Genomic DNA, 255256 nt, shown 5'->3' with positions numbered 1-255256 from the left:
GCCTTCTGTGGTTTATAAACAATCTCTGTCAATAACTAGCACATCTTAACCAAATTGATTACGGCACCTTCCATCTCTCTTGTGGCTGAGCATATACTGTATAAGCAATGTGTCTCTCAGGAACGAACAACATTATCATACAGGACATACAAACAGAGTGTACTCACTCAGACACAATGATTGTATCCGTCTGCAATGGGAGATAAACACAAAGCCTCAAATTTGCTCAGCCACGGCTGTAAAACAATAGAGAACTCAGTACATTTTGTTTGCGCAGTTTAGTCTACTACTGCTATAACTCACCTAAAATGATGCATACAGTATGCAAATCAGATTCCACTTATTTTTAAGACTAATCTTAAGTTGCTTTGTTAGTCATGCAAAGTAGAGGGAGAAAAAAGGAGCGATTGGCCATACTGCACTTAGATGAATGTTTGACGAGTTCGAAATTCTGATTGGCTTCAACTGCAACCTCACACTGTTGACGCGCCGTTACGACAGATTAAGACACATAATAAGGGAAGCACATTTTATTTTAAACTTTGATATGCGCTTCAGTGGTCCATATCCACAGACCAATTAAATGTGTTCTTCCTGATCTACATAAGTTAAGTGGAAGGAACAATGCTGACCTGAATGTACATACTCAATGAGCAGCCAAGTCAGTCTAGCTAGTCAACTAGCCCGCTAGCTCGCTAGCCCGCTATTTCGCTAATTTCCGCATGCTTGTAGCACAGTAATGGGTCAAGTGTTACAACAGTGTCAAATCGACACAAAGTGTCATAATGTTACAGGGCTCGACGTGCCCTAAAATTTTTGCTTGAGTTTACAACCTCTATAAATACACTGCTACCCATAAAGTTAAGGAATAAACTTGTTTTTTTAAACAATCCTCTGTTTATTCCAATTTACAGTAATCAATTTTGACTGGGTACAATGATTACTTTATGTCTTCCAATTACCCAGGTGAACGGAAGTCATGCATAACATTTAGTTGTATTTTAATGGAAAGTGGTAAAACAAACGGTGTCCATTAATAAACATCTCTTTAAAATTGGTTTGATGTTTTCTGCTTCATTTAGCATGATCAGAAGCCTGACATAGAAATGCTGAATGTGCACTGTGAGGGGGGGGAAAAAAGAGTCGCTAATTTTTGGAATATGATATATGCAGTGTTCTATACTTGCTATACAGGAAATAACAATCACAAACATCTCAGCCTGTTATAAATGCATGGAGGATGGAGCTGCTCTCTCTATCTTTGCAAAATAGCTGGAAACAGTAGTCAAACTTTTGAGCAAAAAAGTGCTTTAGAAATAACAGTTCAGTATGTACAAGAAGGGTTATTTTTGCAAAAAGAAGATTGTTGTTTGCTCAACCTAATTTAATGAACAATTTGAAAGAAATCACATAAACCCTTTGAAACGCTCAGAGGTATGACTGGTACAGGCCTCAACAATGCTGGACTGTTTACACTGTTATTAGGAATAGATGCCTCTTTATATTTGCTTTGCAGGATGATATCCTCCTGTTAGTCACATGGTGGTCCTCATCCACACTGACGAGGAGAGGCAAAGCCACTAAATCCATTACTGCAGGGGCATAAAAGCACAGAGGAGAGTGCCAAAAAACTATGGTTGAACAATCAGTTAATTATTTCATACCTCTGTCATTGGAAGACAATAACCTTTATCAGATTTGGTGGAAGTGGGATGATTGTTTATAAAATAAATCTGATATTTGTTTTATATAGTTGGGTAGGGCGGCACGGTAGTCGACAAGTTATCACATCCCCCTCACAGTTCTGAGGTCCTGGGTTCAAATCCAGCCTCCCCTGTGTGGAGTTTGCATGTTCTCCTTGTTTCTGCTTGGGTTTTCTCCGGGTACTCCGGTTTCCTACCACATTCCAAAAACATGCATGGTAGGTTAATTGAAGACTCTAAATTATCTGTAGGTGTGAATGTGAGTGGGATTGGTTGTATCTTTATATGTGCCCTGCGATTGGCTGGCGACCAGTTTGGTTCGGAAAATGGATGGATAGTTGGGTATTTTCTCATTGAAACTTGGTTGGATATTGGATAATGGAGAGATATTTGGGAGAGTGACACTCTGTCAAGGCACAGAACAGTACCGAGCTTGGCCTTCAGTCTTGAGTTGATAAAAAATATAATGAAATGCCGTGCAATACTGTTCCACTCCAGTCCTGTGAGTGGTAGTAATGTGTATTTAGGGCAGGTAATTTCACTAAACTTCCTTTATCGACCATGGGGAAAATTCAGAAAATCGTTTTATTTCAAGGTACAGTATACCGTATATATTTACACGGTAAACTAATATCAACGGTGTCTGACATCCAACTACGTACATATGTTGCGCACTTAAGAATGAGTTTGATGTTTTAATGTAATGTGAATCTGAGTATTCTTTCGTATCAACATGCCAAATTGATTCCAAATTATTCACATTTTTTAATATCTGTTTTAATAAATATTTGGATGTATGAATCCCCCTTCCTGGAGTGTCCCAATGATCCTAGGAGCTAATTTGTGCTCCTGGCAGGGTCAACCATGGCAAAAAGGTCTTAGGTGATGGACCAGACAAAGCACAGCTCAAAGACCCCTTATGATGAGGAAAATATTTGGACCTCTGAATTTTTTATTTATTTATTTGTTTTGCTTGGAAGAGGTATTTAAGCTTAGCAACAACCAATTACAGCCTACAAGTGAAGTTTGTCTTTAAACATGCAAGAAATCTTCTTCCACTAATGAATGCAATGTTGACCATTTTCCCAGTATAGCTTTTTAAAAAAAGCACATTACTCTTCACAACTGTAGGGGAAGCCTTGCTTCAAAAAACAAACAAAACAATTTCTCTTCTGTAGTTTCTTGCTTTAATTGTTCCCAACTTTTACTGTGATCTATATATCCATTGATTTAATTTAACCAGGGTTTATGTCATATGCAGGCTTTATTTTCCAAATCATAAAACAGTTAAGGCGACTTAATTTAATGGGGATCCAACAGCGTCAGGTTGCTTATTACAACTTGTATATGTATACTAAGCAATGGTCAGCTCTGCTTCCTGACCTGACTTATTGTCATTAACAGGTTATTAGCATAAATGAACAAACCAGTGTGTAATCACATCACCTAAATCAATAAAAATTTGGGGGGTGGGGCTAAGCGTTTCAAAAACAATTTGTCTTGCAATGAGGCAAGGGATGGAAAGTGATTTTTCATGAGTGTAGTTACATAGCAAAAGTCAAAGCAGGCTGTTGCATTTTGCATCAGGGACCCTCAATTCTGCATGAAATGAGACATATTTGTTGCGTGCTTATTTCCAGCGGATTCATTTGTAGAAGTGTGCACCCTGTGTCGTGTCCATGGCCTGGCCTCCTATGCAGCACTTCCTGTTCCCTTTCATGTGCCAAAAATTGGTCTCTCACACACGCATGCCCACTGACACTCACACACAGAGAGTGGAAATTCATATTTGTATGGACAACAAACAACCGTTTGCAATCTCATCACGGTTCTTTTTAATTCTTTTAATCAGCCTCACACTCCAACAAACACATAGAGAGCTCACTTGAGAAAATCTTATTAAAAGGTTCGAGGCGAGGTTGATGTTGAGTTGATTGCTGTGGATCAACTGATGAGCAGAGCATGACTAATGCTGAAAATGGCAGTCTGTACAAGAAAATTCCTGAGATACTTAGATTCATGTTTTTTTTTGGGGGGGGGGGGTGAATTTGTGCACTGCTTCCGGTCACACATATACAGTATTGATATGGGCTGCTGTACTGTATATGAGTATGTGTGTGTGTGTATGTCCATGTGTGTTAATGCAGCCGTGTCTGTTGATCTATTTTGTTGTTGCGCATTGATCGTGTGTTAATGTTTCCTCTGCGTATGAGGGGGTGTCTGACATTTCCATGATGGCTCGGCTAAAAAAAATCCACAGCCTTTCTTGGAAGTCTCTCACACAACTGCAGAACAAAATCACCCCCTTTTAAAAAAAAAAATTGTGTTGAACAACAAAGACGTCAACTGTAGTTTTCATGTTTGTTTCATAATCTGTATGCTTTCCATCAGATGATTTGGAGTTGCATCATAATTTTGATCAAATCTGGAATTCTATAACTACCAGTGGTACTGTTGACCATGCAACAACAATGCAGTTTCGCACTGGAGCACTAAGAAATTCTGAGGAAAAGAAAACTGTGGTTATAGTTAAGTGACCCCTCCTTGAGCCGTCACCTTATCGTGGTGGAGGGGCTTGTTTGTCCCAATGAGCCTAGGAGCTAAATTGTCTGGGGCTTCACGCCCCTGGTAGGGTCACCCATGACAAGCAGGTCCTAGGTGATGGACCAGACAAGGCATGGCTCCAAAAACCCCTATGATGAATAAAACAAATAGATGTAGGTTTCCCTTTTCTGGACACGGTTTTCATGGTCTGTGTTTTGGTTTGAGTTGTGTTTAGTTTTGTTCCATGTTTTCCTGTGTTCCATGTTTGTCGTGTGCTTATTAAGTTGTTGTGTCCACCTGTTCTCGTCTACTTTGTGTCGACCAATCAGCTCTCTCCAGCCACTCATGTCTTCTCCGGGTGTTCCTCGTTGTCTCGTCTATCTGTTTGTATTTAGTTCCCTGGTTTCTTTCAGTTCTTGTCGGTTCATTGTCGTTGTCACATGTCTTTGCCATGTCATAGTCGCCAGTTGTCTTTATCATTGTGGTATGTCATTGTCAGGTGTCATTTTCCCTTTCTATTCCACGTCTTACTCACAGGTCATAGTTTGTTTCCAGTTTTAGATATTCGAGTGTTTCTTTGTTACTTTGATTTGATTGGTATCTGTTGTGGGACTTTGTTCAGTTTTCCCCTTTTGAAGATTAAATATTATTTTGAGACTCCCGCTCTCCTGCCTTGCCTCCCTGCTTCCCTGCAATTGGGTCCACCATGTTCTTGCCTTGCGTTACTCGCCCTCGCCCTAACCACGTACGTGACAGAATGAACCGACCAGAACAGGACTCAGCGGGAAGAAGATGGCGTTACCCTGGACACCACCAAACTGCCTCCCACCGTCCTCAGCCTGCCATCCATACCTACCCTCTTCCAGTAAGCCCTATCGTTCAGTCTTTTCTGTCCTTTTCATCGGGTCCCCCACTTGTCCAAGTTATTCACCATGCCTTACTATTTTTTCTTTAGATTCTGATTTTTCTGATTGTGAAGATGGCCCCGATTTAGTTAACTTTCTGTCTGATTCGGACTCTGACACAGACTTCGATTTTTCTGGTTCCTTCCCTAGTTTATCCCGTCCTCGTCAATTTTATCCCGTCCACGTCAGTCTCCCCGTTTCCAACCCCAGTGAGTCCAAATCCTTTCCCTCTGACCTTTTCTTGGGCACCCCTTTGGCCATCTACCCGGGACCGCCGCGTGGTGGCCAACGGAGGCGCCCAAGAAAAGGTCAAATTTTGCCCCCTCGTTGGTTTTCCCCTGTTCACAAGTCACTTAATTTTTCACCTATTGCCACACGTTGTTCCACGGCTCCTATTAAGTCACGTCTAGTCAAACCTGCCCCCAAGCCACCATGTTCAGTACCAGCCATTTTTCCTAGTTCACCTTCCTCAGCCTTCCCACTCTTCCACTCCCGTACCCTCGACTCCCAAACCTGAATGGCGGCAGGCTGAGGAAGCGACTGCAGGCCCCGTACCTGCTCCTCGGCAGCTGCGGCAGGCTCCCGTTCCTGCTCCTCGGCAGCTGCGGCAGGCTCCCGTTCCTGCTCCTCGGCAGCTGCGCCAGGCTCCCGTTCCTGCTCCTCGGCAGCTGCGCCAGGCTCCCGTTCCTGCTCCTCGGCAGCTGCGCCAGGCTCCCGTTCCTGCTCCTCGGCAGCTGCGCCAGGCTCCCGCTCCTGCTCCTCGGCAGCTGCGCCAGGCTCCCGCTCCTGCTCCTCGGCAGCTGCGCCAGGCTCCCGCTCCGGCGGCGCTCCTCCAGCGGCCGCCACCCGACCCCGCTCCGGCGGCGCTCCTCCAGCGGCCGCCACCCGACCCCGCTCCGGCGGCGCTCCTCCAGCGGCCGCCACCCGACCCCGCTCCGGCGGCGCTCGTCCAGCGGCCGACACCCGTCCTCGCTCCGGCGGCGCTCGTCCACGGTCAGAGGCGCTTGGCAGGTGAAGGTATACTTATTGCTACTCGGCACCTGTACATTGGGGTTCACCCCGGTGAACGAGACGGTAGCCTCCCTCTGCCTTAGGGTTGGGGGATGGGTCCTGACTGTTGTTTGTGCCTATGCACCAAGCAGCAATTCAGAGTACCCACCCTTTTTGGAGTCTTTGGAGGAGGTGCTGAGAGGACTCCCACTGGGGACTCCATCGTTCTGCTGGGGGACTTAAATTCTCACGTGGGCAACGACAGTGAGACCTTGAAGGGCGTGATTGGGAGGAATATCCCCCCCGATCAGAACCCAAGTGGTGTTCTGTAATTGGACTTCTGTGCTCATCACGGATTTTCCATAACGAACACCATGTTCAAGCATAAAGGTGTCCGCACGTGCACTTGGCACCAGGAAACCCTAGGTCGCAGTTCGATGATCGACTTTGTGGTCGTATCATCGAACTTGCGGCCGCATGTATTGGACACTCTGGTGACGAGAGAGGCGGAGCTGTCAACCGATCACCACATAGTGGTGTGATGCCGGTCCAACCTGGCAGGCCCAAACGTATTGTGAGGGTCTGCTGGGAATGTCTGGCCAAATCCCCTGTCAGGAGTTTCAACACCCACCTCTGGCAGAACTTCACCCACGTCTCGGGGGACGTGGAGGACATTAAGTCCGAGTGGACCATGTTCCGCGCCTCCATTGCTGAAGTGGCCGACCGTAGCTGTGGCCGTAAGGTCGTGGACACCAGCGGTGAGGGATGCCGTCAAGGTGAAGGAGTCCTCTCGGGCGTTTTTGGCCTGTGGGACTCCTGAGGCAGCTGATGGGTACCGGCTGGCCAAGCGGAATGCAGCTTTGGTGGTCGCTGAGGCAAAAACCCGGACATGGGAGGAGTTCGGTGAGGCCATGGAGAAAGACTTCTGGATGGCTTCGAGGAAATTCTTCGACCGTGTCCCTCGGGGAGTCTTGTGGGGGGTGCTAGTATGGGGTACCGAACCCCCTGATAAGGACTGTTCGGTCCCTGTACGGCCAATGTCAGAGTTTGGTCTGCATTGCTGGCAGTAAATCGGACTCATTTCCAGTGAGGGTTGGACTTATTTTATTTGCTGCATGTACTGTAGCTCAGAATTAAGTTTTCGTGTTTGCTAGGTTACTGCAGTTCAAAGATGTGTATATAACCCATGCGTTATTTGTTTAACGTAACTCAATTGTTTTTCTTTTTTTGTCTTTTTGGTGGGGGTTGGGAGGTAGTTTGTGAAATGGCGCCGGTTGGATTATTTACTTTACAATTGTGACATTATGCAGCAGCTCACCCCCCACAGATATGATGAGATTCCGTAAAATGATGGAAGGAGACACCCACAGTCAGGCAATTATGGTATTCTTTGCAAATATTCAAAGCTGCAAATATTCAAAGCTGTCAAGTATCGGTTATTATTTAATGCGGTGCTGGTGTGACAGAGCTCATCATCAAGACGGACAGACTAGGAGTTCATCTTTACATCACTACAGTGTACCTTCAGCTCAGTGAGCATCTAAGGTATTAATTCCAACACAAGTGTGTTTAACTTTTCCTTTGGCTTTTTGTGTGTTTTTGGCATGCCACCACAGAACGGTATTGAAGGCAAAGTACAAAGGTCCAACTAATCGCAGGCCACATACCAAACAACAATTCACTCTGACATTAACACCTGTGGACAATGTAGAGTTTCCAATTAACCTTAAATCCATGTTTTTGGAATGTAACCTCCACACAGGAAGACCAGAGCAGAGTTTTGAACCTCTCAACCGGGAAGCAGATGATTTAGCCACTACTCCACCGCACACATTACATTACATTACGTTATGTCCAGTGGGGAAAAAAACTTTTTGACATTAAAACAACTTGGGAGTCAACCATGGTCCCAAAACTGATTGTGTTCTACGGCACTACCAGTATGTCAGTGCATAAGAGAGATAAAAGCTTGAGATACGGGCTGTAAAAAAATCCCATGCTGTTTCATTAACAGAAGTGAAAGACGCACTGATAATAGGATAAAGGTGGTGAATGACTTGTAGAGGCAAAGTTTAAAGACTTGCTAAGCCCGCAGGGGTTTCAACATGCATTACTGCATACAAATGTTGTATTGTAAACTTACAGGATATGAGCTTTTGAGATAACAACCCAAGCGAGAACAATTGCTGCCGATGGCGAGTAAGATACCAGCACTGACAATTTACAATAAACAAGTGTCTACGTTCTTTCACATGCAACCAATCAGAGTAATCGTAAATGCAGAGCCTTTTGAAAATAAATAAAGCGTTTTTATCACAGACTTTACAAAGCCAAAGTGCTTTTAAATAACTTCACCTTCCGTACCTCCTTTTTTGGTTTCTCATTCTCCTCCTGCTTCTTGGGTGTTTTTTTTTTACCGGCAGAAAAAGAATTAAGAAAAATCTAACCAACGTTATAATGTGGACGAGAGCCGAACATCTATATTCACCCTGAGCATTGGTATTGGATATGCTATCTGTGAAGCATTTGTCTTTGTTGCTGGACATTTTTCGGTTGTTTATCTCATATCGACTTGCATGCTCACACAGTAGCACGCATCTGGAGGAACCTACAATCGCATCTCGTGTGTGCATAAAAAAGCTAATGAGTGTGTGTGTGTTTGTGTGTGATGTTTGCTGGGCTCCCTCCATCCTCTCCTGAGACTCCGCTGCCACATACCTGCCTTGTTTTATATTCCAATGTTGGCAAGAGAGTAAGCAGCTTAGGGACACGGCCTCCGTATGAATGTACAACACGGAAAACAACTTGGCTCACCAACTTGGCTCAGATAACTTATGCGTTCACATCCTCGAGTCATGCCACAGTTGTGAATATGGAAATGAAGGTGACTGCCAATACGTAGTTATGTGTGTGGGTGGGTTTGAATGTGGGTGGGGGGGGAATAATAGTGTGGGGGGCAAAGACAAGTGACAAATCCCCAAACCATCCGTTGACATATAGTGGCTGTAAATAGTCTGCACACCCCTGTTTAAAATACCAGGTTTTTGTGACTTAAAAAAATGAGACCAAGAAAAATCATATCAAAACTTTTTCCACCATCAAAGTGATTTAGAACCTAAAAAAAAAGAAAAAGAAAACCTCAAGTGGGAAAGCAAAAATAAATGAGATAATGTGGTTGCACAAGTCTTTTAACTGGGATCTGACTGTGTTACGAATGACAAAAATCACATTCAAACTCATGTTAAATGGTAGTCAGTGCACACATGCTACCATTTAAAGTGTCTCTGATTAACCCCACATATAGATCAGCTGTTGCAGTAGGCTTTTCCTGACGTTTTTGTAATCGCATTTTACAGCACAAGCCATGGTCCTCCGAGAGCTTCCACAGCATAAGAGGGCTCTCATTGTTCAAAGATCAGGTCAGGAGAAGGGTACAAAAGAATATTTAAGACATTAAATTTACCATGAAACACAGCGAAGACAGTCATCATCAAGTGGAAAAAATATGGTGCACATTACCAAGAACTTGACAACCCAACTCAATTGATGAAAAGATGTGAAGAAAACTGGACAGGGAGGCTGCCAAAGGGCCAGCAGAAACACTGAAGGAGCTGTATTGGCTGTTAAGTACATATGACAACAATCATGGACCCATTTCTATATAGCATTTGAACATGGGTGTGCAGACTTTTTATGTCCACTGTATGTCAATTCCAATCCACCATAGGCCTACTGACCTCAAATATAACAAGCTGAGACAGGATCTGAGTGTGTGTGTGTGTGTGTGTGTGTGTGTGTGTGTGTGTGTGAGAAAGACAAAAAAAAATGTAGGCTCAGTTATACTGTATGGCAGGATGTCCGGGCTCTCCCTTAGAGAGAGGGTGAGAAGCTCGGTAATCCGGGAGGGGCTCACAGTAGAGCCGCTGCTCCTCCACATTGAGAGGAGCTAGATGAGGTGCGCTGCTAACTGAGCTGACGTCTGACGAGAAAATGTTCCCTTTCGTTGAAGACTCTAAAATTGTCCATATGTCCATAGATGTGAGTGTGAATGGTTATTCAATATGTGCCCTGCGATTGACTGGTGACAAATCCCCGCCTCTCACCCAAAGTCAGTTGGGATAGGCTCCAGCTCACCCACAATCGTAATAGAACAATGGATGGATAATTTTTTTACATTGAATGTGTATAATATTGTATTTAAAAACAAATCATGATGATAGATATCTCCAAGAGTTTTACAATTTAAACTGCAAAAAAGTTCATCTTTGTTATCTTGAAAAAACAAAAGCCTTAATTTTGCTTTAATGTACAACCTCAATTCCAATGTAGTTGGGACATTGTGTTAAACATAACTAAAAACAGAATACAATGATTTGCAAGTCATGTTCCACCTATAAGACAAGATATTTAATGTTCAAACTGATAAACTTGTTTTAGCAAATAATCATTGACTGAGAATTTTATGGCTGCAACACGTTCCAAAAAAGCTGGGACAGGTGGCAACAAAGACTGAGAAAGTTGAGGAATGCTCATCAAACATCTGTTTGGAACATCCCACAGGTGAACAGGCTAATTGGGAACAGGTGGGTGCCATGATTGGGTATAAAAGGAGCTTCCCTGAATTGCTCAGTCATTCACAAGCAAAGATGGGGTGAGGTTCACCTCTTTGTGAACAAGTGTGTGAGAAAATAGTCGAACAGCTTAAGGACAATGTTCCTCAACGTACAATTGCAAGGAATTTAGGGATTTAATCTTCTACGGTCCATAATATCATCAAAAGTTTCAGAGAATCTGGAGAAATCACTGCATGTAAGCGGCAAGGCCAAAAACCAACATTGAATGCCCGTGACCTTCGATTCCTCAGGCGGCACTGCATCAAAAACCGACATCAATGTGTAAAGGATATCACCACATGGGCTCAGGAACACTTCAGAAAACCAATGTCAGTAAATACAGTTCGGCGCTACACCCCTAAGTGCAACTTGAAACTCTACTATGCAAAGCAAAAGCCATTTATCAACAACACCCAGAAACGCCGCCGGCTTCTCTGGGCCCGAGCTCATCTAAGATGGACTGATGCAAAGTTGAAAAGCATTCTGTGGTCCGACGAGTCCACATTTGAAATTGTTTTTGGAAATTGTGGACGTCAAAGAGGAAAAGAACCATCTGGACTGTTATGGACGCAAAGCTCTAAAGCCAGCATCTGTGATGGTATGGGGTTGTGTTAGTGCCAATGGCATGAGTAACTTACACATCTGAGAAGGCACCATTAATCCTGAATGGTACATACAGGTTTTGGAGAAACATATGCTGCCATCCAAGCGACGTCTTCTTCATGGACGCCCCTGCTTATTTCAGCAAGAAATTGCCAAACCACATTCTGCACGTGTTACAACAGCGTGGCTTCATAGTAAAAGAGTGCGGGTACTAGACTGGCCTGCCTGCAGTCCAGACCTGTCTCCCATTGAAAATGTGTGGCACATTATGAAGTGTAAAATATGACAACGGAGACCCCGGACTGTTGTACAGCTGAAGCTGTACATCAAGCAAGAATGGGAGAATTCCACCTACAAAGCTTCAACAATTAGTGTCCTCAGTTCCCAAAAGGGTGGCACGGTGGCCGACTGGTTAGGGCGTCAGCCTCACAGTTCTGAGGACCCGGATTCAATCCCCGGCCCCGCCTGTGTGGAGTTTGCATGTTCTCCGCGTGCCTGCGTAGGTTTTCTCCGGGCACTCCGGTTTCCTCCCACATCCCAAAAACATGCATTAATTCGAGACTCTAAATTGCCCGTAGGCATGACTGTGAGTGTGAATGGTTGTTTGTTTCTATGTGCCCTGCGATTGGCTGGCAACCAGTTCAGGTTGTACCCCGCCTCCTGCCCGATGACAGCTGGGATAGGCTCCAGCATGCCCGCGACCCTAGTGAGGAGAAGCGGCTCAGAAAATGGATGAATGGAAGTTCCCAAAAGTTTATTGAATGTTGTTAAAACAAAAGGTGAGGTAACACAGTAGTAAACATGACCCTGTCCCACCTTTTTTGGAACGTGTTGCAGCCATAAAATTCAAAGTTAATGATTATTTCCCAAAAACAAGTTTGTCAGTTTGAACATTAAATATCTTGTCTTTGTAGTGTATTCAATTAAATATAGGTCGAACATGATTTGCAAATCATTGTATTCTGTTTTTATTTATGTTTAACACAACGTCCCAACTTCATTGGAATTGGGGTTGTATGAAAAATAATGAGAAACTGAAATTACGAGTTGAACAGTGGTGTACAATGGTGCTCAGGGGAGCACTGACCTCTGCAAAGCCTTACCAATCCTAATTTGAATCAGCACTCAGAGCTTTTTCCTGCATATGCATGAATTTTGTCATCAAGACTCATTTAGTATTGACTTGAAAAGTGAGTAAAATGTAAATTAAAAAGTCCTTATCTCACTCTGTTAATAAACAATACATTATTCATGGGGCAGAACGTAGCTCAAGTGGTTAGAACATCTGCCTCACAGTTGTGAGGTTCTGGGTTCGAATCTCGGCACGAGCTTTCCTGTGTGGAGTTTGCATGTTGTCCTAATGCTTGTGTGGGTTTTCTCTGGGTACTCCGGTTTCCTTCCACATTCCAAAAACATCTACGTCAGGTTTATTCAATGCTGGTCTAAATTGTCCATGGGTGTGAATGTGAATGTGTATGGTTGTTTGTCTATATTTGCCCTGCAACTGACTGGTGACCAGGTCAGGGTGTACCCCGCCCCTTGCCCAAAGTCAACTGTGATGGGCTCCAGCTCACCCAAATGAAGATAAGTGCTACAAAAATGAATGGTTGGAATATTACTCTTCCACCAAGTTTAGTCATTGGGTACTTTTTGTGTAATCATGGTGACAATTAAGCAAAACATGATGCAAACATTCCTGCTCTGATCCCTATTTACTGTAATGTTCAAAATAATGAAGCATAAAAGACACCAGGGAACGTCTCATGCGTTTTCCAAGTAACTTTATTTTTTAACAGGAAGTTGGTGGGTGGAGGTGGGGATCATCACAGATGAAGGACTGACAGCTCCAAAGCGCCGACTATGCATCCTGGTCCGAACACAGCAGGGGGAAGATACACAACAGGTGCTTTCCAGTGAAAAGATTTGGATTAGTGCACCTGTCGCCCTCAAGCCATAATTTTAACTTTTTTTTTTTTAAACTAAGAAAAGTAGCAACCTCACCACAAAAAGCGCAGAATGGAGGTGGGTAGAGCAGGTGAGCATCAACTAATTTTTATACAAAAGCAGCCATGAAAGCATGACGTCTAGAGTTGTTTGGGTTCTGGTAAGAATGCAACTCACAAACGTTTAATTGGAAACAGCTCTTGTTCTGGGTCATTTTCATCAGCATTTTTGGAGTAGAAATGTTCATAAAGCATTACTTGCTTTTACTCTTGCTGATTTTTCTCCTGACATTTCTGCCAAATGTGCTTATATCGCTATTAAAAATGATGATAGATGGTCATGTATGGGGCGTTTTATGCACATAAAAGTCATATTTTTTTCATATACTGTGGCACCATCACACAAAAGCCACCATTTACTTTTTAAAATCAATAAGGCTCTCGCTCATTAGAACGTAATTTAATATTTTTTACCCTCGGACCAATCTGATATCGTTTGACCCTCGGAATAAAAGCACTCCAATGGAACAATAAATAGAGAGAAAACACCCAGTAGTTTAAAATAAATAGTACAGTCTTATATCGTTACCTCCCATCACATAAACATACACACACCCACACACACACAGACACACACACACACACACAGTAAATATGACTGAAGTAAAACAACATGGGAACCATATATCAATGCGACAGGCCAAGCCTCTTTGGTCCCTTCCGGGTGGTCAGAGGAAGAGTGCCTTCTCAATACGCAATCAAACACACACACTTGAAAATGGCTCTCAATACGCTGACATAAATCTGAATTTCACAAATATAAAAGAAGCAGTCACATGACAAGCAAAGTGTCTCTATGTTTCACTCTTGTAGATCATTAGAGCACACACACATGCACGCACGCACACACACACACACACACACACACACACACACACACACGTACACACGGTCAGCAGAATTAGACAATGTGTCGCTGACAGCCCTTGTCCCATTGAGTCAATAAGCCTGTGTGCTTTTTAAAACACACGTTCTGGCCAAATGGCCAAACCTCCGTCTTTTGGCAGGAAAGAAAATGAGTGAGTGCAAGAGAGATAACGTGTGGCCTCAACAAAACAAACAAACAAACAAACAAACAAAGTCACCGCTCCACTGCAGGTGAAACGAGTGACTCAGGCAAATGGGCCTCGGAATAATCCAAGTTGGGTGACATTATACATAAACTTCACTGCAGTGTGCGTATGTCCTCTTAATCATTTGTTTAAATGTTTACCCACTCACTTATCACTGATGGGCTGCATAAAATGAAAAGTAATGCGCATAAATCAGCATATGAACCTCCCATGGCATGGTATGACTAACCTCGTTAGAGAGGCTTACTTTTCGGAGAGATTGCTACTCCCGGTCCATTAAAGCATTAAAGTCAATGCTTTATCGTTATATATTTATCTCGTGACTCTTGTGAAAATGCTAAAATTGCACTCAAAAAAAGAAAAAAAACACACACAACCTGAGTGTCCACAATGACCCGCAGGCAGCTGAGAGCTGAGGCATCTGACACGTTTGACGCAAACGTGTTAGTGTGCCTTTAATTGTAAAGGCCCCTTTCATCTGTGTCATCGCATTTTCGATCGCCAGATGCCTCTTGTTGTTGCTCTTTTGGATAGGAATCAGGGAGCGCATGTTTGGCCTGCAGCTGAACAGATTAAGACTGCAAGAAATCACCACTAACCTTGTGTGCTTCTTGTGCTCTGTGCTGATGTACAAAAGGGCCCAGGGCTTGTTTGAATCTAAGGTCAGTTTCTTTATGGTTACCTTTTTTCCTTCCTCAACAACCTTACAGTCTTTAATAACTACAAATAAATAAATAACCATATTTATTTGTATATATATAGTGGGTTTAACTTGTGTGGCCTCCCTGATTTGGGCCCCCTTGTTCCCACCATTCAGTTAGTGCGATATGGTACATTTGCTTCAGATTGGTCCACATTATTAGTGTAGTCTATAGTCAGGCCTGAAATTTACCTAGCCTGTAAATGAAGCCTATTGTGTAAAAATGCTGATTCTGGATGTCAAAGTCTAACATGTCAAGTAACACATTCTACGACTGTACTGAAGAAATTTGGAATTTTACGTCCATGACTCATAATATTAATAATACAGCCCTTTGAAAGATGTCAGTGTTATTTGCCTCATTGGTTGGTGTGGATACCAATTTGTATTTGTATTTGTTGTAAATGCTAAAAGAAAGTACCCTTGGTGCTTCTGCACAGAATCTTTTTGAAAGCCTTCCTAAAGTCTTTGTTGAAGATCGTGTAAATGACCGGGTTGAGGGAGGAGTTGCAGTAACCGATCCAGAAGAAGAACTTAAAAAGTGGGTCGGGGATGGCGCAGGTTTCGGGGCACACTGCCTGGAGCGAGTAGGAGAAGAAGAAGGGGAACCAGCACACCACGAAGACCCCAATGACCACGGCTAGCACGAAGGTGAAGCGTTTCTCTCTGTTGACCATGGCTTTGCGCCTAGCTGCCCCGGGGTTGTTGTCGATTTTTGATTTCCTCCCTGGCACCAGCCGCGCCCCCTTTGAAGTGGCGATCATGTTCCTGTAGCGCTTGATGGAACCCGGGGAGTGGATGCCCCCTCCTGCGGGTGACCCCGGCATACTGGCGCTGCCCCGGCCCCCTCCATTGCTGGCCTCACTGTCTGTGCTGGAGCTGTCGCCGTTGTTGTTGTCGGATTTGCTTTGTTTTTGCCCCTTAAACTTCTTGCCTCCCACTTTAGTCTTGGTTGGGGCCAGCTGAGGTGGGGAGGGGGTGGCGTGGGGTGCATGCAGAGAGGTATCTATGGAGCTGGTGACTCGGCTCATTGCTGGAGATGGGGGTGGAGGTTGGAGATTATTAGGGTTGGGGTCCTGGGAGGGTTCTGCCTGCCCTCCTGAAGGGGAGGGGGTAATGGCGAGGGTAGGGGGTCTGGCTTTGGATGTTTTCTTGGGGGATGACATTTTTTCATCATCTTCCTTACCGTTGGATTGTAGTTGCCGCTTGAGCTGACTCGGCGTGGCGGCACCGACTCCATCCTTGCGTGGCTCCCCCGGGGGGCACCGTGTTCGCTGCTTGGCGATTTGGTAGATTCTTACGTAGACCAGGATCATGATGAGGCACGGGGCGAAGAAGGAGCCAATGGAGGAGTAGAGAATGTACCAGCGCTCGCCGTTAAGCTGACACCGAGGCCCCCTCTCGCTCGCGAGGTCGCCCACCTCGCTCTTGTTGAGGGACAGCAGCGGGGGGAAGGAGATGATGGCGGAAATGAGCCACACAACCACGATGGCGGCTTTGATGCGTCTGGGAGTCCGCTGGCGACCGTAGGTGACTCTGGAGATGGACAGGTAGCGGTCCAGAGAGATAGCGCACAGGTGCACAATCGAGGAGGTGCAAAAGAGCACATCCAGGGCCAGGTAAATCTCACACCACAGAGACTTGAAGTACCAGTAGCCCAGAAGTTCATTGGCCAGAGAGAAGGGGATAATGAGTGTGGCCACCAAAATGTCTGCCGCGGCCAGCGAAACCAGGAAGAGGTTCTGCGGCCCTCGCAGCGAGTGGCTGGTCAGCACAGCGATGATCACCATGATGTTCCCCACGATGGTGAAGACCACCATTAGTGTTGTGGCAGTGGCGAAGGCCGCCGTGGCTTCAGGGGAGTACGGCGCCAGCTTGAGGACGCTCTGGTTGCAGGGGACGGAGGCACTGCTCACATTCCGGTTGCTCAGCTCCAGGGAGCAGCCGCCCTCCGGAACCGAGGCCATGCTTTGGTCTCTTCTCCTGGAGTCTCTACAGACAAAAATATAGTATGTGCCCCCTTTGAATTTATGTTTAGGGCATGTCCAATGAAAACGTGCTCTAAATGTGTTGGAAATACACATGCTTTTTATTCAACAGTAACTAATGTTGTCTCTTCATTGACACTACTAATGACTTTTCTTCGTTTTTTTTTTCTTTCAAATATAGTAATATACGCTTCAATATTACGCTTGGAGATGCATGCTGTTTATTCAACAGTGCCTAATTTCTCTTTCTTTCAGATAGATACATGCTTTTCATTTAACAGCAACCTTACAATTACTGTCTCCAAATAAATTTTATTTGTTTTCACCTCAAAACATTTAGAGATGCATGTTTTTTACTGGACAGCAATTGTTTCTGCCTCTCTGACGCACACGATTAATTGCAATTTATGATGTTTACCTCTGCTGTTGTCGTCTGTTGTTTTTCTCACAATGTTAGCTCCCTCGCATCCTCCACGATGGGGCTTCCGAGTCCATTATAAGCTCACAAAACACGCGTGGGTTTTGTTGCGTCAGGACATGGATCAGCACCTTTTAATTAGATAAGCTCTGACTCCATAAAATACTGATTTTCTCCCTGCCACATTTGACTGTTTTTTCCCCCTCCCGTGCAACTAAAACTTTTCCAGCTCCTAAAATATTTCACTTGGTTAATTAAACATGTAGTCAGTTCTGAGGGAGTCACATTATCTTCGTGCGTCCTTGCTCGCAGACACGTCTCATGAGGGAGCGCAACAGTTCATAAAAGGTCAATAAAGCTAATAATTTACACTATTTACAATCGTTCACACCAATATAAGCGAAGAACGGAATGGCTAGTTTCCAATTTAGTCCACTAACTTGATTTCTATTTGTGCGTCTGGAGCTTAAAAATGCGCAATCTTCACTGATGAAATCCCACAAAAAGGTCACATAAATGGGTCCTTGTCGCTCCTCTTCTTTTTGTTCCACCCACACCCAGCGCCAATTCACACCACGACGAAGCGGCTCCTGTGGCGCGCATCGTCAGCTTCTGAGGCGCATCTTCACTCGCGAAGTGGACCTCAGCCCGGTTGCCTCCCATCTCTCTCTCTCCCTCTTGCGCGTCTTTTTCGAGCCGCTGACGTCACCGCAGAGCTGTGGGCGTCACGGGATCCTGACTCGCTCCCTGTCATCCTCCCCTCCCTGCTCTTGGCCTCTGTGGACTGGAGCAACTCACAGACCATTCAAAAGGACGATTCGGCCAATTAGCTGTGAATGGATGCTCCTGAACCTTGCAAATATAAAGGAAGTTTATGCAAGTGTTAACATTGTAGTCAAATAAGGAAGAAATATGCTCAATGATCAGCGTATGGGTGTTTATTTGGTTTTGGGCACTTTTGATTTTCATCCATCCATCCATCCATCCATTTTCCACCGCTTATCCGAGGTAGGGTCGTGGGGGCAGTAGCTTTAGCAGGGACGGCCAGACTTCCCTCTCCCCAGCCACTTCATCCAGCTCTTCCAGGGGGATCCCGAGGCGCTCCCAGGCCAACCAAAAGATGTAGTCTCTCCAGCGTGCCCGGAACACCTCACCAGGGAGGCGTCCGGGAAGCATCCGAATCAGATGCCCCAGCCATCTCGTCTGGCTCCTCTCGGTGTGGAGGAGCAGCGGCTCTACTCTGAGATCCTCCCGGATGACCGAGCTTCTCACCCTATCTCTAAGGGAGAGCCCGGACACCCTCCGGAGGAAACTCATTTCGGCCACTTGTATCCAGGATCTTGTTCTTGCGGTCATGACCCACAGTTTGTGACCATAGGTGAGGGTAAGAACGTAGATTGACCGGTAAATTGAGAGTATCGCCTTTCGGCTTAGCTCCTTCTTTACCACAACGGACCGATACAAAGTCTGCATCACTGCAGACGCTGCACCGATCCACCTGTCGATCTCCCATTCCATTCGATCTTCCCTCACTCGTGAACAAGACCCCCAGATACTTGAACTCCTCCACTTGGGGCAGGATCTCATCCCCGACCTGGAGAGGGGACGCCACCCTTTTCTGACTGAGGACCATGGTCTCAGATTTGGAGGTGATGATTCTCATCCCAGCCGCTTCACACTCGGCTGCGAACTGCTACAGTGAGAGTTGGAGATAACGGCTTGATGAAGCCAGCAGAACCACTACATCTGCAAAAAGCAGAGATGCAATACTGAGGCCTCCAAACCGGAACCCCTCTACGCCTCGGCTGCAGCTTGAAATTCTGTCCATAAAAGTTATGAACAGAATTGGTGACAAAGGGCAGCCTTGGCGGAGCCCAACCCTCACCGGAAACAAGTCCGGCTTACTGCTGGATATGTGGACCAGGGACCGAACAGCCCATATCAGGGGGTTCGGTCCCCCCACAGGACTCCCCGAGAGACACAGTCAAAACGCCTTCTCCAAGTCCACAAAACACATGTAAACTCCCATGCACCCTCGAAGACCCTGCCAAGGGTGTAGAGCTGGCCACGAAGAAAACCACACTGCTCTTCCTGAATCTGAGATTCGACTTCCCGACGGACCCTCCTCTCCAGCACCCCTGAATAGACCTTATCAGGGAGGCTGAGGAGTGTGATCCCCCTGTAGTTGGAACACACCCTCCGGTCCCCCTTCTTAAAAACAGGGACCACCACCCCAGTATGCCAATCCAGAGGCACTGCTCCCGATGTCCACGCGATGTTGCAGAGGCGTGTGAAACAGGACAGCCCCACAACATCCAGAGCCTTTAGAAACTCTGGGCGAATCTCATCCACGCCCGCGGCCTTGCCACCGAGGAGCTTTTTAACCACCTCGGTGACCTCAACCCCAGAGGTAGGAGAGGCCGCCTCAGAGAACCCAGACTCTGGTTCCTCTTGGGAAGGCGTGTCGGTGGAATTGAGGAGGTCTGCGAAGTATTCTTCTCACCGACTCACAACGTCCAGAGTCGAGGTCAGCAGCGCCCCATCCCCACTATACACAGTGTTGATGGTGCACTGCTTCCCCCTCCTGAGACACCGGATGGTGGACCAGAATTTCCTCGAAGCCGTCCGGACGTCTTTCTCCATGGCCTCACCGAACTCCTCCCATACCCGTGTTTTTGCTTCACCGACCACCAAAGCTGCATTCCGCTTGGCCAGCCAGTACCCATCAGCTGCCTGAGGAGTCTCACAGGCCAAAAAGGCCCGATAGGACTCCTCCTTCAGCTTGACGACCACCTTACGGCCATAGCTCTGGTTGGCCGCTTCAGCAATGGAGGCGCGGAACATGATCCACTCGCACTCGATGTCCCCCGCCTGCCCCGGAACATGAGCAAAGTTCTGTCGGAGGTGGGAGTTGTCCTTCTGACAGGGGATTCTCCCAGACATTCCCAGCAGACCCTCTTCACCCGAGTGTCCAAGACATGCGGCCGCAAGTCCGATGACACGACCACAAAGTTGATCATCGACCTAGGGAGTCCTGGTGTCAAGTGAACACCCTTATGCTTGAACATGGTGTTCGTTATGGACAATCTGTGATGAGCACAGAAGTCCAATAACAGAACACCTCCCGGGTTCTAATCAGGGGTGGGATGGGCGTTCCTCCCAATCACGCCCTTCCAGGTCTCACTGTAATTGCCCACGTGAGCATTGAAGTCTCCCAGCAGAACGATGGAGTCCCCAGCGGGAGCGTTCGCCAGCACCCCATCCAAGGACTCCAAAAAGGGTGGGTACTCTGAACTGCTGTTTGGTGCATAGGCACAAACAACAGTCAGGACCCGTCCCCCCACCCGAAGGCGGAGGGAGGCTACCCTCTCATCCACCAGGGTGAACCCCAACGTACAGGCGCCTCTCACCGTGGGCAACTCCTGAGTGGAAGAGAGTCCAACCCCTCTCGAGAGGACTGGTACCAGAGCCCAAGCTTTGTGTGGAGGCGGGTCCGACTATATCTATTCAGAACATCTCAACCTCACACACTAGCTTGGGCTCCTTCCCTGCCAGAGAGGTGACATTGCACGTCCCTAGAGCCAGCTTCTGTAGCCGGGGTTCGGATCGCCAAGGTCCTTGCCTTCGGCCACCGCCCATCTGCACCCGACCCCTATGGCCTCTCCCACAGGTGGGGAGCCCATGGGAAGCTTTTGATTTTCGTTTTTCTCAAAAATAATATGTCACAAAAACTATATACCTTACCTTACCTTAATTGCCATCTTTCTGTTAGTCAGAATCTAAATATCCATCCTGGCTCCTCAGAACTATGAGGCAGACGCGCTAACCAGTCGGCCACCGTGCCGCTAATAATATATAATTAAATGTAATTTTAGCAATTTTGTCATATCAGAATTGTGTGTATACAACTGGTAGCCCACAATAAAGCCGAGATGTAGCTCTCTTGTTTCTAAAAGGTTGGTGACCCCTGCTCCCTTGGACGCTCCAGCTCCCTCCGCAGGTTTTCCATCAGGTTGTAGTCTGGAAACTGACAAGTTGGAAGGTAAGAAAGAGAGAACATCTGTGCTTTATCCACATGACGAGTTGACACCAAGAGAACCAGTAATTGGTTGATTGTGCACAACATTGGCACCAGCCAAAGTGTGGGAGCCACAATTCTGGCTGAGTTGAAAGGGATCAAATACTCTTTTCACTCAATTAAATGCACAATAGTTGATAACTTTTGAAGTTTTAAAAAAAAAAACTTTTTTAACTGATATTCTGTCTGTTACTGTAATTAAAAAAAAAACAATAAATAGAGACTGTTTATTTGTAAATGCGCAAACTTACAAATTCAGCAGAGGATCATACATAATTATTATTTTCCTCACTGAAGATATTTAGAAAACCATCCAGCCATCCGTTTTCGATACCACATATGCGCATTAGGGCCACGGGTGAGCTGGAGACTATCCCAGAGACTCTTTAAATAAAGTTGATTTACTCACTATGGTCAATGTAGTCTTCAATAAACCTAACATGCATGTGTTTTGAGTGTGGAAGGAAGCCGGAATACCTGGAAGAAGAAGGAAGACAAAACCCCCCCACACACGCACACACACAGGGAGCGCATGCAACCTCCAAACAATCCCAGAACTGTGAGTCAGACATACGAGCCATTATTCCACCGTGCTGCTATAAAAAAAAAAAAAAAAAAAGTAGTATTTGTTTCAGAAATGTATGGCCTTCAGGGGAGTGATAAATTTACCCCGCTACTGTTTGAAATTATTATTTGTGCTGTGATACCCTCAAAGGTACTCGATCGACTTTTTCAGGAACTCACTATAGTGCCCTTTTGACACAGTGAAAGAGTCAACTTCGAGTTGAATAGTGAACCCTGTGAGGGGATCGTTGGTGTGGACTGTCACACAAGGGGGCACAATTAGACAACCCCATTTCAGTCCTAAACTATCTGTAGGTAATTGAAACGCGTTACCGCCAACCTTTATCGCCGCAAACGCACATAAGGCCCTTGTAGCGGTCTGTGTTCATGCATTTTCATCATGACTTGACTTCCGTTTAAATCTCTCTGCATTATGCACCCTGCGGCACGTCCTCCCCCATGTAAAAAAGCCCTTATGCCCCCCCCCCCCCTCGCGGCATCCCTCGTGGCATGCTGCTTTTGCAGAGGTTAAGTACCTGATTGCTTGCGTCATGCCCCTTATATGAAATGGCGCTGGGGTTTGTGTTGTGCTGTTCCAGTGGATAGGTGGCCTCTGTGACATAAACACACACACACTCGGCAGCCTACGCAATCAAACACATGGCCTCACGACTGGTCCGTGGGTAGGAGGTCCTGTTTGTTTGGTAATGCGCCCACTGTGCGCACATTATTCATTTAATTAAAGAAGAGTCCTCCTGTGGAATTTCAGCTTGCGGGCATGAAGTAGGCACCCATAATGTTGATACATTTTGCCCCCATCCGTGTTACATATTCTAAACATAAAGGGAAACAAAATAAAGCTTTTAAGCCCTGGAGTGCTCTCCAATCAAGTAGTGTGTCAGTTTCTCATGGGCGGAATTGCCTGGAGCAGCAAAATGTGTGATGCACGGGGGGGATGATTCTCTATCGTGTAAAGGCATTAACTGACAAACATTTGCGTTTATATGGGAAACTGGTGCGCCATTGTAACAGTATTAGGAACGATCCAAGGCGATACAACCTTCTCAGTGTGTGCATGTGTTCAGAGTGTGAAGACCAACACTTTGGACGAATCCTTATTCTTTACTGATACTAGGGATCCAGTACATTTTTGCCATACTGCGTAAACAAAAAAGGTGGTCACCAAATAGGACCAATTACTCACAGTGCTAACAAAATGACACCATGACACATAATTAGTAAAACATTTAGTAAAACACACACATAACTAATACTTCTACTACGGGAAAACAGCAAACAGCATTACTTCGTGAGGACTCTGGTCATTCCTCCGGGAGCTCGCATGACTAGGATATATTTTCAGAAAATCAGCCAAAGTGCCAAATTAGATGGGACACTTACCAATGCCATTGACACTTAATAATAATTTGGGGGAGAGGCAGATCGTATCGGCCTGCTACGGGGTGCCGTTTGTAAAGCGGCTCGTCGAACCTCAGATTCAGGAGGAGCAGTGTGGTTTTCGTCCTGGCCGTAGAACAGTGGACCAGCTCTACACCCTCGGCAGGGTTCTCGAGGATGCATGGGAGTTCGCCCAACCAGTCTACATGTGTTTTGTGGACTTGGAGAAGACGTTCGACCATGTCCCTTGGGGAGTTCTGTGGGGCGTGCTTCGGGAGTATGGGGTACCGAACCCCCGAAACGAGTTTCGTCCGCCTCTCCCTCAGAGATAGGGTGAGAAGCTCGGTCATCCGGGAGGAGCTCAGAATAGAGCCGCTGCTCCTCCGCATTGAGAGGAGTCAGATGAGGTGGCTCGGGCATCTGATCAAAATGCCTCGCGGACGCCTACCTGGTAAGGTGTTCCGGGCACGTCCCACCGGGAGGAGACAGCGGGGACGAGACACGCTGGAGAGACTGTGTCTCTCGGCTGGCCTGAGAACGCCTCGGAAGAGCTGGAGGAAGTGGCTGGAGGAAGTGGCTGGGGAGAGGGAAGTCTGGGCTTCCCTGCTGAGGCTGCTGCCCCCGCGATCTCGGATAAGCGGAGGAAAATGAATGAATGAATGAATATATGTACATAGGTCATGCTCACCTCCATTTTCATTTGAGGGTCCATTTAATTTCTTCTGCGTCAGCCACGCCATTATTAATAATAACAATCATAATTGTCATCATCATATAGGATCCAATGTGAAAGCAGTTGTTACTATGCCCATACAAATACTGGAGAACACTTGCAATCGTTTACTTGAACTACACACCCATATGCACGCACACACACCCACACATATGAGGTGTTGTTTGTAAAGCGGCTGGCTCTGAAAACAAATTTTTTTTCACATTTAGCTTCAGACTGTGTTTTTAAAAAAAAAAACACTGAAAAAAGATTTCGAGAGTCACTTTTCTTCACATTTAGAACAATATTTGTCAATTTTTTAGTTAAATCCAAATATTAAATGTTACACCTAAATCATAAATCTAAATGTGAAATTTAAATATAAATATTAAATATAAATGTTAAATGATTATCTAAATATAAATGTTAAAGCTAAATGTTTTGGGTGGAACTAAATATTTAGCTAAAATGCAAATCCAAACTGCCGACAGGTGGAAGTACCAAAATAAAACCTCAAGGTCAGAGCGTGTCTTCCGTCCCAAATAAAAACCATCTTATCTGGAGAAATGGACTCTTGGACACAGATTATAGTTATAATAACAACTTGAAATATATATATATATATATATATATATATATATATTGAACATTGACATTCAACATTTAGATGTAACATTTATCATTTAGATATATATTTAACATTTAGATTTTACTTTTAACATTTAGATTTAACATTTGTATTTGAATATATATTTAACATTTTGATTTAATATTTATATTTAACATTTAACATTTGGATATATATTTAACATTTAGATTTAAGTTTTATATTTAGATGTATATTTAACATTTATATTTAATATTTATATTTCAATTTAACATTTGGATTTATGATTTCGTTGTAACATTTAATATTTGGATTTAACTTTAAAGTTGACAAATATTGTTCTAAATGCGCAGAAAAGTGACTCGAATTTTTTTCCCAGTGTTTTTTTTTTTTTTTTTTTTTTTAAACAATGTTGAGAGCTAAATGTGACAAAATGTTAATATGCTAATATTTTCCGAGTGTGCGTGTATATGGGTGTGTAGTTCAAGTAAACGATTGTTCTCCAGTATTTGTATGGGCATAGTAACAATTGCTTTCACGTTGGTTCGTATATGATGATGATGATGATGATGATTAATAATGGCGTGGCTGACGCAGAAGAAATTGAATGGACCCTCAAATGAAAACGGAAGTGACCATGACCTTTTACTGAACAAATGAAGCGCAAAGTGAATTTGCATTTCACGTCATTCTGATGTGCAGATGGTCAATGTGGTTGCCTGAATTATGAATGCATAAACATGTCACTTCCCCTGTGTTAATTTCAAATCGGCGCCATATTTTCATAAACAGTCTGACGGTGACATCTGGTGGATGACTGTCGGGGATTCTAAAAACTATAAAATCACAAGAGGTCGCGAGGTCGCTGTTTAGCTTTAAACCAATAAATCTGATCGTCACCCACTCATCTTCTAATCAGAACGTGTTATATTTTGCATTCCACCCTTTCCTTTGGAATGTTAAAAGAGCTTAAGAGACTAAAAATGTGTTGTCTAGTGTCTATAACAACACAGTACAATGTTCTTTTTTTTTGTACACGCAGCACAGGCAAAATTGTTGGTACCATTTTGTTAAAAAATGAAAACTGAAATAACTTGAAAAAGATGAACATGCTTAAACGCATATTGACAAGCAACATTGCTTCAGGGACAATGCTCGTGTTGTTTGTTGTGGGATTTTTTTCATTATTATTTTTTTTTAACAAAACTATTTTTTTCAAAGGTACCAAAGTCAAGGTACCTGTACAATGAGCAGTCCTTTAAACTCCTGCCATCCACACTGATCCCTACTTTTATATACATTATACAGTGTGTATGAAATAAAAACAAGACTGAATGGGTTCTCCAGCACTTTTTTTTATTTGACCACCCCCCCCCCTCCAAAAAAAAAAGATCAGCAGGAATTTTTCTGTATGTATAAAGTGCATTTTCTGACATGCATATCAACAAACTGTCCCATCATATACAGTAGAAATAAATACAAATGGTTATTTACATGGTCCTTTGCCAAAACAGTGTTGTCTCACAATAGTGTGCGGTGATGCCAGCATCACCGCATGTTACTTGCTCTAATACCAAAGTGTACAAAAATTATATGAGGTGTGTCTGAAACTGTGTGTGTGTGTCTGGGACTGGTTGCACGAAAGCACGTTGACAGAGATATTTGCAGCATTTGTTTCGCTCAGTGGTGAGAGAAAAAGGAGAGAGTTGCAAGTGGCAAGACATTTCGTGGCTCCTTCACCATACCCTGAGCATCCCACAGTTCCTGGCCAAGAAGACCATCGCTTTGCTGGAGAAAGCTCCCTATTCACCCCACCTGTGACGCCAGTCCTGGGCCTCGTACGCGTGATTTTATTGTGTCAGCCCTGACACATCACGTCTGTTTCAAACTGCAGCAGCTGTCCCATGAAACCCAGGTTGGGGGAGATGACCTGACGCCGCTGCTTCACGAACTCGAAGGCCTCGTCCAGCCGAACCCGTCGGGTGCGCATGAGGTAGGCCAAGCAGATGGTGGCCGAGCGAGAGATCCCCGCCTGGCAGTGCACCAGCACCCGGCCCCCGCCCAGCTTCACAGCATCTGGGGATGAACACACAGAAGAAATGTTTTCTTTTTTTCAATTGAAATTCTGCTGTAATGCAATGAGAAACGGGTATTTTTTTAAATGTGATTTTTTTTTTTTTTTTTCTAAAGTCAATTCAATATGCTGTAGGTCAACATATGCATACCTTTACAATGTTTGACATATTCTACATATACAGTACTCAGTGGTCATCAAGATTGTTTTTTATAATAACATTGCTTTTGTGTATTTGAAGTAACATGTTTATGAAATAAGTTCTGTTAAATAAACCCCTAAAAAATGTCTATACCTCAAGAAAAGGCACAACGCGTAAGATGGGTTACTGAAACAATCGGATATGCAGGCTCAGTGACATGACAGTATTATCTCCGTCACTGCATCCTGTTAATGTGCATGTAGAGGTGCTGTTGGATCAAAATAAGTTGTCTTCCCCCAGAAATGAATATCTTTATTTTATGATTCCAAGCTATTTTTTTTATCATGCCTGGCCAGCAGCTCAGCACCCCTAAACCTCTGATCCTAGAATCACCTCTGCTTTGTACACTATTTACCTACAGCAGTGATTCTCAATGTATGGTATGTGTTTTCTATTGGTACGCAAAGATTGTCACTGAATTAAATGCTCAAACTGTGCAAAACGTTACATTGTCTTCACTTTTCCAGAACAGTACATGTGTTAAATACAGATCAGTTGTTTTTAAGTTTTAAATATCATATATTTGCATGTAATGGTTCGGAACTGCTTCTTTTCAACATTTGGTAAAATTTTTATTTTACTTTTAATGTGCCGTTTATTTTAAATGAATCATTATCTAAGTACATTTAAAACATTTTTTGGTTTACAGTATATTTAAGCGCTGTGTTGATGTGCAAACTTCTCACTGCTTGTTTGTCTAACACAGTAATGCACTGTCTGTTTGATTTGTGCTCACACTACAGGAAGCAAATATCGACTGAAATAGACGAGCCGATGCTTCACGAGAGATGCCCCCCACCGCCTCACCGATAAAGGCGATGGCCGTGGAGAAGCAGGCTCGGATGTCTGCGGCCAGGGTGTCCTCCACGGTGAGGCGCAGGTACTGGAACTCCCCCTCGAAGAAGTTGGGGCATGAGGACACATTGAGCACGGCTGTGATGCCGGCCGACGTGAGGGTCTCCCGGCGGGACGAATGGACGGCGCTGCCCAAAAATAGGAAAGGCAACAGTTCTACAGGGCCGTCCTGCAATTAAAAAAGTAAATATGTTTACTACTTGACTGGATGTTTTTTTTGGTCTTATTTGAAGCTATTTAACCTGATCGTATGCTGGTGTCTTCCGGCCTGAGCTGACTGGTGGCTCTGATTCCACTGCAGAGAGCGTTTTGCTAAAGCAGAGCTCTGGGTAGGCCTCTGAAAATCCCTCAAATCCACCTAAAAAGGACGTCACAGTGTTAAATCCTCCAGATTACATCCCGCATAGATCACGGTGAGTGAAAATATCTTTTAGACTTGTACATGTGTGTGCAGGGACATGAAAGTGATGTAAAAAAAAATAATAATAAATTACAACATGATTCTTTAAAACGGGTTCTCATACTTTTTGGTCTAGGGACCCCTTACACAGGAGGGATTTTTTACAAGAATCCCCTCATAATCCTATTGCCAATTAAAGATTCAAGCTTCAAAGTGTTTAGCAACATATAAACAGGAGGGAAATATGTTTTCTGTGTGCAATGAAATGCTTAGTTAGCCGGTCCACATATAAAATGAAAAATAATAATACATAACTACAGCTGCAAGCAGCTATGAACGGGCCCTTGCACCTCTGGCCGTGTTGGGGTGCTGGCAAGTTGGGGGACGGGCCCATAGAAATTGAATGGAAATGGCTTATCATCATGTAGTAATCATCATGTAGTACAAAGCATGAGGAACGTCTTGAGGCTTTTCTGACAAAAACTCACGATCCGATCTGGTCAATGTGCTTGGTGCAGTACAATAAAATGTAAAAGATGACAGACATAACTACCATGTGTAGCCCTAAATGCCGTAGGATTTCAAAAGTTGCATAATTTTGAGAAAAAGCTCAGAATGTTACAAGAACAAATTCATATTTATTAAGAGCAAAAAAATTATAACATGAGCGTAGAAACCTATTTTTCCAAGAAAAAAACTAAACAAAATAGATACAGTAGGAGTAATTTGAGATACATGCTCAGTTACAAAACAAATGATCTATTTATGTAAGCATTTATTTATTTATTTGTCAGGGACTATGTACGGACCATGTACAGAAAACAGTATAGAGTATAGAGTATAGAGATGTGCGAGATTCGTTTTGGGCCATATTTTTGTAACCGGTGTTCATCCAGTGAGGCGGGTGGCGCAACTGAACACCATGGACGGGTTAGACCAGCGTCAGCAATTCCGTAGACCAGCGCAGCCCAGCACAGCCGATAGCGGGCAGGCTTGCGCAACTGAATGTGTGTTTACAGCCGACTTCTTTCGCCGCCAATCCCAGCGGCTCCTCTCATTCCCTTTAAATGTGGCGCATCTGACAGTCTTGACAGAGACATCTCTGTGAGGAAGAGCCGATCCGTGCATTGTCACTGCTCTTGGCCGATGTGGCAACAGACAATGTGAGGGTGGTACCCATATTAAATACAGAACGAGGTGGTGATACCCGCTGGCTACTTAAATATGTCCGCGGACCTTTGGATCTGTCTGCCTGTGTTCTGATCAAAGTCACCAAGTTCATCAGACCAGCGGTCTACCTACTGCGCCAGAACTTAGAGGTGGTCTGAGCAGACATAAATTCAGATCAACCTTCTACCACCGAGTGCATCTCCAAGGAGATTAATTATGTTATTCACTCCTGTACAGTAACAAGGTGCATTTCTCAAAATATACCCACATGGAATGCGTTGCTCACTCCCTTCTAGTGCATGAAAAAAAAAACGATACTTAAAAGAAGTCAATGCTGAGAATTATTATTTTGTTTTTGAACACATAACTCAAGGTACAGCTATATTCTCAAAACAAAGATACATGCCTTTTCTTCTCGAAAAAATAGGACTTCGTTCCTCTGAACAGTGGTTCTCAAGCGTCATACTCCCTCTGGTCATAGGTGAAAGAATTGAATGGTCAAACTATGTCTTATGTTATTGTAGCTGAATTAAAAAAAAAAAAATCCAATACATGTTAATTACAGATCAGTTGTATTCAACTATTGAGTACAATACATTTGCACTTAGTCCTTTAGAACTGTTTGTTTTTTTCAAACATTTATTTGATTACAATTTTTCTTTAACTTTTACGTGCAATATATTTTAATTGAATCATCAAGTGCAGTTTTTTCCCCACTGTAAATCCAATGTTAATGTGCCAACTGTACATAATGTTACCATGGCTTATTTTTGTATGCAGTACATTATAGAGTACAATGGCTAGGTACAGTTCAATTGTATTTAACTTTGAAGAAAAATATCTCGGGAGTTTCATCTTTGAGAATCGTTTGTAGACATTTAGGCAATTTTTTAAATTAACTTTTATGTTCAACACCTTTTAATTGAATAATTATTTAAGTACATTTGTTTTCAAACTAAACAATGTTATAGCGATTTACAATAATATTAAATATACCGTTTAGGAATGAAACCTGGTTGTACTTACAGAGCCAATTGATGTGGTTGGTATCAAACGTTCGAGAAGCACGACTGTAATGCATATGTTCTAATAAATAAATGAATAAAAATTCAAATTAAAACAAATATTTTCTTGTGGCACTGTCTAAAACAGATAAATAGCTGGATGAGCCAAGTTTTTCTTCAATTAAACCACAATAAAACTGAGATAATTGCTTTTGGCAATAAAGAGAAGAGGATTGCTGTTAGTAAATACCTGGAGTCACTCTCTTTAAAAACCAAAGACCAAGTCCGAAACCTTGGTGTTCTGGTAGAGTCCGACCCGACTTTCAACAGTTAACGTCAAATCAATGACAAAAACTGCCTTCTACCATCTGAAGAACATGTCCAGAGTGAAGGCTTGCATGTGTCAAGCAGACCAGGAGAAGCTCATCCATGCTTTTATCTCACGTAGACTAGACTATTGTAATGGTCTTCTGACTGGACTCCCCACAAAGAGCATTAAACTGCTGCAGCTCATTCAGAAAGCTGTAGCTCGGGTTCTGACCAGAACAAAGAGGTCAGAGCATATTACTCCAATTCTAAAGTCTCTACACTGGCTTCCAGTCAGCTTTAGAATAGATTTTAAAGTTCTGCTACTCGGTCTCTAAATCACTAAACGGTTTAGGTCCTGAATGCATGAATGAAATGGTAATGGAATATAAAGCCAGTAGGGCTCTGAGATCGACAGACTCAGGTTAAATGGTGGAGCACGGAGTCCAACGCAAACATGGTGAAGCAGCATTTAGCTATTATGCTGAACACAAATGGATTAAGTTGCCAACAGAAGTGACGTCAGCCTCAAGTGTGAATGTTTTTAAGGACTCTTCTTTCCCCCCCCATGCTTTTTAGAGCATTTCCCACTTTTAAATGATATTTCTTGCACTGTACTCTGTTTTAATTGTATTTTCATTGTTTCTCTGTCTTTGTTTTAAATGTTTATGAACTGTTTTTTCCCCTTTTTTTTTTAAAAAAAATGCTTTTAATCATGTAAAGCACATTGAGTTACCTTGTGTATGAAATGCGCTATATAAATACATTTGCTTTGCTTTACCTTTCAGGAAGCAAATTTGCGTGGGGACTTCGTTTCGCAGGGCCGTGAGCAACATTTGGGCCACGCTCTGCGCCTTGAGCTCTCCCACGGAACGGCTGCTCTCATCCACCACCACCACGACCACCGGCTGCGCCCGGCTCAACTCCCCACCACTCCGCATCCGGCCCAGCAGCGTCTTGTCTGTGATCAGCCAGTCCAGAGCCACCTCGGCGCCCTTGGACCTGCGCCGCAGCACCGAGTTCCAGTTGACGTTCCGGGACTCGCTGACGTGCGCCAGGGAGAAGTCCAGGAAGGGTCTGCAGTCCAGGACCACGCAGCCGCCGGAGGTGCGCTCCCTGAGGAGGTGAACCAACTCCGGGCTGTTTATTTCTAAAGGCTCGCCGACTGACGTCATGATCGGAAAAGGTAAATAAAGTCAACTGAAACGATTATTAAAAACCTCAAAAATAATATAAAAGAAATATATATAAATATAATATATAAAAAAGACCAAATTAGACCTGCAGTTGTCTTTGAGGCAACCTCCACTAAAGTACAAAAAGTATACTACTTGTTTCCTATGAGTTCCAGAGACTGACTTCCAACGAGTTACACTAGCTCCGTGATAACAAATGGGAAGCCCCGCCTTGTTTACCATCCAACTAACGGCACTTGCAGGCGGAATTGCCATATATGGGCTTACCTGTCATTCCTAATATGGACAATGACGTGATGTCATTTTTTTTCCCATGCCCCTTTTTGGTTATGCCGTATGAGGTTTGATGGTGAATGACGTTACGCTGACGGCTAAAAGTCATTAAATAACTAGTCTACATGCTGCAACAGACACCGAATTTGTGGAATATTTTTCAATATTGTACAGGGCGTGCAAAATATACATATTTTTATTATTAAGAAAACAGCTTTGTAAAGAAACAAAATAAAATACAAATGACTATCTCATGTGGCTTTTCTTATACATTTACACATGCCAACTGTGGGTGATTATCTTGAATATACTTTATCTTTGGCAACACACCAAAAGAAATCCATTGAGGTCTGGTAATCATGATGGCCATAATAAATGAAAAATACATTTACAAAAATACATGAATTGAGAAATCAAATAATAAAGTGTTCAACTGTATACACTGTATGTACTTTTGCCAGCCTATATATCTTTTTACACAACTTGATTTATTGGTGAAAGACAGACAGAAAGAGTAACTTATCAACTGGATACATGCGTACTGTTCACTGTAAATAATTAATCAGCAATTTGTCCCAGCCACAGTAGGGTGGAAAATACCTATCCCAACAAAATTATGCATCGCAATATCTGGAAATTCTTTTAAGTTTTTGTCAATGGAAAAAGGTAGACGCAATTAACATTTGGCACACTTAATAAAAATAACCACTAATTTGCACTTCTATTTGTGAACTGTTTGGATCGATAAAATATTAATATTTGACGAGGCTATCCGTCCGTCTCTTTCTCCAGCTATCTGTATCTATTTGTCTATACATTTGTCTATATATCTTTCTATATATGTCTGCCGTGTCATTTATCTCACATTTTCCATCTGTTACATGTAAAAACCCATTTGCCTGTAACACAGCACTGTAGTTTTGTGATGTGTGTCTCGTCTTTTCCCCAAAGGCCACACAAGTGACTCCCACCGCCTTGTTGATGTTCCCACTTCCTTCCTTCCTCCTCCTCCTCCTCCTTCTCATCTTTCCTCCCAGCCGGCAGCGCGACAGCCCCTCAGCAGTGCTCTGTTCTCCCGCTTTTTGCCACGTGCTTCCCCGCTGCTTAGGTTGCAATTTCAGGTCACTCAAACACTATCTATCATAGCTGCCAGCTGAGGAGCTGAGCCTGCATTTGATGTAACCACAGCATGAATACGACCCCAAAAAAAAGTCAAACCCCAATTTCAGCAACCCCAACAGGAAATGAAATGGCACCGCGCCTTTTGTGCATCCTGCCATCCCCACCTCATCACAACTTCCCCTCCCACGTAGACGTATCATCACCCGCTTTGTTCTCCCAATTACACTGTTCATGGATTACTGAACCCAAGTGACTAATCTTCCACAGACCCTGAGCAAAGTGAACAATGATTAACATATGTTAATGGGTCTTAGCAATTTCCAACGCAATTACTCACATTTTCATTTCCATTTGCTTCAAACGTTTCAGAAGTGAGTGACTACTGTGTACCTAAGTCGCAATTTTTGTTCTTTAATAATAAACCAGAGGACATAAACATGCAAAAAGAGAAAGTAATCATCTATTAGAGATGCACATATACCACTTTTTTCAGACTCAGTAAAAGTACCAAGTAATGATACATGATAATGCCATTAAGTGTTGCAATTTTGATGATTTAAACAAAATATTCTTGAAAAACACAAACTTGTATTGAACACGGCATAAGTTTCACTCAAATATAGCTTTGTACACAACCAAATATTCAAAACACAAACATTTTTTTCAACATGGCATCATTTAAACAAATATAAGTTCACTTAGATATAATAATTAATATATTTATGTTGCTGTGTAATTTGGGCATGATAAATCGTTATTTAAAGGTTTGTCCTGTGACACCGATGCTATTCGTTTGCCCATTTTGCATTTTGCATTACATGTCAGCATTGGTTGCAGAGATGACGCTAAGTCTAAGACATGTGGATCCGAATTTTTGTCCAGGGGCCAATTGTGGCCTGCCATCCATTTATTAGTGGCCCACGACATTTGCATAAAATACTTATATAAACATGAAAAAGCTGTTTGGTGGAGGTGTTTAGAAAAAGCGAAAAGTGGGGTGGGGAGGGTTGCACTGCCCATATACCCCAACCACTACGACTACTATTACTAATAAGTTGGTGTTATACGGAGCTTTTTTTGGATATGCAAAGAAACTACAACTAAAATAGAAACAATATTTCTCTATAATTAAAAACATAATTCAGTTTCCTCCGTGTTCTGCTCTGTATCAAGGTCTGATTTGTGAGCATTTCGCATGAATGATTATGATCCTCAAGTAAAGACATCTTTAAATACAGTTTATTACAGATTGGTCATGTTTTGGTTCAGAATATGGAGATCTGCTTAGGCCAGGAGGGGCGGGTCTATTCTAGTGGGCTACGGGGCTGCGGGCCACCCCAAAATCATGAAAAATCCACAACTACCATCCACAACTTATCACCTGCAAGAGAAAGATGTGATGTACCAGTTTCTCAAAAAAAAAAAAAAAAAAGTATCATTGCTTGATGGATTGGTTTTAGAGAGTGTTTAATAAAGTCAAAGAATGTCAAAGTGGCCCCTGCATCCTTCAATTTTTCTGTTTAGCGGCCCTCGGAGGAAAACGTTTGGAAACCCCAGTATAATATAAAATGTGTACAACTGTTTTGTGTTTAGTTTTGCAGTAAACGACAACTGGAGTGTCAATAAACAGCACACTTTGACTCTTATTGAAGAAACATTTGCTATCTGCCAAACTGCACATCATACACTCCGTGAGGACAGAATAGGCTTTAGTGGACCCCCACGTACTCACGATTCAGCACCTGTGGATTCATCTATGCGCAAGTTTCTTTTCCATATTTCTTTTTCCAATAATAAAAAAAAACATTGACATTTTTTTTCATTTTAAATTTGCCTTTTTTTTGGTTCAATCCCAAAAACGCATATCCACACTTATTCAATCATTTTTGGGGTTTAAAAAAAGAAATATTTTTTTCAACACTACTCCAATGGGCATCAGTTATACGTGAATTTTCTATATTCACATTCCGCCCGGTCTCTAGCCCCCGCGAATAGCAGAGATCTACTGTAGTACGTCATTCACATACTGGTATCGGATCTCCTCTCTCGTTTTTGCGAGCACGATTACAGATGTACCTATGTGCACCACTATCGGTGCATCCCTATCCTGTACAAATAAATGCGGGGCAGCATGCAGGTTAAGGAGTGGGCAAGACAAAAGATGTGTGGAATTTAGAACAAAATGCCTTCCTTTTTCTGAAAGTAAGCAAGAGTAAATAAATACTAGATGAATACTTGCAATTCTGATTGGCCCCTCCTTCTCACAAGGGATATGCAGGATTATTTGCATGACTGGGGTTGGTAATCTCCGCAGAAACACTGCAATCCAGATGTTGACCTCATCCCAGATTCCTACCGTGAACGCCCATGTGACCAGACCACCCCCTCGCCTTTGATACGGCTGGTGGTTCCGTTTCTGGAAAGCTGAGCTGGGGATTTCACATGCACGTGAGCACTAACGTGTGCGCTTTGGTTCACATTGAATCACACATTTTCACTTTTTTTTAAGAACAGCACACGACACATATGCTTGAGGTAATCCTCTTGACATAACTTGGCTGTTTGTACGGGAACATGTACTAAACCACCGAGAAAAATATCCATCATGTATACTTGTTGGTATGACTGTTGGAAACACTTGGCTCTTTGGGAACCGGAAGGTTGTTTGCCCAGCAATACTAACCACTACATGCTTTATCATCCTAAACACATTTGTTTATTTGTATATACATTTGACATTGAATTGTTTGAATTTGGAGGAACTGAGGTTATTCTGCACCCAAAATATGTATTTGTATTATTCATCCCATGTTTTTGACATTCCAGTTCTTCCACATTTTTTACAAATTCTCAAACTTCCAAATATTCACAAAATTCACGACACTCAGGAAAATATTTCCCACATTCTGAAAATTCAGTTTTCCCACAATTCCACATTTTCCACACAAAAAACACTCAAGTGATTGAGACATTTAACAAAAAAGTTCATCTTTCACATTCCAACTTCACATTCCCAAAACTTTGTAGTACTGTACATTTTCCATGACAAAATTCCCAAGCTAATTCAGACATTTAAATATTGACCACCTCCTTCCACATTTGCTGACTGATTGAAACCATACCAACTTAAAACTGTTCAGCTCATTCAGTACATATAAAAAGCTTATAATAGCTTCGTCACACTCTCATTCCCCATATTCCCACATTTTCACACAAAAGAACTCCAAAATGAAAAAAATATTTCAAACATTTACAGTATCTCCTCCTTCCACTACTCTCTCTGATTCAAACCGTTCTACGGTAACTTCAAGCTGTTCAGATCATTCAAACATAAATGCAACTATCAGATTCCCAAAAGTCGCTATGTTGCTATGACCTGCCGCAAATTGGTAGTGTAGTGGTACCTTAGCAGCTGGAATGGGATCGATTTCCACTCACTCCTGCGATTGACTTGGTAGGTTGTCTGGCTGAAAAATAGATAACTAGCTAGATAGACAGTTTGTGCGACTGAGTAAAGTACATGATTTTCTGACTGTTTGGTAGAATACGGAGGACCAGCGATGACAGCATGACCAGAAAACATCAGGTACATTTGAAGTTTCCAGTCCCACAGGAATCATTTGCTGTGCACGGCATCTGTCACAAAAAGGTGGATGTGTTGTTTTCTTCCTCCACCCTTCTGCTCTGCATTTGTGATGTGGTTTTTCGCTGAATCCTAATCTTTCTGTGGGGGAGGTCACATAGAATCACACTCACATTTAAAAAAAAAAAAATCAACTGTGTAGCTTCTGGCTGGCTTCTTGTTCCTTATAAAGGGCACAAGTAACTCTCACAACTTGTATGAAAAGCACATCCAGGACTTTACCCTTACGGAAGGCTGCCCTACTCTTGCTTGTCATCTGTCATGACTTACACAATTATAGCAGTGAAGACGAGGCTCCCTGCCAGACTTAAAGCGGTGACTACGGCCATGAGCGTCACCAACACACCCCCGGAAAATTGAAAACGTGACTCGTGGTCTTCAGGAGCCGGTGCAGGCAGCGTAACGGAAGGTCGGGGCGTTTGGGTTGGCCTTGGAGTGACTGTGAAGGACCGTTAAATGCAGCATTAGAAGTACACATTGTAATCACTATTTCTGACAAAGAGGTTCTCATCTTTATCAATAAAACTTGTTCAGATGAAAGGATCAAGCTTCTTAATTCTGAGGTAAATCAAGGCCTTAGGCCTTAATTTTTTCACAATGCCCTTGTAGTGGAGCTCACTAGATTGTGAAGGTTTACCTCATGTCCCCAGTGAATTTACAGTAAAACATCCTCACACCCACGACCCAACCCAAACAACCATTTTCTATATGGTTTACCTATATATTTCTATATGGTTTAGCCTATCCCTGATAACCCTGGACGGAAGGCAAACGACACGCTGGATAGTGGTGTCACAATACCAAAAATCTGACTCCGATACTACAGATACAGCTCAATAAATTAGAATGTAATTATTCTAATTTATGGGTATGGGTATATATTTATAAAATATATTTATTCTAATTTATTGAGATGACATACCAAAATACATTGTGCAACAGAAGCCAGCAGATGACCATAGATGCGATTTATTAGCAGTAAAATGCAACGGGGACCTAACCTGAAGCCTCACACAATTCCACTATAAAGTCAACAACAATAAATCACATCTATAGTCATCTCTTCTGTTGTAAAATGTATTTAGGTATGTTATCTCAATAAGTATATTCTAATTTATTGAGAGGTACCTGTATACCTGCATAAAGTACCTTGATGCGTTACTGAAACGATACCACAGCAAAAATCTAAAGCATCACTAAAGGCAGTGGAATGAAAACTGACAAAACAACGTCAAATTCTTTTAGATTTATTTTTAGTATGTCAAAATACTAGTATCTGTATCTTAAAAATAATGTAATAATGGAATTAGGCAATTCTTAAAATTAATATTATTTTTAAAAATAATAATAATAATATTGAAGTCAATGTGGGCATTATCATAATTTTTTAAAATAAAGAACATCTCTATGTTTGTCTGTATATAAAATTGCACATCTATGTAGAGTATAGTGTATGTATGATATATAGTCATGAAAAAAAACATTTGACCACTCTTGTGTCTTAAATTTTTGGTTCCTTTCAATGCCTGGTACCAGTAAGGGTATATTACGTGAAGAATACATAAGCTTAATTGTAATAATAAATATGATTTTGGTTATTATCGAGAAAACTGTGTAAAATGGCTATGGATCAGCTCTTATAATTAAAACTCTTATGAGCTATTTTCATTGCTGTCATTATATTTGTCCAAACAAATGTGGCTTTAGTTCTACTAGGAACTAAAAATGAAGAAGAAACTCAAGAAACTTGAGTATTTTTTTACTTTTTAGTTTTAGTATACTTTTTAGTTTTAGTATAATTATACGTAATACTGTACAAGCTTTTTGTATGCAGTGTTCTTGTAGCACATTTGATTTCTCCCGTTGTAAACGATTCATGTGCACCTACTCAGTGGCTGTGACTCGCTGCTGTAGCAGTTTTTCATTGTGTACGGAGCCACGACACTCAAAAAGTAGGCCTTTTCGCCCCACTTGGCTATTAAGGGGTTTTCCTTTGACATTCGGATGGATTTCTATTATTCTCTCACTCCTCATTTTTCGGAGTGGTCTCCGACAACGGGTGAACCCTGTATCCGGGTTGCAGGGCTCCAAGCTGGGCTGCGTTTACCAATGGTGCCATCGCAGAACGGTTGGGCTTTTGCCACCCGGAAATACGGATGATGTCATGGTGACATTTTTATTTTGTTTTCTACAAAGAAAGGAGCTGTTGATAAATGTGATCTTACACTTTACCAGTGAGAGGGAATGCAACTTGGTAGAACACGGTGCCATCTTGGCCCGCCAGCGAGCATCGGTACGTCCCCTGATCACTCAGGTGGAGCTGATTTAACACCAAGAATGAGTCCTCCATCACTACCACATTTCTAAAGTCACTCTCATCGAGCTGGGCACACAAGAAAATTGGTAAGAAGTTAGGAAAGCCAGAGCACATAATATAGAGCAAATTGAACATTACTACCAAATTTGATGAAAATTCCCCCAAAAGTGGAAAATAACCTCTACAATTGCACTGAAACTGCAGACTTTGAACTGACATCCAGTACTTATGATAGAAGGCAAGTGGTTGAATATGTGAGGCTATATATATTATATATTTTATATTCTGCTTGACGTAACAGGACAAAAAAAAAAAAAAGAATGTGCGAGGCTATAAAGGCAGACCTTTGTGTCTCCTTCCACAGCAGGGGCCCAAGTGTAGTGGTACTCTCGGCTGCCGAGCAGAAGAGAATGCCATGGTTGGAAACAGTCCAGTACTGCCTGCCCTCCCTCTTCAGCCTCCAGTGGGTATTCTGCAGAAAGGGTGAGACAGGGGCGGTTGGACTTAATCTTTTTCATTCACACGGACAGGCAATGCGGAACACATTTGCACACTCGTGACCACGTGTCTTATGTGTAGAACGGGACACAGCGCCCGCACACGAGTACATACCACCACAATCCACTTTGCCGGACGGAGATGGACAGCTGTAGATCTTGTACTTGCATGACATGCAATCCATTACACGTCTTTTCAAGAGCCCTAAGAGCCACACAATATGCACGCGGGACGCGCTCACAAATGTGCCCCCAAACATGAATTCTCTCTAAGTTGTTTTGCTTCTGCAAGGAGAAGATCAAACTCACCACATTCATTGGGGCACAATCCTGAGGGAAAGACAAACAGAAAGCAGGCATCTGATTCACAGACATCACATTTAAATGACGACGTGCATTCACTGATATTAAAACTACTTACTTTCACTGATGAACTTATTCAAGTGTTTTTCTAGCATCTTATTGCCGTCGCTCATGATACGAATCAATGTTGTATGAGGAGATCCTTAGGGGGAAAAAAGAGAGCTCTGTGTCAAAAATCTGCTCAATATACAGCACTCAATATATTGTTCGTATATCCAATGGAACCTCTACAAACACAATCAATCCCAGGATGCTGGCTGTCCTCCATTCATTTTAAAACACATTTTCCTGTTGGAAATAATGGCTGTAGAAATAATCTGTTCCAGGTTCAAACTGTCACCATCTTGAAATGTTAACTGTATGGGAAAATGTGTAATTATAATATTTTATTGTAATTAACCGTTACAAAGCTCTAAAAATAAGTTAATGGCGGGGTTGCATTATTTTTTTTTTTTTGAGAAACCACTGCGCCCGAGGAATCTTTGTTTGAATTTAAAACTGTACCACATCTGTGCGTTTCGAAGTTCCACTGTAAATGATAATGCACAACAACAATTAGTGTATAAAGAGCTTGTGAGAGTCCTCACCAGTATTTGTTTTCAGGGAACGATCAAATTCACTCAGGTACTCAGTTTTGACTCTGTACAGCGTGGTTGGGTCTAAGTAGTAAGACACAGGCCATTAATCACCATGTAATACGATATTACAGCAGCATTCTACATCACCGAACTGAAATGAAATAATCAATAGGAACCTTCCTATGAAAATAAATCACTAGTTGAGCTACTGTTGTTCTTACCGATGACACCCATCCTTTCCTGGCTTGTTGTCTTGTACCTATTATAAGATTCCTGAATAATCAATTTCAGGTTGATCTGTACTTCCATAGAGGAGGCGGACAGGGAAAAGTCATCATGCGTGTTAACAATCTTGCGGTCACACTGCAGACAGGCCTCGGTCACCGTGGCGCAGCACAGCATCAGCATCATCCCACCTATACATGTGGACAAGCAACTTTCGGGAGTTGTCAGTCAGTCAGAATGAATTCAACTCTACTGTATATTTATTTTGTCTGTTTCACAGATCTAATTATTGGATTTTGGGATGCTGCGATGTTCTGCATATCAGGGTTTTGTGTCAAAAGCAAAAGGCTTTTGTCGCAGGAATGGGGGACTCGGGTCAATGTTTGCTTTCGCGGGCCACATAAAATGACAGGGGAGCCAGATCCGGCCCGCCACCAGTTTGACACCTGTGATGTATGAGGAAAATTGCTGAAAATATGCAAAAACTGAGAGCTCTGTAGTAATGAATTGTGGAGACCAGTGGCAAGGCCAGCCCTATTTTGGGTGGGCTCAATTCCACCCAAAACTTTCCGGAGCCCACTCTATGACTTTGTCCTCAAATTAATTTCCCCCCCCTGCAAACTCATTTTGTTTATGCGTTTTTGTAAAGGTCCGGGCAACAGTGCGCTAGGACGAGGGCACCGAGAGTACGGCCATGTCCATATTTGGACGTGCCTCCCTATCGATAAGCTCTGTGAGTGTAATTTTCCTTGACGCAGTAATCACATGAGTACGACAATAGCGGACTAAACCTTGTAGAGGTACCGTTTTATTTAATAGTGTTGGAGTCTGTTCATTTCGATCAACGCAGATGTAATATTGGTGTCTCACCTGGAGGCAGGGACATGGCGACGTGTGCCACATAACATAAGCAAACCTGGAATAGTTAAGCGTTGGGATTTCTGCCATTCCAAAATTGTGCAAAAAAGTTGCATTTTTGCTGCCTTTCTTTTATATTGTGACATTCTTAGTTCAAATCTTGTAAAATGTTGTTTTGATCCACTCTGTCTTTCATAGCGTTACGCGATGATGACTTTAATCACTGTCTATGTGTTGTAATAAATACGTGTCACTGTTTGATGAGGTCACAACATTAGAGCTATATCAAAAACGTATTCATTTAGTCAGAGGTAGCAAAATTACTCATGCGCTGTATTTCAGTAGAAATACATATACTTGCATAAAATGAGACGGTTAAAGTAGAAGTGCTTATTTAACTCCTGTAGCTTACTTAAGTAAATGTAAAAAATACGGACTCTGAACTGTACTTAACGCCTTCACTGCCATTGACGGCTTTAGAAGTCAAATATCCATGTTAACTGGGAAGGTTGGCAGTGATTATGTACAAAAGTCAAAATTATTTTTTTTTTGTGTGAATTCTATACAATACCCGCTAAGATAACTTGGCCCGTTTACCCATTTAGATAACTTGGCACATTGGGAAAAAAAACCTTCCCTGCTTACAAAAATGTAGCCTACTTAAGTTGAAGTAAAACGTACAGACTCTGAACTGTACTTAAGTACAAAAGACACAATTATTATTTTGTGTGGATAATAATAATTAAAAAAAAACATTTCCTGCTTACAAAATAGTTTACCTTTAATCTAGATAGTGCTTCTAGCCTACTGATTTTTTTTTACAAAAAAAATAGTTTTTAACCAAGAGCTACTGTAGCTAGCATTGGCTCAACTTTTATGCTATTACATCAAAACAATGTGTTCCCATAGCTATAACATTGTGAACCGATGAACAAAAATGCTAAATTAGCTAATGGTAACATCTGAAAAATAAATAAATAAATGCAACCCCAATTCCAATGAAGTTGGGACATTGTTTTAAACATAAATAAAAACAGAATACAATGATTTGCAAATCATGTTCAACCTATATTTAATTAAATACACTACAAAGACAAGATATTTAATGTTAAAACTTTTTTTTAGCAAATAATCATTAACTTAGAATGTTATGGCTGCAACACGGTCCAAAGAAGCTGGGACAGGTGGGGAAAAAAGACTGAGAAAGTTGCGGAATGCTCATCAACCACCTGTTTGGAACATCCCACAGGTGAACAGGCTGATTGGGAACAGGTGGGTGCCATGATTGGGTATAAAAGGACCTTCCCTGAATTGCTCAGTCATTCACAAGCAAAGCTTGGGTGAGGTTCACCTCTTTGTGAACAAATGCGTGAGAAAATAGTCGAACAGTTTAAGGACAATGTTCCTCAACGTACAATTGCAAGGACTTTAGGGATTTCCTCATTTACGGTCCATAATATCATCACAAGGTTCAGAGAATCTGGATAAATCCCTGCATGTAAGCGGGAAGGCCGAAAACCAACATTGAATGCCCGTGACCTTCGATCCCTCAGGTGGCACTGCATCAAAGACCGACATCAATGTGTAAAGGATATCACCACATGGGCTCAGGAACACTTTAGAAAACCAATGTCAGTAAATACAGTTCGGCGCCACATCCGTAAGTGCAACTTGAAACTCTACTATGCAAAGCAAAAGCCATTAATCAACAACACCCAGAAACGCCGCCGACTTCTCTGGGCCCGAGCTCATCTAAGATGGACCGTTGCAAAGTGGAGAAGTGTTCTGTGGTCCGACGAGTCCACATTTCAAATTGTTTTTGGAAATTGTGGCCGTCGTGTCCTCCGGGCCAAAGAGGAAAAGAACCATCCGGATTGTTATGGACGCAAAGTTCAAAAGCCAGCATCTGTGATGGTATGGGGCTGTGTTAGTGCCAATGGCATGGGTAACTTACACATCTGTGAGGGCAACATTAATGCTGAAAGGTACATACAGGTTTTGGAGAAGCATATTCTGCCATCCAAGCAATGTCTTTTTCATAGACACTCCTACTTATTTCAGGAAGACAATGCCAAACTACATACTGCACATGTTACAACAGCGTGGCTTTGTAGTAAAAGAGTGCGGGTACTAGAGTGGCCTGCCTGACCGTCCGTCCGGCCGTCTTTCTCCATTGAAAATGCGTGGCGCATTATGAAGCGTAAAATACGACGACGGAGACCCCGGACTGTTGAATAGCTGAAGCTGTACATAAAGCCAGAATGGGAAAGAATTCCACCTTCAAAGCTTCAACAATTAGTGTCCTCAGTTCCCAAACGTTTATTGAATGTTGTTAAAAGAAAAGGTGATGGAACACAGTGGTAAACATGACCCTGTCCCAGCTTTTTCTGGATGTGTTGCAGCCATAAAATTCTAACTTAATGATTATTTGCTAAAAACAATCAAATTTATCAGTTTGAACATTAAATATCTTGTCTTTGTAGTGTATTCAATTAAATGTAGGTTGAACATGATTTGCAAATCATTGTATTCTGTTTTTATTTATGTTTAACACAATGTCCCAACTTCATTGAAATTGGTGTTGAATAATAATATCTTGTTTGTGTGTTTTCTTTTTCTGATTAAACGGAAAATTTCTGAACAGTTTATTTCAGGCTGGCGCAAGACACTACACATTCACCACAAATCATTCTTGGAGCCGACAACATCAAACAATTCTCATCAATAAGGCCATGGGTGGGGAATATTTTTGCTTCTTTGAATCTGTTGAGGTCGTCGTTAATGCTCTGTGGTACAATATTGTTAATTGGAAAATTTAAATCTGTCAATCATGAGCTCAACTGTGGTTGGTCTCTCTAGTTTTCTTTTTTACATTGTCATCATCAGGTTGAAAATAGTAATGAGGCCATTTTGACAAAGCAAGGAGTAGAAAGTACATATATCTGTTTTCTGATGTATGCTGACTGCGGTTGTAGTTTGCAGTGGTGCAGAAATGCACTGCATGATAGAAAATTTGAAATAAAGACAGACCAGCTGACCTGTAGATTTATTGACTAATTATGACAACGATACTTCCTCGAAGATATATATATATTGATATACCGTATTTTTAATTTAACACAGTAGTTTGAAATTTCATTGCGGAACTACAATTCCCCAAATGCTCTAGTATTTGATTGACGTGCGTTTGGACGAATCAGCGTCGTAGTGTGTTTGTCGTTGGGCGGGGACACGGAGCTTCAGTGTTGCACCTGCGCAGCTCTTCGCGGGTGGGTACTTGAAGAGACAATCGGAGCAAGTAGGCATTTTCTCGTTTCCCTTTAAATCACAATTACATGAAATGTTATTAGTTATATCTTTGTGATCTTTGTGGGCGACACGGCTAACTTTTGACTGCTACCCAACCGGCGCGAAAATGAACTCGTAATATAGTGGACAGCTGTGGCGTCGTACGCTTTCGAACTGTCGATTTTATGTTACATCTGGGCCCGTTAAAAAAAGTGGTAATAAAGACTAGTCAACCAATTGTTAAGGAAACCACTTGATTTCACGTTTAAAAAAAAAAAAACATTGGTTATGTAACTACGACGACATAAATCAGTCACGTATACGTTCAAGTAGCATTTTCTCTTCCTCATTTCGCCAAAAGACTGTGCAGGGGGTCCTCGGTTTACGACGAGGTTCCGTTCCAAGGGCAGCGACGTAACCCGAATTGTACGTACAGTAAGCAAGAAAAGCACTTGGAGCCATAAATGTAAAACAATCAAATGAAAAACAGTCTATAATTAGCAGTGATTACACTGAATCTACCAACCAGAGAAATGTAACTATAGCACCCAGAGACGATTCTACAGGGTGATTGTAAAGTAACTCCATCCATCCATCCATCCATCCATTTTCTACCACTTATCCGAGGTCGGGTCACAGGGTCAGTAGCTTTAGCAGGGACACCCAGACTTCCTTCTCCACAGCCACTTCATCCAGCTCTTCCGGAGGGATCCCGAGGCGTTCCCAGGCCAGCCGAGAGACGTAGTCAATCCAGAGGCACTGTCCCCGATGTCCACACATTGTTGCAGAGGCGTTTGAACCGGGACAGCCCCACAACATCCAGAACCTTAAGGAACTCCGGGAGAATCTCATCCACCCCCGGGGCCTTGCCACCAATGAGATAGGAGAGCCCACCTCAGAGAACCCAGACTCTGCTTCCTCATGGGAAGGCGTGTCGGTGGAATTGAGGAGGTCTGCGAAGTATTCTTCCCACCGACTCACAATGTCCCGAGTCGAGGTCAGCAGCGCCCCATCCCCACTATACACAGTGTTGATGGTGCACTGCTTCTCCCTCCTGAGACACCGGATGGTGGACCAGAATTTCCTCGAAGCCGTCCGGACGTCTTTCTCCATGGCCTCACCGAACTCCTCCCATACCCGAGTTTTTGCTTCAGCGACCACCAAAGCTGCATTCTGCTTGGCCAGCCGGTACCCATCAGCTGCCTCAGGAGTCCCACAGGCCAAAAAGGCCCGATAGGACTCCTTCTTCAGCTTGATGGCATCCCTCACCGTTGGTGTCCACCAACGGGTTCGAGGATTGCCGCCACGACAGGCCACCACCTTACGGCCACAGCTTTGGTCGGCCGCCTCAGGAATGGAGGCGTGGAACATGGTCCACCCGGACTCGATGTCCCCCGCCTCCCTTTGAACATGACCAAAGTTCTGTCGGAGGTGGGAGTTGAAACTCCTTCTGACAGGGGATTCTGCCAGACATTCCCAGCCGACCCTCACAATACGTTTAGGGCTGCCACGTCGATCCGGCATCTTCCCCCACCATCGGAGCCAACTCACCACCAGGTGGTGATCAGTTGACAGCTCCGCCCCTCTCTTCACCAGAGTGTCCAAGACATGCGGCCGCAAGTCCGATGACACGACCACAAAGTCGATCGTCAAATTGCGACCTAGGGTGTCCTGGTGCCAAGTGCACATGTGGACACCCTTATGCTTGAACATGGTGTTCGTTATGGATAATCCGTGATGAGCACAGAAGTCCAATAACAGAACACCGCTCAGGTTCTGATTGGGGGGTGGGGGGGGCGTTCCTCCCAATCACGCCCTTCCAGTTCTCACTGTCATTGCCCTCGTGAGCATTGAAGTCCCCCAGCAGAACGATGGAGTCCGCAGTGGGAGCGCTCTCCAGCACCCCCTCCAAGGACTCCAAAAAGGGTGGGTACTCTGAACTGCTGTTTGGTGCATAGGTACAAACAACAGTCAGGACCCGTCCCCCCACCTGAAGGCGGAGGGAGGCTACCCTCTCGTCAACTGGGGTGAACCCCAACGTACAGGCGCCGAGCCGGGGGATAGTATACCCACACCTGCTCAGCGCCTCTCACCGTGGGCAACTCCAGAGTGGAAGAGAGTCCAACCCCTCTCGAGAGGACTGGTACCAGAGCCCAAGCCGTGTGTGGAGCGAGTCCGACTATATCTCGTCGGAACTTCTCGACCTCACACACCAACTCGGGCTCCTTCCCTGCCGGAGAGGTGACATTCCACGTACCTAGAGCCAGTTTCTGTAGCCAGGGATCGGATCGCCAAGGTCCCTGCCTTCTGCCATCGCCCAGCTCGCACTGCACCCGACCCCTATGGCCCATCCCACAGGTTGTGAGCCCATGGGAAGGGGGAAAGTAAACTCCCAATTTTAAAATACTTATAATTTATTCATATGTTGTCATATTTTTCTCTTTTTTTCTGTGTATGTTCCATGATTAAAGGAGCAAGTCTATTCTACCAAACCAACGACTTTGGAAGAACTTGAACGGGAAGTTATCTCTTCCATCCCACAAGAGTTCCTTGTGAAATCAGTTAATGCGGTTCCCGGGCGGCTTGAGAAACTGCTGGCTAATGCTGTCGCCCATATCGAATTTTAAATAAAACTCCATGCAATACACTTTCTTCTCATGTTCATTTCTTGTAAGAATTATAGTTCAGAAATAAATTACAAGTACTTAAAACTAGGGAGTTACTTTTCAATCACCCGGTAGAATCAGAGGTTTAGGGGTGCTTCGCTCCTGGCCAGGCAAGATACAAATTCCTTTTTTGTAATTTTATTATTATAATTTGTTTTCATTGTAACACAATTTCATTTCCATATTTATGAAAGATTAGTTGTTTAAATGTTGAGTAGGTGAACCACAGCAAAGGACGAATGGAAAGGGTTTGTAAAACGACAAATTGTAACAACACTAATTTCTGGGCAAAGACAACTCATTTAGATCAAGCAACACCTACGTTACCAGTATGCATTTTTTTCGGGAGTAAACCAGTGAGTGTGAGTACTAATATACCAAAAATGTACTTTTTTCTTTTCCCCTCCAACTTTTATATGAAAAGCAAAGCACAACATGTAAAATACATAAACAGAAATGAACTTTGGTGAATGCTTTGAATACTCTGTGTCCTAATAGAGTGATCATGTTCACGGGCATCCAGTCAGTTAGCTTGTAAATAGCACCTTGGCTTTAATATTAACTCATGCACATGACACAACAGCTAGCTTCTCTCTCATTCCAATTCTCTCTCATTCATTCTCATTTCAATTCTAACAGAGGACAGTGGTGATGTCTGTGACCACCTGAAACATTTCCTAGCTAGAAAAAAAAACGCTAGCTACTCCTCCGCAAAGATGGCGCCTTAGAAGAAGAAGGGCATCTGGGCGCCATCTTAGGGCGTTACAGAAAGAGCACAGAAATACTTTACTATTATTTTGTAATATGGCTACAGTGTGGCTACAACAGTATTGGTGTATGTTTCTGTATTAAAGGTTGGACCAATTCAAAATGGAGGCGTTAACAAGGACGGGAAGGTAGACCATCCATCCACTGTTCTACCTCCATTTCCACAACTACTACTGAGAGGAAGCTCTATTTCGAACATCATCATTACTGCCCTTTCTTTTCAGCTCCTCGCGTAAATAAACTTCAGTATGTACCAGATTGTGCCAGTAGCCCCCGGGGAGCAGCACCTCTCCGAGGGCTCCGGGGGCTCCCCGCTAAAAAAGCGAGGAACTCAGGAAGCCCGCCCCCTGGTCATTGCAAGCGTTTTGGGCTGTGTGTTGGTTCTGGCCGCCGTGGTGGCCTGGTGCTACTACTCGGCATCTCTGCGTAAAGCCCAGCTCATGAAGACAGAGCTGCTGGACCTCAACAAAGATGGTTTCGTCATCCGGAATCAGGCAGGCACTATTATATTCACCATGACTTTCAGGTGGGCTTCTCTTTCCTTATCTTTGTAGATTCTCAGTCATCTAAGTCATGGTAATCAACAAAGGTTAAAAATAGCTTGTTAGGCCCACTCTTCCTGTGGAATGGGACAGTCTTCTGGGAGGGATGATATGGCATTTGTTTGAGCACAACAACGTACAAATTTTGCATCGGGAGCAGCTATCTACTGTATGTCAGACTAGAAAAGCCGTCTCCAAACAGAGAAGGAGGTTTGAGGCATCGCTTATCGTCTGTTTATAACAATGTCCTTAAATCCCTCTCCCCAAAGATTGTTTTGTTCCATGGGAAGAGTGGAATAACAATAATAATAATAATAAATCAACCAACCAATATTTAATTAGATTCATGAGTAAAAAAGTAAATACAAATAAATAAAAATGTAAAGTAGTTTCTATTATAAAAAATAATTCCCATTTAATTATTTAGAATAAAATTATAAACAATTAACCAATTATTCATTCAAAGAGACATACATTCTTAAATGTATATGTATTTAATTTGATTAATATTTAGCCAATCAACCAATTATTTCATGAGAGACATGAATACAAAATAAATAAACATTTAATTAACCCAAAAAATTGGCTAAATTAATTTAACTAATATTTGTGACTCTTCATAATGTCAATGCTCAGCAGGGCAGATTAAATAATGGAGCAGGTTCCCTGTCCGCTGCCACATCATGGCCAGCGTAGGGGCAATGCTCCGCTCACACATGGATCGCTGCGACTACGCCCAGAATGGTTAGAGTCTCCTGTCGATATGCACTGGCTTAGTGTTTGTGTAATCAAATAATTTAAAAACAGCCTAATATTAATTCTATAATTTTTTAAAGTGTGATCATGAGTAAGTTTCTGATGAATTTCTAGACATGCCGGCCTCCACATCGCCAAATTCCTCTCGGCTTACAGTGGGGATGGTGGAAGCCACGAGCATGCCACATTTTAAGGGAATGAGAGGAGCGGCTTTGATTGGCGGTGACTATCCCACAGCGGCGCAGCTCGCCCACTCTCAGAGCCACCAGCCTGTGCTCATCTACGATATGACCAGCACCGGTCGAACCCGCCTCTGGCAGAGAGTTGCTCCGCCCGCCACACAAGATTTACACTTTACACAGAAATAGAGCCCGTGCTCTACAATGCATATATCTGACACTCACAAAAGTTAAAGGTGGACAAAACTGTCCATCATGACACTAGGCATGAGCATAATAATCGATTAGTTGGTTATTGATCTTGTCTTGCAGCAATCAAGGCAAAATGGAGTATTCTATGGTGAGTCACTCTCAACTAGTTTGCTGTCCAAAGAAGACATCATGACGTCAGCTACAATACAGTTAAATTATAAAACTACCACATTGAAGACCTGATAGCTTGCTGCAACAGGGACTCTCACGTGTTTTCGAGTAACTTTATCAACGCTCTCAAACTTGTAAACACTTTAATTTGAAACGATCTTATCATTGGAACCTGATTGTTTTGTCCAACAACTTTTATGCTTCAGTGTCAGTTGGAACATTCAAATACTCCAATGGAAATGCATTGTGGTCGTCTACATTACAACCATGTATTTGTAGTTCCAACAGAGATTCGAGTTACACTCTCCACACATACAAGTTTATTGATTGAACAAGCCTGTGTGTCTGAAATATGTCAATGGATAATGGTAACTAGACTGAACAAATGATTATACCCTTAGGGAGAACACAGCTACCCTAGTGTAGTCGTGGCCTTAATTCAAATAGTCCCTCTTACGGCACAGAAATGGTGCGTAACGCATGCACCTACAGTTATTGTGTTAAAACTATTCATCTATCTATTTTCTATTAAACTTATAATGTCACAGGTGAGCCGGAGTCTATACCACATTACCCAGGGCGAGAGGTGGATTAAAAGTTCTATCAGATGTCTAGAATTGTTGCTGTTTTCTTGATTAATCTTGAAACAATTGAGAAACAACATAATATCAGCTGTGTAGGGGAGTTGCACAGATTTCTTCTGTGACACTGTTTATCTGTTCGATACAATGCAGGCATTGAAACAATATTCTGAAAGTTTCCCAAGGCATTACACATATTTTAGGAATACAAATTTTCAGGGTATAGAGATAGACAAACAACAAATCACATTTACACCTATGGGCAATTTGTAAATCTAAAATCTAGAAAACCCACACAACCACAGGGAGAACGTGCAAATTCCACACAGAAAGCCCGAGCTGAGATTTGAAACTCAACCCTTGGAAATGTGAGCCAGACGTGCTAACTATTAGGGCATGTTAAAGCTATTGTTCATTTAATGTTTGCTTCAGTCTATGACATTTAGTGCTTAACCAGTTCTCTTGAATGCTCTATAGGTCCGCCACACTAGATTTCGACTCCTGCTCCCACGAGGACAATATTCTCAGCTGCACTCAGTCAGATGCTGGCAAGATCAACTTTTTTATCCACACGGTTCGACTGAAGGACACAGTGATGTGTTACCGCGTACGCTGGGAGCCTCTGCAAGATAAACGCACAGTGGAGCACGCCATGGCTTGTAATGGCTCTCACTGGTACGGAGGGGCAGAGTCTGCCACCCAACACTGGCCGATCAGCATCGAGGGTGAGCGGGAACCACAGCCTTTCATCACCAGCGACGTCTACTCGAACCGGGATGCTTTTGGGGGGATTCTAGAACGCTACTGGCTCTCGTCCAACGCGGTGGCGATCAAGATTAATGATTCTGTGCCGTTTCATTTGGGATGGTCTGAGAAGGACAATGCGCTTCACTTCCAGGCGCGATACCAGGATTCTCCATTCAGACCACCGGAGGGACAACAGGCTGCACCAGAACTCAGCTACAGAGTGTGTGTTGGCTCAGATGTCACCTCAATTCATAAATACATGGTAAACTTTGACACCATACAATTTGACAATAATTTTAGTGGTTTCAGAGATTGATGAGGTTGTTTTTTAAAGATGATGTATGCGGCACAGTTGCATCCTTTTCCATTGTGTTTTTTAATAGTATTGACGGTTTCTATAATTGTGATGCGGTGGTATTAAGAGGTACCAAATGTACGCCCCCCACTACTGTAAACTCATTTGTCCAAAAAAGGTTGTGCATAATAGGTGCATTTTTGTTTTTGTTTTGCCAGGTGCGTCGCTATTTCCCAAAGCCTGTCAAGGTTCCTTCTGTAGAGGTGTTCAAGCACCCGGTGTGGTCGACTTGGGCTCTGTTCAAGACGTCTGTCACCCAAGAGAAGTTGCTACAGTACGCCTCCAGCATTACCAAACATGGCTTCACCTGCTCCCACCTGGAGCTGGACGACCGCTACACCGCCGACTATGGCGAGTTTGACTTCGATCCCCAGAAGTTCCCCAATGCCAGCGGTATGTTCGACACACTCAAAGAGGATGGTTTTCAAGTGACACTCTGGACTCACCCATTCATCAACTATGACTCCATCAACTTTGGCGTTGCCGTTCAGAATGAACTGTTTGTGCGCGAGCCCGGCGGTGAGCTGCCGGCTCTCGTCCGGTGGTGGAACGGTATTGGTGGAATCTTGGACTTTACCAACCCAAATGCCCGCAACTGGTATTTGGCCCAACTGATTAAGCTTAAAGCACACTATGGCGTGACCTCCTTTAAGTTTGACGCAGGGGAGACAAGCTATCTTCCACAACAGTTTAGCACCATAATTCCACTGACGGACCCCTCCACCTTCACCAGACGCTACACAGAGATGGCCATACCGTTTAGCGAGCGGGCCGAGCTGAGGGTTGGCTACCAGAGTCAGAACATCTCCTGTTTCTACAGGATCATAGACAGGGACTCCGTGTGGGGTTATGAGCTCGGTCTCAAGTCCATCATCCCCGCAGTTCTGACCATCAGCATCCTTGGCTACCAGTTTGTCCTTCCTGATATGATCGGAGGGAATGCGTACCCTGACCACATGACAGGTATGGATCTCCACAACTTACAGGTCATTTACGTTAACAGTGAACGCCCACTATTCACAGGGAATAGGGGCTGAGCCCTGCCATGAATAGCGAAAATTCTGCAAATAATTGACACCCCCCCACCCCCCACCTCCACTGAAAGGGGGTGGTAATTGGGTGAACACAAAAGCCACAAAATGGCACTAAAGCACTTAAAATAAAGCATCAACTCCATACTTCTAGCATGTACACAATCATAAACCCATTTTACATAATCAGCTGTCTATAGTTAATTATTCAACAAACAAAACCACCTACACATGAAGCTCATCAATAGTATTAACTAGCATACTAGCCTGAATAACACGGTAGAGCACAAACTGACGTGGCATCACAGATCACTCATGGGAAAACAAATATGTGCACTAGTACGTTATACAAATGGTATTAAGTCATTAAACTCACTTTTTGGCATTTACACTCAATAATAAACATTGGGTAATACAGGCAAATAAATTATAAAAGCAAAGTAGACTACATGGGAGAGAAGGAGAGACATTTAGTTTAACTTGGGACTGTGTATGAGGTGCATTCAAGGACTGCTAACAGAAGAGGACAGCTAAAACCCAGGTGAAGAAAATTATCAATGAATTAAACCTAACAATGACACCAAGATTTCGCCAGATGGTGCTAAGGATACTTTTATTGCTTTGGCCTGAACACTAATATGGGGCCGAGAACAGCCTAGATTTTCATGGAATAAGGAATGATAGGTTCCAAAACAAAATCTTACAATATGCGAAATAGGTTCCAAAACGAAATCTGTAAATATGCGAATGGCGAATCGCGAGGAGATTCACTATACATTTTTTTTTAAATAGAAAATGACAGACTTCACATTTAATATTGAATGATATATGTATGTTTTACCTCAGGAAGTTTAGACAACGGGAATGACCTGCCCGACAGAGAGCTGTACATCAGATGGCTGGAGCTGTCGGCATTCATGCCTGCAATGCAGTTTTCTATACCGCCATGGTACTATGATAATGAAGTGAGTATAATAAGACTTTACTTCCCATGTCTTTGTTGTACAGTATGTGCATGACTTGAATTAGAGGAGAAACTGAATTGTTTATTCTCTTATGTTTCTATATATTTTTTTCACTTCATGAAATATAGATTTTGCTGTGGTCTGAAGGCCTCTACATAGTGATTTTATTTTTTTTATTTTGTATTTTTTTTAAATTATTACACTGATTATTACGGAGCCCCTAAAGGGACATGAAAAAAAAAAAGAAAAGTGTTTCTCATTGTAATGAGAAAGTTTCTCGTTACAATGAGAAACGTCTACCACACACACACACACACACACACGCACACACACCCTAGCAAATATGGCTCAGCTATTCTATAGCCTATACTGCTATATTTGTGTGATGAAAGTTTACATTTATACTCCCCTTTAATTGGTCAATGACACTCAGGTATATTCCTCGTTTTGAGGAAAGAGAGCAAGTCCTCTTCTGTTGCCTTTCTCTCAGCTGACATGCGCTGGAAGCAAGTTGTAAATAAGCTACTGTACGGCTACCCGAACGAGAACCCGCTAGCAGGTAAATAAGCTAGCACTCACAGGTCGACGTTTCTCTTTCAAATGAGAAAGTTTCTCATTCACACGAGAAAGTTTCTCATTATAACGAGAAGGTTTCTCATTCGAACGAGAAGCTTTCTCATTATAATGAGAAACTTTCTCGTTCGAATGAGAAACAAGTTTCTTTTTTCTTTTTTTTACCCCCAATGTCCCTTTAGGGGCTCCGTAGGATTATTATCCCTCAAGTGGTAATTGAATGTACTCTGCTGAATAAGAAAACTTCAAAGAGGCGCCTGTGAGTTGGCAGCTTATTAAAACAGCTCTTTCCACCCTTTTTTGTATCATGTTATGTTAACCCTTTTTAAATTGTTCGCATTGTTTTGGCCGTGAAATTCTTTGGCGGAGAGTATCGACCCTTGTTGTGTGCGCCTGTGAATCGGCAGCATGTTGACAATAGCTCTGTTACTTTCTCCCTTATTTGCACTTTCCACTCTTCGTCTTTTTAGTTCGTAAACGGAGCTCGTATATATTTTAATTAGAAAATAATATGTATTTAGTATTTTATTTTTATTATTCTGTTTTATTTTTTATGAACAGCACTTTGTTCCAGCTGCGGTTGTTAAAGTGCTCTAGAAATAAAGTTGGGTTGAGATGTAATTTAACCCGCTTTTAGTGAGCTATTTACAATTAAAGCCTTTTGTTTCCTTATGTATTTCTTGTTTGTGTCATCACTGTGCTACAAACCTTGCATCTCTGTGCAGGTGGTGGAGATAGCACAAAAGTTCACAAAACTCCACGAGACACTGGTAGCCCCAAGGGTCCTAGAGTTGGCCCATGAGGTGCTTAACACAGGAGATCCCATCATAAGGCCCCTCTGGTGGATCGCCAACGACGATGAAGCCGCTTATAAGGTCGACTCCCAGTTCCTGATTGGGGATGACCTGATGGTAGCTCCCGTGTTGGAACCAGGCAAGCAGGAAAGGGACATCTACTTGCCTGCGGGAAGGTGGAGAAGCTATAAGGGGCAACATTTTGTTCAGGGCCCCAAGTACCTCACCGACTACCCTGTTGACCTGGATGAGATTGCCTACTTTACGTGGGTCCACTGAACTCATACAAGCATTAGGACGGCCCTCCCATGCTCTTTGCAGTTATATATTGCCATGAACCCACATGCCAAATACAAGCAGCTGTTTTTATCTAAAGGGAACATGACTGCGCTGCCAGCATTACGGCTCTGGAAAATAATACTTTTACAATTAATTGGTATGTTTTAAAGGAAAATAACATATTTGTTAAAATTACTGGCAACATTACATACATACATACAGTGGTGCGTTGAGATACGTGTGACACGACCAGCATTCCCAGTTGAGGTTCCCTTTCAAACTTACTGTAAACTAAAAAAAAAAAATTACCTTTTGTATTTAAATCAACCACATAGCTTTGGCCGTAGGCTGCCACACATCGAGCAACGTGGCCGAACCTGACTGAACTGTCACGCAGTGTGCGTGGTTTGGCAACTTTTTTTAGTTTCCGATCAGTCTGGTTTTGCCGTGATTAAACATTTTAATCGCAGTTGCACGATGTACCAACCAGCCAATCAAAATGGACATAAGCTTCTACTCATATTTGTTGCACCACCCCCAAGCGTTATATAAAGTATCAAATATTGTATTTTACATAAATACTTAGCTATATTTACAATTTTTATATGTGCCTGTGGATGAAAAAGTGAAGCTTGTACGCGTGTGGTATGTACCACGCTGGGTACGTTCAAATGAATGGGACAGAGCGAGAGTCTCTTTTAATATATGCACACTCTCGCTTTTATTCTTGCCCACGTCCTCTCTCTTTAGCAACCCGCTTCTTTCTTTACTATTAATCTATCTTTTTATGGTTTCAGAAATGTAATAAAGTACAATATGCTGTGTGTGCAGCATCAAATGCTCGCGTTTCAGGGCATCCATATATCCAATCACTCAGTGTGCGAGGGTAAGTCGGCAACTGTCATTTTTTGGCAGTGATTCGGTCCAATCGGGTTTGACCGCGTTGCGCAGTGAGCAGAAGGCCTCAGGAAAGTCTGTTCGGCTCAATGCTAACAAATAATGCAAGACAACATAGATGGAATAACGTATGCGGTGGACCAACACATGAACAGATGATCATAGATCATATAGTGCTATTTTTCTAAGAATTGTTGTTTTTTGGGAGGTTGGAACGGATTAATGGCATTTCCATTCATTTATATAGGGAAAGATGATTTGAGATACTAGTGTTTTGAGATATGAGCGTGGTCACGGAATGTATCTCAAGGCGCCACTGTACAAATATTGCCATTTAGAGCATTGATCTGGAGAATTTTACAAAAAGAGATGCAATGCAATTTCAGATCTATTTGTTTGATGGCTTGTGGCTATCCATCTTCCTTTGGATCACAGTCCCGAGGTTTTCAATGGGGTTTAAGTCTGAGGTTTGGGCTGGTTATTTTCAAAGCAGAAGGAAGCAAGTTTTTGTTTGTGGCTTGATTTATCCTTCATCGTGACTTATTTGCCTGATTCCCCCCCCATCTGCCACTAAATTTCACAATAGATGTGAAACACTGACTTGGAATGGAATTCAACAGGTACTGGAATGGAATGGCTGCCGTACGTCTATGTCTTTTAGATGAAGCTCATACATCGCACTGACCTGCACTCCTTATGGACTGTCCCATGCAGATCCCAGCCAGACTTGCCAGCCAAATTCAATTGTATTGCTCCATCCTTTCTTCATGTGCCTTCTACAGACAGTAGTAAAGAATCTCCGATTGTGTTATAGCCGCAGTCTTCCACACAGTCGCCGGAGGCTTCATCTCTTTATATGCTAGTTTACTGTGCTGTAAGCTAACCGACGTGTGTCTTTATCATCAGTGTTTGCCACTGAAAAGTAATAAGTATACAATTTGACTTAAGATATTGATTGACTGTATCATGTCTGTGAGGGAAATTGTTTTTAAGATTAATGTGAGGGAAACATTTTTATTAAGTTTGAAATTATGGATTAACTGTTGGTTTGCATACATGTTTTTCTTTTCATAATTTTCCATTGCATACATGTGATCTAATTTGTGGATAGGTTATGAATGTACAGCATATGCACTAAATCAAGGGTTCTCAAACATTTTGGGTCCAGGGACCCCTTGCAGGGGAGAAATTTTTCCAAGGATATCCTAATAACCTGAACACTAAATAAACATAACTGCCGTGCGTTCCCCTAGATGCCATATTAATTCAAATGTTACCTATTTTCAAGAAAAAAAGTTACAATGTTACAAGTACAAATTAATATTTCAAAAATAGGTATAATGTTTTGAGATTAATGTAATCTTTACAGGAACAAAGACCATTTATAGTCCATATAGACCAGTCCATTTTGTCAGGATGAAAAATCGTAATATTACGAGAATAAAGTTGTATTTTTCTGAGATTTAAGTCGTAATACAGTGTTCCATTGCAACATTGCGGTTCTCCTATTGTGGATTCAATGCATTGCAAATTTATTTTTTTTCATATTCATATTGTGCATAATTCACTATATCTCAGAAAATGAAAAATTCATTAAAACACATTACAAGAAATAAACTTTTCAGTATTCCCGTGCATTACTGTATGTTGAAGAGTTTAAAAGGTTTAAGAATAAATATAGTAAGAAAGTGTCTATAAGAGTTTGGTAGAGGTTAGTAGGAGTGTGCCATGAAAAAGTTTAAATAATTAGAACGTACATCATTTGCACAGTTTATCACTTCTTAATCATGTGCATCCAAAAATTAAGTACTTTTTTTCCCCATTGTTGGGAAGATTAATACGAGTCTGGGGAGGTTCATACAGCTTTAAAATATGTGTATGGATAAATAATTTTTTTTTAAATGTGGTTGCTACTTTGTGGATTTAATCTACAGCGGGGTGGTCTGGAACCTAACCCTCGCAATAAATGAGGGATTACTGTATTATGATATCAGAAGAAAAAGAATGCCATATTTCAATGTGAATTTCAGAAATACAACTTTATTCTCCCAATATTACGTTTTTATCCTTGTTCTCTAAAAAATAGGACTATACTCTCGGAAAAATACTTTATTTCTGTAATATGCCTTTTGTTAAAAAAATAATTTATGGAATGCCAGATTTATGTGATGACACATCACAATCAGAGCTTTTAATTGGCCCAAAGCTAAGTTGAGGAGGACTAATTGGTTTAGTATGTTTGTTTTATGGTCCTCACATGTGGTACACTTTTTTAAAGTGATACAACAGAATTTATTGCAAGCTGTTTTGCCGACCCACAAGCTGCGGCTCGCGGACCCTAGTTTGAGAACCACTGCACTAATGTTCTCACATCAACATTCCTTCACCAGTGGTGCCATTTCCTACTTTCAGAACCAGATCTCATCTAATTGTAGATTGGCATGTTGGTATTTTTCCAATGAACATGATTGTCACCTTAGGCTCGAACTTGTTGGCACGTGCGTGATGGCAGTGAGCATCATTTGAATGTTTGTCTGCTCCTGCTGTCATGATGGCAACGCGCACGTCCGAAATGCCTTTTCTTGAAAATAGTTGTGTCAGCACTGTTTTGGCTTGTTGGTATATGTCCAGTTGCCAAATATTGTTTTGTTCTTTGCTGTTGGGTGGTCAATATGGTGCCAAGTCATAAATACTTAGAAATATTATAAGTGTACCTCAACTTATGAGTCTCCCAAGTTTTTAGAAATTTGAACCGTAGTAAATGGATTTTTTTGTCTTGCGTTTCGTGCAAAAATTTGACAGTAGTACTCGCCGATATATATTTATCCTCTGCGAATAACAACTAATATTACTGCAGCTGAGATGCAACAGTCTTCTGTTTCATTATCGAATCAACATGTATTATATTGCCCCCTTGTGGCCAAGGCACACACACGAGACTGAGCAGCACAATGCCCATTGAATTTATAACGATGCACAAACTGTTCAATTATTTACATTCTATTTATTTGTTATTACTGTATTTTTTTGTAAAGTACAATACTGTAGTGTTTTTTTTAAATACTGCAAACATTTAGGTTTGTGTTTGTTATGGCGTTTGAACTGATTATTACATTTCCATATTTCTCAATTCGAGCAGCATATTGAACCCGTTGTGAGCACGTCTGGCTTACAGTCACCAAGTCCCGGGCTCAAATCTCAAATTCCTTTGTGGAGGTTGCATGTTCTCCCTGTGCTTGCGTTAATTTTCGCCGGCATTTCACGATTCCTCCGACATTCCCAAAACATGCATGTTAGGCTCATTGAAAATACTAAAACATCCATAGGTGTGTAAACCGCCTCCAGAGGCGTGCAAAGGTGTGTTGCTTGGGGTTGCTGATAAAAAGACACCAGTGATGTTTCTCACGAGCAAAATTCTGGGTCGGTGGGTTTGGACGCCCACCCCCCAGGTGTATGCCTGGGGCCACCACCCACTGTGGTATGTCTAGGGAAAAGAATGTTGACAAAGTGGTTAAACAAAACAAAAGAAGAAAACTGTTTTTAAACTTATAATACTTGAAATGTGTTTCTTTGACAGATGTATTTTTTAAATAAGATTTTAAATTGAGATGAAAATCAAAAAGTGCCAAATGTTTAAAATTGTCTTATTTTACCACTGCCTGTAAGCATATAGTGCCTGCAGGGGAAATAGATGAGCAACTGGTGGTTTGTTTGAAAAGGGAATGTGGAGGCTTCAAAACATTTTCTGATGCCTTTGTGCTTCTCCTTTTTTATTATCTGTGCTCCCCTTTGCGCTCTGTAAATACTCATGGGTATAGAAATAAACAATATATTGCTCAATTGTATTGAACACTTCTCAGGTTTTTGGCAACAATCATTGCACACATTTTTGGGCAACATTAATGGCACAAATAAACACAGCTAAGGACAACATGAGGATGAGACAGGGAGCAGTTGCCCACACAAGATGCTAAAATGTTTTATATATTATATTTATATATTAAATGTCACAAAACGGGCGGCACGGCTGGTTAGAGCGTCGGCCTCACAGTTCTGAGGCCCCGCCTGTGTGGAGTTTGCATGTTCTCCCTGTGCCTGCGTGGGTTTTCTCCGGGCACTCCTGTTTCCCCACACATCCCAAAAACATGCATTAATTGGAGACTCTAAATTGCCCGTAGGCATGACTGGGAGTGCAAATGGTTGTTTGTTTCTATGTGCCCTGCGATTGGCTGGCAACCAGTTCAGGGTGTACCCCGCCTCCTGCCCGATGACAGCTGGGATAGGCTCCAGCACGCCCGCGACCCTAGTGAGGATAAGCGGCTCAGAAAATGGATGGATGGATGGATGTCACAAAACGCCTGGCATATCATGAGTGCAAACAACAACAGTCAACGACTTCACCAAATGATATTCTTTTGTCAAATGCCTTACTTGGCTTAATAAATGTTAAATAAATAAATACAGGGCTTTCCTGAAGTATTCACTCCTTTGGCTTTATAACCTATTTTGTTACATTACCACTTCTAATTTAAATGTGGGTATGTATTCACCACTTTGTTATGAAGCCCTAGGTTCCAGCTCGGTGGTACAGAAAATGGATAGATGGAATCCCTTTTTCTTTTCCTCGTTATTAATTAAAATATTTCTTTCCAGTCTTTTTAATTTGCCATAAATTATCGTTTATTTTGTTTTATCTGTATATGGTTTATATTTGTATAATTGTGATTGTTATTATGACGATTTATTTTGAATAATTATTGTCTTCTTTGTCTCATGATAAATTAAAATAAAATAATGATTATTGACCAAGTGATGGATAATTATTGGAAAATTCCAAAATCATACTACGCCTTAAGTTTTGGTCATTCATGAGCTCCTGTTAAACTGTATTGACGAAACCGGATAACCAGTACTTCCTTTCAAAATTGACTACGGTTCGGTAAATATTTCCATCTGCTCGAAGCAATTTCAGATCATCTTCAGCGACGTAAAGCTTTACCTAGACAAAATATAATATATATATTATGATAAGTTGTACTAGAAAACAAATATATTAACAGACACGTTTTGGTATAGTTAACAGTGAAATTCCACAACAAGAAATTTAAATATTATGGCGCGCTTGATGGTGTTACGTCACCAACGCGACTGTGAGCTCATCACACGCGACGTTGTGTTTTGAAAAATTGCCGGAGCGTTCCTGCAACCTTCTGACAGCGCTGCCTGTCAACTCAATCAACATTTATGGCCTCCGTCAAACTAACAGTTAACGGTTAGGATGCCTAAAGCTCCGAAGAAATCGTGTGCCTCTCAGACGTCCATTAGCAGGTACTTCGGAGCCTTGAGCGGCGGTGGTGGCGGCGCGCCTAAAACCCAGACGGATTGTAATCCCTCCAAAGGCAAGGTGAGGCCACCATCATGTGCCATGTGAGAGGTTTTATCCTGCTTCTGTCACAGTGGCCTTCAGTTGGTAATTATTTAATCCACCACGTAGCCTAAATCTGTACCATGTCAGAATCAATAACAAAAAATAAAATAAAATAAAGTAAGAGATGGGCGAGTACCGATATCAGTATCAGGTATTTCAAGGTATCGGGTACTCGTGAAGGCTCCCGATACCAGCCACCCTTACTGAAAGATATCATATGTGAATTCTGCCGCCCCCTAGGCTTGAATTCAGTATGACAAGAACAGAACACGGTGCTTCGTAGGGGGTTCCTTGTATGTGATGATTCGCCAACATTCTACATTTTAATTCTGTTTTGAAAGACAGCCATCGCTGAAAAAGATGGATTTGTCATCGGAAGAGGCAGTTGATGGAAATTTCACAGTTATTGCTGCGTTGTGTACATGCATTGCTCGGCCGTTGCTGAACTTCGTTTATTTTACATCAGGCACCTTGTTGGGCAGCTAATGGGTTTTCAGAAAGTTTTTTCCCCCCTCATTTGTTGCAATTATTATTATTATTATTATTATTATTTGCATTTACATGGTTATTATAATATGCTTATTTTCTGCTACAGAAATGAAAAATAATGTTTAGTGAGCTTTTTACAGAAAAAAAGGACAGCACTCCACCAACTGCTACTAAAATGCGTCATATCTGTCCTGTCATTTCCGATACGTAATTTTCGGTGGGACATCGAGTGGGAATGTCTCTGGTAGACACAAAATAAAAAAGATCAAATACTGAAAATGTTAATGGAATTTATAGGTGTAATCGGAATTGTGTCATCTCCTCTCGTAGTGTCTATTTTTTTTTAACAAAAAATAGTTACATACTATTGCAGGTTTAAGGCAAAAAAAATAAATAAAATCTGACATTGAGTAAATGCTCTTTTCCAGTAGTTGGCATTACACTGCAGCGGTTTGACACATTGGCGAATCATCACGTGTGTCAGAAAAAAAAAGTCTTTGTTCACAATTATCAGTCATTATGTTCATTGAAATTTGATGTACGAGTGGTATCGGTACTCGGTATTGGTGAGTACTCAAGAGTGAATACTCATACTGGTATCCTTCTGAAAAAAAAGTGGTAATAAAATAAATAATGCTCTCCCCGATGGCCCACCATTGTTGTCAACCTGTCACCACCCATGTACAGTATTTTCTTTGGCCTCCATACAGAAGCGTGTCTCTCGACATCATGACACTGAGCTACCTTCCAAACAAGCCAAGCTCTCCCTGCAGGTGGATGACGGAGGCCTTGACACTGCATTCACTGACAGCCCTGCAGGTGACGCTAATGCATCTGCATAAGAGACAATGCTTGATGCAGACACCATCCTGTTATTTTTTTAAACCAGTTTCCAGGTGTGTTAATAACATGCCTGTGATGTCTTCAATAAGACACCCTGAAAAGGCCAATTGCGGTCTATTCAATACCCTAACATAACAGTGATTTGGATGAATGAGAATACAGTATATTCAAAGGCAGGCCCATGAATTGATTTTGTCAAAATACCCGAAGGATCAAAAATTATAGCACAGAGTTTGGGAAACAATGCGAATGGCTGTGCTGGTTTTCACCCGTCTATATATTGTGACAGCAATCTTTCTTCTTTGGAGCAATATTTATATTGTAAATAAGGCTACAAATATCAGCAGCTGCAAGAATAATTTTATTTGTATTGTACTGCTATTTCATTTTATTATGAGTGTATATGTATATATATTATCCTCCATTGCGTAATATTTTTTTGTATGAATACAAATCCAAAGTTCCATGCTTTACCATCTATTATTCCACTGCTTTTACTGATATATATAATTAAGTCAGAATTTTGGTATCGTGACAATACTAAGTGCAACAATGTTTTTATTATTTTGTATTTAGAGCAAAAATTGCCATTGAGCAGGAGACCAGCGGGTCTGTGTCCCTCTACCTTAGAGAGGCTGAGAGGCTTCACCTGCACGACTGATCCCAGTGGCGAGAGCTGTGATATTGTGACTGTTGTGAAGGAGGCAAGCAGTGGTAGCCATTGCAGTTCTACTGGTGTCAAAAGTCAACACAACAATAATGACCAGCTCACAGAAAAAGACGAAGAAGAGCAGAGTTCAAACCAGGTACTCAATGGCGCACATCATGAGAGGTTATGTGCATGATGGCAGCATTTTGTATTTTCATGTTACAGGGACAAATGGGTCCAAGTTGACATGAATACTGTGGCACATTTCACGTTTTGTGAAAAAATATGCTACTGAATAAAATGTAAATATTGAAAATGGAGATGTGTACTCGGGCAGCGCTATATATTGGTTGGGTCACATCGCAGGGTCCTGCGCAATGTTGGTGTATTGCTATGCAGTCAATCAACTGTCATATCAATAAGTGACCAAGAGAGGGACCTGGTTGGACATGCTAATAAGATAAGCACCAATGTTACGGTACATTTTAACCCGTCAAACAACATACACAAAGAGGAGACCAGAGTGTTATTATACTTATTTTTTTGGATGATAACTATTAATAAGTACATGGGAAACAATTAAACGCCTGCATTTACACTTGCAGATTACACTTGGGGCATGGGGGAGACCCACGGCGTTATTAAGGGACAAACTTCAGGTTTACACAACAATGTGATTTGCTTAAACGAATGCACTCAAATATATAACTACTAATACATATGTTAAAACAGGTGTAAAATAACAGATTGATTAAAAACAAACGACTAGTGTTAGGAATGTGCTCATGGCTTTACAGTATAACTGGGCATGAAAAGAAATGATTTTGGATTTTCTGTAGATTTTTCACCATGACCTCACACATAGTTCTGGGTGGAAAAGGTTAAAGCATTCTCAAAGTAAACAAACCCTTCCATGTCCTTTGACCAAGGCAGAGCAATTTAGAAAACAGGATAACTGTCTAGAACGATGACTTAATGTTAAGTAAGTCTTTTTTTTCTCCCCCCGTAGTTTAAATGTGTGAAGTGCCAGTCGAAAAGCTAATATTAGGAGAGTTAAATTAATTTCCAATTTACCTTTCAACAGGTACGTTGATTCACAAATATATCTGGTGTAAACTCAGGCATAGTAAAAAAAAAAAAAAAAAACAGGAAGTTGGATGTTAAAATGTCAGTAATGAGAACTTGTTACTCTAAGAAGTGTTATATTTGAACCTATGCCATTTTTAAGAAAAGTTTGTTTTTTTAACAAAATCTGATTAAAATAGAACAATTTCTTCCCAATTGAAAGCAGTAATGGCATTATCAAGTATTGGCACTCGGTATTGGCACGTACTCAATTGTAAGTACCTGTACTTGTACCCGCTTCGAGAAAAGTGGTATCGGCGCATCCCTAGTTATCGTTTCTAAGGGCGTTAAAACTACTAAATGGTGCACTTTTCTCAAACGCTCATGTTTCAAGAGTTATTAGAGGTACAAACTACAGTTTTGTGTCTGTGGTCAGCTTGTGCAGACTTTTGTTTTGTTTTTTTACGAAGTTAGTGTCTGTCCCGTAAATGTAGTCCCTGCATTTTCTGTTTGCAGACGTTCTGCATTTCTCAGTTTGCCAAACCAGCAGGCAGAGGACGACAATGTGCTGAAGGAAGGGCTACAGAGGTCAGCCTTCCATCAGAAAATAGTGCCCTCTGCAGACGCACAAAGAGTGCGTACACTCCTTTGGAGCAGCAGGTCATCCAGCTGAAAAAGCAGCACAAGGACGTCCTGTTGGCTGTGGAGTGTGGATATAAGTATAGGTTTTTTGGAGACGATGCTGAGGTGAGAAGTCACTCTCAAATATATTTAAACCAAGCATGTAAACTATTTTTTTGGTGTGTTTGTGTGTGTTGTTAGATTGCAGCAAAAGAGCTGAATATATTCTGTCACCTGGACCATAACTTTATGACGTGCAGCATCCCCACACACCGATTGTTCGTTCACGTCAGGCGATTGGTGTCCCACGGCCACAAGGTATGAATTTGTACTACAAAGCATTTTATATAGAAGGAAGGAAATAAAATTGGGGCTCCAGTGCTCGCTCTACTGTTGTGAAGTGTACAGATTGACATCATTAAATTATTGTGGCAAAAAATTTATATTTGTGAGCGCAAACTTGAGATACAAGTAACGTGTGGTGGTGGCAGTGAATAAGCAGTTTGGTAAATAATGAATAATTCATCAAAAAAGAGTCTTTAAGATGTTTTATTTACGTTTTGCATTTAAAACACATCTTAACCACGGCCTGCTAGCTTAGTGATAACATATAATGGAAAAAGCCATTGCCTTGCTAATGGTTACCATCGATAGCCATGATTTTAGAACCCTCCAAGCATTGGCTCTTCCTACCCATTGTTGTTATCAAGCTTTTGAGCTTGTCAATAAACAAATTGTATATTAAAAATTGTTTCTGATCATTAAAAAGCATGTGTCTACATTTAAAATTAAAATAAGAATCATAGAAGTCATTTAATTATTATTTCGATAAAAAAAAATTCACTGGGGATATTGGAGATGTTACAGTATGCTTTTCATTGGACAGCACCAAAATATACAAAAAATTTACATTAAGTAACACTTCATAACACCCCATATGCTCCGTAGGGTTACTTTGATATTCAAGAAGATGGTTCTGTTGTTATTAACACCGCAATGTTGTCTTTTACTGCATAGGTGGGTGTCGTCAAGCAGACCGAGACTTCCGCCATCAAAGCGTCAGGGGCCAATAAGAACACTCTGTTTACGAGGCAACTCAGTGCTCTGTACACCAAGTCCACACTGGTGGGAGAGGGTATCCTTTTGAAATGCTACGTGGTAGAGCACAATCAATGTTTCCGTTAGAGGTTTTTTTTAAAAAAAAAAATCCAACATTATTGGCATTTTCGAGGTGCATATTACTCTTCTCAGTCAAAGCATGCATACATGAAGTCAAGTCAGATTAAGGATTACTGGAGTCCTTTATGATGGGATTTTCTATTTTCTTTTACTGGAAAAATGTGATCTTCACACCTTAATGGCTCCAAATATCCAGTGTTGGTTGGCTAGAGCAGTGGTGGGCAAGGTATCGAGCATTAAAGAGTTAACGCCATGTACTTTTCAGTTTCTTTGGCTTCTTGTCGCTTTTTGCGACATCTTTTCCCAAATAAGAGCAGCATCAATCAAGAAGAACATGAGAGGAGATGAAGTATTTATACAGGAAGTTATGTTAAATTCACATTCAAAGTACTGTAGTAGACTGTAGCACAAGGGTTGACATATTAATCCCACATTCTTTAATTTCATAATTTCATCATCTTCATTAACATTATCAATAGTCCTGTATTATTTCTTGCAATAGTTTTGCTGTTTTTTCTCCTCCTAGAATTTTTAATTAAAATGTATTTATTTGTTTTTTTCTAAATTCTTAACTTATTTCTTATTAAAGGATTGGCTCATTTACTGTAATTAAAATATAAATATTGGTCAAACTAAGAAATGTACATATGCGTGTTCTTTTAAAAAATAAGAATAATAATGTACACCAGTAATAAAAATAAATATATATTTTTTTAACTGAGAATTCAAAAAAATAGTTCTTATTATTTACGTTCATAAGAGTCGTAATATTTATTGGATTATTGTCACCCTCTTTTTTTTGAAAATTGGTTAATTAAAATGTATTTGTTTTTCTCATTAAATAATTGTAAATAATAGTTGCTTTATGTAACTAATGGCATTAAAATATTGGTAAAATAAACAGTTCTACTGAGGCATTCAACATTTGTTTTCATTGAATTAAATATTTGGTTAGGTAAATGAAAAAAAATATAAATAATGTAATACTATTTTAAAAAAAAAAAAGTGATTTTATTATGAAAATGAAAAATTTTACATATACATACTACTTTTTTGTAGGTTTGTTTTAAACCTCATCTACAAATGAGTTTTTTTGTTTTGTTTTGTTTTGTTTTAAATCAAATGTCACCCTTGAACACAAAAGTTTGCCCATCCCTGGGCTAGAGAGTGTGTTTGTGGCACTGCATTTCTCCAGCATCATTGTCCTCAACAGTCCAATGAGACATCAACCCCGTGTGCGGTCCAGACGACGTGAAGGAGGGCGGAAGTCACGATGCCGTGTCGCAGCCAACTGACAGCATCCTGTTGTGTGTCAGCGAGAATTGGGACAGGTTGAAGAAGCAGCTCACTGTGGGGCTGGTGGTGAGTTTGACTGGCACACTTTCTAATCTCATCTGTACAGTCATGTACTTATCTTGATTTGAGATTTTTTTTATATTGTACATCTCTCATCGTGGATTTCATTACATTTCGCCTGTGTAACTACTACATATTATTCCGGTGGTGGCTTTGTTACAAGTTGCTTGTGGGGTGGGGGGATTAGAATCGTTATTACTGTCACCCAGCCCGCACTGTCACACTCTCATCGGAATATGAAATGTTCACACCCTTTAATCTGTACTAATACTGTAGTGTCTGTAATATAATACATGTAATTTGTGGATGCAGGCAGTTCAGCCCAGCACAGGAGAGGTTCAACTGGATTCTTTCCCTGACGGTCAGTCTCGCTCCGAACTGGAGAGCCGTGTCTTGAAGATTAACCCTGTGGAGATCCTGGTGCCCTCTGATCTCTCAGCGCAGACCCAGAAACTGTTGCAGAGCATCACAAATGCCAGGTAGCCACCAGGGGGCGTGGGGTGCCTTTTATTTTATAATTTTATTTTATTTTTTTACTGCACAACAACTTGTTCTTCATGAGGTTTTTACCTTTTTCTGCATCCATCGATCCATTTTCTATAGCGGGAGTCCTCATCGGGGTTGCAGGCGACCAGGTGTCTTCAAAGACAATTTTAAAACAAGACTCGCACATTGAAACACAGAATATACTGAGAGAGACAGCGAGAGACTGCAAGAGCAATGGATAAAAAAAAAATGGCGAAAATATCAAAATTAATAACATATACAGTATAAAAAAATAAGGTGTTTGTATCCCGGAGAGGCTAGCTGTACTATTAATTGCCTTAACTGGTTTAAAAAAAAAAAAGTTTTGCGCAAGAATAAAATAAACTGCAAAATAGTGGGACCGCGAAGCGTGAACCACGATATAGCGGGGGTTTACTGTATTTTGTCAACACCTCAATGGAAAACCGTTAAGTCAGACACATTGATCCCCAGGGTGCCTTCACCAGTTACACTATTCCAACACATGCTTTCACATACACTTGCCCATAATGTCATGCTAAAACTTCAATGTTAGCCGTCAAATTAAAAAGCAATTGCACGTGCTGCCCAGCGTTGTGCCGACAATTGAGCCCCGACTCCCTCTCGGGCTTTCTCTCACTGCATTATGCACAAATGAAAATCAAACGACGGAGTGGGAGGGAGGGAAGTGGATTAGATTAGATAAGGTTGATTGGATAAATAGAAAGCTGCCTGCTGCTGCTTTCTGCCTCTGTTGTCTCTTTCCCGGTGCACATTTGTCATTCTTCACTCTCATTTGGGTTTTCCTTTTTGTCTTTTGGGTCGTTCATTTGTGTGCTTGCAACAGCGCCTGCGGTCGTTGTTTGAGCGCTACACAAGGAATGCCAATCAATTAGAGCAGTGCATTCAGTCCATTTAGTTTGGCAGAAAATTATAATTCATTAATTACAGGGCCAGTCAATCACACGGCGCGCATAGTCAAACAACTAGAGAGACTCATCTTTACAGTTTACACTTATGCACAATTTAGAATCTTCAGTGAAGCTAAGATGCGTGTTTTTGGATTGGAGGAGGAAAAGAAGGTAACGCCTGGCAACCGGGCGTGCGTGTCTGCAGAGAGGCAGGTAATGAGCCCCCGGGGGTTTGGTTGGTAGCTGGGTGCAAGATTAGCGGCCTTCCCTCAGCACCCTCTAGCCTGCGGTCACGAGCCAGGTTTGTGAGGGGAATATAAGCGAGTGAAAGACCTTACTTGGTGAGGCTTTTCCAACACGAGTGTTCTCAATTTTTTTTCTAAAGGTTTTTAAGTTGATAAGCAACTGCTGTGAAGGTGAGGTGGCAGTCATGGCATGTAACTAACTAAATAAACAAATTTAACATTCATTAAATGTCCTTATCTGTTAAACACTAAGCCATCCAGCCTATATTTTGATGGATCAGTACAACCAGTTTTAAAAAAAACCAAATCCGATGACGTTAGGATGTTTTGTAAAACATAAATAAAAACATAATACAATAATATACAAATATTTTTCAACCTCTATTCAGTTGAATATGCTAAAAAGAGTTTAATGGTCATACTTTCTTTTTTTTTTTTTTTTTTTGCAAATTGGCACTCATTTTGAATTTGATGATAATTTGATAAATTTAAGACCCAAAAAATAATACTCGTAAATGTTGAGTCAAAGTGAATTTTCTTTATTCAATGGGTAAAAAAAAAAGAAAAAAAAAGGTGACTGTGACAGGTGGAACCAAAAAGCAAATACAGGCTTCATTGTTAAGAACACCAGCACCTGTATTCACTTCAGGGATCTGTAGTAACTGCTTTGGTAATCCCCTGACATGATCAGCCATCATCCAGTGCATAGTATCTGTAGAAATAGTGACACCCACTCAGCCCTACTGATATGAAATATGCAGAAAATAACTGCTGAAGCGTGCTGATGTTTGCGAGTCTTATGAATCCAACCTTTCACATGAGAACACCCCCCCCCCCTTAAAAAAAAAAACACAAAAACACTTTGGAGACTTTTTCAGCCAGTTTCATGTTTGGTAGAAGTGCTTCACTGAGCTGGACTGATCGATAGAATCTTATCATTTGCTTGAACTGACTGCTTAAATGATTTATGAGGGTTATTGGAACAATAACATTGTACCTCCCAGTCTGACCAGCGGCGGACGTGATGAACGATGGCTCGTGCGTGTGTGTGTGTCGGGATCCAAAGCCACGTGTTTTCCTTGGTTGGCATGGAAACAACAGATCTGACAAACCTAGCGAGTCCTTGAAAGCAGTATTGCAGCAAAAATGAATGAGATGCGATGAAGCGGCAGATATGCTGTGTGTTTGCGTGCATGTGTGTGTTTTGTTGTTTCCTTTCAGTTGGTAGGAAAATGAGATATTTGCTTTTATTCATGTCATTTCCTTCCAGTGCGCAGGCTGATGACAAGGTGCGAGTTGAGAAGAGGGACAGTGCGCACTTTGAGTTTGCCTCTGCAATGAACACAGTAACTGAATTCTATTGCCACAATCAGGTTGGAGGTGTGTTTATTTGTGTTCTATTCTTCTGCCTAATTATGACATCTTTTTACTCGTTTTTTTTTTTACGAGGCATAACCTTAAAAGGCACAATACACTCCGCAATGCTTTTCAAACTCCACTTTGTTTGTTTAATTATTATTGTAGGAAATAATTAGAAATACAAATAATCTTTTTCAGAGTCAAACTGTCACTCTATAAAACCTTGATTAAATGTACAGGGAATGTTCTAAGTAACATTTTAACATTACCAATTGCCATACAAAGTGTACAAAGAAGTTAACCACTGTTAAATTATTGTAAAATTAAGGAAATAGAACTTCTGTGCTCATGCAACACTAAAGGCAGGCTGACTTGACTTATACACTTTTTTTTTTTTTAATAATAGGGCTGTCAATCGATTAAAATTTAGAATCACAAGATTTCCATAGTTAACTCACAAATTAATCACACATTTTGTCACTGTTCCAAATATACATCCTTAAATCGCCATCTTAATGCTAACACACTAAGTACAACTCTATTGACGGGCTAAGGAAAGTTAGCATCCAAGTCACCAGTCATACTCCTTCAAATAACGAACATTCACACAAAAACGCTGTAGGAGCATATACAGACAGATAATATAACAATACTCACAGACATATATCCTTCCTACTCAGTGTAAAAACGAGATATATAATGCAGTTCAATTGCGATTTTCTTCTTCTGGTCATGTAACTTAATGTACTGTTGGTGTGTTATCGCAATCTGATGTGAAGCTGGCTTCTTGCTGTCGCACTTTGAGTCTCTCCCATGTATTTGAACAGGAAATTTGCAAAATTTTTATTTTTCACTATGAAATCATCCATCCCTCCATTTTCTGTACCGCTTCAACCTCAATAGGGCGCGGGCTTGCTGGAGCCTATCCCAGCTATCTTCGGGCGAGAGGCGGGGTACACCCTGAACTGGTCACCAGGCAATCGCAGGGGACATATAAACAAACAACCATTTGCACACACATTCACACCTAAGGGAAACTTAAGAGTCTTCAATCAACCTACCATGCATGTTTTGGGGATGTGGGAGGAAACCGGAGTGCCCGGAGAAAACCCCATGCAGGCACAGGGAGAACATGCAAACTCCACACAGGCGGGGCGGGGCTGTGCCGCCACTATGCAATCAATATTGGATAAAAAAAAATTGGATGCTTATGGATATTTGACTTCTAAAGCCATCGATGGCAGTGAATGTGTTCTAAGTGGTTCATGACTGTGTTGGATAGGTAAAAATGTGTTTGCGTTGTCCAGGTTGTCATTCTTTATCTAGTGTGGCATCATTGGAGAGCCCCGTGATCTGCTGTTTGGGTCCTCTCATCCAGTACCTCCAAGAGTTCAACTTGGAGAGAGTGCTTAGAAGTGAAAGGTATACAACAGACGTATGGACTTCAAAACTCAGGCTGTTGTCACACTTTTTCTTTTCAGCCATACATTAGTCGGCATTTTTCATGCAAATTCTGTATGAACACTCCAGACAAACTCAGATCCTTCTAAAAGTCGACAGAGTGCTTTGCTTTACTTTTACGTTCTGTACACCAAGCAGTGCAGATTCACTTCACCTTGTATTGCAACAACTGGGAGTATACCTAAAGTAGACCAGGAAGAAAACTCAATTCTTATCCAAATTAATGAGAAATGTGAAGGCAATAATACTGTTCTCTGATCACTTTTTAGTCCGTTTGTGTGTTCATATTTTTAAAAGAACTCCTATTATAGCGTGAATTTGCTTTCAAATGTGAACACTACCATGCTTGTTCAAACCCAAACAAGTGTCAATTGAAACACGTTATGTTGCTCATTGCAGTTTGGCACAGGCATCTGTATAATAAGCTTGGTTTTGGTCTGTTGAAGATGCCAATGTGAACCAGGACCTAATGTGTCATTTAAAGACACATGAAACACAGTTTAAGCTGTATTCCATGCCATAGAACAAAGTTACATGTGTGTAAAAAAACAGTCTGAAAGAACTGAGTTCAGTTTGTGTAAAAAGAACTACAGATGAAGACACCCTCAGAAACTGGACAATGTTGTGCTTTTGCTGGATAGTGGGATGATTTAATGTTATTCCATGCAGCTCCTTCCAACGTCTGACCGGTGAGTCACAGGGAATGATCCTCAGTGCGGCCACCCTCAGAAACCTGGAAATTCTCAACAATCAGGTGATTTCTTTTTCTTTCTTTATTGCCACTACTTAAACTGAACTGAACTGAACCTGGGGCCTGGCAGTCACGGGCCTTGTTCTTGACCATGTGCTGTCTCCAGTGTTCAATTTGTTTTATGTACAGTATGCAAGGCCACTGAGTTTAATCTGGATCTGATCCATCCATCCATCCATCCATCCATTTTCTGAGCCGCTTCTCCTCACTAGGGTCGCGGGCCTAGTGAGGGGAAGACTTTGTCATATCTAATCAGGTCAGGTTATAATTTGTTATGCTCATGCAGGATAAGGATTCATAAGAACGTGCATCTGCGTATAACTTAACCTCCTTTAGGCTATGAAGATTTAGATTTTAGTTATTCATTCACTGATTTTACAAATGTTCTCAACCATCAATGCTCTTTAGTTCAGTATGTGCCATCCAAACTCGATGTACAACAAAATCCTCTCCCTCTCGTCGTCGCAAGGCGGCCTGGGAAGATTTACCGGCTGATTTAAACCGCTTCTCAGTTCCCAGCAAATTGTTCAGTGACGAGTTAGGGTTGCGTGGGCGACGGCTCAAAGGTTCAGCACGACTCCTGCGGGGCACGCGGATGTCAGACATCCTGTGTGTGTGTTTGTGTGTGTGCGCGGGCACACGTACACACAGAATAGATTTTGGTCTTAGTTCAAGTCCTCTGTCCTCTTTTATTACTTTCTGTCTCTTCCCTTAATCAGAGCTAAAGCTGTTTCTCCAATTATTAAATGCGTGTATCACTTTGTCGTTGTGTTTTATGTTAAATAACAGACAGATGGCGGTGTGAGGGGCAGTCTGCTGTGGGTATTGGACCACACGCGCACTTCGTTTGGTAGGAGGCTCATGAGGAAGTGGGTGACCCGTCCGCTCACAGACCCACGGTGAGTACACAACCTCTTGCACCTGCCAAAGCAACAGGTGGCGCTATAACCTGCAACCTTAAGGCCACTGAGCAGCTATTTCAGGAAAAGTCATAACAATGATGAAAGAAGGAGAAGGAGAATTATACATGTTGACAGTGAAGTGGAGTTTCTTCTGAATATGGTTTAAAATTTTTGGGAATTTTTGGAAACTTTTTGGGGGAATTAACAGGAATTGCAACTGGCATTGCTACAAATTCAATTCATTGTCTACTAGGGATTGGAAAATACCCATTTTTTTCAGTGTGCTCTGCACGGTGCAATATGCCCAGATGTGTGTCTACCCTGCATCCCTCATTCCAATGTCCATACCTGACTCTACTTCCTACAAAGAAGATAATATACATGGTTATTCTATTCATTTATCCCAGCTGAATTGGGGGACATGCTGGACTGGTCGCCAGCGAGTCGCAGGGCACATACAGACAAACAGCCATTCATACTCATAATCACACCTAAAACAATTTAGAGTCCTCAATGAACAGAACATGCATGTTTTTGAAATGTTGGATGAAAACCCCCGTAAGCACAAGGAGCACATGCAAATTCTACACAGGAGGGGCAACCCGGATTCAAACCCCAACATCAGAACTGTGAGGGAGATTTGCTAACCGCTTATCCCGTTTATTCAAAAGAACTCTTAAATCCTAGCAAAAAATAAACCAATGTAAAAATGTCTTTTTCTTTATTCCATTATAAAAAATCTCCAGCTATGACTTTTCCTAGCTAAACTTTTCAGTAAAAGGTTTTCGGTTTTGGAAATTTACTGTAAATGTTTTCACCCCTTTGGAACCCTAATCCTGAATATTGCTCTTAAATAAAAAGTTAACAAAAGGATGACAACTGCAAGGACCTGATTTCCATGCATTTCGCTATTTTCACCCATTGGGATTAGTAGATTGGTGGGTAGGTCATAGAACAGAAATAAAACACATTGATTGCTTGAAACAACCTCTCACTTACAATGTGGCGATGTTTTTCCATTTCCTTCGTTTGTGTCACGCTCACAGCGGAGGGATTAAAGATGTGATTGAGCACTACACTCCAATTATGTCGACAGCTCCTCTGCACAATTTCAATGTCAGTAAATCCCAGATTACATCCATTAATTCCATGACAATGCATTAAAGGCACCCCCCCACACACGCACGCCAAATATGCATTGTGATTGTTTGTGATATCACTTTTATGACTTTGAATTTGGATATTCTTTATCTGCTGTTTTTGTGATACTTGACACATGACACAAGGGAATTCTGTCAAATGAGGTTCAATTGGAATTATAAGAGTTTATTAACAGATATGAATAATATACAGGTACTTGTGGCCATAGCAGTGGCGGAAACACTATTATGTACCTTTTAAATGCCTTTTTCTGTTCGGATCTCAAGGTCCATCTTGGAACGGCAGGATGCAGTGCAGGAGATCCTGGAGTCTGATTCTCTCACATTAAACTCCACAACATCCCTGCTGGTGCATTTGCCTGATCTGGAGAGAGGAATTTGCAGCATATTCAACAAAAAGGTACCAATAAATAAAAAATAAAGGGACAGGGAATCTAAAAGATTCCCTTTTTTGTTGCACCTTTTGCAATTTTACATACACTTTCTTGAACATTTTGAATATCAAATAGTTTTAAACTTGGCTCGAGTGCCACTCAGTAGTGGGTACCTCTTCCAAGGCTGCGATTGTTGTTTAAAATGGTAAATACATCACAAATTATGACCCCAAAGCAATATATTTTCAAACTCATCGTGCAATATTGCCCATATAAATAAATGGCTTACAGATTTATTGATTAAAAAAAGAAATTGCACCAGACCAGCAATTAGATTATTTTTTTTCAACTAATAGCTGTGCATAGGTCCCACAGAAAAAAAACGAAAACAAAATGCAAACAGATGAATTAGTGAATAGGTAACCATGAATATGCAGATGAATTCCTGTATGCTCATCATTCTATAACTTTATTCTTGTAGTATTTTCCCTTTCTAGATACACAGGGAGACATAGAGAGACACAACGAGAGAGACAGAGACTCTTTGAGAAAGAGACACTGAGGGACAGACACTTTCGGCACTGAAAGACTGAGACACTGAGAGAGAGACACTGAGAGACAGGCAAACACAGAGAGACAGAGAAAGACAATGTGATGAAGAGACAGCGAGCCAGACACTACTGAGAGAGACGGAGGCACAATGAGAAAGAGAGACACTGAGACACTTGAAGAGACAGTTGGAGAGAGAGCGAGAGTTTACCTGAAAGTATCCCACATTCTCATTTCCCATCTGACTCATCTTTAAAATGTCACAGGTTCTCGGCCACCCGTTTGGGTGTACTATGTTTAAATCCTTCATAAGACAAAAACAACATAAATGTCACTCAATACAAATAACCTAATATTCATGCTGGCCGTCTGTAGATATATGGGAGTGTGTGTAATGGCCTGTATCTATGTCTCCGCTCAATGGTGGGGGTCATACTATTGGGATGCAGCGGCTCCAGGTTTGCGTATTCCAAGAAGAACCAATCCAGGGGGCTGCTGACATGAGGGAACCTGTAAAGCATTAGTTTGTGATTAATACCTGAAAGCATCATCACACTGTGACTCTCATTAACCCTTAATGACGCAGGAGTCCACTCTAATTCCACTAATGGGAATCATAAAGTGCAATAGCCTCGCTTCCCAAGAGGCATGCCCGTCCAGTGCATTGATAAATCAATACTTTTGATCAGAACTGATCACAAGTTTGGCCTTTGAAGATGCTGCACAATTCATGGCGTAAACATTACATATCTTGTAGCATTAATATTTTATTACCTCAGTAATGTGCTGATCGAGCTATTTTCATATGACGGTTTTGTGTGTCCGTTGTTTTAGAGAACTAGAAAGTCAGAGCACAATTTCTCTGTAAGGCAGCTTTGGTGCAGAATTACAAAGGAGTATAAGAGCCACACTTATAGTAATGTTGCGAGAATAAAGTTGTGTATTTTTGAGGAAAAAAGTTGTGTATATATTATTTTTGAGACAAAAGTGGGATGTTTTTGAGAAATCGTTATATATGGTGAGAATAAGGGATCAGGATCCCAAAATCTTGAAAATCATTGTCACTGTTTCCTTTGAAAATAGAAAAGTATAACTTGACAAGATGGAAAATACTCATCCTTGCGCAGTCAACAAACTGGTCCTCTGTCGTTCCGCATAAAAGCCCTATTTTTGTTTAACTCATCCCAAGTGCCCATCCTTCATAACATTGTATTGCAAACTTGGGACAGTACACTCGAAAACTGCTCTGGGAAAGGCCAGCACTAGGCAATAGTAACAGTGCACTAAAATGACCCAGACAGAAGGAAATGCAGAGTTCAAAGAGTTTTGTCATAGGTGACGAGCTCAAAGTCAGCCCTTATGTCAGTATGAAGCTCCAAAATAGCATTTCTGAACAGATGATACGTGATATGCGATAATTTTGTTTCTGGCATTTAAAGAACGTTCACATGAGTGGAAAAGATCCTTTCTTCTCGTCGCCTGTCATTTTGCCTGCCCTCCTTGCCAAGATTACACTCAGCGTTGCCATTTGCACCTGCCTTTCAGACGCGTTTTTTTTTTTTAAGACGGAGAATCAGCCATCAAGATTTATCTCAATTTGTGAAATCACATTGTGCATGCTAAATTAATCTTTTTGCATTTAGCCTTCCGAGAACGTGCAAAATGAACTTCATGGTTATTTGGTGTGTTTGACAGATGCGATCCTACGTGCACATGCTTAGTAGGTCAGCTTTCACATCTGTTTGCGTGAGCAATTAAATTTGCACTTGCATCAGACCCATAGTCTTGTAGCTTTTTTTTTGGCAAAAGCTACATATATTTTGTTTATAAATCACCTTACAGGCACAACAATGAAGACACCATTTGAGGAAGTAGGAGAGGAAGGAAGTGCAATTTTATGAAACTACAAACCCCAATTCCATTGAAGTTGGACATTGTATAAAACGTAAATAGAAAACAGAATACAATGATTTGCAAATCCTTTTCAAGATATATTCAACTGAATACACTACCAAGAAAATATATTTAATGTTCAAACTGATGAACGTTATTGTTTTTTGTAAATATTCTCTCATTTTGTCTTTGATGCTTGTAGCACGTTCCAAAAAAGCTGCGACAGGGGCAACAAAAGACTGGTAAAGTTGAGGAATGCTAAAAAAGCACCTCTTTGGAACATTCCACAGGTGAACAGGTTCATTGGAAAGAGGTGCGTGTCATGATTGGGTATAATTGTTCACAAGCAAGGATGGGGAGAAGTTCACCACTTTGTAAACAACTGTGTGAACAAATAGTCAAGTTTAAGAATGTTTGTCAATATAAAATTGCAAGAAATTTAGGAATTTGATCATCTACGGTCCATAATATCAAAAGTTTCAGAGACGCTGGAGAAATCTCTGCATGTAAGCGGTTAAGGTTGAAAACCAACACTGAATGCCTGTGACCTTCAATCCCTGCTTGAAAATCCAGCGTCATTGTGTGAAGGATATTGCCACTTAGGCTCAGGAACACTTCAGAAAACGATTGTTAGTTGACACAGTTTGTCGCTAAATCTACAAATGCAAGTTAAAACTCTACCATGCAAGGCGAAACGCATATATAAACAACACCCAGAAACGCCGCTGGCTTCTCTGGGCCGTAGCGCATCTAAAATGGACTGGCGCAAAGTGGAAAACGTGTGCTGTGGTCTGACGAGTCCACATTTCAAATTGTCTTTGGAAATCATGGATGTTGTATCTTCTGGGCCAAAGAGGAAAAGGACCGTCCAGATTGTTATGAGCGCAGTTTAAAAGCCAGCATCTATAATGGTATGGGAATGTGTTAGTGCCCATGGCATGGGTAACTTGCATCTACAATCTGTGAAGGCACCATTAATGCAGAAAGGTACATACAGGTTTTGGGGCAACATGTGCTGCCATCCAAGCAACGTCTTTTTCAGGGACATCCCTGCTAATTTCAGGTGTTACATGTTACAACTGCGTGGCTTCGTAGTTAAGAGTACTAGACTGGCTTGCAAGCAGTCCAGACATGTCTCCCATGAAAATGTCTGGTGCATTGTGAAGCGCAAAATACGACACGGGAGACACTCATGTTGTACATCAAGCAAGAATGGGAAAGAATTCTCCCTACAAAGCTTCAACATTAGTGTCCTCAGTTCCCAAACGCTTATTGAATGTTGTTAAAAGGAAATGTGATGTACCAAGGTGGTAAACATGCCCCAAAATGAGTGAATATTTGCAAAATAATTATTTTATCAGTTTGTAGTGTACTCAATTGAATGTTTGTTGAAAAGGATTTGCAAGTCATTGTTATTCTGTTTTTATTTGTTTCACACAACCTCCCAACTTCATTGGAATTGGGGTTTGTAAATACAATTGAAAATATGCAAATCTGTATTAGTATAGAAGAAAATACTAAATCTTAAATAAAATACTGTGATCAAGGTGTTGAACAAATTTTGGATCTTTGCTGTTTTATGATATGCTTTTGTTCATATGTTCCTCTATTCGAAACACTGTTGAAATGCTTTGTGGGGCTTAAAATACACACATTGCCTTTTTACTACTTGGCTTCAATATCAAGCGTAGATCAAATTTATCACACTAAATATTTGTGTTGACATTTTGTCTCCAAGAACAAGTGTAGATCAGATTTACTGTAGTTTTCTTATCTTATTGTCTGTTAGCATAACATCTCTGAAAAGTAAAGGTGAAGTCTTAAAGGTTTAAAGGGCTGCTATTTTGCACGTTAATGATTTTAAAATGTGCTGTAGTCCTCCACACAGGAGTTCTACCTCATCATCAGCAGCCTTTGTCGCCTGGCACTGGAACTGCAGGCCCTGCTGCCAGCTATTAGAGCACAGATTCGCTCTGGGCTCATTCGAGGACTCCTGGTGGACACTCCGGACCTGCTGGCCCCGGCCCACGACTTCCTCAGCGTGCTCAACGAGAAGGCAGCCAAGTAAGTATTGTATGGGGGAAGGAAAAAAATGGAGGATAGAAGAGTGTGAGTATAATGTCAATATCACATGTTACAGGTGTGGGAATAAGACCGAGCTCTTCTCTGATCTGTCTGGCTTCCCAGTGCTGCTGGAAAGAAGAGAGCAAATCCAGAAGGTTTTACAAGAGATTCAGGACCATTGCAAACACGTCCGAATTGTCCTGAAAGCCCCCGCCCTCAACTACACCACTGTGTCAGGACAGGAGGTACGTACTGATGGAGCCTGAGTGGCCACAAGTCAAACAACAACGACATGCCAGCTTAGTGCGTGCGTGTTTGTCTCCTCTGCTGACAGTTTCTGATTGAGGTGAAGAACTCACAGTCCTCCATTGTTCCTATCGATTGGGTCAAAATCAGCAGGTGAGTTGCAAAACACACAAATGGAAAGAGAGGGAACTATTTTTTCTTCTTTAAAGGTCCCAGGCCATCAATGGTTTATTTTTAGTTTTTATAATTTTTTATGCCCTTTAGTCTGGTTTGCACAATAATTTGGGTTGAAAATGCATAGCATTCCCTTTGTCAAGCTATTCTAGTTGGTCTTTTCCGCCTGGCATTTGAGACGGCTGGATTTCTCATTAATATTTCTCATTAATATTGTAAAAAGCTTTGCTCAATATCTGACATTTCTTACTTTCATTACTTTAAATATAGATAACAGCATTGCTGTTCATCTCGGAGACCGTCTTGGCCAACCATTCATAGCGACGTTGCGTGACCCCCTTGAGAGTCTAGTACAACAGGAAAAGGCAACAAAAAGTCCCAAATGCATAATTCTAGGTTTCTTTTCACTACATTTTAGCAGACAGTAGTGTAAGTACTAGTAGTAGAGCATTTGGAACTCCCTGAGATAACTTGGTATCAGGTATAAAATCTTTATGCACCGCTTTCGGCGGGCAAAAATGTTCTTTGACTTTGAGAAATATGTACTAGACTGAGCGGGCCAGTATCTATGCATAGGTGGCGGCCCGACACTGCGGCGTTCTCGACCCGGGTCATCGGGCCAACGTTAATGCCACCGTGAATCTCTGACCCTGGTCGATGCAGAGTATTGAAGTCAACTCGCCCACGAGTCAACTAATCAGTGTAACTCCTACTCCATTTGTGCTTTTTTTTTTTTCTTCATTTTTTATTTTTTTTTAATAGTCATCCCATCTGCAAGAGGCAGACACTGCTTCCATTTCATCAGTGGTGCTCTTTTATTTGACACCAGATGCATTGGAATGCACGCATCAAAATGTAAATTAATCCCACGAACATAATCTCCTTTTGCTGTGCAGCACCAAAGTGGTCAGCAGGTATCACTCCCCCTTTTTGGTGGAGCGCCACAAGAAGCTGCTGCAGCTCCGTGAGCAGCTGCTACTGGACTGCCAGAGGGAGTGGACCGCTTTCATGGAGTACAACACACGCACGCACACGCTCACACTCATATACTGTACATGATAAACACAGTTTCAAGCGTTCCGTCAGTCCAGTGTTACCTGCCACAATCATGCTCTGTTCAAGTGCACTAGCAGTGTAATCTACTGAGAATACAATTATACATTTCCAGTAATTTACGCTTGCAAATCTTTTACTTCCTCTCCTTGCTCTCTTGCAGTCAGTTTGGGGAGCACTATCACACCATGAAAAGGGCTATTAGTCACCTAGCAACCATGGACTGTCTCTTCTCATTGGCTGAGGTTGCCAAACATGGGGACTATTGCAGGTGATGCCCTCATGTAATTGTACTGTGTACTTGTGTGTGTTTGAATTGCTTTAATGTGTATTAATATGCTGAATGTGTGTACTGTACGTGTTTCCTGTGTCATGTCCTATAGTCTCGGGCAGGCGGTGCGTGGGCGTATCCATTGGGCTCAGTGGCATGCTCAGCCAGAACGCTAACGTTTCTCCCGCTCACTAAGATACGCACGCACACACCAGCCATACAGTATCTGCATACAACCCAAATAACATGTCGTCTGAAAAAAACCTTTGCGCCAAAATCCTTGCTGCACTTCCAAGTCATTAGTTAGACCACATTGAAAAGAGCAAAAAGATTACAGTTCTACAAAAATAAAAAGTATGACAATGTATTTTTAATTTAATTATGAAGATAAAGTCTCAATATTTGGACAAAAACCTTTCTGAGAATTGTTCCGATATATGAATAAAGTCATAGAATTACTACAAAATGAACAAAAAGTTCAAAAACGCACTGCCACTCCCCCACTGTGATTCTTTTTCCACTTTCTTCCTCTTATGCCTCCTAAATCTCTGATCTCATTCATAAATCCAAACTCTCCACCTGTCAGTGCGATCCCCTCCCTACAACCTTGGTCAAATCCAGCCTGTCCTCCCTGCTTCCCCTCATAGCCACCAATATTCACTCTTATCTCTCCACTAGTATGATTCCATCATTATTCAAAACCACAGCTGTCACCCCATACAAAAAAAAATAATAATAATCTGGTTCAGTTTTTATTTTAGTTTTTTTATTTATGTTTTACTCAGCGTCCCATCTTGATTGGAATTGGGGTTTGTATAACGCTTTTATATAAATGTGTTTTTTTATTTAATGGCTGTGCACTTTATTGTGATAATTTTTTTGTGTTGTTGTTTGCAGCTGACCCGTGTATTTTTGTTTTTTTCTGTTGCAGACCAAAGGTGTCTGACAATGAGCGTCAGATTGTGATCAAGGATGGCAGACACCCTGCTATAGACCTACTAATGGGCGAGCACAGCCAGTATGTGCCCAATAATGCACAACTGCAGGTACGCACGCATACACACACACGCAAAAGCCTTGAAAACAAATCTAAGTTAAAACACAGATGTTTCCATGCTCCCAGTTCCGAAATAAAATGCCAGCAGCGCATAAGCATCATAACATATTTTTCTCACACACATAGATGTGCATCACAACACAAACACGCTTCAACTGTCACTATTTGAGAGGGTTCCTGTAGCAACAAGTCAATGCGTATAGTCCATCCACCTCCTCAGCATCCAAATATCTTATTACTGTATATCACTCCCTAATCATCTGTCTTTGTTACTACTGCTCTCTTCTACCTCACTTCAGGCTGATGGAAAAATAACAATGATCATCACTGGCCCTAACATGGGGGGAAAGAGCTCCTACATCCGCCAGGTGGCCCTGATCTGTGTTATGGCCCAAATAGGCTCCTACGTGTCCAGCTCTGAGGCCCGTCTGGGCATTTTGGATGGCATTTACACCAGGTAGGACCAAGATCAGTGCCCACATGTTCAACAATATATACATAAATATAATAGACTTCCTGGAGAAAATTTTACTGATTGCTAAAGATTCAAGAATTCAGTTGACAAGTTGAAGCGTAAAATCCGGCAAGCGGCATTTAGACAAAAGTAGAGCCACGCCTCCTACCAGACTGCCTATTACGGCATTTTTCAATGTCGTATTTCCTAACCTTGCGAAACCTAACAAATGCTTTGTAAAACTTGTCGAAAATAAAGATTTTATTGCAGAAACCAATAAAAAAAACATTTGAAGCCAATCAGAAGCGCCCACGTATTTATGTTATCACGTTCGATCACATTCTGCCCTTAACAAAAATTACTAGCTTTCACCTGGAAACCAGAAATAACAAAAAAACGATTTACGAAAGTCAAAAAATAATAGTCATATGCTGTTGTGTTTGAACTCTTCAATTAAAACCCCAACATTAGGTTCAAATAGGGGTACATTCCTCCTTATATAATAGATAATAATAAAACCATGTCATTTTGATCTATAGTTGCCTATGCAAATACTATTATGTGCAATACTGAGCATTAATTCTCTGTATAGAGAACCGATAAGACTTTTGTGAACTTTGTTAATTGATGGGCGTAACAATGGGATGATCACAACGATCGATTAGTGGACCAGTTAATGATCGATGGGAATTCTGACAATTGTGTGGAATTTTTTTGTTGACTAATCATGTCGCTTCAACCCTCATAGGATCTATTAATTTATTTGTTTGCGTACACGGTTTTCATTTTTTAGAAAAAAAAAAAATATATATATATATATTCTTAAAATATATTAATAAAAAATAAAATAAAACTAAAATAAATTGAAAATATTAAAACAACAAATTGATTAATTGAGCAATCATTTTCCTTTTCATAGTTCTAGGAATTTATGCCCCTTTTACATTTAGTATATATAAAAAACAATACAATAACATCTGCTGGCCTCAGTTTGAACAGTTATTAAGGATCGCTCAATGTTATTCCACTCCAGTCCTATCGGTGGTGGTAATGCCAATTACAAAATTAGCAAAGATGAATATGACTGTTTTCTTCTGTGGATTCAAAGTTTACACTGTGTTAAATAAAATGACATTTAAAAATATCCTGTATCCACACCTACTGGAGCACATTTCTGGATCAGATGAATTTGAGTAAACCTGCACACACAAAAACTTGTTGAAACACATGGAATCAAAATTAGTGGAGATAATACCGTTGGGTTTGAATCCACTACATTGTGCGTGTTACTGGTAAGTGTTCACTTCAGGGGCATCGCAAATTACACTATATTTATTCTGAATTGATGGACAGTTACCATGACAACATTGAAGGTCCGTTATTTTTCATTAGCATAATTGCATGTGACTAGTCTTTCTGACTACCTGAAGAGGAAAAAAGAAAAAAAAAAAAAGAATCTTGTCACCAAGCATCATCATGTCAAGTGTATTTTTAGGCATGACACTAAAGACTAATCTGCGGTAATCTCATCATGTTCTTCACTACACGAGAGATGAAGCATGGTAAGGCTCTCTGTTCCGATGGGAGCTCACCGACTATACAATACATCTTTGTTGGAGGAGATCTTCCGATTGTATTCAACTCTACCTGCAAATTCCGTTCCTCACTGTACGATATACAATATTCTCTCTGTATTTCTGGCCTTGCTGCACTCAGTGATTAGACATAATGGCTTGCAGATGTGTGTAATTGTCTTTTTTGTGGGTTTAGGCATGTTCTTATAAATTAACCCCGTGGGAGCCAAAACTCTGTCAGCATACCACGGGGTGTGCGTGTGTGTGTGTGTGTGTGTGTGTGTGTGTGTGTGTGTGTGCGTGTGTATATTTGTATTCTTGAAAAAATACAGTTTTGGGGAGTTTTACTTCATCTTTGAGTAATGAGGTTATGTAGTGTGGTCCTTAGGCCAATGAAGCCACTTTAAGGTTATCAGGGCTCTAAATGTCTTTTAGTGACAGAAAGCAATAAAAACCTACCCCCAAAGTATATTGCTGATTGATACATATTGTGTCGTTGTACACTGAGTTGTCTTTGGGTCATATTGAGACAGATGTAAGTGCACACAGGGCAACCCCTATGTTCAAACAAAATGTGTTCCTTATTTGGAAGCTTTTTTTTACTGGTTAAAATGTAGTGGAACCTTGGTTTTGATGAAAAATCTGTACCAATAAATCTGACTAAAACAAATTATAGGAAATAATGTAAATCCAATGAATCCATTCCTGACACCCAAAAGAATTTTGACACCTGTACTTCAGATACTCATTGATCTGTAGTTTAGCATGACATAATGCAGTTTTATGTTATTTCATCGACATGTATTGTGGGAACAAATCTTGCCCTTGCTTCATAATGGCTGTACAACAAATTAATCACATGTGCAGAAAAAGAATAATGTTTTAATCTTGACCCATATCAGCCCAGTGGAGATGTAACATGCACTGACCTCTTCTAATTGGATCTTCTTTTAACACTGTGTAAGTTTACATGGACACTAATGAATGTGGCAGATAAGGTTCTATTTAAAATAAGACTGCAATAACGGTGTAGGATTTCCTTCAGATCTTAACCCAAATAACCCTTTTGGCAGCCCTGATTGCTGGATGGCATCTTCTGTTTCGGTGTTTTATGGCAAGATAACTTCTATTAGTAATCCAAAATGAGATGAGGATTAAAAAAAACAAACAAGAAATTTGTGGGCTGTACAGGGAAATGTTAGTTATGTTCCATATTTGAAGACAAGTGGCCTTGATCAAGTTCTAAAGGCAGCATATGACCACAGGATGTAAAGTGGGCAAAACTCCCAGGATACATGCACTATGTTCTGTGAACAGGATTATGAAATGAATATTCTGCATCTCATGTTGACTCTGTATATGGCTGGACGTAGTCTACAGTTATTGCAGTCCATGTAAATATAGCCTCTGAGCCTGATTGTAAGTACTCAACACATGCATAAACACATAATGTTTGAAGGTCTTATTTATACACTGGAACATCCAAAGTCACATTTGACCAAAATATGCAAAGGATTAACTTAGCTTTTTACTTGGACATTTTGAAGATGCAACTAGGGGTGTTAACTAAAAAAGAAGAATATAGATTGTATATTATGTGAAGTAAGCAGATTCAAATTCAAAGTAGTATGACAAACAAATAACTGAGATTTTTGTTTTCGTTTTTAGGGTTCTCCAGTGGATAGACTATTTTTAACGACATTTGCATTGAGAACGTGAAAAAATGTGATCTCTCCAGTGGATAGACTATTTTTAACGACATTTGCATTGAGAACGTGAAAAAATGTGATCTGCGAGCTGCCATGTTAACCACTTACGCATTGTGCCGCTGTCTCAGGCCCAGAACACATTCACACGCAGACTTGCCGACAGCACACGGCACCCAACCAGGCTCTTAAAGGCACTTATCTAACACGCAGTCGCTACAATAGCTAATATTTTCAAGAAATATTATGCTTGCAATTTTTCAACTACATTTACAATGTGTTTATAAAGTGTTTAAAGCATACGGAAGCAATTATTGCGAGCCTTGGGTTGGAGTCATATAACAGAGGCTGTTTGTTTGATTTGGGAGCTCCTGTGTTGTTTTTAGTCAAGGGATTTGATTGGGGCGGAGGTTAATATTCAGTGTCTATTAGAAAAATGCATCCAATAGCTAATTAGTGTCCCCTGATAGAAGAGTGCTGTCCTCTGTTCACCTCCCACATTGCCTTTATCAACCTATCACTTTCTAATTGAGACAGAGGAAAGTTTGTATGGATATAAACACCCAGCTAAGTCCCTCTGCTGCGTCTATTATGTGTAACATTGTCATTTCATTTCGTGAGTTTTCTGCTCTAATAAGTGAAAGGGAGACGGGCAGGGTGGGAAGAGTTGATAGAACCGGATTGGTATGAGCAGACTTGGTGGGTTTGGTGAGGGTAATGAAATGCTGCGTGGGTGTCTAATGGGCTACCCTGTCTGAGATGATCCCAGTGATTGATTAGCAATGAGCTTTTAAAGCAGGACAGCAGCTCGCAAAATTTTAGTTTGCCCTCCCTCCCACGCTATTGTTTTTTTTAAATTTTTTTTTTTTTTTTTTTTTTTTACAAATGCCATACAGTAGTTACATAAAAATATGTTACTGTACGTGAATATGTTTGTTTGTTTTTCCGCAGCAGCAGACTCCAGTCGGGTGCCCCAGTGATCTCCGTGCGTTTTTGTTCTTACAGATGTAAATCTGCATGTATGCAGCTGCTGTGTGTGTTTTCTTGTCTGCATTAAGTCCTGAAGCTTACAAAGCGCAGTCCTGCATCCCTCCACGGTCGTTATGGAAACAACCAAAAGGAGGAATCCTGTTTTAAAAAGGTCCCCTAGTCAAACAGTAGAGATGGCGTGTATGTGACGTCGTCATGGTCCCCAGTAAGTGTCGTACTGATCTGTTGCGCAGCGCTGCATCCCGAATGGACTCCCGGCTTTTTAATAGTTTTACAGACAGCCTGTTCCTTCTTGTAGGCGGCACACGTCTGTTCGGCCCTTTCACAGCATGTGCATTTCTAAAATCGGCCATCACGCAGGAAACTGCTCTCGCACCTCGGACTGGAGTCTAAAAAGCTGACAAAAGCAGTGTGAAGCTTCGTAGTAATGTGTAACATAACACACTGATTAGTTGTAGCAGTGAATGCTTTTTGTGGGTCTACGTACAGTGGCACCTCTAAGGTATTTTTTTTGTTTTTTTGGACTTACTAAGATTACGATCTTTTACTAAGATCCCAAATAGCGGGTGCTAAATTGTATGTTTACTCATTGTAACTACGCACACTGTTGGCAGCAGGTGTAAAAGTGGTGGAGAACGCCGTATTTAAAATAGGGTTTTGCGCTTTTGGTAGCGCTGTTTTCACCAGGAAATGTTTGTGGAAGAGCATAACAGATTACTGTCCTGAGTTACAGGAAGGAAATATATCACTCCAATAACGTGTGAAGCCAGCAACCGTAATAAAGGTTTGTGTCTGCCTTTTAAATGCAGTATTGAAAGATGCAAAATTAGCCATCGCAATTCCTCTCATGTTTTATTGATCACACGGCACATGCTAAATGAATCTATTTGTATATGTTGTTGTTACCAGAGTGTACAAAATAAACTGCGTGGCAATTTAGCGCGTTTGACAGAAGCAATCCACGGCTTCCACAGTTGACGACGTGAGCAATTAAGTTTGTGCCCGTTTTTGCACTCGCAAACCTCTAGTTTGATTTTAGTAAATCTTCGTCAATCCTATAGGTTGACATCTCACGTGATGTCATTCCTGATGATGGTTAAACTGTGTTTTTTCTTTTTCTTTTTTTTGTGTGTGTGTGTGTGTGTGTGTGTGTGATGGATTTCTTTCCAGGTCAAAATCTACAACCTCGGGCATTTTTTACTGTATTGTAATTACAGTACGTCACGAAGATAAGATATGGTCACAGTGTCAGTTAACAAATATTCTATCACCTGACATTTTATTAGGTACACCTGCGTAGCATAATGAAATCAATCCGATATGAGCTGTATCAAATAAATTCTGCCTTGAATTATGTTCTTTTTTTATTCATGCTGTCAGAGGTTTTAATTCAACAATTATTGCCATTACTGTAGCTTTAGTGGTGTTTTTTGTAATTATTCATAAGTATAGTATTTTACCCCTCTCTTGTAGCTAAATAATACAAACTTTATAACTAAAAAGACACCAACTTCTCTGAAAGTGTCAATCAAAACTGAGCATGATCTTTTTCAAGGCAGAATTTCTTTTTTTTAAAACTCTTGCATTGCATCTCTAGACTAATAAGGAAAATATTGTGGAAAACTTAATTTATTTAAGTAGTTGAATTGGAAAAAGGGAAACTCATACATTATGCAGATTCACTATGCACCGATTGAAATATTTCATGATTTGATTTGTTGTCATTTTGATTATATCTTGCAGCTAAGGCAAACCCATCTCTCAAGAAATATAAGACCATAAAAAATAAATTTGAATTAGCTAGGAATTTGCATTGTTTTTAATCTCTACGTTTCATTTGTTCAATATAAATACTAAAATAGATTTTTCTACAATATTAAAATTTTTGTGATGTACCTGGAGACCAAACTGAGCTTTTTAACCACTCATAGAATGAATGCAAGTGCATTTCTTAATATGCCACATGCAATTTCGCAAAAGTTTTATTTAGTGAAAAGTGCCGGTTGTTTTTCCATTTGGAGTTTATTTTAAAATGCCATTTGACTTTTTGTCTACGCATGAACACATGAGCGAAACAATCACTTTAATGGAGCAGACTTTGACCAGCAACATAATGGAATTGCAAATGAAGCGCAGCAGTTTTCCAGAAACAGTTGCGATGTGGCTAAGCATGTTTACTGGAAAGATGTGAGTGGTGATAAACGGAGCCTGTTTTTACAGTCTGTGTTTTTGGCGGGAACACTGCGAGCACACGTCCCCTCGCCTATGGACAGACAAGTGTGTGGGAACACCTCTCGCCCGTTTCATCGGATTGTACCCATCCTTGCTGACACACACACACAACTATAGATCGGCAATAATTTTCCTCGAGTGGCAGTCGCGCAGGGACACACTGTTGTAAATGAGCTCATGTAATGCAGCTGCATGCCCGCCACGCCCCTCTTACGTATCGCGTGGCGTAACCACGGCCACACAGGAGGGTCCTGTTTGCGCGGTTCATTGAAAGGTACCATGTTGAAGGTCAATTCGGAGAGGTGCAAAGACGCACTTGAAGGTGAAGGTGATGCTGCTTGCAGCATTCTCTTTGGAATTCTTGAATATCTGATCAGTTAGTAGAACTGCAGTCCATCGCCGGATTAACACTAAATACTGGATACTGTAACAAACTCCTTCATATGCCAGAATTTTGTCATTGAAATACATTACATTACATCCATCCATCCATTTTCTGAGCCGCTTCTCCTCACTAGGGTCGCGGTGTACTGGAGTTTATCCCAGCTGTCATCGGGCAGGAGGCGGGGTACACCCTGAACTGGTTGCCAGCCAATCGCAGGGCACATACAAACAAACAACCATTCGCACTCACATTCACACCTACGGGCAATTTAGAGTTGTCAATTAACCTACCATGCATGTTTTTGGGATGTGGGAGGAAACCGGAGTCCCCGGAGAAAATCCAGAACATACAAACTCCACACAGGCGGGGCCAGGGATTGAACCCCGGTCCTCAGAACTGTGACGTTCTAACCAGTAGGCCGCCATTACATTACATCCATCCATCCATCCATTTTCTGAGCCGCTTCTCCTCACTAGGGTCGCGGGGGTGCTGGAGCCTATCCCAGCTGTCATCGGGCAGGAGGCGGGGTACACCCTGAACTGGTTGCCAGCCAATCGCAGGGCACATAGAAACAAACAACCATTTGCACTCCCAGTCATGCCTACGGGCAATTTAGAGTCTCCAATTAATGCATGTTTTTGGGATGTGGGAGGAAACCGGAGTGCCCGGAGAAAACCCACGCAGGCACGGGGAGAACATGCAAACTCCACACAGGCGGGGCCGGGGATTGAACCCTTGACAATTATTAGAGTACATGTATAAGATTTGTAATGTTTTAGTGGTTTAATTTTATGTTTGATTCATTTCTGATTCATTTCTTGGAAAATTCAGTTTGCTGTTCCTCCTTCCTGTTCAAAATGGTACAATGTTGAGAGCTCAGTGAAAATGAAATCAAATTCACTTGATGACGCTGGTTGGTCTCTCCTCATGCTTTTCTGACAGCTGGTGAAGCACTGTACGTATATATTGCTTTGTATATGTTGCTGTATCATTTTAATGTTTTTAAATCGTTTTATATTTATGAATATTTTTGTCTATATTTTGATGTGTTTTGTCACTGGAATTTCTCGTGTTATGTATTAAACTATATTGATACAAATGTGGCCTGCGATTGGCTGGCAACCAGTTCAGGTTGTACCCCGCCTCCTGCCCGATGACAGCTGGGATAGGCTCCAGCACGCCCGCGACCCTAGTGGGGAGAAGCGGCTCAGAAAATGGATGGATGGATGGATGATACAAATGTTATTCCCTGAAAAAATGTTTTGACTTTTGTTCTATCAAAGGTGTTATAGTAATACATATAGCGTACTTCTATTATCACCACAAAGCATAAATGATTCAATTTGAAAAAAATATCTATTATGAGGAAAATATACAATGACGCGGCATGGTGACCGACTCGTTAGAGCCGGTCCTGCCTGTGTGGAGTTTGCATGTTCTCCCCGTGCCTGCATGGGTTTTCTCCGGGCACTCCGGTTTCCTCCCACATCCCAAAAACATGCATTAATTGGAGACTCTAAATTGCCCGTAGGTGTGAATGTGAGTGCGAATGGTTGTTTGTTTAAATGTGCCCTGCGATTGGCTGGCAACCAGTTCTGGGTGTACCCCGCCTCCTGCCCAATGACAGCTGGGATAGGCTCCAGCACGCCCGCGACCCTAGTGGGGAGAAGCGGCTCAGAAAATGGATGGATGGATGGATGATACAAATGTTATTCCCTGAAAAAATGTTTTGACTTTTGTTCTATCAAAGGTGTTATAGTAATACATATAGCGTACTTCTATTATCACCACAAAGCATAAATGATTCAATTGGAAAAAAATATCTATTATGAGGAAAATATACAATGACGCGGCATGGTGACCGACTCGTTAGAGCCGGTCCTGCCTGTGTGGAGTTTGCATGTTCTCCCCGTGCCTGCATGGGTTTTCTCCGGGCACTCCGGTTTCCTCCCACATCCCAAAAACATGCATTAATTGGAGACTCTAAATTGCCCGTAGGTGTGAATGTGAGTGCGAATGGTTGTTTGTTTAAATGTGCCCTGCGATTGGCTGGCAACCAGTTCTGGGTGTACCCCGCCTCCTGCCCAATGACAGCTGGGATAGGCTCCAGCACGCCCGCGACCCTAGTGAGGAGAAGCGGCTCTGAAAATGGATGGATGGATGGATATACAATGACCCGGTTACAAAGGTGCAATTTAGGCTACGTTCACACTGCAGGGAATGATGCCTAATTCAGATTTTAATTTTTTTTTACATTTTTATATAGTATAGTATGTACAACAAAAGTGACTTCTAATGTGAACATAATGTGTCTGTGAAGTGACAGGTATGCGCACAACACATGACATCTACGCAATGTGTTTACGGAAGTAAATATGGCCCCTCGTCCGGACGCATTTGTAACAATTTTAGATATTGAATTTACTCAAAAATGTACTTACTCAGGGTGATTTTCTGGGCCTGTTTAGTTGGACACAAAGTTGTCATCCTGTTGTATGAATGGCAACAAGTGGTTACATGGGTTAATTGTACCTTCTGCCATCTAGTGGAAGAAAATATAATTGTTCTTCCTTTCACGATATGTCGCTGGGATAGATAGCTGAACAAAGATACATTATTTGTGGTAAGTAAATGAATTAGAGTATTCAGTCTTTTGGGGTAGGAGTCAATCAGTATGGCACATCTTGACAATATTTGGACACTTTTCCTCGCAAAAGCATCCAAATGTATTAGACTACGAGGACATCTCTTATCACAGCCTCCCAAATATTTTAAGCTTGATGTAGGTCTTGTATTTTCTTTTGGTGAAGCGATTTTAACCTTGACATCCTCTTCCTTTTGTCTGACGATTAGAATGGGAGCGTCGGACAACATCTACAAAGGCCGCAGCACCTTTATGGAGGAGCTAACGGAAGCCTCGGAGATAATTTCCCACGCGACCGAGCGTTCCCTGGTCATCTTGGACGAACTGGGCCGGGGTACCAGTACCCACGACGGCATCGCCATCGCCTATGCTACGCTTGAGCACTTCATCAGAGATGTAAGTATGTGTTTTCGACGGCCACATGACCATTTCTTCTTCTTCAACTGTGCACTACCTTTTACAAGCATTGATTGTGTGATCTGGAAGCCAGTTCAATTAACCTTCAAGTTAATGGCCTTCAATTGAATCTTTGTGTATTTGCGTTGCACCTTTGCCCGCACTCGCTTGTGTGCTCTGCAGGCCTGGTATTGTTTGTTCAGAAGGAAGAGAGACAAAGCAATGGTGAAACCTCGTCAGTCCAGCACCTCTTCAAAACAGAGCGAAATGGTGATGAGGTTTGATCTATGATTTCAATAACCTGTTGAGCTGCAACAGAAAATGAGACAAAAGTGTTCTCGTGGTGCCTAATTTGTTCGCTGTGCTGCAGCGGGCCTCATTTTCCTCAATGCAAAAAACCCATACTAATCAAAACAGATGTTGGGTAGCTCACCTTTGTGCTCGTAAGGGACGTCCCTGTGCTTCCATGTGATGTTTCCTGCGAGCTCAAATCAGGTGTTACAGTGATTTACACTGTATGCAACTGTCTTTTGAAAAAGGAAAAGACACACAGTTGGAAAAATGGTTTTGACTGTAATCCCAAAAGGTCGGTTTGCCACAAACACAACACCGCTTATCACCAAAATAACACTATATCTAAAGTGAGTGAATCTTAATGGTGGTGGCAGCATCATGCTTTGGGGTTGCTTTTCTTCAGCTGTAGCTGGGCCTTAGCCGAGGTGGATGGAAATATGAATAGATCCAAATAGCAGTCAATGTTAGCACAAAACCCTACATCTCAATAAATTAGAATAGCGTCAAAAGATTAAATTAGGTAGTTCAATTCAAAAAGTGAAACTCATCACTACACACACTCAGAGTGAAATAGTTCGTGATTTTTTTAAATATATATGTATAATTTTGATGATAATAGTTCACAGCAAATGAAAACCCCAAATTCCCAATCTCTACAAACTAGATTAACATAAAAAAAAAATCAGGAGACAGTGTATAATGAATTTATATAATGTATGAGTACTGAAATAAATTGACTTTTTTTTAAATCATATTCTAATTTATTGATATGAATCATGAAAAGCCTTCTAGAACAGCAGAAGTTTGGGGGGTGTAATCAGATGCACTTTAAATGGTGGCAGGTGTGTGCTGACTCCCATTTGACATGAGTTGGGATGTGATTGGTTATTTCTAAACACAGCCACATCCCAGTTAAATGAGGGTGTGCACACTTGTGCAACTGCATTATTTCTTTTATTTTTACTAGCCCCCTCAAAAGGATACACAAAATGAAGTTTAGTTGTAAAGGTTCGAGGCCATATTAATGGTGAAAAAAAGTTTGAAAATACATTTCTTGCTCTCATTTTTTTACCCCACAAAAACCTGGCATTTGAAAAGGGGTGTGTAGACTTTTTATATCCACTGGAGCTGGAAATTGCGTCAAGTACCTGGACAATCATGGAACGAGCACTCCTAGAAGGTAGCTTGGAACGCTGTGTGTTCTTTTGGGATTACATTGGTTTGCAGAGCCTCGCCTCATTATAAGCCTTTGATTCTGTGGGCACAAAGTAGCGGTATACTGAGACAAGTCATGGCGGGGCTGACTGTTTTCACACCTCATGCAATAGTGATGAGCAGATTTCGAATCAATCATCTGCTGGAGTCCGAAAACCCCTCTATAAAAGAATGTTGTGGAACCTTCAAGGTTTCACAGAACTGATGTTTGCCATTGTGCAGTCCCTCAGCGTACTTCACAAGCAGGGGCGGAGCCAGAGTGTGTGGCCAGGGGTGGCCGTGTTCACCATAGATTGAAGGGTGGCCACCCCGATACCCTTGTTGTGCATTTAAAATAACCACGTAACTTTGCTTCAAAGTCAGCTATCTAAATGCTAACATATAATGGGAAATGCCGTAGACAGGCTAACAAATAACATCGATAATTGCGGTCTTATAATCCTTAACACGTAGACAGATAATATAACAATACTCAAAGGCATACATTCCTTATCCTCCGCGAAGAACGACTAATATTATTGTGGCTTTCTGAGGAGCTGAGACATCGCCACGTAAATCCTAATGTCTGTTCTGTATTACACTCCGCCCATGTGGTCAAGGCGCACTCACCAGAAGGAGCAGGAAGTGTTTTTGAGTTACGTGCGTGGTCAGAATCGGAATCAATAATAAACTTGTATCGCAAGGCACCACTGTATCATGGAAAACCTAATTTAATTAAATATTGTAATTCAATTCAAAAAGTGAAACTGTACACTACTAGTGAAACGTTTTGGACACACCTTCTAGTGTTGAAGAAGAAACTGTCTAAACGTTTGACTGGTGTAGATTCACGACATACTGAGTGAAATTATGTTGATGATTATGTCTTGAAATGAAAGAAAACCCTAAATTCACAGTTCCAGTAAATTCAAATATAACATAAGAAGCAATCCAATTGATGTTTAATTTGAATTAGTTGAAAATTGACCTTCTTAAAAATATTTTCTCATTTTTAATGAATCTAAACATGAGTTTGACTTTTGTAAATTAACTGGACACAGTCTTGTGGTTTATGTAATTTTGCACAAAATGTGCTGGCTCTCTAACCACCTGTTGTATAACAGCATTGATTTGTTCGAGAGGCCTCGCAACAAAAGGAAAAAACAAGCAAAAAGAAGTTGGGCTTTGCAGTGATATCCCTCCTTGGTACAAGAAGACCCCCACTGTCTTTCATGCTCTCTTCCTCCCACTCCTCCTCCTCCGCCATGTCCTCTTCCTCCTCACCAGACATGCCTGTTCGTGTCAAATTCAGACTTCTCCTCTTTTGACTCAGTTGTTATAGAAACGCACCTTTCCCTGCCCCCAGCATTCACCCACCAGCATTCAAGGTGGTTAAGAATGTAGATGTATTTTAATAACGCCACTCATGGACGAGACAGCCTTGACGCTGAAAGTGAAAATGCAGAAAACTTACAGGAAGCTAACAATTTAACACAAAATTGGGCACTGTTTTGGTGTTTCCGCTAATCCACAGGTGTCAAACTCGAGGCCCGGGGGCCAAACCCGAGGCCCGGGGGCCAGATCCGGCCCGCCGCATCATTTTATGTGGCCCGCCAAAGCAAATTTGAAATGTAATGCATAATAACGTTGAGATATTGCAAGCATTTTTTTGTCATGCTATGTTATGTTACCAAACCCCTTTTTACAGTAACTTGAACAATAGTTGAACAAACTTATCCTTGACTGCTGATTTCAGAAGTAGTTATCCATTGGTTTGTTGTGTAACAGTATATTTATATTATGAGTAGGCGATTAGGCGGCACGGTGGCCGACTGTTTAGAGCGTTAGCCTCACAGTTCTGAGGACCCGGGTTCAATCCCCGGCCCCGCCTGTGTGGAGTTTGCATGTTCTCCCCGTGCCTGCGTGGGTTTCCTCCCACATCCCAAAAACATGCATGAATTGGAGACTCTAAATTGCCCGTAGGTGTGCATGTGAGTGCGAATGGTTGTTTTTTTGTATGTGCCCTGCGATTGGCTGGCAACCAGTTCAGGGTGTACCCCGCCTCCTGCCCGATGACAGCTGGGATAGGCTCCAGCACGCCCGCGACCCTAGTGAGGAGAAGCGGCTCAGAAAATGGATGGATGGATGGATGGAGTAGGCGATTAAACATTTATATGGTCTCACAGTCATAACGACCCTCTTAGGCAAACCGTAACTACAATGTGATCCGCGACAAAAATGAGTTTAACACCCCTGCTCTAAGCTAAAACGCTTCACAGTGGCCTCCTCTTCAGCCATTAGTCTCCCTGAGACTCACTAGGGCTGTTCACACGAGCAGCAGTTCCTGCCATTAGCTTCACACCATGCTTTGCGCTACACACATTGCTCTCTTCTCTTTGCATGGCCGAGTCGGTCACACCTCACATAACAGCAACAGGCACTAGCGGATGCAGCTTTTTGCAAAATACAACTGACAGAATCAGCTCACTTACTGCTCTCTTCAAATGGTTTTCAGGAGGTGACCCGGTGTGGTCGTAAATAGCTTGAAGTGCTGGTGGGAAGAGACTGGATGTATGCATTACAGTAGTTTGCTTGCACTGTACTTATACAGTGGACCACCGCTATTCACGGGGGACATGGACTGGGCCGGACAGCAAATAGGGAAATTCTGCGGATAATTGCCGCCCATAATGATTGCATTGAGGAAAAAAAACTTTTTGTTTTTTTGTTTTTTAAACCCCCCCCCCAAAATCTTGGATAAGCGGCAAAAATGTTGAATAAGCGGGGGATAACCCACCAATACACCTTTTTGGGGTTTGTTCACCCTAAAACCACTCCTCTACCAGCTGCCTGTTCGTTTTAGGATTCATTTTAAAATTATTTTATTTGCTTTTAAAGCCTTGAAAGGCCTTGCCCCATCGTACCTCTCTGAGCTGCTGCACTCCTAAATTCCTAGCTACTCTCTCAGGTCAGCTGACCAGCTGGTCCTGACAGAGCCCAGAGCCAGGCTTAAGGCCTCTTTATACTCCCGCGGTCGCGCGGCCGACAATGCCCGCATTGCGTCACGTGACCGACGGATTGGCCCGAAATTACCTGAAATGGCCAAAATGATGCAGAGGAAACTCCACGATGTGGTGTCCTAGCCAATACCAGCAGTAGCGACACCCTCGACTTGGAGGTGAACTGCAGTACATTTTCAAAACAGGGCGCATGGGTTGCGCTCAAGTGTAAAGGCAAACTACTCGCCGGATAGCCGCAGTGACGTCAGCACGCCCGCCGTCCGTGAATGCTTTGCCACTCCACATCAGACAAGCCTGATCTTAGCATAATTTAATCAAATAAAAATTGATAAATGCATTTTAATTAACCATTTAAAAACACGCTGAGTTAATGCTACGAATATTACAGAATGTTTGATTATGTAAAGGCTCAGTGGGCCAGGCTCATATGTGACCCCTAGGCCATACTTTGCTCACCCCCACTGTAGACAGTGCATTTCCCGTAAACGTAAAGTTCATTATTTTGGAAAAATGCCTCATTATGTTGGTGTGCAGTTTTACATCACTGCCAACCACAGACACCAACAATAAACATATTCTTAACTTAATACCGCTCTGAAAACTGACTATTATTACCATTGTAAAGACAGAACTCTTTGATGGGCTCACATTCGGTTGTGCAGGTATACCCTAATGAAGTGTGTACAGCTGGGGTCATTTTACTGAGCATTATTCCTCGAGTGACTCCAACCAGTCCGTGATGGAGTCTCAAACTGGCAGCTCTTGCTGTGGAGCGCTGCAAAAAAACAACAACAACAAAGGTCATCTGTTGTTCACCTTACTGTCGACCCCAAACAAGATAATGTAGTAGCAGATCAACGACATCCTCGCATGCAACGTTTATACCAAATCTTTTATCCACTCTTTGTAGCTCACTAACTGCCCTCGGCGAGCAGCTTGTTAGCTGCGAAGTGAGGAAACCGGCGGAGCGGCGAGGAAATGCATTGTGTCTAATTGGATGGAAAATCCTGATGAGGTGGAGAGACGGCGATGCTGTGTTGACACCTCTAGCCTTTTACTCAGGATCAGATCGCCCGGCACATGCGCCAACATGCTCAAATCCCATGGCTATCGGTTAGCGTGTCGTAAGGAAAAAGCCTCACAGAACTTTTGTGAAGTTGAAGGTTCATATTAAGAATTACTATAGTATAGGAGCAGAAGGGCACGATGTAGTAGTAGCCTTGTCGGTGTAATAGTAGCCTTGTCGTCGTCGTCGTCGTCGCCCCCCCTCTTTAATATATATCCAAGGTTTTCATTGGTAGGGTAGTGTTATCGTGCGAGTGACTCGCTGTGGCGAAAGTACACTATGGCCAAGGTTTAGAGAGGAGTGTCTTCTTATTGCTGTGGCCAAAGTGCTTGCTAATGCGATGTCCTGTTGGGTTTTCTTAATCTCTAATAAACTTGCTTTTGAATCGCCACCATATTTAAGATGTTTTTTGTTATAGATAGGCTCCTCATTCACTTTTACGGAAATACTGCCCTGACTGCCTAAAATTTCAGGATGAACCTAAAATGCACTATAAACTTTTTCTCTTGGTAGAGGTAATAAAGATACTCTGCTCTATTCAAAATACATTATGCGTAATCCTCAGGATTTGTTACATTATTAAAATTGTTTAAGCCAAGTGTACTGTGTTGATGCAAACATGTACTAGATTGGAGGGGAACCCATCACAATGAATAATTTGAGCTCATGAACTTTCTATCAACTAATCGATGACTTCACTAATCGCTCCAACTCTTCATTTCATCAGCGTCTCCCACCAGCGAGGCTGTCAGTGCACCCTGGGGTGGTCTGCAACTAACGAGCTGCCATTGGCATCCAATCAGAACATTATTCAGGCGCAAACTGCCCGCCGCCGCTCTCCATTTGTGTATCTTTCAATGTAGGTGGACAGGAGTGATTTAAAGTAATGTGTGTGTGTGTGTGTGTGTTTCACTGTGTGTGTTATCATGGGTGCTGGTCCATGTGCTTTTACTGGGAGAGTGTGGGCGTAGCCCTGCTCGTCTTGTTCAGAGGGAGGTACAGTATTTCTAGTGACGTGACCTTTGTCACGCCGAGCGAGGTAGCGCACTTGTCCTGGAGTCATTCGGGTTCTGCGGAGGAACATTCAGAGAACAACTTGTTTTTATTTTTTAGCTGAAAGCTGCTTGCGCTAACCACACCACATTTCTCCTCATTGGTGTCATAAATGCAGTGCTATTCAAACAATCAATAGCATCCTGATTTGTCATAGTTAATAGAATGATGTCAAATGCATATGTTGAAGGCTCCATAAACTAATGTTTTCAATGAGAAATCCCAAAGAGAAAGATTAAAGTATAATTCAATGTGGTGCATTTGTCCACAAATAATGCCTTAATATGAATACACAATCGACACAAATCCTCTTTGTTCTTCAGCGTAGACTCTTACATAATTTTTACCACACCTACCATTTGTTATGTGTATTACATTTTATAAATCCCTATTTTTCCCTCCCACAGATCTCTCTTGCACTCGGATAAAGACATGATAATCAGTAATGTTTATGCACATAAATAAATACGGAATGGGCACAATCATCCCAGTGTTTACATACCTGTACCTGCACTTTATAATAGCAAAGGTCAAATCAATTCATTTATCAATCAGTCGGGGGTTTGGTTATACCCACTAGTTCCCATGAATCTTAATTGTTTATCTTATTCAGACATTTTGGACAATTCTGGGCTTTCAGTTTTCTGAGAATAGTTAGCCTTTTTCTCATTTCATGTAGTACTTTGAAATGTGATACCAGTCCTGGAACATTTCTGACACACTTTGTAAAGCAGATATAGGATGACCTGTGTGTGTGTGTGTGTGTGTGTGTGTGTGTGTGTGTGTTGGTGGGGGGTGAGGTAGATAATCACATACTCCCCAAAATCTTCTACTGCCTGCAGGTGTTATGGCCAGTTGTCCCAAAACTACGGCGGCCCTGAAGTGCAAAACACAATAGCAAATAACTACACATAGCGGCAAGTTAAAAACACGACAGCAAATAAATAATCATGATGACAAATAACTAAACACAACAGCAAAAAACAATAACAAATAACTAAACACAGCGTCAAATAACTAAACACAACTAAAAAAAAAAAAAAACACAACAGAAAATTGAAAATTTTAAAACACAACAACAAGGAGCTAAACACAACAGCAAATGGGAAGAAAAGAAGAAAAAAAACGAACTTAAGCTACCGGAAAAGGTAGGCACTGGTCGGGGATAAGACTCAGCGCTCATTGGACGAGAAGGAGGACTTGATAGGACGCTTTGACCAGAAAGTTATTCTGCGTCTGGAGTGGGTTTTGAATGACATATTTGAATGATATATGTAATGACAAATGACAAATCAGCGATGAGTCTTATCTCCCTCACCAGTACCTACCTCTTCCTGTAGTTTCGTCCAATCAGCGATGAGTGTCATCCCCAACCAGTACCTACCTTTTCTGGTAGCTTAATGCCATTGTGTTTTTTCATTTGCTGTTGTGTGTAGTTTACTTATTGTTGTGATTAGTTATTTGCTAATGTGTTTTTTGATTTGCTGTTGTGTTTAGTTATTTGTCGTTGTGATTAGTTATTTGCTGTTGTATTTTTTAATTGGCCGTTGTGTTTAGTAATTAGCTGTTGTGAGTTGCACTTCAGGGCCACCATACAAAACTATTGTGTGTACTGTAAAGTATAAATGAACACCTATGGAATAAGGGGACAATTTCATTGTCGTGTGGTAAAATGTGGTCTGCTCAGGGGATCGTTAGATGACAAATCCAACATGAATATCAGGGCATCCTCTCGGGCATCTTCATATGATGCACAATAGTCGGATCTTAAAATGTATTTTTTTGGATGCGGCTTACAGCTGGTGAGTAGGTGGGCAGGGGTTAGCTCACAGGGCAAGTAAATTATTCTCGTAGTCTCTTACTTTTTAGGGTTACTTTTTGGACAGCCTTTACATAACACGGAAAGCATTGCATAAACAATATTCTTGACATCAGTCAGCTCTTATTTAACACATGCAGCTTTTCCCGAACATACTGTTGATTCCAAAGTAATTCATACCCTGGCTACATTTGGAGTTTAAAAATACAATAAATAAAAGATGTCTTTAGAGAGATTAATTTTCAAGAAATAAGAAATGTCTTTTTTTTTACATTTCAAGAAAAGGTTCAATGCATGCATATTAAATGTTCTGAATTTATAGCTGTTTAGAATGGTCTAGATCAGCCTTTCCCAACCATTTTAACTTTCAACCAAAGATACTCAGTCACAAAATTGATCAGTTAAAGAATAACTTGTGCTTCATGCTGTATGTTGAGCAGAACTGCGGCCTAGTGATTAGCACATCGCCGTTCTGAGGTTGAGGGTTTGAATCCGGGCTCCGGCTTTCCTGTGTAAAATTTGCATGTTCTCCTCGTGCTTGCGTGGGTTTTCTTTGGGTACTCCAGCTTCCTCTCATATTACAAAAACATGCATGTGAGGTTGGTTGAAAACTCTAAATCCTCTATAGGTATGAATGATTATTTGTCTATACTGTATGTGCCATGTGAAATACTGGTGACCTGTCCAGGGTTGTGCCCTGCCTCTCGCTAAGTGCCAGCTCGCCTGAAACCCTATTCAGTACAATTGTGACAGAAAATGAATGGATAGATGCTTCTGTCCTTCCTCTGCTGCAGGTGAAGTCTTTCACCCTCTTTGTGACCCATTACCCGCCCTTGTGTGAGCTGGAGCGAGTGTATCCACAACATGTGTCTAACTACCACATGTCCTTCCTCCTCAATGACCCTGATGTGGCCACTGACACACAAGGTATGCGTGTCTCTAGGCACATTAAGATGTTTTAGGCGTTTTTGAGCTCAGTTTCAAGCATTGCTGTTTGTGCTTACCTGAGCCACGTCTTGGCAGATGGAGAGGTTCATCCTGAGTTCATCACCTTCCTCTATCAGTTAAGCGAAGGCGCTGCCGCGCGGAGTTACGGCCTCAATGTCGCCCGCTTGGCTGACATCCCGGAATCAATACTACAGACTGCGGCCCTCAAGGCCCGAGAGCTAGAGGATGCAGTCAACTCCCGAAGGTGAACACACGCACACAATCAGAAACTCAGTTCCTGAAAGAATATTAACTCACCAGGCTTCAGGTTTGCAATCATCCTAAAAAAAAAAAAAAAACTATTGACACACTTTCTGATGTGGGCTGCATCGTGTAAAGGAAATATTTTTATATTAAAATATGCTGATGAAATCATGAACAATCATGCAACCGATACAAAAAACAATGCCTTCAAATAAATCTCTATACAGTGTATCTAGATCATATTTCAACCATCTCCTTTCAATTATTATTGAGGCTAAATATGCCCTTATTTAGTTGAAGGAAGCATTTGCAGTTTTACCAAAAAAAAAAAAAAAAAAAAGAAGGCATGACACTCACATTCATAGCCAGTCACCTCAGCAGCCTCATGCGTCTGTTAGCTTGGGCTTCAGGTGCTTTGTTGAAGCTGTTTTGGAAAATATCACCTGAAATGGTTTTTTTTTTAAATGCGCGTCCCTGGTTTGCTAACAACCGAGCATAAGATTAGCAAACAGAAGCAGAGCAACAGGATCTCAGGCAGCTGAGGGGATCCAGAAGCAGTGAGGTATTAGCAACATTTCTCATCAACAGGATTGTGTGTCACCTTTTTTAGTTTTAACTGATTGTACATTCAAGAAAAATAAAACTTCAAATCGATAAATATAGTATTATAGTAACGCTGTTTTACGAATATGTCATGCTACCAATGCCGCAGCCATGGCTAACGTGAGCTTGTTTACAGTGCTAATGCTAGCATAGTATTCCTGGTGCTGCTATTTTATTGAAGCTGGACAGGGGTCTCTATGACTATTTAACACAAATATGCACTTTCATAATTACATGCCATGATTAGAATTGTGTTTGTACACAATGGGGGGCGTAGCTTTGGTCAGAATGGTGGGAAGTCGGAAAGTGAGGCTACATTCAAATCTTGTTAGCAGTTTTAAAACTGCAAAGTCTGCTTTTAACATGAGCATAGTTGGGAACAGGCAGCAGTGGTTAGCGTGTCTGCCTCACAGTTCTGAAGTTTGGGTTGAGCTCGGCTCGGCTCCAGCTCATCTGTGCTATAGGTAACGGATTGATGAATTTTCTTAGTTTTAACCCACTTCTTAAGGTTTGTTCCCCCCCCCCCCCCCTCCCTAAAAACACTGTGCTACTTGGGGATGCTACAAAAAGGAGGAAAACAAAAGAGCTGTATTAAAAATGTTATGTGTTTAAGACAGAGAGAAGCATACCGCCTACACACCCGTGTTGGAAACGCTGACCAAATCAGTTGTCATGTACTGAACCGAACTGTACTTATAGTAAAAGTAATCACAGTATCTGTTTTTTTTTCCTGAGTGAGGCAAGGAGGTGTCTGTTTGGAGAGATGATGACAGTATTATCTATTTACATACAAACTCTTTAATATTAAGTGGTTTTCATATTTAACACCAACATGTTTGTGGACCGACTTCAGTTTACACTAAAATGAATGTCTATCATCTGTCAGCTAACCCACACTTTAACCCGAGTGTGAACCTTTATGGAAATATTACAAATAAATGAAATAAATTATAAACAGTATGGAGTCAAGCCCTTTGAGCTTAAAAAAAAAGGAAAAAAAGGAACAAAAAAATGCCATAAAAAAAAGTCACCTCATCAGTGCTTTAATAGTTTCTGATGTGAGAGGGGCGAGTCGGCGTGTCATGAGGTTGAGTTCAAAGCAGCTTCAGTGACATCAAATGGAGTGTTTATGCAAGGGTTAACGCCCAAATGAAGGTGATTTCATAGTCGTGCTTCTCAACCACAAATTGTATGTAATATCCCTGGAATATGAGACTAGAGATTACTAGAGCCTCTCTGTTACGAGGGAGAAAGACAGCCTGATGTATTAAAAGCATCATTCATGTAATTGTGTTTGTCTTGAAACCTAGGAAGAAAATAAAACATTTTAATCATTGACCAAAATTGGGCACCTTATCAAAAATTGACTTTTTTTTAACAGATTGTATACATATCAGTTCATCCATCACTTATTTGTGTTTGGTGATGTGTCCCTGTTCCACATACCCACAGTGTAGTGTGTGAAGTGTTTGTCAAAAGTGTGTATGTACAACCCCAATTCCAATGACATTGGGACGTTGTGTTCAACATAAATAAAAACAGAATACAATGATTTTCAAATCATGTTCAACCTATATTTAATTGAATACACTACAAAGACAAGATATGTAATGTTCAAACTGATAAACTTGTTTTTAGCAAATCATCATTAGCTTAGAATTTTATGGCTGCAACACGTTCCAAAAAAGCTGGGACAGGTGACAAAAAAGCCTGAGAAAGTTGAGGAATGCTCATCAAACAGCTGTTTGGAACATCCCACAGGTGAACAGGCTAATTGGGAACAGGTGGGTGCCGTGATTGGGTATAAAAGGAGCTTCCCTGAATTGCTCAGTCATTCACAAGCAAAGATGGGGCAAGGTTCACCTCTTTGCGAACAAGTGCGTGAGAAAATAGTCAAACAGTTTAAGGACAATGTTCCTCAATGTACAACTGTAAGGAATGTAGGAATTTCATCATTTACGGTCCATAATATCATCAAAAGGTTCAGAGAATCTGGAGAAATCACTGTATGTAAGTGGCAAGGACGAAAACCAACATTGAATGCCCGTGACCTTCGATCCCTCAGGTGGCACCGCATCAAAACCGACATCAATGTGTAAATGATATCACCGAATGGGCTCAGGAACACTTCAGAAAACCAATGTCACTAAATACAGTTCGGCGTTACTTCCGTAAGTGCAACTTGAAACTCTACTATGCAAAGCAAAAGCCATTTATCAAACACCGCCGGCTTCTCTGGGTCCGAGCTCAGCTAAGATGGACTGCTGAAAAGTGGAAAAGTGTTCTGTGGTTCGACGAGTCCACATTTCAAATTGTTTTTGGAAATTGTGGATGACGTGTCCTCCGGGCCGAAGAGGAAAAGAACCATTTGGACTGTTATGGACGCAAAGTTCAAAAGCCAGCATCTGTGATGGTATGGGGCTGTGTTAGTGCCAATGGCATGGGTATATACTGAATGTTATTAAAAGAAAAGGTGATGTAACACAGTGGTAAACATGACCCTGTCCCAGCTTTTTGGGAACGTGTTGCAGCCATAAAATTCTAAGTTCGTGATTATCTGCTAAAAACAATAAGGTTGATCAGTTTGAACATTAAATATCTTAGTAGCCACAGCGCACACTCGCTAGCAAAATGACCACAGCCAGACTAAACTAGAAAAGACTACAGACTAGTCGACTTTCCTACTCCGGAGTGAGATTTAGCGCTTGATGTCGACTAGTCATTAGTTCATGTGTTTTTGGCCTGCTTGAGGAGACAGAGATGCTTTGCAATAACAGATGAGTGCATTGAGTCCGTGAATATAGATTATTGCAAAGCAGTCCCTCTTCCTGTGATTTTTTTTTTTTTTTTTTTCCCAGTGGTGCCTTGAGAGACTACTTTAATTAATTCCATGATCACTCTTATAACTCAAAACAGTCGTATCTCAACTCATCTTTCTTCATTGAAATAAATAAAAACTCCATTCATCCGTTCCAGCCTCCTAAAAAAACAACTAAAATGTTTTTTTTAAATCAGAAAAATAGCACTGTATAAAAACATATAGTAACAACATATTTAAATGGAATGTAAAGAGTCAAACAATATGTGCCTAATTCATTATAATTAATTTATCGTGGCTCCTTGTGTGTGTAAATTGGCCACCAGGGAGCGGTATAATACAGTCATGCAGACACAAACGAATAAGAGTTTCACAACTCCTGTAAGTGACTCTGCTACCTGCGCTTATATTAGTAGTTTTTCGCAGAGAATAAAGAATATATGCCTATAATTATTTAGATATTTTCTTGCTACACGTTGATGCACCGTTGATCGTGTTGTTTAAAGAGATATAAAAACGCCACATACTGTTGATGCAATTTGTTAACTCATGTATGGCGTTTCCCATTATGTGTTAGCATTACGCGATCAGACTTATGTGGTTTTTAAATACACTATGTTTAATTATCTTTGTTTGATGTTGAGTTTGACAGTAATCTTCAACTAGGAGTGCATTTAACAGTTTGAAGCCTCTTTTATGGAGAATTGTTCACAATCTGCCAAACTGCCATTTGTGGTGAAATGAGTTGAGTTTACTGTCACCATACAGCGCTTGGAAGTCAAAGCAAAAAAATTCCTGGATGACGGCTTGTATTTTGAATAATTTATAAGTCGGGTCACTCGTATCTCAGGACAACACTGTATATAAACTACTGTACCGAAAAATATCAATGACGTCATGAGCGGCTAATATACATCGGCTTAACTTTCATCACATTAGTATTGAGTTGAAAAAATAAATAAAAAATGTGCCTTGACTCAATAAAGGTTGGGAAACTCTGTTTTAATGCAGGCTGTGGAACAGACAGCCTTCTGGGAGTTCAGCGCCGCAACGGTTCTGCCTAACTAATCCTGACCATATGAAATGTCTGTCCAAACAACACACACGCGCAGCCATACCTCCTCATCAGTGTAATCCTTCCTATATGAAATGTTTGTACATTGTTCGAGTGAGGCTACATTGAGTATACAAGACACACAGAGTGGGATAAGCTGCTGGTCAGAAGTTGACAACACACAGCTGTCAGTGTATATGTTGGTGAATATGTGCGTGCACATTAGTTTGATGGTGGGTGTTCTTTGGTGTCTTTTGTCTCTCCAGGCGGAAGAATGAGAAGTTACTCTTGGGGCTTTGGAGCATTTCGGACAAATCCTCTCTCACCGAGTGGCTGCGGTCCAACTCCTGACACCCGTGTAATGCAATATGGACGCAATCAGGACCCAAAACACACACACAAGATACAAAAGTGTGCGGGTGTTTTTTTTTTTTTTTTTTACATCAGGTTGTGTTTTCTGTACTGTTGCATGTAGTGAACATTCTAAACATATACCAAGGATAACTGCTTTAGAGTGCGGAGGTACTACCCACAAAGGGACTGCTTTTGTACCCTTGACATTTAACTTTTACAGCTAGGGAGTTTTACCCTTAGAGGTCTGTGCTACACTGCACGGTTTTACAAGATGAAAGAACACCGCACTGCACGATGTCAAGCGTGCCCGTCATAAATTGACTGAACGCTCACACTGTGTGACGAAACGTACATTGAATCCTGGCTGTCGACAGAGAGGATTTCAGGCTTGGATTGTTGTCTCGACTGTGAGTCGAAATTTAGCCCTCGCCATAGGGTGAATTGCTTTGTAAAGAAAATAATAAAAGGAGGAAAAGGAAAGTGTGGTCACAACAACTTGGGATGTCATGCGTGTGTGTGCGTGGGTTTTCTCGGGGCACTCGGGTTTCCACCCACATCCCAAAAACACGCATTAATTGGAGACTCTAAATTGCCCGTAGGTGTGACTGTGAGTGCGAATGGTTGTTTGTTTGTATGTGCCCTGCGAGTGGCTGGCAACTAGTTCAGGGTGTACCCCGCCTCCTGCCCGATGACAGCTGGGATAGGCTCCAGCACGCCCGCGACCCTAGTGAGGAGAAGCGGCTCAGAAAATGGATGGATGGATGGATGTCCGAGATGCTTTCCCACGACTGCAGCTTTCGTATGGGACATACGGTTTATAAGAGGTTTGAATCCTCGTTTCCACCAAGTAGTTCAATTTGTGTTTTGAGTTTTTGAGTGTGTTTTGCTGTTTCCGTCTAAAGGCATTCCAGAATATCCAACTTGAAGCACCCCACTTGGTGCCAAACATGCTTTTTCAACACATTTGTGGCATTTTAGCGTGTTTGGCAGATGCAGTCCTGGTTGGAGCTCAGGATGCACATCTGTGGCTGTTTTTGCACACACAAACAGGCCCTTCCTGGTTCCAAAAAATTACATTTTTCAAACTGTGAGAGCATAAAAGGCAAGAACATGGACAGAAAATACCTTTTTGCATAGTTCCTGTGAATTGCTATAATTTACTGTATAATAGTTATTATTCTTTCACTTGTTTTTTTCTCCTGTAATCGCAATTAATAGTAGCCTCATTGTGCAACAGATTCAATACAATCAGAGGACAAAATGCAGCTTGATTGGGACGACGGGAGCGCTTTCATCCCCCACCACTAAAAGAACAAACAAAACAAAAAAACTCATTTGTACTTTTTCTGCATCTCTCGGCATTTACACCTAATATCTGAGGGCAGTGCAATTTCGTAGTTGTTATTCTTCCTTCCTTTGCTCTTTTCTTATTACTCAACAGATTGGATGTAATCAGACAACAGGATGTCTTTGGCCCAATCGGGATTGCTGAGAATTGCTCGGTTCTTTTGTTATTGTTTTGTTTTAACAATGCGGCGGCATCTCTCGACAGATTACAACCCAAAGAAAAAATGTGTGGCTGGTTCAAGGTAGGTTGTTAATTTTCTTTTGTTTATTTTTAATTTTTTTTAAAGACTGAAAACGCCTGTACTACTCATGCGCAGCCACTTGGGGGGAATTTTTACATGAATGCATGTACAGTCGTGAGTGACCCACCATAGGATGTTTTTCAAGAGATGAGCCGTTTGCTTGGGGGTGCAAGCAGAAAACAAAATCTCGATAGAAGCGCTGGAAAAGCAGTGAACTCAAGTGAACACACTTGACTACAAGCAGCAGTTCAGCAGATGGTGAACAATTCTTCAAAAAGAGTCTTGAAGCTGTTTATTGCCCCTCCCTGTTGAAGTTTACAGTCAAATTAAAAATTGAACAAGGAGAATCAAATGTTGTGTATTCAAAACATCCAGACAACTTTGCCTTCAGCTAGGTTAATGCTAACACACAATGTAAATTGCCATAGACAGGTTCTAATGAATTTCTTCCCCCCCCCTCAAATATTTTATCAAATGTTTCATCTTTTCATTTTTACCTTGTTATGGGGAGAGAACAACCCCGAAAAATGCTTGTTGGCGCTTTATTCACACCTATTGAGGAATTTGACAAAAAGTATGTTTTTTTGTTTTGTTTGTTTTGGGGTTGTTTTGTTTTTTTTAACCGCAAACTACCTTTACATAAGAATAGCTAATATGAGTGAGCGGTTTGTGCTCATAATGTCAGCAAACTAAAAATATAGAAAACAAACTCTGGACACTGTAGACATATATTTTTGTGAACGTTGATCAAATAGTGATGCCATGTTAATATGTATAAACATGACATTTTAACGTCATTAAATTTGTTTTTGTTTTTATTTGGATTTCCTAATCGGAACATATACAGACTCAAAAAACAACAACAACATTTCCATTTAATTACATGCCGTTTAATTATTACAAAATAAACGTGTTGTCACTTTCAAATTGTTGACTTCAAAATAATGCTTCATGTTCCTGAAGGTGATTTATTTATTGAAGTGCAGTAACCATAGCAGCTTTATTCAAACAAAACAATATTTTGCTGTCGAAAAAAATATTCAATTCATTTGGTGAGCATGTTGGTGCGGCCCTCGACAACAGGTTCAGTTTCCCACATGACTCCTTCTTAAAACGAATCGGCAAGAAATTGACGCTCCGCCTCGAACTGGACTCGGTGAGAGAGTCGCCACGCAGGGAAGGCGGAGCTCGTGGTTACGTGTGTGCCACACAAAGAGTTGACCGCAGTCCAAAGCCGATTAGCGCTTATCTCTTCTGTGTCATTCTCCCCTCGTCCACTTGAGCCTTGTCCATGCAGTCGCTGAAGTTGTGAGCGAGCGCCATGGATTCCTCCTCGGCGTCTCCGGGCTTGAGGAGCTCCGCGAACGCTCCGCTTCCCACGGCGGGACGACTTTTACGCACGCCTCGGCGCCTCTGAGCTCCCACCCCACGGCGGGGAAACTTCTCCCGCGGAGATGGCCAAGCGTTGAACGAGAAGAAAAGAACAGAACCCCCCCCCCCCCCCCCCGCCTACACCCACCCCCAAAAAAGAAATCTGAGGCGCGTTCACGATGCAGAAGAGCGTGCGTTACAACGAGGGCCACGCGCTCTTCCTGTCGGCGGTGGCGCGTAAAGAGGGCACCAAGCGCGGCTACCTGAGCAAGAAAACAGCCGAGAACAGCCGTTGGCACGACAAGTTCTTCGCCCTCTACCAGAATGTCCTCTTCTACTTCGACAACGAGCAGAGCGCCCGCCCCGCCGGGATTTACCTGTTGGAAGGCTGCACCTGCGAGCGCGCACCCGCGCCCAAAATGTCCACTGCCGGGAAGGAAGCGCTGGAGAAACAGGTGGGACATTTGGCCACAACACCACTCAAACCCTGAATTTTCACACAGTCTAATAGACGTCCAACATACCTGAGGTATCTGGTAAAAGGATGAAACTAGAGTGAACCGTTATGCTCAATCCCACTGCTGCCAAATTGCCCCCTCTTCCATAAATCTAGTGGGGGAAAAAAATGTTTTTTTTCAGTCTCCAGAACATGTGGAAAAGCAGTAAGATGGTTCTTTAAATATAAATGGAATTGATCTCTTGCTCACAACTCCACAACTATTATGGTGTAAAAAAAAGCCATTCAAACAAAAAAAAGTGAAAGTATGATTGTATACACCCGACAGCCACAATATCAGGTACCCCAAAACTGTGGCAAACACTTTTCCCTTATAAGCACATTAATATTTACGTGTAAATTGCAGTGGTGTAAAATGTACCCGTGTCTCACCGGGAGCCGTTTCTAATATTTTCACTTGTATGAGGTGACCAAAATATTAGAAACATACTGTTGTGGTGGTGAACTGCATCATACCGAGAGCTGTTTCTAATATTTCGGCTACCTTCTCCATCCATCCATTGCCGGTCAAAATATTAGGAACAGCTCTCGGCGTCAGTATTGTGGATGCGGAGGTGTACTGTATCATACTGAGAGCAGTTTCCAATATTGTTATTCTCGTACAAGTGCAAATATTAGAAAGTACTTTTGATTACCATATATTCCAAATTTTAGAAACAGCTTTCTGTAGGATCCAGTAGACCATTTGGTACCCTCTTGGATTATCTTTGTAAAGATATGAATTGTTGTTTTTGTATCTCATTAGTCTGCCTAATGCTGTGGCTGGTCATTGTATAAAGCTCTTGCCTTCTTATGCCTGTGTAAAGTTGCATAAAAAAAGGGTGGTTGTTGCAGCAGCATCACACTTGGAACATCTCTGCCGTGTCCTCCTCCAAAAGAAGCATTCAATTGCGCAATGCATTGACTTCCCTCTCCGTGCTGCAGTGTAGCGAGATCCAGTCCGTGACGTGGACTTCGAATGTGCTAAATCGTACTGCTAAAGGCGAAAGGGTACACTCTGTTACCACTTGTATATATAAATATACTATGCAGTAGGGATGTTTCTGAATCTCATGGTTTGATCGTTATCACATTAACGCACACCGGACGTGAACTCCCACTCACGATGGACCAAGTGACTAAATCGGGATGTTGCACAAGTTTTAATGCAGTTGGTATTGTGAGGCTTTATGACAATCGTAAAGTGCTTACTTTCAGAAATAGCCCCGAATATTCATTTACTTTTCCATCTTTGTTCATTAAAACTTGCCGCCTCAGTCACTTTTCCCCCCCTCAACTTTATCAGTCATTACAAGGGTAGCTATTGTTTTGGTTATATGGGTAGAGCTGCTGTCAGCCACAGTTCACGCCCAGACACTCACATGCAGATTTGCCGATGTCACACATCACCCCAAAAGGCCCCGCCTCTTAAAGGCACACGCATGCATTTTACACACAGACCATATTTTCTTTATCAGTGGTTTTGGTGTGTGGGGTAAAAATTTTTTTTTTTTGTTTTTTTTTTTTTTTTAAATAACCTATATGGTCTTTATCATGGGAATAAACAGGAATTCATTCTATCTTTCATACTATTAACACCAACAATAAACACTATTACAATTACTTTCAACCCAAGTGTGCTACTATGTTACATCAACCCCTTCTTACATGGCCTCCGTGGGTCATTGACTTGAATTTCCAGTACACTTTGTGGAAATATTTGTGGGTCGTGCAAGTGGTGAAATTGCTCAGAGGCGAGTATTTTAAAGCATTGAAGTGTACCGCTGGATGATGCCCCTGCGTTATTGTTGCAAATCCGCCAATGGGCTTTTATCAACATTGTGAAATACACTCAAGAGAGTTGATTCATGAAGAAAACTTTCCATTCGCATCAATTGGTAACAGTTTAATATTGTGCCCATTGTTTGCAGTGGATTGGCTGGTGACCAGTTCAGGGTGTACCCCGCCTCTCGCCCGAAAATTGCTGGCATAGGCTCCAGCACGCCCGCGACCCTAGTGACGATAAGCGGAGCGGAAGATGAATGAATGAATGAATGAATGTTTGCAGTGGTGGTACAACTGCACTGCGCCATTGTTTTGGTTGATATGTCAGAATTAAATATTTTTAGAACAGTCTATCGGTTATCCGAGCGATTAATCGAGCAATTGGATAAACATTCAAAGCATGTGAGGAGCAGTTATAATTTTTTTGGGGTTGCAAAAACAAAATACATTAGTATTACCCGATTGTGTTTCATTATAGGAGTGTCAATGCAAAGTGAGCATCTTTTTGCCATTTCTGATGCAACTCTTGTATTACATTGTGCCGGCGTACGTCATGTTTTGGTCAGTGATTTGGAGATTCAGTGAGTGTTTTTTGGATTAAAATTCATGCTCTTGCTGCCTTTTTACCTACTAACCTCAAGGACATTTCCATAAAACATGATCAAACAGATCTGCTTTTATTCTTACTGCGCTTGTATGTTGCATAATGTTTTGTGTTTAGATGTCTCTCCCCGTGCCGATCTCTCTCTCCCTCTGGCCTGTCTCACTCTCACACTAGAGCTGTGAAACTTAATTAGGGTTATTTTCCGTCTGCCCTAAGCTGCAAGCCTGTGTTCTGCCACACATATTGTACATGCATAGCCATGCACACAGGAGCAATAAACCAACTCATTACTATCTATCTTTTTTTTTTTTTTTTTGAACTAATGGTGATAGGCAACTTTTTGGGATGTGCTCTCTGTACAGTATGTGTGCATTAAAGTGAAAGAGTGAAGTAACCTGCACTGTATCACACCCCCACAGTGAGCCACAATACAAACGCACGCAGCCTGCTGCCTTCCTCGTTCTGCGCTGTACTCTCACAAAGATACAAACCCTTCAAATCATTTGGAGTGCATCCACACTGGTCTGAATGGTTTCCACAGCGACGGTGCCACTGCTATTTGAACACCAATGTGTTACTTGTGTGCGTATTTGGCTTTGTACGCATACCAAAGTGCACCATCCTCCTGGCATGGTGTATTGATCGCGCAGCTCACCGGGTGACGTTTTGTGTTGGTAGATGACTCCCAAGTAATTATGATTATTATTTTTTTTAATGAAGCATTTTCTGAAATGCCATGCAGTGGAGAAGGCGGGCTGACACACCCAAATTGTAATGTCAATGCTGTAGGTGCGAGCTGTGTCGGAAAAGTTCGAGGACTGCTTTCACAGAAGATATATTTAAAACCCAAACTACAAACAATGAAGTTTCACTTCCAATGTGGGCCAGACTGACCAACCAGCACATCTACAAAGAGATCCTGCAGCATTTAGCCAACTTTCGCCTCGTTTTACTCGTGAGAGTTAGATCGCGGGAGTTGTCTACACACCGATGGGAATGGGTACCTTTTCGCATTTGAACCAGTACGGTACTGATTCCCGATATATACACAAAAAAGGCAAAAAAGATTGGAGAAAAAAAATCAATCAATGATCGATTAATTGACTTTGACTTGACTTTCATCACATTACAGTCGTCAACAAAAAACATTGTTCAGCCTCCACCACGTACTGTATGGCATATATCATTATATTTTGCAACACTATGGACGAATCATTGCCTGGCAGCCATATAGAATGCAGTAACAATAAGAGTTGTGCATGCAATCTTCAAAAACAGACTCACACAGCAGGTGATAATGCTCTGGGGCATTGAGCCTCTATAGTGTGGAGTGATGTTATTGTTATTGCTCGCATCTGTGATAGCCACACATGGAAGAGGTGGCACACCCCACGAGGTCTTCATGTCGTATATTGTAGTGTCAGCTATTAGGATCGTCAAGCGTCTGTGCTGAGCTAATAAGCCCACACAAAGGCAAAACAAACATAGTAAAGATTTACAGTGTATTTAGGCACTTCTGTTGTTACACTGTAAGAGAAAAATCTTCTATGTGAAATTTATGGCCGGCAGACTGTATGCCTACAATCCACCTGTAAGTGATAGACAAACATCGCAAGATTAAAACATGTTTCAGATGTGGGAAAATGCTTCATGAAAACATTTAATGAGCATAAACACAGGGGCTTCATTACCAGATACATACAAGGTGCTCAAATATGCTATGTTTACTTTATGTGGTTGCCTTGTGTAGAATGTGCAGGTGGACAACGTCATACTGAACGCCCTTTCTCATATTTAGGTTTGATTATTTAGTTAGCTACATGCGAGGCTCAACATATTAGAAACAGCTCTCAGATAGATAGATAGATAGATAGATAGATAGTGTGGTGACCCACAAGAGGGAGACATTCACCAGGGGTGTGTATCTTCAAGGGAGGGGCAGGAGGGAAAAGGTAGTGGTTGGCTTCAAAGGGAGTGGTTGGCTGTTGGAAGTGAAAACACTCAGTTTGTATGTGGAGGGTAAAGTGACATGACTGGTTCTCGTCTGCTCATCTTATTTACCTAATCTCCATGATAGGTAGGTAGGTAGATATGTACATTGATTGATACGATAGGATGTTATTGTCAGATCTCAAATATGCGAGAAATTTGCTTCACAAGAGGCCACTTTTACGAAATCAATTCACAAGAACACAAATCAAACAGACAAAACAGCTTCTTTGATGTATGAAGCGGTTGTAGTTGAAAGAGGAGGTTTGCAGTATTCCACTAGCAAAGTTCAAAGTAAACCAGCCCGATTCTGTCCCATGGAACACATATACACAATACACATACAGAAAGAATGTCTCCAACCCCCAGTCCAATCTAGCGCTGCATCACACCTCAAGCCTTCAAGCCCGATTTGCCAACGCTTCTCGCTCAGCTCAGCTTTCCCCACGCCATTCATCCAGCCGTGATTCATTGAGAACTCTCAACAGGTACTTAGGTCCATAGGCGTGAATGTGAGTGTGAGTGGTTGTTTTCACACAGGGCGAGGTAGCTTTGAAGATGATCGTAAATATTAAGGTGGAGAAACTAGGCAAAAAAAAATAATTATTCATCTGTACGTTTCCTCCCACATCCCAAAGACATGCTTGGTAGGTTAATTGACGACTCTAAATTGTCCGTAGGTGTGAATGTGAGTGCGAATGGTTGTTTGTTAATATGTGCCCTGCGATTGGCTGGCAACCAGTTCAGGGTTTGCCCCGCCTCCTGCCCAATGATAGCTGGGATAGGCTCCAGCGCTCCTGCGACCCTTGTGAGGATAAACGGCTCAGAAAATGGACGGATGGATGGACGTCTACATATGTATATAAAAAAGTTGGAATTTGTTGGCCCTGTGGGAGCCCAGCAGGGATTGAGACAAGAAAAGCGGATAATGAGAATGAGAAGGGCAGATTGGGAGTGGGATCCAGAAGACTGGTGGGTGGGGAAAACAACAGTGAACAGTCACTCAGTGAGTCCTAACATCTTTACAAATGACTTGAATTGTGCCTCTAATTTGTGGAACACTGTTAATGGTCGGCGGGTGCTGTGTTGGAAATGAGATGTATGGAAGTGAGATGAGAACAGGGTAGTATTTGTGTGGAAGAACATCAATGTAACATGTATGGAAATTCATGAGACTCAATCAGCTTTCTAACTGCCATTTGATTTTTATTTATGCTTTTAGCGCATAAATCTGTAACGCAACAACATATTTTTCAATTTAATTAAGGCAATATATCTCAATGTTTTTTTTTTAATAGTACATTTAAGCAATATCACACTGGAGGGAATGATGACGTTGACGGCCGAATCACACCTGAGATGATGTGCAGTACGACATCACGACCTCCAAACTTTCTGCAACAGTTTTACAAACGCCATTTATGAGTTACCAGTCATAAGCGACAACAAATTATGACTTGTTTACTGTATTTTAACAGTTTTGCGGCTTTACCAACACATATTGGCCAAGGAGTTAGCAGTTAGCAGTAGATGCTAACTAGCAAAGTGTCAGCGCTAACATTCCAGTCCCAGTGTTTTTTTTTAAAATTTTTTTTTACTGTATGTCATCACTCATGCACTGACTCTTGTCCAGTCAAATTGCTTTGTGGGCACTAACTGTTGTTTAACATTAGTTAAAATATTATGATGGTTTCAAAAAGTCACTGATGGTGTAGTTGTACACTTGCCTGACTTCCGTGCAGACCACTCAGCGACGGTGTGAATGAAAATCCGGGGCGGAGTCTTCCTTTCGCCCGACCCTCAACAGGGTAGTTTACAGTGATGTGGAAGTGCATTGCAACATACTGAAAAACTAGTTCGAAATATTTGATGCTCATATTTGACTGTGCAATTGGAATTCAGGTAACAGGAAGTCAATTGTGATGCACACGATCCATACGAAAGCATCAGACATTGCTTTTACTCTACCTGCTGCAAGAGATTTTTGTCAAATTCAATAACGCCACGTCACCTGGAGGCACGCATGGCTTTCCTCCTCTGTACAAAACCAATTTCACACTTGTAATATATTCATGCATTGTGTTATTTGAATATTCCAAGTTCAAAGTCTGGTTAAACATGAAACAACACATATAATGCTGTTATGGAAAATGCAGTGTCATGAGATCTGTTTCCAGACAGGCATATCATGTATGCATGGTGTTTATTGTGGCTTTGATATATGTTGTGTCTTTTTTCTAGGGTCAGAGCAACAGGCAGTGTAGAGGCCCACTTTGGACAAACGTGTTGCCTGAAAACTCATCATTTTTTGCAAGCACATGTAGCCTGGTGAACATGTATATTCATTTAGGGGCTCCAAACACGAACCCCCAAAACTCATTCAGTAGCGTTCCTTGAAAAAAAAAAAAAAAATTGGTCCCCTTCACCAGTGTCACCAATCAACACTAAATTTGGTGAACATGCTTATGATAACCAGACGCACACAAAAAATCACAGAGGTCCGTGGCTGAAATTGAATTGAATGAAATACGAATCTGCTTTCTCTTTCCAGGAAGTTGTAGGCTCTTCTTCTTCTGTCTCATCATTTGGCTTTTCCCCCTTTGTTGAAGAAGTTCTCCAAAGATATTTGTTTTGCTATCCTGTGTCCTTACTTTTTTACTACCTTATCAAATGATGATATGTACAGAGGCACAGCTGGATGTACCTGATTTTCTTTGAGTCCACAAATTCAGTCATTTTCTATTATTGTGCTCATTCTCTGCCTTTCCTTTTTCATTTCAGTTCAATACCAGCAGCCAGTGACCCTCTCTTTCTAAATTTGACACGCCACAGTATTTACAACCCTGCCAAATTTGAATGATTTAAAAAAAAAATAATAATAATTACCAAGTTTCTTAAAATGAGGTTTCACAATCATGAAAAATCAATCTGTTGTCTCTGCTCTCAAACACTCTGAGCACGTCCGCTGAATGTGTGAAAAAACGCCCGGCTAAAAAATGGTGTTAATTTCTCTAGCGAATTTCTTAAGCCTACATCATAATTTTGTTCAGTATATACTGTATACTTAAAAGATCCACTGTGACTGAATCCAAAAAATCAGAAAGTAAATTTCTCGAACAAAATGGGAACAAGTGGTGGAACTGTCCATGTATAGTACGACACACAAATCATGTGTCCTCCACTTATTACAGATAGCAAAGCAGACGGCATGTTCGCGTCATTGGTGTGTATTCCAGTCGCCCGATGTCACAGGAGCGATCCTGTCATGTCTGCTTCTACATATTCATAACAGATAAATACTTCTGGACCCCCCCCCCACCCTAATGAATGCATCATCACAGTTCCATCGCTCATTCTTTAACCTTTAATTACAAAAATAGGTGTTTCCTCCAAAACTTGGAAATGCTTTCCAGTTGCTTCCTATTCAATCCTTGTGCACAATCATTTGGGAATATTACAATTAGCCGCCCCTCATTGTGCAGGACTCATTTCCCTCGTGTTCTTTGAGAGCGGCTCCTCGGGATTTGGATTCAGGTGAGCGAGCTTTGAATACTTCCTAGTGCTTCTTTGTTTCTCCAAGCCCCGTGTCTGTATTTGTCTACATGGAATTTCTTACAGTACAGTGGAAGCCTTGAGGGATTAGGAGGGTACATTGGAGCCGATATGATGGGAGAGTGAGCATGTGAGTGATTCCGAAATGACTGCTGAGAATATGAGTGTGTATGTGGGAGAAAGAGAGCGTGTGGGAACGCTGTTAAGGAGCAGTACCTGTCTCATATTTAAATGATATGGAGTGTTAATGAGATTCAAAATATCAGCAACTGCTGTCAGTGTGACGCAGTGGCAAACAAATTATTGTACAAACACAATAGTAAACATTTTGTTAAACATGCTGGTTCACCTACAGTGTCAATCAAAACAGCATTCTTATATTAATGGATCTCATTAGGTCAGGGGTCACCAACCTTTTTGAAACTGAGAGCTACTTCTTTTGGTACTAACGGGGAGAGCTACCAGTTTGATATACATTTGAAACTACCCTTATAATTAATGATCCACCTTTATTCAAAGTCACTGATCATGTTAATGATTTCTCACAGTAATGATCAACAATCATATAAAAAGCTAGGAAACAGATCAATATTAGTACTTCATTTCTATAAATCTCTACAAGTGTTTACATTTTCAAATGATCACTTCTACAACATTCCTAGGAAATCACAATGTCCCATCACGAGTGAGCTATTTTTAGAACTGGCTCATGGGCTACTCATATGATCTTTGGGAGCTACACCCTGTTGGTAACCCCTGCGGTAGATTGTGTACCTAATGATGATAATAATAATAATAATAATCCATTTACATTACTGATGTACATGTTACTGTATGTAAATACATTGGAATAGAAGTTCTTTAGTAGCCCTCTTCTGGCTGATACCTTTAAAAGTTTGATCCGATTGATGCCTTTTGTAAACTAAAATTTTAATTCCAGTAATTTATGTTTTACCATAATCATGCTAATAATAATAATAAAATCATGAGAAAAAAATAACCCTAGTAAATTAAGTAAATTCCGGACTACCAAGATGAGCATTTGGAATTTTTATTTTACGTCATTTTATTTCTGGGCAGGTAATTACTCAGGACAATTTTTTTTAAATTTGATTTTCATGAGTAAATTATTTTATTACAGGTTATTAAGAATTATAATTTATTTAATAAAATATTATTATTAGCATCACTGTTATTGTTTTTTTTAATTTCAGTATCTTCATTTTTTTTATGTTACCATTTTTTCCTGGCATTTTATAGGGAGTTGTCAACTTCCATCCATCCATTTTCTATACCTTATCTTATCCTCATTGGGCTCCTGGGTGTACTGGAGCCTAATCCCAGCTGACTTTGAGCGAGACGCAGCGTACGCCCTGAACTGGTCGCAAGCCAATCGCAGGGGAGTCGTCAACTTTCTACATCCCTATGTGTCATGTTCTACTGACGGTTTGTGTGTTTACATAATTCTATTTGCTGTAAACACAAACTTCTTGTAAACACAAACTTCTTGTTTCTGAACTTGTGAGATGGATCAATTAAAAAAAAAAAAAAGAAAGTTCAAAAGCCAAAGAGGCATCACGGCCGACAGCGGGAACGCAAAACCCGGGCAGAAGAGTCCGATATGGCGTTGCCATGGAAACACTACCCTGTTAGACACAATTGAGAAACATGCACACGCTAAAGAAATATTACGTAACAGCTCTTTCTTCACTCCATCTCTGGATCCCTCGGTGCCTCTCTGTCAAAGGCTGTTACAGCACGGATTAGCGTTGATGTAATAATGTCCCGACAGCCAGTGACTCAAAGTGCCAGGTGCTTTTAAAATAATACAAACAGATAAAGCTTGGATATGAGGAAGGAGATGGTGATGTTTTTATTTGTTTTGAATTTTTTATTTTTTGGTCCCGATAACCTCGGTGACTCCAGCCCTTCTCTAGCGCTGGAGCCTGTCCATCCTCCTGGGGGGCAAATGTGTGTGCCTCCTCTGGACTCCGTGTGCTTCACTGAATCCTCACTGAGACACAAAGCGATGAAAACATGAGGGGATGCCGAGATGGGGGAGGAGGAGGAGGAGGAGGAGGAGTGGGTTTGGAGAGGAGGCAGAGTGGGATGAGAGGTGAAGTGCAAAGAGAGAGGAAGGGAAGAGAAGAGAACGACCCCATGAGTCCACTCAGTGCTCTCAGTCTTGTGTGTGTTTTTGCCCAGCTGAAAATAGCAGCTCTTGTGCTAACCCAGTGCCCCAGGACATGGCTATTTGAATAAAAGCTTCTATCACTTCACACAATGCTTGTGCTGTTCTCAAGGTGAGTGCATGTGTTGGCGTGTGTCTGTGCATCTAGTTTACACTTTAAAGACTAGGAACACGAGGGAGAGGGGGCTAATTAATTTTAAAGGAAACATACAGTGTCCAGTCTCTCAATTGATTCTCCAAAAAACTGTTGAACTGGTAAGAGAGTATGCTAGGACATTTGGACTGACGCGTTCTAGCTGCTTTTCCTTTTTAGGTTAAAATGGCTTACATAAACCAGGATCCCTCGCTGTACCTTGGCCAACGGGCGAATCCCGTGCCTGTTTTGTGGACGTCTGTGCCATAAATCCTCGCGGACCGGACTAAACTACTGCCTTTCCAGCTAGCCTGCTGCTACTTAGCTTGCTGGCTACCTAGCCGCTCTAGCTTCACGCTGTGTTGGATCAACTTTCTCCCATTAAATCTGCGCTGTGATGCGGTCGCCTTTTCCAGCAATGGCTCCTTTTTGGCTTCCATTGTGGCGCTTCGTTATCGGTTAAACGCAAGCCTCCTTCAGCCAATTGATTAGATATAGAATTATTTGTTCAGTAGAATCAGTGGCGCTTAATGTTTTTAATCTAACGGTGAACCTTCCCAATTCACCGCAGATTATATGCTCCAGACCCACCTGCTATAGGTGATATAGAGAGGCCATTGAAAAAAGTATTAATCAAATACATTGTAGATATATTTGAACACACAAAAAAAACAACAACAAAAAAATGCAAGCACAATAAGAATACATTTTTTATTGCGTCCGAGTCGAGTCACTTGATTTTGAGTATCTGTCAATATCAAGTCGGATCCAATACCTTGACCATGCATTAAGGCTATACTGTAGATTTCAATTTTAACATACTGTAGTATGCAAGATTCCTACATTTGATTTCTTCCCTAGTAAATGATACATTTACCGTAAATTGTTATGTAAAAGCGTGTGTGGTGGCAGGTGGTTGAGTGCTCGACTCAGCTCATCTACAAACAACACAACTGATTAATTGCCTCGACAAATGCAACCAGTAGGGCAGAAGTTTGTCCCAAAATAATTCGCTTTTTTTTTTTTCCCCAGTTCCAGTCAGAACTCATGCTTCTGATTGCTGAAACCTACCATAATTCTGAATATATGTTATTGTCGTTTTATATCTGTTGAAGCCGTCTTCACCCCATAAGGCCTCTCGTTTTTGTTTTTGTTTTTTTTTTGAATGAATCTCAGCTGTGAAAGAGTGAATAGCGAATCCAGTGAAAGGCAATGACTCATTATGTCTGTAGCTTATGCGCCGATTATTGCTAAAATCGAGGAGAGCATTTTCGAGTGTCGTGTGTTTGACAAGCCCCTCTTGCTCCTTCATTTGCACCTGCAGCACTACTTCCTCGTGGTGTTCGGCCATGATGGGCAGAAGCCTCTGGAGCTGCGGACGGAGGAGGAAGTCGAGTGCGACCAATGGGTGGAGGCAATTCAGCAGGCCAGGTACACAATGACACGGCAGCTGAATCTCTAAATACATTTAATGGATCTTACAAGTCTATCCCGCCAAGGTTCACATTGATCTAATTGTTGGTAGTACAAAAAAAAACAGCATCAATCAGGACCATTTGAGGAAAAACTATGTCACCTCGAGTTGTGGTTTAGATGATGAAAGTGATGTGTTAAAAAATGCTCTGAAGTCTGAAATATCCGACAATGTCACACCTTGAAATGTTGTGATACAATAACAAAATGTCAGATGATCACAATACGATAGTATTAGTTTTGTATTGCGATATTGCTGTGTGATATCAGATTACTTCATCTCAGTGAAGTCTGAATAGCGTCTGTCTTCTCAGTTTTCTGGAATGCAGCCTTGTATACAATGTAGCCCCCACTGGTGAGATTAGCATGGAGTGTGTCATAGCAGCAGTTTTACCAGAGCAGGACAACATGTTTTCATTAAAAGAAGAGCAAAGAACAGTACAAAGGACTTTTAGACTATTGATGAAGTTGATTTAACTCTTCTGACTGACCTCAGCAGGAAAAAGTGACTGCTTGTCAAGCAACCACAAATGATACTTTACCCCTCCTTTACCCAGTCACCTTCCACATTGTTTGCAGATTTACTAGGGTTGAACAACATCATTTCAGAGTTTCACAGCATCTACTTAACCAGACTTTGGTGCTTAGGTGCCACTGTGGAAATATACCTCGAGTTCTTGGATTTTGGGGGGTGTTGAGGCGTAAGCAAGAAAACGGTAATGATAGCTTTCGGCCATGTCGCTCGGTGTGCGGTGGGCCTAAATAGCTTGCATTTGCGCCGGTTCACCGCTGATGCGAGTGAAGGGCATCCAAGTTTTTATATAGTGGAGGAAGACTCATGCTGGACACCCAAGTGCGCCACTGGCCATTTTAACAATGCCCCAAACACTGAAGTGGTGCAAAACAGTTTGTTGCTATATCTGCACAATTGAGTACTACATAGTTCTCAGACCTTGCACATATTTTCAGCAATTACCTTCTAATATGTACTGAACAATGTATTCAGAAACAAATATCCAACTTCATGTTTCGCTAGAGACCTTTGAGCTAGGACTGGCTGACTCCAAAGAAGAAGACTTGTAAGATTCAAATAGATATACAGTGTGAGAATGATAAATAGCAGCAAAGAGCGGTATGCGTCAGACTATGCGAACGGAATTACGGCAAACATATCAAGGCCGAGTACTTCACAGGGGGTCTGTGAGTGGTGTCCCCCTTAAGAACGCCATTCATTAACTCAAGAACATTTAACATCCACCTGTCTGGTGAACTATAAATTCAATACTGACATTTTTTTAAATTAGAAACCACATGGTGCAAAACCATTAGAGTGATGAAATATGTTTGAGAGAAAAAAAAGAAATTTTTGTATCGTTCAGAAGAAAGTTCAGTTCTTTCGACAAAACAAACTTAGTTAGCTAATTGTGTTTGAAAAACAAATACTGCATAGGGAAATAAAGCTAAGCAAAACATCCGATGTTAAGATGTTGCCGTGACCGCAATTGAAGTACGGCGAACTTCAATTTATTTCATATCATCCGTATTAGAGGTGCAACAATGGATCGATTAATCGTCAACTGACCTGCAGCCTCTCAACATTAATTATTCTCAGTTTTCTGTAGATCTCCATGAAAGAACACTGATTATCATAATCAAAATTTGCAAGACATTTGCAAACCTCTGCTTTTACTTTGGAAAACAATTATGAACATTTTTGCCGATTTTCTGACATTACGATTAGCCAAACCAGTAACTGAATCATATAATCAATATACATTTTTGCATTTTCTGGATTGTCAATTTGTTTTTGACTAAATGGATTTAAAAAAAATCTGATTAATCAATTAATAGAAAAAAATAATCGACAGATTAATCAATTATTAAAATAATTGTTTGCAGCACTAATCTGTATGTTTTGGGACATTATTGCTTGTACAGTATACCACTCAGTCACAGTTTGCCGCTCATGCTGACATTTCTTCAACATCATTTATTAAAAGGACAACTGCTCCCCTTTCAGTTATTCTGACATCATTATCGAGCGAGAGGTGCTGATGCAGAAGTACATCCACCTGGTGCAGATAGTGGAGACTGAGAAGGTGGCAGCCAATCAGCTACGCACACAACTGGAGGACCAGGACACCGAGATCGAGAGACTAAAAGCGGAGGTATCTGGCAACACACGAGAGACACTTTATTAGGTACACCTGTGGAATTTGTTCAGATCTAATACAAGAGTTGCATCACTCATAATTCCTTTACAAAGGGAATAATATTCAGTTTAGATTGACACTGTCAGAGAGACATTCGTTTTTGTAGTATTTTGTTTGTAGATTACAGTACAAGTGACCCGATTTCCAAGATATGAGCAGCCATTCTGCTGACTTGTTGTTTTGACTTGCGAGCGTAAACTTGAGATATGAGGTCCGTATGGTGGAAGTGAACTTACCGTAATTTCTCGTGTATAATGCACACCCATGTATAGTACGCACCCCCAAAGTTGACCTCAAAATTCTGGAAAACCCTTCTACCAATGTATGATGCATTTTTACAATGCATGATTTTGCTTCTACCCATATGATCAAAACATGAAGTATTATCTGTATTTTGTTAGTTTTTTCAAATAATTATTTTGAAGTTAAGCACTTTATTTGAACACATAATAGTTTATTTTGATTTAATTGCTCTTATTTTGAAATCCACAGCTCTACTTTTATTTAGTAAATGAGAAAACACACAGGCATGCTCATACATTTGATTACCCAGGCAGAATTTGTAAGATGGGTACAATTCTTTAAAGAAATCTTGAAAGGCCTGGCGAAACACATTTAATTTTATTTTAATGGGATTCAAATTAAATTGTGAAGCATTTCAGAAAAGCATTATCATTAAACAAAACATATCCATAAAGAAATTAATGATGGTTGTTGAGCAGTCATCAATCGTATTTAAAAAACAATAAAAATTAACAAATTCTGCCAAGGTATGTAAACTTGTAAGTACAACTGTACATATATATGCAGTTACACTACCCGTCATATTGGAATGAAAGTGTAGGCTACACTTTTTTCATAACCTCTAGGTGGCGTTGGCATAGTAGAATGAAAGTGTACACCTTTCTCATAACCACTAGGTGACGGTGGCATATTGGAAAGAAAGTGTACACCTTTCTCATAACCTCTAGATGGCGGCATAGATTTATAAAACGTGTGTTATTGTTTTTTTTCCAATTTTCCCCTATACTTATGTATAATGTGCACTATTGACTTTTAACAATTTTTTTGGGGGGGGAAATGCGCATTATACACAAGAAATTACGGGAACTCACTTCACAATAAGCAGCACTTTGGTAAATAGTGAACGATTCTTTTAAAAAAAAGTATAACAACCACAAAGAGCACATTAAATACAATTATAATCCCTTCTGATAGTGAACAGTATTATCTTTGTAAATGTACAATTATTACAAAGACACACACACACGCACACACACGCGCACGCACACACACACACGCACACACACACACACACACGCACACACACACAAACTCATGCAGGCTTTAGTGAACTTTGCTACGTTGTTAATCTTGATTGACTCCTGTCACATAATCACCCAACCACAGGTAATTATTGGTTTAAAGAATAATCCATAGTGATGATTTCTCCTCAAGTAAAGAGTAAATAAGCATATGGTGGCATTGTCATGAATGGTCAGTTCTGATAAAACTGCTGCTGTTGCTATGCAGAATTTGTGGGTTACGGTCATTTGTTTCCACAAGCTCAATGGTTAAAAACAAGTTACTTGGCACCAATATGCCACAAAGCAATACATTTATATTATACAGGGCTTCAGTCTGAGCACAAAAGCTGAATAACAGGGGATAGAATAAACAAAGATATGTTTGTAGTTAATAAATAATAATTTTCAAACAAATTAATTGAAATTGGACAATTTCCCGCAGCATGTTCTCTCATGGCACACGCGTCTCGATTAAATCGTCTCGATTCTAAATTGTCCATCAGTGTGAATTTGCCTCACTTGCCCCCAATGGAACGTCACCGCTGATTCTTGCTTATCCAGCTGGCTCAGGTTGTACAATATTCTTGTCCAAGTGAAAGATTATACCATAATGTGCGTTATAATGTAATGCTGTGAAGAATTGCTGTCAACATGCTGGAGGTTTTGGGCGAAGCAGCAATTGGCCCCAAAGGGAACCGGCAGTTATCATCTCCATAATTCACACCTCCACCGCAATGTGGTATTGTGCCTTGATAATTTGGTGTTATCTCGCCATGATCCTTTGCATGATCATCAAAATGCTAACGAAATACTTTTTTTTGTTTTTTTCTAAGGGAACATCTGCTCGTGTAATGGGGCCTCACATGAAAAAACATAATTTGTGTACAGCCGGCAATCCATCTCATTAAAAACACATTCTTGCTTGCGTGTGTGTGTGTGCGTGTGTTTGTATGTGTGTGTGTGTGTGTGTGTGTGAGGTGCTATGTGTTTATGAATAATTAAACCAGCTAGCCTCTGTAACTGTCAACAGTTGGCAGCTTCCTCTTTGCACCCATTTGCATGCTGCCACTGCGAGTGTGTCAGGTTGTTAGCTTATGAAGTTTAGTTTCATGCAAAAAGGCTGTAAGGCAAAACAACCAATGTTACACACAGAAGCAGGTGCTGAGAAAAAACAACAACAAAAGCTTTTAGCTGCTCTGAAAAAAATGGAATAATTTACAATTACCACACGAAATCGGTTGTTCTCAGTTCTTTGTAAGCGTTTGGATTTCAAATCTGGAAAGATAGGCATCAATTTGCTTGGCCTCTGCTTGGAAATGTCCCGTTTTTAAAATACTACAGACAGAAGAGGTGTCAACACAAGTCTTTAAAAAGCCTTTGACACTTTGCTAACAGACAAAGACCAATTACTGAGACTGATGATGATTTCCTTCACTTTGCTTGGTCCCCCAAAAGAAATTCAATAAAATAACATCCATCCATCCATGCATTTTCTACACCGCTTTCCCAGCTGACTCTGGGCGAGAGGCGGACTTCACCCTGAACTGGTCGCCAGCCAATCGCAGGGCACATATAGAAAAACAATCAGTCACACTCACATTCACACTTGCAGACAATTTAGAGTCTTCAATTTATCTACCATGCATGTTTTGAGAGGTGGGAGGAAACTGGAGTACCCGGAGAATTTATTTATTAATTTATTTATTTTTACCTTGTATGTGCCCTTCTAATTGTATTTGTATAGCCAGAATTTTGGTAACAGCCTTAGTGTGTGCAATTCAGGCACACACAATCAAGGGAGGCAGAGAAGGCAGAGCCTCACCTGCACCATGAAGAGTTAAAAAACAAAACAAACAAAAAAACAGATGATCAGAAACTGTTAACATGCACCCCTTCTTTCCATAGGCAAATGTACTGTATTTCAAATTTGTATGTTTCATATTTAGTTTTTCTGATCACATAGTGCCAGAGACACAAAAGCACAAAGTAAGGCAGACAGTATTCTGCCCCACAAAGGTGACCTTACAATTAGGCAGATACAGGCAATTGGTGCCAAACCACGAGTATGCTGGGGTCCATTGTATTTATGTGTGTTTTTATTCCTATTATATGATTTGTGTTTGCAGATCATTGCTCTTAACAAAACCAAGGAGCGAATGAGGCCTTACCACGTCAACCATGAAACAGAAGATCCGGACATCAAAAAGATCAAGAAGGTAAGTGTTTTCCTTTATACGTAGTTTTACGTCTTCATCATTCAAGCTGCTCCAAGTTAACTTCTATGTGTGATTGTATTATTTCAGGTGCAGAGTTTCATGCGGGGCTGGCTCTGTCGCAGGAAGTGGAAGATCATCGTGCAGGACTACATCTGCTCTCCTCACGCCGAGAGCATGAGAAAGAGGAACCAGATTGTCTTTAACATGGTGGAAGCAGAGACAGAGTATGCATGGGGATGTTGAAAAGCTTTGTGGTGCAACATTCACTTGCGAGACTCTCTGCTAATTAAGAAAAATGTTATCGTGCACTGTATTTCCTAGAATTATGTATTCCGGTGTCCAACAGACGCCGTGCCTCAATTAATTGTCCGTGGTACACAATTGAATAATTAAACAACACTGCTCACATGGATACCTCGTTTCTTCATTCAAGAAAGTACTAAAAATCTAAATATATTATATTGTTCAATAATAGTGACAATGTGTTTTCAAGTCTGCTATCTTAATGCTAACATCCAATGTGAAACGCCATAGACAGGCTGTGGGAACAGCTAACATTTAAATGGAAAAAATATGCTACTGTTCTACACTGAACGGATGTCCTCTTACTCTAACTTGCATGAGTCTAAATTCATACTTGCCTGTACATACTGTACAAACTCAGCAAAAACGATTGCTAAAAATTCCACCATGTAATGGGGGCATGAACAATAAACCGCGATATAGGAGGGCAACACTATACAGAACATTGCGCAGATGTGTGCAGATACATTTTTCCCTAATAAGCTTGTTTTTGTGTACCTTCACTGGATGGCAGGTATGTCCACCAGCTCTACATCCTGGTCAACTGCTTCCTCAGGCCTCTGAGGATGGCTGCCAGTTCCAAGAAGCCCCCCATCAGCCACGACGACGTCAGCAGCATATTCCTGAACAGGTGCCCGCTGACAAACGGACAGATTTGGCTTTTAATCAAACGGCAGACGTGTTACTTATGCAAACCAAACTGACAAAAGCGGCGTGAACACTGTGTTGCGTTACAGTGAGACCATCATGTTCCTACATGAGATTTTCCACCAAGGTTTGAAGGCCAGGATCGCCAACTGGCCCACTCTGGTGCTGGGTAAACTGTGGATTGACCTCACACACACACACACACACACACACACACACACGCACGCACACACACACACACATTGCGCTGACAGACAATAAGCAGCAAGGCCACAAGGCGTCTCCGTGTTTTCACCTGTGAAAACAGAAGGCCGTGATCAGATTAGCATCGCCAAGGCAACACTCCACCGATATGCAGTACACGGCAGCAAATTACTTGTGACAAATCAATCAAAAGAAGTGAAGGCTCCATTGTTTAAATATTTAACGTTATGCCCCACATCTATTGTAGCATCATGATTAGGAATTAGATTAATTTTGTCAGCGTTATTGCGTTAAATCAGAGGTGCAGCCATTTGATTTAAATACATGTGTCCAGTGCCTTAAGTGTATTAGGAAAGTAAGTGCACATGTGATATTCAAGTGTTTTATTATTTTTTTTTTAAATAAATCAGAAAATATTGTGATATATTTACCCTCATTTTGTTGTTACTGGGCATTGGGTGTACACTGCGTAAAAAAATAAAATAAAATAAAAAAAGAATGTTCGGGCTTGCATGGGTTTTCTCCGAGTACTTCCTCCGACACTGCAAAAACATGCATGTTAGGTTCACTGAAGATCGGATTATCCACGTGTGACTGTAGTAAGTGTGAGTGTGAATGCTCGTTCTATGTGTTTTGACTTAGCGACCAGTCCAGGGTGTACCCCGCCTCTCACTTAAAGTCAGCTGGGATAGGCTCCAGCTCATCTGCTAGTAAAAAAAAAACATCGATGAATTCAGAAGAACATCCATTTTATTTAAAGACCCTGTAAAGCGAATTACAGGGATTTGTTACATTATACATTATAAATGTTTGAAACTAATTGGTGAAAATGTGCAAAGACTGAGTACTATGTTATACTCAGTTGTGGAGATACAGCTTTAAACAGTTTTTTACCATTTCAGTTTTTCAGATTTTTTTAGAGGTGCATGGCACGGCTAAAACGGCATGAGTGTCCCCTCTACAATATAAGAACTTGAGTGCCTCTGTTCGCAATAGTACATTGTGACGTGCGGTTAGCGAGCTAGCTATGCCTCCACCCTGAAAATAAATTTTTGGATAGTCTGGTGACGTGGCCGCTTTAGAATGCCTCATTGTCAGCCGGGAGTGCGCACGTCACACAGAGGCAGGATAGCTTTTTTTTTTTTTTCCAAGTCAGACTTGACAGCCAGTTTGTAGACCGGGACTTCATGCTAACGTGGTCGCTTTAGAGTGCCTCGTTGTTGGCCATAATTGCATGCACATCATGGAGAGATGGTGGAAGACATTGCTTTCACATTACAAGGACCTAAAGACTTGTATGGGCTGTCTACAGTACATTTGGAAAGTAACTGCATGTGATATTTAAGTGTTTTATTTTTAATGCATTTGCGCAAAACATCATAGACTTAAGTCACTGACTGTTGTAGTGGTACACTCGCCTGACATGGGTGCAGGCACCATGGGTTCAGTTCCCACTTAGTGACGGTGTCACCATGGCAAAGCCTGACGGTGGAGTCAATGCTTAAACACTTGTCGGGTCCAGTGACTCACTGATCTTGATACAAGTGCTTCACCACTTTCGAAATGATGTAACTGACACGATAACTTTGGTTCACACCTACCACTGTGATCCACAACATAAAATCATACACTCTGCTGTACAGTAGTGCCGCAGCTAGGTAGGTCGAGGTATACATTATATTGATACCTGTAGATGGATGGATGGATGGATAATGGATAGCGACAGAGCAAATAAGCATTCACAAACTAGTGAAATAAATCATTTTATAGTAGACAAATAGTGTGTCTTGTTTCCAGCCGACCTCTTTGACATTCTGCTGCCCATGCTGAACATCTATCAGGAGTTTGTGAGGAACCATCAGTACAGCCTGCAGGTTCTGGCCAACTGTAAGCAGAACAGAGACTTCGACAAGCTGCTCAAACAGTACGAGTCCAACGCCGCCTGCGAGGGGAGGATGCTCGAGACCTTCCTCACGTACCCAATGTTCCAGGTCGGTTCACAGACAGACAGGTTGTTGGCGTGACAAGTTAGTAGTCGGATTTTGTATTAAAAATCCTGCAAAAAGAAAACAAAACATGCATATCTGGGTATTTTAGTATAGAATAGCAACATTTGGTGTTGTTTACTTTACTCTAAAACTACATGACTCCTTTCTTCCATTTGCACTGCAAAATTTAGAGTGAAATAACTTTAAAAAAAAAAAAATTTAAATTTCGATGATTACAGTTTACAGCCAATGAAAACCCACAATTCACAATCTCAATAGATGGATAGATAGATAGATAGATAAAAAGATAGACAAATAATAGATTAAATAGATTAAGAAGAAAAAGACTACTGAAGTAAGTGAACTTTTCTACAATATTATAATTTATTGAGATGCACCTGTAGGCTCGCCCTGTAGCAAAGCACATTTTCTTCTAAATGATTGTATGTTTCTTTTACGTACAAGATTCCTCGCTACATCATCACCCTGCATGAGTTATTGGCCCACACACCTCATGAGCATGTGGAACGCAAGAGTCTCGAGTTTGCAAAGTCCAAACTGGAGGAACTGTCCAGGTAAAGATTGGGTTTTTTTTTTTGTCTCTGTCTCTGTATCCTTTGTTTTGAACACCGACGACACTTTTGTGTGTTTGTGTGTGTCTGCGCGGTCAGAGTCATGCACGATGAGGTGAGCGACACTGAGAATATTCGTAAGAATCTGGCCATCGAGCGGATGATCGTGGAGGGTTGTGACATCCTGCTGGACACCAGCCAAACCTTCGTCAGGCAGGGTGAGTCTTCAGCACTTCAGCGGCATGTCCACATTTTCAGTAACTCGCCAGAAAATGCGATAAATTGATCAAATGCGTAGATTCCAAGTAAGGATTCGGGCTGACTCTTCCCCACATTGATTTGAATCAGGTTAACCTCCACATTACTCCAGTGGCTGCCTTGAGCAATTATTTAGCTAACTCAATGATGGATACGCATCTGATGTAGCATATTTAGACAATTTTTATTTGTCTATGCTTTTGCTGTACAGTATTAATTAATTAATTGTTTAAACTGTAAATATACCGAAACTTCGATGCCAAAACAGTCCAAGATCATTCAAAACTAATTTTACAACATTACCCTTAAAAACAAATGGTTTACAGATAATCTTATTTCGAAAAAAAAGACACCGGAAGTGTGCATGTACTGTACATGCACATGAAGACTCTGTAATTTCCACTAACAACCCAGGGTAAATTTAGCTCCTCCCCGACAAAGCTTGTCTCTCACGACAACGTACTTCATTGACACCAATTACAACTTTCCTATTGAGCCATGGCCTTGGGGTGACTTTTTAAAATTTTATTTTATTAGTTTATTAGTAGGCGACACGGTGGACGACTGGTTAGAGCGTCAGCCTCACAGTTCTGAGGACCCGGGTTCAATCCCCGGCCCCGCCTGTGTGGAGTTTGCATGTTCTCCCGTGCCTGCGTGGGTTTTTTCCGGGCACTCCGGTTTCCTCCCACATCCCAAAAACATGCACGTTAATTGAAGACTCTAAATTGCACGTAGGCATAAATGTGAGTGTGAATGGTTGTTTGTTTGTATATGCCCTGCGATTGGCTGGCAACCAGTGCAGGGTGTACCCCGCCTCCTGCCCAATGATAGCTGGGATAGGCTCCAGCACGCCCGCGACCCTAGTGAGGAGAAGCGGCTCAGAAAATGGATGGATGGATGGATGGATAGTTTATTAGTGCTTTTTGGGTGTATGTCAGCAATCGGTGTATTTTGATGATGTCATGCTATCATTAACAGGGTATATCCAATATCTGATATGTATCAGATTTGATCCACATTGGGGTCTTTCCAATCTGGAAATCTGGGGATATCCAATTTGATGTTGTTTTTACACTGCCGCAACGCATATCCCACATGTGCAACTTGAGAGCAAAATCTTTTAAAATTATTTATTAAAAAATTCTTCTTTCTTCAGGCTCTCTTATCCAGCTGCCATCGGTCGAGCGAGGCAAGCTCAGCAAGGTGCGACTTGGCTCGCTCTCCCTGAAGAAGGAAGGGGAGAGGCAGTGCTTCCTGTTCACAAAACACTTCTTGGTGTGCACGCGCAGCTCCGGCGGGAAACTTCACCTCCTCAAGGTGACCTCAGCAGCGCTTTCCTCGAGTAGTTTTAAAATGTTTCTCGCAACCTTTGACCGCAGTTTTTTCTCGCAGCAAGGCGGCGTCTTATCCCTCATCGACTGCACCCTCATCGAAGAGCCGGACGCCGGAGATGAAGAGGGTAAGCCTACCTCACTTGCACGCAGGCATTTATGGCCTCACAGTACTAGTGGAGGTTAATTGGCTGTCAGCTGATAAGTGAATGCTAATGAGTTCCCTTTTAATATCAGCAGCTCTCCCTTTTAAAGGCCAGGTTAGGATCCTTTGACATTAACAGTCCATTAATTTGATCGGTTGTGAGGATGCAGAAATACACTTAAGACTGGTAGACATACTGTATACTGATTTTAACAGCCTAACGGATTTGTGACAGGGAAAAAAATAGTGTGCTTACTATTCTTATAGTTTGTGGAGATCACCAACACAGCACACCCAACACATAATGATCACGCTAACGATAATTGCCCGATTTTGCTAAAACGAAATGCTCAGATTCTGCCTGATTATCGGTATGTGTGTACCATATGAGACTTGATTCCCATATTTTGCACTGGTTTATAAGCTGCATCATATTACACGTACAAATATGAGAGTGCGCTAAACTCCAGCAGTTTTCATTGTTTCCAGAGAGCTCAGAGCAGACATTATAGGAAGGTGCAAAGAAAAAAAAGGACAAAAAAGGCTCAAATTCGGCCTGATTACCAGCATGTGTGTACTCTGGGGCTGCAGCATCGATTAATTTTTAGAACTGATTATTCTACTGATTATCCCATCGATTAATCAAGTAATTGGATAAAAATTATTCAACAAAAAAACATGCATGTGAGGTGCAGATGTTATTGTTGTCCACTTAGGGTCGTGATCCTCATGTTACACCCTTTACTGTAATATCTTTGAATATCTGGCTTTAAAAAGGTGGGCCCTGCCTGGTGAGTGACGTGGGAGTCAGCAAATGAGAGTGTAAGGTTGGCTGTTGTGAGCTCAGGTTAGCGGTTGGCTGTGATCTGGCTAATCATTCAGTCTGTATGTCAAATGCCTTGGCATTAGTTTTGACCGTAGAAGATTGTGTGTGAATGTGTTTATTATGTGTTTATTTTGTAACTGTTAGTTCCATAAAGTGATTGAGAATGCACCGGCAGCTCTGTCTATTTGTACTGAATGTAGCACATGTACTCCGTCGTTTGCAATAGACAATCCATTTAATTAATACCCCTTGCATGCTTCTTCATGCTTCAGCTAAAGCTGGAGGTCAGGTGTTTGGTCAGCTGGACTTCAAACTGGTGGTGGAGCCCGCCGACTCATCTTCCTCCACCGTGGTATTGCTGGCGCCCTCGCGGCAGGAGAAGGCTGCGTGGACCAGCGATATTAGCCAGGTGATACACACACACACACACACACACACACACACACACACACACAGAATAACAAGAACCTCCAAAGAGCGGGAGCGTGTCTCCGCTGGGCTTTGTTGAGGCTTGGTGATATGTAAACACAGACATGGGTGCAGCTCCCTAGTGGTGAGTCCAGCTTAGCGCCTTCAAAAACACGCACAAGCTCCATGCAGGGATGTCACCATTCATTCTCAAAAGACAAAAAAAAGTGGTTTTCACTCTCATTTGTCCTCTTTTTTTTGCCCCCCCGCATTCTTTCTTTTCTGTCTCTTCAGTGTATAGATAACATCCGCTGCAATGGCCTAATGACCAGCGTCTTTGAGGAGAGCTCCAAAGTTACCGTGCCGCACATGATCAAGTAAGTGTGTGAAAAGGAGGCGGCCATGTCTTCATGCGCATGCTGCAAAAACATCAAGCACATGTTGGTGGTGATGTTTTAAATGTGTTGATTCTGACCCAAAAAATTACACTTTTAAATTTTTTTTTTTAAATTAATTTTCCTTTTATTGATTATTTTGGTGTTGGAAATCCGATCTTGTTTGATATCCATTCTTTCTTTACAATGCAGTGGAACCTCCAAGGTCGACCGTTCCAGGACAATTTGTATGTTTCGCAATATTATTTTTTATTATGTAGGACATATTGGAAAGAGAGTAAATCTCTTTGACTGTCAAATGGTCACCATCATAAAATCTTTTTTTTAACAGCATACGCAAAGTTTTAAGTAACAAGTAATTTAAGTATAAAAATAAATTAACAACAATGACTATTAAAACAAAATAAATATTTAAATTTTGATGATAATAACTATTTGTATAGCACCTTTTGAAACAAAGTGGCAAGACAAAATAATTTTATTTTTACTTTTTCTTGTCAATTGTAATTCTCGTGTAAAAATAAGCAAACCAATTTTGATAAGACAAAATAATCATATTTTAAAGGTATTAATTGTCATAAAAATGTAAAAATAAGTAAGCCACTGTCAATTTTAAGAAATTATACGATTGCATATGAATTTCAATGCTGTTAAGTGTAAACATAAGTTAACCAGTATTTGTATGAAGACAAATCCCTGTAAAGTGAAACAAGATTCTTCTAAATTTGACACACCACAGAGAAGACTGATGTTAGCAAGCCTGCCAAATTTAAATGTTTAAGAAACTCACCAAATATATAAAATTAAGCTTTAAAATCATTCTCCACTCTCAGACGCTGTTTCTGCTGAATGCTCTGCAACCACAGCCCATTCAACTGTCAAATATAGACCACTACTAGTCCTGGAAAAATGGATGCTACCACATCAAGCATCTTTCTTATGCTTACACATAACTACAAGTTACATGACATCGGGTTGTCACCGCGCGTATCCACGCAGCAACAACGAGGCACTCTAAAGTGGCCATGCCAGCACGAAGCCCTTGTCCTCATGCTGGCTGTCATGTCTTTATTTCCCCCTTGCTCTTTCGCCTTTCTCTCTGTGACGTGCGCGCATTCACGGCCGACAACGAGGCACTCTAAAAGGGCTAGCCAATGGACTATCCAAAGGGAAGATGTATTTTTAGAGTGTAGGCATAGGCGTCTTGCTAACTTCACGTCGCAATTGCACCAGCTAACCGCTGATACAAACGAAAGGGCTGAAGTTCTTCGAAAGTTAGGGAGGGGCGACTCATGCCTGAGTCCAAAGTGTGTCGTGTAAAAAAAAAAATCACGAAAACTGAAATGTTTAAACATTTAAACACAGTTAAACACATTTAACATTTAACATTTAAACACATTTAAACAGTGCAACATACATTTATACAGAACTGCAAACAGACCTCTACCGGCGGATGATGTAAAGTTGATTTAGTAAGAGATGAGGCAAAGTGAGCCTTGTGCTTGCACGATAATCAGGATATGCCAGCATTTGCGCCTCAACGCAGATGTGCGGTAGATGAAATTAGAGCTCTGTATCTCCACAATTGAGTGTTACATGCAGTAGTTCTCAGTCTTTGCAGTCTTTTATTTTACTTTACAGGGTCTTTAAAATAATTGTATTTAAACTTGAATGTTAAGTATGCGTAAGTGTTCAAATAAATAAAATACTGTTAATAGTTAGACAAAGAAAAATGTGTTTTCATTGTAATGTGAAATGTCATCCAAATTTAAAAATGAGTTAACCATTGTGAAAATGAAAATAAGTATTAAAAAAAAATCATTGTTTTGAAGTTCTCATATATATATATATATATATATATATATTATGCATATATAATATATATATATTATATACATACATATATTATATACAACTGCAAAACCTAAATGCAAACAACACACTCAAACTTTAATAAGTTCATCAATAAAGCTCTCTCTCAAGCTGTAATATGCGATGCGGTTCCTTCAAATGTTGGTGAAATTCTGAAGTGTATGTTAACTTTCGAGGTTTCATTGTATATGATTTTAAGAAGAAATCCATTTTTAATTCAGCTCTTCTCATGCCTTGCAGCAGCAGTCACCCATGCTTGTGTGTTGTGTGTGTTTGTGTGTACGCATGTGTACCTCGTCAGATCCGATGTGCGTCTCCATAAAGATGATGTTGACATTTGCTTCAGCAAGACCCTCAACTCCTGCAAGGTCCCGCAGATCCGTTACGCCAGCGTGGAGCGTCTGCTGGAGAGGCTGACCGACCTGCGCTTCCTCTCCATCGACTTCCTCAACACTTTCCTGCATACGTACAGGATCTTCACCGCGGCCAGCGTGGTCATGGACAAACTGGCGGACATCTACAAGAAGCCGTTCTCTTCCATTCCCATCAGGTCACCCGCTGCACACGCGCATAAACAGAAGCACTGATGGGTTATGTTACAGAAAATAATACTTAGTGGACCTGGTTGACCAAAAAATGTTCATTAAAGTAGGGCTGCAACTAACGATTATTTTAATAATTGATGAATCCATCGATTATTATTTTTTTTAGCTTAATCGATGAATCGATATAAGCATTTCGTACCTTTCATCCCTCTATTGAAAAACAGAACATTATTTCAAATTGACAGTGGAGAAAATGCACAAACATAAATTGATTATGATTCAGTTACTGCTTTGGTCTGTAACATCCGTCAGAAAATGGAAAACGAAAAAGCAGATGTTTGCCAATGTTTTATTTTGATTAAACACAAAGATAATTAGTCAGCTTTCATGAAGAACTTCAGAAATCTGAGAATATGTACTGTTGAGAGGCTGAAATTGCCAGGATTTGGACAATTTTAAATTAAACAAGGTCTCTAAACAATTAATTGATTATCTATCGTGTTTATATTGTAAGTTATCGAGTGTGATACTCGATTAACCAAGATTAAAGTCTGTTTTTTGTTTGATTATCATCAACATTTAGCCAAGTTTTAGTCAAAAAGTATGTACAGAAGCGGTTGACAATAATCCCCAACTACATAAACATTAACGCTTTTTTTTTTTTTTTTTTTTGGTTTCCATGGCAAAATGTAGCACTTTACAAAAGTCACCATTAGCAGCGTACACCATGCTCGCTTATTTCAAATCGCTGTAGCAGTTGGTTCTGAAGTGGTTATTTAAAGATGAACCGTGAAATTATGACAGAGTGCTCCTTTTTGAAACACGTATGTCTTCTGTTTGTAAGTGCATCTCAAAAGTAAGAGTGCTTTGGCATGTTCTGTGGGAAGATAATGTGGACAGCGCGAAGGGTTTCTGTCAAGGTCCAGTTGCGCTCATCGGATTCTGGCCGCATCGCATCTCCTTGTTTGTATTCCCTTCTCTGATTAACTCTGCTTTTCAATATAAAAGTCTTTTCATGTGTGCACACCCTGGTTTAAAAGTCTAGTTCACTGCGTCTACTTACTGGAAACTTAACTTCACTAATTTGAAACATTATATGACAGTTTGGTGGCCTAAGAAGGATTTTGGTTGAGTTTAAATAAGGATAAGTTTATTATGTGCTAATTAAATGACTTTCTTTACCCCCATCATGAGCAACTCAAATTATATTAACAGTTTAGGATATGTACAAGATTAGATGTGTGACAAGATATTCATACGTCGCGGTGTCAGTATCTGCTGATGCAGCATTGACACACTTTGGGTAAAATATAGATTCTTGTATTAAATATGCGTGGTATGAAAAGGATTTTAGCACTGCTAGATTTTTTTTTTTTTAGGTCAAGACTTAATTTGATACATTGAGGTGAATTTAACTTACAAATATTTAACTATTTTTGTGTTTGACAACTCTTGTGTTTGACAACTCATTTTGGTAATACAGTAGCTTAATGTAAATGTATTTATATTGCTTTGAGCACAAAAGACTTTGAGCACAAAAGACTTCTTAGGATGTTTATTTCATTGTGGTTACATTTAGTTTAGAAGTTATATCCACGTTTAAATGGTTAGATTGATATTTTTCCTTCTATTTTAACTCCAGTTACACAAATATGTTGACGCATCTTTTTGTTGTTGTTGTGATTGATACTCTCATTATCGTTGCCTACATATCGTATCATACACCTCCCATGGGATGAATACAATTATGTGACTGCTGGACAGTAGAATGATATAATAAAAAAATAATAATAACAAAAAACACCAGTGTTTCAAGGGTTGAAACTGTGACATGGAAGTAGTGCGGCTTTTGAGGGGGGTGGGGTCGTCAGGGACAAACCATTTCTCTTACGCACACATCTGCAATGCTCTCAAACACACTACTGATCGCTCTTATACACAGGTGGAACACTTTCACACATCATGCTGGAATGCGCTTATCTAATATATACGAATAGATGTTTTGGTAGTGTGAATGGGAGCATTTCAGTCGGGTGTAGGGGAGCATTTCAATCGTGTGTGAGAGTGTTTCAGTTTTGTGTATGATTACATTTCAATAGTGTGTGAGAGAGGTAACCCCGAATTTTGTCCCTGGCGGCCCCACATAGTTTGTCTCCACATCTTTCCCTCCTTATTGGCAAGTTGAACTCATTTGATCGTATATTTTTCTGTGCTTCCACGCGGTTGCGTTGTGTCGTCCTCCACCTGAAACGCAGCGACGCTTCTCATTTTCCCACCGCCGTCTTCCATTGATCTGACGTTTCCTTGTCCTCCGTGGCCGTGTGTCCGCCATGCTCCGTCCAAACTGCAGGGCACGGTACCACTCATTTGACCGTCTGTCCATCTCATCCGTCTGTCCCGACTACAGTCTGAAGATCAAGAAGATGGCCGTGGATCAGTCCAAGTAACCAGCTCCTCTTCTTTGTCTTTTTGCCCTTCTCATTAGTCTCCTTCCGACATTCTCTGACTTGTCCCCCTCCTTTTAGTCAATATCTAATGTAGTTTTAGAATAAATGAACATCCACCTATCTGAAATATCATAAGTGGATTTATGTTTAGTGCAGCATGTTCTGTTCTTACTTTTAAAACATCCTTGCATCCGTAGTGACTCACTTCTGTCTCCTCTGCCGCCTGCAATAACCTTCTCCTTTCGTTTCCCCGCTTTTAATCTTGCAATGCAATTTCGGCTTGTTTTTCTTGATGGCTGTGTTTATCTTTGATTATGGCTACATCGAGTGCAATAGTTTTGATTTATTATCAAGTTTTTCGGAAGACAGTCTGGTCGAAAGAAAATAGTGGTTGTTAAGGTTTTTTGAGGATGTGAAGAAAATGAAGACCGTAACAAAAAAAACCAAGATGTGGTTAAGAAAAGGACAAGTGTTGCACTTGCTGTAAACCAAAGGCAAAAATCATCTGAACTACAGAATATTAAAATGGATTGTCTACTGTAAAAGCAGAATATGGACAAAAGTATGGTGATACACCTAATACAAACCTATTGTTATAATGCAAAAATGAATTTAATTAAAATAAAAAAAAATTCAATTGGAAGTTAACGATGTAATGAAAAATTATACAAAGCTGCAATCACTGTAAAGATGATTTCATGCTTGTTTCATTTTACATAGTTCTGTATAACAAAAATATTCTCACAGGCTTAAATTTGATGGGTCTTAAAAGGTCTTTAAAAGTTTTAAATATGGATTTGTTAAACCTGCCGATGCCCCTCAGGGATCTCGTTTGATGTGCGTCCCGCGTCTGAGGAAGAAGGCGGCAGTCCACCTCCGCAATAAGTGATAATCGTGAAATTTAAATACCCTATTTAAAAATACACTCCAGGCATGTCTTTTTTGCATTTACGGCACTTACATTTTTTGAAAAGCCTGTAAACAAACTTAAAACAATATAAGCACATTTAAACACATAAACTGAGAGAGAGCAAGCGCAGTGGATAACACAATAATATTGTGCAAACAGTATAAAAGATAGAGTAACATCTGCAATAAAAATCTGCAATATAGCGGGATCGCGAAGCAAGAACCGTGATATAACGGAGGATTACTGTATCTGTATTCCGTGATGATAAATTGCAGGGACTCATTGTTCCAGGGCTGGGACTCATTTTTTCCATGACATGTGCATCCCGGGACTCACATAGTCTCAAGTGTAAAATGATCTAAGCCCCTGAAGACATGCTTGTATGACGTTGATCTACAAACGTAAAACTGGGGTGAACAAACATTTGGGCCACGATTGATTTTTTTTTTTTATACAAATGTGTACCGGTATGTAAATGATACGTATACAGTAGTATTTAATTTAATTGTAATTATTACTAAATTAATGCAAAAACTGTTCATGAACTCATGATAATGTAAATTCTCAGCATCTGGGCTGCTCTGCTCGAACCCAAATCAATCAAACACTTTTAGGATGAACTGAGACCACCATCAGTAACCTCACAAATGTTCTTCTCTGGGTGAAAGGAAAACAATTTCCACTAACATTCACTTAAAAAAAACGGCAAAGCTACGACTCCAAAATATTCTGTATTCTGTAGCTGCAGCGGCCATGTGTCCCAATACGTTTGTCCATGTTGTTTGGCATTATAAAACATTGATTACATGCACATTATCTACTAATATTGAAAAACTGTATGTTCAGATTACTGAGCCTCGGGTGCATAAAATAATCACTGCACCATTGTTCCTCAGTCCACTTTATTACTTTGCTTCTGTTCCAGTGTTTTTCTAAGATATGACTTCATGTTCCTCCTTCAGGTCCTTGGAGCTGTTCTTCGCCACGAACCCGAACAACCGAGGCGGCGAGCACATGAACGACAAATCTCCTCGTCTCTGCCGCAAGTTCTCCTCGCCCCCTCCTCTCTCCATCTCCTCCCGCACCTCCTCGCCCGTGCACGCCCGGAAGCTCTCCCTGCACTCGCCCATCAGCGGCAGAGTGGGCGGCCTGGACCTCACCGGTGCTCTCTCCGGCGCTAACCACAACACGTCCCAGTCGGCCGCCGGCAGCCCCACGTCGTCCCAGGCCCCCCAGACCCCGACTTCGCAGACCCCGACGCCGACCACCTCCTCGCCCCCTCTTCCTCCTTCCTCCACCTCTCCACCGCAAGAACAAGTGCCTCCGATTCCCTCGTCTCCTGACCAGAGTCCAAGCCAGAGCACGGAGGGGGACGACGTGCCCAAGATTGACCCTTTTTGTGGTAAACTGAGAAAGAGCATACGCAGAGGTCAGCAGTCATTTAATGTATGTCTTATTCAATTTAATACGTTTTGCACTTAAAATGCCTGATTTACTAAAAGGGCACAAACATTATTGTTCGCACTAACAGACGTGGACGCTGATCTCCTGTGCGGGCGCACCCAGGATTCCTTCTGCCACATTGCCGCTCAGTTCATTTTGTGTGTTCTGGGATGAGAGTGGATGAATTTAGCACATGCGTTGTGATTCAGCAAACAAGACAAATTACAGTCTGAAAGGCAGTTGCAAACAAGCACTGCGTTACTGTGGCGAGGAGAAGGTAGAGGCAAAAAGAGGTGATGTGGAGAACAGACCTTTTTAGCTCATGTGAATATTTTTGGAACACTTGAATAAAAAATTATCACGACTTATGCTGTATATAGCATTGCAATTTTGGAGCTTTTGAATGATCGAAGGGCTGACTTGGAACCAGTCATGCCATCTCGCCGATGGCAAAACTCCTTTCAACTCTGCTTTTCCGTGCGTCTGGGTCACCTCAACAAACTGCGACAAGTGCTGGCTTCTCCCAGAGCAGTTTTTCGGCTATGCTGTCCAGAGTCTTGTGTTCTGCACGACGTGCAGATTCATACAGTTCCCACACACTCAGGACGAGTTAAATCAAACAAAACATGGCTTGGCTTCCAGTATTTCCAGTGTACATTTCTCTTCTGTAACACAATAATATGTTTGTTTGCTTATTCCACTTCCAATTCCATCACTTTAACTTAATGTTGTGCCTGTGGTGCTCTCACAATCCGAATCAGAATCATCTTTACTGGCCAAATATGTCAAAAACACACAAGGAATTAGTCTCTGGTAGTTCTAGTACTCTCCGCTCTAGTACGACAATAGACAGCCATTTTGACAAGAATAATTTTAAGACATAAAAACATAAAAACACACTACAGAGAGTCACTTAGCAATACAAGGTTACTTGTAATGTGGTAATGCTGACAGTTGTGCAAATGATGCAGAGTCATCTAGCAATTTAATGGCAAGAGGGAAGAAGCTATTGGAATGTCTGCTTGTTTTAGTTTGCATTGATCGATAGCGCCAACCTGAGGGGAGGAGCTGGAAGAGGTGGTGACCAGGATGTGGAGGGTCCCAGAGGATTTTGCATGCACATGTGTTATTTCTGGCAGCATGCAAGTCCTCAAGGGTGGGTACGGGAGTACTGACGATTTTTCCGACAGTCCTGCTTGTCTGTTGCAGTCAGAGTTTGTCCATTTTTGTGGCAGCACCAAACCAGACTGTGATGGATGAACACAGGACTGATTCGATGACCGAAGTGTAGAACTGCCTCAACAGCTCCTGTGGCAGGCCGCGCTTCCTCAGAAGCCGCAGGAAGTACATCCTCTGCTGGGCCTTTTTGAGGATGGATTTGATGTTGGTCTTCCACTTCAGGTCCTGAGAGACTGTAATTCCCAGGAACTTGAAGGTCTCGACGGTTGTCACAAGGCAGTTGGACAGCTTGAAGGGCAGCTGTGGCGAAAGAAGCCTCCTGAAGTCCACTATCATCTCAACAGTCTTGAACGTGTTCAGCTCCAGGTTGAATGCAGAGCTGAAGTACACGAACAGGATCCTCGTGTAGGTCCCCGTGCCTTCTAGGATCAACTGCAGTCCCATGTTGACTACGTCATCCAGAGACCTGTTCACTCGGTAGGCAAACTGCAGGGGATCCAGCAGGGGACCTGTGACGCTTTTGAGGTGGTCCAGCACGAGGCGTTCAAAGGATTTCATGACCACAGATGTCAGCGCGACAGGCCTGTAGTCATTCAGACCGAGATTGCAGGTTTCTTGGGGACTGGGATGATGGTGGAGCGTTTGAAATAGGATGGTACTTCAAACAGTTCCAGAGAACTATTGAAGATCTGTGTGAAGACTGGAGCGAGCTGGTACGCGCAGACTTTGAGGCAGGATGGATACACAAGATCCATAATTGCTCTTTGCGATGTTAATTTCTTTTGTCAGCTGATTTCTTGCACGATTGTACAGGGCTCTATCCCCACTTCGATAGGCGTCCTCTTTAGCCTGGCAAAGTTGCTGAAGTTAGGCAGTGACCCACGACTTGTTGTTATTGAATGTGCCAAATGTCTTTGTTGGTACACACACATCTTCACAGAAACTGATATAGGATGTGATACTGTCCCTATATTCTTCCAGGCTGCCAGCTGAAGTTTCAAAGACACTCCAGTCTGTGCAGTCTCCTTGAGGATCTATCTTTGCCTCATTGGTCGACTTCTTCAGTGTTTTCACCATCGGCTTCGCACATTTAAGTTTGTGCCTGCATGTTGGTATGACGTGAATTAAGCAGTGATCAAACGAGCTCAGAGCTGCACGGGGCATACCGCGGTATATTTCATTTAACCTCAAATGTTCCATGTTGATAACCATCAGAGCTACCTAAAATGCAAAAAAACCCTTTTAAATATAGCGGTCTCTACCACTTTTCCACCTGTTGCCAAGAGTGCACAGAATCAATTTAGCACCCACTATTTGGGATCTCAGTAAATCAGGCCCCATCCCAGAATCAAAAATAGTTCTGTCTTGCCGTCTTTTGTCGGTGACATCCTAACCGACAGACAGGCAAACAAACACCAATCAACACCCTCTGATTTTTTTTCTTTGCTGTTCTAGTTATGATGGAACTGAATTAAATCAAATTTAAAAAGGATCTTGATTCAAAAGGATTCAGTCCTATCGTCTTAGATCTGTCGCATGCTAACGTACGAATAGCAACAAATACATTGCACAATTAAAATAAAATGTGAGCAAGATTACACCAAATGTTCTCAGTCATTTTCCCAAAATGATTGTAGAGCAGCGGAGCATGGGTCAAAACAAAGAGCGCATTAAGTCTTCTTTTAGGATCTTTCACGTTTTAGTCATTTTCCTTGATGTCATTGTCCGTGAAAAATGCACATACTGTATTTTAGTGACAAAATTCAGGCACGTGCTGGAGTTGCGTATCTGTGGAAGTGTACAATGCAAATTACAGTAGGATTGGTCTATACCAAGGGCCCACTCCAGAGTCCACATTGTCAAGCTTCATCGGCGTGTTGATCAAAAAGGGGAAAGGCAGACGGTGTGACATCATGATCTCCTTTCAAGTCAGCTAAAGAAGACCTCTGAGCATCACACGCTCTCCGCCTCTAATTGCAGCGCTTCAACGTCGCAGTGGAACTGAGGAGGCAACATCGTGCGTGTGACGTGCGCGCGCCACATGCGCATGGGTGACACACATTAGCGAGCGAGCGTCACCTCCTCTGCGTATTTGCCTTATCACTACTCTTGACTATTCATCTCCGTCTGTGCAAGTGTTTCCCAACATTTATTGAGACGAGGCACATATTTTGCATTGGAGAAAACATCCGACACCACACCGGCAAACAGAAATGTCACAAAAATATATTATATCCTGAAATAATGATGATCTTGACTCAATTTACTTATAAATGTACTTCGTGTGAAATATGGGCATGTACAGTAATTGAAATAGTTATGCAAAAAAACATTTAGACACATCCAATTCGTCATCATTCCTGTTTTGTCTTCCAGCTGTGTTGGAGTCAGTGTCACTGGAGAAAATCATTCCCGAGTCTCCTCAAGGCAGCGACGCAGGAGACATGTCCCCGTGTCGCTCGCCGTCCACACCGCGACACCTGCGCTTCAGGCCACCGGGAGGTGAGATTTGACATGCTTCGTGCTGCTTTCAAACAGACAAACAAATAAAAACAAACAAAAAATAATTTGTGAAGTTGGAAACATTACATGGGAATTAATGTGAATTTGGCAATAAAACAGTTTTTTCTAAGTTAGGGAACTTAAATGTTTTTGATTAAAAACTGTCTTGGAAAGAGAAAACCAAATTTTATGCACGTAGAAGGGTAATTATAAGTTTAATGGTCAGAAAAGTACATTTCACTGGTCATTATTAAAAAATATATATATATTTTAAAAATACTTATAAATACTAGTTTAATACTAGTGTACCTAACTCCCTGCTGCATTAATCCTGCTGTTGTTGTTATTTTTTATATGCTGCCGAGTTAGATTTTTTTTTAAACACTTATTTGTTTTATTTTGGCATTGTTTTAATATTTTGGCATTGTTTTAGCACTCATTTCATAATAGGACGACCCATATATCTATTTATTGTCGGCGTTCACTGCTAGACAGGATGAAAAATTTTATTTCATGTGAAGGACGTTTAATCAGTTGAATGACAATAAAGCAAGTTGATTGAAGTAACGTTCTCCAAAAAACAAACAAAAATTCAGCAAAATTAATTTCCAAAATCCCCTAATTAAACCAACAACTACAATTTTGGGCCTGTTAAATTATACAATATGTACATTAAGATCATAAGCCATACTTGACTAATGGTACTGCAGTGTTTTCTTAGCCTATTGTCATCATTTTAATGGTCATCATGTGTGTTTCTGCAGTCCAGTCGGGGGAGAACTCGCGCTGCGCAGTTTCTCCTGCCTCAGCTTTTGCCATTGCCACGGCAGCAGCGGGGCATGGCACACCACCAGGTACAGACACACACACACACACACACACACAATCACACACAAACAGATGGACAAAGCACTGGAAAAACATTTGTCTCCGCTGTGCTTTGTTTGCAATTGATATGATATATACAACCCTACTATTTGGGGCATTTTATTTTATTTTATTTTTATATTATTATTATTTATTTTATATAATTTATTTATTTATTTATTATTACTTTTTTATTTTTTTCCCTGAAAATGATTGAATAAGTGGGTATATACCGCCAATAAGCATTTTGAGGGTTGGTTAAAAAAAATTTTTTTTAAAAAAGAAGAAAAATAATGAAAAACAAATCCACGGATAGTTCAGCGGGTGCTGAACCGCGAGTATGCGCGGGTCCATAGTCCTAGAAAGAATGCAGTACATTCATCCTCCTATGTAAAGATTGAAAATTCCCTGTTCCAATAACAAAAATAACTCTTAAGACTACATGATGATGATGATGATGAATGGTGATGATGATGATAATGTGGATGTTGATGTTTTTCTTTTTTTTTCCTCTCCTCTCTTCCTCTCCCTCAGTGTTCAACAACTCTGAAAGAACTTGTGATAAAGAGTTCATCATCCGACGTGCCGCAACCAACAGAGTTCTAAACGTGCTGCGGCACTGGGTCTCGAAACACTCACAGGTGTGTGTGTGTGTCTGTGTGTGTGTGTGTGTGTGTGTGTGCGTGTTTAGGTCGCAAATGTCCCTTACTTGATAAAAGCTGTGGTATATTTAGAGCGGCTGCCCACATCCTCGCACAATCACTACTCACACCAACCTCACACACTTTGTTGTACAATCTATCGGGTCAGTGGTTGAATACCGCAGTTCTCTTTGCAGACATGCTCGCAGCTCAACTGCATTGATCCGCTCTGTGGCTTTTCCTCAATCATATAAAGCGCTTTGTTAGGCCTCCTATTACCGAAAATTGCACGTACTCAGACGCGCACAGTGAAAGGGCAAAGGAGCTTGTTAGAGGTGACCTTTGGGAAGGTGAGATAGAGGAGAAGAAAGACGGGAACGGATTTGGGAAGAGTGATGGTCACAGGACAGCAACAATTCAACGCTGGTGACTGATAATCAATCACAAGGGGAGATATAAAAAAAATTGGTCATGATGAAAAGCTTCAAAAAATTAAGAGCGACACTAAATAAATTGAAAATAATGCTAAATAAATGTAGAAAATTGGAAGTAATGCTAAGTATTGAAATATAAAAGCGAAGAATGCATGTCAATAAATGTCTGTAGATGTGTGAAATGGATGGAAGCCCGATGAAAGGTTTCTCATGATCCCCTAACTATTAGTTAGTTACTATCTCGTAATTATCACTTAGTGGAGGGGTGTCAAACTCATGTTTGTCGTGGGCCTCGGTTTTCCTTAAAGGGCCGTTTTGACTGCGGGACCATATATGTGTTTCATTGCCTCATCATCGTATTCAGTGGCGGCTGGCCAATAGAGGACGCTAGGGTGTCAGCCCCACCACTCTTGAGTCACCTTGAAAAGGACAAAAGGAAAATAATGAAAATAAAATATTATCATGACAATATTCCAAATGATGTGTACCGTATATCTATTTTTAGTCTAGGAGTAGGATAAATAGTATACAGTTAATGATGAGTCCAATTTATTCGTTGATCTCTGGTCTCATTTTATGACGCAACTTCCGGTTTAGGGCGCATCGACATTTTACCATTGAGTCTCGTTAAATGTTTGGCATGCACAGTCGGTCCTCATGAAATACAAAAGATATTGCCGAAGTAGGGCATTGGATTCCAGCATCCTTTAACATTAAACAAAAGATGATTCTGATTCTGATTCTGATTCTAAACAGGTGTTATTGTTAATCCCTCCCACACAAATCAAGATACTATAAAAAAAATGGGGGTTGGTAACTAAATAAACACTTATAAAAATACAATATGCAAAATATTGTCAAATGTACATATATATATATATATATATATATATATATATATATATATATACACATATAAAATAAAATGAATTAAAAAAAACGTTACCCTCGCTAAAGAAATATTAAAGCACTCAAATGAAGAGACAATCAACTGTTATTGTTTTGCTAAAAAAGAAACATTAGGTGTGATGGATTTCTACTATATTTCACTTGCAAGACTAAAAATGTTGAAAAGCTGTTATTGCAGTGGATATTGCAAATGTTATAGACACACAATACTGGTATTTGTTTTTAAAATTTTTGAACCTAGGTAAATATGATTGAACCCTGATTGAACAATTTCAGATAAATATATACAAATTCTGTTACCTTTTACACTTTAAAACAATAGAGATTTGAATAGTTTGAGTTCACCTCTTTCGTCGTTGTGTTTTTGTGCAATGAGGACTTTGAAATGAACGGAGAATTGAAGATGACAGTCGTCTGCCTCCTGGAGGAAGTCCTCCGAGACCCGGACCTTCTGCCTCAGGAGAGGAAAGCCACTGTCAACATACTCAGGTAAACACACACACACACACACACACACACACACAGCCTGTTCTTTTATTTATAAATATGAGAAGTTAACATATTCCGTGTGATGCGGTACACTACATGCCACGAATTGTAAAATGTATGTCTTGCTGACAGTGTCAACCACAACTGAGCATTGTTCATGTTCATGTGTGGATGTGAATGTCAATTAAATGTTATTTTTTTAAATAATTATTCCTTGCAAACCTTCAACATGTTTGTTTGTTTGTTTGTTTGTTTCCCTTAGTGCCCTCTCTCAAGACGAGCAGGATGACGCCCAGCTGAGGATAGAAGACATCTTACAGATGGTAAGAAAACACACACACACACACACATACACGGTGTGAACACTCTTTGGCCCAAACATTAGGAACCCCCAGGCACAATCTAATAAGATTCTACAGTAATTTGATTGTTCCCCTACTTGAGTCACAGTTGATGGCAAACTTTTCAGTTCCTCAAACCCTTGTGGAACCAAACAACTCCTGAATTTTGTTTAGAAAATGAGTGTTTATGAGGGCTGCTTCTTTTGTGAAAAGGGCTTCCCCGATGTACTTAAATATTGATGCTCAATGTGCACAAGTACACATTTAATTTCCCTGGTTACTCACCTAGCACAGTTCCCAGAACGACAGGACCTTCACCTCATTGAATAAGGGCTGAGAAACGCACACACAAATTCCAAGGACCTTAAACTCTATGGGCACACATTGCCACGTCCATAAAAACTATTCTTCATCACTAAGTGTGTTATTAGATGCACTACAGTGAACCCTCGCATATTCGCATTTGCCGTCCGTTCGTTCCGTGACCACACTCGGATGTCAAATCATCTTCCATCCATCCATCCATTTTCTGAGCCGCTTCTCCTCACTAGGGTCGCGGGGGTGCTGGAGCCTATCCCAGCTGTCATCGGGCAGGAGGCGGGGTACACCCTGAACTGGTTGCCAGCCAATCGCAGGGCACATAGGAACAAACAACCATTCGCACTCACAGTCATGCCTACGGGCAATTTAGAGTCTCCAATTCATGCATGTTTTTGGGATGTTGGAAGAAACCGGAGTGCCCGGAGAAAACCCATGCAGGCACGGGGAGAACACGCAAACTCCACACAGGCGGGGCCGGGGATTGAACCCGGGTCCTCAGAACTGTGAGGCTGACGCTCTAACCAGTCGTCCACCGTGCCGCGTCAAATCATCTTTTCCCTCTGAAATGAATGGTAAAGCCATTAATATGTTCTCGCCTCCCACCAAAAAAACGGAAAAAAATATTTGTAAAATAAAATGCATTCTATAATAGTGTACTGTATGAAAACATGCAGTAGTTACATCATTTAGTAGGATGTCAAGAATTAAACAGTTTTTGCCACATTTGTTTTTTTGCTTCAACTCAATGAACATTGTATGGCTGCTTATGGTGTGTAGACCACATTATTTTTTATTCATTTATTCTATATTGGGGGGAGCCAACCTTAAAGACACTTACAGTCCCCTCCAAAAGTATTGGAACGGCAAGGTCAATTCGTTTGTTTCTGTTCTATACTGAAGAGATTTGGATTTCAGATCAAAAAATGAATATGAGACAAAAGTTTCATATTCCAGCTTTTATTTCATGGTATTTACATCTAGATGTGTTAAACAAATCAGGACAGAGCAACTTTTCTTTTATTTGTAATTTATTTATCTAGTTTAGTTTGACAGTAAATTTCAACTGGGAGTGGCAATATAGCTTCACATCTCTTTTTTTGCACGCTAGTCAAAGGAAAAAAAATCAGCCGAAAGACGGTATCTCAAGGCACCACTATATCTACTTTTTATTTGTTTCTTCCTGCTATGTCCCCCTGCTTGTTCATTGACTGTTTTTGCAAATTAGCGTGTGTGTGTGTCTGTGTTCAGGCAGACTGTCCCAAGGCGGAGTGTTTCGAGTCTCTGTCTGCGATGGAGTTGGCTGAGCAGATCACTCTGCTGGATCACATCGTCTTCAGGAGCATCCCTTACGAGTCAGTCATCTTCCCGTCGCACCAACACTGTGCACGCTGGTCGAGGCGTATTGAAGTATCGAAGAATTGGATGTGTTGTACAGTTTTCCGCCGCTATGTCATGGTCCATCATTCGCGGCTCCGCTGTATCACGTTTTGTAGCGCGATCATTACGATATTTATTCCTTTGTGGTCTCTTCTTCCTCCCTCTCTTAGAGAGTTCCTGGGGCAAGGCTGGATGAAGTTTGACAAGACAGAGAGGACCCCATACATCATGAAAACAAGTCAACACTTCAACGATGTGAGTGTCGTTCACAACTTTTTTACCCAACGATAACTGTGGCCAAAACATTAGGTACAATTATATGCTGTACCCATTTTTTTTTTTCCTCGTGTTCTCAGATGAGTAACCTGGTGGCCTCGCAGATCATGACCCACACAGACGTGGGCTCCAGGGCCAGCTCCATAGAGAAGTGGGTGGCCGTGGCCGACATCTGCCGCTGCCTCAACAACTACAACGGCGTCCTGGAGATTACGTCGGCGCTCAATCGCAGCGCCATCTATCGCCTGAAAAAGACCTGGGCTAAAATCAGCAAGCAGGTAGACGTCGCTGTTGACAGATGTAGGAGATGAGCCCAGAGGGTGTTTGATAAAAATGTACCTAGGAAGGGATTATTGGAATATGGTTATTTAAAGACAGAGAAAATATACAAAACAATTAGCTACAAGGTTTAACATCTGATCCTAGCGTAATTCTGATCAACACTAAAGTGGGGTACACACATACAGATTTTCATCTGAACCAATTTTTTATTTTTTTTTTTAAATGTGAGACACTCCCCATGATGAGTGTTTTTGGAAATTAAATCAGGAAACAAGCTTGTCTTTTGTAGTTTTAATAATAAACAGAGAAAACGGGAGGGGAATGAGAAAAGTGGGAAGAAAGACCTATTCATACAGTTATCTTATCTTGTCCTTGAGACAAAAGGGAGCTTGAAGACGGGAAGTGCGCTCATCAGTGAAATGACAAATAGTTTTGGAACAGGTTATTTATGTCGTTGCATTGCTGTCGCATGCTGTCCTAGTTACCACGTTACATTAAACAATTACGCTACTAAGTACATTTGAAAAGGCCACACAAGAACAAAAGAATAATGCACAAATGACTATTGGACTAAGTAAATAAACTATTGTAAAATACAATAAAAGAGTATATAGAATATATTTTGTCATTTTGCCATAACATGAGGAAGAATAACCACTGTGTTTGCTTCCTGTTCTTTTTTGTGTGGCGTACTCGAGATAACCAACACAACACAACACAACACATCGGGCTTGAACGATTCAGGTTTAATTCTGGTAAAGTCGACTCATTAAGTAAATCGGTTCAACCCCTAGCACAACAGTTTCTGTCGTAGCAACAAAACTGATAAAATACTAGTCGAAGAAGAAATATAAGACGCTAGGCTAACGTTTAGCTTGTGTGGTAAGTAACTACATTGCAGTTGCAAACTCTGTCATTTTTGTTGTGGTGAACGAGTCGTGACCCACAACATACAAACACTCAACGCAACCAGTTGCTCCCCTATTTGTGGATCGTGGAAGGAAAATCGCGCTTAACACGCCTCGCACCGCAGGATGATATATGTAAATAATATGTGTGTGCCCCCGCTTTAATCAATCAAAGCCAATTAGCACATACAGTACAGTCTCTCGAGAGCTGCTTTTCCCAAACTTACAGTTCCAAACAGTTTCGGTTTTATTGGTTCACTGTCTGTAAATGTATTGATCGTCAAGCAGTTCCAACCTTTTCTGAGCAAATGAATTCATGTCAGTTGTTATGATTAATTCATATGCGCATGTGTGTTGTGAGTGACGTAATGTTCTGCTGCTGCGCAGAGTAAAGCGCTGATGGATAAACTGCAGAAAACGGTGTCCTCGGAGGGAAGGTTTAAAAATCTGAGGGAGACTTTGAAAAAGTGAGCCTACATCTTGAGACCTCACTGCACAAGATTTGAGTCTTTAAGTACACCTCATACAGCTGACCTGACCCACTTCACGTTTGTCGCCTCAGCTGCAACCCTCCCTGCGTGCCCTACTTGGGAATGTACCTGACGGACTTGGCCTTCATTGAGGAGGGAACGCCCAACTTCACGGAGGAGGGACTCGTCAACTTCTCCAAAATGCGAATGGTACAGCACTTTTACACAGGTGCGAAGGTCCGTTCGCCCATTTGCCCGATAATAGCTTGACGTTTCATTATAGATTTCACACATCATCAGAGAGATCCGGCAGTTCCAGCAGACGCCCTACAGGATAGAACATCAAGTTAAGGTAACATATGACTCTCAGCACACATAATTGACATCATCAGTGACGGGCTGTGCATTTGGTACCTGGGCCTTCCCTGGGGACTTAATAGCACCCCTATCACGTTGCAATTATATAAAAACATCACTTTTGAATGAAAACGTCAAGATAACTTGACATAAACAACATGGAAATATAATACATCATAATCACCGGAGATGATGAATATTAAATATATTCAGGTGTGTAGATCGCTACTAATCTGTGCTACTAATTGTGAAGGTCCTGGGCAGAGTACATTGATCTGGCAGCACAGAAAATATGAAATTCTTATTAGACAAACAATCAAACATACAGTAAATGTATTGGAAGCAGTCCAGCCAAGAAAAACGCTATGAAATGAAGAGAACACCCTGTTGGGAATAAATGAGTACAATTTCATGGAACAATTATTATAATTTAGGTTGTAAATGTACTGCAGGTCCGTGCGTCTGATAGCGTTTAGGTCAGCAGAGAACAGGAGAATTGTAGAAAATTCGGTGAGTGACCTTGAATTTAATAAAACATTTTTTAGGATCAAACTTCATATGCACTTATTAGACACTTCTTAAAGTACTAAATACTACTCCTACTTCATTGAGAAAGTAGCCCGTGTGTACCAGGTATACCTATTGTTGTGGGCATTAATCATATATAATTAGACAGGCAGTGAGCAGGCCCTCTTGGAATGGCTGTCTATTATAATACTATTAATATATACATAGTATATACAGTATATACTGTACAAAGCTCAGGAAAGAGGCCAGTGCAAAATTACCAGTTGCTTTTTATAGGTACAGCATATGTTGGAGTACAAGTATTTTTTTATGTGTTATTCTATGTATAAACTACTTACAATTTAACACCCAAATTCCAAATACAGTACAAAATATAGTGGAACCTTCAGCTATGAGTTTAATCCGTTCTGTATCCACACTCGTATGTCAAATCATCTTTCACCACTGAAATGAATAGAAATGCCATTAATCTGTTCCAGCGTCCCCCTCCAAAAAAAAAAAAAAAACGTATATTTTTTTGTAATGTGCTTTTAAACAGGAAAAATAGCAATCTATATTTTAATGCTGATTGAAATTTCCAGTCCTGAAAAGGATACTGTGACCGAGCAAAGGGCAGATCACGCACATAGGGGCACATAGGGGTAAAAAAGTGGGTGCCCAGTGCCCCCCTGGTTCCGCTGCCTCTGCATAGAGACAGTCTCAGCTTTTCAGTACAGTAGTAATATTAGTTGTTCTTCCCAGAGGATGAAGAATACATGCCTGTGAGTATTGTTATATTGTCTGTCTACATGCGTTGCTCCACCTTTCGTGCTGAAACATCCGTTGCTTAAAGCGTTGTAACGCCGCAATATAGATGCTATTCATTAGCACTTCAATGCCGCTTGCTAGCATTAAGCTAAGCGGACTTTCCCCTAAAGCTCCTGAATGTGTAGCCTGTATTCCTCCTCCATCCTTGCATTATTGTTGCCTTGCAGGTGACACAGTACCTCCTGGATAAGACTCTGATCATGGATGAAGACACGCTCTATGACCTCTCGCTGAAGATTGAGCCCAGGCTTCCTGCCTGATCGATAGCGGCATTTGGACAAGCGGGAGCCTGCCAAACTTGGACCCCCCGACGAGGTCCAGGCTACCATGTGATCTCAAGCAATCAAATGAAGAAGAAGCCTGGGAAAGTTTTTGGTGACTGGAAAAGGAATGCTGGGAACACTTTGATCGGAGCGGCCGGACCGATGGTCCTCAAGGGCGGCGTGAGGGAAATTAGGTTGAAGGCTTTGAGGAAATGGCGTGCCGTGCCGCCGCCTGCACTCGCCGTTCCTCAGTGTGGTGCCGCTCGGCGGAAGGAGTGGATCTATAGAAATGTAGCATATAGAGAGGGCGCGACAGATAGCGAGATACCTGAGCTAGTGTCTCCGTGTTGTCGTCCGTGTTGTGTTGCGCCTCGTCCTTGTGCAAGAGCCGCCCTCCCCCAACCCCCAAAGTGCTTTGTCTTGACTTTGCATGATCTCAGCTTAGGGTGTAAATGTCTATATGGCCTTCAGCTTGATCTCTGACTCCTACCACTTAGCACTATGCATCCTCAGTGGGTTGGGTATAGCATAAATACCTTATCCCCTTCAAATATCATGTAGAACAAGATGTCTGGCTTTTTTTTTTTTCATCACAGGCCACAACGTAGTTATGGTAGTGGTACGGTTAGATGTACAGGGGTTTCACAATTCGGTGCACGCTCGGTACAGAAAGGGGGGGGGGGAGGGAATGCTAAACAAATTGCTTACCTCTCGTGCAGACGGGGACAGATTTAAGGAGATTTAAAATGTAACTTCAGCGTAAATCATTTCTTTTTAGGAAAGTGCAACATCATTAGTTTGTCTTCTCTTTAAGAAATGAACAATGCAGAAAAGCGGTTTATTTTTTTATGAACGAGGCGTGTGGCTATAGAGCAGCAGGCAGTTACACTTCCTCTTACCGAATACGTTCTGTGTGGGAACCCTAATAATAGCCCCGTCTTTTTACATAATTGCCCCTGCATTTCTTTATTATATATATTTTCTGATGATAACTAGTTTTGAGCAGATGTCAAGAAATAAATGAGGCAAGCTTTCACGGGTCACATAAAATGACGTGGAGGGCTGGATCTGGGTTTGACACCTGCTGCTGTAAAATCACCCTAATGCAAAGTTCATCTTTAAAGTCCCTATAAAGTGAAAATAAATGTGAATTTGGCACGCCACAGAGAAGTGTTGTTAACAAACCTGGTGAATTTGAATAATGAACAACAACAAAAAAAACCAAGTATACAAAATGGTGAAAAATGTCTTTGCTCTAAAACGCTGTGGATGTGTCAGCTGAATTCGTGAAAACACGCCACACTGAAAAATACATGCTTCTTCATCTAGCAACTTTCTTATGCCTTCGTTTGAGCCACGGAAAATAGAATATATCCCAGCGGGTCGTCGTGGGGCTGTCCACGCAGCGACGAGAGGCGCTTGTCACCAGTTAGCTTGTGAGATAGCAGGCTTTCAGGGCTCCTCTAGACTCACCCGCGACATCACCTCATCGCTTAAAAATTTAAATCATGACACCGAACTGTTCTGTAAATTGCGGCATCAAGGGAAGATGCATTTTTGGGGTGGAGGCATAGCTAGCTAGCGAGCTAACTACATGCTGTAATGACAGAAATGGGCCTAATATCTTAGCAACTTGCAAATGTGCCAGATAACCACTGATTCGAACCAAGTCGCAAAAAAGGTTTTTATATAGTACACCGAAGTGTGTCACTGGGCACCGATTTTAGCCAAACCCAAACAATCAGGAACAAAAAACAAAACAACAACAACAAAAAAACCTGTTTAACGCTTATAGCTGCACAACTCAGAACTACATAGTTCGGTCTCTGCACATTTTCAGCAATTATCTTCAAACATGTACAGTATAATGTGTTTAGAAACATCTAAAAATATTTGAGTTTCCCCCTTTTAAGTAAACTAGCTATCTACCTTGCTAGCTGGATGATAGATAGATAGATAGATAGATAGATAGATAGATAGATAGATAGATAGATAGATAGATAGATAGATAGATAGATAGATAGATAGATAGATAGATAGATAGATAGATAGATAGATAGATAATGGTCAACAATGAGAATGACACCCCCACTATTTTTGAAAAAAAAAAAAAAAGTGGCCTTCTTATTCATCCCTCATGTTAATCCACAACTGAAAAGCAAATAGCTCCCTCTAGTGTTGTAATGAGCTCTGCTGTCCTAAAACTTGTGCAGTTGTGCGTTTTGCTTCCATGTTCTGACTGGGACAGCCTGCCACATTGTGACATGTGTAAGACTGGGCAGGTTTTTGCACTCTCGGAGATGTAGCTTTGCTTGAGTGATGCTATGATGCCATCATCATCCTCAATTGTTACGCCGTGAATGTTAATTTGAGTGTCTCACGTCGCCATCGCTCCTCTGTGCTGCAGGGCCAGGCTCTTGAGTGGCAAGAAATCTGTTTGTTTTAGAGACAAAAACAAAACAAAAAAAAAGTTGTTTGAATGTTTAAAAAAAAAAAAGATGTAGCATTTGAATAATCAAAATTTGTTTTCTGTATTGCTCATGATGAACATAGTTGTCCTGCATGTACATAACAACTGCATGTTGTGCATGTCTGATTCTGCTTTTTGCACTGCACTTTGCCATTCGAAGTGCCAGTTGTACATGCTGGCTGGGGGCCAATGGATGCTGTGTTTGTAATGTAAAAGTCCTATTTTCACGTTTGTGCGTTTGTTACTCCTGTATCAGTCTGCATTTTTCACTCGCCGATGCAGGGGAAAATAAATCAACATGCCTTATGTGTTGGACTTTTTCAAACATTCAATGACTTCTTGCAGACCTCCGGTGGAAGACAGTTTTAACTTGCAGTTGAGCTTCCATGAGAAATACTTCTTGCTGCCTTTTGTCATAGTCTTCATGTCACCTTTAAGCCATTTTTTTTCACGGCAACAATGTAAACACAGCTACATTGAAAAGCTCCAACTAGCAACAAACAACACCCTTCACAACATGTCATGCCAAATCTATCAAAATGATGATCATGACTTGATTTTTCCTGAGTAAGTAAAGGCAACCCCCGTCTGCCCATTTTCTAAACTACTTGTCCGCATTATTATTGCGTGTACGATGGCGCCTATTCCAGCTGACTTTGGGCAAGACACCTTCCACTGGTTGCCAGCCAATCGCAGGGGCACATACTGTACAGTCACGCTCAAAAACAGTGCCAGTGTTGTAAGCCATGACTATAAAAAAAGAAAACAAAACAGGCATTCGCAATTAGGATTACCAGTATTCTTTTATTGAGATTTATTGGCTAAATGCCAGAATAATGCGAGTTTTCTTTTTTTTATATAGATACACACACACACACACCTGCATCCCCAGTGACGGGCCTCTTCAGAACGTCAAATGTCCTAAACCTAACACCTAATACTAATCTTTGTTAAACCTTTGTGGGAAATTACATCAACTCAAGGCAAAATGAAAAGGTAACCAATGCTAATAGTTGACAATCAAGGCACCTTTCCTTAGCATTTTGTTTTAGTACGAACAAATACTTCTGCTCATCTCGCACAAATAAGAAAGGAAGGGAACATTCCTAAGTAAAAACCTGAATTCCAACAGGCCCGTGGACGCTTCACATCTCGCTTGTGCTGCTTGAAGATTCTTTCTGCACCCTCCTTTTCTGCATCCTCAATGCGTTTGAGGCCTCGTTCTTACACAACTTCTTTCGGCAGCTTTTTTATGAAAAAGCAGCAGGACAAACAACATATTTTGAGGGATTTATAAATACTTGGTGCGTATGAGTTCTTTTCAGGAGAGGATATGAAGTCCTCACTGTGAATCCTTCCACTTCTCTTTATCGAACCCAGGGATGGGCAAACCTTTGTGTCAAGGGCCTGTGTTGAGTTTGAAAACAGATAGATGAGCCAGATCTTTCAGAAATTAGGTTAAAAAAAAAGGTGCGATGGATGGATGGATGGATGGATGGATGGATTGTGAATGTCAAGAAAAGTGAACAGAAGAAAAATTGAAAATAAAGATTTTTGGTCCATATGAATGCTCCTTAGCATTCAAACGACACTCCCATAAGGACATCCTGGTTCTTTACAGAAGGTAAATGATGTCGTGCGAGTGGTTTCAGGCTTAACAATGACAATACATCTTGATGTGGATCGTATCTTATGAGCAAGAATGATAATGAAGAGAAGGTTTGAGAGGCTCTGCTGTCAGCTTAAATAGGTATTCACATACATTTGTAAAATACTGCACCATTGTTGTTAATTCTTCATGAAATAAGTGCATTTCATCATTTAGTTTGTGTGGTTGTTGCATGTTATGTTGTTGACCTCTAGGTGGAGCAACTGATCAATGAAAAAGGTTGCAGTTTATGAGGTGGAGCATGTGGGCTACATCCTCGGCTGACCTGAATGAACAGTGAGAAGGCAACAATCTAGCACTTTCCTTAGGCTACTGTATGTTTCTGGCCATTTTTCTATCCAGTCTTGCTAAAATCTTCAATGGTCCGGGGATGCCAGTAGGTTCCCTCCTGACCCGTCACGTTCTGACGGGCTCGCTTGTGATTCTTACGTATTCTCAAGGCTTTTAAAAATTAAAAAAAAATTTAAAATCTATAAAAAATATATATATATTTTTTATAGATTTTTAAAATTTTGTTATTTTTTTATTAATTATTTATGTATGGTTTTTTTTTTTTTTTTTTTTTTTACGAATGCCACATGGACACCATGCACCTGTATAGCATGTTTGTTGCCCTAGCAGAGTCAAAATAAAACTCCCCGGCATGACCCGGTCCCAGAGTCGGCGTCAGCACAGGGGGATCACATATAAATGTTACATACTGAATTAGTTTTCTGTCAGCAATTAATTCACTAATCCATATCTTGTACCAAACCATGCAAAAGAGCCCATTATTGACATAAACAAATGTATCAGATTCTCTTTACATTCTGTTTGAAAATCAACTGTTTTTTTGTTTTTGTTTTGTTTTGTTTTTATATGCAAATGATCCACTGCGGGTGTGTGTTATCGTTAATGGTTTTGTTTTACCATGAGACCAGGGACAGAGCTGCTTTGAGCTTCGAATCAGAATTTTACTATGGAAGCAAATTAACCTGAAACAGTGAAAGCATCTATTATATTTTCAGTTGTAACACGTCTGTTCCAGGTTTGAATCTCGGCTCAAGTCTTCCTGCTTTCCCTCATTCCAAAAACTTGCTCGTTAGGTTCATTGAAGACTCAAAATTGTCTTTAGATGTGAATTTGAGAAATCTCATCCAAAGTCAGAATGTGATAGGCTCCAGCTCAACCGCGACCCTTAATGAGGAGAAGCTGTATAAGAAAATTGATGGATGGATAATGTTTCATCATAGTAAGCCTTCAGATAAATCTCAGTTTTATCCTTGTATATTTTATCCAATAGCGGCAATTAATGAAAGAGGATTTGCGGCGGAGAGAAAAGGAAATAGACACGAATAAACCCTCAAAGGCAAAGAAGACGTTTTGGTCTCAGTTTAGGCATGTAAAAAGATCATCTGACCGGAATAATTAGTACTGAACCGAACAAAACACGCAACACGGATTTAGACGTACGACCTCCCAATGATCTTCTCTTTCCTAAACAGTGACGTCACTACTAAGGCTGACTTCCACATTTAATACGATAGTGCAGTTGTGAACAATTATGTCAAGAGCTTGACAATTTGTCTAAATATAAATACTTGTCTTATTCATTCAAGCTGCTGCTTGCTGTCTCATAATAACGATAAGCACTTACAGTATTTCACTGAGATAGAGTGGACCGTCGAAGGCAGTGTTTCCCAACCCTAATTGAGCCAAGGCATCCATTTTCTCAACGGAAAATCTCAAGGGAAAAGCAACGGATATTCAAACACAAAGGGTGAAACAACACATGTAGACTGATGACAAAAATACTCCTAGGCACATATTCTTTACCCTCTGTGAAGAGACTAATATTACTGCATCTTACTGAGGACCTTGAAGACTGTCTCCATGTATGTAGATAAATATGATAACCATGAATAACACAAACCTTAAATGGTATGTATTCATATTACTTTGACAAATTAACAATGTATTTATTTATTTTTGCCGAAATGGCCAGACAATTTGAGTAATGCCACCGTGTAATCAACGTAATGTTCTATGCGATGAGATCACCATCCAATGGCAAAGTCGTTCAACGACTTTTAGCAACAAAAAGAGCCGACTTTAGCAAAATGCCGGGCAAATGAGTTGGCAACACTGATTACCACTGATGGTAGCCCTCGCACAGCACAGGAGGTGTCCAGGCTGGTCCACTAAATTAATGAATTAGATCTCAGCTGGTGGTTAACCTGGCATCCACCTTGTCCTTTACAAGCCTTTAATCCAGGTTTAAATGTCCAAAGCATATAACTGATAAGCAATAGGCAGGATAAACAGATCTGGGCTCACCATAACAAACTGCAGCTGTGTTCATCTTGTTGACACTCGTATAGGAGAAGTGAGGATTAGACTTAATAAATAAAGGCATCCTGCCATTTGAAATTACTGTTTTAATTATTTGGCTGAACACTCCTTTAAAATCCCGCTGTTTAGCATTCGCTCTTCTCTCTTCTGGCAGCCGATTCATGAGATATTAATGCTATTAGCGCAGAAAGTGTGCGTACTGGTCATGAATTATACAGGATGAGGGTAGGATATCATTGAAGGACACGAAAATTGGATGTTATGTGGAGGAATTGCACAGTTGCATCAGAATTCACAGTGACGGTGTTTTTAAATGCCGTCAGTCTGACGGTGAAAAATCTACAAATGATTGGAACTAATGATAATATGTGCTTAGATGCAATAGGATAAGCAAGTCAGGGATGTTTATTTAACACCAGAACAGTTTGTGTTTACTATTTATTATGTGGAAGGCTTGACATGAACCTTTTTGCTCAGCAGCCACTGTGGCTGGGTGTTTCCCAGAGCTACTAGCCACTCAGCATTTTCACTAGTCACAATTTTGTGTTGGATAATAGGGGCGCTAACCAAAGATGTTCTTGATGAAAATGCATTTGTCATCGTGGGGGAGGTGGGGGGGGGGGGGGGGGGGGGGGGGCTTCATGAATTGAGCAAACACTGTGTGAAGGCAGTGCTCATGGAAGTTGTAGTGTCATAGTCTCACATTGGTTTGCTACACAGATGCTGTTTGGGTAAACAATGTAATTTATATGTATAAAGTGGCGAGTGGGTGTGGTGGCGTTACCCTGCCACTGCTGAAATTCACCCATATTTGGTGTGTTGGCAGGTGTTAACGTCAAGCCCTGATTAGGTGGAATATTATGCAATTATTCCAAAAAGATGTATTCCAAATAGGCGTCTGCGTGAAATGTCAGTCCTAAAATATATATAATCTTATTATGATGTGTCAGTGTGTCATTTGAAGCGCACGTGAGAAATGGTGAGTGTATTGTGTGGTTTCACATTTTTATGTATGTTTATGATCTTCTCTTTTTAGTACAACTTGCCAACTTGCCATTGTTCATTTCAGCCTTATGTTGCTATTTGCGTAGTTAATTTATTATCTTTTTCCAGGGGACGTGTACCATCCATTTTCTGTTAGGGGCTCACTACGTTTCAAACCGAGCATGACGACAACTACTTCAATTTGTGGACTCGCCGATACTGAGTAATGATACTTGATGGCATTCTGATTTGCATGTGATGTAATTGATTGTTGTGAAAATGTTCTAATGTAATCAAATATTCTTCAAAAGCACAGAACGTGAATGTAGGTCAGTGCTTCTTATACAGGTAGTGAAGGCCTTGCTGGCCTTGATCCCTTCCTACTGCTGGTGTCTAAACTCTTCAATGCTCAGTGCTGAAGACACAAAAAAAGAAAGCGCATTTGCAAGAAGAGTCCCAACCCTCCCCCCCACTGGCTTCCAAAGTGCAGTTCATCCTCTAATAATGAAAAGTGAAAATTGCAGCACGTCGAGTGAAAACGACATCCGGCGGGTAATTGAATCATCACCGTTGAGCAGGTTTGAGATGAATCCCCCCGTAAGGAGAAGATCAAACGGTTAGCAAGAATGTCGAGGGGAATAACGCGCATGTGCCGTAATCCCATTAAGAGCAGCACATTCATGCGCACTCTGACGCAGGTCACAAACAAACACTCAACAGTATTAAACATGCATGTTAATGCTCATCATAAGCCCTTTTAATCATGGCTCTGAGCAGCGACTGTGAAAGCTATTTGTGTGCCTGTGGAACGCATTGGATTAGGGCAAATTAAAAATAAAATGCTGACTGCCACAGTCATGTTTTTAATAGGGAGACAAACATACAAACATTGACAATGACTCTCTGGCTCATCTTTGTTTGTCCTAAAATTTGACTTATGAAGATTAGCATTAGTGCGCACGTGTGACTATTTTAGTAGCTGTTATAATATAGAATATTGCTGTATGATCTTAGAAAAAGAAAAAAAAAACACACAGACAACATAATGTAGTCAGTTTGCAACATAATGTAGTCAGTTTGTAGTCCGTTTCAACAAATCTCAAATGTTCTTGCAATTCAAGCATGCAAGTAAAAAAGAACATGCAGTTCTTCCAACGCAATGGAAGGCGTTACTTCATTTTAAAAAAAGACCATAAAAAAAATCTGCTTTGTCATGCATTATGTTTTTGTTTTATTCTTTAATTTTCAAAACGTTCAAGGCATTACAAACAAGAGCGACATGTAAGGAAGATTACACGCAATTTTAAAACAATAAAACATCACAATTGTCTATGCATTTAACATCCAGTAAATTAATTTGTTAACAAGAAATAATCAGCAGAGTTAATTAACTCATTCACTGCCAGGCATTTTCAAAGCAGTTTTCCCATATTGGCAGCTGTTTTAGAGTATTTTGACTGATCTTTCAAGACCTACAGAATATTGGGTTTTGTGACAATATAAGCGCAGTACCAAACAAAACAACTTTCTTTCTTCCACAAGAAAAAAATTCTGATCTTTAGTTATCAGTGGTAGAACATGGTTGGTTTCTGACCAGAAAGTGGAGAAAATTAGCTTTTTGTGAAAACAAAATGTCAAGCAGAACAGTTACTTTGACACGAATACTTTTTTTTTTTCTTTTTTGACACCTCAAACTAGAAAACAACAAAAATAAGACTAGGAAAGGGCGTTTGATAACAAAATAATTTATTTACAAATGTACAACTAAGAAAGATGCCGTGAGTGAGGCTGACTCACTGCGTGGCTCGAGTTGAACGTCAGTGGGTTCTTACATTACTAGTGTGAGTCCCGATTGTACTCTGCTTGAATCATACATATACATACTCCGAGTGTGAGGTGCCTAAACTTCCAGCAATTGGCAATTCTCTCCCTCATAATCGACGTGAAAAGCTGAGATTCACTGCATAATCTTTATCTTCTACTCAAAAGCTGTGCTGGTCTCAAAACCAAAGCGATGCAAGGTCGCCATCTACAGGGATTTGTTAGTCATTAAAACCACTGGGTTTACAAACCTGAAAAACAGAGTTGACGAATATATACGTGGGTGGCAGTAAACGGTTGAGATTTCAGTTTACCATTATAAACGTCCACGGCAGTGAATGAGTTGACAATAAAATACTATTTCATAATGTAAACAAAAGTATTGACACAATTTGTGTGACTTGTGCAGTTTCATTCCACATTGCACAAGCTGTCCACGCTGTTCTCCTGGGCCTCGGGCAGCTGGTTGCGTTGAAGTAGTCGGTAGCGGAAAGACACTCGGTTGATGTAGTTGCCACTGGACACCAGCCTCACCACCGAGTTATCACAGCCGATCTTCATCTGGGCTGAGGAACCACACGGACAAGCACAGTGGGAACTCGAACATGTTCCATCCACAAGCGTTGTATCAAAAGGAGCAATTTGAATGACACTTCCAAAGACCAATTAATTCCAGACCTCTCTGTATGATGCAGTGAGGTTCTACGCCACTAAAAAAATATATAATCACAATTTAAGCATATTGTTAAATCAGATTATATTCGTAGGAGTACCGAATGTTGTGTCTGTTAAATCATTCCTTACAATCCAGACAAGTAGCAATTCATCACTTTACAGGATAATTTGTACCCGACAGGTGTTAAGATTAATGAGTTTGAGCGTTTGTGGTAGCCATTTTCGGACAAAATGTGGGATTGGCCAAGCTAGCGAGTGGACTCATTTGCATTCAACAAATGCACACACGCAAACTACTTTGACAAGCAGAAAATGCAAACGCATTAAGCTATAAATCTGTGTGACACTTTGAAATAAAGCAATGCATAAAACAGAAGCAACATTGCTTCAAAAAAAGTTACATTTACATTTTGGGGGCTTTTTACTTATGTTTTTGGACACATGAGGTGATATTGTAAAACTTGTGGTTTGGCTTTGAAATACCGTATATCGCTTGTGTCACCAGGCCTGGAGCTCTTCGGACAATTGTGGTGTAATAAAAGGAACTAGAAATGCATGGTTGTTGACCACCAGTACATTTAGCCACACGATTAAATACACAAGAGGCTGAAAGCACAACTAGCGTGCAGCTGCTCTTCGCCACTGGGGGAGCCATTCAAGGCGGGGTACAGCCTGGGCTGGTCGCCAGCCAATCGCAGGGCATTATAGACAAACACCCAATTGAATCCGAAGTATGCGGAACATCACATGACCTAACCTGGAAAGCAGGTTAGCGGACTTCCTGTGTATGTTACGCTAAGAGGCATGACTACGGTTTGATCACATGATTGTTTGAAGCCGAACTTGGAAAGAAAAGGGGGGGGGGGGGGATTCTTGATGCCTCTTTCATTGGACCAAACTTGATTTAAAGTTTAAAAGTTCATTTATTTATACATATAACATATGATATATGTAAAGACACGAACAAAGCCTAAATGTTGAATATTGTCATCTTTATTTTTACATTATTTTACCACAAATGAATCATGTTATATCTGCAGAAATTTGTAATCCTAGTTAAAACTATGTATAATACAATAGAAGGATGGAAAAGCGTTATGATTAAAAAACGAAAAACTTTGGAGCGATATTCACAGCGGAGGATACGGTCGACTCACCGAGCCCACTGAGAGGAAAACACAGATCGGCAATGGGGAACATGTGCGACGTGTCCACCCCGTTTCCACCCAGCAGCTGCACGTAGTCACCGGAACCCCGACATCCAGACGACAGCCTCACCTTCGCAAAAACAAATAACCAATAAAGTGCGCAAGCTTGCACAAGCACCTAAATGTGACATACGTTTATATATTTTTACAGTTGATTTGGATTGCAAAAATAGTGGTCGTAACAATTTTGCTCTCGGGCAGGTGGGGCAGTGCCATGTAAGTTCCAGCAGATGGTGCTGTGGTGAAAAAAGCACTTTTTGTTCTAAAAAGTATTTCCATTTAATACAGAGCAGGGATTTAAATGCCGAGTATGAATACGAATAAGTGTGTCTCATAAAAAATCTATTAGTGGGCCAGGTGGCTAAATTTTCCATATGCCTTTTTTATATATAAAATCTCACTGGGCTGTAATCATTGTGCTGTTAGACAAATAGCAATAACAGAAATAAATGTTGGTTTCGTACAAATATTTTAGGGACAATATTATAAGGCCAGAACCTTTTTGAAACCTCAATCATAAAGAAAATCGAAATCATCGTATACAGTGCAGAACAGAGGAGTGTCTGACCTTGGGCCTGAGCTCGTTGCTTTTGGCCTGCCCCAGGCTGAGCTGCGTCAGCTGGATCTCCACCGGGTAGATGATGGAGAAGCTGCAGTTCCTGTGCTGATGGGGCATCACCATGGTGAAGCTGCCCTCTGGGCTCTGAGACATTATGTTACACGCTACAACACACACACACACACACACACACACACACAACACGTACAGGAGATGCCACAAATTGGACATAATCAACAGTATTGTATACCACTAACATTATCTCTGTATTGGAATGTAAAAACACACACTGTCAACACAACGAACACCTGCCATCTTTGCGTTTTGTTCGTACTATTATATCAAGCTCGGATGCTTGAAAAAAGTTTTTGGGACGATGATGTTCCACATGCGGTTGATTTTGTGACATATTAAAGGCTTTTTAGATATCATAGGGCTCGACTGACCGTGACCTCGATGTGCACGAATTGGGGACTTTTATGCACGGATGGTTATCACGACGTGCCTAAACAATTTTAATTATTCATTCATGCATTCATTTTCCGAACCGCTTATCCTCTCACTACGTTTCGCGGGCGTGCTGGAGCCTATCCTAGAAAATCCTGAAAGGATTGTCGGTACCCCCCTACCCACCCTTGAGGACTTGCACGCTGCCAGAACTAAGACAAGGGCGTGCAAAATCCTCTCGGACCCTCCGCACTAGCTCTTCCAGCTCCTACCCTCAGGTAGGCGCTACCGATCAACCCAAACTAGAACTAGTAGACATTCCAACAGCTTCTTCCCTCTTGCGATCAACTTCTTAAACACCTAACCTATAATTCCATTACAACAAGCTGGCAATTTTTTGACTTGAGTTCGTTGTCACATTTCTGTGGGGCCAATTATGTATTACTCGTGCACTCACTGTGTTTGTCTCGCCATGCTGCGCTATTTGCATATACTGGCCACTCATGCCAGAGTAGCATCTGCTCCATTTGCACACTGATTGAGGAGTATCTGTAACATTTGCACAACCGACATTGTCCCAGATGATCGCACTACTCGTCACATTAAACCGCATACACTCCTTGAAGTCTCGGCGCCCTTTGCACAATGGTCATTGCACCGGACTATTGCAATATTAGTCGTTCGAACTGCTCTAAGTGCTAGAGGACTCTGCATCTTTTTGCACAATTGTTTTTTGTCAATGTCTTTATGTCCCCAAAGTGTTCTGTAAATTGACTGTCTGTTATAATAGAGCGGCTCCAACTACCGGAGACAAATTCCTTGTGTGTTTTGGACATACTTGGCAAATAAAGAGGATTCTGATTCTGATTCTGATTAATGACATTATATTTTCCATCATATTAAATTAGCGATTAACATAATTTTGGGGTGGTAGCTGTAGCTGTTGTGCAAAAGTATATGACAACAATAAGGTATAATCCCAACTTGAACAAAGCAGTGTTTGAAAACTAAAGCAAGCTGTCGATTTTTTTATTTTATTTATTCCCTGAGAAGTTGTCATCTCGGAGCTGGGGCCATTCCTCCCGACAGCGACGATATATAAAATGTGACTGAGTACTGCCACTTTATGGTATACTACATTCCTTTTCCCACAGCAGTAAATTTGGTCTCCGCTTCTGCTACTGATGTCACACCAAGACATGGTGGGGAGGTCAATTTTGGCGATGGGAAAAGGGGCGTTCCAAAGGCAATTCGTTATTTACCAATTGCTCCAAAATAGATTGATATTATTGGAAATGACTGACAGTTTCATTCTGTTGTGCAAAAACATCCATCCATCCATTTTCTGAGGCGCTTCTCCTCACTAGGGTCGCGGGCGTGCTGGAGCCTATCCCAGCTGTCATCGGGCAGGAGGCGGGGTAAACCCTGAACTGGTTGCCAGCCAATCGCAGGGCACATAGGAACAAACAACTATTCGCACTCACATTCACACCTACGGGCAATTTAGAGTCTTCAATTAACCTGCCATGCGTGTTTTTTGGGGGGGATGTGCATAAAATGTCCAACAAGTGCACCACCGGTCTGAGACCTCGCTTTGAAACACCCCCTCATGTATGTTGTTTAATATTTAGCTTTGTTATTCCAGATTATTCTTCTCTTGTGTGCACTTACGGAAAGGGTTGCGCAGCTTCTTCACGACGAGGGTGAAGCCGCTGTCGGTGTTGTGGATGCGGAAGAAGACCATGGCGACGTTCTGAGACGAGCGCGTGGCGGGGCCCGGCGCCTGGGACGAGCAGATGTCTGTGTAGCGCTGTTGCAGAGGCAGCGGGTGGTCCTCGCTACTGGGGAACTTCTCCCCCTTCAAAACCCAGCCGTCAAATATCTGGTAACACACATACGCAACTGTAATTTGTATCTCTCTTCAATTTCTCGGCATCGGTTGATACGATACATTCATCCATGCTAAAATGTTTGCTTGTCCATCCATCCATCCATTTTCTATACCGCTTATTGTCATTGGTCATGGAATAACGCTCAGTACGATAGAGTGCAGTTTTACGCTCTCCAGCACGCGCGAGTGAGGTCAACCTTGATGAAGTCGCCGCCGTCGCAGTCGACGTTGACGTCGGACAGCTCCAGGCCGATGACCTCGCTGGGCTCGCCGATGACGAAGGCGGCGCAGGCCGAGTGCTGCGGCGACGACGCCGCGAAGGTGAAGTGACCCTCGGTGGCCAACATGTCCAAACATCCTGACAAAGTGGAGAGAAACAAAAATGGCCGTTTGTTTTCAATCCCAAGCAAAGCATTGAGAGTATTAGATTCTCAATGAAATTGATCCTGCGTTCTCAACCGAAATATTCAAAACATCTCTCAGATTCATGCAGTACAGTTCTACACCAACCACAATCATAAACCTGTCATATTTTTGGATTGAATGAGTGATAGAGCTTTGTATTTCACAGTACCAAAAAAAAGAAAAGAAAACAAATCTACGGTATAAATATCCCATACTGAAACACCATGTATTAAAAAGGAGTAGCATAAAGTTTCCACAAATGGTGAACGGCAGTCTGAATTCATTTTTTTTTTTTTGAATTAGATAGGGGACATATCTATTCATGGAAAACATATTGGATACCCTTATACCCTTATATTTACAGACATATTCTTTTGGAACAATATTATGCAATAATTACTTTCATTACAACTTTTCTTTTTTTTTTTTTTACTTTTTTATGCGCTCCTTTTACCGTTTTATGGAGAAATGCAGTGAAATGACAAGAAATGAGGCAGACTAACTTTCTGGAACATAAACACACAACATTGTGGAGTGATCACTCAGTCGACGAGAATGTTCATCTTTAAAAAGCCTCTTGAATACTGTGCAGGGAACTCAATTCATTACAACATGTAGAAAGTTTCCAACCCTCAATAGGTGCTGTTGTTTTGGTTAGCAATGGGCTTAATAGGGTTTAGGATCTGTGGTTATTACAGTTCCTAACTGTATAAGAAAGTAGGTCACATTCACAGCTCTTGCACTGGATCACATTTGATTGTGCAAGTGTACCTAATATCGTGGACTGCGCATGTACACAAATAGAGCAGCTGACTTGATCGTGGAAAGTTTAGTCTGGAAAAAAATGTGTTCAATCTGAAGAAGTGAGCCGAGTTGAAGTTCCGAATACTGCAAAGTCACTTACTGAGCGGTCGTTTGAAAATGAAGTCCTCCGATTCTCTCTTCTGCTCCAAACCGAGAAGAGAATATAATCCGTCTGAAGCGTCGTCCTCCTGAAAAGTACATATTTGAGGATCGGGCATCATGCCGAGCAAATGGACGCTTTAGGTTTTGCAAAGGGAAACTTACCTCGATGTAGCGGGTGAGCATCATGCGGGACGAGAGAGAGAGGAGGAGGAAGAGAAGTTGTGAGCGCACAGACGGAGACATGCTGATGATGTATGTGTATGAGTGTGCGTGTGTGTGTGTGTGTGTGCACGCGCGTCTCGCCTTCCTACTCAATCTTGCTGAGGAGAAGAACAGCTCACGATGCACCGTGGCTGCTTTTATATAGCAGCCGCACAGGCTCAATCAAGCATCCCGCCAGGGCTTTACGCTGATGGATGCGAGTCACTCATTGCACCGTAGACAAATTGAAGGTTGCATTGCTTGTCAAATGCCTACCTGTAAATATATGTTTGTGAGTATTGGTGGGATTACTGTTATATATCACGTCTACGTGGGTTGCTCTACCGTTTGTGTTCAAATATTAGTTGCTTAAAGCAGGGGGGGAAAGGTGTCAAATATACGGCCTGCGGGCCAGAAGCGGCCCCCTAGGGGTTACAATCCGGCCCGCAGGATGAATTTGAAACTGAAAAAAACATGCTGGTAGAATGTTCTGCAATAAGTACCATGAAATAATTGTATGAATAATTTTATATGGGCATTAAAAAAAATACCCACAGTTTTTTAATAAAATAAATTAAAATTATTTTTTGTTAATAAAAAAAAATAAAAAAATTTTAAATTCCATCTTTACCAGCAAGTAAGACATTTTTCAAAAATGAAATATGCACAAATATATTTTTAGAGAACAATTTACACATTTAAACCCATCCAAAATTTGGAACCTGACAAATCGCCCTGGTATGCCATGTACTGCAGTGTTTCCCAACATTTTGTGAGCCAAGCCATATATTTCATGAGTAAAATCTTACAGCACTCCACAAAACAAAAAGACAAAAAGTACATATAAGGTATTGTAATAATGATGATCTCGTCTTAATTTACTCAAAATGTTCTTAATGTCATGTAGTGGTTATTACACCTGCCTCACAGTCCACAGGTTCTGGGTTTGAATCTTGGCTGAGGCCTGAGGGGAATTTGAATGTTTTCCAAGCACACTTGTGACCAGATGAAGTCATTCATTGACTTTTTGGGCTTTCTTGGGGACAATCCATCAATGACTCAACAACTCATTGATAAATTGTTGAGTTTTCCTTTCATTTCCATTTTTTTTTTTTTTTTTTTTTTTGGTGTGCCCTTCCTTACTTCCTACTAATTGCTTTATGTTGAGTAACAATCGCCCGAGACAGAAGCTATGCTCTAATCCAATTCACAAAATTCACTTAGATGAGGCTAATTGTAAGCATCCACGCGGCCGTTGTGAAAGGTCAGACTTGACAACAAGCTGAGTGTTTGGGACAGCGACTACACGCTCACTACCATTCATCTAACCCCCCCCCCCAAAAAAAAATATTGAGGGTGGCCTAAAATTACCCTCTACTAATGACTGCTGACATTTCCTGCGCACGGATGAAGGTCTGTGACGCCACACGCCCGGCTCCAAAAATAAGAAACACAATAAAGAGCAACAATGGCTTCTAGACAGCAGCTTTGTCCCCCTTGGAGTGCGGTGACCTATTCGAGGTGTATTACCTTCAATTCAAAGCCATGGGGGGCAACTACAATTAATTGGTGTTCTTTTGAAAAACTTTTGCGCGTAGAGGTTGTCTCTGCCTATCTATTACTGACATTGTTATGAAGGACAACAGTGGAAAGTCACATTCTAAGTGCAAGTATAACCCAAAAGGATACATCATGTACTGCAAGTGCTAGCTATTTGAGATACTTTAATGAACTTAACATGCATCATCACGGAATCTCAGAACTGTGAGGAGGACATGCTAACACCTTTTCCACCACCGTACTGTGTTAATTTGATACAACTGCTATGATCCCTGTGATGATTTTTTTTTTATGCCTATATGAATAAATAAATCACATATTTTAGGATAGTTTATCACATACACAGTACTAGTGTTTGCCAACTTTCCCATACTCACGGCACACTACCAAAAATACATATCACAAAAAAATAATATACAGTATGGAAGAGCATTTACTTGTTCTGCCTGTGACTTTATGTCACTGGCATAAATAAACAAAGACACATTGGTGGAATATTTATTTTTCATTGAAATCATGCACGAAGGCTGCATATAAATATAAAATCTGGAGCAAAAAAAAAAATGGTAAAACTGACAGAAATGATCAAACAGTAATATATACTGACATTAAGGATTTAGTCCAAGTCCATTAGACTAATATGGATTTTTGCAACAGTTTCTAAAAGGCAGCTTCCCCAGATTTACAGCTGAAACATAACACACATAATAAACGTTGAAGCAGAGAAATACATACAAAACAAATGCAAATAAATACATTTTCAATCAATTGGTTTTAAAAATCCCAGTCGAAGTGATAGCCTCTGCTCCCCTCTGGCGGCCAATATGAAGAACTACCCTTTCTTTGCAACATGATGTGATCGAGGAAGAACAAACAGTTGAGCAGCTATTGATTTTAGTAGAAGAAAAATCTCCTAAATATTTTCCATTAAAGATGCAGCTAGATAAGGATGGGGGGGGGGGGGGGGGGGGGTAGTTAGGAGGGTGTCTACTGCGTCAAATAATTGCTTACGGTGGTCCTATCCAATGTTCCCCACGTGGAGTCATGTGGTCAGAGGTCAATTGCAATGATTGTTGACTTGGCACACAAGCCCGTCTGGCTTTTGTATCCCAGCATGCACCCTGTCTGAGCACACCGACTACCTGGCAGAAAGAGAACATTTAGTAGGTCTCTCTCTTGATTGGTGCATGCTGTTGAGTCACTCTCACCCGCTTGGTCAAAAGATGCAACTTGACCCATTCATCTCCTGTGTGTGTGTGTGTGTGTGTGTGTGTGTGTGTGTGTGTGTGCGGAGGGGGGTGGGTCCTAATAAGCCGACCCCCGCCCGCATTCGGACTTGCTGGACAGAGAGAGATGAGCGCAAAGCCCCGCATGGATTTTCTTCCTCATCAGCTCCCCTCCCAAACGTGGTTAGTTCAAAGTGTGTTCATGAAGAGCGATGGATAACACCGTCTTCTTTTAATTACCTCCCAGCACACAACTTCAGGGGAGGCCTCCTGGTGCCAGTCTTTGGATTTTTATTTGTAATTAATTATTTTTTTTTTTTTGCTGCTGCCGAGTCGAGTCGCTAATTTGTTAGTCGATAGCAAAGAATCTGAATTCAGGTTCTGTCAATCAGTTAAATTCTAAAGCAGAGTGGTGAGCTAGTGGTTAGCCCGTCTGCCTCGCAGTTCCAAGGTTCAGAGTTTGAATCTTAGGTCCGGCCTTCCTGTGTGGAGTTTGCATTGATTTGGGGTACAATGAGAAAATTCACAGACAGACAAAAAGCTGAGATTTCAACTCCAAATGTCAGAACTGTGAGGCAGACATACGAACCAATCGTCCACCGTGCTGCCCTAGTGCCAAAACAAAAATAAATATAAATATAAATGAAAACAGATAATAATAAAAAAATAAAAATGTAGCTTTTGGATTGTGCGCCGTATACTTGTAGATTAGAAATGAAGCAAAACTTCATCTCACAGTAAGAGACTTTGCTGTCTGCCTCGATCAATTGGATTTAACAGGCACGTGCACAGAAACTATCGCACCTATCACCAAAATGATTCATACAATTAAGGAAGAAACAGTAGTATAAATTTAACTCGTGCTTTTTCCTGTTAAAACAAGCAACAGTCAATAATACAACTATTAACAAAGGAGGTGACAGGAGGCGAGGTGGATATAAAAAGTCAACACAACCCTGTTCAAATGAGGAAGAGGAGTGCTGGGGGCAAGACGGGAGTAAACTGCGTGTACAATTCTTCTACCAAGGACTCAAATAAATGTCCGTCAGATTTCAAAACACTCTGGGTAAAATTGATGATGGAGAGGGTATTTTTTTAAATTTCTTTTTAAAATATTGATGAATAAAGGGCAAAAAAATGGGCTGGAGCAAAAAGGGCATGTTTTTTATTCAGAGCAAAAGGACAGGTGCTTGAGCACTAACTAGAGGCTATGTGTGCAAGTGCCTGGGATTCATTCCCCCCCCCTCCCACATTCTAAAATGCATAACTAAAAGCCTAAATTGTCTACAGGAAGTGTTGTGGAGTAACAAATTACATGTATGTAACTTAATTACAAATGTACTTAATAATAATCTGCGACATTACTGGAAGAAAATGTGTAATTAAATTACAGTTGCTTTTGGAAATTATGTTGTGTTGCAGTCTATTCGTTTATCTGAGATTTTGAAAGGGTTAGACCAGGTTAGACTCATCATGTATCATTCAACTTTTGAATGCATAAGGGAATATTGATTTTTGAACAGTTTCTTCTCTATCATTTTTTAAAAACTTTTTTTATGGAACATTCCCTTCTCAATATTGTCTTCATGGTGCACATTTGTCATTAGGTCAACATGCCATCATGTCTTCCACATGATGTACGCATATAACTCAACAAGTATTTTGTATTGTTAATTCACGAGTCGCCCGCGACCCTAGTGAGGAGAAGCGGCTCAGAAAATGGATGGATGGATGGATGGATAATTTACGAGTACATTTCATCGTGTTTTGTTACCAGTATATTATTGTGTCTATGGTTTAAATACACTCTTTTTAGAGGAAACATTCAAATCTCCTATTGATGCATTTTTTCACAAATTGGGAAAAGTAATCAAAACGTAATTAGTTATATTACTTGGAGAAGGTAATTGGAATAGATACACTACGAGCGCTATACAAAATGAATGAATGGACAAGGTAGACAACTTTATAACAAATTCAGGAATATGGAGGGTTATCACCTAAATGTGGATTGTCAAGCTTTGGCAGAGATTCCTATTGTCAACTCTGTTTATTATTGAAGTTTGTATTACAACATGAAAGATTTTGCAGGTGTACCTAATGTTATGGTGGTGTACCAGGTGGTCCTTTGACTCTCTGTAAACGGGTCCCTCCATCATTCTGACTCTTCTCAACCCTAACTCATCTTATCCGAGTTAATAATCATTGATTAGAGCATGTAATCAATGCACTCAATGACAATGATTCAGAGCTCTGCATAAATGTTATTGACTGCAATCAGCTTGAAATCGCAGCGCCTCATTTGTCCATGCCTAAAAAGAAAAACAAGAAGAAAAAAAGAAAGATGGACAAAAATTCTCTTATCTTCGGATATTTTATTTTTTCATAACGGGATTCCATCAAGGGTATTGATCACATTTGTGTGTAAAGAAATAGATTTTTACATATTGCAAAGTCACCTCCAGATGTCGACATTGAGCCACAGCTGCCATTAAAAGGAGCCACAGGTCTTCAAGCTGCAAAATAATAACAGCACATTATTTTTCTATTATTGCTGAGATTTGAATGTACTCTTGTGATTATTGTTATAGGACAGATACGGTATGTATTCTTCTATAATAATAATAATAATAATAATGAGTAAAGCAATTACTCCCCTACATTAGCTTTAGCTTTAGCTTTAGGCCAATTAAAAGCGCTGATATGATTGTAACATATCCTCACTTTTTTTTCCTTCAAATTATTATCTAGACAATTTTTTTTTTTTAGAAAATACAGGCATATTTTCCAGGATTAAAGGTGTAATATTAGGAAAATAAAGTCGTATTTTTAAAATTTGACGCATTAAAATGACTTCCTTCCCTTATTTTGACTTTAACTTAATAAAATTACGCCATTATCTTGGAAAAAACATTATTAATGTAAAATGATGATAATTTATCCCCCAAAATATGACTTTGTTCTTGCAAAGATGACATAAAGTTTTTTATTGAAAATATATGACTTTTATATGGTTTTATTTTTTGAGACAAAAATACAATAAAAATGGAATTTGTAATTTTTTTTCCTCAAACTTTTTAGTCCTATGGTATTTAGGGGTAAACATTTAGTTACGTTTGATTGGCAGTAAGATTATGAGTAAAGGTTTGGGAACCCCATTGTGCAGGTGAAAGGTCAGTCATCCTTTTAAGGGCCGACGCCAGTGATTCTCAAAGTGTGCTAGGAGAACCTAGCGGTACTCGAGAATCACTGAATGACATCAAATTATTATACTACATGTTATAATATGTGGCCTAGAGATTTTGTAAGTACAGCTCAGTTGCAGTTTATCTTTTAGAACAGTTTGTTTCCAAACATTTAGGACCAATTTTTGACTTTTATGTGCAATGTAAGTACAGTACATTGAAGTGCAGTATTACTGGAGGACCATGTTACAGTGGCTAACAATAATTTTGAATGTACTGTTTAGGAAAAAAAAAACCTGCTTTGTTTTTTTTATTAACACTTGGGCTTACTACGCTACTGTATTTTAATGTTCGTCATTATGGTGGTACTTAGAGAGCTCCGTATTTTTTTGTATTTATTTAGGTGGGACTTGGCGTAAAAAGTTAAAGAACGATGAATTGACGTGACAGGAAAGTTTTAGGGGAATACCAGCACACATGCTGACGCAGTTCGGAAAGTAGCATCTAACGACGACGACAACAATGTGACATATCGCCTTTCAGCAAAAGTACAGTAGGGCGAGCATGTAAGTTTACTGCGGGCCCGCGTGGTCATGCATGGCTGGGTCACATAATGAATGTTGATGAAGTAGAAAAGCCGCTTTAATCAGGACGGATCACTGTGCAGAGGTGGAGAATGTCAGCGAGAGCAGGCACAGCTGCTTGCTGAGAAATTCAATATTGACTGTCGGGATAAATGTCCTGCATATTCTCTCATGTGTCCCAAGGGCCGCGGTATTATGCCTCTCACGTTAGAGGGCCCTAATTGGATTAAAAATGACTTGTTATTGGGAGAAAAATGGCTGAGAATATGCCATCATAATTATTGCCTCTGCTTTTCCAAGTGCTCGGCGAAATGTCAAAATCAGGTGTTCGCGGGCAAAGGCCTGATTTGATGGATTGTGTTTCATTTGGGAATCAATGAGAGGTTGTGCAGTAAAAAAAATGTCACATCAAAGTCTTGTTTTCGTTTTGTTTGTTGGCTCAGGCTTTGATATTGTGTTTTTCAGAACAGACGGCCTGAGGCACAGGCGAGCTAAGCGGCTACTTGGGATCCCCTGTACACTAGCAGCCCCCCAAAATGGTGAGACTTTTTTTTTTTTTTTTTTTTAACACGTTAAACATTTAAAAAAAACAAACAAAAAAAAGGAAAGTGGGGCCTCCATGGGCCCCGAAGCAAAATTTTATTTGGGTACCTCTATTTCTGCCAATAATATTATTTTTTGATCATTTATTGTTGAATTTCCCCATTAGCCATTATAATAACATAAAAGAAATATCACCCCAAAAAAGGATATCGTAAAAGTACATTTTGGTTGATTGACGCGACATTCCAAGTGATTCTGAATAGCTTCGGAGCCTAAAAAATGACAACAGCAACAACAACATTAAAGTGTAAGAACAAATATCACACGTACAGTATGTTATCTGTATAAAATTCATAAAACAGAGTGTTAAATAAAATAAACAAAATGCCAAGCAAATACTTAGATAATGATGTTAACAGAGGTACCTGAAACAAGGTGACAAAAATGGTTTGAAAAACAAATAGAAAGTTGATTCAATATGTCTAGTTTTAAGACATATATATATATATTTACATACTTCCAACATGTTGGCATTTCTTCCCTTCGTAATCGACTTGACAAGCCGATATTCACCCCCTAATCTTGATCTTCTACATAACAGCTGTGCTGATGTCAAATTCAAAGTGATGCGACGTCGCCATCTACAGGGAGTGGTGGGAGGGGCACCCCGAGTCAAATTCTGCGCCTGTACGTGCGGCATGCACATCCATGTGTACCAAGCGACACACAAAAATTCCATCAGACGTCCACCGGGTTTTGCGTTTGTGCTCACCACCAGGCGTCAGCCATTAACACAAAATAAATGCTGCACGCCATAAAACTGACAGCGTCTCATTCATACTGACACGAGCTAAATAGAACATAAAACCACTGATAACATCATCATTAAATATTGATTCTTAGGAAGGTGGAGACACAGACACGCAGACACGCTGTACGTTGCAAAGCCCTTGATGCAGATTCAGCAGAGGGCCGGGGAGGGAGTTGCGAGAGGTGACGAGAGGTGAAGAGGAAATGGAGAGGATGAAGGGGGTGGGGGGGTGGGGAAAGAGAAAGGTAGAGACTTGGAGGAGGGGGGGCTGGGGAGGGGCTGGGGAAGGGGGGGGGGGCAGTGAGATTTAAGTCTGAGGCTATGAGCAGATGTGAGCATTGATGATGATGGATGTGGCTTGTTGAGATGCAGACTTGTTAGCACGAGAGGCCCTCGCAGCCTCCTCACCGTCCCCCATGTGCCACTCGGCGTGTGCGAACGTGCATGCGCGGCTGTGCGTTAAGCAAAACACATTTTCTGTTGTTTTTTTTTCTTTTTTGTGCTCGAAAATAGTTACATGTAACAATTCCACCTGCCCCAGTCCAAGATTTAGATCGACTACATGCAAATGAGCAGAAGCGCTGAGACACAACAAAGAGGGGTTTCACACAAAAAAAGACAACTCAGTAAAATAGTTTGGGTTCTAGCTGGCTAGCTAGCTAGATAGATAGATATCTATATCTATCTATAGATCGTTATCTTTATTTAGCCAAGGCACACATTTTAGATGAGAAAATGTCACGACAAAACACCAAACAAAAATGTCACACACAAAAAAAAGAAAGAAAAAGCATAAATAGTGGAATAATAATCATGTCTCAGTTTACTCACAAATTTACAGAGTAAAATGTGGGCCTGTTTAGTTGAATACAAAGCTATAATTCTGTTGTAATGCGTGGCAGCAGGTGAACAGGCAAATTGTACCTTCTGCCATGTAATGGAAGAGCATTTTATTGTTCGGTCTGTCACGACACGTCACTCGCATAGATGGATAGATGAGCATAGATACATTATTTGTCGTAAATAACTACGCATTTTGGAACCGATTAAGTAAAATTAGATCATTTCCTGCAGGCACACTAATGTGTGGCGGCCCAGTGGTTGGAAAGCACTTCCCTAAACCATAAACCAGTAGCGTTCCTTATACAATTCATAGCTATCCAGTTAGTAACATTATTATGATGGCAAAAAATGGCACGACAATATTCACAATGTACGGTATATATCGCATTGTAGCTGTGAGATTTGTTTTATAATGGAGTGCTTTACAATTATGATTTTTGTTCCCTTAAATGGGACATATTATGGGAAATTGACGTCTTAATTGCTTGTATACAAATACTGTCGTTTGCTCTCTGGAGTGCCTGCACACACATCAAGTGTGAAATTAAACACCGAAATAAATTGATCTGCATATATCTAAAAAATGATTTTGTGAGCAAGCTGCACTTCTGCCGCACCGTTCCATAACAGTGGAGCTAATTATCATAATTACCATTCCCCCACACCGGGTTTCTCCCCCCCATACAAGTGTGGGAGAACATCCAGAGCCATTTTCAAGCAACGGCCAAAATCAGGCTAATGATGCATCCACGTCGCATGCACAGTAAGCTGCTGTCTCCAGTCGTTAAAATGCTTTTGTTCTTTTTATCTTGAGCTTCTTTTGAAATTTGGCACCGACCCCCACCACACACGACCCCACTAGAATAGCAGAGATGAGTCCATATATTTTAAGCTGTGGAATAGAAATGTAAAAAATATGCTTCTCTCAAAAGTCCGGTTAATATTCAATTGAAGATATTTGTTTTCCTCCTTTCAGCAGGAAATTGTCCTGAATCACAGCCTGTGTCACCCAGTTACAGCATTCTGAGTACATCCCTGAACATACACAGACAGCAGGTGGTGTGCAAGTGTATGTGCGTGAATGGCCCACGCTTAGTGTTAACCTGCTGTCCACTCTAAACATATAAAAGGTCCAGGACAGAAACATGCGGGTAATTGATTGCTAATTAGTCCTTTTGTTGTCGTGATGCATTGTCCTGACACAGGTTTGCCCCGGGCTGTCTATTCACTCTCGCTGAACCTCTCTGCCATCACGCTCACACACGAAAAATAAGCACAGCAAATTCCTAATGAGACACAGCGAGGAGACCCCGTGTGGCTGGCGATTAGGGTTCAGCATGCTTTACACAGACAATATTTCACACTCGCACTCAATGGCCACAAATTTAGGTACAGCTCCATAATCTCCAAAAAAAAAACAAAAAAAAGTCACATTTTTGCACCCTCTAACACAGGGGTGGGCACATTTTTGCGTGTAAAGGACACATTAGATTTTTAAAACAGACATATGTGCTAGGTCTTTTTTTTTTTTTTTTTTTTTTAAAGGTAACATTTGTATTTAAAATGTGAAATCCTTTTATTTGTAATTAATTGTATTCATCATCATTATTATTATTTTTCAGTGTAAATGTAAAAACTTTTATTTGACTGATTCTGTTTCTTACAATAAATCAATTTGCAAATTATTCAGGGAGATAAATGAAGACAAATGAATAGATACATTTGAACCAGTACGGTTCAAGTATTGAACCGAGCGAGACTTTTGAGCCACCAAAATGCAAAATCTGAGAAAAGTCAATCTGAGTTGTCATATACAGTAGGTAAAAAGCCACATCTGTTTGTTTGTTTGTTTGTTTAACTGCACATAAATGCGTCCATTTTACATCCACAAATAATGCCTGTTTGAGAAAGAAATTACTGTGGTCTGGACCTCAGAGACATAATAGTTGGCAGCAGCCATGGCGGACGAAGACTCTTAAATGTGTGACCCCTATGACATGACATTCATTTGCAACTACAACCCTGCTCTGTATTAAATATAAAACGTGACAGAAAAGTACAGTGGGTCACCAGAGTCTCCACTGCTCCTCTACATTTTGTAGATGTCTTGTAAAAACACTTGAATTGTCTATGCTGTACGAACACCTGCAGAGGTGGCAAAAGTACTCACAGTGCTAATGCTAGCTTGGTGCTGCTAGCGCTGCTATTTTGTTTAAACTGAATATGCATATGCCTTTATCACCACTGCGCACTTCCATAATCGCATGCTATTATGAGCGGTCATGTTTGAGAATTGCCTTATGCTAGTGAGGGGCATGGCTTTGGTTAGGGACTGGGGAGGTTATTAAAATGAGGCTACATTCAAATCTTGTTAGCAGTTTTAACACTGCAAAATCCTTCTTTAAGTAAAATATTTGCACTTGGTTACTTCCCACCAATGCGCTTTAGTTACACATGACATAGCACGCAACCTGAGCGTTTGTAATATCTGACCATTCTGGTGCAGCTGTGATCAGGTGTGCACATCCAGGTGCTTCCCAGGCATGTCATGATAGGATCGCGCACAACAATGGCTGAACAAATGCAATAAATAGAGCAACATCGTATGAGCGTGATGTTATGCTAAATCTCCCCGCAGTGTGCTCTTCACGGGCACGGCCCGCCACTTCCAGCCGGGCCGTGCAGATGACCTGCGCGGGTCCTGCCTGCTTGCCTGCCTGGGCTGCACACCAACAGATGCGGAATCGCATTAACCAAACGCCGCAATTAGTCTCACTCGTTCGCGGGTTAATGAGTTCGTGGAAATGGGCGACCCATTCCTCATTAGGTGATTTCTCATGCACTGATGAGTGTGTGTGTCTGTATGTGTGTGTGTGTGTGTGTGTGAGAGAGAGAGAGAGAGAGAGAGAGAGAGAGAGAGAGAGAGAGAGAGAGGTAGAGCTACAGGAGATATTGATATGTATTGATCCATATATATATATATATATATATATATATATATATATATATATATATATGTATATATATATATATATATATATATATGTGTATATATATATATATATCTATATATGTACACATATATATATATATATATATATATATATATATATATATATGTGTCTATATACATATATATATATATATGTACATATATATATATATATATATATATATATATATATATATATATATATGTATATATATATATATATATATATATATGTATATATACATACATACATATATATATCATTTTACACTTGAAACTATGTGAGTCCCGGGATGAACATGTCATGAAAACATCGAGTCCCAGTCCTGGAACAATGAGTCCCTGCAAATTATCATCACGGAATACAGATACAGTAGTCCTCCGCTATATCATGGTTCTCGCTTCACGGTTCCGCTATAGTGCAGATTTTTATTACAGCTGTTAGCCTATTTTTTATACCGTTTGTACAATATTTTTGTATTATCCGTTGCTCTCTCGCTCTCAATATATGACATATTTTGTTTTTTAATTTTTATTTTTTAGGACGATATATTTTCCCAAAAAGTATGACGACAAGCGATAGTATCGTTGATCAATTTAAAGAAAAATGCACTCCAAATTAATCGGGAGAAGCTCCATCATGCAACAAGACAATGACCCAAAACAGACTGCCAAGACAACAAAGGGGAAAAAGTGGAAGGTCTTAGACTGGCCAAGTCAATCACCGGGCCTTAACCCAATAGAGCATGCATTTTACCTCCTGAGGAGGAGACTGAAGGGAGAAACGCCAAGAAACAAACAACAACTGAAAGAGGCTGCAGTAAAGGCCTGGAAAAGCATTTCAAATGAAGAATGCAAAAGTCTGGTGAAGGCAATGGGTCACAGGCTTTTGATGCACTTATTACAAATCAGGGTTAAGCCAAATCTTAAATGTTATTCACTTTACGTTAATTTAATCACGTCTGTTCCAATACTTTTGCTCACCTGAAAAGTGGGTGGCTTCTGTCCGGACTTGTTTAACACACCCAGGTGTAAATACCATGAAATGAAAGCTGCTATTCCGAACGTTTGTCTCATATTCATCTTTTGATCTAAAACCCAAATGTCTTCAGTATACTACAAAAACAAAGGAATTGACCTTGCCATTCCAATATTTGAGGAGGGGACTATATATATATATAAATATATATATATATATATATGTATATATATATTGAACACAAATATGAAACACAGCTCTGAGTGTGATGCAGTCCACCTCTCAACCCACAACAATATACCACTGATTCCCAACCATTAGTGTCATCAGGTGTGAAATCATCCAATTTCACTTCATTGGTTGGTAAATTAGCATTATTTTACTCCAAATAATGTATCTTTAACTATCTGTGCCAGCAACATATAATGACAGGGATAGACCACTAAACCATGAACTACTACAACGTTTTGTAACTTTTTTAAGTGGAGTGTCGCAAGATGTTTCCAATGTAAAATGTGTGCCTTGGCGCAGTGAAATTGGGGAACGCTACTCCAAACAGGGCGTTAATATCTTTGCAGTTGATGTTTTTGATGCAACTCTTGCATTGTGTGTTGTTTGATTGATTGCTGTTCATCACCTCGACCCACATTACAAAAATAAATTGACGTTCAGGATGTGGCCGCAGTGTGATATTTGCAGCATACAAGAAAGTGCGGCGAAAACTGTTTTAGCTGAACTGCAATAAACTTTTTGTTAATTAGGATGAATCCTTAATCGCGCTGCTTTGATACCAAAAATGAAAAATCCAATTATAAGCTTGCAGGTGGGTGCCGCTTGTCATATCTAATCAATTAGCTCCCTGTGACCAGCAAATGGGTTGAGGTGGAAAAGACATTTCATCTGAGGGTACTCTCAAAATATTTTCCTTCACATGCAGTACGTCCTGATTATTTTAATAATTAATATTATCCGGAGAAGGGAATTGGACATTTAAATAAGGTCACATATTTTCTTGCTGTGGAGATGAGTTTTGGCTAAATTCCAAATACTGTTTTGTTGTACAGTCGGAGAAAATATTGATGAATACAAAATTGTTTCCTATGATCAGAAAAATAAACTGCATTGCCCTAGATTGTACTAGCATAAAAAGTGGCATTATTGTACATATTTAATTTGGAAATTTGTAAGACACTATTACAGGTCTAACGCACGCAAAAAAAATACAAATAAAAAATGAATAAAGGTACTGCACAGGTTCTATATTGCAATCCTGGTTCTATATAGCACCATTGTTCACCACAGTTTTTTTTTAGAGGTTCATTACTGGTTGTTTAGAAATGGGACAGTTCTATATATTAGCCATGACGAACCACAGCCATGTTGGTTCTGAAACGTTCTTTCATGATTCACTTTGAAGGAACCAAATGGTTCCTAATGGAGTTTACTATCTCAGAACTATTCGGTTCCTTTCTTGTGCTATGTGGAACCATTGGATAACGGTTGGTTCTCGAAGGCAGGGTTGCATGTGCTCTCTAGTGGTACATAAAGGAATCACTGCTTAAGTACACTTCAGTTGTATTTAACTTTTAAGTTCAAAACATGTACATTTAATGTCTAAGAGCTGTTTGTTTTATTTTGGTGAAGTATTTATTTCACGTTCATGTGCATTATAATTTAACCTTCGTGCCATAAATGGGGGTCATTGAGGAAAATCGCACTATAAAAATCAATAACAGTGAGCGCCAAATAATAATAAAGACATTTAGACATATTTTAAAAGTACTTTTATTTGTTGGTGGGTTGTTGTTTTTTTTTTTTCCAATTGGTACAAACCTGTCAATGTGATGCATTTCAATGTAAGATCAAACATTTAATAAGAAATGTGTCAAGTAATATAGCACATACAATAAGTTAAAACATGTCACACAAGAATGTTGGTGTTTTTTGTTTTTTTGTTTTTTTTTAAATCTACACAAAAACACCCTAAAACAGAGTTTAGGCCTAGACTGAAAGATCACCGTAGAGTATAAGTGTGTGCGTGTGTGTGTGTGTGCGCGTGTGTGTGTGTGCAGTGTCCCTTCGTGTAAAATCCCCACGCATGCACAGTGCAACGGGCCCACGCACAAGCTGTTACCACCCCCCTTCCAAAAAAATAAAAATAAATAAAAAATACAAAATTAACCCCAATGTATATTCAATAAATTACCGTTTGACATAACACAAGTTCACTTGAAGACAACATTACAAGTGCTGCGAGAGGCACGACAATTGTTTGGCCCTCTGGAGATCATTACAAGGGGATTCAACGTCAACTGCTTTCAAATGAACACAATGAACCCACGCGTGGCTGCGTGGGTGTTGTTCCTTGCGTCCCCGCTTCTCGCTTGTTTTTATTGTTTTCCTTCTAAATTGGGGCGAGGGTATGGAGAGTCTGCGTGGGGGGGCGGTACGCGCGTTTCTTTCTGTTTTGTACAAAGTCACTAAGTGAAACTCATGGACACTGTGTGCTCCAGCGCCTTGCGCCGGAGGGACGCGATGCTGGTCCCTCTCCACATGTCACTGTCCGGGGAGCTACACAGCTGCGGGGAGCCCGACACGTTCGTGGGGCCGGAGAGCGACGCCGACATGCCGGGGAAAGGCGACTGGTACAGGTGCGACTGCAGGCCGGAGCCGTTGGACGAGAGGCCGTTGGACAGCCCCATGGAGGTGGGCGGCGGGCCGTGGCCCAGGCTGCACTGCGACAGCGACTGCGCCATGCTCGGCGGCTGGCGGCCGTGCAGCGCCGGCGGCAGCTGCAGCTGGGACACGCCCGGCATGCCCGTCGCCCAGCGCGAGTCGTTGGCGTGGAACGAGCACAGGCTGTTCTCCATGGCGGCCGCCGAGAACTGCGGCAGGCCCGGCGTGGGCAGCAGTGTGCCCGGGGCGCGGAACACGTTGGTGGTCTTCTTCCTCTTCTTCCACTTGGCGCGGCGGTTCTGGAACCAGACCTGCGGGCCGACGGGGACGAGTCTTTAACACCATTTGGTGACTTGTATCAAAGCGCAACAGCTATTATAAGCTTAAATCTGCAGGGCCCACAATGTTTACATGATGACGACAATAGTTTCAACAATGCACCTCTTGGAGAGGGAAAACAAAAAAACACCGACAAATGGTCAGTCTGTCATATTTTGCTAGTTATATATGTTTGAGTAAAATGTTTTGAATGTGTCAAATTCAAAATACAAATATTGTCATTTAGAGCATTTATTTGCAGAAAAGTATAAAAGGTCTAAATAGACCCCCCCCCCCCCCCCCCCCCCCACACACACACAAAAGCTAAAATTGCTTTTTAGGGTCTTTTATTATTTATATTATTATTTATTAAACTGGATGCGTACATTCTATATCCTTTTTTAAGGTTTGAACTGTTTATTGTCACTATCTTTCAAAAGTAAAATATGCAGCAGTCTAAGTGTAGAGGTAAAATCACATACAGGGAATAAATGACCGTACCACACAAAAATTACACTGTCAGAATAAAATTATTATTGAAAGAAATACAATTCCGAGGGCAGCACTTTGAATATTTATCACAAGCAAGTTAGTGTATAATAGCTGGAATTAAAATATATTTCCCCTTCAACCATGTAGCTACTATATTTTAGTATGAATTGTAATGTTACACAATATAATAGGATTGTTATTGTTTTGTATTGTAATTAAATGAGTCATTTTAGCTGTGGGAAATTATATAGGCAGCCTATTTTCATGATAATTCTTATGTTACACTAAAGTTATAGTATCCGTATAATTGTATTTAGCGATTCATCATTCATTGGTGACAATGCATATTCATTTTAATACACCACAAAACCCCCCAATTTCTAGTTGCCTAGTCAGGTGACCTTGAGACGCCTATAAATAAAGTATCATTATTGTTTTTGTATTAATATATATATATTGGGGGGGGGGGTGTATTCCGCATTCTGAAAAAAAAATTGTCACTCTCATTTTAATATTTTTATTGGAAGAGTGTACTAGATTTCAGTGTTTGTTAAAGGGTGGCCTAAAATGTCTTTTTTTTTTTGCCTTCAGCTTTTCTAAAATAATAATAATAAAAAAGACTTAAAACATAAAACACGTGCTATTTCGTAAAGATTTCATCACACCAGGGTGTGATTAACTCGCTCTCATTCCACGCAGCCACGCGTGACGCGCCAGCCGAGGGGAGGTTATTACACGACGAGGAGAAAGAAAATGCAATCTCTCATCGCGTTCAGAAAAAAATAATAATAATAAAATAATATATATATATATATATATGTGTGTGTGTCTTGTTTGTATTGCCACTCAAAAGACAGAATATTATTATTATTATTATATTCTTTTTAAGTATTGCAATAGAGTTTATGCGAGGTTAACGTCTAAGTGGTGCAGAAAATCGCTTGTCTTCCTCAATTGGCTGCTCGTGGCACGTGTTGTGTTCATAAATGGACATACCGTGGCCTTATATATATGAAATATTGGCAATTTGGGGGGAAAGTATAACTGGTGACTGAACTGGGACGAGCTCAAATATTTTCTGAATTGGTCTTTTGTTTGCTGATGATTCTGAAATGCCATAGAGTTCAAATTGAATTCCATTAAACCTAAAAAATGGTGTTTTGCCTCATCACTCGTGGTACACATTCTAAAAATTCTACCAGGCTATACAAAATGATGAGCACAACTGCATATTAAATTGCAACTACATTCTTTTTTGGGTAGGGGGCAAATAGCGTAAGGGGAAGAAAAGAAATACACAAAATAATTGAACGTTGACGAGGTCAACACAAAATATGAAGTTGAATTTTGTTGAATCTTATGAAACGGTTGACAGTAAATTATTGATCAATTACATTTTTTGATGATCAACGATTTGGATTTAGAACAAAAACGACAGACTTGACAATTACAATGTTGCACTTTTTGTACCATATACCCCCACCCCCCCACCCCCCCCCCACCCCCCAATTTGACTTCCGCACACACGAACACAATGTTTTTCATCTTGGACTATTGTCAATATGACTTCAGCACAATGGACAGCGACTGAAAAAAAACAAAAAACGATTCTTTGTTTTGTTCCCCCACTCCCCACCCATTATTTTGTTCCACTAAAACAATTTGCTACATGAAACTGGCAACATGTTGAATTGAGTCTAATAATAAGATAATAAGTAGCCCGTCATATAATCTACATCGCAATAGCATCTATAAATAGAATGTATTTTATATGATCGCCAAATGGAGCGGGTGAGCTTCCGTGCGAGGTGAGGTCCGTTTCCAACAGGCTTACCTGAACTCTGGACTCGGTCAGGCCGATCCTGAGCGCCAGTTCCTCCCTCATGAAGATGTCCGGGTAGTGCGTCTTGGCGAAGCTGCGCTCCAGTTCGTTGAGCTGCGCCGGCGTGAAGCGGGTCCGGTGCCGCTTCTGTTTCTGCTGACTGGCCTGCCCGCCGGAGCTCTGCTGGGGCTGCTGTTGTTGCTGCTGCTGTTGCTGCTGCTGCTGCTGCTGCTGCTTCTCCGGTTCTTTCCCGTTCACCGTCATACCGGCCGAGTTGGATCCCACGGTGGTGATGTCCTCGCCGGGCAGGAGGGTGGCTCCCTCCACGGAGTCCGAACCGGGGGCCATGTCTCCCGGATGGCCCTGGTCCGGCACCCCGCCGCCCAGCCGACACTTGAGAGCCTCTCGGTGTCCCAGTAACTCTGCAGCATCTTTCATCCCTGAGAGGAATAAAGGAGAATGTTAGCACATCTCAAAACACAGCCCCCCCAAAAATACAACGAAATCATAAATTAACTTCATTTAGCTGAGGGTCTTAATCACATTTATGCTGTCAAATGATTCCTAATTCCACAGAAACACTTACAGGTCATTAAATACACACGCCATTGATCACCACGCACGCATGCACGCATCCACACACGCGCACGCACACACACACACACACACACACACAAAAGGTGAAATAAATAAGAAGTTAGTCTTACAGTGGAGTTTCGCTCCCGGGTTTAGAGCCGAGAACTCACCGAGCCGAGCATCCAGGAGGTCGGCGTGGGAGAGCATCGCGTAGCGCTCCAGGGCGAAAAGAGGTCCGGGCAAAACGCGCCGACAAACTTTGGGGGCAATTTAAGGGGCATAGATGTTCTAAATGAAGGAAAATTCGGTTTGTGCTTTAAAAAAAGGAGGTCTCTTGCATTATAATGGCCCTTAGAACGGCTGGGAGGCGCTTATTAGTGGAGAGAAGCCGTCAGCTTCCTCAAATAACAACCAATCAGAGGCCAGGATTGGAGCCGACCGACACCCTCCCACCCACCCCTCATGTCGCGTGTTGCTTTTAAAGCCGCGCACGCGCCCATGCGTGCACGCGTAAAAAAAAAAAAAAAAAAACACTACAATTCAATTCTGCCGGAGCATCCTCTGATTTATTAGCTTTTTCATGCTCAAATTATTCCGCGTTAAAACGTCTTAATGTGTTTGTTTAATCCGCACGTGGGATGCGGGACACCTGCTTGCGAGATGAACACACGCGTGAAATGCCCCCATTTAAAAAAAAAAAAAAAAAAAAAAAAAAAACCCAGGTGGAATTAATGACAAATACGGGGGGTGGGAACCCCCCCCCCCAAAAAAAACAAAAAACAAAAAAAAAACACGATTGCGCCATGACGGACGCGTGCGCAAACGTGCAGCATTAACAAACGCGGGATAAATAAATACATCCGCGATATGAATTTAAAGCTCCAAACGCATGCGATCGAGCGAGATTATTTCTTTTCAACGGTTGCACGAACAAACAAATAAGCGTCCCGCTTGGCAGGTGATTTGTGGAGACAAATGGAGGAAAGAAATAAATAAACGAGTGCAGATGGATTGCGGCTCCGCTTAGCGATCGGGCCGCTTTAAGTCCCATCGACTTTTCATCAAGGCGTCGGCAATTAGAGCAGTTTAGGCCCGCTTTGCTTGGGACTAAATCAGACGTGCAGGAGCCAAAACGCTTGCAGGAGTGGGTGTCCATAAGTAGGACTGTGCCACAATTAAAAACAGGGGACAAAGCATTGATCTGCAACTCGGCCGCGCGTCGTGCTACGCTGCACGGGGGCATGCAGAGGGGGACTTTTGCTTTTTTATTTGATTTTTGTTTTGGTAATTTCTTTTCTTTTTTTTTTTTTTCCGGGGGCAGATGTTCGGGAGCAGCGGCGGCAGCACACCTCGGGACCTTTGACAAAGGAGGCGTCCGAGCGAGGAATCCCCTTCGTTCGCTCGTGGTTCTCCTCTTTGTGCCCAATCTGTCACCGTGCAGAGAAGCAGCGCGATCAGCGTGGTGGAGAAAAAAAAGAACAAACCAAAAAAAAAAAAAAAAACAAACAAACAAACAGAAAGAAAACAACTGCAAGGAAATGGACCGGTACGTGCATGTGATGAGGAGGGATCTCGAACTTCATCATCATCATCATCATCATCATCATCATCATCATTCAGTGAGGGAAGACAAAGGAGATGGACTCTGAGGCCAAGTTGACCTGTTTTATTATTATTATCATTAACATTATGATTCTTATAGTGAGAGGTTTCTGGGAGGGGTTCGTTCGAAGAAAGCTTGTCGAGAGATCAGAACTGTCACGTGTGCGGCTAAAAGGAATTTTGCAAAAACGCGACCATGAAACGGTTTATTATATTGAATGCTAACTATATCTGATCTGGGTTTTTTTGTGGGGTGGTGGTACATTTGCAAAAAAAAAAAAAATGAAAAAAATAAACGTCTTATGAAAATGTATAATTTACTACGATGGAATTATTTTAGCCAAGGCTAATTGGTAAAACAAACAAACAAAAAAAGCTTTGTTTACATCTTATTTAATACAAATTCGACAATAATACTGAAAATGCAATATAATTCTAAAAATGCCAAATATTGCACAGTTACTTTGCATTATTATATTGGCTTTGTATTGAATATATATGTAATTATTCAACAATAAAATTAAACGTAACATTAATATTTAGGACACTCCTAAATAAACAACGCCAACAGTGTAAATTATTATGAATGCATGCCCAATAGCAAATGTGTAATATTTAAAAACGACATAAAGAACAACATTTGTTCCTTTCTACGTAAGACTGCAAAAAAATACAATTACAGGAAAATAATAAAAATACAATCGGAAAATGAGACACAATACAAGTCGTGCTTTTAACCCTTTATAGAGAACTCATTTTAATACTTAATCATTTCAAACCTCCCATCGTCATTTTTTACCTTAGTATTTCCCCCACATTTTAAAATCAACACCATTCGATTCATAATAACGTCAAATGAACATAATACAATTTTGTTTTAATTATATGGAATTATAACATTGCCTTCTGATTATAGCCTATGAAATTGTAAATATATATATATATATATATAAAATAAAATACATTGTTGTCAGTTTGGATTTGAAGTTACCAAATATTGTATCTTGCATCTAATGAGGGCATATTGGAAAGCAATTAATTGAAACCCAAATATGTAAGGATAATATTGAGTTTCATGGTGTAATACAAATAATAATAATAATAATAATAATAAAATGTTTGTTGCAGTTGGCGGAAAAACGGAAAGTAATCATTAGTCATCTCTGCTGCTGTTGGAAGTTTATTGGCGTAATAAGCGAGAGACACTTGTGCGGGCTCTATGTCTCACTCAGCCTCCCTAACTGGACCACATCAATCTTTCTCCCTTGCAGTTGGAAACACTCGCGGGTTAATGCGGCGCATCTGAGTGCACGCGGCGGCTGTTTACACGCCGAGAGACGCATTCGGAATGAAAATCCACGGAACAAAAAAAAAAACACAAATGCAATTTTGAAGAACAATCGCAAAGATCAAGATTGCCGCGTGCACCGCTTTTACTCATCAAATCCACTCCTTTGCAGAGCAAACAGAAAAAGAAAAAGACACCTTTTTTGGTGGTAATATAAATAGTGTTTAGATTATATTAGCTGTATTAGTTTTTTTAGGCTCGTGCGTTCACTCGCCGAAGGGGCGAAAATCGATGTTCCATCCACAGAAATGGTTCAAATGGCATTTGTGTGTGTGATGGCGGTCCAGTAAGTACATCCGCGATGTGCAACACACGAGCCCCCCTCCTCCTCCTCCTCCTCCTCTCTACTCCTCGTGACAGGCTTCCCTCTCCGCGGCCACACAGCTTGGCCGCAGCACTGCGTGCATCCCGAGCCCCAATTAGGCCCGCCGCCCTCCGCCTGCTCCCCGGTACTGCGTGATCTATGGCACATGGCGGTAATCACAGCTCCCAAATAAAATAATCAGCAAAGAAGAGCCATTTCCTTAATGATGAAGAGGAAGAGTGTGTCACGCGGAGAGGCTGGTGGTGCGCGTGCGCGCGGTGGTGGAGGTTGTTATTAAAAATAGCCACAAGGCTCTCAAAGGTTGTCGCGTGACTGAGCCACAACATTAGGGACACCTGCACAATTTACGGTGCCAATAATCCCCATTTATTGACAATTCAACGAGATGGTGGTTATTATGGTGGCTTGTGTTTACAGTCTATACAAAAAGTCAACACACCCCTGTTCAAATGCCAGGTTTTTATTTGATAGGAAAATGTTCCAACATTAACTACAACTCAATTGAAAAAAAAAAACGTTTTCATCTTGTCAAGAGGGGAAGTAAAAATAAACATCCTAAATATTATATATATATATATATATGTATATATATATATATATATATAAGTGTGCATATCCTCTATTAACTGCGATGCTGCTGTCTTCAGAATGAATCACATTCAAACTTTGTCAGGCCGAAACCTCCCATGTCCAGATTTGGTCAATTTCATATATATATATTTAAATGAATACTATTGGTTAGTCAAATTATTGACCAATCTAAAGTGTTGAAAACAAACATGTCGTTTCTTTTTTTCCTGAAAAGTGACGGCTTAGGAGATGTGAGGTTTCCACTGGACGTCACTGCTATGTTAGGCCTTTCCTGACATTATTTTTTTTGTTATTTGCTTAGAAGCCTGACGCCTTTTGTGCTAAAACTGACCTCACAATTCCCTCCACGCCAGTTCCAGCTGAAGAAAAACATGCCCAAATCATTGATGCTGCCACCAGCATGCTTCACTGTAGGAATGGTGTTCTTTTGGTGATGAGCAGTGTTTCGTTTGGACAAAAAGTTCAACCTTGGTTTCATCAGACCATTTTATTTCATATCCATCAAAAAAAAAAAAAAAGAAAAAAAAAAGTTTTTCAAAATGCATACTACTATGAATTTTAACCTATGTTACAGGAAATGCATACTTGATTGGATTTGGGTAACCAATTGCATAGATGACTACATATAGAGTGCTTTATGGCATTAAAAACAGAGGGCATCAAAAACAAAGCAAAACAAAGAAAAAACATATTTGTGGGAAGAGTAAACACTCTCACTGATTCTCCTTGGGAATGCCATAAATATTCATAGAAACCCCAGGAAAAATATCAACGTCTGATTTTCCACTTGACTCCGTGGCAACCGTTTCACAGGTCTCATCCGCACTGTGAAAATTTAAATAACGGCAAACTGCATCCATTCATCAGGACACGAGATGATTCCCGGAATATAGATGCAAATATCATACGTATACGAGACGTCTTGCCACCGTTGCTCTAAATGTCACATTTACTTCATTTAAAATGAACAATAAATGAATCCAACCTGCTTTCTCTTTTTTGAAAAGTGCACATTTTGAAAGTATTAAAGCTCAAAAGGCCAACAGCCAAACAAATCCCGGGTGTAATGTATTTTGACAACTTGTTAGCGGAAAGCATCTTTGTGATACAATCCTGATTACTCATCATGCTGCTGTCGAACGCGCTTTTTCTCAATTAATTTGCTTTTATAATCCCAAAAATAAAGCAAATCCTTTAATGAACACAGTCCTTAATTACATTTGGAAAAGAAGACACCTATTTAAGTGAACGGGGGTCAAAGGATTAACTATGAAGGCTTAATGGTGTGTTTACATCCGATTCCTTGACTTTCCCTCCAGTTCTGCTCCAGCTATTAGAATATGCTCTTTCTTAAGAGCTTCTCATTAGCGAGCTCCATTACAGTGGCTCCATCATTAGGAAGCTGCGATGCATCATTTGAGGTAATGAGTGGCTTACATTCCAGGTGCCAGCGAGCTGTGGAAACAGTGACATAAGGGCCTTTGTTTTCATGAGTTTAGTAAAATAGCAGGACTGTCAAATACACCCTAATCCCAAGCACCTAATCACATTAAAAAGTCAAATGACAAAATTTACATGCATTTTAATGGTAAAACAAATTTAAATTCTTTGCACTGCCTGTTGGGTGAAATGAGTCAATTTTTGGAGTGTTTCTGCAACACAGAAAAAAAATGACTCGTGACATCTAGTTTTTTTTTATATTATTTGCATCTTTTAGGTTTTATTTAAATCATCAAATGTGAAGAAATGCTTTATTCGGATTCTTATATGCGTTGTGATTTGTAAAACATATTTACAAAATTGCTTTGGTTCACATAAAGATTTCTGTACATCCATGGGCTACATTTCCAGTAGGTGGCGGTAATGCAAGTGGTTTGTCAACACCCTTTCAAATTCAAATTTAGAGTCAAGAGAAGAAGACGGAATCGTGACAGCTAATTACGTGCTTTGTTGTTGATGTCAGTCGCTGGAAATATGTATCGCAATTGGAATCTTATCAAAATTGTCAAGACAAACACGTCTCTAAAGTAGTCCAAAATTTCGGCATTCCGACCTCAAGTCAGTTATAAATGATTAAGTGTGGGTATTTTGTTTTATTTATCTTTGGGGGGGGATGTGATTTTGGTATGTCCCACACACTGCTCTGCTAACTGGTGTGTGTCATCATTTTTTAAATGACACTATATATATATATATATATGTATATATATATATATATATATAATATATATTAACACATTTTGAGGATGTATATTCTGTTTTCATAACTATTTTGAACATTTTGCATATGTACCTGAAGCTGACATTTAGGCTTTAGGTAACCCTCTGACGTTTTTAGTAAGCAGGCTAAATCAGTGGCTAGTAGCAGAATAAATATTTACACTTGTTTCCTACTTTTCATCATATTATGTGTGTAGTTGAGTTGGATGCTGTCAATCTTAACATCATCATCATGAAATAACAATTGATATAAAAGCCTTTCAGAAATTTGAAAGATGTTTGTTAAACAGCACATAAATTAGCCAAAAATGTCCACCTTGTCAGCAAGCGCACACATTTTACATACCAATTTTTAAATCTTTAAATGCTATCATAGAGTGAGTGGTACCAAAATGTGTTTTTAATAGAGCGATCCTCCATTAACATTAAAATAATAATTAACACAAACGTTGTTAGAATAAAGACAAAGTGAAATGAATTGTCTGCATTGAGAATGAGTGCAACACATTCCGTTTAAACAATGAAAGCGGAGCTACTATAATAACAGTCAAGTTAGAATTTTTCCAATGAAGATTTTGAACTCACCGTAATATTGCCCGTGAGTACCCCCCCCCCCCCCCCCCCCAAGCTTTTAAGATGATTCACAGTGAGACCTTTAAAGTCAAACGTTCCTGATGCTGTATAATTTGGAAGTTTGTCCCGAAAAAGCTTGAACGACTTGAGCTTGAATAGCTGTCAACATTCTCAACATTGATGCATCAAAGTTAAGGCAGCGTATTGTCTTGATGATGTACTTCTCCATGCACTGTATTTGTATGACAGTTCAGAATACTTACTGAAGACTGTTGGCAGCATTGTCATTTGTATAGAGAATTTGCAGCACATTGTGGAGAAATTAGGAGAGGTTTTCAAGAATTTCGCGAATAAACGCTGAAGTGAGAGGTTATCAATATCAAAGAAGTGTGACATCTTGATTATTCAAAGATCTCTATTTGGGGTTAAGCTAACGCTAGATAAGTGATAGTAGAAAGTGACTAAAACGCAAGCTGACCAAAGATGGCGGTCTGGTTATTGCTTGATAATCAGCAATTGCAAGTTGCGATGACCTCTGCTTTTTTTCCAGTTGAAACAAATTGACATTACTTCAAAGTAAGAGTCGGTGAGTACTCTTAGGAAAATGTCGGTGGTAGTGTATCGGTCTACTGGAAGTTTAACACTAAAAGTACTCGAAGTGCATTTAAATAAGGGCGTTGTTGGTGTTGTGTTTCTATGGAGAAATCTGTTTCTAAAAATCAAGATAATCTCAACTCTCAGGCCCTTCTGTATGGTTATTCCAGCAACATAACATAAGGTATAATTGACCACAAACTCCTCATGGGACAATGTTACTTGAAAACATTTACAGTCTGTCAATATTGCAAATACAGTAATGAAATAGCATTATTGCGTGCAGCGCGAGATTGACTTTGCATTTATTTGTTGCTTACTGTGACAAGGTGTGTGTGTGTGTGTGTGTGTGTGTGTGTGTGTGTGTGTTCTAGTGGCAAACATGGCGCAGAGAAGGGGAGGACTTGGGTCAGCAGTGTCTCTGAGTGGCTTGAAATTAGAAACATGTGCTGGCAATTATCAAACCGCAGCAAAGCCACGTCATGCAATTGAATGGCTCAGCAAATGAAAGAAGAAATGGGATCACTCTCTTTGACCTCGCTCGTCGCCACTCGCCCAACATCATCTAGCTCACTGGTACTTCTCAGTGTATGACTCTCACACACACACACACACGCACACACACACGCACGCACACACACACACACACACACACACACGCAAACACACACACACGCGAAAGCATGTGTGTGTGTTTTGGAGTTATATTTGTGACATGACAGGGAACAGCGTTGCAGCCTGCTCGTGTTTTTTAGTTGAGCTCGCGTTTCCCGTCCATCCGTTCTTTTTATCATCCTTTCCCGGTCTCCTCCCTCTCCCTCGCTCCCTCTCTCTGCCACTTTTCCGCTGCTCCTCTGCTAAACACTACCCCTCCCAAGATTAATTGATCATCAATTTAGCTCTAATTTGGACCAAGTCAGCTGGTAAATGGGGCAGTTTTCCCTGATTGTTAGTGAAATGTGTGCAAGTACATTGATAAATTTTGATTATTTATCAATTACAAGCAAATGAACTAAATCTATTGAATAAATTCTAGCCTGATTGCCGTAATAGAGTTTGAAAATATGGCTATTGATAATGATTCTGGCTAATAGTCTTTTCCGGTGGCGGTTGCCGGCTTGTCGGAATGACAACACAAAACTCATTTTTCACAGAATCAGTTGAGTGAGTGCGAGGTTGATCTTTCATTAATCAGTCGCATTACGGAGCTGATACGCCGTAATGTGCCACGCTTCCCTCACAAAGACTCCGACGCTTTGTCATATTTTACGTCAATTACCAGTCATTTTGTTGTGTTCTATCAAGCCACCTTGTAATAGTTAACATATGCTAAGGTAAAGCTCCCTTGTCCCGCCCTCCGGGAGCTCCAGTGGAGGAGTTTGGGAGAGACAGCGGGCGCTCTTAATTTCTTATTTTCCTGGCCACGGGGCCTTATGGGAAGGGTGGAGCGGCGGCTTTTTAAATGGACCTGCCATCATGTTTTCCCAACACTAATGGAAAAGCAGCTTTGTGGAAAATAGGAGGGAGAAAATTGGAAATAGGTTAGGGGGGGGGGGGCTCCAGTACACAATGACAGGTGATAGCTAAGGAGTATTTGCACAAATACGTACAAATTAGCACTGTCATTCTCTCACTGTGTGTAACTATTAAGAGTGGGTGATTGATTGGTTTTTATTTTGTCTAGCATTTGTATGAAAATGCGACACAATGGTACGGAATTGTTTCGGAATAGAAATTTCTTACAGACACATCGAAAGTGGCTAAACCTCACAAGCTTACAAGAAACCATATAACTTACATTTCATTGACCAGCAGTTCTCAAAACGTGAGGCGAGCCTAGCCTAGGGGGCGCCAGAGGACTTCAGGGGAGGCGCAGCAGCTTGAGAACAATAAAACACACATATTTATAAACCTGCTATGCTAACTTTGGTGCACTGAATGCAAAATGGATTGATTTTTAAGCTCTGACTGTGAGAGAGGAGACACCATCAAATTGGGTCCAGAAAATCGGTTTGGTGAGAGCCATAAGGGACACGGGAGGCTCACTGTCCCGCATTTTAAAAACCAACGTGAAGCGAACTACTGCATGAAAATCATTTTAAAAACAAAGTCAATACAAATTAGATTTTAAATTGAATCAGTGGTGTCGATCGTTTGTCGCGGGCCACGTGGTAGTTATGGTTTTCCTTAGAGGGCTGCTATGACTGAAAATCATATGAATGAAAAATCACCTCACCGCATTATTTGATCAAGACAGTTGCCCCTGCATTAGATATATATTTTTAACAAGAAATTGACATTTGAAATCAGAAGTCATGGAAAATAGTGACAACCAAATACTAGCAAGCATACAGCTATTGTTCAATTTATGTTCAGAAAAAAAGTTTGTAATATCTGTTCAAAGTGAGGTAAATTTGCAAAGTATTTGCTTTCGCTGGCCGTGTAAAAAAAAATGTCGCACGCAAGATGTGGCCCTCACACCTTGAGTTTGACACCTGTAAATTAGATAAACATTTTCTCAAGGGTCGGATGAAGGCGCATCTCGGCAACATTGCCTGAAAAATTGCTGTAATGAACCTGTCGCATGCATCCCAGAGGTGGGTAGGAACCCGTTCATTTACTCAAGTAACATTTTGGATAAATGATACTTGCCAGAGTAGTTTTAGTGAAGCATCCTTTTTACTTTTACTTGAGTATTTATGTTAACAAGAAAGAGTACTTTGACTCCTTTACAATAGTCTACATGCCGCTCGCTACTTTCATTTATCAATATTTGCGTGCAGGATCTACTTTTCGACTTTCGTTTTCGACTTCCGCATCGGGCGCCGTTGCTCCAATCCACGGTGATTACCACAGAGATGTTTGACTCAAGTTCACCCATCAAACGACACAAGAATGTCAGATGTCTGCACACAAAGTCTTCTGTTGGGCTTCACTGGCTAATCAAAGTGAATCGTCACAGGCGCGCGCGACTCGTGTTTACATTACAGACTATGAAATACAGCAGCTCTAACCTGCAGCGTAGTTTAATCACTGCCCAATCTCTGACCTTTCAGCCCACTTCTAACTTGAGAAAACACCTTGTGGTAAGTTGCAGATGTTTTTGCTGTTGTCTGGGCTGTGGTAACATTAGCCCTATTTTATGGTCACAAGTAACTGTAATCACATGCATCTTCTGGGGTACGTTCTGTTCTGTTCTCTCTCTCTCCCCCACCCCCAAACTTTATCAATAAGTCTGGTCCGCAAACAGCTTCTTCATTCAGTCACTTAAGTGGATAAAGCAAATAATGTTCCTGTAAGGCCCGATCCATGTGTTGTTGTTTTCCACTTCAAAATTGAAAGTGTATGTGGACTCTCACTGAACATGAGTTTGAATGTGATCTGCTACTTCAGAACACAGCCACATCCCAGTTAAGTTAAGTTAACATCAAGTCCAAGTCAATCATATGCAAGCTTATTTCAGTTGTTTATTTTCACCTCCCCTCTCAGAAAGATACAAACATAAATCAGTTGAGTTGAACAAATTCTATGTCACGTTAATGGTGGAATTTATTTTAAAAAGGATTTCTCTTGGTCAAAATTCTTCACAACTCAAAAACCTGGCATTTGAAAAGGCGTGTGTATACGTTTTATATCCAATGCAGCCTTGTTCCTGTTTTTGTAATTTGCCTGGTGAGCCTTACAAAGATTTTATGTTATAAACAAATATTGTTTTTAGATGAAGTGATATTGTTCAGCAATATTCATATTTGATTTAGTTATTTTTATTTCATTTGATGTTCATGCTCTGATTAAAATATAAATCAGAAGTTACGAGTTACTCAGCACTTGAGTAGCTTTTTCACTGAATAATTTCTTACTGTTTCTCAAGTAATTATTTGAAGGACTAGTTTTTAAGTTTTTAATTTGTACCAGTACCCCCATTTGAGAACAATATTTGGCTATATATATATAATATTTTCCAATCTATTCTTTGGAATTCATTTTGAAATTAGACAAAAGAACTATTATTATTAGACCACCCTTGTTTCTTCAGTTTATTGTTCATTTTTAATGCTTGATACTACTAAAGGTACATTATAGCTCATAAGAGTTTGATTTAAGAGATTATATCTCACCAGTTTTTGTTCATAATAACCAAAATTATTATTATACAGAGAATACAATTCTGCACGTCAAATAAGGCAAAGTATTATAGAATCGTCTCCATTTTTGTCATGCTCATTATAATCTTCAGGTAATATACATTTAGTTGTACCAAGCATTAAAATCAACAAGAAATTGAAAAAACGACTATGCCAATATGTGGAAGCCAAGGTTTTAGCCTATTTGCATCAATGTTGCCCTGCTGTCCTCCAAATAAATCTACGTTTGTCAAGATAGAAAATAAAACGAAAAAGTTGAAATTTAAAGAGTCATGATGAATTGATATCAATATCAATAGTACGTCAGTATAATCTGTGAAAAAAAAAAAAATTCAGCCGTTTCTGGCCTCATCATGTGTCTTACCTCTAATTTGATATTCAAGAAACCACAGTGCTCGAGGAAAAACAACCAATCAGAGACAGGAGGCGTGTTTTACGTGTCAATCATTTATTGAGCACTCGCGGGCACGCTCATTGCGGGAACACCTCCACGACCTCGCGCTGACCTGTTTGTTACCTTGTTACCCCAGAAAATCATGATGTTCAAATTCGAGTGTCACGATAACACTGAATGACGACTAAATGATGAGTGCGCCTGCTAGTGCACGACTAAAGATTGACACCTCGTAAGTCATGCTTTCTGTCTCAAGCACTGTTTTTTTTTTTTTGTATATCAAATTAGAGGCCAGAGACGGACGATTTTTTTTTTCCCCCCACAGATCATATTTATAATTTACTATCAAGTCATAACGACTATTTGAACAATTATGACAAAAATATGATATTTATTTTTAAATTGCAACCCCCCCCCCCCCTTTAAAGAGAGCGCAATCCATCCCCCTTTCGTGAAAGCTGAAGGGTTTTACAACTTTAAACCTTGGTCATCTCCAGTCTGATCAATGGCAGAGAAGTGAAAAAATTGTGATTTGGAATCAATGATAAGAAGCCTCGGTGCAGCAGCAGCAGCAGCAGCAGCTGCTGGAAGCAACTTAATGATCAGCATTTAAAGCGGGCAGATAAAGCGCCGTGCTGCGGATCCGACACAGGGGCCAAGTGCAGGTGAATTAACCCGGTCCACATCTAATATGCTGGTGTCAGCTCTGGTTAGCGTGCGGCTACACCGCGGCCCGTATTGGCAGTGGCGCCGCATCCAACATCGTCTTCCCTCCATATGCCAGCAGGCAGCTATCTATAATCGATGGCCACTTTTAATTGGGCGGCCTGTCTGTCGGTGGACGGGGATGGTGTGTAGGGTGAGGCGACACTGTATACAGTTACCCCACTGAGGAGAAATACTGTAGGTCGTCCTCGCTGGAAAAAGCCAATCAGCACTTGTGCTGCTGCATGGCAGGCAGTTATAATTGAATAATTTCACACGGTGACCCTCGATAAACAGCCAGGACCCACATGCTATAACAGCCATGAAATGATATAGATTGGAATATAAATGAGTTTACACATCAGTCAGAGTTATGGACGATTTATAGGGCATAATTTAGAATATTTTCATTTGACACAGGATACAGACATGCTTCAAATAAATGTGTAGTTGATTTTCTTAAAGCAACTCAAGAATGAAATATATGAAGTTTCAAAAGTACTTTCCAGCATTGTGCATCCAGCAGCTGATGTTGCCGGATTATTATTATTTTTATTACAGCTAGTCATTAAAAACTAAGCTCACAAGGAACCTCAAAAGGCAGTTTTTTAAATTCTGATTTTAACAAAAAAAAAAAGGACACTTTTGCTTCTAATAAGAAGCTTGGTCACCTTAAACATTACAAAAACACATGTGAGTCAGTAAATGAAATGTTCTCTTCATGATATATATATATATATATATCATAATTTGTATGATTTTGTCTTTATATACCAACACAATGGATTTTAAATAAAACAAGCTGGGACTGAGATTTTAATTTGAGAGGTTTCACTACTAAATACAGAATTTGCTATTTAGTAATATTATCCACAGTCCCACAAAGGCTCAAAATAGAACAAAGTAACATAGTTAATAACCATAATATCAAATACCGAAATGAAAATCCTAGATTGTTTTCAATCGTCATATTCATAGCGGTGGTCTATAAATTTGCAAAAACTACTTTTGCATCTAACCATATAAAAAATTCAAGTGATAATAGATAAGTGCTTTATAGATTCGATTCGTTTATAGATTTTATAGATTTAGATAAGTGATTTTGCTGCATTCTTTTTTTCCAACAGTATTAGTCTTGTTTTTTTTTTTAAAAAAAAAAAGGATGTTGGGGGGTTGCCAAGCAGCTTTGCGAGGAGGGAGGCTGCACAGGAGCTGGAGACGAGAGCCACCGGTGGACATGCTGCGTTTGGCGCAGCCGCTAATTGATATTGAGCGCACTGCTGGTGAGGAGCGTGCAGGGCCACTGCTGGCTAATCTATGCTTTAATCAGCGTCTGTAATGAGAGTGGCGGCACGCTCCCACAGAAGAGAGACTTACAAGCAGCGTCTGTCAGCATCCGGGAGAAAATATTGGGTCGAACTCCTGTGTGATTATTAGCTGGCGTTTGTGTGTGTGTGTGTGTGGGTGTGGGTGTGGGTGTGGGTGTGTTTTTTTTAATGGCCTTCAGGAGTGAGAAGGTGGGAGCTGTCCTTCAGCACACCTGATGGGACCTGAGGATGCTGTCCAAGGTGCTTGGTTTTGCATTCAATTTTACATTCACAGGCAAAATTTGCAATATCTAATGAGATCCTACAGAGCCCCAGACGTGACATGAGGGGATAAAACAAAGGTGGCCACGATATAGATATATAAAAGCACACAAAATGCTCATTTGTGGCCTTGAAATATGTACAATGTGCACACGGAATGCAAATTTGTGGCCATGAAGTATGTATAGTAATCATAAGACAAAACCCACAATGTAGAAATACCCTTTGGTTTTTTAAAGGTATTTAAACATACTTTTAAAACAATACAAACACATTGAACCGCATCATATATTGAGAGAGCAAAAGAAATGGACAACACAAAAATATTGTACAAAATGGACACGGTAAGTGCAGTGAACACTATATTGCATTCATCGTTTTCAACTCAGCTAAATCTCAGATTTTTAAGCAATATTTTTTATGGGTTCTTGTGGTACACACGTAAGTCCAAATTTAGAGTTGCGCGCCTTCAGTGTGGTACCACATTGTGCCGCAACATGGCGGGCAGCACTGAGCTCTACCTGATGTTGATGCAGAGTAGTTGAAGAGGCAGAGAAGGTCCCCTACTAAGCTGCAGTAATATTGTTTGTTCTCAGAGAGCAGAGACAATACAGTATCTCCCTGAGAGTATTGTTGTATGTATGTATTTCTGTTAGCCTGTATATGATGTTTTCGATGTTCACAATAAGCTGGTGGACTTTCTTCAGATGAAATTACATGGTTTGTTTGAACATTTGTGGTTTAAACATATCATGTTTAATTGTCGGTTTTACAGTAAACGTGTGACTAACAACTTGAAGCAAGCACGTTTTGCGAGTGAGTCTTTTTTTTTTCTTTTGTTACCTCAAAGTCACCACATGTTACCGCCTCCTAGAACAGGTACTAAGGTATATTTTTAAAAAGTGTGTTTAAATAAATTTAAATGTGTTTAAAGTGTGTAGACCTCCTAGATGTGGCTGAATTTGGTCTGGAACAACAATAAAAGTCAAAAGTAGTGGTAAAGTGGAAGATAAAACTATATAAATAGTTTTTTCTTTATACGGTCTCCCTTATATCATGGATTTTCACTTGCGGGTGGGTCTGGAAAGTATCCCAAACAATACAAATGGGGTTCAATGTTTGTATACAAATAAGGGAACCAACATATCAAAAGTATGATACAATGCACTCTGTAGACATGTAAACAAATGACATTAATGACTGTAACACCTCTCTGACATTGCCAATCAAAACTTAGCTTTTGCAGATGTACCTAATGAAGTGTCCAGCGATTAAGTCTTATTTATTGCTTCACAATCTAATGTCAGAGCACGATCACCGCTTGTTGGGATAAAGTTAATTATCAAATGAGAGGCTGCTATTGTAACGGAACAACCCGTACCAAAGGATGGGGTGGAGGTTTGGGGGATGGTGTGGCGGTGGGGTTATTGCACACATGCAGGCCGCAGACTGAATAGCAAGCGGAACATTAGCAGAAGTGTGTGTGGGAACACTGTCAGACAATTAACAGGCTATCACAGACGAGACACACGCACACACACACACACACACACACACACACACACACACACACGCAGGCAAACAGGTATACACACATCTAGACACACGACCCCATTCACGGCACACATGCTCTGTTATGCATACTTTAAATAGGATACTGTGTACAAAAACGAATGGCCGCTAATTATGGAATCGAGCCGAAATAATTGCTCCCGCCGCCGCGTAAAGCGGGTTACTTAATTGCCAACTAGATTGTAACTAACACATTACACAACTTGATATGATGAGCATACTGTACATGGTAAAATGTGGGAAACAATAGAAGCAGTATTCAACTTAAGAATTGTTGTATATAAATGATTAAGAAAGACTTCCTGATGAAGAATTGTTGAATGCTTTTTGTATACTTTATGTGATTGGCCAAACGAGCGGAAGAAGAACCCATCATCATTTTACGCCATCACTGTGTGTCCCATTCTAACCTTAAGTGGGGTAACACGTTTTGTTGTTGTTGTTGTTGTTGTTCATTTAAAATTTAAGATATCGGCACACATGTGAGTCCATAGTTGCTGTTCCCCTGGATTTCTGATTATGATGTTGCCTTTTCCTGGAAAGTTTAGCTAAAATTTCCTGACGGTAAAGGGCTATGGCGCCACCTGTTGCTTTGGCAGTGCTCGACATTGACTTATGCCATTGGTGTGGAAATAAAGTGGTGCCTTCAGATACAAGCTTTTCTTTTGGCCATTTTTTTGCTTTGACTTGTGAGCAGAAATTTGAGAGCCAAACGTTGTATCATGGCAGTGAAACCAACTCAAGCAGCAGTTTGGCAGATATAGCGAACGCAATTTCATAAAAGAGGGTGCAAAGTTGTTTATTGCCACTCACACTGGATGTTTACCATCAAACTCAACATAAAACAATGAGAATTGCACGTGTATTTAAAACAACCACATAGCTTTGCCTTATAACATGAATGCTAACAAATAATGCAAAACATCATAGATGGGGTAACGAATCGGTCACACTGTTATAAGCCTTTAAGCAACGGCTATTTGAACACAAAACATGAAACAACACGTGTGGGCATACAATATAACAATATTCACAGGCATATATTCTTTATCCTATGCAAAGTGACTTACTGCAGCTTACTGAGTCAGTTGTGAAACTCTTCATGTGTGTTTCTATGTCTATATATTGTCCCCAAGTTGCCAAGGCACGCACACCTGAAGGAGAAGCACGATTGAAGTGAAGCAAAACAATGTAGCAAAAAGTTACATTTTTTCACATTCTATTTCATCATGTCATTACTGTAAATTTTGTTTCTAAACTTCAAGATCAAAGAGAGCAATTTTACTTATTTACAAAAATGACTTTTTTTTTTTTTTTTTACGAGGTTGGAACAGATTAAGAGATTTCATTAATTTCAATGGGAAAAGATGATTTGAGTATTTTGAATTGAGTCTGGCCACGGAAATTAACCCAGTATCTTAAGGCATCCCTGTTGAAAATTGAGCCTCTTCCATTGTGTGTCAGTGGGTAAACTGCCTAAACGGGTCTGGAGGAGGAAGGGTCAACTGATTACTCATGTAAACTGCGAAAATACACTGTGGTGCTGTGTGGGAAGCATGGATGAATCAGGTTTCCTCCTGACAGAAGAGGAGCACACCGCAGTCCTCCCCGGGCCTGGTCCACTTCCTGTCCCGGGTGCCAACACTTTAGTCCCTCTCATCAATCACAACCTGTATGCGCGCATGCATGTGTACAGGTCCACACACACCTGTTTTTGTTATTTTTTTTCTATTTCATAACACACTACGGCTCAAATAGACATTTGTCGCAAAATGAGATGTCCACAAAAAGTGACAACCTCTCCAACTAAGTGATTGATAGCTCAAACTAGAGCGATATAATGGCACATCTTAAAGGTGAGGAGGCACCTGCTTGGATGCTTAGCAGACAAAGTAATCACACATGACTCACAGCAGATATATGAGTGATGGACCTTGCTGGCTTTTTTAGTGCGATTCTTCGCAAAATTGAGCAAATTTAATGACTGAGCATAAAAATAGGGGGCTAATCAACCTTACATGTTTTATATGCAAGTTTTACACTTTAGAATCTATTTAATTGTATGGTGGTATGATGATACAGAGAGTGATAGTGGTTACATTTTTATGTTATTACGTACTTGGATGCCTACAGTATTCTTACACTGTCTGATGTGCTATTTTATCTCATTCAGGTTTTCTTTCCATAGGCCTTTTAAACAGCACAGACAACAAACAATTTACAATTATGAACTTCACCTTATAACCTCACTTTTTTAACTTCCAAGTGGATGTCGCCACATCGATCAACAGAATTCATCGGATTCTACTTCACAGTCACGTCATACAATCGCCCCAGCCACTTGCTAGGCAGAATTCAAGTAGTTCATTCAATCAATCACCCAACCAATCCCCCCACGTAAGATTTTTTTTTCTTAAATTGGGATTCAGTTAAATCATATTACACATCAGTTAAATACAAATAGTACCCTAAATCTTTTTCTTTAAAAACAAACTGTTCTTAAAGATCAAATGCAAATGTTTTGCACTTAAAAGTTAAATACAACTGAACTGTACTCTGTGTAGAAACACATAGACAAATGATGAAAAATACAACGCTGAATGCAGTTGCATTCTTGTCTCGTCCTGCATTTCTCTGTTTCACTGTTTCTATTTCGATTGTCCTTTCATCGCACTGTATTTTCCGCACTATAAGGCGCACTTAAAAGCCTTTCATTTTCTAAAAAAATTGACGGTGCGCCTTTTAACCCAGTGCGCCTTATCTGTGCACTGAGTTCCAAAATCTGTAAAAATGTTCTTGTGCGATTTCGGTAAAGCGCTCCGCTTGATTGGCTGTCGGACCATTTCCCACCGACATAGGGACGTAAAACGTACACTATGTACGCTGGCAGCGATAAACCAATTAAAGAACATTACGTAAAGCTACATACAGTACGTACGCTTACCACCGCCATGCCTCCGGTAGGTATACTGGTATGCTGCAAAACAACATTTGTTTGGCTAAGGACCCCCGAAAATGGCATCAGCGAAGAGACATGCTTACGAGGCACAATTCAAACTACAGGCTATCAATTACACGGTTGTAAATGGGAATAGAGAATTCAAAATCAATGAATCTATGGTGCGGAAGTGGAGGCAGCAGGAGAATGAACTGCGCCAAGTTAAGAAGACAAAACAGAGTTTCCGCGGGCACAAGGTGAGGTGGCTAGAGTTGGAAGACCAACTTGAACAATGGATTCTTGAACAAAGAACAGCCGGGAGAAGCGGCTCTACAGTCACCGTTCGACTGAAGGCAATAACGATAGCACAAGACATGAAGATCGAACACTTTCAAGGAGGTCCGTCTTGATGCTTTCGTTTTATGAAAAGGTGCGCTCTCGCCATCCGCGCAAGGACTACCGTGGCGCAGCAACTGCCAGAGGATTACAAAGAAAAGATGACCATCTTCCGCACCTGCTGTAGCAACAAGATTACTGACAGAAAGACCAACATGGACGGGGCCCCACTCACTTTTGACATACCCGTGAACCATACTGTGGAGGAAAAGGGGACCAGCACGTTATCCATACGCACCACGGGGCACGAGAAGTCGGCTTTCGCTGTTGTTCTTGGTTGCCACGGTAATGGAAAGAAACTACCACCTATGGTCATTTTTAAGAGGAAGACGCTGCCAAAAGAAATGTTTCCAGCCGGAGTCATCGTTAAGGCTGGATGGATGAGGAGAAAATGAGAGAGTGGCTGAGAGAGGTGTATGTGAAGAGACCGGATGTTTTTTTCCCCACCTATCACCGTCTCTGTTGATCAGCGACTCCATGCGCGCCCATATCACCGCAACTGTGAATTACCAAGTGAAGCAAATGAATTGCCATCATTAACAGGATTAACAAAAGAACTCCAACCGCTGGACATTGGTGTAAACAAAGTCAAAGTCAAGTTGCGAGCGGCATGGGAGAGATGGATGAGAGACGGCGAACACAGCTCCAGTCAGACTGAGAGGCAGAGCCGGGCGAGTTACGCCACCATATGTGAATGGATTGTGGATGCCTGGGCTAAGGTATCTGCTTTGACTGTTGTCCGAGCTTTCGCAAAAGCCGGCATCATTTCTGAACAGCCGCCCGGCAGCGAGACCGACTCCGACGATGACGAGAGGGAACCCGGCATGTTTGATGGCGAAATTGCCCAGCTGTTCAATTCAGATACAGAAGATGAGGACTTCGACGCATTTGTGACAAAAGATCCCAAAAAATAATGTGAGTGTATTTTGAAACACGTGGTAGAATAAAGTTCAACCAAATTCACTGTTTTGCTTCCGTTACCTTGTTTTAGCATGCGGCGAATAATACGGTGCGCCTTATGTATGGCTTAAGTACAGAAATAGACCCCGTAATTGCGACTGCGTTTTACAATCCGGTGAGCCTTATGGTGGGGAAAATACAGTATTTAAGGATAGACTGGTACGAATAGTTTAAGACTAGCTGCGATCGGAATAGCCGAAGCACGTGAAACTAACCGCTATTCTCAACCGCCGCCATCTTATTTTGGTACTCTCGTACCTGCGCGGATGTGTATGTTGACTGTGTCACCGTGCTGGCTGGACATTTTGCTAATCCACGGAGCATTGTAATCTGACGACGGCAGCTGACCATTGGACAATTGACCAACTGAGAGCAGAGATACCAAAAGAATGTGAATAGTCGTTAGTCGATGCAGAGTATTAAAGTCGATTCGTTGACTAATCGGTCCAACCCCTGGTTCATACTGAGATCTACTTGTAATATTTAGCTTAACTCAAGTAGCTAAATTTGGTAATTATTCTGTTCCCATTATGAAAGTATGTGTTATACTATGCAAGAATTGAATCGTGAAATGTAGTCCTGGCCTGGAATAGCCGATATGCAACACATCATTGGTTGTACAACAAAATATTACTTCAGTGATTTACAGGAAAGCAATTTATTTTTCAGTTTATACAGTAAATGTTTGAGTTTGTAAAGAACAATCAAGACTGATTCTTTTTTTTTTTTTTTTTTTTTTTGAACAGCCTTAATTGGAAAAGAATGTGCAGTGTTGAGTGTATGGAAATAAAACACACAAGGATTCTGAGCTTTACCCACCGCTACATTAGCCCTGCTCTGTATTAACTAAGAATATATTAGAAAGCAAAACAGCGCCATATGGTATGCAAGTGCAGAGTTGCCGCCAACTGAATGAATGAATCAAGTTTACTGGTAAACAAATGCGTCCATAGAGCAGAAGAAGAAGAAGAAGAAGAAGAAGAAGAAGAAGAAGAAGAAGGGAAGAAAAGATTTCGATGGAGTGCTGCAGTGAAGAAGCTGCAGAAGTTTTGAAGGTGACTGCAGGTTATTTCCTCTCATGCATGTGCAAATAATGCGCACATCTCCTGGGCGCTCTGCCCCCACTCCTCATCCCCCCCCCCACCCCCACCCCCACCCCGCACCCCTGCCCTCTAACTGCCTATTTAGGGCTCAAATTGGAACGACCCACTGCTATTTCCAAAACAAATAAAGTGCCTTTGAAATGGATTAGCGAGATATGTATGAATTTCTGCTTGATTTATTTGATCATTCCACATTACAAAAGCTGTGTGGCGCTCAAATGCCATTACAAGTTTTCAGTTCCTTTCATTATGTAAGAGAAATTAGGCCTCTATAGGATTTCACTGAGGCGCAGTGGTTCGGCGGATGAAATGTAATTTGCGGGGGGAATTTGTTGTATCTGTCGCAAATATTCCCAATTAGTCGCGTAATTATTGGAAGGTTTCTGCAATTACGACTTAAGCCGGGGAAATCTGAAGCCGTAGCTGCCCTTAATTGGTCTAGATTTGATATTTAGCATATTTGCATAATGAGGAAATTGGGAGGAAATTGTGTTCAGCCATTTGTGAAGAATTCTATGAATTTTATGAATGTGAAAGCCATCCCCCTCTGCGGTGGATCCCTTCGCCTGGGCTCCCGGCGGAAACGAGACAAGCCAATGTCACTGCAGGAAATGTTGCCGTGTGGGAGAAACGTACACAAATATTCTTACCGTAGCGCAAGGTCACCGAGGAAACAAATATTGTGTGAAAGCCCCCGATGGCATGTGATGTATTAAGCATCAGCCGGAGGGGGACGCTTCTCCTTTTCGTGTGCCGTCAGTGAACAAACACTGAACGGTGTTTTATTAAGAAGCCTTTGATTTTGTCATTAGATTTATACTAGATAATTCATCCAGATTGGCCTGTGAGACTTAATTATGCATTATCACAGCGTACTGATTGATATTGAGAAAGATAAGTGTTCTATGTAATTGGTAATAAAGAAGGTAATTTTAGAAATTTGTCCAATCAGTAATGATTATGAGGCTGTGAGTGGTTAATGGCGTTAACTCAGGGTGCCCCTTTTACACAGTCCACCCCTGGCGTGTCATATATATGAAATAAAGGATCTACAAGAGGAGGAAACGCCTTTTGTCACACACGGTGTTATTAGAAATGTTGATAGTTGATGACATTTATCATAAAGTACACTCATTTTCTTAAGTACATCTGCATGCTTGATAATAATTGTATTGGATGTGCCCTTTACTGAAAGAAATAATCTCTTTTCGGTAATACATAGACAAAGAACTGTCTCTGATAAGTTGTCCCTTTCATTAAGCAAAAGAAGGTAGAAGCAGTAGAAACACTACAACATTGCAAACATTACACTATCTTTGTAAAGGCAGAATGCTTTTTTTTTTGTTTTCCCCCCACAGCTCATGTATTGGTGCTCATTATTAGTGTGGACTTTCACCTTTTATGCGGTTGATATAATGCGAAGGAGGCAGCTGTTAACAGTTGTGTAGTAGTAGAGTGTGCGTCCCCTCGTGTAGGAGCAGCGGCCCACCGAGACTCGTATATCGTCCGGCAGTAAAGGAGAGAGCACGAGAGGCTGATGAATGTGTGAGAGATAGATGTGTTAAGTGACCTTGGTACATTACACTCTCCTTCAAAGAGGGCCAATGAAGATTAGTACAGGCTTGTCGCGTCACACTGACTGCGCTCGTGTGTGTGTGTGTGTGTGTGAGTGTGTGTGTCTGTGTGTGTGTGTGTGTGTGTTCGGAATATCTCCAGGCACTTTTCACAACTTGTGTCGTGGGAAATGGTGGCACATTAACGCATGCACAGTCCCGGAACATATTGTTTAATTACAAAGTTGTATTCCCGTCTTTTTCCTGCTCAAATCACGGGCAGTAAAAATGCTGATTTAGCCGAAGCTTGTTTTTTTTCCGCGTGTTCTTCTTATTTGATTGATTTTGTTACTTTTAAATATGCATTTGTGTAATCTGCTGTTTCTGTATGTATACACTGCAACTTAAATACATTGTTGTTGTTTATTTATTGGTATATTGTATATTTAACATTGTAAATAATGTTTGCTACCTTTGATCGATACTCTCATGACACTAATTCTGGTTTACTTAATTGGGATCTGCTATCATGAGAGGTAAACGTAAATGTATATTTTCGCTTACAGATTATACCGGGGATGAGCAATTTAAATGATGGCGAAGACGGTTTTTTTGTCAGCATTACCAGGGTCCACATAGGACTGTGCACTTCCTAACCAAATGTATGACAAAAATGCCTTTTTAAATATGGTCAAAATAGGAGCGTGTCTGTTTTTCACCGAACCAGTGTACATCACAGTATCTTAATATACTGTATTTCATGCTCAATTCTTAATTTTTTTTAGAGATAGTGCAAACAACAAATACTCTCACGTGTATTTAGCCACCTATTAGAGGAAAAACATTTAATAGTTGAATCAAAATTGACTTAGAATTGATTAGCCAGTTTTCAGCTCAACACTAAACAATAAAAGTTGTTGATTTCAATGTAATTGGCGTAAAATGGGAAATCCAGATACCTAATTGAAAGGAAAATTAAGCGAAAAAGCTTCTATTGAATGTGTGAATATTGTGTTTATAAACACAGAGGAGAGTCAACCTTAAATTAAAGCAACCGTGAGTTTATTAAGAGGGAATAAAGGAAGGCAAAACAAAACAAAGCGGTGTAGATGTAAAAAAATTAAAAATAAATAAAAAAAACCTTTTTAAATATTCACAGGCGGCTCGTAAAAGAGGCTGCATAATAATTGCACTATTTCCTGGGATATGAGACGAAAATGATCGCAGTCCAGCCCTCTGCAGGCCGTAGCTCGACAGTTACGCGCACATTAGGACGTACACCTCAACCGCTGGGCAGAGCAATGTCGCCGCTAATTTATTGGTGAAAATGAAAGACAGGCTTATGTGTAATGGCCCTTTAAAAGCTACGAGAAGAAGAGCTGGACACAAGGAGGGAGAGAGGATTGGTCAGATGCGAGGGGAAGAGCGACTAAACATGGCGCTTGCGGGAAAACAACCGACGGGCACCAATGTGTTCGCAATGAAACTCCAGCGACAAGCCTGAACAAATAGAATCACACGTGCACGCAAACACAGCGGTAAAGACGGCAGCAGAAACTGGCGTATTCTACTCTTGGACTTAATGGGAATAAAATACCTCAGTGGATGAGTGCAGATGTGTTTGATACAAATAGTCATTTTCCTATTTGCTGCCTCATTGGGCATGATGAATGATGGAAGTCAGGGAGGCGTTGTGATAAATGGCAGCACCTTGGCTCTACTGCATGGCCTATTGATTCTCCTTCTTTATTACCCCACCAACCCAGCTGGCTGCTCTGCCCACTGCACATCCCCCCACCCCCTCCTTTCCCAGCACACACACGTGCACTAGCAGGGAAACAAATATGTGCTTGAAGCCAAGTACTGGGAGAATCCACACACACATTCGGGACATTTGGAGAAAGGGACGGTGGCGAGCACCAGTGAGGAAAATAAGACGAGCTGAAAGGAGCAGAACTCTATTTTCATGTTTATCGCTTGACAAACCCATACAAGTGTTTGCTTCAGAGGGAACATTTGCATTTCGAGGTGGCAAAATACACACAGCCTCCCGCTCAATTAAAGCGTTTAAAAAAGCACGCTGTATTCCAAACTGTCTTAAGGTTGAATAATTTAGTGAGGGATTAGGCATCCAGATAGACAAACTAGGCAGAGTAAATAAAGCGATGTGATGTTCTACTGAGCTCTTCATCATGAGCTAATGGGGGGGAAATGATCCCGCCCTGTGCAATATCCGTGCAGACTTTGAAATAAATAACGGATTGGTGTCATCGCGGCAGTGCGTTTGGCAACAGAGCTGCAATGTGACGTCACGGGAACAACATGTACAATTAACATTTTAGATATCCGCAATGTCTTCTTGACTAGTCGTAATTACAATTTGAATAGCTGGAATTTTCAGTTACAGTAGTGAGAAAAAAACTGAATTACAGATACTGTATATGCAACATCGTTTCGCCTCGTACAAAGAACATCACAAATTTCACACAATTTATATTCATTTTGCCATTCATGTGTCATTACAGAGATCTACAATTTAGTTGCAGATATCTGCTAGTGAAGTACAGATATCTGCAACTGAAGTTTGAGATATCTACAACGCCATTTCACCTAGTTAACTACAAGTGCAGTGCAGTAAAAGTGAAAAAATGAAATCATAAAATTGCGAGCACACAAGTAGCCCAGGATTAGGATTTGGGAAATTGGTCAAATGACACTTCGTTATAAATTTCACAACAAATGATATTACCCAATTATTTTACGGGTTCGTTTAATCTTAATCTTTAATCTAGCAACATCACCAACCACTATTCTCATAACTTCACGACATCATTTTTGAATTTTTACCACATATTGCCTCAACTGTCCTTTGCAAAAAGGCACATCAAATGACAGCAGGAAATGTCTCCATCATGTCCATCAGTTAAAAGGCTTATTGCAAGCAGGAGAAGCTGATGATAACATCTGAGTTAAAAAAAGAGAGATCAAATGGTGCTGACCTCTCAGACTTCAATTTACCTGCTGCATCTCCTTGACCTTGAACCTGAGAGATAATAATTCAAAGGGGGGCCCGGGTAGTGATGAATGGTTTGTGTGCATGTGTGCACGTGCAGTTTTCGGTATGTGTGTGTCCACGTCTAATGCGCGGCGCGGATAACAAATGGAGAGAATGTGCCGTACACAAACACAAGTAAATCACAAACACACACGCTGCTTGACGTGACTTTTATATTTAAAGGTCAAATTTGTCTTTTAAGGCAGACATTTTTTTTCTTTTTTTTTTGTTTTAAATCTGAATTTTTTTTTACACTATTTCTATCTGTAGGGGTTACCGTACTCTGGCCTTCCCGTGTGGAGTTAGCATGTTCAGTGTTTAAATGTTACTCCACCTGCTTTCCATGCTGATTACCTGTTGTGTGTTGTTGCAACATTTACATTAGTGACTCTCAAAGTGTGATACTATAGTACCACTAATGTTATGCAAGCTCCCTCTTGTGGTATGCAAACGAATCACTGAATTAAATGTTCAAACTGCATGAGAAAGTGGCTTAAATGGTTTTTCCCCCCTCTTTTCAATCAAGTACAGTACATTTATTAAGTACGGTTCAGTTGTATTTAACTTTTAAGTACATTTGCATTTTTCTTTTAGAACTGTTTGTTTTTAAACATTTATTCATGGTGGTGCTTGGTGTGAAAAGTCGGAGAACCATATGCTGAATTAATACCTCTATGGCATTGTCGATCCAATTAATTTATACTATAGCTTTGCAAAAAAAAATTCTAATAAATCTCATGCATTAGATCTTGTAAGATTGTGCTAGAGTTCTTAAATTTTCTCTGAAAAAACTTTTTGAATGAAAATAATAATTTGAAGATGCATGCATTCATTGGAAAGCAATTACAGTATATGTATTTACAGAGAGAATCCCCCCCCCCCCAAAAAAAAAACCTTACAAAAAAAGTACACTTCATTGTGGGCTTTAAAGGTTTGAAATTTACTTCCATGCTAATGAAATTTGCTAGTAAAATACTGCCCCCTACTGGTCTGGAGTGAGGCATGTGTTATTTCATTTATCAAAAATAATGCAACCCCAATTCCAATGAAGTTGGAACGTTGTGTTAAACATAAATAAAAACAGAATACAATGATTTGCAAATCATGTTCAACCTATATTTAATTGAATACACAACAAGGACAAGATATTTAATGTTCAAACTGATAAACTTTATGGTTTTAGCAAATAATCATTAACTTGGAATTTTATGGCTGCAACACGTTCCTAAAAAGCTGGGACAGGGTCATGTTTACCACTGTGTTACATCACCTTTTCTTTTAACAACATTCAATAAACATTTGGGAACTGAGGACACTAATTGTTGAAGCTTTGTAGGTGGAATTCTTTCCCGTTCTTGCTTGATGTACAGCTTCAGCTGTTCAACAGTCCGAGATCTCCGTTGTCATATTTTACGCTTATGCGCCACACATTTTCAATGCGAGACAGGTATGGACGGCAGGCAGGCCAGTCCAGTACCCGCACTCTTTTACTACGAAGCCAGGCTGTTTTAGCAGAATGTGGCTTGGCATTGTCTTGCTGCAATAAGCAGGGGCGTCCAAGAAAAAGATGCTGCTTGGATGGCAGCATATGTTTCTCCAAAACCTATATGTACCTTTCAGCATTAATGGTGCCTTCCCATATGTGTAAGTTACCCATGCCATTGGCACTAACACAGCCCCATACCATCACAGATGCTGGATTTTGAACTTTGCGTCCATAAACGTCCGGATGGTTCTTTTCCTTTTTGGCCCGGAGGACAAGACGTCCACAATTTCCCAAAACAATTTGAAATGTGGACTCGTCGGACTACAGAACACTTTTGCACTTTGAATCAGTCCATCTTAGATGAGCTCGGGCCCAGAGAAGCCGGCGGCGTTTCTGGGTGTTGTTGCTAAATGGCTCTTGCTTTGCATAGTAGAGTTTCAAGTTGCACTTACGGATGTAGCGCCGAACTGTATTTACTGACATTGGTTTTCTGAAGTGTTCCTGAGCCCATGTGGTGATATCCTTTACACATTGATGTCGGTTTTTGATGCAGTGCCGCCTGAGGAATCGAAGGTCACGGGCATTCAATGTTGGTTTTCGGCCTTTCCGCTTACATGCAGTGATTTCTCCAGATTCTCTGAACCTTTTGATGATCTTATGGACCGGAGATGATGAAATCCCTAAATTCCTTGCAATTGTACATTGAGGAACATTGTTCTTAAATTGTTGGACTATTTTCTCACGCACTTGTTCACAAAGAGGTGAACCTCACGCCATCTTTGCTTGTGAATGACTGAGCAATTCAGGGAAGCTCCTTTTATACCCAATCATGGCACCCACCTGTTCCCAATTAGCCTGTTCACCTGTGGGATGTTCCAAACAGATGTTTGATGAGCATTCCTCAACTTTCTCAGTCTTTTTTGCCACCTGTCCCAGCTTTTTCAGAACGTGTTGCAGCCATAAAATTCTAAGTTAATGATTATTTGCAAAAAACAATCAAGTTCATCAGTTTGAACATTAAATATCTTGTCTTTGTCGTGTATTCAATTAAATGTAGGTTGAACATGATTTGCAAATCATTGCATTCTGTTTTTATTTATGTTTAACACAACGCCCCAACTTCATTGGAATTGGAATTTCATCATTTAAGAAATAATTTCATACAGAGTTAGAGCTCCATGTGGCGGCCTGATGCGTCCACCACGCACTCGCTGCTTTAAAAGTCCATTTGGACTCCTGCCTAAAATCACTTCTCACCGTCGCCTTGGTAACGGCGCCAGGCCTAATTAGTATGCATTATCAATTAACAAACTTAATAGCCGGCAGATTGATTAGATCCTCAGTTATAGGGGCAGAATTCAGGCGAAACACGGAATGAAAAATAATCACACACACACACAGAGCAGACTCTAACCTTCTCCTCCTCCTCACTTGTGTAATTACTGTATGCATATGGCGGCGAGCGGATTGGGAACGAAGCAGTGTGAGGTTTTAAATAAACCTTCAAGCTTCTAATGAGTCAGGCCGCCATGCCTAGTTTAGCTCTGATTGTGCTCCTCGCTAATGAATGACAAACCTGCACACACAAGCACAGACAGACACTGTTTGACTGAAGCACAACAATAAAGACATGGATTGCGTGTGTGTGCGTGTGTTTGTGTGTGGAAATGTATAGCATGTTTCACTCCCACTCGTTCATATGTCTGCACACACGGAGACACAGACACACAGTTTCACAGCCGCACGGAAAATGTAATCAGGCGTTGGGTTTACCCTCCTATCAGTCTAATGGAGGTTAATGAATGATTAAGTCTAATAATTTTTAGAGTGGAACTCCAGCTCGGCTGCGGGATGCATCAAACTCAGCAAGCGCCACGAGAAGCTTCAGCACTGTGGCGGAGGAATGAAAGAAAAAGCGAAATTTCATCAGCTATAATAATACTCAACCTCTAGCGATTATAATTTTCTTTTTGGACGTTTGGACGTCGTGTTCATGTCTAAAGCCATTACCGATGGAGTTTAACACAATTAAAAGTTAAACTATTCACTACTGTTTTCCAAGTAACTGATAATAAGCAAAGTCAGAGCACAACTTAGGAGTGGTTTATTCTTGTCGTTGAACGTAGGACTGCAGCACAGAACCAGTGACCTACCACATCATGGAAAGGCCAATTCATGGGCATTAAAATGCAAACGCGTGCATCTTTCATAGCGTTAAATTTAATGAAGCATTTAAAGCACAATCCGTCCGGCAGTAAATCCTAATAGTCTTATTTCCTATTCGTAAAATTCAAACCGGCCACCCCAACGCGGTGGCATTAAAAATGTTTGCAACTCCACCAACTTAGAGGGTGAAATTAAAGTGAGAAAAGCAGACACACAATAACACGCACACACACACACACACAAATCGCACACGCACGCTGTGCAGATGTGTGCCGGGTCTCTTCTGCTGCATTGTGGCCTCGTTTGCAGCCATCTCCCTCTGATGTATAACTCGTTGTCCAAGCCTTAATGTTGATTTATTATCCATCCATAAATTAGAAAAATATGTTTGAGAATTCGGCGGGCGCAGCCAGGCTCCGTCGCCCGTCTAGGGGATTGGCTGACGTGTCGGAGGCGCATATTGGCTCGCCGGGCAGCCTTTTGTTTCCCTGCACCAGCAGGCATTTAATGAGTGCTGATGGCTTAAGGTAAATGTGTTAGGACAGACGGCAACAACAGCCACAAAAACAGCTTGCGATATGGGTTGCTGGAGTCTGGAAGTGTGGGTGCGTGCGTGTGTGTGTGTGTGTGTCTGTGTGTGTGTGTGTGTGTGTGTGTGTGTGTGTGGCGGGAGGTCGGGGATATGTAGAGCCTCTCAACATCCCTCTTTACTTTACATGGCTCGACAACAACATCATTCCCATGATAAATCACACGCCGTCTTTTTCTGGAGAGTTAAATAAAGTTTCACAACAGTTTGTGCATCAGCGGCCACCTTAAAGGCTGATTTTCTCATTTTGCAGAGCCTCAGCCTTCCATTCACAAGTTCAATAAAATGCCTCTCGTGGGCCAACTCATTATATTTGCTCCACTTTCGTCGCCATGTAAGCCTATTTTTCTCTTATCCCCCTATTACCGAATAAGGCTGATTATTAGCCGTGATGATTCTCAAGCTCGTCTTGGTTGGCTTGTGCGCCGACATGCATACTAATCTCTAATAGACATCTCCGCAGGGTGGAGGGGGTAGCATGTAGAAGCAGACGTCGCCTCGCCGCCTATCACAAAGGTTTTTTCTGTGCGTTCCTTCCTGTTAATGATAAAAGTAATCATAGGTCAAGGTTTAATTTTGTGACATAAAACGCTGCCACGATGCACACTGGGAGCTTCATTCCCCATTAATGCAGAACAGCTCCTAGCTCCACAAGACGCGGTGTAGCGAGCGGCGTGGACGCGCGGAGACACAAACATCATCGTCATGTTGTCTGAGAGCTGACACTGTCACTTCATTGTCATGGCTGTTAGCTCGCCTGTGCCCATGTCCTGCTCTGCTGTTTATGTTACAGATGTTGCGGTAATCAGAGCAGCAGCGTGTGAAGGACTTTGACTGACGCCCCTGACCGCCATCCCGCCAACAAAGGTCAACGAGGAAATGCGGTGCTGATGTGACGGCTACGGGGGGTTGGGAGGGGGTGGGGGCCTGGGGGTGGGGGTGGGGGTTGGGCAAGTCACAGTCCCACCGAGATTCCTACTTTTCTCATATCGAGGGCTGCTTTTAGTAGCTACTTTGGAACTTCGCAAAACTGATTATCTCAATTAGATTTTGACTTCCGCCAAGGACAAAAGCTCGGTTTTGACGTGTACGTGTGCTCGCAAAAAAAAAAAATTTCGCTCAACTTTGTGGTGTTTGGCTTGGAATAAGGAAAAAAAAACATGAAATTTGAGTGCAAAAAAAAAAAAAAAAAAAAAGTCTCCCCCACAGAACTCAGTTGTCAGCCTCTATAGCAGTGGTTTTCAACTGTTGTCACCCTAAGTAATGACACACTTGCAAAGAAGATAAGAACAATTAAGAATTAAGCAAATTTAATGTTCAAAAATAGTCTTTAGAAACGTATGAGGTGTGTCAAAAACGTTCTAGGACTTTCGCGGAATTAACCAATACATCTACCAAGAGGTCTTGTGGCATTTGCTGAGTTCAGTGTGCAAGACTTGTGACAGGGCAACTCATGGCTGTTCACCATGACAGCACACCTGCCCAGAGCATCAGACAGTTCCTACCCAAGAAGAACATCGCTGTTCTGGAGGAACATCCATACTTACCCGACCTGGCACAGAGTGATTTTTTTTTCCCTCTGTGTTTCGCAAACTCAAGGTCATCGATGTGATCCGTTTTTAAGATATGGAAGACATCAAGATGGCCATGAAGACTAGAGCTGCAGAAGAATTCTTGCAGAAGTTAATAGCATCCTCGCAGAGAACAGCTCAGACATGAAGTAGAAGTACTTTTTTTCCATGCCCATTCCGTGATACTGTTTTGCCATTACCACATTCCTAATATTATTTTTAATTAAGCTGTTATTTTAAACGTTTTAACATAATATGCATTCATATTTCTATATTTGAGTGCATTCATTTAAAATGACACACTTGAGAGCAGCGATACTGTAACTCTCCATCTGCAATCTGTTGCGACGTGCATTAGTTTCATTCTGAAGAGCAATACAGGAAACACAGCTCGTGTACATTCTTTTCCGTGTCCTCATTCAAAGTTATCATACAAGGAGATAACTATATAACTGTTTGGTCTGCTCCGCGTGTTGTTTGAAGGGGTACAATTTACCGTAACATTGACGCTAATCTTATTTGCGTGTTAGAACAGGTCTCTATGCTGGTCTTTTTTTAATATTATACTATGAAAAAAGGATGTCGGATTACTGATATTAAATTCATAACAAAGATACCCAAACGGTATTAAAAAGGCACAAAGAGGACTAATAAGACAACAGTAGGCAAGCAAGCTTGTAGTGAGATCATTTACTGCCTGGCGTGAACATGAAGGAATTTTGGGTGTTGTGGGGACATAGCCCAAGACGTTCTTAAATGTTTGCATCAGCGAGAGAGGCACTCGTGCATTCTCCGCGTTTGCTCATAAACCATTAGCATATTTGAATCACCGGAATAGAATTTTATCGCAGTCCATATTACAGCATTAACAAAAATTGGTTTACTAAAAAAATAAAGAAATACATGAATAAATAAAAAGTTATGACCCATGAGGTAGAATTTCAAGTGTTTTTTATTTTTGAATTTTGACAGCTAGAAAACACTGAATCTGAGTCAGCTACTGTTTTGATGCCAGCCGGGGCTGAGGAAACAAGTGGTGTCATTTGGAGGAAGGAACGATGCCTGCGAGGCGCACTCATTGCCCATCAGCAGCGATAGCTATTCCTCAGTCTGCACGTTTATCCTTGGCCATTATGGGATGCTGAGTTGCTTGTGGCGGCCATTGTTTAATGATCTCCTTGGGCTCTGGGAGTAAACTACTGCCATAATCAGAAGGGTAAACTCAGCTATATTTCAATTTGGGGAGCCGCTGTTCCGTTCAGAGAGGCCGCTCTGAGACAATAAATAATAGGACTATTTAAGCCTATCCCATCGGCTGCCTCTGACACCTACCCAAACACGCACACACACACATGCACACCACTCACACACACATAAAAGTCAGCCCATAACAATTCATGTCCCCTCCATAAATCTGCTGCACTAAAAGCTGGTGATTAGCGACATCATTTAGCCTCTAAAACCCAAACAGCGACAATGTTTCCTTCCCTCTTTTAGGGAGAAGATGGAGAGATGCACAGATGGCAAACTGGCTGGAGCGGAATGAACTGTGGCTCAATTACTAATGTAGATGTCGAATAGAATTCATTGTCGAATTCCAACTCCAGGCGAGAGGATTTTGGTGGGCAATCGCGTTTTTGACCTTGCGGTTTAGAAGAAGGGTCACTCATGAGGTTACACAGTTTTGAAATAAATAAACCACTTATGTGGTTAAGTACTTAGGGAAATGTAAATGAGTTAAAATGGCATTAGGGGACTCTTGAATTTTGTTTGTCTCATGCTTACAGCAAGTGTAGCTTCATAGAAATCTTCTGCTGTTTTATGGTTAAATTATTTACAGAAGTAAATGGCTAACGTCACTTGCATGGCATTCAATTAGTGGAGAATTCATTCGATAGAACAAATGGTACAACTAGAGATTCCGTTCATTCCTTCATTCAACTTCCGTTTCGCTTATCCACACGAGGGACGCGGGCGTGCCGGAGCCTATCCCATCTATCTTCGGGCGAGAGGTGGGGTACACCCTGAACTGGTCGCCACCCAATCGCAGGGCACATATAAACAAACAACCATTCGCATTCACATCCACACCTACGGGCAATTCACAGTCTTCACGGGGGAGAACATGGAAATTCCACACAAGCGGGGTCGGGATTTGAAACCCGGTCCTCAGAACTGTGAGGCAGATGTGCTAACCAGTCGGTCACCGTGCCACTAGAGATTCCATTTTGCTTAAATGTTTGTTATAGTTACTTTAAATTGGTCTCCAACTGCATTGCTAAAAAAAAAATTACAAAATTATATCGATTAATTTCAGATCCTGCTTATCAAAACAGAGAATTGTTAGCTTTCATGTCATTTCTTGACACTGCTGTCGTATTGGATATTATTATATAATGCAGATTTATCCAATTAAACTGTTCAGTGAATATTTTGCAATATTAAAAAAAATATATGGAAAAGACTCAATCGTTAGTATTTGTATTATCTATAGCTACTTTTTGGAACAAATGAAAATGTTCTGCGGTAACCACACAAAAATGGTAAACAACCTTTTGACTATCAGGTCTGACCTTTTTTTGTTGCTTTTGTAAATTTTTATGAAATAGCTGCACACTTAACCGAATTCAACATATATATTTACATTAGTGCAATAGATTATGAAAACAATAAGGTGTGCCGACTTAGTGTTGGAAGACCGAATGATTAACAAGCACCAATAAAAAGCAAACAGATTAAGCAACCTATCCCAAACCATTTGCTCGTCTACATCCAGCAGAACACTTCTGTGGTCTCAGTGGAGATGGATCAGACGTGTGTCTGATTATAGCTTCCTAAAGAGCTTCAATTAGCGGCCTGTCACTTATCATTAGGGCCGCTGAAAGGCAGGACACCAGAGAGCACGATGCAAACAAAGGCGCGTTTTACGGCGTCAATTCTAAAAAAGCGCCCATCGACTCAACCGCGGTGGTTTGGCCTCTGAGGCCCTCATCCCCCTCCTGGCCCCCACCGGGCCCCGCTGGGCTCTCTCCTGGGGGGATTAGCGGGATCTGCTGAAATTAGCCGTTTGGATGACAAGTAGAGGCCAAAGGACGAGCGGGTGTTAATGTCCCCTTTTTACAGGAACAAAAGCACTGGGGATTTTAAGTAACACGTCTCCTTTGCCGCATGTGGCCACTTCAGTGTGTGTGTGTGTGTGTGTGCGTGTGCGTGTGTGTGTGTGTGTGTGTGTGTGTGGCAACTCTGTGGCATTAATTAATTGACGCCAGTGCTGGCTGCAGGAATTGGTGTGTCTGATAGACTACACCATCCCGCATCTGTGGCTCAGAAATTTGGTGCCTTTTTCAAGGGGAAAAAAAATAAATACAATCGAGAAAAGAAGCAATGGTTTTAATAGTGGTAAGACCAGAGAACATGAACTCTATAGAATACATGTCTAAGGAAGAAGGATTTTGACAACAGCTGCATATTACAATGAAGAAATGCGTCTCAAAGATTTTAGAAGACGTGGGATTCCTTTTGCAATCTTCGTGTCGTGCACCGAAATGGTTGTTTACTCTTCATTATGATGTCAGGCTGAGGCAGGGAGCTCCTCAAAGAGAACATCCACAACAACATCCTCTTGACTGGGCCTCTGCAGTGCTGCTTTTGTCCATTACGCTTGGCCTCCTCATTGACAGCCAATAAATCATTCATTTAGAGGCAAAGCAGGGAGAGAACTCAAACAGCCATTTCAGAGCCCGAGGCCTTTGAGCGCGGCTGCTGCTGCAGGCCACAGATCTAATGTGGAGTGGCTGGGTTGCAGGCGGACGGAAGGGCTCTTAAGAGACACGAGCACATTGTTTGGCGAGACGGGGGAAACGCTCCTCTCATTAGACCTGCAGCTAAAAACCAACCTGAAAGGCCTGCTTCAATTTACCTGCCCTGTGCTTGGAATAAATCACCAGCACGTACGCGCGTGAATGTGTGTGCACAAACACACACAATGACAAACAAAAACGAGGAACACTCATCAGCAGGCGGGCACAAAGAGATTTATACACACATGGCTTTAAGAGCGCACGTCTTCAAGTTCAGAGTTGTTTTAGAGCAGAGCGTGTTGTGTTAAAGGTAAAAACCTTTTACCTCTCTGCCTCTGATGGCCCTTTTATTACGGTGCTTTCTCATTCAAATCAGAGTCACAATTAAAGATGGTCCGACTTATGTTGGAAGGTTTTTGCACGTGTTTGCACAATGTGCTTTGAAAGTGTATGCTGGAGTAAGTGTTAGAGCGTTTTCATGTGCAACAGAATACAAACAAAATACAGATTATAAGGACAAAAGGGATGTTCGGGGTGGTGGGGGGGTTCAAGAACACCTGCATTTAGCATTTTCTTGTTCAAATTGAATTGAAATTCATCTTGAGATGCAGTGAAACCTCTAAGGTCAAAGACAATCGGTTCCAGGACGCTGGCAACCTCCAATTTTGGAAACAACTTTTCAATATGAAATAGCTGAAAATGAAATAATCTGTTCCAGGGTAGAGCGGCATGGTGAGCAAACGGTTAGAAAATCTGCCTCACAGTTCTGCGTTTCTGGATTCGTATCTGGACTCTGGCCTTCTTGTGTGGAGTTTGTTTTCCCCGTACTTGTGTGAGTTTTCGATACTCCAGCTCCCTCCCACATTTAAACAATTCAAAGCCTCAAACTTTGTGGGAACAGTTTGGGGGAAGACCTTTTTGGGTTTCAGCATGATTGATAAAGGCATGCTCGGATGTCAAATGAGTGCGGTGCTGAAGAATGCTCAATGAACTGTAAGAGAGATTGTGAGTCAGGTTTGGAAGAAAACACATTTTTTCTTATGGATGAAGAGACTAAAATTCTCACAAAATTCCCAAATCATGTATTAAGTCTTACAGGAAGCGTTTAAGCGTTTATACAGTAGATTTAAAAAGGTCTTCACACCCCTGTTTAAAGATAAATCATTTTTAAACTTCTTCCACCATTAATGTGACATAAAAGCTGTTCAACTCAAATGGGGAAAAAAAGCATTTTGTTTCTTATGGGTAAAGTAAAAATAAACAACTGAAATAATGTGGTTGCACAAGAGTGCACACTCTTAAAAGTGGCGATGTGGCTTTGTTCAGAATTAACCAATCACGTTGAAATCGTGGTAAATGGGAGTCAGCACACAGTAGCCACCATTTAAAGTGCTCCTGATTAACCCGAAATATAGTTCCGCTCATCATTTAAAAAAAAAAAAAAAAAACATACCTACATCTATCTTTCATCATGACAATGAACCAAAGCAGAACCGAATCCAAATCAACAAAAGAATGGCTTCACAATAAGAAGTTTAAGGTTTAGAATTGGCCAGCCAGAGTCCAGACGAGAATCCGATCGAACAGGATGTTCGATCGGAAGGATGGCGGTGGACAGGTGATTCACTTGCAATCTGACAGATACGGAAGGTTTTTGCAAAGAAGGGTGGAAAAAAATATTGCTCCATCAAGATGTGCCACTCTGATAGACCCCAACCCAAAACGATTGAGTGCTATAATAAAATATATGCAATCAAGTTACTATACGTTTTACCCTTAAAATATTGTATTCAATTGAGTTGTCACCTCAGTGGTGGAAAAAGATTTAAAACGATTTACAGAATCTTGGTCTCATTGTTTTCGATCACAAAAATCTGGCATTTGAACTGAGGTGTGTAAACCTTTTATAGCTACTGTAGTTGTAAAACGGGAGACCAACTCCACATTTTCCTCCATTTTCACTTTCTCCAGGTGTAATTTCAGATGTCCTTTTACTCATTTAAAGCAACTGAAACAAATTTGATTATATATTGCTACCTAGTAGTCTCACATATTGGATTTCAGGAGGCAAAATCCAAGCTGGTCCAGCAAAAGGACAGAGAATTGAATTTATTTCCACCAGCTAGTCAGGCACAGCAGGTATAATGCACTGTGACAAATAAAAATACACGCTGAGGCAAAAGAAAAAGTGAATAAATTACACAGTCAGCGATATTAGATGCAGGAAAAGGGGAGGGGAAAAAACAGCAAGAGACCAGCCCAGGGGGAAAGAAAGATGGATGGAAGTTGTACAGAGAGGCTGGAGGAGTGAGAGGAGAGCAGAAATCCCCTGCAGATGTGCGGTGGCGGAGATGTCAGCCTATTTAAATACTGACGAGGCCCCTCTGTCTCTACTCGTCTCTGTTAATGACATGCTCGTCAGGGCCAAACAAAGGGACCCGCGGCCCGCTCTGCCATGCCTGTCAAAGCACACACGCACATTAGACACACAGAACACGGTGGGCAAGGTGTGTGCGTCAGGGGGATTTTCACATCCGTGCTGTGTCAGGGCGTAAGCTAACACCGATGATAAATGTCGAGCTTTTTGTCAGAGTGCAGACGCTGCAAACCCACGCTCACAAACAAAAAGTACAAACTTTTCTACTTGGGAAGATACTCTTTGTCCAGATGCACTTTTTTTTTTTTTTTATAAAACTTTATCGAGACTGTTAAGGTTCTGCTTGTGAGTGTTTCCGATTATTTTTATATTTACAATTGGAGGGGCACCAACCACGACAGAAAAAGCAGTTTCATAGAAAAACTATGAAACTGCTTGTGTCAGGTGGAAACCCCTTAAATCCAAATGTGGTCAATTTCATATCTTTTCACAAATCGACATCTGTCCCCACGTCATCAGTTATGTGTACGCATTATTACCCAATTTAAAGTGTTGAAAATAGCTTGAGAACAAATCTAACTCTCGAACTCTTTTGGACATGTTAACTCTCTGAGAAGTGTCGTAAAACTCTGCCTCTGTATTATGTCACCTCAAGATAGAAAGTCTGGATGGACCTTTAGACAATAACAAGTGAAAATAGTAAAGTTAGAAACATTTGAGTCAGCCTTTTTTTTTTTTTTTTTGCTAAACTTGGATAGCAGTAATGCGTCGTTGCAGAAGGGAGCGTGTCAGCCATGAAGGTAAGTTTGCATGCACATTAATTTTCTCGTAATAGACAGCCTAATCAGCTCATTGTTTTTCTGCATCACTCAAGGCTATTTGGAGAATAGTTTGGGAAGTTGATGTAACGGCTTTTGTGAAGTATGAAAAGCTTTTTGTCTGGTTGAGGGGGGTGGGGGTGCTGTGTGAGGGCACACTACAATGTGCACGGTTGGCAGCGGCGACGTGTCGGTACCATTTTAATCAAGGACAGTGTTGTAATAAATTTGTGATTTATTTACTTATTTATTTATTTTGCGTTTTAAAATAGTAACTGAACATAGTGCACCAGCATGTGATAGCAATATAAGATATAATACCAACTTGAACAATGCAGTGTTTGGGGAATCACCTGAAAAGAGGGCTTTTTCTTTTATTTTGTGAAAAGTATTCATTTTGGAGATGCAAGAATTCCCCCAGACAGCAACTGCTCTTTGTACCTCCAATGGCAATATTAAAAATCGATTGATTCTTTATGACCTGCTGAATCAGGTGTGATAAAGTGTCTCTTGTTGCAAAAATGCCACTGCTGCACATTTGATAACAAAGTGTTGTGGATTTGTTGCCTTAATTCCGTGATTGGTTAGAAACCAGTCCAGGGTGGATGCCAGCTGGGGTAGGGTCCTGCTCACCCCAAATTGGTGGTGTTGGACAAGTAACTAGATGGATATTACTAGTTCCTGTTATTTTAAAGTGAGCTAAATTAGCATCTCTGGATTACACTACTTCACTGACTTTTAATTTGACCCAAAATAAAATTCAGGCACATATAGGGGGCCTATGAAGGTCTACAATTTTGGTCGTGACCCAAATTGGAAATTTTTATAGGCTTAGCGCTCCACCGAGAGCTATTCTCGTTTCCTGCTGTGTCTGCACCAGCATCCTAAATTGTGTCGCATGAGGGCAAGATGCATTACACACAAACACACACACAAACACGCACACAGATATTGAGGTGAAATTGAATCAGACTTATTCAATACCTACTTCAAAGAAAAGCAAAAGAAACAACAACATTGGTGTCCATAAGCACTGGTCTTCCAACCCGTATACACAAGTACTGTAAATGGTTGCTTATTTACTATAATGCTGACTTGTGTAAGTATGTGTGCACTCGTCACTAAGTCTCCTGACAAAAACCAGCTGTCGCTATTAGAACTATCATAAAAGGAGCAGCAGGCTATAAAAGATAGCTCTAAAATGCGCACATGAAAAATACAAGTCTGCTTAATAAGATGAACGTGGAGTCATAAGACAATAAAAGGCACGCACATACACATGATGTATTTGTTTGCTTGAAGTGTCTGAGTACGTCGCTGGCTGTATTATTGCAGCCGGTAACAAAACTTTTGCTCTAAATTGGTTTTAAAAGGCATCATAAAACGATCTCGCCATCTTTCATCACCACTCGCTGTCTTCGCTCGTCGTGACTTTGGCTTTAAAGCAGAGGAGAGTGTGAGTGGATGCTCGGTTTGATTCAGTGCTATCTAACCTTGCTTTATGAAAGCATTAAATTGATGGTTCCAGACCAGCCCAGAGAAAATGCACATAAAACTGAGACTAACTGAGAGATAATAGTCCTCGTAAACTGGTCTAAGAGCTCTATAACTCACGCCGTCCTCAACTTGTTCTGTCTCGACAGAACAGTCCATCCAGACGCCTCCTTCAATGCTAACTTCAAAGAAAAACAACAAGTAGCACGAGCCACTTTTGCACACATTTTTTTGTTTTGTTTTTTTGTCTCGTCAGTTGCAAGTGACATAAGTTTAACTTGAACTAATAGTTTAGGACAGAGAGCATTTGCGCCAATGGCCAATGTGATTAGATACACCTGCACAATTTAATGAGATCGAATACAACACCTTTTGCAAATATTCGGCATTAACAAAGATAATGCTAACATTATTAACGTGGTGGTAGTTTACGGTGGTGTGGAACTCGCACTGAAGGATTCTGAGAGGTGTGGCCTTCTCCTAAAAGTGAATTAGGGAACCAAAACATTAGAAACAGCTCAAAGTACAATGTAGTACAAAGTACAAGTACATCACTACGAACTATAACCACTATATATAACATATTGTTGGATTACCACCACTCTGACAATGTCAATAAAAAAGGAGCACAAGTAAATACTCTGACCAGTACTACCGACTATTGTTCCTGGTAAATGCATATTATGTAAGGTCTGATTCAAAACTGCAATTTGTGCTCATTTAACACTAATGCCGAACTATTTTTCTATTCATTAGTCTAAAAAAATGGCATATAAATAAGCACATTTAGGTGTTTTTCTGTAAAAAATGAATAAATTAATTAAAAATACGGCATACCCCTAGATTGTCTGCGATTGATTAATTGAAAAACTGGACTGCGTGTGAATATAATATCAGCTGCTGTCACTTGGATGAGTGATGAGCCGCGTAAGGCTAGCTTGGAGCGCGTGTGCGTGTGTGTTTGCACTCAGAGAAGATAAAGACATCTTCCCCTTAAGCACTTTCAAGGTCGCTCGACTCAAGGAAAGCAACTCAGCTACGACTTGGACTTTTATCAGCATTTGCTGGCTGGTTTGTTTACAGTATAACACTCAGTAAAGTTATAAGGGGCTTTTAATGGAATGATTACATTTCAAGGTGGAAAAAAAAACTCTTGCAGATATGCTTCATGCATTTCATATAACATTCTTGACTGTTACACAAGTTTAAATAGAAGGCAACCACTGTTCATGTAAATTGTTTTAAAAAGATTGAGATTAGTGTAAATGCATATGGTGATGGAGTCTTACTGGTTTGTTGTCTCACAACATTTGGGTGCGTAGTACAGCATTCCCCAACCGGTTTCATGTAAACACATATTTTGACAGACCAGCATATAAGAATTATAACTCACTATCAGGCTGAATGTATTTTTTGTAATTGGTCGTCAACGAGACAGCCGGTCTCAACTTGTGCTCCATCGAGTAGTGTGTCGTAAGATGGGGCATCCAAAAATTGTTTTCATCACTGTTTCAATTTCACTTGTGCTTTTATTGTATTTGAGGATAGACTTGCATATTTTGCAGGTGACTAAGCTACTGGTCTCATTTTTGGTAAATATTTCCACACGCTTGAACCATAGAAGAAAACTTTCATTTTCAATGTCATCAAATTTGTTCCTGTTTACAGACAACATAAGCAATTTTTTTGCATGTACCTAATGTGAATCAAACTGAACTCAAAACTAACGGTACGTACTAAACTGTAATTTCAGACTACACCTGCTACACCTCTAACAATTATACATTATAACTGGCCACCTAAGGGCAACCATAACCACGATGTGACCCGTGATGAAAACAGGTTTAACACCCCTGATCTACATCATGTTTAGCACCATTACATTCAAAAGGAAAGTATGTTGTATCTAGCAGTAGGGCTGGGAGATTAATTCAAATTCTCTCGGTCATAAAAACATCATAATCAAAGAAAAATGATTAAGCAGTGTGTGTATACAAGTCCCTGTGTTGTAAAAGCTCCCTAAATGCACCGGTGTTGCTGCAGTAGCAAGCGTGTGACTGATATGTTATTCTGCCCTCCCTGAGCATGCTATAAACTGTTTATTCACACCCTTGTTGGAGTTTATTGTCAAATTAAACACACAATATAAATAACTACAAATATTGTACATTTAAATAAAACACTTTGTTTTGGAAATATCTTAATGCTAACACTCAATGGAAAACCCTATTGAGAGGCTACAAAAAACACAGGTTTTGGAGAAACATATGCTGCCATCCAAGCAACGACTTTTTCATGGACACCCCTGCTCATTTCAGCAAGACAATGCCAACAAAAAAAAAAACAGTTACAGGAAAGATTTACCTTCAAATAAATTTTCACACACAACCGCTGGAATAACACATACGACCAGGTAATAGCAATACTCACAGGCATATATTCTTCCTAATCTGTGAAAATTGTAACTTTCTTCTTCTACTCTTTTCAGAATCAGAATCCTATTTATTGCCAAGATTGTCAAAAACACACAAGGAATTTGTCTCCGGTAGTTGGAGCCGCTCGAGTATGACAATAGACAGCCATTTTGACAGCAAATACTTTGAGACATAAAAACATAAAAAAAACATTCTACTATTTTTATCCTTTTTATATATATTTTTTTTATATTATATTTTTTATCTTAATACTATTTTTTATCTTAATACATCTTAATACATTACATTAATACATTACATTACATTACATTACCCCTAAAAGGCCAAGGCATGCACAGCAGGAACAGCATGTATTTATTTGTATTTATTCTTTTTTTGATTGCTTTTGTGATGTTATATAATTACTTGTCACAAATTTATTTTCTGGTTGTACTTTTAAATTATTTCTAAAGTTGAGTTTTTGTAGTTGAATAAATACCAAGTTTTGAGCTCAATGAATAATCACGTTTATTAATCATGATTTCAATATCAATCAAACAATAATCACGAATATCATTTTCCCCATAATCGCCCAGCCCAAGCTAACAGGACTTGCAAGATGTTGCGTATGCAGATGCCTGGTCTGATCCAGGTTGGCCGCATAAGATGTTAGTCTTATGGTACAACTTGCACGGGGTGATAATGGATGGCCGCTGTGTGCGCGCTGACGTGTTATTCTTTTATAAAACATTGCCTCAGCACAGCGCCGCACAGGGGAGAGCGTGTCATACGTGTGATGAATGAGCAGAGGCTAACATCTTCACTCCTGACCGCTAACAGAGGCACGCATGCTCCCACGGACACGCGGCACACGTCCTCGCATCGAGTTAAATATGAGCTCATTTGAGTTCGTAACGCTGACTTTTTTGTCAGCAACAAAGATGTGCAGAATCAAAATGGTGACCTCTCCCCGCAGTTTCCTTTTGAGTGTCGTGACTACAGAGGGAGTCCTTTCAATGCTTTTGCTCGGACACGTTTCATTGCTTCATCTTTTCTTTTATTTGATCGCAGCTCCACCATTAAGAAGCTCCCTCCTCTCATTTATCACACAACTTGACTAACAAGCTTGCAGCCATCAAAGTGGACCAACATCAAACAGCACGGCTGCTGCTGCTATTAAAACACCGTCTGGCCGGACAATACCGAATAATAAGCGCTGACCTTCTGCTTTTTTTTCCTGTTCAAGTACCTGAATGTATCACACAGCCGTATGTAAGAAACAGCAGAGAATGCTTAAATATGAGTATCCTGCCTCAGAGGGAGAAACGCAAAAAAAAAAAAAAAAAACAACAACAAAAAAAACCAGAGAGACAGAGGAGGAGATAGGAGGAGAAGGAGACATGATAGGGAGGAAAGCGAGACAGAGGGGATGAGGGGGGAGATGAGACAAGGAGACAGAGACAGAGTGGGTGACGGTGCAGGCACTGCAGGTTCTGAGGGGAGGGTGGGAATGGGTTGGGGGGGGCACGCAGCCAGTCTATTATCAGGGGTCTATAGAGAAGCATTTAGGGACAAATAGGACACCACCCCCCTGTCACCCCAAACCATTCAGCCTCTGTCAGTCCGAGCCATTCAGCCAAATCCCCTGGGGAACTGGTTGGGGGAAGGGGGAGCTGGCGGCGAGGGGTACCGAAGATGGAGCACCCCGGTACCACCCCTCCGTGAGATGCGGTATCTTAGCAACGGCACTCAGGGTGTGACCCGTCGTCATATGGCTCCATTCAGTTTCACAGCAGAGCCTCTTGAATGACAAACACGCTGACCACCACACACACACACACACACACACACACACACACACACACAGGGGCCCCGCAGTGCTTATCAGGAGCCAAAACGGGCTCTCATGTCCAACAATTAGCACAGATCATGCACCCCCAACCCCTGTAGCCCTCCAACCCCACCCAAAAGCTGGCCTTACCAGCAGTAGCCCCACAGGGAGCATGCTTAATTACTATCAACAGACAGAAGGGAGTTCATCTTTATATACTTAAGATGATCCACGTCGCACACACACACACATACACAGTCAATACAAAAACTCTCTATTTCAGCAAGCCATCAATCATGTGCTAATTTGATTGACGCAATATGTTGATAAGGTTTGCGCTCACCATTTGAATTTTTAATGACTTGTGATGCAGATTAATTACGACAATGATATTTGATTGTTGTTGACTAGTTGTTCTGGCATTTTTAAATTTTGCATTTGCTGGAAACTTATTTTGGGTTTGTATGGCTGCATGCACAATACGGAGCAGCACAAAATGTTTAAAAACTGCATGCTTTAATTTATTGGAGTCAAATTGTCAGCCAATACTTTATAGCGGTCACACCCTGATGTCAACCAGTCATCCCCTTCTCAAACACAATGTCGGGGGGGGGGGGGTAATCCCTTCTTTCACATTGGGAAACATCTTTATCAGATTTGTTCTATTTAATAGATTTATATACGCCATCTATTATTTACCCAAGGATTATCACTGTAGCCTGAGGCCACTGATAAATGTTTACTATGACCTTGGGCCGCATACGCAGACACACTCTCATCCAGTTGGCCACGGACATGGTGGGAGATATTAAATAGCTGAGCCATAATTGTCCTTAAGTCATGTTGCTCTTTTTTTTCAACCAAGCAAATCCATTTTGAATCCACAGAATAAGATTGTCTAGCATACATTCATTACAACACATTTTTATCATTTGACATAAGAAAGCATATTCTTCCCTGTATTACAAACATAATTCAATTTTGGCCTCATTTTAATTTGTACCGTTTTTCCTGATTCATTCCCACTTCCATTAAATCTCCTTTAGTCTGTGGTAGCTGCAAATTGCTGCACTGCCCCACTGTGGACGGCATGGGAAGTTGCAGGGTGGCCAAGCAAGAATTTACAGTAGAAAAGAAAAAAAAAAAAAAACTCAGGGGAGAATTGTCCAACTCCAATTGGATTGATCTACAATTTGAGCGCTATAAAAATAGATGGCACTGAGTTAGCGCAAATGTTGCCGAGCGTAAACACAAGAAACATGCACGGGGCCACGCAAACACACACACACCTCTCCGTGTATACACACACGGGCAGACCTATAGGGCAATTTGGTAAATGTCATCAGGTCTGCAGAAAAAGGGAAATAGACTTGCCTCCCATCTTTGTATCGGGAACACAGGTGAGATTGATGAGCAGCGTCTGTTTATGATATCGGTTATTCAAGATGAAAGATGAGGGTTTGCAGAGGGGTTCCTCCCATTCACTGGCATTGATTTACACACACGCGCGCACACACAAACACACACAGAGACACACACACACAGTAACATAGCCACACACAGTGAGTGTCCTTGCTTTGTCAATAGTCAAGGTTATTTGATATGCAGTAGAATATGGAACTAATAAGGGGAGATGCAACATGGCAAATGAACACACACTTTCAGTCCTGATGGTTGCAGGCACAAAGACTGACTTCTTTAAGAGAGGTGAGCTCCCTAAACAAGCAAGGCGTTACTGAGTGAAAATCCATCAGTGTTGCAAAAAAGTTCGGTTTAAAGGCAATAAAAGACAGCGAGGAAATTTCCTAAGAGCAGTCGGGAGGAAAACGGAGCATTCAAGGCAGCAGCAATTCCTCTCTTATGAATTAAAACCTATTTCACATTAACGGCCCGCTGAGAGACAAGTGCCGCGCTAAGTGAATGCGTTGCCCGTGTTTGTGTCAAAAGCCTGTTTTTCTTCCTCGGCCAATTAGAGCGACTATGGCACAAAAGCGGCTAATTTTGTCAAGCTCCTGTAAATGGAATGATGGATGCTGCCTTCTGGTGAGGGGCGGGGGACGGCGAGGGCGAACGTACGCTTCGCGGTTACCCCGGTGAGGCCTCCTTCATTAAAGCTTTTTCCAGTTGAACACATGCAGACAGACAAGAGAGAGATGTGCACAAACATTCCCTATTCAGGATGAATTAAAAACCAACAACACTCGACTTTTCACAAGAGAGCATTCATTATGGAACCCTAATGTAATGGCATAAAGCAGAGGAGCAACAGCCTATCAAGTGCTGAGATTTGGTTTTCTTCTTTTTCTTTTTTTCACTTGTGCCGTTTCGTTGCTATAAGGTAATTTGTAGCACTCAGCAGGCCAGGGTAAAGTGAATCAAGATTAATTTACATGCAAGCAAACACTTAGGCAAGGCAGAACAGTAAGCAAATACACAGCAGCCAAAGAGGGGAAGAGGGTAGGATAATTGTGGATCTATTGTGAAACTCACAAAATGTGGGGGGGGGGGGCCAAAACAATGCAGACTATGCTCAATTAGATGTCAGCTTTTAAGTTTTCCGTCAAGCGTACGAAAATACTGAAATAAATATAAAAGAAGTTACAAGAAACACTTTTGTCATACGAATAATGGTCCAAATATAAAAATAAAAATGACAATGAAGTTGCAGTTACAATTATGGATTATCAAAATTCTCACATGAACATTATGTCTGAGCGCAGCAGCTTTCGTCTCTTACAACACTTGCGATACATTAAATTGGTAATATTAAATTTGTTAAAACATTACTGGTTGATAATTCAGTAATTATCAGCAAATGCAAAAAAAACAACAACAAAAAAACCCTACAAATTCTTGTGGTTCTTTCGCTGAAATAGATACAAATGTGAACACAATCCCCTGAAAATTCAGACACTGAAAATAACAGCAGATTAAGAAGAATATTTATTTGTAAAGCTGATGTAAAATCAAGAATTCAAAGAAAATTTGCCATTAGTTCTTTAGCTGTAAAACTGAGGTTTAAAAAAAAAAGTGTTTTTCTTCAACTCACAGAATTATGACATTGCTAAAATCACTGTGTATCAATTACGAGTTCTCAGAAAACTTTAATTCCCATAATATTCCAGCTTCACATTCTTGTAAAATCAAATGTTCTTCAGAATTACAACTTTGACTTCATTTTGTTTTTCAACAATCTGAAGTCAAGCACTTTATTTTCCAAACACTTTGCTTACATTCTTCCTGCTGCACCATCGTGTGGTTGGAAGCACTGCGTGAACACGCACAACAAGGTTCTTCAATTGAAACACTATCGGTAACACCACCTCTGCACATCACAGTGACACAAAGACGAAGAAGATGTGAGATTGAAGTGACGAAAGCTAACTTGGACAAAGTGCAAACATTAAAACCCAGACGCAGCTACAAGTACAGAGAAGGGGTCGGGAATGAAAATGCTAAATGAGCTGTTTGAAGTGGACATGCATCTTGGAGCTTCTCAGACAGAGGCTGGTTGGAGTCTTGGCCCGCTGAACAGACTTCACATATCAGAGAAAGACAGAGAGAGCAAGATCACTGGGACGGGATGAAAAAAGAGAATACCTTTCTATCGCTCAGTGGTAATGGACCCTGGACACAGTGAGTGGCAAGGGAACCTGACGCGGAGCCATCACGGACACACACATGCGCGCATACAGAACCATTCTGTCAAATCTGAATAAACACACATGGGTCGGACTTGGTGGGCTGCAGCTCTGGGATTTGGGCTGAGCGTCTGGCATATTTGGCCATCTCAGATCTCCTGTCAGGGCCTGAATGCAGCATGACAGCAGGAGAGAGGCGGCGTCGGCGCCTGGAGACCCATCTCCATCTATGCATCTCTCACATAAACAAATTCTCCCCCTCGCTGCATTCAGACTAGCCTCTCTGCTCTATTACACACAACACACAGCTGCCACAAGCACTCAGACACCCAATCAACAACCACAGAGAGAGAAAGAGGATAGGAAGGGGAAAAGAAGGGATGAGAAGAAAGAGAAGGTTCGGCAGAGATTGGAACGAGAGAGAGAGAGAGAGAGAGAGAGAGAGGGGGAGATGCCGAGATGGGAAGGTTGAAGGGAGGGCCAGCGCGCCGGAACTGCGCTCATCGTTCTGTCTGGCCGAGCAGGAACCTTCTAAAAGCAGGACAACCAGCATCGGGCTTAAGCGGAATGAGGAATAGACAAGGGCAGGAGTGTGGGGCGAAGGGTTGCATACACATGGATCGCATGAAATATTTGGACCACCTGCTCGTCCCGTGAAATTGACTGACAGCAGGAGAGCACATCCGCTGGGGCAAAATGGTGGAAAGTTGCACGATTACGGAACACAATGTTTCTGTGTGGTGTTTTACCATTTACATTACTCTTTGGTTTTTCTCTAGGACGGATGTTGAATTTTTCAGGATTTCAAGATAGACTCCCTTGTAAAAGTAACGTGCCTATATGTACAAAAAAAGTGATCTGCAGACAAGTGCACTATCACAACTTCAGGCATACTAGGATTCTACTTCTGTCCCTTCAACTACAATCTACACTCATCGACCTTATAGTGGTAATGTGTCTTTTTTTTTTTTGAGGGCCAAAAAGGTACAGGTAAGTTTTCAAGCTATAAAAGTCAAGTATATTACTGTATTTTTATGTGTTGCTCAAATTTATTTTAAAACAATGCTATATAACCAGGCAGCACGGTGGCCGACTGGTTAGAGCGTCAGCCTCACAGTTCTGAGGACCCGGATTCAATCCCCGGCCCCGCCTGTGTGGAGTCTGCATGTTCTCACCGTGCCTGCGTGGGTTTTCTCCGGGCACTCCGGTTTCCTCCCACATCCCAAAAACATGCATGAATTGGAGACTCTAAATTGCCCGTAGGCATGACTGTGAGTGCGAATGGTTGTTTGTTTCTATGTGCTCTGCGATTGGCTGGCAACCAGTTCAGGGTGTACCCCGCCTCCTGCCCGATGACAGCCGGGATAGGCTCCAGAACGCCCGCGACCCTAGTGAGGAGAAGCGGCTCAGAAAATGGATGGATGGATGGGCTATATAACCAGTGACCACTGATTTAAAAAACAAAACAAAACATTTTTTTGCTCCCATTTAAACTGCCACTAAGGCACACCTGTGCAAAAATCATGCTGCCTAATCGGCATTTTGATATACCACACTTGTGAGGTGGATGGATTATTTCAATAAAGGAGAAGTGCTCAGTAACAGATTTAGACCAATTTTTGAACAATACAAAAAAAAGTACAAATTTAGCTGCCCCAAAGTCTTGGATCTTTGAGTTCAGCTCAGGAGAAATGGGAGCAAAAACAAAACTGTTGCATTTATATTTTTGTTCAGTAAATGCAGGAAGAATTTGAAAGTGACAAAATTGTGGTGGTGGAGATTAGAGAGAATTTTGAGAAATATTATGCTCATGTAGAAAATGGAGTGGAAATAATTCCTCAGTCTTCATAAACTGTTTTAATTTTAAAGTGCAAAACTAATTACTGGGATCAGTTATTATGTAGTTGACAAACTGAAGCAAATTTATCTAAAGAAATCTGAGGTTTTTTTGTGAATTAAATTTATTTTAGAATAGATATACTAGATAAAAAGATATACTGTATGTATATATATATATATATATATATATATACATACATACATACATACACAAAGAGATACATATCTCTCTCTCTCTCTCTCTATCTATCTATATATCTATATCTATATCTATATCTATATATACATATATATATATATATATATATATATATATATATATATATATATATATATACATATATACACACACACACACACTTTGGCGTTTTTTTTAATAGAAACAAAGATTACCCCAGGATGGGACTGGCTCATTGAAGACAAACAAGTGCAGGGGCTCCAACTAATTAAACCACTACCTTCATCATAAAGCCTTAATAGTGAGTACACCCCCTTTTTTATTTGATAGACCTCCACACATGCATTCAGTCATAAGCACCGTATTCTGATTTAATTACTTTTATTGGATTTATTTCATACAGAATAAAATAGCATGCTCAGCTTCAATGTGTAGCTTTAGCCACAGCAGTCCGCGTATCACGACTACACACTACCCGCTAAATAAGGTACTTCCAAATTTAAAGTCTGCTCATCTATTTTGCGGATTTCAATGACTTTCACAAGTCTCAGGAAAAATTCATGTTTGAAGATTTCCACGCAGCATCTACTGTTAATGAACCATACCTCTTTGGTGTGCCCACACTCATTTACAGCATTGGCACAGTGGGTGTGTCAGAAGTCCGGATGGGAGAATCCGCAGAAAAGAAAAGTGTGCAAATCCAGGTGCTTAAAATAGGAATGGGAGAATATGATCCTAATATGGATTAACAGTGCATATTAACATAGCCTTATAAACAATGCCAGTAATGCAAGTGAAATACATCCAAATGACTTATTTTGTTTGGGATTCATTCATCTTGTTCCCTGGTGCATTTCAATGTACAGTGGAACCTTAATGTAAAAAGACAATTTATTTTTAGAATGCATACTGAATAGATTGCGCATATATGTCATAAAAATTTCACGACTACTCAGGTGTTTGTCTTTAAAACTCCCGCAGTGTTCAGTACAAGCACACATTGAATTATTGGAATTTCAATCGTGTTTGTATCCACATTTTCCTCGCTGTGCTTGTGTGGGTTCTTTTTGATAGTCCACCATCCTCCTGGTGTCTAAAATTATTTTGATTAGGTTAGGTCAATTGGAGACTGTAAACTGACAGTTGGTATGAATGTAAGTTTGAATAGTTGTATTTCTTCTTGTCAGCCCTGTCAGTGACAGATGATGTTGATGGTGTGAACTTCTTTATGTTCACTCCCCCTGCAAACCGACACAGGATGTTGTAGTATTAATGATGGATGGACAGATATTTTAATCTTATATCGTACACATTTCGCCATGTAGTTCCGACTAAATCGGTTGTCACAGCCCTTGCCGAGTTCTTGTTTTCTCACTGCGAATAGTAGCCGCTGAATAGCCCCTGTGCTCTGACCACAGACTTTCTCCCTGTTGAGGTACAGATTGATCTAGACACAAACTAATCGCTATAACTCACTGAAGTAATTGTCCTGGCTCAGATCACAGAGTTAGCAGCCAATCGACTGGTCCAGGGATCAATAGCCTGATCAGAAGAGGGTGGGAGAACTGAGTAGGGATGCAGAGGAAGGAGGGATGGATGCTTTGTAATGTGCCAAATCAATGTTGCTTCTTTCTGGATATGTGCTAGTCTGCCTGTTATATTCATTATGCAGCCTATTTAATGCACTCTCCATGCTGCTGTGCGACTAAAAATCTATTTTGTATGCTTTTAAGATGCATACTGCTAGCAGAAGGTCGGAGAGCATTTTCTTTTCTTTTGGGGAAAGACAATTTCAATATACTGGATATCAAAATTCTTAAAATTGTTATTAAAATCATCTTTGAAAGCCAAATATCTTGCATTAGGAAATAACTATAAAACAGGGGTAGCAAACTCATTGATGTTCGGGGGCCACATACAGCTGGATTTGATGGCCAAGGGGCCGGACCACTAAAATCTAAATAGAACAAGTTTTGCCCTTCGTTTTATTGCAAAGCCACACAAGTACATATATACATCTGATATACAGTATAACCATTCGCACCCACATTCACACTGACACTGAGTGGGAACTGAACCCACGCTGCCCGTACCAAAGTCATATGTCTATATATATATATATATATATATATATATATATATAAATGCCAGATTTAAAGGGAACACCGACATTTTAGGGTTGCTCCACCCAGAGTGCATAGCTGGCATCAAGGTGCGTAAATGACAGCATTACGTCGAGGGGAGAATATGGCCAATTGTCTATACACAGACAATTCACTATATTAATTCCGCCCTACCGCAGAATCTGAACTGTACTGTGTTACTGTCATTATTCAATAGGTACAATTGTGATTAATCATATTGTATTGTGAGTTACAATGTGATTCCCATTTCTCATTTCTATGATGTCACGGGGGAAATCTGGAGGATAAAAATATATATATATATATATCCTAAAAGTACATTACGTCAAAAGGCTACCAGATTGACTTGGATTCATTTCCAGTACTTACACAGCCAACCAACTGATGAGAAAGACTGCTTTCATCTAAATTTAAGCCATAGGGAGTTCATTTCTCAGAGTCCCTAGAATGTACTGACAGACAGGTCCCCATCAGTAATGGAAGACAAAAGCACACATGCAAGCACACACAACACATTGTTAGTGCTTGCTGTATCTAACCCAGTGGCATTGGTTTGACATTGCATACGTCATTAAAGGCAAACTAGTACTAATGTCGGAGGCAAATCTATTTATGTTGATAGTATTCATGGGCAATCTTTCCATAACATTGATCAACACAGTCTAATAGGAAAATAATAAACAATTACTTTTGTAGACGAGAAGGGTAATTGATTTTCTTCTGTAAATTACCACCGCCATCAGGCCTGCGTACACAGAAAGGTGATCATCTGCATAAAATCAATGGGATATGATCCTCTCTGTATGATAATCATGGACAGTAACCAAGGAGTCGTCATTAGTTATGGGACACGAAAGAAACATGAAGGGTCAGGAGAAGCAATGGCAGATGTAAAGATGCTCTTAATATATCTGGCCCCCACACAATGCTGGTGGAAAAAATGTTTAACACCGTCAAGTTTTCAACGCATCATCTTTAAATGTTGCAGCATGAAAATGTGATCATTGCAAAGACTTCCTATGAAGAGGACCATGTTTAAAACGGTGATTCATTTGTAATAGATGTTCACACCCGTGGTGTTCTCATGCAGTCGGACACTGACAAATGGTGATTGGGAAGCCCACCAGTGGACAGCTATATGTATGACTCTGAGCAAGCCCCCAAATCAATACCAAGTGCCGCCAAAATGAATAACACCACAAGCGTCCACATACAAGGATCTGCCTATACTAGAGACAAAAGAGGACACTAACCACGGTACACTACGAGTAAGTTTGTTCTGTTCCTCACAAACCCTACAATCAAAAGCACAGACCTCCGCCAAGGCTTAAACAGTTGAGAAATCCTGCTTAACAATACAGTGTCCAATACTTCATACATCTCTTAAATAATTTTCAAATCAGCTAAGATTTGACAGTGAGGGTTCATCATCCATTCTAAACAAGCACTTTTGAAATAATTTATATTCTTTTAAAAAATTTTTGATTATAATCATAATAAAAATTGGAATATTATTGTAGGTATGTTTAAAGCTATAATATGAAAATTCTGTCACCCTATTGGCTGGAATTCAGCATTACAACAACATAGTCGTTGCTTCGATATGACGTAGGCTCGGCGGCCTTGTATGTGATGCTACAACATTCTATAACATTTTTATGATATTTTCAATGACAGCCAGTGGAGGAAAAAAAAGATGCATTCTTTGGAAGAGGCAATTGTTGTTAATTCCATATTATTGCTGCGTTTTGTGCCTGTATTGTTCGGACAGTGCTGGGTTACTTTACATCAGGCACGTTGTTGGGCAGCTTAGAGGTCCTAAAAAAAAAATGTTTTGTCTATCTTTATTGAACATATGCACTTCCCCAAATAAAAAACTAAATAGACAACGAGACATCCTCGGAAAGACGCCGAGTTTGCTCGCAGCAATTATTGTTTTCATTTAAATAGCAATTATTACATGATTATTTTCTGCTATAAAAACAAACTTATGTTTAGATAGCTTTTTACAAACAGGAGATAAGGGGCTGCACTCCACTGACTGCTAGGTAAAATGCGTAATTTATGGTACAGCATTTCTGCTATGTCATTTTCAATGCGCCACCAAGTGGACCTGGTATGTCGCCGGCCGACATGAAAAATAAAAGATTAAATATGAAAAAATACAGCAAGATGTTAGAGGAGCTGTTAGACGTGTCTATCTCTCTAGAAGTGGCTTGGGTGAAATGGACTTTTTTGAACAAAAAAAACAAAAAAAATCTCTACGACAGCTAGAAGTACCTTTTACAGCTCCTGAAAACCACAGTTAAGTAGAGTAGTGAATGTGTTGTTTACTAGCTGCATTAAGACCTTTTATGGGGATTCTTACATTGGATTACAAATTACTTACGAAGTCACCACTACCTTTCCTGAAGAAGGACCCATATACAGTAAACTACAGATTTTTAGGTACACAGGCCACGCTGTGAAGCACTTTACTGGTATGGTAGATTATTTTTGTTAGCTAAAACCTAATAAAGCCCATTGCAGTAATAAAGGGCTTTGACTTTTAATGGCCAAGGAATGGGCTAGAGACAATCAGCAAGAAGATGCTTTCACTATATTAGCTTCTCAAATCAAAGCACCAAGAAAGGAAGACGGAGCCAGCATTTAACATAGCAAGGAGCCATGGAGCAGATGAATAGAACGAATGTTCCGTTTCAATATGCACTCCCTTCATAGACTTTAATGGCCGATAGCAAAGTGAAGTGTGTTAACACCCAATAACTACATTAATGTGGGACTATTTTTAAGAGTACAGAAGAGCCTCAGCCAATTTAGCATTTCCATTTGCATTGCTGTTGTAAATTGCACACAATGAAATCAAAACCTCTGGTACACTCAGTACAGTCTGTTACCCATTATCAAGTTATCCTGATTTATTAGAAATAGTTCATTTGAGACACTAAGTGCAATAAAAGGCACGGACTGATATGTAGTAGAAACTGTGCAAGGCCAGCACATCCCCTCACAGTCAAGATTTGGATAAAGTGAATGTATAGCAGAATTATAGGTGTTTAGAAGAAGAAAAAGCAGTTTGTTGAGATTGATGCTCTCCTTCTGTTATGACGGAAAAGGCAGAGATCACTCAGTAATAATCAACAGGCTGGACACGAGCTGGTCTTTATCACTTTGTCCCCTTTATATGAGTCCCAACCTTGGCTGGGTGACCAGTTGCCTGATTTCTCATTTTGTTGCACTGCGACTGACAGTGAGCGGCTCTGATTGAGGGGATCCATTAGGGATCAGCCTGAGGAAAGCCCGTTTGATGGATGAGACCAGCAGTCACCTTCAAAGCTTGCTAACAACACCTGTATCCTCTCTGTCACACCGGCACACACACACAGACGCACACACACACACATACTCACACAAACCAGGCACACTTCTGCTGACATATAGCAATTTACTCACTTTGTAGGGAGAGAGGGAGGAACAGAGGAGAGATATCTTCAAAGCTGAAAATCCATACCAGCCTGTCACTTCAACTTGTAGCCAAAACTAACAGTGGAGTTGCACTTTTGAAAATATACGCGCCACTTATAAACAACAAATAAACACGTTTGGGCAAAACTAAATGCTGCTTTTAACACTCACGGATTATGAAAGACTATTCTTTTTAAAATAAATCAATCAATAAAAGAAATCACCTTCCATATAAGTCCGCTTTTAGACTCTCGCACAAAATAATGACAGCATTCTCTTGCACGTACCTTTAAGAGTGTGCAACTTAACCAGAAAGAATGTTTTATGGTGCCATGTTTTTCACAAGTGTCTTCAAGAGGGCAGGAGACTTGCAGCAAGTCATTACTACATTCCCATTCAAGTTCGCTTAAACATACCTGTATTAAGACATTTAACGGAAGTTTGACATGACTGTGCTGGGGCTTTATAACAAGTCATTCCTGATATATATTATATCTCATTTTAAACATGTATGGTAAAGGTATAAGTTCTTTGCCATATGTACGGCAAAAAAAATTGTCCTCACCATGACTTCCCTGAACAGCAATGGGTGGCAACTGTGTTGTGTGCAGGGACTGAATACTGATCACGTGTCACCACCACGGACAACGGAACTGACTCAAAACTAACCTTACGTGTTTGTGTCTGCATATAAGTTGACAAATATTAGACATATGTAAACTTAAAAGGCAATTTTGCAAGAGCACAGACTTCAGCCAAAAGTAAACAATGCACATTTCGTGCTGCATTTATAGAAGTACTATTGTATTATACAATGTATTATAACATCTTGTACACATAACTGGCCCCACTGGTGGCTCTCCAGTAATGATGACATGAGACTTTAAGAGTGCGCAATCACTCCATTTATAATTCAGCTGCCTGGCCCTAAATTAACATTGCAATCATCCCTTTGTTGTTTGATGCAGACAATGATGCTTTCCTGGACTAATTACATCTAAATATCAAGCAAAAAAAAATGTGCAAGATTATATTTGTATGTGTTGCAAGTGTACAAGTCTCCGAGTGTTGATGGGAATAGCCCGCCTGTACCTAACAGGCTAATTGCTCTCAGCAGTATTATCTCATTAGGGCCCATCAGCATTTGACATTTAAATACAGAGCTGCTAAAAGCCTCTCTGCTTATTTAACATGAACATTACCATCCATCAAATCCCTCACAGAAGGGCAGACACAGTTCCGGGGTCTTGTTGACTCAATTTCTTCCATTTCCTGGCTCTTAAAACCCCTGAATGATTTCTCTCCTAAGTCATCAATTGATGAATCGAATCAGAATAATGCTTCTAATATAAATGGCTGCACAGCAAGAGGCGCTTAAAGGTGTCATGTAATTTGTACGCTGTTTGAAATACGGAGGGAATGCTGGGATGAGTGAAGGTAAGCAGGGCAGGTGAGAAAAGGAAGATGAGCAATGGAGTGTGGAAAGAGAGAGAGAAGAGGAATGGTGGGTGAAACAGAGGGAGGAAGGTCAGCAATGTGGCATTACGCAAGGAAGGTAGAGGCTGATGGGCACCAAATGAACAAATTATGACGGGCTCCATTTTGCAGGATGGGGTCACCCCTCCCCCATCTCCCTGCCACCCTTCCTCTCTCCTCCACTCCTCCTCTCTCTTCTCCTCTCTGACAGTTCAATTTCCCCCTCTCGCCTCTCCGCTGCAGCCTGCTAATTGTGAGTGAAGCCTTATCATTGGGCCCCCCATTCACCCTCGGCCCGAGGCATCGCCGTGTCTCAGGGAGGAGACCGGAATGTCAAAATGTTATCCGAGACGGCAAGCCGCCAGAGAGACAGAGGTCACACACAATAAGAGTGGACGCTCATCCGATTTCACGAGCACGGGAAAGTCATCCTTTGCACAGGATTCAGAGACAAAAACGTTTGCAGGGTATCAAGATATGACGGCTATAGATAGATTCATGGATCATTTTATTGATATCTACCCGTCTACCTCAGTAAATAGCCAACTAAGTACTGTGAATTGATGGAAGGATGGATGGATCGATGAATAGAGCCAAGAGAAGCCAACTTGAAGAGCCGATGAAGTCCAGGCAGTGGAATCAAGTGTTAAGGTTAGCCGCTAGCCCAAACCACAGGTTGACTGGCTAGCCGCTATCCGCATCATCACTTTGTGTTGATTGTGTTTACACTTAGGTTAACTAATTTGTGCGGGTGGAATAGTGTCCATAGCCCGGAAAGTCTTGAAGAAACTGTGCATTATGTTCAAAAACACAATCAGCCATGTCATATGCCATGACGTATAGCCGTCTTTCTTGCATTCTTAAACATGTAAGTGAAGGATGGATGAATGGTTCCAGTAATTTGACATATTTTACTCTGCTATAATTATAATCCAATGTTTTTTGCTCCGAAACATATTGTCTTGTCAGGTGTAAAATGCACACACTTAAAGGAAGAGTGACTTCTCTGAGCGGAATTGATGTGAATGCTTTTCAAATATAGCTGAAGAGGTGAGTAACAGATGTCTTATTGGTGATTTTGCATGCATGTGTGTGTGTGTGTGTGTGTGCGCGTGCGTGTGCTTGTGTGTGTTCACGAAAGAGGAGTGGCGATTTAAATGACACCTGAGGATGCAGTGCGCATCACGCTCATGTTTTGTGTGACACCAACATGTATTTGTTCTCACTTTTCCTTTTTGGAAACACTTTCGCCTCTCTGCAGATATAAGGGCATATTTAGCGCAGGTCTAAAGCAATTTACTGGCCATCTGATTGGGCTGCTCTCGGGTCAGAATAATCTGAATGCAGGAGGACCTAGCAGGACAGAATCGCTGACCCCAGACATGCCCATCACACAAGGCTAGATGGAGGGAACAAACGTGCTCGGAGGGGAGAAGATTCTGAGCAAGAGGCAGGAGAGATCACTCATCTATATTCCAACACTGGTAATAAGGGTTAATTCATTGGTTAAGGATTAACAAGGCGCAAGAGTGTGATAGGCAAGCAGTTGCCTTCTCAAATATAAGTTTAAATCAACCCTATTAGGCGCGATATAATTTCAGACCCAGAGTCTCTCCTGGTGGTAAAGTAATTACACAGTGACCTCCGGGACTACTCTTTTAAAGTAAAACTCCTTTGGAAAGTCAGACGCTTTCATTTCCTCCATGCTTAAGAGATTCTCACTCTTTGCTACGGTCATTTCAGTGGGACAGCTCTAAGGCGTGACAGAAAAATCCTGCTGACTAAAGGGGATCTTGCTGCATACAAAACTATAGTGTGTTATTTCCGAGACAACATCATGTATAATCAATCAGTCTCAAAGTATTGTCAGTAGTCAGTATTTTTTATACTCTCGCAATATCTTCGCTTGGACAAACGGTACATAGTTCTGAAGGATTATTGATTGCACAATTTGTTCAGTCATGGGGAATTTCATTGATTGTATGAACTGACTTATTTAGTAAATTCCATTTCATTGCAGTAAAAACGGGAGGCGCAATTGTTTAGGCCCAACTAGTTCGTTGCTTAAAGAAGCTGCTGTACATTTCCAAGGTAATCATGGAGAGCAAGACAGAGTACAGCGATTTTCCACAATGTGTGTAAAGACTTCACAAGCATGTTGAGAGTAGGTCTCTAGAGTCCGCCAGATTGACATTTTCTTTGAGCTGCCTTATGCATTTGTATGTAGAGAGGATTACTTTGGAGCTTCTGCCTTATTTGTCTCGTATTTTTTCTTTGGTTAAAAAAAAAAAAAAGTTCGATTGTTTAAGAATGACTGAGTAAAACTGCACAGATTTAAAGGGATATATGCAGTTTTAAAAAAACGTCCTCTGTTAAAACTGTCAGTATGAACTGAAGGTAGAATATTATTACAAGGATTTTTTTGAAAGATCACTCCTTTCTGGCCCGATATGTCTCCAATTGAATTCTAATTATTATTTTACAATTGGGCACGGTGCGGCAAGAATAACCAATCACAGACTGTAGAAGCAGGAGGTGTGACCGGAGACTCCTGTTTGGCACATGGAGCCTTGCGGGGAGCTACCGCAGCCTCTCGCAAAGGAGACTATTAAAGTTTCTTGCCAGGATTATTTAACTCTGGTCAGCAACAAAAGCTAAAAAGCAGGAACGGACAGCTCTCTTTATACTTCAAATCAAGGGTAAAGATATACAGTATTACGGTGGAGTCCTATATACTGTACATACAGTACATACGGTTGCAACCACCGGCGCCAACGTCACCTTTCTCAATGGGTCTTCAGCTCAGTTGATCACCTCTCAATATTTTTATTAACCCGGTAACATTTGGTGTTTGGCAATACTCTTGGAATGCTGTACACTTCTTTTTTAAAAAAATAAATAAATAAATAAAAAATACAAATTAAAAAATGGTTTAATGAGCTTGGGGTGTTTCTTTGGGCAGAAACACGAGGGGGCAGGAGTGGTTATTTACAGTAAGCTAGAGCTGCATTCAAATCTTGCTGGCAGTTTGAAAACTGCAAATTTCCCTTAACTTGTGGGGAAATGTTTTTTTAAATCCAGAAATGTTCTTTAAATGCACATTCCTTTAGTTGAGGGTGTGTTATTTTATTCATTTTTTTATTAGTTATCCATTTAGTAATCATATCATGTGACTTGATAGTCTCTTTAAATAAATGTCATTATTACTGTACTCGTAGTATTACACATTCATGTTTAAAATGAAAATGGGGGTAAAAATTCACTTGCATGTCAGACATAAGTCGAACGTGACCTCAAAGCAAGCCCACACTAATGACAATCTGAGCTAAGCTAATATTTCATCATCAGCTAACCGTTGTTGGAATAGTCTGGATGCTATTAGCAGACTAATGGCCAAAATACTCAGACACAGTTAAAGAGCAACCAGCCTTGGTCACACTTAAGTTCCGCTGACTCGTTTAGCCACGCACATAAATTAGCATGTGAAGAGGAGACATGCGAGTGATGGACACACAGGTGACCCTTCCAGATATAGGTACATGCACAAAGGCACACAAAACACATACACACAGACACACACCAGCATGGACACCGTGACCCCTACATGGTTGATGAGACAGGGGCTGATATGCGAGTCAGGCAGAGCCACATTTGTAAAAAGAGATAGCCAATTACGGGAGCCCGGGCTGGGGGATAATAGCCTGCCTGTCAGGGTCTGTGTGCATGATCTCTAAGTGCATGGATGTGTGTGCGCCTGTGCCGGAGCACGTAGCACCTAAGAGTGAATACCAAGCGCCCTATTCTCACCTATTTGCCCTATATCTTCATTGCTTGGGTATTAATTTCAGAGCGGCGCGGCCACACGCAGCGTGGGTCGTTAGTGTGATTCATCTTGGCTTCCTCAAAAAAAGAAGAAAAGAAAAAAACAGAGGCGAAAGACAGAAAGGAGCTTGAGGACTTTTCTACCACAACGACAAGAATATTTCTGATTTCAGCACCGTGAAACAAGGGCTAGGATTGTAAGTATACAATGACCACTGTTGCTTTATAATACAAAGTACAATGGACAATCTTAATTTGGACCGGGAACAAATTGTACACCTTCATATATATCGTTGAAATTATGCCACTATTTAGTCATTACAAATGATGTACTGTATTATAACCACAACTAAAGAGTTTAGAGTTTTGTATATCCAAATAAACACTCTACAAATCATTCAATTCTTGACTCAGAATGGATGCGCTGAAGCCTTTTCCAGCTTACCACAGACGAGAGGTGGTGGACACCCTGGACTGGTCTCCAGCCAACCACATATAGACAAACAATCATTCACATTCATACTCAAGGACAATTTAAATTCTTCAATGAACATAAATTGCATGTTTTTGGAATGCGGAAGGAAACCAGAGGACCCAGAGAAAACCCACGCAAGCGCAGGGAGAACATGCAAACTCCACACAGGATGTCCAGAACCCAGATTTGAACCCATAACCTCAGAACAGTGAGACGGATGTGCTAAGAACAAGTCCACCGTGACGCCAAATACGCAAAGCTGACAAAATTCAGGCATTTTTAGGAGGTGGGTGCTGAGGTCAGTACTTATTCTAACAGGGGTAAAGGCCCATCTTGCAACAAAAGTAAGGGGGAACAATTCCGTGATTTGTTTTTGAATCCAGACATACACCTATTTTGTCAAATAAAAAAAGAAAATGGTCATTTAAAGGTGGAGAGTGAAGACACGATCAAGGATAGCTCGTCAACATAATCTTTCAAGCCACTCCAATCAGCATTGGTGAAGACACGAAATGCTGTCATAGGGACATTTGGATGAAACAGAGCAGAAAGAAAGGGGTTAAAAAAACAGGAGACGGCAGCAGCTAGAGAATCACTCCAAAGCTCCAACATCAGTGCTCGTCCTGTACTTTCCACAGACGCACCATCTCCTCAAGGACTCGGCCCCGTCAGCCACAGCGGCCCAGCCACCTGAAACGGAGCCATGATGGACTATCAGAGGAAGAGAAAGTGTTCAGGGGAATTGTGTGGATTTAGTGGTCTGCTGCTGACACATGGCTTTGAGCGTGGTAGAAAAGCACTTTAACTCTTCAGTGCTTTTATAGCATGTACACACCCCATAAAACTTGAGTCTATGTGGCATCGCTCACGCTTACAGACACTTGCACACAATGCATATGCACTGCACATTTGTCCAATAAACAACCAAACTCTCAGAGATGAACAAAATTGGATTAGTTGATTTGTAATTTTATATGCTCTGTTTGTCTGCAAAAGAGGTTGACACAACAGTTGAAAAAGTTTGTCGAACTGGCATAATTCTGTCCCTACAATGGCTTTCGACTCATAAATGTGAAATTCTACCATTCACTCCACCTGACTAAAAATTGAGGATTTCAGTTGTAAGTAGTGTTGGGGAGAAACTAATTACATGCAATGAAATTACATAATTACAAAATGTATGTCATTGCAATCCATTATATTACTGGGAACACATTTGCAAATACATGTTGCTTTTGGAAATGTTCATGATTTTCATTTGAGTTACGTTTGAAAAATAACTGCAAAAACGCAGACTATTTTTCATATCACTCCCTCCCTCTAAAACTGACGCTTATGATTGGCTCACTCTGGTCATGTGCCATTCTGCGTTTTTCTCAAAAATGACATATTTTTCCAAATAAGTCTTCGAAGCGCCATCTTTTGGTGCAATCTATAAGTTTGTCTGAGATATTGAAAAGGTTAGACTCATGGTTTCTTTTTTGAAGACGTTTGAAACTTTTGAACAGTTTTATCCGTCTAATTCTGGATTTTCTTTTTTTATTGAAATAACTTATCTGGGTTGTCATATGAAGCAATATTGTCCAAATTGTGCCTATTTGTCATTAGGTCAACATGGTATAGGACGGCGGTTTTCCACATGCTGTACACACAAACGTGCAAGGTGACGCTCACGTGAGGCACGGTGCTGCGCTCGTTAAGACAGCAACGTCTCACTGTAGATAAAATAGGCTGACAAAACATAAAGTTAACAATAATACAGACAGAGGAAATACCGAGACAAGGCACGTCTGAAGAGTAGAGAAAAGAGCGGTACGGTAACATCATAATGGCAGATACATCCATGATACAACAAGGCATGACTAGACATTCACAACCCTTACAAGAAAACACTCAAAGTTGCGCATGCACATGGGATGCTTTGTGTGGGTGCTCAATTCCAGGAAATGTGTGGCTGAGTCCCAAGCGCAGGCGGATGAGTTTGGTACAGACCATTTTCAACTGCACGAAAGCCAAGCCGATGGAAGAAATATGGGACAAATTATATATATATATTGTCTAAAATCTAATCCTACAAAAGTGGGGTATACGAAAATCAAAGTTTCACTGTAAAGTCACCTCATCATCATTACGTGAACACAATTGCGAGTTATATACAAGTATATTGTCGACAACCAAATGAATCTGAAATCAGAAGTCTTGCAAAATTAAGGCATGCAAATATTTAAGTATACCGCGGTAACATGTCTACGCAATTTAATTCATTCCGTGACTAAGCTCATGACTCATTTTACTCGTAGTTCAAATGAATATTCCCCATTGGAATGAATTGAAATGCCAGTAATCCATTCCAGCCCCCCACCCCCAAAGAAAGTTAAGCGAATGAAAATAGCACCGTAATTGTATTTAAAGAAAACATAATAAAACACAATAAAAGACAATGTAAAGAAATAAATGGCTTTATAAAGTGCAATTACTGTACATTGGGACAACCTGAGTCACAACAACTGTAGTGTTGTGCTTGTGCCTTTAAGGAACGTGGCCGAATTGTGATATCAGGAACATGTCCGGTTTGTCTTTGTCTGAGCGTCTCAACAAGAATTTGGGATAACTGTAGCTATCACGATCTTCAATTTGTATTTGTGTGCTTGACTGTTTATACCGTTCAAGAAGTCAAATTGTAGCTCGCAACACAAAGCAGAAAAGAAAACAAATCTGACCAAGAGATGGCTTGTAACTCGAAAAACTCCCAAATTGGGGCACTCTTAAGTCAAGGTACCACTGTTTAGAAGGGATTTGGTGAAGATAATTGCTTGTCAAGCCAGTTAAAGTGAAGGAAAACTGCAATTTCAGTCCAGATTTTCTACCAAAATGAAAAGAAACAAATCATTTTTCCAAGAAACGTTATTTACTTCAGCGGGCAACATAAAATGATATGGCAAGCCAGATCTGGCTCCAAGGCCTTGAGTTTAGCATCTGTGATCGAGTCTTTCACCATATGTCACGATGTAATCCCAAGGCAGATACTGTTGCTTTTTGCATTAATATTCCATATTCCAGCTCTTAAATTCGTTTGCATGCGGTCATTTCTTTTAATACAGTGTGGTCGCATACCTTTATGACAGAGGATGGCAAAGATGTGAAAGAGCCAAAAGCGTACTTATACTTCGTCTACCACAGATCTAAGAAGAGCTACACCTCGGGCTTTCAAATGATGAAACAGAAGAAAAAGGTATGTATGCCAATTAATGGGCAAATGAGCGCACCGTTACGTTATTCATACACATTTAAGCCTACCCAGATTGGAGCTTAAATGCAAGAAAACAAAGCAATATGTGATACAGCCCTCTCACCGTTTCTCCATCTCTGTAATAGAGATGCAAGCTCCGTAATGCTCGCTGGGAGCCAAGCATGAGATTGAGGATTTCTCACACACCATGCATTATTCATA

The 255256-nt window shown here is 40.9% G+C and overlaps 8 protein-coding genes across 13 annotated transcripts; 3 read left to right on the top strand and 5 right to left on the bottom strand.

Moving 5' to 3' along the window:
- Positions 1 to 13198: 13198 nt before the first annotated feature.
- adra2b (adrenoceptor alpha 2B) lies at positions 13199 to 18191 on the bottom strand. Its single transcript, XM_061672008.1, has 2 exons — positions 17541 to 18191; positions 13199 to 17126 (listed from the first exon to the last, which is right to left on the bottom strand). The coding sequence occupies exon 2, from the start codon at positions 17099 to 17101 to the stop codon at positions 15542 to 15544; it is 1560 nt and encodes a 519-aa protein (XP_061527992.1). The 5' UTR covers positions 17102 to 17126; positions 17541 to 18191; the 3' UTR covers positions 13199 to 15541.
- Positions 18192 to 26277: 8086 nt separating this feature from the next.
- Positions 26278 to 32289, bottom strand: dusp2 (dual specificity phosphatase 2). Its single transcript, XM_061672009.1, has 4 exons — positions 31692 to 32289; positions 28273 to 28388; positions 27983 to 28199; positions 26278 to 26975 (listed from the first exon to the last, which is right to left on the bottom strand). The coding sequence occupies exons 1-4, from the start codon at positions 32083 to 32085 to the stop codon at positions 26758 to 26760; spliced, it is 945 nt and encodes a 314-aa protein (XP_061527993.1). The 5' UTR covers positions 32086 to 32289; the 3' UTR covers positions 26278 to 26757.
- Positions 32290 to 37140: 4851 nt separating this feature from the next.
- Positions 37141 to 41310, bottom strand: LOC133399552 (izumo sperm-egg fusion protein 1). The gene is made up of 9 exons (XM_061671117.1): positions 41121 to 41310; positions 40909 to 40980; positions 40380 to 40463; positions 40268 to 40288; positions 40074 to 40163; positions 39806 to 39933; positions 39377 to 39527; positions 37415 to 37583; positions 37141 to 37225 (listed from the first exon to the last, which is right to left on the bottom strand). The coding sequence occupies exons 1-9, from the start codon at positions 41308 to 41310 to the stop codon at positions 37141 to 37143; spliced, it is 990 nt and encodes a 329-aa protein (XP_061527101.1).
- Positions 41311 to 45218: 3908 nt separating this feature from the next.
- LOC133399947 (myogenesis-regulating glycosidase-like) lies at positions 45219 to 60929 on the top strand. Of its 2 annotated transcripts, XM_061672006.1 has the most exons (7): positions 45219 to 45280; positions 48791 to 48832; positions 48929 to 49230; positions 51603 to 52134; positions 52386 to 53190; positions 54105 to 54223; positions 55522 to 60929. In XM_061672006.1, exons 3-7 carry the CDS (start codon positions 48953 to 48955, stop codon positions 55867 to 55869), a joined length of 2082 nt encoding a protein of 693 aa, XP_061527990.1. In that variant the 5' UTR covers positions 45219 to 45280; positions 48791 to 48832; positions 48929 to 48952; the 3' UTR covers positions 55870 to 60929. The 2 variants fall into 2 exon arrangements, with proteins under 2 accessions (XP_061527990.1, XP_061527991.1); XM_061672007.1 differs by lacking the exons at positions 45219 to 45280; positions 48791 to 48832 and having other exon boundaries at positions 49140 to 50521.
- A 1002-nt stretch (positions 60930 to 61931) lies between these two features.
- Positions 61932 to 108698, top strand: msh3 (mutS homolog 3 (E. coli)). 2 transcript variants are annotated; one of them, XM_061672004.1, is made up of 24 exons: positions 61932 to 62170; positions 63394 to 63502; positions 64103 to 64332; positions 65757 to 65987; positions 66063 to 66179; positions 66879 to 66996; positions 68263 to 68402; positions 68709 to 68875; positions 71327 to 71436; positions 72723 to 72837; positions 73546 to 73630; positions 74417 to 74526; positions 75957 to 76089; positions 80382 to 80569; positions 80646 to 80814; positions 80904 to 80968; positions 81886 to 82002; positions 82206 to 82313; positions 83245 to 83359; positions 83670 to 83827; positions 93565 to 93751; positions 102992 to 103124; positions 103221 to 103389; positions 108130 to 108698. In XM_061672004.1, exons 1-24 carry the CDS (start codon positions 62045 to 62047, stop codon positions 108212 to 108214), a joined length of 3285 nt encoding a protein of 1094 aa, XP_061527988.1. In that variant the 5' UTR covers positions 61932 to 62044; the 3' UTR covers positions 108215 to 108698. The 2 variants fall into 2 exon arrangements, with proteins under 2 accessions (XP_061527988.1, XP_061527989.1); XM_061672005.1 differs by lacking the exons at positions 71327 to 71436; positions 72723 to 72837.
- Positions 108699 to 110996: 2298 nt separating this feature from the next.
- LOC133399945 (ras-specific guanine nucleotide-releasing factor 2) lies at positions 110997 to 158515 on the top strand. 3 transcript variants are annotated; one of them, XM_061672001.1, is made up of 29 exons: positions 110997 to 111632; positions 123252 to 123358; positions 125421 to 125568; positions 129047 to 129136; positions 129224 to 129360; positions 129954 to 130070; positions 130177 to 130256; positions 132089 to 132282; positions 132745 to 132854; positions 132951 to 133069; positions 134266 to 134426; positions 134502 to 134568; positions 135684 to 135820; positions 136114 to 136196; positions 138388 to 138636; positions 141039 to 141074; positions 142951 to 143417; positions 146987 to 147112; positions 147877 to 147966; positions 148514 to 148620; positions 150340 to 150452; positions 150715 to 150775; positions 152363 to 152466; positions 152662 to 152746; positions 152848 to 153045; positions 154345 to 154424; positions 154520 to 154637; positions 154711 to 154779; positions 156287 to 158515. In XM_061672001.1, exons 1-29 carry the CDS (start codon positions 111357 to 111359, stop codon positions 156377 to 156379), a joined length of 3822 nt encoding a protein of 1273 aa, XP_061527985.1. In that variant the 5' UTR covers positions 110997 to 111356; the 3' UTR covers positions 156380 to 158515. The 3 variants fall into 3 exon arrangements, with proteins under 3 accessions (XP_061527985.1, XP_061527984.1, XP_061527987.1); XM_061672000.1 differs by having other exon boundaries at positions 140982 to 141074; XM_061672003.1 differs by lacking the exon at positions 141039 to 141074.
- Positions 158516 to 165012: 6497 nt separating this feature from the next.
- LOC133400591 (corticotropin-releasing factor-binding protein-like) lies at positions 165013 to 172073 on the bottom strand. Its single transcript, XM_061673412.1, has 7 exons — positions 171911 to 172073; positions 171747 to 171834; positions 170635 to 170795; positions 170218 to 170428; positions 168109 to 168263; positions 167490 to 167610; positions 165013 to 166223 (listed from the first exon to the last, which is right to left on the bottom strand). The coding sequence occupies exons 1-7, from the start codon at positions 171989 to 171991 to the stop codon at positions 166069 to 166071; spliced, it is 972 nt and encodes a 323-aa protein (XP_061529396.1). The 5' UTR covers positions 171992 to 172073; the 3' UTR covers positions 165013 to 166068.
- Positions 172074 to 187152: 15079 nt separating this feature from the next.
- Positions 187153 to 190763, bottom strand: LOC133400590 (homeobox protein orthopedia B-like). Of its 2 annotated transcripts, none has more exons than XM_061673410.1 (3): positions 190688 to 190763; positions 189993 to 190420; positions 187153 to 187659 (listed from the first exon to the last, which is right to left on the bottom strand). In XM_061673410.1, the coding sequence occupies exons 1-3, from the start codon at positions 190761 to 190763 to the stop codon at positions 187153 to 187155; spliced, it is 1011 nt and encodes a 336-aa protein (XP_061529394.1). The 2 variants fall into 2 exon arrangements, with proteins under 2 accessions (XP_061529394.1, XP_061529395.1); XM_061673411.1 differs by having other exon boundaries at positions 190727 to 190763.
- Between the last annotated feature and the right edge of the window lie 64493 nt (positions 190764 to 255256).

This window comes from Phycodurus eques, chromosome 3 (assembly GCF_024500275.1).
Source record: "Phycodurus eques isolate BA_2022a chromosome 3, UOR_Pequ_1.1, whole genome shotgun sequence".
Taxonomy (NCBI): domain Eukaryota; kingdom Metazoa; phylum Chordata; class Actinopteri; order Syngnathiformes; family Syngnathidae; genus Phycodurus; species Phycodurus eques.
This window is presented reverse-complemented; position numbering and strand designations above follow the sequence as displayed.

What these genes read in the sequence shown, in the direction of transcription:
- adra2b (XM_061672008.1), bottom strand. Translation starts at nt 17,101, where the DNA reads ATGGCCTCGGTTCCGGAGGGCGGCTGCTCCCTGGAGCTGAGCAACCGG.
- dusp2 (XM_061672009.1), bottom strand. Translation starts at nt 32,085, where the DNA reads ATGACGTCAGTCGGCGAGCCTTTAGAAATAAACAGCCCGGAGTTGGTT. An exon ending in AGACACCAGCATACGATCAG is followed by an intron (nt 28,200 to 28,272) that starts GTTAAATAGCTT and finishes TTTTAATTGCAG; the next exon opens with GACGGCCCTGTAGAACTGTT. An exon ending in CACGGCCATCGCCTTTATCG is followed by an intron (nt 26,976 to 27,982) that starts GTGAGGCGGTGG and finishes GTTCATCCCCAG; the next exon opens with ATGCTGTGAAGCTGGGCGGG.
- LOC133399552 (XM_061671117.1), bottom strand. Translation starts at nt 41,310, where the DNA reads ATGATGCTGATGCTGTGCTGCGCCACGGTGACCGAGGCCTGTCTGCAG. An exon ending in AGTTGCATTCCCTCTCACTG is followed by an intron (nt 37,584 to 39,376) that starts GTAAAGTGTAAG and finishes GGTCCTTCACAG; the next exon opens with TCACTCCAAGGCCAACCCAA. An exon ending in GTCTTCACTGCTATAATTGT is followed by an intron (nt 37,226 to 37,414) that starts GTAAGTCATGAC and finishes CCTCCCCCACAG; the next exon opens with AAAGATTAGGATTCAGCGAA.
- LOC133399947 (XM_061672006.1), top strand. Translation starts at nt 48,953, where the DNA reads ATGTACCAGATTGTGCCAGTAGCCCCCGGGGAGCAGCACCTCTCCGAG. An exon ending in ATATTCACCATGACTTTCAG is followed by an intron (nt 49,231 to 51,602) that starts GTGGGCTTCTCT and finishes AATGCTCTATAG; the next exon opens with GTCCGCCACACTAGATTTCG. An exon ending in CCTCAATTCATAAATACATG is followed by an intron (nt 52,135 to 52,385) that starts GTAAACTTTGAC and finishes TTGTTTTGCCAG; the next exon opens with GTGCGTCGCTATTTCCCAAA.
- msh3 (XM_061672004.1), top strand. Translation starts at nt 62,045, where the DNA reads ATGCCTAAAGCTCCGAAGAAATCGTGTGCCTCTCAGACGTCCATTAGC. An exon ending in AGAGTGCTTAGAAGTGAAAG is followed by an intron (nt 72,838 to 73,545) that starts GTATACAACAGA and finishes TATTCCATGCAG; the next exon opens with CTCCTTCCAACGTCTGACCG. An exon ending in CCAATAATGCACAACTGCAG is followed by an intron (nt 83,360 to 83,669) that starts GTACGCACGCAT and finishes ACCTCACTTCAG; the next exon opens with GCTGATGGAAAAATAACAAT.
- LOC133399945 (XM_061672000.1), top strand. Translation starts at nt 111,357, where the DNA reads ATGCAGAAGAGCGTGCGTTACAACGAGGGCCACGCGCTCTTCCTGTCG. An exon ending in AGCAGCATATTCCTGAACAG is followed by an intron (nt 130,071 to 130,176) that starts GTGCCCGCTGAC and finishes GTTGCGTTACAG; the next exon opens with TGAGACCATCATGTTCCTAC. An exon ending in CAAGTCAACACTTCAACGAT is followed by an intron (nt 152,747 to 152,847) that starts GTGAGTGTCGTT and finishes TCGTGTTCTCAG; the next exon opens with ATGAGTAACCTGGTGGCCTC.
- LOC133400591 (XM_061673412.1), bottom strand. Translation starts at nt 171,991, where the DNA reads ATGTCTCCGTCTGTGCGCTCACAACTTCTCTTCCTCCTCCTCTCTCTC. An exon ending in CATTTTCAAACGACCGCTCA is followed by an intron (nt 170,796 to 171,746) that starts GTAAGTGACTTT and finishes CCACTTTGTCAG; the next exon opens with GATGTTTGGACATGTTGGCC. An exon ending in GAAGCTGCGCAACCCTTTCC is followed by an intron (nt 168,264 to 170,217) that starts GTAAGTGCACAC and finishes TGTGTGTTGTAG; the next exon opens with CGTGTAACATAATGTCTCAG.
- LOC133400590 (XM_061673410.1), bottom strand. Translation starts at nt 190,763, where the DNA reads ATGCTCTCCCACGCCGACCTCCTGGATGCTCGGCTCGGTGAGTTCTCG. An exon ending in CCCGGGAGCGAAACTCCACT is followed by an intron (nt 190,421 to 190,687) that starts GTAAGACTAACT and finishes TATTCCTCTCAG; the next exon opens with GGATGAAAGATGCTGCAGAG. An exon ending in TGACCGAGTCCAGAGTTCAG is followed by an intron (nt 187,660 to 189,992) that starts GTAAGCCTGTTG and finishes GTCGGCCCGCAG; the next exon opens with GTCTGGTTCCAGAACCGCCG.